A 274,475-nucleotide genomic window follows, 5' to 3' on the forward strand; every position below is an offset into this window, starting at 1 on the left:
GCCAGGCGGACTGGGGATAGCAAGGAGTCACCACGGCCGGTAGTCCCGACGTATGGTCCTAGGGCTCAGGTCTCTCAGTTGGCTTTTCATAGCCGATCATTTAGAGTTGAAAACAGCAGGTCTGGGACAGGTAGGGGTTTCGTAGCCGCAGGCAGAACAGTTGAAACTGGAATAGCAGCAAGGCCAGGCGGACTGGGGGCAGCAGGGTGTCATCATGCCCGGTAGTCCTGACGTATGGTCCTAGGGCTCAGGTTCTCAGAGAGAAAGAGAGAACGAGAGAATTAGAGAGAGCATACTTAAATTCACACAGGACACTGGATAAGACAGGAGAAGTACTCCAGGTATAACCAACTAACCCCAGCCCCCCGACACATAAACTACTGCAGCATAAATACTGGAGGCTGAGACAGGAGCGGTCCGGAGACACTGTGGCCCCATCCGAAGAAACCCCCGGACAGGGCCAAACAGGAAGGATATAACCCCACCCACTCCGCCAAAGCACAGCCCCCGCACCACTAGAGGGATATCCCCAACCACCAACTTACAATCCTGAGACAAGGCCGAGTATAGCCCACAGAGGTCTCCACCACAGCACAAACCAGGGGGGGGGGGGGGGCGCCAACCCAGACAGGAAGATCACGTCAGTAACTCAACCCACTCAAGTGACGCACCCCTCCCAGGGACGGCATGAAAGAGCACCAGCAGGCCAGTGACTCAGCCCCTGCAACAGGGTTAGAGGCAGAGAACCCCAGTGGAGAGGGGAACCGGCCTGGCAGAGACAGCAAGGGCTGTTCGTTGCTCCAGCCTTTCCGTTCACCTTCACACTCCTGGGCCAGACTACACTCAATCATATGACCTACTGAAGAGATAAGTCTTCAGTAAAGACTTAAAGGTTGAGACCGAGTCTGCGTCTCTCACATGGGTAGGCAGACTGTTCCATAAAAATGGAGATCTATAGGAGAAAGCCCTGCCTCCCGCTGTTTGCTTAGAAATTCTAGGGACAATTAGGAGGCCTGCGTCTTGTGACCGTAGCGTACGTATTGGTATGTACGGCAGGACCAACTCGGAAAGATAGGTAGGAGCAAGCCCATGTAACGCTTTATAGGTTAACAGTAAAACCTTGAAATCAGCCCTTGCCTTAACAGGAAGCCAGTGTAGGGAAGCTAGCACTGGAGTAATATGATCAAATTTCTTGGTTCTAGTCAGGATTCTAGCAGCCGTATTTAGCACTAACTGAAGTTTATTTAGTGCTTTATCCGGGTAGCCGGAAAATAGAGCATTGCAGTAGTCTAATCTAGAAGTAACAAATGCATGGATTAATTTTTCTGCATCATTTTTGGACAGAAAATTTCTGATTTTTGCAATGTTACGTAGATGGAAAAAAGCTGTCCTTGAAACAGTCTTGATATGTTCGTCAAAAGAGAGATCAGGGTCAAGAGTAACGCCTAGGTCCTTCACAGTTTTATTTGAGACGACTTTACAACCATCAAGATGAATTGTCAGATTTAACAGAAGATCTCTTTGTTTCTTGGGACCTAGAACAAGCATCTCTGTTTTGTCCGAGTTTAAAAGTAAAAAGTTTTCAATTACAATGGTGTACAATTACAATGGTAATAAAATGCCAATTTTAGGAAATGTTATATACAGTTGAAGTTGAAAGTTTACATACACTTAGGTTGGAGTCATTAAAACTCGTTTTTCAACCACTCCACAAATTTCTTGTTAACAAACTATAGTTTTGGCAAGTCGGTTAGGACATCTACTTTGTACAATGCACAAGTCATTTTTCCAACAATTGTTTACAGACAGATTATTTCACTTATAATTCACTGTATCACAATTCCAGTGGATCAGAAGTTTACATACACTAAGTTGACTGTGCCATTAAACAGCTTGGAAAATTCCAGAAAATGATGTCATGGCTTTACAAGCTTCTGATAGGCTAATTGACATCATTTGAGTAAATTGGAGGTGTACCTGTGGATGTATTTCAAGGCCTACCTTCAAACTCAGTGCCTCTTTGCTTGACATCATGGGAAAATAAAAAGAAATCAGCCAAGACCTCAGAAAAAACATTGTAGACCTCCACAAGTCTGGTTCATCCTTGGGAGCAATTTCTAAATGCCTGAAGGTACCACATTCATCTGTACAAACAATAGTACGTAAGTATAAACACCATGGGACCACACAGCCGTCATACCGCTCAGGAAGGAGACGCGTTCTGTCTCCTAGAAATGAACGTACTTTGGTGCGAAAAGTGCAAATCAATCCCAGAACAACAGCAAAGGACCTTGTGAAGATGCTGGAGGAAACAGGTACAAAAGTATCTATATCCACAGTAAAACGAGTCCTATATCGACATAACCTGAAAGGCCGCTCAGCAAGGAAGAAGCCACTGCTCCAAAACTGCCATAAAAAAGCCAGACTACGGTTTGCTACTGCACATGGGGACAAAGATCGTACTTTTTTGAGAAATGTCCTCTGGTCTGATGAAACAAAAATAGAACTGTTTGGCCATAATGACCATCGTTATGTTTGGAGGGAAAAGGGGGTTTCTTGCAAGCCGAAGAACACCATCCCAACCGGGAAGCACGGGGGTGGCAGCATCATGCTGTGGGGGTGATTTTCTGCAGGAGGGACTGGTGCACTTCACAAAATAGATGGCATCATGAGGAAGGAAAATGATGTGGATATATTGAAGCAACATCTCAAGACATCAGTCAGGAAGTTAAAGCTTGGTCGCAAATGGGTCTTCCAAATGGACAATGACCCCAAGCATACTTCCAAAGTTGTGGCAAAATGGCTTAAGGACAACAAAGTCAAGGTATTGGAGTGGCCATCACAAAGCCCTGACCTCAATCTTATAGAAAATCTGTGGGCAGAACTGAAAAAGCGTGTGCGAGCAAGGAGGCCTACAAATCTGACTCAGTTACACCAGCTCTGTCAGGAGGAATGGGCCAAAATTCTGCCAACTTATTGTGGGAAACTTGTGGAAGCCTACCTGAAACGTTTGACCCAAGTTAAACAATTTTAAGACAATGCTACCAAATACTAATTGAGTGTATGTAAACTTCTGACCCACTGGGAATGTGATGAAAGAAATAAAAGCTGAAATAAATCATTCTCTCTACTATTATTCTGACATTTCACATTCTTAAAATAAAGTGGTGATCCTAACTGACCTAAGACAGTGACTTTTTACTAGGATTAAATGTCTGGAATTGTGAAAAACTGAGCTTAAATGTATTTGGCTAAGGTCTTGTCATGATTAAACTGGATTTGAACCCAAATGCAGACAACCACACCGAGCCAGAGAAGGTTTAACAGGTTTATTTACAATGTTCAATTTGTCCAGGTTTCCAATAATAGGGGAAGAGGAAGTCCAGGTTACAGGGAGGGTAACAGATCCAGGTCAGAGCAGGTGTGGTACCGTAATGTCCTAGTGTCCGTGGTGAGTCCAAAAGGGAGGTCCGGTAGTGGAAAGCAGGATGGTGGTGGCAGGAGTGAAACGGAGGCAGGAGTCAGGTTCCAATAATCTGTGGCACAGGAGAAAAGTAAATAGAACAGGCCAAAAACACAAAGAGCGAAAACAAACAGGTTGAGTCGGCAGCAAGACTAACATGGTCGTCTTGACTATGATCTGACGATGAGTGGCAAGTTTGACCGGGTCTTAAAGGCTGAGGTGATTATGGTGAATGAGCTGCAGCTGGAACCCTGACTCCCGCACACCAGACTTCACTCCTGCAATCAAGGACAAACAGAGGGGAGGGGAAGAGCAGAGAGAGAGCTACCTAGCAGCAGTAGGCCTAACAGGTCTATTTAAACTTCCGACTTCAACTGTAACATACTATTTACAAGTAGAATGGATTGGTTTGCCTTGTGTGGTAGGACTTGTGGGCTTTGACACTTATGTAGGTGTCATAACCAGCCATACAATATTGCAATATGTCACAACAGTGTTATGACAATGATATGACAGGTTATGCCGGCTGTTATGACATGGTTATGGCCGTGTCATAACATGTTATGATGCTAGGTGTCAAATAAAGTGTTACCAAAATAACACATTAATGGATCAAATAATGGCAACAGAACCACCAGTATATAAGACTACCTTGGAATACTAATTATTATGCAGTTGAATGTATGCTGATAATGTTCATCTTATGACAACTATATACTGTAATTAGGACTGTGCATTAGTATGCATGTGTGTGTATGTATGTGTATATGTGCACATGTAATATCATGTGTGTGAGAATGTGTTCTGAAGCTAATTATTTCAGTACCCTGATATTTCCGTTAGCTGTTACTGATGCCATCAGCGTCAAGATAAAAGGATAAACGATGTGCGAGGGGGAAAGAATAGATCAAATTGAAGTTACAAAGAGATATAAAAGGAGAGATAATAAGACAGATTAGAAACAGAGATATGCAGATTGAATGGCGAGATGATTGGCTTTACACAGATCCATGCATATCCAAATGCATACCTCACCAAGAGAAAAAAGTAACAGACACCGTTACACAACTTCTAACAGCTGCCCTCGTGAAATATTGCACAGGAATAGTTTACCATGAAAATGAGACGAAGATAACTGTGCTTTCTGTTTTTTTATAAATTACTGTGGCTCAAGAAGAGATTGTTGGCTTAATTTCATTATTTCTCTCTGAAAATATCAGTTTTAGACACCAGCTGTCAGATTAGAAGATGTGGCTAAAAATAGGTTTGGACTTGTACACTTGTAACTGTGACATGCACACTAGAAACGTCCATCAATTAATCACATACAGTACTGTACATATAGCTCTGTGATTGTCATAATTCGATTTTTAACCTTTAAAGATTGTGAACGTTATACTAATGGTTTATAATTATATACAGTATGTATAATATGCAGCTGACCGGAGCTGGACTAGGCACCGGTGGAGCGGACTGCTCTGGCACCGGACTGGAGCAGCTGACCGGAGCTGGACTAGGCACCGGTGGAGCGGACTGCTCTGGCACCGTAGTGGAGCAGAGGACCCTCGTTGGAGGTCGGGTGCGTGGCACTGGAACGGGCCGTACCGGACTGGGGATACGCACCACTGGTTTGGTGCGAGGAGCAAGCATGGGCCGTACTGGGCTGGGGACACGCACCACTGGTCTGGTGCGAGGAGCAGGCACAGGCCGCACCGGGCTGGGAACACGCACCCTAAATATAGTGCGAGGAGCAGGCACGGGCCGTGGCGGACTGGAGACACTCACCACTGGTTTGGTGCGAGGAGCAGGCATGGGCCGTACCGGGCTGGGAACACGCACCACTGGTCTGGTGCGAGGAGCAGGCACACCCTTCCTGGCTGGACGCTCACTTTAGCCCGGCAAGTGCGGGGCGCTGGCGCAGGACGCACTGGGCTGTGAAGGCGCACTGGCGACACAGTGCGTATAACCAGCGCAGGATATACTGGACCGAGGAGGCGTACTGGAGACCAGGAGCCGGCACAACCCGTCCTGGCTGAATGCTCACCTTCGCACAGCAAGTGCGAGGCGCTGGCACAGGACGCACTGGGCTGTGAAGGCGCACTGGCGACACAGTGCGTATCTCCGCATAACATGGTTCCTGAATGGTCACACGCTCCTTAAAGCGAGTGCGGGTAGTTGGCTCTGGTCTGAAACCTGGCTCCGCCAACCACCCTGTGTGCCCCCCCCCAAACATTTTTTTTGGGGCTGCCTCTTGGGCTTCCTTCGTGGTCGTGAACTACGAAGTCGCCGTTGATCCTCCCTCACTGCCTCCATCTGCTCCCATGGAAGGCGATCCCTTCCTGCCTGGGTCTCCTCCTTCGCCTAGGGTCCCTTTCTGGCCAATATCTCCTCCCATGTCCAGGATGTCTGCTCCTCCTGGCCACGCTGCTTGGTCCGTTGGAGGTGGGATCTTCTGTCACGAACGTTGAGTGAAGGATCGGACCAAGGTGCAGCATGGTATGCGTACATATTAATTTATTCAAGAAACACCGACAACAGAACGTGACGTTCTACAGGCTACACAGCAACAAGCCCAACCAGAAACAAGATCCCACAAACAAAGGTAGGAACATGGCTGCCTAAGTATGATCCCCAATCAGAGACAATGATCGACAGCTGCCTCTGATTGAAACCACACCTGGCCAACATAGAAATAGACAACCTAGACAGTACACCCCAAATCACACCCTGACCTAACCAACTAGAGAATAAATGGATCTCCAAGGTCAGGGCGTGACAGTATTCTAAAATATCACATTGCTAAGCCTATTACTACTTCTATCACTACACCACAGCTGTCCGTAATACAATAGATAGATAGATCAAAGTAACAGCACATAACCCAGGCATGAATGCAATAGGCAATGAGCGCAAAAACCACAGATGTTTTGATAGTGCACCTCGTGTCTTGACAGATTATAATTACTGTGCCTAACAATACAAGTCAACTCAACTGATTGAGGTAAACAGTGTGATTGTCAGTGCATTTATTTCTCTCCCAGAAATAACTTTTCATTTAATTAAATAGTGTAGCACTTGTGTTTGGTAGCTCCATCTGCTCCAAACAGCCTCTCTGTGTGCCAGGCCAGCCCAGCCTATAGCATGGCTCAGGGACAGGCTTCAGATGCAGACTGTTTCATTTAACTGTGTTGCTTTCAGGGTGACCACACCCTGTCAACCACCAACCTGACAGCCAGGATGAACATCTCATTGAGCGCACAGTGACAGAAGAGAGAAATATCTGCTCCTGAAGGAGCCAACTGACTAACCATTACTTTCAGGTGCCTGTAATTTTCCCCTCCATGTAAAAGCTGAAGACAGTAAAACCCAATACCATTTCTGCTCCTACTCCTACTGTGGAAGCTACTCCTCTAAGGAAATGTTTTCCCCATGTTTTAAGCTTGAGGGTGAAACTGCAGAAGCTCATATGTCAAACGAGAGCAAATGCAGAACATAGTATTGTATCAAACACAGAACCTCTCTGGTCTTGTCAGGGAGAGGAATACTCTTCCTGTGTTTGCCAGTTCACCCCCACCAAGCCACAGGCAGACACTCTATTAATCTTTTTGTCCCAATGTTGTATATAATTGCTCCATGACTACATTTTTTAAGGGGATGGAAAATAGAGAGATTGTAACCTCACCAGATTTCTCCACCTTTCTGTAGGCTCGGTTGGCTTTGCGGTTCACCACAAAGCCATTTATTTACAGCCCTCCATTTGAGCCTGTGTAAATATTCTTCACAAGAGAGAAGGCTGTCATCAAAGCACTGCACTTCATCAAAAACAACCCTTTCCTGTCAAGGCCTAATGTGGAGGTGTATATCATGCCAGGCACTCACCCTCCAAGCAGCGAGAGGCAAAGATTGTGGGGTTGTTTGGGAGCAGTGGAGCTCCCAGAGAGACCATCCACCTCCACTGCACTCAGTGCAGGTCCATTTCTACTAGGTGGTAATTAGACAGGAGACTTTCTAGAGCAGTGGGACTAAATCGACATTTCAGCCAAGAAAACAGTCATTTGGAGTAGGCTACTGAACAACAGGTATACTTGTATATCTGCTAGGATTGGACAAGGTTATGTTGGTAAGGTTAGTCGAGGTTAGTTGATTAATACAGTACATCACTTGTGACAATTAAAGATATAACTATGTACTGATAGTGCTGTTTTAAAATGGCACACCCCCCTAGGCATTACAATCATCCTAATTGCACTGGGTGATCATGAGAATAACCTAACATAAATTGCCTGTAATGCCCTTGTTTTCTGTGTGAGATAAACCTAAAGTTTTCAGCATGACCCTCTTGGAGGAGTCCTTATTGGATTAGCCTGCTACACCACCAGACTGATGTGGGATCACTTTTATTCTCTTCTGCAGTCTTTATTACACACAATCTTCAGGGAATGAGTCATAAAGAGCTGTTATGAATCACTTGCAGATGGATGTTTAGCCTGCAGTTAGTAATGGATAGTACAATATGAGACGGAGGGATCTAATTTGATTTCATTATGTGACTATTGTGCCATTATCAGGTCACTTTAGTCAGGTTTAGAACCATTAGTACAGATTGAAAAAGCTATTTGTCTATAGGTTGCTGGATTGGTATCTAGGCACCCTAGCCCATGTATAGACCTCCGGGGGCCTAATGAGCTCAATACTCTAGAATATATAATTTAACCATATGCCTCATTCTTCATCCTCTTAGGGTGTTATAGTATTTGAAATATGCATAGGTTATTTAAGATGGCACATTTCTAGATCAGTTTACAGCTCTGAGAGGGCAAAGGGGTTTGTGGGCACTGCATAGGTGAAGGGAAAGTCACTGGCAAGGCCACAGTCTAGATAGTATCAGCAGGACCTTTGACATCAACACTTTTTTGAACAGCTCAGAGAGTATGCTGAGGAATATTCAGTGGTGCTGGTGTACAGTTCCAGAGCTTGTTTAAACTCCTGACTGGCACAGACTCTGGCATCTGAAAAAAGAATGGCGTCCGCAGTCTGACACATTTCATCAGAGTGTATTAAAAGACCAGAGCAAGGGGAACTCTAATCTCTCTTTTACAGAACTGAAAATAATGAGTTTGAACCCAGGGTGATAACATATATTTACAGTTTGTCAACCTCTCATGTCAAATTTGATAATTACTCCTGACAACAGCAGTGAAGGGAACTATAGTGATCACAAGACACTTTGTTTTTCCCGTTCTATATTTATATTCGCAGCCTTGATCTTTTGTGTTCATTAATGAATGCCATTAAGCCTTCACATGTCTTGTAATTATGTCAAGCATGTACTTGTTGGGCTGTTAAAAAAAAAAATGCTGTGAAAAGACAGTCCTTGGTAAAGAGGAACAATAGCCTTCATCATGACACCATCCCTTTGGTGCATCATCCAGGGGATAAATAGTCGCTTTGTCGTTGGTGATGAATACATACATTTAGAACACAATGATAATTGCCCCATGAAAAGTACAGTGGTATTACAAACATGTTGTCTAATTAGTGTATTCTACAGTTAAACAAGACACAAAGGGATATGACTCAGAAGTAGGGTTGCAAAGCTACTGGTAATTTACCAAAGTTAATGGAATTTTCAGTAAGTTTGGTAATTAACAGAAAATCTATGGCAATCTATCATAACTTTGGTAATTTAGACTTAAATAACTTTTTTTTTTTTATGTATTCATATCATATGAATACATTTTTTAAAAGTTATATATATCATCATATATAGTATAAAAAATGTATATCTGTGGCCATATTGTCCATGAGTTTCTAATAGATAGACCATATGGTTGAAGAGAAAATATCCTAATTAATGAAAAAAGCATCTAATCAAGAATGACATTATTTTCAATTACCTCTGCAACTAGTCCAACTATAGACTTTTTCCCAACTTTACCAGTTTGACACCAAAACATTTACAACAAAATAAAATAAAGGATACCAATGTTATGGTTTATATTTAGGATAATGTTTTACAGCTTTGTCATTCAATTTTTAAAAAAATCATCTCATTTATTTATTTCATATATTTTACATGTGATAAGGCCAGAGAGAGGGACCAGAAAAATGATGTATGTGATAATCTGAAGTACCCAAAAGGGCCACTATGTAATTGTGATAAATTACATAAAATCCTTGAAAGATACCAAAATGCTGGTATCTTACTAGTAAACTTTGAAAGTTTATAGTAATATACCCTCCCTTTGCAACACTACTCAGACGTATCTTGATTAAAAAAGGGGGTATACAATAAAACATTCTAAACAATTCTGTACAACAGAAAGAAAGATATGAACACTTCTATCATGTTCCCATAAGTATCCATTGAACGGAGAACATAGGTGTATAAAGGCGTTGCCCTAGTGACATCTTTAACCTGTAATGGAATTGTATTCTGCCAGTTGTTTCTGTAATGATGTCCCATAAGACAACCCCCATACTGTACATGGACAGTGATGATACATTGCTCACCTCTTTCATCCAATATAGTTTATTTTATGGCAGTGTAGTGAGGGGAATCTAGATTAAGTTGTAGACTTTTTGAGGCAACTGTTGTATTGAGCTGAATTTCTTCCCAGAGACCCAGTTTACATAGTGGTGTCACTAGCTGTTTCGGGGGAATGAGCTCGACTGAAAGGGATTGTCTGCTTCTGTAAGTTGCAAAGCTGTCTCTTCTCAGCCCATATAGAATGAATGACAGGCTCATTGTAATAGCCTGCCTCTGTCAAAGAGTGGATGTACCTGTCAAATCATTTAAATTACTACACATATCTCCGTTGGGATAAAAATGCTTGGATCAGTGCCGCAACGCTCTGGAACTTTAAAGACCACAAAGTACGCCCTACTGCATTTCTGTGTTCCTAAAAACACAGTAATGCTCGGCGGCATGTCTCTGTCCTCATACACAGCAGCTGACTAAACTTAACTCCATGGTGAAGGACGTTTCTGATGAACTCCACCAACGGAGTTGAGCAGAGACCAGGCTTTGTGGAATTCAGCTCCGCCTACAGCGATTCACCCAAGGTAAAAAATAAATAAATAATGAAGCGCTTACCTTGTACCTATTTTTATTTGAAGTTGTATTTATTAGGGATCCCCATTAAATGCTACCAAGGCAGCAGCTACTTTTCCTGGGGTCCAAACACATTAAGGCACTTCCATTCCATAAAAAAACAAAAGATAAAACAGTATATCATATAACATTATTACACCACTACATATCTACAATACAAAATGCATAATACCACCATACAACAATATGACAATGTACGTGTGTAGAGTGCGTGTGCTAGCGCTTGTGTGTCTGTACCTTTGTGTGTGTCACTTTACAATCCCGCTGTTCGATAATGTTTATTTTTACCTGTTTTTTAAATCTGATTATACTGCTTGCATCAGTTACCTGATGTGGAATAGAGTTCCATGTAGTCATGACTCTATGTAGTACTGTGCACATCCCATAGTCTGTTCTGGACTTGGGGATTGTGAAGAGACGTCTGGTGGCATGTCTTGTGGGGCATGGGTGTCCGGTACATTCAGCTTGTCAACACCTCTTACAAAATCACCTGTAGTTGCGTGCCTTTATTTGTTTGTTGATATCCATACTTAAAAAAAAAAAACGTTAATCAAATACAACCACCGACTGTTTCCTTGTTGAGATTCAATTCCCATCTTATACTGTGGCAACAGCAATTAGCAAACAGTTGGTGGTTGTATTTGATGAACATTTATTGAAAAGCATGTGTTTGTCGGACTTATAGTTTTGAAACCGAAATGTACTTTGAGGGTAGTATACAATATTATGCATTGTTTAGAAAATGCCACCAAAGGGGGTCACAGTTAACCCACTGACAACAGTAGCGTTCACGCACGCATGCACATACACAAATACTTACATTGAATTGTTTTCCTAACACGTCAGGGGTGAGTTGGTTGTATAGTTCTTTTTTTAACTCAGTGAAGTTCAACCACACTTTCATGAAAGAAAACTAATTTGGAAATTATGGAGAAGGATGTAATCTTGCGTTTTCGTTTAATTTATACATTTCTCACTCCTCCATGTCCTTCATAGTTAATGGGTTCTTGTAGACCCTTGACTCTTCATAAATCAGAAGTCCAGCTCCGGCGCTGTTAAAAATGGAGTGATCTAGCAAGACCTGCTCCACTCATGAATCTTCTCGGCTAGAGGTGAGAGACAGAAGAAACAAGCTACTATGGAGGCCCTATTTGTCAAGACTCAGATCCCCAGTCACTTTTATTGGCACATTATAAAACAAAAATATGAAATACTGCTGCATCATGATGTGACAAATATTGGTTTTCCATCTCACAGTCTCCATGCTGAAAATGTTTACGTGGCATGAATTGTATTTTCTCCCAAATCTAAATGTTATTTTTACAAAAGAGCCACTCTATCTGCCGTTTGGATCTAGAAGAAATCTGTTATGTTTTTTGAAAGACTGAAAGTATCAATGTAGGGAAGGAGACAAATGAGAATGGACACTCAATTGATTTTCAGCCAACACACTTCACATAGTCTTTAATCAAATCAAATCAAATTTTATTTGTCACATACACGTGTTTAGCAGATGTTATAGCGGGTGTAGCGAAATGCTTGTGCTTCTAGCTCCGACAGTGCAGTAATATCTAACAATTTCACAACATATACCCAATACACACAAAACTAATAAGGAATGGGATTTAAGAATATATACATATATGGACAAGCAATGACAGAGCGGCATGGACTAAGATACAGTAGAATATTATAGAATAGAATGCAGTATATACATATGAGATGAGTAGTGCAAGATATGTAAGCATTATTAAAGTGACTAGTGTTCCATTTCTTAAAGTGGCCAGTGATTTCAATAGGCAGCAGCAGCCTTTAATGTGCTAGTGATGGCTATTTAACAGTCTGATGGCCTTGAGATAGAAGCTGTTTTTCATTCTCTCGGTCCCAGCTTTGATGCACGTGTACTGACCTCGCCTTCTGGATGATAGCGGGGTGAACAGGCAGTAGCTCGGGTGGTTGATGTCCTTGATGAGCTTTTTGGCCGGGTGTTGTATGTGTCTTGGAGGGCGGATAGTTTGCCCCCGTAATGCGTTCGGCAGACCGCACCACCCTCTGGAGAGCCCTGCGGTTGTGGGCGGTGCAGTTGCCGTACCAGGCGGTGATACAGCCCGACAGGATACTCTCAATTGTGCATCTGTAAAGGTTTGTGAGGGTTTTAGGTGCTAAGCCGAATTTCTTCAGCCTCCTGAGGTTGAAGAGGCTCTGTTGCGCCTTCTTCACCACACTGTCTTGGTGGGTGTCATTTCAATTTGTCAGTGATGTGTACGCCAAGGAACTTGAAGCTTTCCTCCTTCTCCACTGCGGTCCCGTCGATGTGGATAGGGGGGTGCACCCTCTGCTGTTTCCTGAAGTCCACGATCATCTCCTTTGTTTTGTTGATGTTGAGTGAGAGGTTATTTTCCTGGTACCACACTCCCAGAGCCCTCACCTCCTCCCTGTAGGCGGTCTCGTCATTGTTGGTAATCAAGCCTACTACTGTTGTGTCGTCTGCAAACTTGATGATTGAGTTGGAGGCGTGCTTGGTCACGCAGTCATGGGTGAACAGGGAGTACCGGAGGGGACTGAGCACGCACCTTTGTGGGGCCCCAGTGTTGAGGATCAGCGAAGTGGAGATGTTGTTTCCTACCTTCACCACCTGGGGGCGGCCCGTCAGGAAGTCCAGGACCCAGTTGCACAGGGCGGGGTTCAGACCCAGGGCCTCAAGCTTAATGATGAGCTTGGAGGGTACTATGGTGTTGAATGCTGAGCCATAGTCAATGTGTTCAATTATAAAAAAGTATTCTACAGCTTGGGAGGTGTGAGTTGATATCCTCCCAAATGAGTTGGTAACTCATCATTGTCATTGCTTATAACACATCAAGCATTTTCACACAGGCATTTTCATCCCAGCTTGATTGCCAGCAGCAAGGGTGGTGTTTCACATTTTCACTCCACAGTAAGATTTTCAACCCGGGTTGACTCAACCTTACTAAGGACAAGAGTTGAACATTGTCATCAGGGTTTGAAACACACCCCTGAGGATAAAATGGGTGGGTTCAGCTCTTGTTATATGGTGAGGATGTGCCTATCACATAGCTGCAAATTCAGACTAAGGTGGCTAATGTCTATTCACCAGCTTCTGGCTGGCTAAATAGCTACCTCTTTCAAGATTCTGATAGCATTTTTCATGGCAGATGTAGTTCAGCCAAGGTTGAGAAACCCATACAGAAAAATAATATATTGGAATATATTTCAATAAAATATAAACATATTTAAATATATTGGGTAAATGTATTTATCAAATACATAAATAAATCAAATATATGTACATTTATATTTTTTATGTATGTGTAAAATACATACTTGCACCTCACAACCTACTCTACACTGATGGTAATGCTTTGTCTCTATGGACCTGCCTTGGCGCATTAGGTTCCCAACGTGGACTTTGCATGCAAAAGTTTGATCATTAGTTGTAGTTGAACATTAATTATTCAGCTGCTACCCTATTCCTTGAAGTATACCTGCCACTTATGAAACACAGTAAGATTACATGTTTATTTCAAAAAGAGACATGTGAACCTAGAACATATCTGTAAACATGGGCGGTGTGTTCAATAGGGCGATATGGGCGACGCACTGCCAAACGGGAAAAGGAAGGGATTTTTTTTCTAATCAATTATATCATGGCAACAGTAGTTCAGTGTTCACGTCTGATCTGCCAGCCACTAAATGTCCAATCAGGCTAAAGTCGTGCTTCAAATGTCCCCGCCCGTTTTGGGGCGATTTCAGTCAGGTTGAAAATCGCCCAGAAGTCTCTCATAGCCTCTAATGTAAAATATTTTTTTTTCAAATTTCTGAGCTTTCAATACATTCTCTATGGGTGTCTGAGGGCTTGCACTTACGCGCTTTCGTCATACGTAACGTAACGTAACCATGAACGGCAGACAGCAACGCTTGGACAGCGACTGGTGTAACCGACATGCACCATCTTTCAGAAAAGATTAAGAAAAATTAGCTGTCAAAGACCCACATTGATAGCTGTTTGAGATTGTCTGCTTTGGTGAGAGTGAATATTGCCACTCAACTGGATGAGGGATACAGGCTAGCTGTCCGCCGCCACAACGATGAGGTTAGCAACAGCAGAGTCGTGAACACTGTCTACGAGAATCGAGACGACCTCATAGAATGTTTTGAAGCCATCCGGACGGGTTCATTGGGTTCATTTGACCAGCCCACCGTACCAGAAGCTACAGAATAAGGACATCGATGCTGTCTTTATCAAACGTGCCCTCGACAGCTTCGCAAGCAGTGTGCAGGCCATAAGGTAAGATAAAGATTAAACAATATCATTCGATCTTTCTCAAAGCAGAGCTTTATTTGAAAATGTATGCATGAAAGGAGACTGCATTTGTGTTTGAAATTACATTATTGTCATTATATATGGCCAGTGGTGTAATCTATCTTATTTTATATACTATGTGTACTGTACAGTGGTGCTCATAAGTGTATGAACACATTCTAAAGCTGACTAAAAAGAGGAATAAAAAAATAAAAAAATCATCTTTTGGAAATTGATCTTAATGACTTAATTAAAAAAGTTGGAAAATCCAACCTTTAAGGACACCAATTTTCTTTTCTTTTTTATTCCTCTTTTTAGTCAACTTTAGCATGGGATCATAAGCTTATGAGCACCACTGTATACTGTGCTGAACATCCAGGCTATGTGAGACACAAAGGCTAACTTAAACACTAAAGACTTTATGCATCCCTGCCCATTTTAAGTGGAACTGAAGTATTTGTACTATACATGGATACATTGCATATACCTGTGCATCACATAGACAACAATACTGTACAAAGCCAACAAACACATTGGTCTGTTTGCCTTCAGGGACTCCTCTCAACAGCAGCTGCAAGAAGCAACAGGAGCCAAAAGACCCAGAACAGCTTTGAGAGAAGAGGAGAAGCAGAGGCTGTCTGAAGAGGTCTGCAACACCATCCTGGATCACACCAAAGAAAGGTTCTCTTTCTCTGGCCACCTTGTGAGTGCTACCTTACTGCAAGCAGACATGTTTGAAAGGTACTGCCATTCAAAAAAATTAAAAATCTGTTCATGTTCATTTTTACAAATCTATACAATTGGCCAGAATATGGTTGTTCATATTTACAAATCTATACAATTGGCCAGAATATGGTTGTTCATTTTTACAAAGCCATACATATTGTTTATGCAGTGTTGAGGAATGTGAAAGAACACCCTTGATTATTTTTACTGTGATAACTTATTTTGCTTTTGTAAGCCAACACTTTTGAGATCAGTCAATAAATGCTTCTGGTATTGACTTATATGCTGCCCCTGTCTTCATGTTGTTGCTGGACATATCTTTTTAAAAATGTGTGTAGGTCACCTAAATCATCAGAAAAATTGCCCCTCCTGAGAATTTTTTCAGGAGCCGCCACTGTCTGTAAATATTTGTTTTTCACAAGCTGTCAATCACATTTTGAAATGTACCTGAGCCCCGATCCCAGCCTGCCTACAATTGACAGAGTGGATGTTCAAATGTTTAAATTTCATCAGATTAAGGAGAAGAACTCTATCACCGAAGAACTCTGTCACCACCAAAAACCTTTCTCAGTGATAATGGCATTTTATTTGATAAAATATTGACAACATTGATTTAAACTGAAAAAGGAATAGAGAGGAAGAAGATAATTTGTTCAGAACTGCATGCAAGTAAGTTTTCAGTGAAGCTAGCTAACACAGCTCGCTAGCTAGCTAGCTCCTTTATCTTGCCACCAATACAGTTTTGTGTATTGTAAACAACTAAAGTGTACCAATGTAAAAGGCCTTTAGTTGACTCTAAAATGTTGTATTCTATACCCATTTGAAGAGAAACTAGTTATGTGTTTGATAAGATTTAAATGTAGGGGACCCACATGGGTCCTCAAACCAAAGTTTGGGAACCACTGTACAATTAACTTCTCTCTGATTGCTTCCTCTCTCTGTCTGTCTCCTGCACTGCAGCCTGACTCACCACTGTCTGTCTCTCAACTCTGTGTAAAGCAAAGTTATTTTGTCATGAGAACTGATAGTAGCCTATTTTTTGTTAAAATTATAGTCAGTGGTGAAAGTAAGGTGGTATGGTCCGGTAAGGCGTCCCGGCAAAATAAATAGAGGGGGTACACCGTACCGGTAAAACGTGAGCCTATCACAATAATTAAAACAAAATGTCAATAAAACTGTAGGCTATTACACCATTATTTATCATTACTGCATGTCAGATGAGCAAAAGGACTTGAAAATGTGGTATAGCCTACAAGAGAACATTGCCATTTTGCCAAGGCAGAGATGAGTGACCAACACCGAGACGCGCACGGACAGAAGTGGAAGCATAAATTCTGGCCTAATGACATTCGCCAAATGTCATTACACTTTTAAATGTTTTGTGTAACAGATGTCTCTTTCCATTCACCACTGTTTGGAGGCTGGGAATATGTTGCGAGTGGATGAACATGTGCGGGTAGCCTAGTAAAGGAGCCCATTGAAGTGATTGACAATCAGATGAAAACATCATGAACTGGTTGTGTTTATGCCACAATAAAAGGTAATATATTTTAAAAGTTAAATGACAAATCTTTACGACTAGGCCCACAGAGATCCTATTGACTTAATTACGCGCAAGCAAATGCACATATAAGAGATCCAGTACCAGGAAGAAATGTATTATCCTTTCACCCCGATTATAGCTACCTTCATTTCAGTCAACTGCTCCTGCTGAAGTCATATTCATTTAACGTTAGCTTCCAACTTCATCCTTCTAGCCATCTGACTGAAATGTCAGTGACTATATACCAGTTGTACATTCATTTTCCAATCGTTTTTTTGTTTGACACGGCAGGAGTCGATGGACATTTAAAAATGGCCTTATGTCCGGCATCGCGCAAACCCACTGTCAGCGGCCTCTCTCTGCCACTTGCCAGGGCTGAGGTAGATCCGCCATAGGCGGAGTTTGCCGTTGGACAGAGTGTTGAATGAATGTGCAGCTAACAAGGCAAATCCGAGGGGAGCAGGAAAATATAACGAGCATACCTGAATCCACACGTTGGCAGAGAGACAGGCATGATTAGAACACGGATCAAGAATATTAGCGTTCTGAGGTTTGACCAACGCTGGGAATGCAATAATAAGCGGGTAAACGATAATTAACCAAATAAAAAAGTGAGTAAACGCTATTTCATAAATAAAAAGGTGTGTGAACTGTGTTTAGGTCTGTTTACCCTCCACTACATCCCTGCTTACAGCAAGAAAACTTGAACCGGTTAGCTAGCTAGATAAATTATTATTTCTTAGCAAAAAAATAAAATAATAATCCCTCCTGTAGTGGATTATTCAGTCTGGAGCCTCAGCTAACTATGGACAGACCCCAGCCAATGTAAGTTAGTCTTTTGTATCAATAGCTAATATCCGTAATTCTTCATCTTGTGTGCAATTGTTTCACTGACTCTGTCTCTGCGTTACTCTCATGGTAACTGTCATTTTTTATATTTGATGTTCAAATACCTTATTCTCAAGTCCAGATGTTAAGTGCACAGAGGTAATTTGTACAAGATGTTGTGTGTCAGGTGTGACCTTCCAGTGACTCCCATGCCACAATTCAACACTGGACCAAGTTATTTGAGCAAAAAAAAAAAAAGATTATAAAAAGCACTTTTTAAGTTGTCATTCATACAAACTTTTCAAAATATACTACAGCATGCTATTGTGTATGATTGGTGGAATTTTAGTTTTATGCATTGAATTTGAATGTATATAAGATTAATTGCTAGATAAATAGCTACATTTTCCATTCATTAAAATATATGGCAACATACAGTGCCTTCAGAAATTATTCACACCCCTTGACTTTTTCCACATTTTGTTGAGTTACAAAGTCGGATTAAAATGGATTTAATTTTCATGTTTTGTCAACGATCTACACAAAATACTCTGTAATGTCAAATTTGAAGAAAAATGCTAAGATTTGTATAAAATAAATCATGAAATATAAAACACAAATATATCTTGATTAGATAAGTATTCAACCCCTTAAGTTTATACATGCTAGAATCACCTTTGGCAGCCATTTCTGGGTGAGTGAAACCTTTGCCCATTATTCTTTTCAAAATTATTCAAGCTCTGTCAAATTGGTTAATCGTACTTTCTTTCCGTAACAGCTACATTGCACGGGGATAGCAAAAACAATATAACAGCAAATTAAACCCGGAATCTGCAAGACCAGCTATAAAAGCCTTTTCAGACACCAGAACAAACATGGTAAGAGTGATTGTTTGTGTTTTTTCTTCTTACAATGCAAGATCAACTTTATTATTCAATCATTTGACTTTTGCTGAGCTAGCTTACTGTAGCTAGCACTAGCAGTAGCTCTGGCAGGAGCTCGCAACTTTACTAGCTACGACTATAGATGCAAATTTGCCTAAATGGTATGAGCTAAATGTAGCTACTAATGTTAGCCTCATGGATGTGGATGACTATCATAGTACAAGAGCAGCAACTCTGTTATCGGGACAGCAGTAAGGAAAGCTGATTTGTTAGTAAAGAGACCAAATTCCGTAAATGCTCAATTCTCATTGGATGAATTGTAACTGTGTCGGTGAGTATAATACAATATCAGCTGCGCTGTGTGGTAATGTGTGAAATAACAATATTTACCTACTTCATGCAATCGTCGAAGACATCGTCATGGTCAGATTGTTTGGTCGTTAGCTACATTATTAGCTATAAAACATATAGCCTAGTCAGACTACTATTGCTGTTCAAGCTGGCTGACGTGCATTATTAGGTAGTTAATGTTAAATCCACTCAAATATATATATTTTTTTTCATTACTCCACTGTCGATACAGTCCAAGTCTGATTAATCAGGCTGTAATACACAATTAATTGGTATATACAGCCTGAAACGAATGACTGCAAAATCGTGTGGGTGTTCCTTACAAGCCAGAATGTTTAATGGAAATCACATTTGAACTTACTCTGGTGTTGGTCCTTCAGATGGTCAAAATTTTAGACAAAATATCCGTGCGTGCATGTACTTCCGTCTTGTGCACGTGCCTTCGGTCATGAGCAAACACGTATGCATGCATACTAACTGAAGTCAGCAGGAATTTATATAGTTTTGCGCGTGTGCCTGGTGATAGAAATGTCAACTTCAGTACCAGCACTCTAAAAAGTCGGGTCAAAAATACGTTCCTGTTGATATTGTCTCAAATTTCGACCATCTGAAGGACCAACACCACAGACAACCAGTAGAGTGAGTTGAAATGTAATTTTGTTGGACATTCTGGCTTGTAATGAACATTTACACGATTTTGTAGTCATTGGTTTCAGGCTGTATATATCAATTAATTGTGTATTACAGCCTGATTAACCAGACTATTACAGTCCCAAAATATTGTCCATGTAAGCAGTATATTTTTCAAGATATTGGACTTTCAAGAAGCAAAGTGTCACCAGCAACATTATCATGATGATGCATGTATTTTGTATATCTTGAAACTTGACTGCTGACCAATGACTGTATATATGGACGGACAAAGCCATCGATCACGTGACACCATTCATTCCTATGTGAAGACTCAATAGCGCATAGAAGCCAAATGAAGTCGGTTAAGATGGCATCTCATGGAGACCTAACATGCGCAGGGTCATGGCTAGAGGGATTCCAGCTTTTGTCAAATTAACGTCAAGTTGATATTTTTTCTGCATTTTATCTAACCCTAACCATTTTCCTCCCTTAACCTAATTGTCCTAACCTGCTTCGTTAATTCTCCCTACCTGCTGCGTAAATTCTCCTAACCTGCTACAAAGGGTAAAATCTGACGTTGATCTGACAAAAGCTGGACCCCTTCTAGCCACGATCTACCCCAGGAAGTGACGTTGCAGGCTAGCTCAGTGCTGACCCCTCTCATTGAGTAACTCAAGGTGGAGGCCGACCAGGGTACTGCAGGCTAGGGTTGGGCAGTTTCCAGATTTTCACATCGTCATACCGTCCTTCTCTCATTCTGGGATTTACGGTATTACTGGTTTAGTACACAAGCCATAAAAATAAAAATAAATAAACGTTGGGAATCTGTTACCAGAATGCTAACCAAATTCTTTGTTTTATCTTGGCCAGGTCGCAGTTGTAAATGAGAACTTGTTCTCAACTGGCTTACCTGGTTAAATAAAGGTCAAATAAAAATAAAAAAGCACAAGTAATAGCGAATTTCCATGGAGGCTGCTTTCTAAATATGCTAACGAGCGCAAAAGAAAATAAACAAATTGCAAAGACAGGCAATCCAGCTCATAAAGTTATAGATATAGTTAGGAGCTACCGAATGTCATTTTTGGTGAGTTTTGACATTTTACAAGCAAATGAACAAAGTTTTGATGCATGTTTATCTGCTCTGAAGCAGCATGTGTACACGCTGTGTCTGTCTGGAGTCACTAGGGCAAAGGGCCTGCCTGCTCTGCTCGGAGAAGATGGGGGAGGAGCAGACGGGCTGAGAACGGAGGAGAATAAACGCAAGGAAATCAAACGATAGCACTGGCAGCTGTACAGATAACTCATCCAAAGGGCTTTGACTTCTCAAACACGGCAGAAAGCTTACACAATATGATGCCCCATCACCTTATTAATTCAATTATTTACTTAGATAACTATCAAGTTAAACTTAGGGGTCGCGTTAATGCAGATTTATTTTCTTTTTTTCACGCAGGAAAAAAATTATGCGGAAAATCTCTTGCTGCGTTTTATAAACGCAGATCTAAAATGCTTCTTATTGTAATTTCTGCTCGGCATCAGACACATTTTGTGCTTTAGTTGCACTTCTCCACTTGGATGAGAATTCACTAACGGGCATTCTATCAGCAGACAGCACTCTGACTGATGTGTAGCTTTTTTCTCTGGTACTTTTCTCCATGTAGCCAGCCTAAAATTAAAGATGTACTTCAAGCAAAACATTAGGAAATGTAGCTGGGCACATTATTTAGATGACAAACATTAGAAATTATGGCCATGCATCATTAATTTACTTGTGTGGCTGCCTGGATAGCTACGGCATATCACATAACAAACCAAATATTCAAATACCGTTAAAGAAGGTAAAGTAAAAACCCAAACAAATCTGTGCATCAATACTGGTGTATATAGTTTTTGATTGGATTTTCCCTTTAAAGGACCCCCTTTAGGCTACATAAAATTTTTAAAAAGCAATGACTTTGATGCAACAGATCAGAATGTTTAGCTTAAAATGATAAACTATTATTTCTTCACATAAGTGCAGCAATGTGCACAAGGCAGTAGACTAGGCTCGAATGTTTGTTCCATAATGCAGTTAGCGGAACAGACTTGTCAAAAAGCGCACAGCACATACGATCGGTTTCATGTGACACTGTGTGTGTGTGGTGGTCGTGGCCAATGGCACAGTTTTAGAGGCCCCCGTCTTGGCCGCAGAGACAAAATGTTTTAGTTTTAAAGCTAATTTCTTGCAATTATACACATTTTGCCATGGCTTATGCCTTGATCTTATGCTATCTGAGTGACTCAAACACTATAACAAAATCAATGGGGGCCCCATGCCATGACATTTTTGGAATTTTAGATTCTTCCTGACTGTCTAGTTTTTATTTAGGTGATTGTTAGTTCTCAAAGCATATCTTATTGTACAAAGTGGGATTAAAATGGATTTAATTCTCTTTTTTTTGTCGACGATCTACACAAAATTCTTTCAGTGGAAGAACAATTCTAACATAAAAAAAAAAATATATATATATATATATATATATATATATATATATATATATATATATATATATATATATATATATATATCTTGATTAGATAAGTATTCAATCCCTGAGTCAATACATGGTGGAATCACCTTTGGCAGTGATTACATCTGAGTATTTCTGGGTAACTGTAAGAGCTTTCCACACCTGGATTGTGCAACATCTGCCCATTTATCATTTTCAAAATACTTCCAGCTCTGTCAAATTGGTTGTTGATCATTGCTAGACAACCATTTCCAGGTCTTGCCATACATTTTCAAGCAGATTTAAGTCAAAACTGTAACTTGGCCACATTCACTGTCTTCTTGGTAAGCAACTCCAGTGTAGCCTTGTGTTTTAGGTTATTGTCCTACTGAAAGGTGAATTAATCTCCCATTGTCTGGTGGAAAGTAGACTGAACAAGGTTTTCCTGGAGGATTTTGCCTGTGCTTAGCTCCATTCAGTGTCTTTTTTATCCTGAAAAACTCCTCAGTCGGTAATGATTACAAGCATACCCATAACTATGCTTGAAAATATGGAGAGTGGTACTCAGTAATGTGTTGTATTGGATTTGCCCCACACTTTGTATTCAGGACAAAAGGTTAATTGCTTTGCCACATTTTTTGCAGGATTACTTTAGTGCCTTGTGGCAAACAGGATGCATGTTTTGGAATATTTGTATTTGGTACAGGCTTCATTCTTTTCACTCTGTCAATTAGGTTAGTATTGTGGAGTAACTACAATGTTGTTGATCCAGCCTCAGTTTTATCCTGTCACAGCCAATAAACTCTGTAACTGTTTTAAAGTCACCATTGGCCTCATGGTGAAATCCCTGAGCGGTTTCCTTCCTCTACGACAACTGAGTTAGGAAGGACGCCTGTATCTTTGTAGTGACTGGGTGTATTGATACACCATCCAAAGTGTAATTAATAACTTCACCATGCTCAAAGGGATATTCAATGTCTGCTTTTTTTATACCCATCTACCAATAGGTGCCCTTCTTTGCAAGGCATTGGAAAACCTCCCTAGTCTTTGTGGTTGAATCTGTGTTTGAAATTCACTGCTCGACTCATGTCTGGGGTACAGAGATGAGGTAGTCATTCAAAAATCATATTAAACACTATTATTGTACACAGAGTGAGTCCATGCAACTTATTATGTGACTTGTTAATAAGCACATTTTTACTCCTGAATTTATTTAGGGTTGACATAACAAAGGGATTGAGTACTTATTGACTCAAGATATTTCAGCTTTTCATTTTTAATTAATTTGCAAACATTTCTAATAACTTAATTCCACTTTGACATTATGGGGTATTATGTGTAGGTCAGTGACAAAAAAAACAAAATGTAATGCATTTAACACAACAAAATGTGGAAAAATTTAAGTGGTGTGAAAACTTTCTGAAGGCACTGTATATTTAGATATGTGTGATTTACACATATACATAAATAAATGCACATAAGTGTTATTAAAATATATGTCAATATATAATTTTCCCGTATGGGAATCCATGGGTAAAATGGTTGTTTTAGACCCTGGAGCAAGATTGAGCCAGTGTGAAAACATGCAGGATTGAGCAACTGTCACGATCGTTGAGAGATGGGTCAGACCAAGGTGCAGCGTGAAAAGCGTACATGTATATTTAACTCAATAAACATAAACAAAACAAGAAACAACATAACGTGAAGTCCTCAGGCCATACACATACAAGCCTAACACAGAACAAGATCCCACAATACACAGTAGGCAACGGGCTACTTAAGTATGATCCCCAATCAGAGACAACGAGCGACAGCTGTCTTTGATTGGGAATCACACCCGGCCAAACCTAGAAACACAACCTAGCACTGCAACATAGAAATAGACTAACTAGAACATAAACATAGAATATATAACATAGAAACTCACACCCTGACCAAACCAACTAAAGACAACAGGCCTCTCAAGGCCAGGGCGTGACAGCAACAATCCAATTCCTAAAAGATGCACCTGGGTTAGATCACTCATTGTTGATGCTTTGTCTTGGCAGTTGTATCCATGACCTTGACCCGGTTTTCGATGACATTGATGGCTAAGGGATCTCTCACAGCATCATACTTTTGGGAATGGCTTAGTCCAGCTCATTCTTACTGGGCAACCTGTCTTTATCATCACACAACGATCTTCCAACAGCAGCATTCCCCTGCTAAATTACCACATTCATTATTCATCAAGGATTTCTGTCATAATCGATTTTGTCCGAGGGGCCTTCATCGCACACTGTGTTCTTAATCCCTACCTCAAGAGACTCTGAACTTTGTCATATCTAATTAGTCAGCTGCATTGAGACAGTCTCTCCAACCTCGCTATTATATGCATGTTAATCCAGCCAGCCTGTGCTTTTGAATTACATAACTGCCTCTACGTATTTCCAACATGGGCAGTCATATGATCTTACCTGACAGCGGAGTCATGAAGAGTGTGATGGGAGTTGCAGGGCTCCAGCACTCCGAAATCACTGAGTGGGTATTCCTCTAGAGGATTGTGAGAGTGTGTTTGTGATGGAGCAGCTTCTCAACCAGAAGGGAGGTTGCTGTGTGTCATTCATTCACACTGAATTAGACCACATCATGTGATAACGTTAACTCCTTATAGCCACCAGGAACACTTCAAGTATGCTTTGTAAATGTTCTTGTGGATACACAAACAATCAGTGAGAGCTAGAACAAACAATGAAGGGAAAGTATTCTAAATTCAGAAGATGCTAATTTATTCACATAGACACACAACCCCTGCCCCCGTCCTGTGATCCCTGGGCCTCCTGTGATGTGATAAGTGTCCTGTTTCTTATCACCACATGAAAGATGGGCCTGTGCTGCGTGTGACATCTGTATCTGCCACTGTCCGTGCTGAGCCAGTCATCCTCCCAGCTTCCTGTCAGTCACCAGTGTCCGTGTGCAGCCTGGGACACAGCTGTCATGATGACAGGAACAATCTGCATGTCCTCGCATCCTCCTGAACCTTTTGACTCAGAGGTAATATAACTTTTTTTGAAAGAAATTAAGATTTACTCAGATTTATTGAAAGGACAGCAATACAGTTCAAGTATCACTCACATACAATTTCACATAATCTAACAATTAGATATAATCTGTTGTATATTAATCACATTTAACCACACTAGTGGGAGTAAGATTGACGCTCACTCTAATCAGAGGTTATGTTTGAGCAGGGCAGCATTATGCCTGAGATCACCACTCTTTGTGTATGTGCAGTTACATTCACAAAGAAGAAATACAATATAGTCACAAAAAACTATATCTACAGTGCCTTCAGAAAGTATTCACACCCCTTTACTTTTTTCACATTTTGTTGTGTTACAGCCTGAACGTAAAATTGATTACATTTAGATTTTGTGTCGCTTGCGTTCACACAATACCCCATAATTATGTTTTTAGAATTTTGTATAAATTAGTTACAAATTTAAAGCCGAAATGTCTTGAGTCAATAAGTATTCAACCCCTTTGTTATGGCAAGCCTAAAGCAGTTCAGCAGTAAAAATGTGCTCAACAAGTCACATCATAAATTAAATGGACTCACTGTGTGCAATTATAGTGTTTAACATGATTTTGGAATGACTACCTCATCTCTGTACCCCACACATACAATTATCTGTAAGGTCCCTGAGTCGAGAAGTGAATTTAACCACAAAGACCAGGGAGGTTTTCCAATGGCTCGCTAAGAAGGACACCATTTGTGAAACATTCTAAACTTTTGTGTAACATTATAGCAAAGTTTAAAAATATATGGCAATTAGAAATCAAAACTGGATGGTTTTCAGAGATGGATGGGAGGGGTTGAGGGTAGCTGAAGGACAAAAAACAAAGAAAGAAAAAGAAAAAGAGAAATAATGTTAAATAAGTGTCCGTAAAATGTATACTGAACAAAGATATAAACGCAGGTGTGCTGCAGTCTGGTTGGTCAGTCTGAGACCACATGACCTGTAGCCTACGGCCCAGACTCCTCCATCACACACAGCCCTCTGGTTCCATAGAGGGGGAGGGGCTTCCCACCATAATGGGTGCCCATCCTGTGTTTTCTCTTGACGTGTTGCGGTGCAGAATCAGGTTGCTGACCTACTCCCAACATGTTCTCCAGACCCTGAAGGGCAGGTTACTGCCTATAGCTGTTAACCGTGTGGTCGGTGTATCAAACTAAGCAGCTCATTCGCGAGACCCTGAATATTGTATTGAATGCAATTTGAAGAGATTAGTATGAAAATGTATGCACTAACTGTAAGTCGCTCTGGATAAGAGCGTCTGCTAAATGACAAATGTAAATGTAAATGTATAGAAGGAAATCAGTCAATTTAATCTATGGATTTCACATGACTGGGCAGGGGCGCAGCCATGGGTGGGCCTGGCCCACCCACTGGGGAGCCAGGTCCAGCCAATCAGAATGAGTTTTTCCTCACAAAAGGGCTTTATTACAGACAGAAATACTCCTCAGCACCACCCCTCCCCCTCCTCAGACGATCCCGCAGGTGAAGAAGCCGGATGTGGAGGTCCTGGGCTGGCAACTGCTCTGTTGGACATTCCTGCAGTCAGCATGCCAATTGCACGCTCTCTCAAAACTTGATACATCTGTGGCTTCTTGATATGCCACACCTTTCAGGTGGATGGATTATCTTGGCAAAGGAGAAATGCTCACTAACAGGGATGTAAACAAATTTGTGCACAACATTTTTGAGAAATACGCTTTTTGTGCGTGTGAAACAGCTCATGAAACATGGGACCAACACTTTACATGTTGCGTTTATATTTTTGTGGAGTATATATTGTATGTATAAGCTGTAAGTAGAAGCCTAAGTATTGCAACGCCAGAGTTGTGGGTTCGATTCCCACGGGGGGCCAGTATGAAAAATGTATGCACTCGCTAACTGTAAGTCGCTCTGGATAAGAGCGTCTGCTAAATGACTAAAATGTAAAAATGTATTGCTGTCCATTATTTTACTCCTATTAGGGGAGGGGTGGTAGGATTAAGGTAAAATAATAAATAAGGGAAAAAATATTTTAAACAATATATATACAGTGAGGGAAAAAAAGTATTTGATCCCCTGAGTGCTCCTAATCTCAGTTTTTTACCTGTATAAAAGACACCTGTCCACAGAAGCAATCAATCAATCAAACTCTCCACCATGGCCAAGACCAAAGAGCTCTCCAAGGATGTCAAGGACAAGATTGTAGACCTACACAAGGCTGGAATGGGCTACAAGGCCATCGTCAAGCAGCTTGGTGAGAAGGTGACAACAGTTGGTGCGATTATTCGCAAATGGAAGAAACACAAAATAACTGTCAATCTCCCTCGGCCTGGGGCTCCATGCAAGATCTCACCTCGTGGAGTTGCAATGATCATGAGAACGGTGTGGAATCAGCCCAGAACTACACGGGAGGATCTTGTCAATGATTTCAAGGCAGCTGGGACCATAGTCACCAAGAAAACAATTGGTAACACACTACGCCGTGAAGGACTGAAATCCTGCAGCGCCTGCAAGGTCCCCCTGCTCAAGAAAGCACATACACAGGCCTGTCTGAAGTTTGCCAATGAACATCTGAATGATTCAGAGGAGAACTGGGTGAAAGTGTTGTGGTCAGGTGAGACCAAAATGGAGCTCTTTGGCATCAACTCAACTCGCCGTGTTTGGAGGAGGAAGAATGCTGCCTATGACCCCAAGAACATCATCCCCACCGTCAAACATGGAGGTGGAAACATTATGCTTTGGGGGTGTTTTTCTGCTAAGGGGACAGGACAACTTCACCGCATCAAAGGGACGATGGACGGGGCCATGTACCGTCAAATCTTGGGTGAGAACCTCCTTCCCTCAGCCAGGGCATTGAAAATGGGTCGTGGATGGGTACTCCAGCATGACAATGACCCAAAACACACGGCCAAGGGAACAAAGGAGTGGCTCAAGAAGAAGCACATTAAGGTCCTGGTGGCCTAGCCAGTCTCCAGACCTTAATCCCATAGAAAATCTGTGGAGGGAGCTGAAGGTTCTAGTTGCCAAACGTCAGCCTCGAAACCTTAATGACTTGGAGAAGATCTGCAAAGAGGAGTGGGACAAAATCCCTCCTGAGATGTGTGCAAACCTGGTGGCCAACTACAAGAACCTCTGTGATTGCCAACAAGGGTTTTGCCACCAAGTACTAAGTCATGTTTTTGCAGAGGGGTCAAATACTTATTTCCCTCATTAAAATGCAAATCAATTTATAACATTTTTGACATGCATTTTTCTGGATTTTTTTTGTTTGTTATTCTGTCTCTCACTGTTCAAAAAACCTACCATTAAAATTATAGACTGATCATGTCTTTGTCAGTGGGCAAACGTACAATATCAGCAGGGGATCAAATACTTTTTTCCCTCACTGTATATATAGGGGATTGGAAATGATGCAGACAATTACATTGATAGAACCAACAATCTGCAATATTAAAGCTGATCCACGCCCTAAAAAAATTTTTTGTATTAAAAAATAAATAATAAAAAGGACACCTATTGGTAGATGGGAAAAAGAAAAAAAAAAGCAGACGTTGAATAACTAATTGAGCATGGTGAAGTTATTAATTACACTTTGGATGGTGTATCAATACACCCAGCCCCTACAAAGATACAGATACCCTTCCTTACTCAGTTGCCAGAGATGAAGGAAACCGATCAGGGATTTCACCATGAGGCCAATGGTGACTTTAAAACAGTTACAGTTACTCCACAATACTAACCTAAATGACAGAGTAAAAAGAAGGAAGCCTATACAGAATAAATATATACAAATATTCTTATTTGCAATAAGGCACTAAAGTCAAACTGAAAAACATGTGGCAAAGACATTAACTTTATGTCCTGAATACAAAGCATTATGTTTAAGTCAAATCCAACACAACACATCACATCACTGAGTTCCACTCTTCATATTTTCAAGCATGGTGGTGGCTGCATCAAGTTATGGGTATGGTTGTCATCGGGAAGGGCTAGGGAGTTTTTTAGGATAAAAAATAAACTGAATACAGGAAAATTCCTAGAGGAAATCCTGGTTCAGTCTGCTTTCCAACAGACACTGGGAGACAAATTCACCTTTCAGCAGAACAATAACCTAAAACACAAGGCCAAATATACACTGGAGTTGCTTACTAAGACGACATTGAATGTTCCTGAGTGGCCTAGTTACAGTTTTTAATTAAATTGGCTTGAAAATCTATGGCAAGACCTGAAAATGGCTGTCAAGCAATAATCAAAAACCAAGAATTTCCATCTCAAAGAATTTTCAAAAGAATAATTAGCTAATATTGTACAATCCAGGTGTGCAAATGTCTTAGAGACTTACCCAGAAAAACTCACAACAAATATTTCTAAAAACATGTTTTCACTTTGTCATTATGGGGCATTGTGTATAGATGGGTGAGAAAAAATATCTATTTAATCACCTCATCATGTAAGATTACTCTATTTCCATGACAGGGTGGGAGGCAGGGTATTTTTATACAGAGATGCAGTGAGCACCAGAGGATGGTCATCCAGGATTAAGGGAGGTAGAAGCAGAGCCGCGACTGCAGGGCTAGAGTCCATCTACTGCAGGGCTAGACCTGCTCTCAAAAAATGAGGATCAAATCAAGCAGCAGGAGCAGAATGTTATATGACTCTGTCTCGCTGTTTCCTGATCTTTTGCTATTTGAAGAAGACCATCGAAAGGTTACTAAAGTATGCCAAACATTCTGGGAGGGAGGTTTACACTACAATTGCATTAATCCCTTACAGGACAGAACATGTTTGAATAGTCTCTACTTTCTTTATACTAATAGCCAATTATTATTATTTAAGTTGGCCAATGCAAAATTGACATATGCATGTTCAAAGGCTTGAATCAGCCGGGATTACATAATAAGACAATGAGTACTAAGAAATCCCACCCACAATCTCTTTCCACCAAAAGTCACAGTGAAGCAGGTTTGCTGATATTTACACCAACCATTTCTTACATGTGATCATTTCCACATGTATGACTAGAAGTCAGGCTCTTCAGTTCCACTTTTAAAAGTTTGTATTCTGTCTGTTAACTCATACCCAACTAATTTTGTTGACTCATCCTATACTCGTATTTGTGGCCAAAGTATAAATTAGAGAAATAAAAAAAAACACTTAATAAACCCTACCTCAAACTTGTATCACAAACAGACCGTTTTAAAAATGCTTGCTATTTCTTCTTAGAGGAGGATGTCATCCTTCTGAGGAGAAAGAGCTGGCCAATCAGCGGTCTACTCACATTAATATTTTTAATGACTGGTTTATGCCCACACCATTCTGTTGTTGGGGTACGCCCACACTATTCCAACACAGAAAAGCTGCTTTTTAACTAAATGTATTATAATTTTTTGGGAAGGAAAACTATTTAACTCATATTGTAATTACTTATAGGTCACATTTCATAGAAATCTGGAAACACTGGGCAGTTACTTTTAAATAAGGTCATGTTTTGAGATATAATGTTATCTGGAGGCTCAAAGAGAGACATGGCTACATGCAATCGATTAACCATAACCGTTAATGAACAGTTAATAGGTTATTTGAAAGCAGTCAATGCTTCCACTTATTGCAATGGTTAAATGGTTAACAGTGACCTATGGATGTCATTACATGGCGCCCTGCTGTTGCATATACAGGTAATTGCCAAAATAAAGGAAACACCAACAGTGCATTGGGCCACCACGAGCCAGAACAGCTTCACTGCATCTTGGCATAGATTCTACAAGTGTCTGGAACTCTATTGGAGGGATGTGACACCATTATTCCTCAAGAAATTCCATCATTTGGTGTTTTGTTGATGGTGGTGGAAAACGCTGTCTCAGGCACTGGTCCAGAATCTCCCCATAAGTGTTCAATTGGGTTGAGATCTGGTGACTGAGATGGCCATGGCATAATTGTTTGCATCGTTTTCATGCTCATCAAAGCATTCAATGGCCACTCGTGCCCTGTGGATGGGGGCATTGTCATCTTATGGGGGCACAGCCATAGTAGCCAAAATAATGGCCTCCCCAGCATTTTTATACATGACCCTAATTAATTGGGATGTTAATTGTTTAATGAACTCAGGAACCACACATGTGATGAAGCACCTGCTTTCAATATACTTTGTATCCCTCATTTACTCAAGTGTTTCCATTATCTTGGCAGTTACCTAAATGTTGCAATGAATAGAAATGTACAGTGGGGAAAAAAAGTATTTAGTCAGCCACCAATTGTGCAAGTTCTCCCACTTAAAAAGATGAGAGAGGCCTGTCATTTTCATCATAGGTACATGTCAACTATGACAGACAAAATGAGAAAAAAAAATCCAGAAAATCACATTGTAGGATTTTTTATGAATTTATTTGCAAATTATGGTGGAAAATAAGTATTTGGTCAATAACAAAAGTTTCTCAATACTTTGTTATATACCCTTTGTTGGCAATGACACAGGTCAAACATTTTATGTAAGTCTTCACAAGGTTTTCACACACTGTTGCTGTTATTTTGGCCCATTCCTCCATGCAGATCTCCTCTAGAGCAGTGATGTTTTGGGGCTGTCGCTGGGCAACACGGACTTTCAACTCCCTCCAAAGATTTTCTATGGGGTTGAGATCTGGAGACTGGCTAGGCCACTCCAGGACCTTGAAATGCTTCTTACGAAGCCACTCCTTCGTTGCCCGGGCGGTGTGTTTGGGATCATTGTCATGCTGAAAGACCCAGCCACGTTTCATCTTCAATGCCCTTGCTGATGGAAGGAGGTTTTCACTCAAAATCTCACGATACATGGCCCCATTCATTCTTTCCTTTACACGGATCAGTCGTCCTGGTCCCTTTGCAGAAAAACTGCCCCAAAGCATGATGTTTCCACCCCCATGCTTCACAGTAGGTATGGTGTTCTTTGGATGCTACTCAGCATTCTTTGTCCTCCAAACACGACGAGTTGAGTTTTTACCAAAAAGTTATATTTTGGTTTCATCTGACCATATGACATTCTCCCAATCCTCTTCTGGATCATCCAAATGCACTCTAGCAAACTTCACACGGGCCTGGACATGTACTAGCTTAAGCAGGGGGACACGTCTGGCACTGCAGGATTTGAGTCCCTGGCGGCGTAGTGTGTTACTGATGGTAGGTTTTGTTACTTTGGTCCCAGCTCTCTGCAGGTCATTCACTAGGTCCCCCCGTGTGGTTCTGGGATTTTTGCTCACCGTTCTTGTGATCATTTTGACCCCACGGGGTGAGATCTTGCGTGGAGCCCCAGATCGAGGGAGATTATCAGTGGTCTTGTATGTCTTCCATTTCCTAATAATTGCTCCCACAGTTGATTTCTTCAAACCAAGCTGCTTACCTATTGCAGATTCAGTCTTCCCAGCCTGGTGCAGGTCTACAATTTTGTTTCTGGTGTCCTTTGACAGCTCTTTGGTCTTGGCCATAGTGGAGTTTGGAGTGACACTGTTTGAGGTTGTGGACAGGTGTCTTTTATACTGATAACAAGTTCAAACAGGTGCCATTAATACAGGTAACGAGTGGAGGACAGAGGAGCCTCTTAAAGAAGAAGTTACAGGTCTGTGAGAGCCAGAAATCTTGCTTGTTTGTAGGTGACCAAATACTTATTTTCCACCATAATTTGCAAATAAATTCATAAAAATTCCAACAATGTCATTTTCTGGACTTTTTTCTCAATTTGTCTGTCATAGTTGATGTGTACCTATGATGAAAATTACAGGCCTCTCTCATCTTTTTAAGTGGGAGAACTTGCACAATTGGTGGCTGACTAAATACTTTTTTTCCCCACTGTACATTGACTGTTGGCAAGTGACTGTTTAGCCGTTCACCATCCATAGTGTTGGATACATTGTGCTGGCCTCTAATGAGGCTGATGGTGTCTGTATGTGTCTCCCATTACCCACAGCTGAATTCTAACAACAGCGTTGTGGAGACAATGCTGTCATATCCCCCTCCGTGTGAGTACAACAGTGTCTGCATTCAGGGGGCTTTCTGCTTCATGAATAATGCAGAAATGCCTAGTCAGGTAATACGAGTGTAAATCAACGAAGCACATCGGTGAAGTGACTTGTATTTTGACAGTACCTCGTCAAATGGAGTGGGTTCATACTCATGCTCTGCAGAGAGCTCCGACAAAAAAAAAAATTCAGTTTAAACAGTTCAGCTGTAAAGGTTTTCAGTTCTAATAGCTAATAGGGAGGGGATGATCAGACATATTTTCTTTGTTGAATCTCTGTGGGCCCTATCAAGCCACCCAATTAAATGACTAATGAGATGTCATACATCAGAAATATCAGGGACATTGAAATGACAATTGGTCTGGAGTATTGCTTTGATGACTGTGGCACATGGATAATCTAAAGCAGAGACACCCAATTACCCAGGGTAATTTCCCCACAATAACCACTGACAATCAAACAACTGGGAAACAAGTTTCACCAAACAGGAATGGGCTGTGGTTATGCAATGTGTAGGCCTGTATTAAAATATAATGGACCATTGATTTACATTTTCCTTTTCATTCATTGAATGATCAGTTAATTAATTAATATGATTTCCTTAGGCTGTGTTTACTTATTTGTGATGTATTTAAGTGTAAAAAAAAATAATAGTTTATGTTTCATTTTTTTTGGTTTTGATAAATTGTTGATAGGATATATCTGGTTGTTTTTACCCACGAAGTTCCAGGACTGATGGCAGGTTGACTTGTTTGGTTTGGCTAGCTAGCTAGCTAGCTGGCTAATGTTTGCATTTAAAAGATGCATCTCTGCACCGGCTGCTTCTTGATCAATGAGACCTGACTGAATTATGGAAATGGCAGAGCGCTCGTAGTGAAGATGACTACTGCTTTGGCCCCGGTTTCTCGATAGTGATGTAACTTAGGCTTTAGCGATGCATCGTTCGTATAACGGCCGAAGAACTCGCATGCGTTTCCCAAAACACCTTGTAGGGCGAACCTTCCCTAAGTGTGTAGTTGGAGCATGGTTTGATACTAGAAGCCTTCACAGGTCCAAAAAATTGGACCTGTTCCAAATCGGACCTGGGGCTTTCCCATCCGGACCCGATATGCATAAATTAATTTGTAAACTATAGAGACCCATTCTGAACAGACCTGAGGACAACTAGATCCGTTCCATATTGACCTGGTCGGATCCAGACCCGGTTCGATCCGAGTGAGGGAAGCAGCAGATAAATTCATTTTTAAGCTACTTTATTAACCGGAGCTGATAAAGCGGGAGGAAGAGGAGGTAGAGAGAGGTGACGCTCTAGCAGGGGCCGTGCTGTGTGTGTAGGCTACTGTGAGTGTGAGCGAGTGACATGGGGAACAGGGAGGAGGGAGGGAGAGATGAGAGACAGCAACCAACCAAGCCGACTCGCGCTATAGTAGACTAATAGCTGCCATAGCTAGGTTACATATCATCCAATATGATTACATAGTACCTGTCTTAACTGCATCAAACCTGGACAAGCTAGTTAAGCTAGCTAACTAGCTAGCTAGGCTAATTGAGGCTGCATGCGCTTTCTCATCCTACACAACATCTCCTTTCAGAATATAAAGTAGCAGCCTGCCTGTTGGCTCTTGGTCATTGTAGCCTATCCTTCTTCTTTAACTTTTTATTCCATAATTTTAATTCCATCTTCCATTGATTAGATATCTCCTAACTTTTGCCCCACACGAAGGCTATATGACTATAGCCTATTGCCCGCTTTAATGACTTATGATTGGCCAACAACAACAACAACCTATGTGCGCCACTCTCCTGAAAAAGCAGCAGCATAAATTACACAATCTCTCTCTCTCTCTCTCTCTCTCTCTCTACTGCAGCAGTTGTATTCGGATCTGTATGGGTCCTTCAGGACAAGTCAGTTAAATTATACATACCCAAGACCTGTGATAATCATATCAGATCCGACCCAGACCCGTGACATTATTCAGAATTCTGGATCCGGACCCGCTCGGCTCCCGGATCGGGTCTCGGTTATTCAGGTACAGGTGGATCCGTGAAGACCTCTATTTCATACTGATAAGATCGAAACAAAGGCAGCTCTGCTCTCGGATCAGCGTTCACATCTTATAAATTAAAATGATTCCACAATACTGACGACAGATCAGCTTCTACTTATTATCACCTATATGGCTGCAAATATTGAGACGGCTTATTGTAATGCTTAGGCTACCCTATAATAATGCCCTATCGTAGATTTGGTACATCATTGGAATGGCACTGCAGTGGATAGCAGCTGTTTTATGGGCTCCTAACCAACTCTGCTATTTTGTGTGTGTTTTTTTAAACGAACAATTTTGTACATAATGTCTCCACCATCATTTGACCGAAAACTGCTTCTGGAGATCAGAACAGAGATCACTAACCTCGATTTGGATGACAATTTCTACTTCAACGAGTCAGCAGCTCTGGACGTTCTGTTTACCCCGGACCAGGCCCTAATCTCGAAAGAGGAAGTGACGGCGTAAAAGAGGGAGGGGAGTCGGCATACTGACGAGACTACGTTGGGGAGCAAATAAACCGCCTCTACCATGCATTCTGTTGGCGAACATACATTCACTAGAGAACAAACTGGACGAGCTCCGTTCAAGACTATCCTATCAACGGAACCTGAAGAACTGTAATATTCTGTGTTTCTCTGAGACGTGGCTGAACAAGTACATGGATAATATACATCTTGCTGGCTTTTCCATGCATCGTCAAGCCCGGTCGGCAGCCTTGGGTAAGATGAGGGGGGAAGTGGTATGTCTCTTTGTTAACAACAGCTTGTGCGCGATCTCTAATGTTAAAGAAGTCTCGAGTTAGAATACCTCATGGTAAACTGCAGACAATACTATTCATGAAGAAAGTTTTCATCTATACATTTCGTAGCTGTCTATTTACCACCACAAACCGATGCTGGCACTAAAACCACACTCAACGAGCTGCATTGGGCTATATATGCAAACAAGAAAATGCACACCCGATTCCTGCTTACAAGCAAAAACTCAAACAGAAAGTACCAGTGACGCGCTCAATACAGAAGTGGTCTGATGAAGCGGATGCTAAGCTACAGGACTGTTTCGCTAGCACAGACTGGAATATGTTCTGGGATTCATCCGATAACATTGAGGAGTTTACCACATCAGTCACCGGCTTCATTAATAAGTGCATTGATGACGTCATCCCCACAGTGACCGAACATATCCCAACCAGAAGCAATGGATTTCAGGCAACATCCACACTGAGCTAAAGGCTAGAGCTGCCGCTTTCAAGGAGCAGGACACTAATCTGGACGCTTATAAGAAATCCCGCTACGACCTCCGATGAGCCATCAAATTGGCAAAGCGTCAATACAAGATCAAATCCTACTATGCAGGCTCTGACGCTCGTCAGATGTGTCAGGGCTTGCAAACTATCACACATTACAAAGGCAAACCCAACCACGAGCTGCCCAGTGACATGAGCCTTCCAGACGAGCTAAATGCCTTCTATGCTCGTTTCTAGCCCAGCAACACTGAAACATGCATGAGAGCATCAGTTGTTCCGAACAACTGTGTGATCACACTCTCTGTGAGTAAGAGCTTTAAACAGGTTAAGATTCAAAAGGCAGCAAGGACAGACGGAATTACCAGCACGCGTACTCAGAGCAAGCGCTGACCAGCTGGCAAGCGTATTCATTGCCAATTTCAACCTCTTCCTGACCCAGTCTGTAATACCTACATGTTTCAAGCAGACCACCATAGTCCCTGTGCCCAAAACACCAATGCAACCTTTTAAAATGACTATCGCCCTGTAGCACTCACATCTGTAGCCATGACATGCATTGAAATGGGGGTCATGGCTCACACCAACACCATCATCCCAGACACCCTGGACCAACTCCAACTCGCATACCGTCCCAACAGATCCACAGATGACACAATCTCTATTTCACTCCAGACTGCCCTCTCCCACCTGGACAAAGGGAACACCTATGTGAGAACGTTGTTCATCGACTATAGCTCAGCGTTCAACACCATATTTCCCTCCAAGCTCATCACTAAGCTCAGGACCCTCTACAACTGGATACTGGACTTCCTGATGGGCCCTCAACACAAAGGCCCCTCAGGGGTGCATGCTTAGTCCCCTCCTCTACTCCCTGTTCACCCACGACTGCGTGGCCGCGCAAGACTCAAACACCATCATTACGTTTTTCTGAGGACACGACGGTGGTATGCCTGATCACCGGTGACGATGAGACAGCCTACAGGGAGAATGTCAATGACCTGTCAGCGTGTTGCCAGGACAACAACCTCTCTCTCAACATCTGCAAGACAAAGGAGATGATCGTGGACTACAGGAAAGGGAGGGCCGAGCATGCCTCCATCAATATCGACGGGGTTGTAGTGGAGCTAGTCGAGAGTTTCAAGTTCCTCTGAGTCCACATCACTAAGGAATTAACATGGTCCACACACAAAGGCACAGTCATGAAGAAGGCACGACAAAGCCTCTTCCCCCTCAGAAGGCTGAAAATATATGGCACGGGCCCTCAGATCCTCAAAAGGTTCTACAGCTGCACCATTGAGAGCATCTGGACTAGCTGCATTTCTACCCCCAAGCCATAAGACTGCTAAATAGTTAACAAAATAGCTACCCGGACTATCTGCATTGACCCTTTTTGCTCTAACTATTTTGACTCATCACATACGCTGCTGCTGCTACTGTTTATTATCTATTTACCCCTACCTATATGTACATACAGCGCATTTGGAAAGTATTCAGACCCCTTGACTTTTTTCACATTTTTGTTACGTTACAGCCTTATTCTAAAATTGATTAAATTGTTTTTTTCCCTCATGAATACACACAATAATCCATAATGACAAAGCAAAAACTGGTTCTTAGTATTCAGACCTTTTACTCAGCACTTTGTTGAAGGACCTTTGGCAGTGATTACAGCCTTGAGTCTTGTTGGGTATTACACTACAAGCCTGGCACACCTGATTTGGGAAGTTTCTCCCATTCTTCTCTGCATATCCTCTCAAGCTCTGTCAGGTTGGATGGGGAGTGTCGCTGCACAGCTATTTTCAGGTCTCTCCTTAGATGTTCGATCAGGTTCAAGTCCGGGCTCTGGCTGGGCCAATGAAGGACATTCAGAGACTTGTCCCGAAGCAACTCCTGCATTGCCAGGTTTCCTCAAGACGTGACACTTGGCATTCAGGCCAAATAGTTCAATCTTGGTTACATCAGACCAGAGAATCTTGTTTCTCATGGTCTGAGAGTCCTATAGGTGCCTTTTGTCAAACTCCAAGCAGGCTGTCATGTGCCATTAATGAGGAGTGGCTTCCCTCTGGCCACTCTACCATAAAGGCCTGATTGGTGGAGTGCTGCAAAGATGGTTGTCCTTCTGGAAGGTTCTCCCATTGCCACAGAGGAACTCTGGAGCTCTGTTAGAGTGACCACCGGGTTCTTGGTCACCTCCCTGACCAAGGCCCTTCTCCCCAGATTGCTCAGTTTGGCCGGGCAGCCAGCTCTAGGAAGAGTCTTGGTGGTTCCACATTTCTTCCATTTAAGAATGATGGAGGCCGCTGTGTTCTTAGGGACCTTTAATGCTGCAGAAATGTTTTGGTACCCTTCCCCAGATCTGTGCCTCGACACAATCCTGTCTCAGAGCTCTACGGACAATTCCTTCAACCTCATGGATTGGTTTTTGCTCTGACATGCACTGTCAACTGTGGGACCTTATATAGACAGGTGTGTGCCTTTCCAAATCATGTCCAATCAATTGAATTTACCACAGGTGGACGCCAATCAAGCTGTAGAAACATCTGAAGGATGATCAAAGGAAACAGGATGCACCTGAGCTCAATTTCGAGTCTCATAGCAAAGGGTCTGAATACTTATGTAAATAAGGTATTTATGTTTTTTTATTTTTAATACTTTTGCAAACATTTCAAAAAACCTGTTTAAGCCTTGTCATTATGGGGTAGTGTGTGTAGATTGATGAGGAAAACAATTAATTTAATCAATTTTAGAATAAGGCTGTAACGTAACAAATGTGGAAAAAGGGAAGGGTTCTGAAGACTTTCTGAATGCACTGTATATACCTCAATTACATCGTAGCTCTAAACATCGACTCAGTACCGGTACCCCGTGTATATAGCCAAGTTATCTGTAGTCATTGTGGGTTTTTTTGTGTGTTTTTTTCTAGTTTTCTCTCTGCATTGTTGGGAAGGGCCCGTAAATAAGCATTTCACTGTTAGTCTACACCTGTTGTTTACAAAGCATGTGACAAATAACATTTGATATGAAAATACAATTTGATTAGATTTTTCATTTCATTTAGACATCATGAAATGTATTGAAGCAAAAATTACAGACAGTAGGCTAAAATTAGCAAAATAGAATGAAAATGAAATTGATTTGAATATGATTGAAATACAGTGAGCACCAAAAGTATTGGTACAATGACACATTTTTAGTTGTTTTGGCTCTGTACTCAGCACTTTAGATTTGAAATGATACATTGACTATGAGCTTAAAGTGGAGACTGTCCGCTTTCATTTGAGGGTATTTCATCCATATCCATATGTTTTTAAACACTTCTATATTGATGTGGATGCTACCATGATTACAGATAGTCCTGAATGAATTGTGAATAATGATGAGTGAGAAAGTTACAGACGCACGTATTGCACATAGATGTACAGTCGTGGTCAAAAGTTTTGAGAATGACACAAATAATAATACTCCAGAATGTCATCAAGAGTGATCAGATGAATTGCAATTAATTGCAAAGTCCCTCTTTGCCATGAAAATGAACTTAATCCCCAAAAAACATTTCCACTGCATTTCAGCCCTGCCACAAAAGGACCAGCTGCCATCATGTCAGTGATTCTCTCGTTAACACAGGTGAGAGTGTTGACGAGGACAAGGCTGGAGATCACTGTTATTCTGATTGAGTTAGAATAACAGACTGGAAGCTTTAAAAGGAGGGTGTGCTTGAAAGTATTGTTCTTCCTCTGTTAACCATGGTTACCTGTAAGGAAACACGTGCCGTCATCATTGCTTTGCACAAAAAGGGTTTCACAGGCAAGGATATTGCTGCTAGTAAGATTGCACCTAAATCAACCATTTATCGTATCATTAAGAACTTCAAGGAGAGAGGTTCAATTGTTGTGAAGAAGGCATCAGGGTGCCCAAGAAAGTCCAGCAAGCGCCAGGACCATCTCCTAAAGTTGATTCAGCTGCGGGATCGGGGCACCACCAGTGCAGAGTTTGCTCAGGAATGGCAGCAGGCAGGTGTGAGTGCATCTGCAAGCACAGTGAGGCAAATACTTTTGGAGGATGGCCTGGTGTCAAGAAGGGCAGCAAAGAAGCCACTTCTCTCCAGGAAAAACATCAGGGACAGACTGATATTCTGCAAAAGGTACAGGGATTGGACTGCTGAGGACTGGGGTAAAGTCATTTTCTCTGATGAATCCCCTTTCCGATTGTTTGGGGCATCCGGAAAACACCTTGTCCGGAGAAGACAAGGTGAGCGCTACCATCAGTCCTGTGTCATGCCAACAGTAAAGCATCTTGAGCCATTCATGTGTGGGGTTGCTTCTCAGCCAAGAGAGTGGGCTCACTCACAATTTTGCCCATGAACACAGCCATGAATAAAGAATGGTACCAACACATCCTCCGAGAGCAACTTCTCCCAACCATCCAAGAACAGTTTGGTGACGACCAATGCCTTTTCCAGCATGATGGAGCACCTTGCCATAAGGCAAAAGTGATAACTAAGTGGCTCGGGGAACAAAACATAGACATTTTGGGTCCATGGCCAGGAAACTTCCCAGACATTAATCCCATTGAGAACTTGTGGTCAATCCTCAAGAGGTGGACAAACAAAAACCCACAAATTCTGACAAACTCCAAGCATTGATTATGCAAGAATGGGCTGCCATCAGTCAGGATGTGGCCCAGAAGTTAATTGACAGCATGCCAGGGCGGATTACAGAGGTCTTGAAAAAGAAGGGTCAACACTGCAAATATTGACTCTTTGCATAAACTTAATGTAATTGTCAATAAAAGCCTTTGACACTTATGGAATGCTTGTAATTATACTTCAGTATACCATAGTAACATCTGACAAAAATATCTCATAACACTGAAGCAGCGAACTTTGTGAAGACCAATACTTGTCTCATTCTCAAAACCTTTGACCACGACTGTACATGGAGGGCTAATGTCAATGACATGCATGTCAATCTCTCCTGGCTCATAGTTGATGAGAGATTGACTGCATCACTATTGGTCTTTGTGCAAGGTGTTGATGTGTTAAAGGTACCGAGTTGGCACACAGTTCGGACACTCATCGGTATCACACAAGACATGCAACCAGAGGTCTCTTCACAGTCCCCAGGTCCGGAACCGAGACTGGGAAACACACAGTATTAAATAGAACCATGACTAAATGGAACGCTCTGCCCCACCAGGTAACTCAAGCTAGCAAAACAGTTTTAAAAAAACGGATAAAAGTACACCATACATGCCGTCCGTACGACAGGGACTGTGAAGAGACAGACATTTTTAGGCATTTTGTATTTTATTTTGCATTGTATTACATTTTGTATTATGTACTGTATGTGATATGTGGTTGTCTCGCCTGGCTCTGGATGGGAGCATCTGCTGAATGGTTAAATTGTAGTGTAAATGTAGTGCTGTGTATGTATATTTGTGTATATTATGTATTTTATTTGTTGTGTTGTTTCCTGTTTGGACCCCAGGAAGAGTAGCCACTGCCTCGGCAGCGGCTAATTGAGGATCCTACTAAATACTAAATACTAAACCATCTAACTCAGTTTAGGAGCCTGAGATCACTGATCTACTGAGGGAGGTCCTGCTTTATGGCTATGACAATGTCACCCTGTCCTTTGTTTTGTTATGTGTTATACAGTGGGGGAAAAAAGTATTTAGTCAGCCACCAATTGTGCAAGTTCTCCCACTTAAAAAGTTGAGAGAGGCCTGTAATTTTCATCATAGGTACACGTCAACTATGACAGACAAAATGAGAAGAAAAAAAATCCAGAAAATCACATTGTAGGATTTTTTATGAATTTATTTGCAAATTATGGTGGAAAATAAGTATTTGGTCAATAACAAAAGTTTCTCAATACTTTGTTATATACCCTTTGTTGGCAATGACACAGGTCAAACGTTTTCTGTAAGTCTTCACAAGCTTTTCACACACTGTTGCTGGTATTTTGGCCCATTCCTCCATGCAGATCTCCTCTAGAGCAGTGATGTTTTGGGGCTGTCGCTGGGCAACACAGACTTTCAACTCCCTCCAAAGATTTTCTATGGGGTTGAGATCTGGAGACTGGCTAGGCCACTCCAAGACCTTGAAATGCTTCTTACGAAGCCACTCCTTCGTTGCCCGGGCGGTGTGTTTGGGATCATTGTCATGCTGAAAGACCCAGCCACGTTTCATCTTCAATGCCCTTGCTGATGGAAGGAGGTTTTCACTCAAAATCTCACGATACATGGCCCCATTCATTCTTTCCTTTACACAGATCAGTCGTCCTGGTCCCTTTGCAGAAAAACAGCCCCAAAGCATGATGTTTCCACCCCCATGCTTCACAGTAGGTATGGTGTTCTTTGGATGCAACTCAGCATTCTTTGTCCTCCAAACACGACGAGTTGAGTTTTTACCAAAAAGTTATATTTTGGTTTCATCTGACCATATGACATTCTCCCAATGCTCTTCTGGATCATCCAAATGAACTCTAGCAAACTTCAGACGGGCCTGGACATGTACTGGCTTAAGAAGGGGGACACGTCTTGCACTGCAGGATTTGAGTCCCTGGCGGCGTAGTGTGTTACTGATGGTAGGCTTTGTTACTTTGGTCCCAGCTCTCTGCAGGTCATTCACTAGGTCCCCCCGTGTGGTTCTGGGATTTTTGCTCACAGTTCTTGTGATCATTTTGACCCCACGGGGTGAGATCTTGCGTGGAGCCCCAGATCGAGGGAGATTATCAGTGGTCTTGTATGTCTTCCATTTCCTAATAATTGCTCCCACAGTTGATTTCTTCAAACCAAGCTGCTTACCTATTGCAGATTCAGTCTTCCCAGCCTGGTGCAGGTCTACAATTTTGTTTCTGGTGTCCTTTGACATCTCTTTGGTCTTGGCCATAGTGGAGTTTAGAGTGTGACTTTTTAAGGTTGAGGACAGGTGTCTTTTATACTGATAACAAGTTCAAACAGGTGCCATTAATACAGGTAATGAGTGGAGGACAGAGGAGCCTCTTAAAGAAGATGTTACAGGTCTGTGAGAGCCAGAAATCTTGCTTGTTTGTAGGTGACCAAATACTTATTTTCCACCATAATTTGCAAATAAATTCATAAAAAATCGTACAATGTGATTTTCTGGATTTTTTTTCTCAATTTGTCTGTCATAATTGACGTGTACCTATCATGAAAATTACAGGCCTCTCTCATCTTTTTAAGTGGGAGAACTTGCACAATTGGTGGCTGACTAAATACTTTTTTTCCCCACTGTATGTGTAACCCAAGTATGCCTAGTAGGCTAAGTCTAATGTGTAGCCTAGGCCTACTTTGTTATGTTTGTAAATTCTTTGGAACCAATTATTTAAGAGGACCACAATGGAAACACGTTTTAAAACATTTTTGTATCATCCTCAATGATTTTAAATGCATTATCCAAGTGTGGTTGTATTGTGTTTTAAATGATCAAATAAATCTGTCCATCTGTAACCCAAATCTTTCTTTCTATATCCGATATTTTCTGACTGTCCACACTCAGTTTTAAATGTGACCAATACCACATTTGTGCATTCACACTGATGTAGCCTTTTAAGTAGCACACAGATGCAATGCTCATTTCCTGTCACTGTTCCTAAAAAATGTGGGGTGGTTATCATGGTAACAGCAGGTTGTGCAAAAAACCCACTTCAGAGACAAAAAAATCTGACAGAGGTCACATACACAGGTGTATGGATTGGGTTTGCATCAGGATTTACATCCACTTAGGCTGTGTTTACAGAGAATGACACAAGTATTGGTCTTCACAAAGTTTGCTGCTTCAGTGTTTTTAGATATTTTTGTCAGATATTACTATGGTATACTGAAGTATAATTACACGCATTCCATAAGTGTCAAAGGCTTTTATTGACAATTACATTAAGTTTATACAAAGAGTCAATATTTGCAGTGTTGACCCTTCTTTTTCAAGACCTCTGCAATCTGCCCTGGCATGCTGTCAATTAACTTCTGGGCCACATCCTGACTGATGGCAGCCCATTCTTGCATAATCAATGCTTGGAGTTTGTCAGAATTTGTGGGGTTTTGTTTGTCCACCCGCCTCTTGAGGACTGACCACAAGTTCTCAATGGGATTAAGGTCTGGGGAGTTTCCTGGCCATGGACCCAAAATTTCGATCATTTGTTCCCTGAGCCACTTAGTTATCACTTTTGCCTTATAGCAAGGTGCTCCATCATGCTGGAAAAGGCATTGTTCGTCACCAAACTGTTCTTGGATGGTTGGGAGAAGTTGCTCTCGGAGGATGTGTTGGTACCATTCTTTATTCATGAATGTGTTCTTAGGCAAAATTGTGAGTGAGCCCACTCCCTTGGCTGAGAAGCAACCCCAGACATGAATGGTCTCAGGATGCTTTACTGTTGGCATGACACAGGACTGATGGTAGCGCTCACCTTGTCTTCTCCGGACAAGGTGTTTTCCGGATGCCCCAAACAATCGGAAAGGGGATTCATCAGAGAAAATGACTTTACCCCAATCCTCAGCAGTCCAATCCCTGTACCTTTTGCAGAATATCAGTCTGTCCTTGATGTTTTTCCTGGAGAGAAGTGGCTTCTTTGCTGCCCTTCTTGACAACAGGCCATCCTGCAAAAGTATTTGCCTCACTGTGCGTGCAGATGCACTCACACCTGCCTGCTGCCATTCCTGAGCAAGCTCTGCACTGGTGGTGCCTTGATCGCGCAGCTGAATCAACTTTAGGAGACGGTCCTGGCGCTTGCTGGACTTCCTTGGGCGCCCTAAAGCCTTCTTCACAACAATTGAACCTCTCTCCTTGAAGTTCTTGATGATCCGATAAATGGTTGATTTAGGTGCAATCTTACTAGCAGCAATATCCTTGCCTGTGAAGCCCTTTTTGTGTAAAGCAATGATGACGGCACGTGTTTCCTTGCAGGTAACCATGGTTAACAGAGGAAGAGCAATGATTTCAAGCACTACCCTCCTTTTAAAGCTCCAAGTCTGTTATTCTAACTCAATCAGCATGACAGAGTGATCTCCAGCCTTGTTCTCGTCAACACTCTCACCTGTGTTAACGAGAGAATCACTGACATGATGTCATCTGGTCCTTTTGTGGCAGGGCTGAAATGCAGTGGACATATTTTTGGGGGATTATGTTCATTTTCATGGCAAAGAGGGACTTTGCAATTCATTGCAATTCACCTGATTACTCTTCATAACATTCTGGAGTATATGCAAATTGCCATAATAAAAACTGAGGCAGCAGACTTTGTGAAAATTAATATTTGTGTCATTCTCAAAACTTTTGACCACGACTGTACACAGGCAGCCCAATTCTGATATTTTGCCCAATTACTAGTGGGGGGTCGGGGGAGAGATCAGAATTGGGCTGCCTGTGTAAATGCAGCCATATGGAGTCAGTATAAATCGGAAGTCAAAAGATCAGATTCCATGTGTTTTTTCTCTGTTTACACATTAGGGAAAATATAATATACTGTAGGTATCAGATTTAGTTTTTCCACATTTTGTTACGTTACAGCCTTATTCTAATTTTTTTTTTTTTTTTTTTTTACATTCTCGTCAATCTACACACAATACCCCATAATGACTAAGCAAAATATTTAGGCACAGATCTGGGGAAGGGTACCAAAACATTTCTGCAGCATTGAAGGTCCCCAAGAACACAGTGGCATCCATCATTCTTAAATGGAAGAAGTTTGGAACCACCAAGACTCTTCCTAGAGCTGGCCACAAGGCCAAACTGAGCAATCGGGGGAGAAGGGCCTTGGTCAGGGAGGTGACCAACGAACTGATGGTCACTCTGACAGATCTCCAGAGTTCCTCTGTGGAGATGGGAGAACCTTCCAGAAGGACAACCATCTCTGCAGCACTCCACCAATCCGGCCTTTATGGCAGAGTGGGACAGACGGAAGCCACTACTCAGTAAAAGGCACATGACATCCCGCTTGGAGTTTGCTAAAAGGCACCTAAAGACTCTCATAACATGAGAAACAAAATTCTCTGGTCTGATAAAACCAAGATTGAACTCTTTGGCCTGAATGCCAAGTGTCACATCTGGAGGAAACCAGTTTCAGCGGCATGGACTGGGAGACTAGTCAGGATTGAGGGAAAGATGAACGGAGCAAAGTACAGAGAGATCCTTCATGAAAACCTGCTCCAGAGCGCTCAGGACCTCAGACTGGGGCGAAGGTTCACCTTCCAACAGGACAACGACCGTAAGCACCCAGCCAAGACAAAGAAGGAGTGGCTTCGGGACAAGTCTCTGAATGTCCTTGAGTGGCCCAGCCAGAGCCCGTATTTGAACCCGATCGAGCATCTCTGGAGAGACCTGAAAATAGCTGTGCAGCGACGCTTCCCATCCAACCTGACAGAGCTTGAGAGGATCTGCAGAGAAGAATGGGATAAACTCCCCAAATACAGGTGTGCCAAGCTTGTAGCATCATACCCAAGAATACTTGAGGCTGTAATCGCTGCCAAAGGTCCTTCAACAAAGTACTGAGTAAATTGTCTGAATACTTATGTAAATATGATATTTCAGTGTTGCAAACATTTCTCAGTTTTGCAAACATTTCTAAAAACCTGTTTTTCTTTGTCATTATGGGGTATTATGTGTCGATTGATGAGGGGGAAAAAAACTATTTAATCCATTTAAGAATTAGGCTGTAACTTAACAAAATGTGGAAAAATTCAAGGGGTCTGAATAATTTCAGAATGCACTGCCTGTGTAAGCACAGCCTTAGAGACACAGATTCTAATTTCAGCTTCTTGGCAAAAATGATGTAATAGGAAGGAGTTATTCAGCGTTAAGCTGTAGATGTTTTACTCTATTGAAGGTGTTGCTTTTCCGTCGCACATGATGAATAAGGAATGGACAAAAGATAATTAAAGACTCTTCTCCTCTTGATGAGCCCCTCGTATTCATTAAAAGCAGCAAACAAATGATCTGCCTACTGAATTAGCATAGTGCCTTTGCTTCTTGAATGCAAACAAACCATTTGCTATTTAATGGTCTTAAAGAGCGATGTGACAGCTGTGGACACATTCAATTGTCACATCGGAATAAATTAAACTAATCAATTAAAAAATAAAAGGTGACCAGTTATTAAAAGCACATTTTTGTGGTTGTTTGCGTTGTCATGTTGGTGGTTACTCTGCATATCAGTCTGTTGATGCCATCGGTGTCAGGGCCAGCTATAGCCTTTTGGGGGCCCTAAGCGAGATTTGGTTGGGGGGGCAAAACATTTTAGTGGCCCCCTTCTTGATGGTGCAAAGTTAATTTCCTGCAATTCTTCACATTTTGCCATGGGCGGAGAGAAAACGTTGCACTTTTATGACAAATTTCAGACAATTCTACTCATTTTGCAATGACTTATGCCATTTTAATATAATAATAATAATATGCCATTTAGTAGACGCTTTTATCCAAAGCGACTTACAGTCATGCGTGCATACATTTTTGTGTATGGGTGGTCCCGGGGATCGAACCCACTACCCTGGCGTTACAAGCGCCGTGCTCTACCAGCTGAGCTACAGAGGACCACGGCATCGCGCAAAACCACTGTCAACGGCCTCTCTCTGCCACTTGCCAGGGCTGAGGTAGATTTGGACAGAGTGTTGAATGAATGCGCTGCTAACAAGGCAAATCCGAGGGGAGCAGGCAAATATAACGAGCATACCTGAATCCACACGTTCCTACATTTTAGTCATTTAGCAGACGCTCTTATCCAGAGTGACTTACAGTTAGTGAGTGCATACATTTTCATACTGGCCCCACGTGGGAATCGAACCCATAACCCTGGCGTTGGAAGCGCCATGCTCTACCAACTGAGCTACACGGGGCCACAAGTTTAGATAGCTGATTAGACTAACTACCAATCTGAAAATTGTTAGCTGACATTACTAATTGGGTGACTGTCAGTGACTGATAAAACAAGAGACAAACTACTGATACACAACCAAATTTCGATAATTGCTCCTGGTGTATTCTACTATTCTTACTCTCAATGGTAGGGGGTGGGGCGCTATCACTTATGTCGCTTATGCCTGGAACCGGCCCTGTTGAGTGTTCATGCCGATCAATTGTCTCTGAGAGGGTATATGCTCATTATTTGTGCTTAGCATGCTATTCAGTGGTAGGAATGCCTCCCAGTGATCTTTTCAGGCCACACATTCCTTCTTCTGTTCCAATTGAGGCATTCATAAGCTTCCCAGCCGAAACAGTTCGGAAGAGTTTGTGCATATATCACAACATTTTGTGACGTTTTGTTAGTTTTGTGCAGCGACACTCCCCATCCAACCTGACAGAGCTTGAGAGGTTATGCAGAGAAGAATGGGAGAAACTCCATAAATACAGGTGTGCCAAGCTTGTAGGGTCATACCCAAGAAGACTCAAGGCTGTAATCGCTGCCAAAGGTGCTTCAACAAAGTACTGAGTAAAGGGTCTGAATAATGATGTAAATGTGATATTTCAGTTTCCTATTTTTATTAAGTTTGCAAAAAGTTCAAAAAAACTGTTTTTGCTTTGTCATTATGGGGTATTGTATGTAGATTGATGAGAGGGGAAAAAACAATTTAATCCATTTTAGAATAAGGCTGTAATGTAACAAAATGTGGGAAAAGTCAAGGGGTCTGAATACTTTCCGAATGCAATGTATCTATGAGTGGTTGTATAAAAGGGTACCTGTGGCATCTCAGTAGTCTGTACTCCTGCATCAATTACATCAACAACAAAAAAACACAACTAATTTCACTGTTTTTAATTATTGTGTAAATAAGAGCTATGTTCACATTAATTAGAAGTATGACCTAAATAAGGCTGTGTTTACACAGCCACCCTAAACCCAAATCTGATTTTCTTTCTATACCCAATATTTTTTTCTGACTGTCCACACTCCGTTTTACATGTGACCAAATCAGATTTGCTCATTCACACTGATGTAGCCTCTGAAGTAGCACACAGATGCAGTGCTCATTTCCTGTCAGTGTTCCTTTACATTGTGTGGTGGTTGTCATTGTAACGACAGGTCGTGTGCAAAAAAACAAACACTTCAGAGCAAAATAATCTGAGAGTCCGTTACATTTACCAGACGCTCTTATCCAGAGTGACTTACAGGAGAAATTAGGGTTAAGTGCCTTGCACATTGACAGATTTTTCACCTAGTCAGCTCAGGGATTGGAACCAGCAACCTTTTGGTTGTACTGGTGCAATGCTCTTATACGCTAGGCTATCTGCCATAAAGACAGAGGTTGCATATGGAAGATCGGGTTTGTATCAGGATTCAGATCCACATATGGAGGCAGTATAAATCGGAAGTCAAAAGATCAGATTCCATGTGTTGTTTTGCTGTTTACACATTAGAGAAAAGATCAGATAGGTATTATATATGCAAATAATTGGCAAAAGATCTGAATTGGGCTGCCTGTGTAAATGCAGCCTAAGCACTTTGGATGCCCTTACCACAGCACAGGTCCCATAATTCCCCTCCCTGACCAGGGATACTGTGGTGGAAGCATCATGTTATGGGTATGCTTGTCATCGGCGGGGACTAGGGAGTTTGTCAGGAGCAAAATAAATATGAAAGGAGCAAAGCCCAGGTAAAAAGGTAAAGGAAAACCCCCCTCAGTCTTCTAAAAACCCAACCACAGGATGGTTTCATTTTTCAGCGAGACAATTACACAACTTTAAAGGCCAAAGACACAACAAAATGGCTTTTCAAGAGGTGTGGAGTGTTCCTGAGTGGTCTAGTCTCAATCCTTACTTACATTTGCTTGAAAGGCAAGACAAGGTTTAAATATTGCTGTCCATAAATAATTCCCCCCAACCAAATCTCGCTTAGGGCCCCCAAAAGACTAGTGCCGGCCCTACTGGAACCAACCGATTTTCAATTACTGCCACCTTTCCACATTGAAAGGTGAGTCAGCTACACCACACTGGTGACCATCTCATTAATCCTCAGAGCAATGAGGAAAAACAATGGCCGACTCGCTTAATCAGCAATTAACTGGCACTGCCACCAGAGAGTTCATCATTATCCACCCTTTTATTTCATTAGAATCAGAGGTGCTTCACGTCCCTCTTGGGAACCAACTCTAAAGTACACAAACCAATCTCCCCGATGAAAAGATGGTTTGCATTTGCAGTTTCCTCTACAGTTTGAGAAACAGCATCAATAAAACCTATGAAGCATTGGTGTCAAATTGGAGATCCAGTCTACGGTATGGTATTTCCTTGATACAAATAGTTATTTTTTTTAAACAGAGAAAAGTCCAGGCTAAAATTAAAACATTCTAGCACGCACAAAAGTTAAATTCAGCCAGACTGTCCCTCTGCACGGATTTGGCTTATTATCTCATTTGTCTTGCATCTCCAAAATTCATTCCTGCAAGTTAGAAGGCCATACAATGTAAATTCTGCATAACGGCACAGCATGTCATATTCTTCACTGTGGGAAAGGGGCACACATAGCCTACCTGTTGATATGCTTCAGTTTGCTGCCATATGACTGGTTTCAGATGTCTCCAGCGATCATAAGGTAAAATAGATCTAAAACTATTGTAATTTATATTTACAATCCCCATATTACTTATTTACCCAGCTCTTATCAATAGCTCTTATCAATGTTCAAATTACAGTGCATTGAGACTGGTGTTATTTCTATCAGGAAACATTTATCAGATTGTCACGGTTTCGGCCGAGGCTGCTCCTCCTCCTTGTTCGGGCAGGTTTCGGCGGTCGTCGTCCCCGGAGTACTAGCTGCCACCGATCTATGTTTCATGTTCGTTTGGTTTTGTCTTGATGTTGTACACCTGTGTCTAGTTAGTCCTCATTAGTGTCCTATTTAGTTCTCGTTGTGTGTGTATGGTGTTGTGTGTGATTGCTCTTCTGTTTGGTGTTCTGAGCTACGTATCTTCCCTCCGTTGTTTGGAGAGGTTTTCGCACATGTTAGTGCGCCTTTTGTTTGACGCCTGTGTGCGCCTTTATTTCGCCTCCGGGCTTATAGTTCTCGTGTACTACGTGAATAATTCACTAAAGTATTTTGGACTTAGCTTCTGCGTCCTGTGTTTGATTCCTGCACTACACCCACCTTCAGCACCCCTGACAGAATCACACACCTTTATGAAATGGAATCAGCAGGAGCAACAGTCACGCCTGAGTCGCTGGAGGAGCATGTCCGCGGCCAGGATGACCAGATCAGACAACTGGGGACCGCTCTACAGGACGTCATCAACACCCTGCACCGATGGGAGTCCAGAGGGGTACCCACACCTCCACCTACCCTGCCAACCCCATCGGCCGGTCCACCAGTCCCAGGTCCGGAACCCAGTGGGATTCGGCTCTCGCTCCCGAGGGCGTATGACGGAACAGCTGCCGGGTGTCAGGGGTTCCTCCTGCAGGTGGAGCTCTACCTGGCCACTGTACACCCGGTGCCCTCGGGACACGAGAGCGTTTCCGCCCTCATCTCCTGTCTCACCAGGCGTTGGAATGGGCCAATGCCGAGTGGAGGAGGATGGACGCCACCACCATCTCCTACGCCGAGTTCTCCCGTCGCTTCAAGGCTGTGTTCGACCATCCACCTGAGGGCAAAGTGGCGGGGGAGCGTCTATTCCACCTGAGACAGGGGAGGAGGAGCGCACAGGCGTTCGCGCTGGAGTTCCGGACTCTAGCGGCAGACGCAGGGTGGAATGAACGGGCCCTCATCGACCATTTTCGATGTAGCCTACGGGAGGACGTTCAACGTGAGTTGGCCTGCAGGGACACCAATTTCACCTTCGACCAGTTGGTCGATATGTCCATCCGTCTGGACACCCTGCTGGCCACCCGTGGACGTCCCGAGTGGGGTCCGTCCATTCCACCCTCCGGCACCTCCGAGCCGAGCCCTATGGAGCTCGGGGGTGCTGGCGCTAGAGAAAGGAGGAGGAGGAGCCCGAGGGGGCCTGTCCCCTGCACCAAGTGCGGTCGTGGAGGGCACACTGCGGCCAGGTGCTGGGGAGGGTTCCCCGAGGGAGGAGACAACAGGCCACGCACTGGGGAGCCTTCCCAGGTGAGTAGACGCCCCACTTACCCAGAGCTCTCTGTTGCGCACTTTTGTATACCTGTTTGTTTTCCACAGGTTGCACCTCATTCCCAGCATAAGGCGCTAGTAGATTCCGGCGCAGCTGGGAATTTTGTTGGTCGGAAGTTTTGTTTAGATTTAGGGATCCCTCTCCTGCCTGTTGACAAGCCTTTTCCCGTTCATGCTTTAGATAGCCGCCCGTTGGGGTCGGGGTTGATTAGGGAAGTCACAGCGCCACTTAAGATGTGTGCGCAGGGGGGTCATGAAGAGACTATACAGTTGTATCTGATCGACTCTCCTGCGTACCCGGTGGTGCTGGGAATTCCCTGGTTAAGCACCCATAACCCTGCTATTTCGTGGCAACAGAGGGCTCTCAATGGGTGGTCTGCTCAGTGTGAGGGGCGATGTCTGGGTGTTTCCGTAGGGGCGACTTCGGTGGAAAGTCCAAACCAAGTGCCCGCACTGCACATTCCGCCTTAATATAGGGATTTAGCTCTCGTGTTTAGTAAAGCTAGGGCGACGCAGTTGCCTTCTCATAGACAGGGGGATTGTGCGATTGATCTCCAGGCAGGAGCAGCGCTCCCACGGAGCCACGTGTATCCTTTGTCTCAAGAGGAGAGAAAAGCTATGGAAACTTACATAGCCGAATCTTTGAGACAGGGATACATACGGCCCTCCACTTCTCCCGCCTCCTCGAGCTTCTTTTTTGTGAAGAAAAAAGATGGAGGGTTGCGCCCGTGCATCGATTACCGTGGTCTCAATCAGATTACTGTGAAATACAGTTATCCACTCCCTCTGATTGCGACCATGACGGAGTCGTTGCATGGAGCGCGGTTTTTCACAAAAATGGATCTCAGGAGCGCGTATAACTTGGTGCGCATTAGGGAGGGCGACGAATGGAAAACAGCGTTTAGTACCACGTCAGGTCATTTCGAGTATCTCGTCATGCCATATGGGATGATGAATGCTCCATCAGTCTTCCAATCCTTCGTAGATGACATTTTCCGGGATATGCAGGGGCAAGGGGTGGTCGTGTACATTGATGACATTCTAGTGTACTCGTCTACCCGAGCCGAGCATATAGCCCTGGTGCGTTGTGTATTGGGGAGGCTGTTGGAGCACGACCTATATGTCAAGGCAGAGAAATGTCTGTTTTTCCAGGAGTCTGTCTCCTTTTTGGGGTATCGGTTGTCCGCGTCAGGGGTGAGAATGGAGGTGGATCGTGTGTCAGCTGTGCGTAATTGGCAAACCCCAACCACTGTCAAAGAGGTACAGCAGTTCTTGGGCTTTGCGAATTACTACCGGAGGTTTATCCGGGGTTTTGGACAGGTGGCAGCTCCCATCACGTCCCTTCTGAAAGGGGGTCCGGTGCGCCTGCAGTGGTCAGCGGATGCGGACAGGGCCTTTAGGAGACTGAAGGACCTGTTTACGTCGGCTCCGGTGCTGGCGCATCCGGACCCCGCATTACCCTTTCAGGTCGAGGTGGACGCGTCTGAGGCCGGGATAGGGGCCGTACTCTCTCAACGGTCCGGCACGCCACCTAAACTTCGCCCCTGTGCTTTTTACTCTAAAAAGCTCAGCCCGGCGGAGCGAAATTATGACGTCGGGGACAGGGAGCTGTTAGCTGTAGTTCAGGCCCTTAAGGTGTGGAGGCATTGGCTTGAGGGGGCTCAATACCCTTTCCTCATTTTGACTGACCATCGGAACCTGGAGTACATCCGGGCAGCGAGGAGACTGAACCCTTGCCAGGCTCGATGGAGTATGTTTCTCGCCAGGTTCGTATTTAAAATCACGTACATCCCTGGGTCCCAGAATGGTAAGGCAGATGCGCTGTCCCGGCGGTATGACACGGAGGAGAGGTCCGTTGAGCCTACTCCCATACTACCGGAGTCTTGTCTTGTGGCACCGGTGGTGTGGGAGGTCGATGCTGAAATCGAGCGAGCGTTGCGTACCGACCCCAGCCCTCCACAGTGTCCTGAGGGTCGGAAGTACGTTCCGTTCGAGATTCGGGATCGACTCATTTACTGGGCTCACACGTCACCCTCCTCTGGACATCCGGGTATTGGCCGGACAGTGCATTGTCTTAGCACTAAATACTGGTGGCCCACGTTAGCTAGGGATGTGAGGGTTTATGTCTCCTCCTGCTCGGTGTGCACCCAGTGTAAGGCGCCCAGACACCTGCCCAGGGGTAAGTTACAACCCCTGCCCGTTCCACAACGACCATGGTCCCACCTCTCGGTGGATTTTGTGACAGACCTTCCCCTCTCTCAGGGGAATACCACCATCCTGGTCGTTGTGGACCGGTTCTCTAAGGCCTGTCGTCTTCTCCCTATGTCGGGTCTTCCTACTGCCCTACAAACCGCAGAGGCACTATTTACCCACGTCTTCCGGCATTACGTGGTACCCGAGGATATAGTGTCTGATCGAGGCCCCCAGTTTACCTCCCGAGTATGGAGAGCGTTCATGAAGCGTTTGGGGGTCTCGGTGAGCCTTACCTCAGGGTACCACCCGGAGAGTAACGGGCAGGTAGAACGAGTCAACCAGGATGTGGGTAGGTTTCTGAGGTCGTATTGCCAGGACCGGCCTGAGGAGTGGGCTCGGTACATTCCCTGGGCCGAGATGGCCCAGAACTCTCTCCGCCACTCCTCTACCAACCTAACCCCCTTCCAATGTGTGCTAGGTTACCAGCCGGTTCTGGCACCTTGGCAGCAGAGCCAGATCGAGGCCCCTGCGGTGGATGATTGGATGAGGCGCTCGGAGGAGACGTGGAACGCTGCACACGTCCACCTGCAGCGGGCCATCTGTCGTCACAAGGCGAGCGCCGATCTCCACCACAGTGAGGGGCTGGTGTACGCACCCGGAGATCGAGTCTGGCTCTCTACCAGAAACCTACCCCTCCGCCTGCCCTGCCGGAAGCTGGGTCGGCGGTTTGTGGGGCCTTTTAAAGTCCTGAGAAGATTGAACGAGGTGTGTTATAGGTTACATCTGCCTGTTGAATATAAGAATATTAACCCCTCGTTCCATGTGTCTCTTCTCAGGCCGGTGGTAGCTGGTCCACTCCAGGAAGGTGAGATAGGAGAGACTCCTCCACCCCCACTGGACATCGAGGGGGCTCCGGCGTACACCGTTCGGTCCATCTTGGACTCAAGACGCCGGATGGGGGGTCTCCAGTATCTCGTGGAGTGGGAGGGGTACAGCCCGGAGGAGCGGTGCTGGGTGCCTTGGAGGGACATCCTAGACCCATCTCTCCTGTCGGAGTTCCACCGGGACCATCCCGCGAGCCCTGCTCTGCGCCCTCCTGGTCGTCCCCGAGGCCGGGGTCGGCGCACGGCTGGAGCCGCGCGTCAAGGGGGGGGGTACTGTCACGGTTTCGGCCGAGGCTGCTCCTCCTCCTTGTTCGGGCAGGTTTCGGCGGTCGTCGTCCCCGGAGTACTAGCTGCCACCGATCTATGTTTCATGTTCGTTTGGTTTTGTCTTGATGTTGTACACCTGTGTCTAGTTAGTCCTCATTAGTGTCCTATTTAGTTCTCGTTTTGTGTGTATGGTGTTGTGTGTGATTGCTCTTCTGTTTGGTGTTCTGAGCTACGTATCTTCCCTCCGTTGTTTGGAGAGGTTTTCGCACATGTTAGTGCGCCTTTTGTTTGACGCCTGTGTGCGCCTTTATTTCGCCTCCGGGCTTATAGTTCTCGTGTACTACATGAATAATTCACTAAAGTCTTTTGGACTTAGCTTCTGCGTCCTGCGCTTGATTCCTGCACCACACCCACCTTCAGCACCCCTGACACAGATGTTTTTCCAATTGGAACCGACAGGTTGCTGAACCGTATTCATCGTTTCCTCGCACGTAAAGGTGGTGGAATTATGAAGGAATTAAGTCAAGGTCAGAATACGGGGCTGTAGACACACCTCTGTAGACACACCTCAATTTCTTTGATCTCCACCCCAAACGCGTACCTTGCTGGCCTGGTTTTTCCCCATGCGTCAGTTCAAGGTCAGAATACATGTAGAGAGAAAAGTGCATAAAAAGGGAATCAAGTTCCATTTATGCACCCGTAACACAGCTCTGAATTCCCCCCTTAGAGAGGTGGTCTAAGAGGGATCGATTGTATGGGGGAGTGCCTTTTGACTTGGTCAATTACCCACCATTGTTATGTTGTTGTTCCAGTTGTGTTTGTCCTCTTGGTCTAGAATTAAACGTATGTGCCCTGAGGGGACCAGATCAATGGGGTATGGATTTTTCCACCACTGAGTCCAAGTCAAGGATGTCTCTCACTGTGAAAAGTTGTGCACTTAGACCTTGCTATATGGCGTCTCAACCATGTTAAAAGGTACTCTTTAATTGCTTGGAAAGAGTACCAACGATCAATACACTTCTATCACTAAATTAACAGATATGTTAACAGCATGTCAAATCATTAAATAAAATAAAATTGTATGTCACATGCGCCGAATACAAGTGTAGACTTTCCCGTGAAATGCTTACTTACGAGCCCTTTCCCAACAATGTAGTTAAAAAGTACAAAAATTAACAAATAGACCAAAATAAAATAATAACACAATAAAATAACAATAACAAGGCTATATACAGGCCATCTAGAAGGAGTAACGGAACCGAGTAAGTGTACGGTGGTATGAGACAGTTGGGATGATTGATTGAGGTAATATGTACATGTAGGTTTGGTTAAGTGATTGATTGAAGTACTATGTACATGTAGGTTTGGGGTGAAAAGCAGAAAGTCCGGGTAGCCGTTTAATTAACTGTTCAGCAGTCTTATGGCTTTGGGGTAGAAGCTGTTCAGGAGCCATTTTGTCACAGACTTGGCCCTTCGGTACCGCTTGCTGTGCGGTAGCAGAGAGAACAGCCTGTGACTTGGGTGGCTGGAGTCTTTGACCATTTTTAGGGTCTTGCTCTGACACTGCCAGGTATAGAGGTCCTGGATGGCAGGGAGGTCAGCCCCAGTGATGTACTGGATGGTACGCACTACCCTCTGTTGCCATACCAAGCGGTGATGTAGCCAGTCAAGATGCTCTCCAATGGTGCAGCTATATAACTTTTTGAGGATCTGAGGGCCCATGTCAAATCTTTTCAGCCTCCTGAGGGGGAAGAGGCATTGTCTTGCCTTCTTCATGACTGTGTTTTTGTGTGTGGACCATGTTAATTCCTTAGTGATGTGGACACCGAGGAACTTGAAGCTCTCGACTAGCTCCACTACAGCCCTGTCGATGTGGATGGAAGCATGCTCGGCCCTCCATTTCCTGTAGTCCACTATCAGCTCCTTTGTCTTGTTGACGTTAAGGTCGTGACATCCTCCCTATAGGCTGTCTAATCGTCACTGGTGATCAGGCCTATCACCGCCGTGTCGTCAGCAAACTTAATGATGGTGTTGGAGTCATGCACATCCACGCAGTCATGGGTGAACAGGGAGTACAGGAGGGGACTAAGCATGCACCCCTGAGGGGCCCCCGTGTTGAGGGTCAGCATGCCGGATGTGTTGTTGCCTACCCTCACCACCTGGAGGTGGCCCATCAGGAAGTCCAGGATCCAGTTGCAGAGGGAGGTGTTCAGTCCCAGGGTCCTGAACTTAGTGATGAGCTTGGAGGGCACTATGGTGTTGAACGCTGAGCTGTAGTCAATGAACAACATTCTCAAAAAGGTGTTCCTCTTGTCCAGGTGGGAGAGGGCAGTGTGGAGTTCAATAGAGATTGTGTTATCTGTGGACCTGTTGGGGCGGTATGTGAGTTGGAGTGGGACCAGGGTGTCTTGGATGATGATGTTAGTGTGAGTCATGACCAGCCTTTCAAAGCATTTCATGGCTACAGATGTGAGTGCTACGGGGCGATAGTCATTTAGACAGGATGCCTTGGCGTTCTTGAGCTATGGTGGTCTGGGACTATGGTGTTCTGCTTGAAACATGTAGGTATTACAGACTGGGTCAGGGAGAGGTTGAAAATGTCTGTGAAGACACTTGCCAGTTGGTCAGCGCATGCTATGGGTACACGTCCTGGTAATCTGCCTGGCCCTGCGGCCTTGTGAATTTTAACCTGTTTAAAGGTCTTACTCACATTGGCTATGAAGAGCGTGATCACACAATAGTCCGGAACAGCTGGTGCTCTCATACGTAGTTCAGTGGTGCTAGCCTCGAAGCGTGCATAGAAGATATTTAGCTCGTCTGGTAGGCTTGCGTCACTGGACAGTTCGCGGCTGGGTTTCCCTTTGTAATCCGTGATTGTTTGCAAACCCTGCCACATCTGACGAACGTCAGAGCTGGTGTAGTAGGAATCTATTTTAGTCCTGTATTGACACTTTGCCTGATTGAGGGTTCGTCGCAGGGCATAGCGGGATTTCTTATAAGCGTTCGGATTTGTGTCCCGGTCCTTGAAAGCGGCAGCTCTAGTCTTTAACTCAGTTTGGATGTTGTCTGTAATCCATGGCTACTGGTTAGGAATATGTACATACGGTCACTGTGGATTTATGCACTTATTAATGCACTTATTAATGAATCTGGTGACTGATGTGGTAAACTCCTCAATGCCATCGGATGAATCCCGGAACATATTCCAATCTGTGCTAACAGTCCTGTAACTTAGCGTCCTCTTCATCGGACCACTTCCGTATTGAGCGTATCAATGGTATTTCCAGTTTGTTTTTTCTTGTAAGCAGAAATTAAGAGGATGGCGCAGTGGCATGTATTTATGGTTGCCAAGGGAAGCCAGACTTCCCCCAAAAATGTACCAAGAAAAAAAATTACAAATAAAATAATATATATTTAGTCTCTCTGTGTTTCATCATTTTCCTTCAATTCGCAAGAGGCTGAATGTATCTCACCGGAGAAAGCATCAGAGTGAGCGAAACAGCGCCCCTCTGTCTCAATATGACATTGTTACCACCCTTGGCATTGAATGCAAGGGAAGCCAGCGAGCATTTGACTTCCCTTGATAAAAAATATAATATAATAGGCAATCAGCATTGAGCTTAACTGAGTGAATGGTTCTGGCGTACCAAAAAAAAAGTGTCAAGTGAAGCCAGTTTGGATTTGGCTTCATTGTGCCGTTGTCCTCCGGTGGCTAACTAGCTAAAATCGTCCCTTTACTAAATTAGCCATGGATGGATATAGGGATTTGGACTTGTGGTTTTACTTAATTCTCCGTAATGGCCAATGATTATAACAGCGATTCTGATCTAACCTGGCCTGAGAGGATGGAAGTTCAATATATAGCTAGATGTAGTAGGCTAAAGTTAAATACAGTGAGGGAAAAAAGTATTTGATCCCCTGCTGATTTTTTACGTTTGCCCACTGACAAAGACATGATCAGACTATAATTTTAATGGTAGGTTTATTTGTACAGTGAGAGACAGAATAACAACAAAGAAATCCAGAAAAACGCATGTCAAAAATGTTATAAATTGATTTGCATTTTAATGAGGGAAATAAGTATTTGACCCCTCTGCAAAACATGACTTAGTACTTGGTGGCAAAACCCTTGTTGGCAGTCACAGAGGTCAGACGTTTCTTGTAGTTGGCCACCAGGTTTGCACACATCTCAGGAGGGATTTTGTCCCACTCCTCTTTGCAGATCTTCTCCAAGTCATTAAGGTTTCGAGCCTGACGTTTGGCAACTCGACCTTCAGCTCCCTCCACAGATTTTCTATGGGATTAAGGTCTGGAGACTGGCTAGGCCACTCCAGGACCTTAATGTGCTTCTTCTTGAGCCACTCCTTTGTTGCCTTGGCCGTGTGTTTTGGGTCATTGTCATGCTGGAATACCCATCCACGACACATTTTCAATGCCCTGGCTGAGGGAAGGAGGTTCTCACCCAAGATTGGACGGTACATGGCGCTGTCCATCGTCCCTTTGATGCAGTGAAGTTGTCCTGTCCCCTTAGCAGAAAAACACCCCCAAAGCATAATGTTTCCACCTCCATGTTTGACGGTGGGGATGGTGTTCTTGGGGTCATAGGCAGCATTCCTCCTCCTCCAAACACGGCGAGTTGAGTTGATGCCAAAGAGCTAAATTTTGGTCTCATCTGACCACAACACTTTCACCCAGTTCTCCTCTGAATCATTCAGATGTTCATTGGCAAACTTCAGACGGTCCTGTTTATGTGCTTTCTTGAGCAGGGGGACCTTGTGGGCGCTGCAGGATTTCAGTCCTTCACGGCGTAGTGTGTTACCAATTGTTTTCTTGGTGACTATGGTCCTAGCTGCCTTGAGATCATTGACAAGATCCTCTCGTGTAGATCTTGGCTGATTCCTCACCGTTCTCATGATCATTGCAACTCCACGAGGTGAGATTTTGCATGGAGCCCCAGGCTGAGGGAGATTGACAGTTATTTTGTGTTTCTTCCATTTGCGAATAATCACACCAACTGTTGTCACCTTCTCTACTGTGTCTTCTTTATTGTCTCGGCCTTAGGCCTATACAGTATATCACGGTGGCAAGGGATATGAACTAACAGGCTATAGAGCAAACAACGCAATTATCACAACATATAAATGTATGTAGTTCTGTCCTTGAGCTGTTCTTGTCTATTAATGTTCTGTATTATGTCATGTTTCATGTTTTGTGTGGACCCCAGGAAGAGTAGCTGTTGCTTTTGCAACAGACAATGGGGATCCTAATAAAATACATATGTTGTAATATGGCTTTTTTTCATGACTTTCTCAGTGATTTTACCCACGCACCGCTACTGGGATGGAGTTATGGTCATATTTTCCAAATGGAGGGCAAGGGACAGCTTTGTATGTGTCTCTGTGTGTAGAGTAGAGGTGATCTAGAGTTTTTTCGCCTGTAGTTGCACAGGAGACATACTGGTAGAAATGAGGTAAAACGGATTTCAATTTCCCTGCATTAAAATCCCCAGCCACTAGTAGCGCCGCATCTGGGTGTGTATTTTCTTGTTTGCTTATGGCCTTACACAGCTCCTTGAGTGTGGTCTGTGGTGGTAAACAGACAGCTACAAAAAATATAGATGAAAACTCTCTTGGTAAATAATGTGGTCTACAGCTTATCATGAGGTATTCTAACTCAGGAGAGCAGAACTTCAAGGCTTCCTTAATATTAGAGATTGCGCACCAACTATTGTTGACAAAGAGACACACACTCCCTCCCCTCAGCTTACTGGATGCAGCTGTTCTGTCCTTCCGATGTATAGAAAAAAACAATTAGATTTATATTTTCCATGTCCTTGTTCAGCCATGACTCGGTGAAACAGGATATGACAGTTCTTCAGATTACGTTGATCGGATAGTCTCGAACGGAGATCATCCAGTTTATTTTCCAGTAATTGCACATTTGCCAATAGAATGGAGGATAATGGCAACTTATCCACTCGCCATCGCAGTCTCGTTAGATATCCCGTACACAACCCATATAGCGCCGCCTCCTCCGAGTGACGGGGATTTGGGCCTGGTCTGGGATGAGCATTATGTCCTTCGCCTCCGTTTAGTTGAAATAAAGTCCTCATCCAAATCGAGATTAGTAATCGCTGTTTTGATGTCCAGAAGCTCTTCTCGGTCATATGAAATGGTGGGCAAAACATTATGTACATAAACGTTAGGATCAACGTAAAAAAACACACAAAATAGCACGTTATGCTTGACACGGATTCATTCTCTGTAGCAAGGAAGTGGTCAATTGACTAGTCAAAGCCATGACAGAATACAATGCTTTCTTTCATCTGGAATCACAGACCAAAACATTGTTTTAATGAGTAATAGCCGTCCAATTCAATTTAAGTGACCAATTTTCGAAATAGCAAGCAGTGTCTGCACTTTACAGTCATCAAACAGCTTTGGCTGTGATAATTCCATCATCCTTTTGTTCTATTACAGCTGGGAGCAGATAAAGAAACACTGCCTTCCATTTGCATGGCTTGTAAAACATCACAGATTGCCTCAAAGCTGCCTTTTGAAACGGGAGGTCAAAGGTCCCTACCAAGCAAACATGGTGTACTGTTGTCTGATGATGGCCCCATACTGGTCAGTAAAAAGGACACTGCTCAACTGATGAAAGTGCACAGCGTGATGTATCACATCCAGGCTTCACCGATGCCAAAAGGGTAATCTTGTTTTGTGATTAAATAAATCTTGTCCTGTGAGCTGAACCAACACATAGCCTCAGCAGTTTGTAACAGCGACACAATAAACACAATAACTATGGTAACCAGAGGTTGATTTGTCTGCATCTTCTATTTGTAGATGACTGTGAGTGACAATTACTTCAAGAAGTGGAAATTAACCAGCAGTTCATGTATAGTTTCAAAACAAGGAGCAGAAAAATACAAAGATGCAATTCGGATCAATTTGTCTAAAGCTGTGCTTTTGCAAGTTCTACAATGACTATGAGGTTAAAGAGCAGACTGAGGGAATTTCCATCCATAGTGGGTGAACCATTTAGAAATTACAGCACATTTTGTACACAGTCCCCCAATTTTAGGAGACCAAAAGTATTGAGGCAAATTCATTTCTATAATAATAATAATATGCCATTTAGCAGACGCTTTTATCCAAAGTGACTTACAGCCATGCGTGCATAAATTTTTTTGTGTGTATGGGTGGTCCCAGGGATTGAACCCACTACCTTGGCATTACAAGCGCCGTGCTCTACCAGCTGAGCTATGTGTATTTAAGTAGTCAAAAGTTTAGAATGTTGTCCCATATTCCTAGCACACAATGATTACATCAAGCTTGTGACGCTACAACCTTGATGGATGCATTTGCTGTTTGTATTGGTTGTGTTTCAGATTATTTTGTGCCCAATAGAAATGTATGGTAAATATAGTATTGTCTCATTTTGGAGTCACTTTTATTGTAAATAAGAATATAATATTTTTCTAAACACATCTACATTAATGTGGATGCTACCATGATTACACACAGTCCTGAATGAATCATGAATAATGATGAGTGAGAAAGTTACAGACTCACAAATATCATGGTGCAATCATTGCGTGCTAGGAATTTGGGACCAAATACTAAACTTTTGACTACTTTAATACACATATAAGTGAAACTGTCCCAATATTTTTGGTCCCCTAAAATGGGGGGACTACAGTTTGTACAATAAGTGCTGTAATTTCTAAACAGTTCACCCAATAGGGATGACAATACCCTCAAATTAAAGGTGACAGTCTGCACTTTAACCTCATAGTAATTATGTCATTCCAAATCGAAAATGCTGGAGTACAGAGCCAAAACAACAAAACATTTGTCACTGTCCCAATAATTACGGAGGGCAGTAATTGATTCCTGCAGTAATGGACAATGGATCATATATTTCTCACCATGAATTGTTTGTGAAATACTGGTTCTGTACTCTACACAATTGTGAGTTCAATTGCAATTGTCAGATGTATAGATACCACCAGAAAGATGTCCACCATTTCTTACTCAGCTATTTTACCCCTACAAATGTGTTGGAGAGTGCAGTTACTCCATTAGAAGGACCCATCAAAATTCCATTATGTGAGATATGTGATAATACTTGGAAAGAAATCCATGTGAATGTTTTGTTAAGGATTACTTTAACTAATATTTGTGATCTAACCGTTTTGTGTATAGTATCACATCTGTTGTGGTGCATTTGTAGAGCTGTACTACAAAACAAATTAGCCACGGGAAAAAATAATTGATTGATCGTTTGCCTGATGGAGTTCTATTTCTTCAGCAAGTCATCTTTAATTCAAAGGATTATGAACAAAACCATATTTACAGTATATATCTATAGCTGTATTTATACGTGGCTCTGAGTATGACAGTAAGAACATCACAAAGGAAAACAACAGACTGCAGTTCTATAAGATGCCTGCTGCTTTGATTACAATAGATTGCTTTTTTTGTTTATGTGGCATGAAAACAGAAAAAGACTATGTCGTACGTTGCGTAACGGGAGTCATATGGATGACGTATGGCAACGCGAGACTAGGATGACAGAGGTTTAACCTCATAAGGATTGGACCTTTTTTCAAATTTTCGCCTAAAATGAAATACCCAAATCTAACTGCCTGTAGCTCAGGACCTGAAGCAAGGATATGCATATTCTTGATACCATTTGAAAGGAAACACTTTGAAGTTTGTGGAAATGTGAAATTAATGTAGAATATAACACATTAGATCTGGTAAAAGATAATGCAAACAAAAAAACATGCTTTTTCTATTAATTATTTTTGTTCCATCATCTTTGAAATGCAAGTGAAAGAATGTAAGCTTTCTGCCCATATAAGATATGTCTATCTCCTGGAAAGTTTGCTGTTACTTACAACAGTCATGCTAATCACACTAGCGCACATTAGCTCAACCGTCCCGTATATGCGACACCGATCCCGTAGAGGTTAAAAAACATTCCCTGTCAATGTTGTTTACAGTGAATGTCCACCCGCTAAGACCTGACACTTTCAGGCTGGTGTGCTTTCTATGCAGGCTGTGGCCTCCTCTCCTCATGCTATCAGAAGCAGAAGTGCATTTTGAATAAATATAATTTCTTCCACCATTAATATTGATTTTCACTCCCTTTGAAAGCTAAGACTCCAAAACCGCATTATATGTGCGCCAGTCAGTCCTGGGGCCCTGTGTAAAAAGTCCATTATCCAGCCTCACTTCTTTCTCAGATTAGAGATCAGCCTTGACAGGGAGGGTTAGACCCTTTTCTAGTTCACTTTGGACAGCCTAATATAATCAAAATACACTCACCTTACACATCAGGATGCAGGAATTCGGTATTGGTGGACTTAAAAACAAACTTGTGAGGGCTGGGTAAGTTTTTGCTTACCTGCATGAAAGCAGAGAATTTTGGCTAATAAAAAAAAACGTGCATACAGATGATCACAGCCATGTCACAAAATGTCTACGGAATAGGTTTGTACTCCTTCAATCTGCCATGTAGGGGACAAGACCAACAAGTGTATTACCTTTTGAGAGAGAGAGTGAAAGACTGCGAGTGTATATGTGTGAGAGAGAGAAGAGAGAGAGCGATAGAGAGAGAGAGAGGATGAGACGACTGCCAGGGGACTGATATGGTGTGTGCTGCTCACCCACAATACTTTTGGCTGGTGGTAAAGCTGTCATACAAAGGACACAGACAGTAAATGCTGTGGTATTACTGGGTATTTGTCAGATGGAGAAGACAGGAATGGCATGTGCTGATTCAGGGCACCAAACAGACACATAGTGAAATAATAGCCTCTCAATATGGATACCAAGGGGGGAAAGTATCGATTTGTTTTTGTTATTTTCTATATTGAGGATGCAGCAAGTCATATTTTGTTCACCTTGTAAAACACAACAGGGCTGTTGTCATATTGAACACATATTATTTACCTCTGACTTGTTCCATGGCTGTCATCCAAATTCACCAGTGATAGGGAGAAGAGAGAGCGAGGACTGAATTGACTATATCTGAATGCTAACGCTCTCATTTTGTTTGAATAGTGGGAGAAATGTTGGCATAAAAGTGATTTGATTTACTGCAAGACATAAAACAACATTTTATCTCCTCCAAGGAGGTCCCAGTGAGATGGTAGGAGAGAGTTACAGTGATAGATATGAATTGAAGGTCACCCTTCAAAGGACTAAACATTCTCATGAAATAAATGCTGCAGGTCAGAAAAAAAGTACAGTGTATAAAATGTTTTACATTTCCAAAGGTAAATAAAGAGAAGGGAGATGGGGCTACGATCTTGTGCCTATAGCATAACGTAGTTTGAGGAGATTGACTGTAAAATCCTTTGTAGCTTTTTTACCAATTATCATTTTACACACTGTTAACATATCATAACATTAAGGACTGGGACTAGAGAGCAGTGAATACACTAAACAAAGAAATAAAACTGTCATTGTTATTTTTATGAAGTGTGTAAGGAAGATGTGCCTATTTTTCAATAGCCCTTCTCCCAGTCTCCGGACATGGCGATATATATCGCTGAAGATGATAACTATTCAATATCACCAGTGGACCTTCTCCTAAGAGACAGGCTGAATAATGTACAGCGATCAAAATTTAATCAATCCTCTGCATGATTAAAAGGCGATAAATAAAATATTTGGGTGAGTCTCTCCAGGAGCCTCCACAAAGCACTTTGTACAGACAGGTCTTCCCAGAGCAATGAGAGAGTGATGGGCCTGACAATTAGAGCAGCATGGTGGGAGTTGGACCAAAGACATCTGCTTACTTCTCTCCTGCATGGCAGGTCTGTCTGGGAAACTTAACACAATTTGATGTTTTAATTGATTTATTATGATCTCCATTAGCCGACGCCAATGGCGACAGCTAGTCTTGTATTAATTGTATTTATTTATTTGAATTCCATTTTTCTTATTTTTATTTAATTTTTTTCTATTTATTGAATATTTAAAACAAAAAATATACTTGCAGTGAAGCCGCTCAACAACTACATCACATTAGTCATCTAACAGACTGTCACGCTCTGGCTCCGGGACTGTGTATTTTGAGCCAGGGTGTGTTCATTTGGTTGTGTTGTATTTGGTTGTGTTTCATTGTTTGGTCGTGTGACTCCCAATCAGTGGTAACGAGTGTCAGCTGTCGGCTCGTTATCTCTGATTGGGAGCCATATTTAAACTGTCAGTGTTCACCTTAGTGTTGTGGGTTTTTGTTCCTTGTCAGTCATTGTAACGGAGGACTTCACGTTTCGTCATTGTTTGTTGTTTTCGTGTTTCGGCTTTAATTTAATAAAGTCATGTTCACCTTCAACGCTGCGCATTGGTCCTCCTCATTAGACGATCGTGACAGAAAAACCCACCAAGATGGGACCAAGCAGCGTGTCCAGGAGCCGTCGCCAGGGAGATCCCTCACAGATCTCCTTCGCCTCCTGGACTGGGTCAAGCCGAGTGAGGAGGAGAAGGGCTTGACACTATGGCAGAAGGGCGAGAGGCTGGCGAGCAATATGGAGACCTGGTCCACGGGTAGGAGAGACGCCCCGAAAATTTTTAGGTGGGGGCTCACGACGTCGGACCAGCAGGAGGCCGCGATAGAGCGGCCCAGTGGGTTGCCGGAGAAGGCCGCCGGGTTACGGGGGCCACTGGTCGAAGAGGGGATGGAGGAAGTAGAGGCACGGCGAGAGGTACTGGCGTGTGTTGCCAGTCCGGTCCGGCCCGTTCCAGATCCCGGTGTAGGACCAGTGGTGTGTGTCCCCAGTACAGTCCGGCCCATCCAAGCTTCCCGCACCAAGCCAGTGGTGTGCGTCGTCAGCCCGGCTCTGCCCGTGCCTGCTCTCCGCATCAAGCCTGTGGTGCGTCTCGTCAGCCCGGCTCTGCCCGTTCCTGCTCTCCGCACCAGGTCTGTGGTGCACGTCGCCAGCCCAGTCCGGCCCATTCCTGCTACTCGCAACAAGCCAAGGGTGCGAGTCGTCAGCCGGATTCAGCCCATTCCTGCTACTCGCACCAAGCCAAGGGTGCGAGTCGTCAGCCGGATTCAGCCCATTCCTGCTACTCGCACCAAGCCAAGGGTGCGAGTCGTCAGCCGGATTCAGCCCATTCCTGCTACTCGCACCAAGCCAAGGGTGCGAGTCGTCAGCCGGATTCAGCCCATTCCTGCTACTCGCACCAAGCCAAGGGTGCGAGTCGTCAGCCGGATTCAGCCCATTCCTGCTACTCGCACCAAGCCAGGGATGCGAGTCTTCAGCCTGGTGAGGCCTGTTCCGGCTCCACGCACCATGCAAAGGGTGCGTATCGTCTGCCAGGTCCGGTCCATTCCTGCCTCACGCGCCAAGCCAGGGGTGCGCGTCGGCAGTCCTGATCCAGCTAACTGGGTCAGATCGGACTGGGGACACTGCGGGGGGATTGTAGTAGGGTGGTGGTCAAGCCCGGAGCCGGAGCCGCCTCCGAGGAGCAATACCCACCCAGCCCTTCCCTATTTGGGGTGTAGGCGCGGTCGGAGTCCGCGCCTTTAGGGGGGGGTACTGTCACGCTCTGGCTCCGGGACTGTGTATTTTGAGCCAGGGTGTGTTCATTTGGTTGTGTTGTATTTGGTTGTGTTTCATTGTTTGGTCGTGTGACTCCCAATCAGTGGTAACGAGTGTCAGCTGTCGGCTCGTTATCTCTGATTGGGAGCCATATTTAAACTGTCAGTGTTCACCTTAGTGTTGTGGGTTTTTGTTCCTTGTCAGTCATTGTAACGGAGGACTTCACGTTTCGTCATTGTTTGTTGTTTTCGTGTTTCGGCTTTAATTTAATAAAGTCATGTTCACCTTCAACGCTGCGCATTGGTCCTCCTCATTAGACGATCGTGACACAGACTCCCATCCAGAGCGACAGCTAGTCTTACTGGGGTCCGACAGATAATGAAAAAGATACTACAGACAAAATACTTTACAATTTACATACATTTTAAAACAATAACATTTAGTGTGTGTGCATATATCAGTACATACACACAACAAGTAGGTCACATGGGGGAGAGGCGTTGTGCACCGGGACCTCCCACTCCTCTTTCTATTCTGGTTATAGCCAGTTTGCGCTGTTCTGTGAATGGACTAGTACACAGCGTTGTACGAGATCTTCAGTTTCTTGGCAATTTCTCGCATGGAATAGCCTTCATTTCTCAGAACAAGAATAGACTGACGAGTTTCAGAAGAAAGTTCTTTGTTTCTGGCCATTTTGAGCCTGTAATCGAACCCACAGATGCTGATGCTCCAGATACTAAATTAGTCTAAAGAAGGCCAGTTTTATTGCTTCTTTAATCAGCACAACAGTTTTCAGCTGTGCTAACATAATTGCAAAATGATTTTCTAATGATCAATTAGCCTTTTAAAATGATAAACTTGGATTAGCAAACACATCGTGCCATTGGAACACAGGACTGATGGTTGCTGATAATGGGTCTCTGTACGCCTATGTAGATATTCCATAAAAAATCATCAGCCGTTTCCAGCTACAATACCCTTTTACAACATGAACAATGTCTACACTGTATTTCTGATCAATTTGATGTTCTTTTAATGGACAAAAAAATGGCTTTTGAAAACAAGGACATTTCTTGACCACAAACTTTTGAATGGTAGTGTACATTTTCTCAACAACAGGTTATGGTCAATAATATCATAGGCTGCACTGAAATCTAAAAGTACAGCTCCCACAATCATCTTATTATTAATTTATTTCAATCAATCATAAGTAATTTGTGTCAGTACAGTACATTTTAAGTGCCCTTCTCTATAAGCATGCTGTAAGTATGTTTACAGAGAAATAGCATTGTAATTGGTCAAACACAATTTTTTCCAACAGTTTGAAAAGAGTTGGCAGCAAGCTGATAGGTCTGTTGTTAGAACCAGTAAAGGCCGCTTTACCACTCTTGGGTAGCGGAATGACTTTGGCTTCCCTCCAGGCCTGAGGACAAAAACTTTGATATGACAGGTAGGAGTGGCTATAGAGTCAGCTACCATCCTCAGTAGCTTTCCATCTAAGTTGTGGCTTCTGGAAACCTCTGAGAAATATAGGCCTATGCTTATTCATATGAGCTTGAAATGGTCAGTATTACCAACGTTTGCCATCACATAAACCAGATCTAAGCCCATTGCTGTGCCTATTCCTAAGATTTTTATTATGGACAGACATACACTAAGAGTTTTGATGGAGGCCCATAATAACACCCAATATGACTGTGTATGTGGGCCCTATCTTTGTATTCACTTAATGAAAATCGTCAGCTCCAGCCTCCTTTGTCGAAGATAGTTGGTACAGTGTGCTGTTCTTCCTTTATCATGGGTACTGCTGAGCCGGCGGAAATGAAAAGCAATGCAAATATGCCCAGCTTTTTGGAGCCAATAGATAAAGCAGGAAGACCTTCAAACTGCATCGCTTCATCCGCTCCAGTTTTGCCTTGACCGAGCCATGCAAATTGTACCTGAGATGCAGGGAGAGTGACGCCGCCAGCTTCACATGTGCAAAGCTGGGGCTCAAGATAGTCAAATCTCTCCTGGGGCAGGGTTAATTGGGAGAAATATCATTAGAAAGGTTTAGAAAAGGGTTTGTGAAGTTCCTCTGGAAAAAAGGGACACAATGCACTACTGTTTGAGTTCTATTTGACAGCGAAAAGCTTGCGCAGCATTTTGGGCTTTTTCTCAGTGTGTCGTTTTGCTTGCAGGGAAGGATGCGTTCTATTGCTGACCCAGGTACAAGGTGCAATTCAGCAGAGCTTTATCAGATCAGCATTATGTTCCCTGTTCCATGGCTGGATTTGGGCACTGAACAGGTACAGCAGCACAGGGCATTATGTGTTCTTCATTCTGCCTCTGCACTGTCTTCTGTTCTGTGGTTAGCTGTTCTCCCCAGGGGAGGCCTAATAAGAGTGAGCAGCTTGGTAAATGAGAAATTGCTGTGAAAATGAAGAGAAATAAAGAGAATCGAACAACAATGTGGATTATTCATACTCAAAGACTGTTGAAGCAGATTATGATCCATTCTCTTCTGCATTATGTTGCAGAGAGTAGGCTACAGTGGGGGAAACATGATTATTAGCTAATCAACATTATTAGCTGAAGACATTCCCCTGTTTATCAGCTTCTGTCAGCAGGGAGCTATCATAGCCATTCATGAGGAGGAGACCTGAGGACAAGGGAGGGGGTTGAGGACATGCAACTGGCAGGTCAGGGGTTTGTAGCACACAGTCCTAATGGCCATGTGGAAGCCAACCGGGCCATCCAGAAACCGTAGTAAGCAGGGTTATCAGCTGCTGCTTGGGCAGGGTTGGCAGACAGCAATCCTACACAGAGAGAACATCTCCCGAACTGTAGAGAGCCAGCGATTAGATATGCATCTGGTGTCCCACATGGAGGGCTAGTGGTGTGGAGACATATGGGCAGATTGAGCAGGGAGGGTCACCAGGTCCAACAGACTGGACTGGACCTTACTGCCATGGGCTGTCCGAACAGATAATTGTGAAGTCTGGTTCCAAATCAGACGAGCCAAGAGATTGGACACAGTGGTCTCTAACAGACAAATTAGATTCTTATTAGGCGTCACAAAATGGGTCAAAATGTAGACACCGGTTTTTTTTGTTGTAATTGAAATGCTTCAGACTAGCAAAGAAATCTTCAAATCAACACGCCAACCTTAATTTGGGCCCCACAAAGATAATTGGAATATCGCGTTATCACTCTGAAGTATTTATTTAACATTGACGTATTACACATGAATTATGAAACACTTTTATAGTACAGTATGTAAGCATGTATTCATTAACATACCAAAGGGAAATTGGAATTGACATTTAATGGAGTTAAGTAATGTTTTATATGTGCAATGTAACTTAACATTATACTGTACATCTAATGTTAAAGACTGCTCACTCTATCCACGTATACAACTGAGTCAAAAGTTAAACCAAGTGACTTTTCACAAGCCTCTTCCTCTACCACAGGGGTGTCAAAGTCTATAGCACATTCTTTTCAGTTATGTGAATTAAAATCAAAGTATGGGTAGCTTCTAGTAGCTGCAGAATCTGTTTTATAAGAACAGACAGTATGGTCAGTATGAGTGTAAAGATTTTTTTTCACTTACACTTACCTAGCTAGCGAATGCAGCTAGCTTGCTTAGCCTACTCAAACACCTGGCTCAAGCAGAGAGGGATACTATGTTAGATAGCTGGCTATGGCTATCCAGCACTGGAACTTTTCCAAGTGAAGGTAAGCTTTTGGTTGTATTAATTTATTGCCACCCGGGGCCGTGTGTGTAGCTGCTAAACTGCTTGCTGTACACTGTACTGCATTATTGTAGAAGGTTTATTCAAGCGTTAGTTCTAGTAGCTAGCTATGTTGACTATGACGTTAGCTAATATGGTGACAACGATGTAGGCTGTGTGTAGCGGTTAGCGGTTATGGTATGAAGGTTTGGCTTGGAAAGTTTTTTTCACCTGGTCACAGACAGCTGTTGTATTGTGCATTGAATCCCACAAGAGAAATGGAAAAGGTGAGAGGAGGAGAACGCGTAGATGCGAGAAGGAATTATACAACAAGCAAATGATCATGCTGTTTGTATGTGGCTGCTATGAAAGTGACCTGTGTTTGCGGTGATCTGGGGTGTATTCAGTCTGCCGATTCTGTTGAAAAACATTTCTTAAATGAGAGCAAACGGAACGAAACGGGGATAAACATACCAGAATTTGTACAATAGAAACTCTAATTTGCAACTGTTGGACTAATGAGTACACCCTAGATCAGCTAAATGCAGGCAAGAGTCTGCAAGACGATATTGAATGTGTCACCTTGATTACTCAAATCTTTCTCTCAACCTGTGCACCTACATCATAAACTTTAATTCGGAGGTTGTAACAACCTCATGATGGTTATAGGGAAAATGTTAGTATTATGTAGTAGCCTAAACCTATTGATGTTACATTGTACCTGGTGAATGGAATATGAATTATAGTCATCCAATATGCTGTAATAGAAAAAAGATCAGCCTCCCTCATCTTAAATGGCACCGACCCCCACTGATGTATACTATATAAAGATTACTCAATCATACACTCATGTACCCCTGGCTACATCCAAATAACCTTGACATGTGGGTGACATAGGAACATTAAACAAGTCTTGTACAGAACGCTTTCAACAGCTTTTCTCACGTGCACTGTACATTTGGATAGAAACAACGCAACATTCTGTATTGAGTTATGTTTTCTGTTGACCTCGACCTGTGAAACAAAGCCACTGTATTTTAACGCCAGGGAGACTAAGTAAAATAAAATAATGTTTCAGAACCATAGAAAGCATGGCCTTCTACTGGGATGAAAAAGAGAATTCGGGTATGGAGATGTAAGGGGAATTATACAACAGATTCTACAGAAGTGATGACAAAATATGGAATCAACCATTACTTCCATCCAGCAGCATAGGCAACTCAAAAGAACACTAAGTCTTCATCACCATGCATTCATAGCCAAACATCTCAATTCATTTGTCAATGAACACTTTTCAAAGACGTTGTCAAAGGTAGGCCATTTCCATTGTAGCAGAATAGAATAGAAACAGAAAGAGGGCAGGAGATTACCATGTCTCTGTTAACACACCAGATCACCGATGGCAATGGCTTCAAACAGGGAGTGAAGGAAAGGAGATTAAAATGCTTAAGGACACTAGGGGATAGATTTGCCACAAAACCCCATACAAAGCATTCTCCCTTTTAGGTGCCTCTACACAGTCACTAATGACGTCTGGGTGGCTGCAGCAGTTGTAGCCGTTATCTTTTGTAGTTAATTCAGTAGGCCTTTTGATGTGTAACATAGGTTAAATAATGTTTGTTGCATATTGTCATGTTGGTGTGCATATGTATTTGCTTTAACTGACTTAAAATTGACAATGTCATTGTCATCCACAAGAAACTTGTATGGTATGCATTTTGCACTTTGTAGTAATGCGAGTGGGAACATTTAAATGTAAAACTACTCAACTCTGGTAGACCAGGACACATCTAAGACATTGTCTTCTATTCCCTCTTATACCTCAGTTAACCTATCTATTTATGCAGTATAAAAAATCTGACGATTAAGGACTCACAGTCAGCGTCCAACACACTTTCATTTCCTAAAAGCACAGATTCACTTGTGACACTGACAGACATTTCACATATTTCACACTGCCAGGGAGTGAGCTTGAGGCTTGCTGAACTAACAAAACTAAATAACACTAAAGTACTTTGTACACCTACAGTAGTTTCTCAGCTTTTCTCAGCCCTAAACAGATGGGTTCTCTCCCAAAGGATCAGATAAAAGAGGTCCATCTCCGGTACTGCAGCATGGTAGATTCAACAAAGTGTCACTCTCAAAGGAATGTGGTCCATTCTTACTCACAAAGGAATGCTGTCAACCGTGGGAGAGAAATCTGTGTGTGAAGCGAGCACTGTCAGCTCTGATGATCCTTGATTTCGGCATATCCATTTTGGTAAGGAGGGGAAAGGACCAGTTTAAGCTGTCACAAGAAAGGCTCTGGGCCTGTGGCTGAGGATGAGTAAGCAGGGTCGTCCAGGTCCACCAATGGGATGGCAGCGCCCCATGCCTCACAGGCCACCAGCAGGTCTCCTCAGATGGAGCATGCAGGAGCTCCCTAACACACACAAAGAGTCATCAGCCTGGCCTTGTGCTCTGTGCCAGCACTAATGTCCTGCTTTCACATGGTTCATGTTCCTGGCATTACGAGATGGAGAGGATTCAGGGCTGGAGCAAAGATCTGCTTCTCCCCTCTACACTGCCTGAATGTTGATACCCAGATCACACTGTTAGTGGTAGTTGCCATACCATCAGGGTGGTTTCTGAAGACTCCACCCCCGCCCGCTCTGCTGTCCCTTCCCTCAGTCTGTGGAAGCCCCTGCCCCCAGATATGACCGCTGCCAAGGTCACTCTGTCCCTGCGCCCCCTGTCCCGCTCACAGGGGCGCCCCCGCACCCACATCTCTGGGTCATCACTGAACTCATAGATAGAGCCGTCCTCCAGGCTGTGCTCCAAAGACTCCAGGGAGGAGTCAGATGCTTTGTCGCCCCGGGCCGTTAGCGGTCGCCCTGGCAACCCCGACGTGGAGCGCAACCTGTACTGTAGCAGCACACCCCGCCCCTTGCCCCCCCCCTCCCCCTGGGAGGAGCCTGACTGCGGCAGAGACTCCTGGGAGGCGGAGTCACTGCGGTCCTCCCCTCCGCAAGCAGAGTCGAGTCCATCCGCCACAGAGTCCATCTTCAGCAGCTCTGGGGAAAGGGTGCTGGACGTGGCCACCAGGAAGTCCACCGGACCACAGTGGGCATTCAGAGAGGTCATCCCTTTTCCTGCAGGACAGAGACAACCAGAAAAGCACAATGGTGACATACATACCCCCAGAATCAACTAATACCATTTTTATAATGGATCACTTTTCACAGTGAAAAACGTTCACAGTCCCCTTGACTCATCATATCCTCCTCCGTCATCTGTACCTGTTATTTTGGGGATGCCCTCCAGTTTGGGCACGGGCAGAGTGATGATGACACCCTGAACGGTGCCCACCCACAGCAGCCCCTGGCAGATGAGCAGGCTGGTGACACGCATGCTCTTCTGGCCTACAACATAGGAATAGGGAAACATGGGGGTTTTGTTTAGTACTGTAGTCTTAACAATATAAAAATATATGTTTTATTGTCACATACACCGGATAGGTGTAGGGAAATGTGTTTTACAGGGTCAGCCAAAGAAGTACAGCGTCCCTGGAGCAAATTAGGGTTAAGTGCCTTGATCAAGGGCACACCGGCAGACTTTTCACCTTGTTGGCTCGGGTATTCAAACTAGCAACCTATCAGTTACTGGCCCAATGCTCTAACCGCTAGGTTACCTGCCGCCCTGATGTTGATATTCTTGTTAAATAAGGTCAGGTACTCTCACTGCATTACACACTTCATTTCCAACCTCCCCTTCCTTGCCAAGACTCTGGAACGGACTGTTGCCTCCCAATTACAAACCCACCTACTAATCAACAACCTATATATGGGTGGCAGGTAGCCTAGCGGTTAGGAGCATTGGTCCAGTAACCGAAAGGTTGCTGGTTCAAATCCCAGAGTAGGTGAACAATCTGACAATGTGCCCTTGAGCAAGGCACTTAACCCCACTCTCCAAGGGTGTCTCAGGGGGAATGGGATATGCACAAAATATTATCAAATTCACACTTGTACATGTGTGAAATAGGACAAATGTAAGCACCTACCTAATTATTATTATATTCAAGCCCCTCCAGTCTGGTTTCCATCCCCTCCACAGTACTGAAACTGCACTCCTCAAAGTTGTCAATGACCTCACCTCTGCTGATGTTGGTGCCCCTCAACATCCTGATTCTCCTTGACCTGGTGCCACTTTTGGCACAGTGAGCCATCAGATCCTCCTCACCAGGCTTGAGGGTCTGGGCGTTGAGGGCACTGCATTCTCCTGGCTACAATCACACCTCACAAACCGGACCCACTACAGCTCTCTCAATGGCCACACCTCAGCTGCAGTTACAAAGGGTGTCCCCCAGGACTCTGTGCTGGGCACCTTACTCTTCATCATCTACATCCTCCCCCTTGGTCAGATCCTCTGTCACTTAACTTTAACTTCCACTGCTATGCCGATAACACCCAGAACCCACCTCTGACCACATTGAATCCTGCCTCTCTGCAATAAAAACATGGATGCAACAAAACTTCCTCAAGCTCAACAGTGATAGAACAGAACACCTCCTCATAGGCACCAAATCCACCCTCACCAAAGCAACCTCACCCTTACCAATGATGACACCACTGTCTCTCCCTCCCCCCACGCACGCAACCTTGGCGTCATCCTGGACTACACTCTCTCCTTTGATCACCACATAAGACAGACTGTCAAATCCTCATTCTTCACCTCTGCAACATTGCCAAAGTCAGTTCCTCCCTCGCCCATCCTATCGCTGAAACCCTCATACATGCATTCATCTCCTCCCGTCTTGACCACTGAAACTCACTATTCTCCGGTATCAACTCAAGCTCCCTCCATAAGGTCAAAATGGTTCAAACCTCTGCTGCCTGACTCCTCACCCACACTAAGTCCTGGCAGCTCATCACCCCTGTCCTCCGTGAGCTCCACAGGCTCCCGGTCTCCCAAAGCATTGATTACAAGATTTTCCTTCTGACCTACAAAGCCCTTCACCAACCTTGCCCCCCCTTACCTCTCAGCCCTTCTTCTCCCCTACCAACCCACTTTCGCACTCTGTTCTACCACAGCAGGCCACCTTGTCATCCCCAGATCGAAGCTCCAGAGCTTCAGCGACAGGGCCTTCTCCAGTGTTGATCCTAGGCTCTGGAACTCCCTCCCTCCAGCCATCTGTGACTCTGAGTCCATCACCACCTTTCAGTCCCTCCTAAAGCCCCACCTCTTTGACAAGGCCTACCTTACGGTGGGGACTCCAGACCAAAGGACACATTTCCACCGGTCTAATGTTCATTGCTAGTGTTTCTTGGCCAAAGCAGGTCTCTTCTTCTTATTGGTGTCCTTTAGTAGTGGTTTCTTTGCAGCAATTTGACCATGAAGGCCTGATTCACACAGTCTGAACAGTTGATGTTGAGATGTGTCGGTTACTTGAACACTGTGAAGCATTTATTTGGGCTGCAATTTTTGAGGCTGGTAACTCTAATGAACTTATCCTCTGCAGCAGAGGTAACTCTGGGTCTTCCATTCCTGTGGCAGTCCTCATGAGAGCCAGTTTCATCATAGTGCTTGATGGTTTTTGCGACTGCTCTTGAAGAAACGATCAAAGTTCTTGACATTTTCCGTATTGACTGATATTCATGTCTTAAAGTAATGATGGACTGTTGTTTCTCTTTGCTTATTTGAGCTCTTCTTGCCATAATATGGACTTGGTCTTTTACCAAATAGGGCTATCTTTTGTATAACCCCCTACCTTGTCACAACACAACTGATTGGCTCAAATGTATTAAGACAGAAATAAATTCCACAAATTAACTTTTAACAAGGCACACCTATTAATTGAAATGCATTCCAGGTGACTACCTCATGAAGCTGGTTGAGAGAATGCCAAGAGTGTGCAAAGCTGTCATCAAGGCAAAGGTTGGCTATTTGAAGAATTTCAATCTCAAATATATTTTGATTTGTTTAACACTTTTTTGGTTACTACATGACTCCATATGTGTTATTTCATAGTTTTGATGTCTTCACTATTATTCTACAATGTAAAAATAGTAAAAAATTAAGAAAAACCCTTGAATGAGTAGGTGTGTCTAAACTTTTGACTGGTAGTGTATCTCAACATGTCTTTGTAAATGTTCTGAAGCCAAACTGGTGGCATTTGTAAAAAGAAACACAGTTTGAAGAGTTGCAGAGTTAATTGAAAATAATTCCATTGTTGATTAGATGCTATTTAAAATTAATTAGTCTATTTTCTTGAACGATATGGTCTATCCACTAGAAACTCATGGACAATGTGGACTCAGATATAAAACATGTATACTATATATTAATATTTTTGTATAACGTTATTCAAGTATAAATTACCATGGATTGCCATAGATTACCTGTAAATTACCAATGTTACCGGAATCACTTACCGGTAGCTTTGCAACCCTAGTCTTCACTATAAATGAAGATGCTATAATTGTGAATTTACACAAAAAACAGGAGACAATACATGATGTTTATGTTTTTCTGGTCCCTCAGTCATTGGCTCTCCTGGTACTGATATCTAGAGCGCCACTTAATATCTACAGCAACCACCTAATTGAATTACAACAACAGCCATGAGATCGCTACTGAAAGAATGCTAATTTACATGTACACTGCCTTGCAAAAGTATTCATCCCCCTTGGCGTTTTTCCTATTTTGTTGCATTACAACCTGTAATTTAAATTGATTTTTATTTGGATTTCATGTAATGGACATACACAAAATAGTCCAAATTGATTAAGTGAAATGAAAGAAATAATGGAAAAGTGGTGCGTGCATATATATTCACCCCCTTTGCTATGAAGCCCCTAAATAAGATCTGGTGCAACCAATTACATTCAGAAGTCACATAATTAGTCAAATAAAGTCCACCTGTGTGCAATCTAAGTGTCACATGATCTCAGTATGTATACACCTGTTCTGAAAGGTCTGCAACACCACTAAGCAAGGGGCACCACAAAGCAAGCGGCACCATGAAGACCAAGGAACTCTCCAAACAGGTCAGGGACAAAGTTGTGGAGAAGTTCAGATCAGGGTTGTGCTATAAAACATCCCACGGAGCACCATTAAATCCATTATACAAAAATGAAAAGAATATGGCACCACAACAAACCTGCCATTAACTAGAGAGGCAACAAAGAGACCAAAGATAACCCTGAAGGAGCTGCAAAGCTCTACAGCGGAGATTGGAGTATCTGTCCATAGGACCACTTTAAGCAGTACACTCCACAGAGCTGGGCTTTACGGAAGAGTGGCCAGAAAAAAGCCATTGCTTAAAGAAAAAAATAAGCAAACACGTTTGGTGTTCGCCAAAAGACATGTGGGAGACTCCCCAAACATATGGAAGAAGGTACTCTGGTCAGATGAGACTAAATTGAGCTTTTTGGCCATCAAGGAAAACGCTAGGTCTGTCGCAAACCCAACACCTCTCATCACCCCGAGAACACCATCCCCACAGTGAAGCATGGTGGTGGCAGCATCATGCTGTGGGGATGTTTTTCATCGGCAGGGATTGGGAAACTGGTCAGAATTGAAGGAATGATGGATGGCTAAATACAGGGAAATTCTTGAGGGAAACCTGTTTCAGTCTTCCAGAGATTTGAGACTGGGATGGAGGTTCACCTTCCAGCAGGACAATGACCCTAAGCATACTGCTAAAGCAACACTCGAGTGGTTTAAGGGGAAACATTTAAATGTCTTGGAATGGCCTTGTCAAAGCCCAGACCTCAATCCAATTGAGAATCTGTGGTATGACTTAAAGATTGCTGTACATCAGCGGAACCCATCCAACAAGAATGGGCAAAAATCCAAGTGGCTAGATGTGCCAAGCTTATAGAGACAAATCCCCAAGAGACTTGCTGCTGTAATTGCTGCAAAAGGTGGCTCTACAAAGTATTGACTCAAGTTTTCTGTTTGTTTGTCTTATTTCTTGTTTGTTTCACAATAAAAAATATTTTGCATCTAGGCATGTTGTGTAAATCAAATAATACAAACCCCCCAAAAATCAATTTTAATTCCAGGTTGTAAGGCAACAAAATAGGAAGAATGGCAAGGGTGGTGAATAGTTTCTCAAGCCACTGTAGAGCTGCATTTACATGGTTGTTCTGTGTCATGCTCAGATTATGACGTGTGATTCGCATGAGTGATTAGAGAGCACCTTAATTGATTCATTTCACCACGCACAAACACAGACCAAATTTGGAAGAAGCAGCAGGGTTGTGCAAGTAGTGAGCGGAGGCAGCATTGCTGAGGTGCATGTTAAGCGTCTGCAGAGAGCGAGGCATTTAGGAATCGATCTCAGAGGGTCATGAGAGAGTTAGAAGGCAGAATGAAGAACTCAATCTTATAAATGTCAGCCGACTGCTTACATAGAGATTTTGTCTATTTCTAGTCTGTGTCACAGAGTGCTGCATCAGAGGGGCAGCGGTTGTCATGAACACCCACTGCAGGGTTAACATGAACTGTAAAGTTAAGTGAGAGCAGGCACCAGGCATCGTCTAGGAACAGCAATGAAAGAGGATAATGACAAATACTGGAGATTAGGGCGGTTGTAGCCCTTTCCTGCAGTCAAATGACCTAGTGGCCTCATGGGAGGAATGTTATTCATATTTTTCATAATTTCATAATTAATCAACCTTTTTTTAAATCCGCCTAAATACCGATGTTTCTATGTCAAACGGTTTTGTTATATTTCAGTCTTCAGTGATGTATATAAAGTGTAATATTGGGATGCATACTCAAAATGGAATACATTGCAACTCTATATCTGACATGGTACAGGTGCCCATAACCATGTGTTTGATGTGTATACTTTTGTTTCAAAGTAGATTTGTTTAAGACTACCAAGAAACACTCTGTGACCCTGAATTAGCTCACTAGTTGTAAAAGGTTAAGCGATCCTCCACCTGCAGTTTCTACAGTAACGCAAAGGTCTTCAGTGGGCTGATCTAAGGAGCTGTTTTTGTGTGTTAAAAATACATTTCTAAAGATAACTATTTTGCTGTGATATTTCAATGAGGACCTTTTGAAGTACATATGTGTTTACCCAAACAAAACAACTATTAAATCCATTAGCAGAAGGGACAGGTTTTTCTTCTCGGCTTTAGAAACTTCCCAGATGTTTACGACATCAGACAGAAACCCCCTGATGAGGAGCAGCCCATTAACCCTTTGCACTCGTACCCATATACGAGTTGAAAGTGGCAGATTTGGGCACTAATAAGCACCTAAATTGGAATGTAGTGGGTGTACAGTAACATGCTATCCATGATGTCAGAGCTTTGGCTCTGCGCTTCACAGCGCTGTATGGGTTTTGACTGACAGCCGTTCTGAATATGAGCACCGTGCGCGACAAGACGTTTCCTCCATCCCTCACGGTAATTGGGAAACTTCGGTAAATGTTTTGTCTGAGTGAGTGAAATGCTGTAAATTAAGATGACTCAATGTATTTTGAAAGATGAGACGTTGAGGATTATTATAAATCCCGCTTTGATGTTATACAAGCAAGCCAAACACCTGTGAGTCCAAATGTGCACTCTATATTTCCGAATCATAAAACCTACGTCATATACAGTGTCAACGTTTACAATCACTACGTTTTATATACAGTTACAATATGACATGGCGTCATACCCTGGGTTGTTCTCTACAGAATGAGCCTATGTTAGTTTTTTTTTGAAGAAAATGTTCCGCTGCACAAGCACCTGAATGCACTCATGACTCCTTTCTATGCACACCAAAAATACGATCTGTTTCTCTGAATTGCCTTGTGAAAGCCTAACACTGTAAGATCATATTTTATAACTTAGCTAGTCATGATGGCAATAGAACAAACTTCCAAATTATGCTCACCTGACCCTGATTGCGATTTATAATGGACCGTTTTTGGATTGCGTAAACAACAGTAATTATGTGATGGCAGGGATGCAGGGTTATGTACCAAACAAAACAACTACAAGTGTGCTTGCTCTAGTTCCTCAACGCCACACCTAGGAGAGTTCGAAGAAGTACCTTATAGTTGAAGACTCTTCTTTGAGTCATGAAATAGTTTTAAAATTGCTTAGGTTCAATTCCACGATAACGGAATTACGCTTTGACTCAGTTTTTTCACTTTAAAATGTATGGCAAAAAACAACAACATTGATTTCAAAGTTTAACAAACCATACAACTCTATGCACAAGGACTTCTTGCAACAATTTCCACATAAAATGTTGTGGAGGAACTGTGCAGATGCAAACTTTGGTAACGGAATTACGGTAAAATCTCCCTCAACTTTTTATGCGACCAAATATCTGCTCTGAATTAAGATTCAAAGATGTCTGCAGAAAGAACGGGGTGTCAGCTATGACATGGCACCCTGAGTTAGAAAAAATATATTTTGGTTGTTGAACTACAGTAAGTGAAGTGTATTTACAACGGTAACGGAATTGCGGTAACTGAATTGCATCATGGATCCCGGATATGTACTACACATCAATGCATAATTATGGGTATGAATGTCATTCTCCTCATGTTTCATAAGTTTGGACATCACAGCTCAGCACAGCAGAGCACAGTACAGTACAGTGCAGTACAATACAGCACAGAACGGCACAGCAGAGCAGAGTAGGGTAGAGTAGAGTAGAGTTCAGTACAGTAGAGTACAGTTGAGTATAGTGCAGTATAGTCCAGTACAGTAGAGTATAGTACATTAGAGTATAGTTCAGTACAGTAGAGTACAATATATTCTACTGTACTATAGTTTACTGTACTGTTCTGTACTGTACTGTATTGTACTGTACTACTCTATTGTATTGGACTGTACTCGACTGTGCTCTACTCACTGTACAGTACTGTGCTATCCAAACTTGTGAAACATACAGTACCAGTCAAAAGTTTGGACACACCTACTCATTCAAGGGTTTTTCTTTATTTTTACTATTTTCTACATTGTAGAATAATAGTGAAGCCATCACAACTATGAAATAACACATGGAATCATGTAGTAACCAAAATGCATTTTATATTTGAGATTCTTCAAATAGCCACCCTTTGCCTTGATGACACCTTTGCAAACTCTTGGCATTCTCTCAACCAGCTTCACCTGGAATACTTTTCCAACAGTCTTGAAGGAGTTCCAACATATGCTGAGCACTTGTTGGCTGCTTTTCCTTCACTCTGCGGTCGGACTCATCCCAAACCATCGCAATTGTGTTGAGGTCGGGGGATTGTGGAGGCCAGGTCATCTGATGCAGCACTCCATCACTCTCCTTCTTGGTAAAATAGCCCTTACACAGCCTGGATGTGTGTTGGTTCATTGTCCTGTTGAAAAACAAATGATAGTCCCACTAAGCCCAAACCAGATGGGATGGCGTATCAATGCAGAATGCTGTGGTAGCCATGCTGGTTAAGTGTGCCTTGAATTCTAAATAAATCACTGACAGTGTCACCAGCAAAGCACCCCAACACCAACACACTACCTCCTCCATGCTTCACAGTGGGAACCACACATGTAGAGATCATCCATTCACCTACTCTGCGTCTCACAAAGACACGGCGGTTGGAACCAAAAATCTCAAATTTGGACTCATCACACAGAAGGACAGATGTCCACTGGTCTAATGTCCATTGCTCATGTTTCTTGGCCCAAACAAGTCTCTTCTTCTTATTGGTGTCCTTTAGTAGTGGTTTCTTTGCAGCAATCGACCACGAAGGCTTGATTCACGCAGTCTCCTCTGAACAGTTGATATTGAGATGTGTCTTTTACTTGAACTCTGTGAAGCATTTATTTGGGCTGCAAAATTGCCGGTTTTGAGGCTGGTAACTCTAATGAACCTATCCTCTGCATCAGAGGTAACTCTGGTCTTCCTTTCCTGTGGCGGACCTCATGAGAGCCAGTTTCATTATAGCTCTTGATGGTTTTTGCGACTGCACTTGAGGAAACTTTCAAAGTTCTTGACATTTTCTGGACTACTAACCTTTATGTCTTAAATTATTGATGGACTGTTGTTTCTCTTTGCTTATTTGAGCTGTTCTTGCCATAATATGGACTTGGTCTTTTACCAACTAGGGGTATCTTCTGTATACCAACTCTACCTTGTCACAACAAAAGTGATTGGCTGAAACGCATTAAGAAGGAAAGAAATTCCACAAATTCACTTTTTAAAGGGCACACATGTTAATTGAAATGTATTCCAGGTGACTACCTCATGAATCTGGTTGAGAGAATGCCAAGAGTGTGCAAAGCTGTCATCAAGGCAAAGGGTGGCTACTTTGAAGAATCTCAAATATAAAATATATTTTGATTGGTTTAACACTTTTTGTGTTACTACATGATTCCATATGTGTTATTTCATAGTTTTGATGTCTTCACTATTATTCTACAATGTAGAAAACAGTACAAATCAACAAAAACCCTTGAATGAGTAGGTGTGTCCAAACTTTTGACTGGTACTGTATACATCATCCTAAAGGGGTTGCAGTGAGAGGTAGAATGAGGGTGAGATGAAGACAGAGAAGGTGGGTGAGAAGAAAGAGATGTGGCAGCACAAAATGAAAGGGAGAAAGATAAGGTGAGAAGAGAGAAAAGGTGAAAGAGGAGAGAAGAATATATGGAGAGACGCAGTTAGAAAGAAGGGGGCAAAACTGGCACAATACCAGCTTTGCAGGGACATTGAAGGAAAAACAAGAGTGTTTCCATGGCAACTCCTGCAATGAAACATTTGCCTGGCAGCATCCTTCATGACTCTACTCTATTTATTAATTCCAGCGTCTTACCCTACAGCTTCATTAGGGCTTCCCGGGTTCCGGATGCTACTTATTCAGGTCAATCCCTGGAGCACAGGACCCAAGGAGCAGCTATCTCCAGCAAGAAAAGACAAGACCAGAATACCATTCCAGCAAGGAGCGCAGAGTCGGCGTGGCTTAATTGGTGCCCTCTCATTGCTCTTGTACAATGAGGGCCCCAAAAACGGACTAATGTATGCCATATGTTTTCCTCCTAAGCCCACTAATACAGCAGGTCAGGCTCATGCGTTTGCATGTGCTTGAAGACAAATTTGATCGTGATAGAAAATTGCAAAGACTTGTGGAGTTGACGCTGTGCCATACAACACTTGACTTAAGTGTTTTCTAAAATACTTCAAGAACAACCAAGAATGGGCCGTCAAAATTATAGTGATGCATTAAATCAGAGGGCTTAAGGGCAGGTGTGTTTTAGAGGGTAACATTGAGCTCTACTGTATAAACAGAAGGAAAACGTTGGCCCCTGGAATGAGGAGTTCAAGATGAATCCCTATGCCAACCTGAGGGTGGGCATTCTGTACTGTACCTGGGTTGTGCAAAGATACTCGTGTGGAGATGTTGATTTCCTGCAGATGCTCCAGTGTCTCAGTGTGGAACAGGCGAATAGAAGAGCCCTCACTAAAGGCCATCCAGACTCCTCCCCCAGCCCGCACCATATGGGCCACGCTCACCATGGGGTCTGGGTGCACCTCAAACCTCTGGAAGAGAGGGAAGGAGGGAAGCAGTGAATAACATCACCATGGAAACCATAGTAGAGATGGGACTTAAAATAGGCATAGAGCTGTAAAGCAAATGCTTACACACAGAACATGTAGATAAAATCAATGACCAAACAGTATGGCCACCTTTAGACCCGGTTTACATTGGTATTTTAAATGAGATATACTGTAGATCTGAGTTTTTTATAAGTCCGATTAATTTTACATGTAGAGATCCTCGTCTAAATGCAATAGACCAGATGTGATTTGTTTTGTCAAATCACGGGATGCTATCTGGGTTGGCTTGCTCTGCTATAAAATATAAGGGTTATGTGAGGAACTGCTGAGGTACATGTTTCCAATCTGGGAAAAAAAGAATCCTAGAGAAATCTGGAAATCTATAATACCGGTATATTGCATTATGGCTATCAAAAACAAATTAAATCAAATCAAAATGTATTTGCCACATGCGCCGAATACAACAGGTGTAGACATTACCGTGAAATGCTTACTTACAGCGCTTAATCAACAATGCATTTATCTTTTAATAAAAAAGTAAAATAAAACAACAACAACCGAAAAGTGTTGAGAAAAAAGAGCAGAAGTAAAATAAAATAACAGTAGGGAGGCTATATACAGGGCGGTACCGGTGCAGAGTCAATGTGCAGGGGCACCGGCTAGTTGAGGTAGTTGAGGTAATAAGTACATGTGGGTAGAGTTAAAGTGACTATGCATAAATAATTAACAGGGGGCAGTGCAAGTAGTCCGGGTAGCCATGATTAGCTGTTCAGGAGTCTTATGGCTTGGGGGTAGAAGCTGTTGAGAAGCCTTTTGAACCTAGACTTGACGCACCGGTACCGTTTGCCATGCGATAGCAGAGGGAACAGTCTATGACTAGGGTGGCTGGAGTCTTAGACAATTTTGAGGGCCTTCCTCTGACACCGACTGGTATAGAGGTCCTGGATGGCAGGAAGCTTGGCCCCAGTGATGTACTGGGCCATACACACTACCCTCTGTAGTGCCTTGCGGTCGGAGGCTGAGCAGTTGCCATACCAGGCGGTGATGCAACCAGTCAGGATGCTCTCGATGGTGCAGCTGTAGAACTTTTTGAGGATCTGAGGACCCATGCCAAATCTTTTCAGTCTCCTGAGGGGTAATAGGATTTGTCGTGCCCTCTTCACGACTGTCTTGGTGTGTTTGGACCATGATAGTTCGTTGGTGATGTGGACACCAAGGAACTTGAAGCTCTCAACCTATTCCACTACAGCCCCGTCGATGAGAATGGGGGCGTGCTCAGTCCTCTTTTTTTTCCTGTAGTCCACAATCATCTCCTTTGTCTTGGTCACGTTGAGGGAGAGGTTGTTATCCTGGCACCACACGGCCAGGTCTCTGACCTCCTCCCTATTGGCTGTCTCATCGTTGTCGGTGATCAGTGATCAGTGCCTGGCCATGCAATCATGGGTGAACAGGGAGTACAGGAGGAGACTGAGCATGCACCCCTGAGGGGCCCCCGTGTTGAGGATCAGCGTGGCAGATGTGTTGTTACCTACACTTACCATCTGGGGAGGTAGGTGTTTAGTCCCAGGATCCTTAGCTTAGTGATGAGCTTTGAGGGCACTATGGTGTTGAACGCTGAGCTGTAGTTAATGAATAGCATTCTCACGTAGGTGTTCCTCTTGTCCAGGTGGGAAAGGGCAGTGTGGAGTGTAATAGAGATTGCATCATCTGTGGATCTGTTGGGGCGGTATGAAAATTGGAGTGGGTCTAGGGTTTCTGGGATAATGGTGTTGATGTGAGCCATGACCAGCCTTTCAAAGCACTTCATGGCTACAGACGTCAGTGCTACGGGTCGGTAGTAATTTAGGCAGGTTATCTTAGTGTCCTTGGGCACGGGGACTATGGTGGTCTGCTTGAAACATGTTGGTATTACAGACTCAGTCAGGGACATGTTGAAAATGTCAGTGAAGACACTTGCCAGTTGGTCAGCACATGCTCGGAGTACACGTCCTGGTAATCCGTCTGGCCCTGCGGCCTTGTGAATGTTGACCTGCTTAAAAAGTCTTACTCACATCGGCTACGGAGAACGTGATCACATAGTCATCCGGAACAGCTGGTGCCCTCATGCATGCTTCAGTGTTGCTTGCCTCGAAGCGAGCATAGAAGTGGTTTAGCTTGTCTGGTAGGCTTGTGTCACTGGGCAGCTCGCGGCTGTGCTTCCCTTTGTAGTCTGTAATAGTTTGTGAGCCCTGCCACATCCGACGAGTGTCAGAGCCGGTGTAGTACCATTCAATCTTAGTTCTGTATTGACTCTTTGCCTGTTTGATGTGATGTTATGTTACTGTCTGTAATTGCTTCTTTACCAATGCTCTGCACATCATCACAATTTTATGGACCTGATTGTAGACATCTAATCCATAATGAAGTTATAATATCATAGATATGACTTTTTTAAACGTATGCATGCACATAAAAACTCACCCACCCACATACAAGCACACACTAAAATGTTCACACTAAAGAAAGTACTGTGTTTCGATGACATATAAGAACCCGTCTCCAGGAGTTGTAGTTAATAGTGTTGTATAATAATGTTGCATAATCACCTTCCGGTGTAAAAAACATGGAGATTAAAAACAAAAAACAATGTTTTAAAGCTGAAATATGTAACGTTTTGGGCGATCTGACCAAATTCAAATAGAATTGTGAGTTATAGATCTGTCATACTCATTACAAGCACATCTAAGAAGCAGTAAATCTGTTCAATCTGCGCTATTTCTATGCTTCCCGTTCTTATGTTTTACTTTTGGTTTTGTACACCAGCTTCAAACAGCTGAAAATACAATATTTTTGGTTAACATATATTTCAGAGTGGTTTAGATGGTACAATGATTCTCTGCACTCATTGTTTTGTTTTGTCATTGTTTTGTCACATAAACTGAAATTAAGCAAACTTTTAGAAATGTAGCAACCAGGAAATAGCCGAGCGAACTCTGCATATTGCACCTTTAAGTGATAATTAGGCTGAAAAAGAAAGGAAATCCACATGAGCACCACAATGCCTACTACATCCTTGCTCTACCTAGGTTTCCCATCACAGAGCTTTGACCTACTACAGTAGCTACAGTGCCTTGCAAAGTATTCATCCCCCTTGGAGTTTTTCCTATTTTGTTGCATTACAATCTGTAATTAAAATGGATTTTTATTTGGATTTCATGTAATGGACATACAGAAAATAGTCCAAATTGGTGAAGTGAAATGAAAAAAATAACTTGTTTCAACAAATTCTACAAAATAAATAACGGAAAAGTGGTGCGAGCATATGTATTCACCCCCTTTGCTATGAAGCCCCTAAATAAGATCTGGTGCATCCAATTACCTTCAGAAGTCACATAATTAGTTAAATAAAGTCCACCTGTGTGCAATCTAAGTGTCACATGATCTCAGTATATACAGAGGGGAGAACAAGTATTTGATACACTGCCGATTTTGCAGGTTTTCCTACTTACAAAGCATGTAGAGGTCTGTAATTTTTTTTATCATAGGTACACTTCAACTGTGAGAGACGGAATTTAAAACAAAAATCCAGAAAATCCCATTGTATGATTTTTAAGTAATTAATTTGTATTTTATTGCATGACATAAGTATTTGATACATCAGAAAATCTGAACTTAATATTTGGTACAGAAACCTTTGTTTGCAATTACAGAGATCATACGTTTCCTGTAGGTCTTGACCAGGTTTGTACACACTGCAGCAGGGATTTTGGCCCACACCTCCATACAGACCTTCTCCAGATCCTTCAGGTTTCGGGGCTGTCGCTGGGCAATACGGACTTTCAGCTCCCTCCAAAGATGTTCTATTGGGTTCAGGTCTGGAGACTGGCTAGGCCACTCCAGGACCTTTAGATGCTTCTTACGGAGCCACTCCTTAGTTACCCTGGCTGTGTGTTTCGGGTCGTTGTCATGCTGGAAGACCCAGCCACGACCCATCTTCAATGCTCTTACTGAGGGAAGGAGGTTGTTGGCCAAGATCTCGCGATACATGGCCCCATCCATCCTCCCCTCAATACTGTGCAGTCATCCTGTCCCCGTTGCAGAAAAGCATCCCCAAAGAATGATGTTTCCACCTCCGTGCTTCACGGTTGGGATGGTGTTCTTGGGGTTGTACTCATCCTTCTTCTTCCTCCAAACACGGCAAGTGGAGTTTAGACCAAAAAGCTATATTTTTGTCTCATCAGACCACATGACCTTCTCCCATTCCTCCTCTGGATCATCCAGATGGTCATTGGCAAACTTCAGATGGGCCTGGACATGCGCTGGCTTGAGCAGGGGGACCTGCAGGATTTTAATCTATGACGGCGTACTGTGTTACTAATGGTTTTCTTTGAGACTGTGGTCCCAGCTCTCTTCAGGTCATTGACCAGGTCCTGCCATGTAGTTCTGGGCTTATCCCTCACCTTCATCATGATCATTGATGCCCCATGAGGTGAGATCTTGCATGGAGCCCCAGACCGAGGGTGATTGACCGTCATCTTGAACTTCTTCCATTTTCTAATAATTGCGCCAACAGTTGTTGCCTTCTCACCAAGCTGCTTGCCTATTGTCCTGTAGCCAATCCCAGCCTTGTGCAGGTCTACAATTTTATCCCTGATGTCCTTACACAGCTCTCTGGTCTTGGCCATTGTGGAGAGGTTGGAGTCTGTTTGATTGAGTGTGTGGACAGGTGTCTTTTATACAGGTAACGAGTTCAAAAAGGTGCAGTTAAAACAGGTAATGAGTGGAGAACAGGAGGGCTTCTTAAAGAAAAACTAACAGGTCTGTGAGAGCCGGAATTCTTACTGGTTGGTAGGTGATCAAATACTTATGTCATGCAATAAAATGCAAATTAATTACTTAAAAATCCTACAATGTGATATTCTGGATTTTTGTTTTAGATTCCGTCTCTCACACTCTACATGCTTTGTAAGCAGGAAAACCTGCAAAATCGGCAGTGTATCAAAATACTTGTTCTCCCCACTGTATACACCTGTTCTGAAAGGCCCCAGAGTCTGCAACACCACTAAGCAAGGGGCACCACCAAGCAAGCGGCACCATGAAGACCAAGGAGCTCTCCAAACAGGTCAGGGACAAATTTGTGGAGAAGTACAGATCAGGGTTGGGTTATAAAAAAATATCAGAAACTTTAAACATCCCATGGAGAACCATTAAATCCATTATTAAAAAAATTGAAAGAATATGGCACAACAACAAACCTGCCAAGAGAGGGCCGCCCACCAAAACTCACGGACCAGGCAAGGAGGGCATTAATCAGAGAGGCAACAAAGAGACCAAAGATAACCCTGACGGAGCTGCAAAGCTCCACAGCGGAGATTGGAGTATCTGTCCATATGACCACTTTAAGCCGTACACTCCACAGAGCTGGGCTTTACGGAAGAGTGGCCAGAAAAAAGCCATTGCTTAAAGCAAACATGTTTGGTGTTCGCCAAAAGGCATGTAGGGGACTCCCCAAACATATGGAAGAAGGTACTCTGGTCAGATGAGACTGAAATAGAGCTTTTTGGCCATCAAGGAAAAAGTTAAGTCTGTCGCAAACCCAACACCTCTCAACACCCCGAGAACACCATGAAGCATAGTGGTGGCAGCATCATGCTGTGGGGATGTTTTTCCATCGGCAGGGACTAGGAAACTGGTCAGAATTGAAGGAATGATGGATGGCGCTAAATACAGGGAAATTCTTGAGGGAAACCTGTTTCAGTCTTCCATAGATTTGAGACTGGGACGGAGGTTCACCTTCCAGCAGGACAATGACCCTAAGCATACTGCTAAAGCAACACTCGAGTGGTTTAAGGGGAAACATTAAAATGTCTTGGAATGGCCTATTCAAAGCCCAGACCTCAATCCAATTGAGAATCTGCGGTAAGACTTAAAGATTGCTGTACACCAGCGGAACCAATCCAACTTGAAGGAGCTGGAGCAGTTTTGCCTTGAAGAATGGGCCAAAATCCCAGTGGCTAGATGTGCCAAGCTTATAGAGACATACCCCAAGAGACTTGCAGCTGTAATTGCTGCAAAAGGTGGCTCTACAAAGTATTGACTTTGGGGGGTGAATAGTTATGCACACTCAAATTTTCTGTTTTTTTTTGTCTTATTTCTTGTTTGTTTCACCCCAAAAATTATTTTGCATCTTCAAAGTGGTAGGCATCTTGTGTAAATCAAATGATACAAACCCCCCAAAAATCCATTTTAATTCCAGGTTGTAAGGCAACAAAATAGGAAAAATACCAAGGGGGTTGAATACTTTCGCAAGCCACTGTATGTTGGTCTATTATACTTCAAACAATGTGTAGGCAGGTTTCTTAGGATTCAAACCGTCTCAAACAGTCTAATTCATACTCTTAGAGGAGGTGCTTCCACAATAATGTGATTTGTACCGCATACAAGGTCAATTATTGGATTCTTCACACACCACTAATTCATACTCTTCAGAGGGATAATGGATTTTACAGTGTCATGCTATTAAAATAATGTGTGTGTATACAGTATATTAGCACCACATCCTTAGGCTGTATGTATTTTTAGATATAGGCCTATTGTAAATTGTAGCATCACCATCTTTATTGCAAGAAGAAAAACTAATACAAACATAACTTTAAGCTACATATTCATTTGACAGAGGTAATGAACTGTCCAATGATCATCACAGCAATTGATTAAACAGGACCATGTTTGCATATTCTGAGCTTATGTCAATATTACACAGATAAGCTAACATTACAGAAATCAGGAATGCAGACAGGCTTTTTCTATCTGAGTAACTGTGTCCAACACACCACCACAACCTGTTGTTATGATGGGCACCTACTGACCAAAAAAAAGAATGTTATTATGAAAATAAAACATTTTCTCAATGATGTCTTGTATCCAGGACCTCTATACCAGGCAATGTCAGAGGAAGGCCCTAAAAGTGGTCAAAGACCCAAGTCATGGACTGTTTTCCCTGCTACCGCACGGCAAGTGGTACTGATGCATCAAGTCTTGAACCAACAAGACCCTGAACAGGCCAAAAGACTGCTAAATAGTTAAACAAATAGCATTTCACTGTTAGTCACATTTGTTGTTTACAAAGCATGTGACAAATAAAATGTGATTTGATTTATATTGCTAAAATAAAGATTAAAGGAAATAAAGGCAGGCACCACATTACTACAAGACAAAACAGCTCAGTCAAACAAGCCTGATGGTCTTGTAAGTATAAAAACAAAGCATGCTTTCATGTAATAAAAATAAGCTTGGAAAGGAAGTGGAATGGGATAATATCTTAGTGTGGTGTGTGAAGAATCCAATAATTTACCTTGTACAGTATGCGATACAAATCACATTACTGTGGTAGCAGCTCCTCTAACAATATGAATAAGGCTGTTTGAGAAGGTTTGAATCCTAATCAACCTGCCTACACGTTGTGGCGCCGGAGGGGAAGGCTGCCGTTTTACGGGCTCTAACCAACTGTGCTATTTTGTTTGTGTTTTCACATTGTTTGTAACTTATTTTGTACATAATGTTGCTGCTACCGTCTCTTATGACCGAAAAGAGCTTCTGGAAATCAGAACAGCGATTACTCACCTCGAACTCGACGAAGATGTATTAATTAATGAGTTCAATGCGAAGGATATACTGCTTCTCTGAGACCAGGCCCAAATCTCTGTCATTCGCGTGAAGAAAATACGGAAATACAGGGGGCGGAGATCGGGGTGCCTTGTGAGAATTTGTCGGCGAGTGGGTAACCCGCCTCTACCATCCGTTCTACTGGTCAACGTGCAATCACTGGAAAATAAACTGGATGATCTCCGTTCGAGACTATCCTACCAACGGGACATTAAAAACTATAATATCTTATGTTTCACCGAGTTGTGGCTGAATGACGAAGGACAGAACAGCTACATCTGGTAAGACGAGGGGTGGGGGTGTGTGTCTATTTGTCAATAACAGCTGTTGCGTGATGTCTAATATTAAAGATGTCTCGAGGTATTGCTCACCTGAGGTATAGTACCTCATGATAAGCTGTAGACCACACTATCTACCAAGAGAGTTTTCATCTATATTATTCGTAGCTGTCTATTTACCACCACAAACCTAAGACTGCACTCAACGAGCAGTATACGGCCATAAGCAAACAAGAAAATGCTCATCCAGAAGTGGCGCTCCTAGTGGCCGGGGACTTTAATGCAGGCAAACTAAAATCCATTTGACCTAATTTCTACCAGCATGTCACATGTGCAACCAGAGAGATAAAAACTCTAGACCACCTTTACTCCACACACAGAGACGCATACAAATCTGACCATAATTATATTCTCCTGATTCCTGCTTACAAGCAAAAACTAAAGGAGGAAGTACCAGTAACTCGCTCAATACAGAAGTGGTCAGATGACGCAGATGCTACGCTACAGGACTGTTTTGCTAGCACAGATTGGAATATGTTTCGGGATTCATCCAATGGCATTGAGGAGTATACCTCCTCAGTCACCGGCTTCATCAATAAGTGCATCGACGACGTCGTCCCCACAGGTATGAGTACATATCCCAACCAGAAGCCATGGATTACAGGCAACATCCGCACTGAGCTAAATGCTAGAGCTGCCACTTTCAAGCAGCGGGACACTAAAAATAAATCCCGCTATGCCCTCAGACGAACCATCAAACAGGCAAAGCATCAATACAGGACTAAGATTGAATCCTACTACACCGGCTCTGACGCTCGTCAGATATGGCAGGGCTTGCAAACTATTACGCATTACAAAGGGAAAACCAGCCGCAAGCTTCCCAGTGATTCGAGCCTACCAGATGAGCTAAATGCCTTTTATGCTCGCTTCGAGGCAAGCAACACTGAAACATGAATGAGAGCACCAGCTGATCCGGCCGACTGTGTGATCACGCTCTCCGTAGCCGATGTGAGCAAGACCTTTAAACAGGTCAACATTCACAAGGCCACTGGGCCAGACGGATTACCAGGACGTGTACTCAGAGCATGCATGGACCAACTGGCAAGTGTCTCCCTGACCGAGTCTGTAATACCTACATGTTTCAAGCAGACCACCATAGTCACTGTGCCCAAGAAAGTGAAGGTAACCTGCCTAAATAACTATCGCCCTGTAGCACTCACGTCGGTAGCCATGAAGTGCTTTGAAAGGCTGGTCATGACTCACATCAACACCATCATCCCGGAAACCCTAGACCCAATCCAATTCACATACCGCCCCAACAGATCCTCAGATGACGCAATCTCAATCGCACTCCACACTGCCCTTTACCACCTGGACAAAAGGCACACCTATGTGAGAATGCTGTTCATTGACTACAGCTCAGCGTTCAACACCATAGTGCCCACAAAGCCCATCACTAAGCTAAGGACCCTGGGACTAAACACCTCCCTCTGCAACTGGATCCTGGACTTCCTGACTGGCCGCCCCTAGGTGGTAAGGGTAGGCAACAACACATCTGCCACGCTGCTCCTCAACATTGGGGCCCTTCAGGGGTGTGTGCTTAGTCCGCTCCTGTACTCGCTGTTCACCCACGACTGCGTGGCCAAGCACGACTCCAACACCATCATTAAGTTTACTGATGACACAACAGTGGTAGGCCTGATCACCGACAACAATGAGACAGCCTATAGGGAGGAGGTCAGAGACCTGGCAGTGTGGTGCCAGGACAACAACCTCTCCCTCAATGTGAGCAAGACAAAGGATCATGGACTACAGGAAAAGGAGGGCCGAACAGGATTGTTGGTTAAGGGCTTGTAAGTAAGCATTTCACGGTAAGGTCTATAGCTGTTGTATTCAGCGCATGTGACAAATAACATTTGATTACATTTGATTTTGAAGTACTTGATAACAAAAGACCAGTAGAAAATCTGAATGTAGCCCTCTTTAGAGGGTTCCACAAAACCCAAGAAGGCCAGATGACTGGAAATTACCAACCCTGCTTTCTCAGAAGGCCATAGTGTGTCTCTCTTGAGCTTGTAATTAACTGCACCAATGATTCATAGAAGGGGGCATCTTTTCAACTGTGTCAGTATACGACATCCTCCTACCCTCCAACTTCTCAAGAGCACAGGAAAAGATAAGTATTTTCAGGCACAAACTCTTAATGAGTCGCAGAGGAAGAGCAACATGCCTTATCATGGCTAGGCATGCTACCCCCCAAGGTCTGCACCATGACAGGGGCTGGCTCTGGCATCATCTCCCGGGTCCTCTCACTCTTAGTTCATGAGTCAGGGGCTAAGAGATTAGTCAGAAAGAGAGAGAGACAGAGTGAGAGAGTGAGAGAGTGAGAGAGTGAGAGAGAGAGAGAGAGGGGTGATGAGGGATGCTCCCCCCGTGCACCGGCGGACAGGGATTACCACCTGTTTGTGTGCCCTTGCCAGAGGGACCTCCTTTGTTTGAGAGTGGGGAGAGAATATAACCTTTTGATGTGCTTTCTCTTTTAATTGACTCCGCAGCAGTAGGTGCATGCTCTGCTCCTCCTGGGAGGAGAGGATACTGCATCTCTTCCATTTTCAAGTGCAACCATAAAAAAAATATGTTTGGTCACAGTTTATTTGGATAGTCCAGATGGTCATACTATCAAGAAACTACTGTATCTGTTCATAAGCAACTGCTTGCTAAGGTTACGGATAGGTTTAGAATAAGGGTTAGGGTTAAGTTTAGGGTTAGGATAAGGGTTAAGGTTAGGGTTAGGGCAAGGGTTACTAGATAGTTAGTTGAAATGTAACTGATAGTCTGTAGAGCATCTACATTTTTAAAGATTATTTTTTTCTACAGATGGACTATCCAAATAAAGTGTTACCAAATATTTTTTTTCTGATAGAGAGGCCTATTTCAAAGAATTTAAGAACCCAATACAAACCAAGTTCAAAATGATATAAATTTAAAGAGCATAAATGTCAGTGAACCGTGAGAAATTAGCCATAAGACTCCTAAACAGCTAATCATGGCTACCCGGACTATTTGCATTGTCCCGCCCACTCCACCTCACCCCACCCCACCCCCTCTTTTACGCTGCTGCTACTCTCTGTTTATTATACATTTACGTCATTTAGCAGACGCTCTTATCCAGAGCGACTTACAGGAGCAATTAGGGTTAAGTGCCTTGCTCAAGGGCACATCGACAGATTTTTCACCTAGTCGGCTCGGGGATTAGAACCAGCGACATTTCGGTTACTGGCACAACGCTCTTAACCACTAAGCTACCTGCCGCTCTGCATAGTCACTTTAACTCTAACCACATGTACATATTACCTAAATTACCTCGACTAACCTGTGCCCCCAAACATTGACTCTGTACCGGTACCCCCCCTGTATATAGCCTCCCTACTGTTATTTTATTTTACTGCTGCTCTTTAAATATTTTTTAATTTTATTTTTTACTTATTTTATTTTTTACTTAACACTTATTTTTCTTAAAACTGCATTGTTGGTTAAGGGCTTGTAAGTAACCATTTCACTGTAAGGTTGTACTCGGCGCATGTGGCAAATACAATTTTATTTTATTTTATTTGAATTATGAGGGGGGGCTAATCAGTGATTTTGACTTGAACAGACTAATTCTTATTTAACAGGCTAATCATTGGCTGACACCCTATCATCATGACACCTTGTCTAGCATATGTTTCACTAGATATATCATTATCTGGCTGCTTTAAATTTGATCTTTCCATGTATACTAGTGAGGCCAAAAACAAAACAATGCCATAGCCACAGTAATAATGAATTAACTGGTAGGGTAATTTAATTGAAGAGGTTAGTGGAAGTGATATTTGTTTACAGGGCTGCGTGACCGCCATCCTTGACAACATTGGATACTGCCTGGCTTGCCTGGTTAGGCTCTGACGACAGGCCTGATTTAGAACCCTTCTTTTTGAGGGCAGATGGGCCATTCCCACAACTCTGTCATAATGCAGAGCACACACACAGGTCGCTTCAAGACCACTAAGGGAGGAAAAGGGGGAGAAGGAGGTGAGATGGATGCAGATCCACAGGGCTGTCTGAGGGGCTTTCTTCTGTTTGCTTGGCACACCGCATTGTCACCCCAGTGTGGTGCTGCCCATTTACACAGGAGCTTTGCAGGGAGCGCAGTGTAGCCCTCCGTGTTAACCGCCGGCTCTATCAAGGATCATCAATTCAAAATAGAGCAGAGCTGACAATAAGGCTGTTCTAACTTAGGTCAACTGGCTAGACCACTAAAGTAGTAGAGAGGGGTGAGTCTGAGTGATCACGACCCTGGCCTGCGCCCCCATCACAAAGTTATTGCTCATCCCCAGGGGCAAGTGCTGCTTCCCTGATCCCGGTTCTGCATCACAGCTCCAGTGTCAGCCCTCTAGGGTGTGCATTAGTAAGGAAGACAGGGTTATGAAAGGAGCGACCAGCGACGACCTGAGCACACACGCCTGTTCAACGCAGAGGAGGGATATGCTGGAGCCAGCCAGACAGAACCTTGTCTCCTTTGCGTGGTCACTCAGCTGGCTAAGCTCTGATCTCCAGAGGACTGGACAGGCAGGAAAGTGTACAAGCACAGAGAGCAACTGCTGGCTCAAAACTCATTCTGTACTCAGGGTAAGTAACAATGTAGGACTAAAGGAGATTTAAGTTCCAATATAGTTTACAATTCCAATAGTAAGCGTGTTGAATTGAGTGTTGAGGAAAGGACAGGATATTGTTGGGATTGTTGAGACTATTCTGTGCATGAGCCTCTGCTCTAAGGCAGTTGTGAAAAGTATGCCAGACGGAGATGAAGATGCTTTTCAGGAGCATTTCAGGAGGCTTGTGTTTGTGTGCTGTTGTGCAAAGTATAAAGCACATGGTGCATCTCCTATTGTACCTGGGTGGCAAGGCTGGAGCCCTCGATGACGGTCACAGAGTTGGCACAGCTGGCCCACACAGAGTCCTCCAGTACCAGAAGAGTACGCACCGGCTCTGGGCCCACAATAACAGTCCTGCAGGAGTCTGGCTCCCACAGCTCACCTGAGAACACAACAAATGTATTTGTCACATACATGTGTTTAGCAGATGTTATAGCGGGTGTAGCGAAATGCTTGTGCTTCTAGCTCCGACAGTGCAGTAATATCTAACAATTTCACAACATATACCCAATACACACAAAACTAGTAAGGAATGGGATTTAAGAATATATGCATATATGGACAAGCAATGACAGAGCGGCATGGACTAAGATACAGTAGAATATTATAGAATAGAATGCAGTATATACATATGAGATGAGTAGTGCAAGATATGTAAACATTATTAAAGTGACTAGTGTTCAATTTCTTAAAGTGGCCAGTGATTTTCAATAGGCAGCAGCAGCCTCTAATGTGCTAGTGATGGCTATTTAACAGTCTGATGGCCTTGAGATAGAAGCTGTTTTTCTTTCTCTTGCTCCCAGCTTTGATGCACCTGTACTGACCTCGCCTTCTGGATGATAGCGGGGTGAACAGGCAGTGGCTCGGGTGGTTGATGTCCTTGATGAGCTTTTTGGCCTTCCTGTGACATTGGGTGATGTATGTGTCTTGGAGGGCTGGTAGTTTGCCCCCGGTAATGCGTTCGGCAGACCGCACCACCCTCTAGAGAGCCCTGCGGTTGTGGGCGGTGCAGTTGCCATATCAAGCGGTGATACAGCCCGACAGGATGCTCTCGATTGTGCATCTGTAAAGGTTTGTGAGGGTTTTAGGTGCTAAGCTGAATTTCTTCAGCCTCCTGAGGTTGAAGAGGCTCTGTTGCGCCTTCTTCACCACACTATCTGCGTGGGTGGACCATTTCAGTTTGTCGGTGATGGGTATGCCAAGGCACTTGAAGCTTTCCACCTTCTCCACTGCGGTCCCGTCGATGTGGATAGGGGGGTGCACCCTCTGCTGTTTCCTGAAGTCCACGATCGTCTCCTTTGTTTTGTTGATGTTGAGTGAGAGGTTATTTTCCTGGCATCACACTCCCAGAACCCTCACCTCCTCCCTGTAGGCGGTCTCGTCATTGTTGGTAATCAAGCCTACTACTGTGGTGTCATCTGCAAACTTGATGATTGAGTTGGAGGCGTGCTTGGCCACGCAGTCATGGGTGAACAGGGAGTACAGGAGGGGGCTGAGCACGCACCCTTGTGGGGCCCCAGTGTTGAGGATCAGTGAAGTGGAGATGTTGTTTCCTACCTTCACCACCTGGGGGCGGCCCGTCAGGAAGTCCAGGACCTAGTTGCACAGGGCGGGGTTCAGACCCAGGGCCTCGAGCTTAATGATGAGCTTGGAGGGTACTATGGTGTTGAATGCTGAGCTATAGTCAATGAACAGCATTCTTACATAGGTATTCCTCTTGTCCAGATGGGATAGGGCAGTGTGCAATGTGATGGTGATTGCATCGTCTGTGGATCTATTGGGGCGGTAAGCAAATTGAAGTGGGTCTAGGGTGACAACTAAGGTAGATGTTATATGATGCTTGACTAGTCTCTCAAAGCACTTCATGATGACAGAGGTGAGTGCTACAGGGCGATAGTCATTTAGTTCAGTTACCTTTGCTTTCTTGGGTACAGGAACGATGGTGGCCATCCTGAGGCATGTGGGAACAGCAGACTGGGAAAGGGAGAGATTGAATATGTCCATAAACACACCAGCCAGCTGGTCTGCGCATGCTCTGAGGACGCGGCTAGGGATGCGGTCTGGGCCGGCAGCCTTGTAGGGGTTAACATGCTTAAAATGTCTTAATCACGTCGGCCATGGAGAAGGAGAGGCCACAGTCCTTGGTAGTGGGCCTCATCAGTGGCACTGTGTTATCCTCAAAGTGGGCGAAGAAGGTGTTTAGCTTGTCTGGAAGCGAGACGTTGGTGTCGGCGGCGTGGCTGGTTTTCTTTTTGTAGTCTGTGATTGTCTGTAGACCCTGCCACATATGTCTTGTGTCTGAGCCGTTGAATTGCGACTCCACTTTGTCTCTATACTGATGTTTTGCCAGTTTAATTGCCTTGCGGAGTGAGTAGCTACACTGTTTGTATTCTGCCATATTCCCAGTCACCTTGCCATGGTTGAATGCGGTGGTTCGCGCTTTTAGATTTGCGCGAATGCTGCCGTCTATCCATGGTTTTTGGCTAGGGTAGGTTTTAATAGTCACAGTGGACACAACATCACCTATACACTTCCTCATAAACTCAGTCACTGTTTCAGTGTATTCGTCTAAATTATTTTCGGAAGCTACCCGGAAAATATCCCAGTCCGTGTGATCAAAACAATCTTGAAGCGTGGATTCCGATTGGTCAGACCAGCGTTGAATAGTCCTTAGCATGGGTACTTCCTGTTTGAGTTTCTGCCTATAGGAAGGGAGAAGCAAAATGGAGTCGTGGTCAGATTTGCCGAAAGGAGGGCGGGGGAGGGCCTTATAACCATCCCGGAAGTTTGAATAGCAATGGTCGAGGATTTTAGCAGCGCGAGTACAACAGTCGATATGTTGATAGAACTTCGGCAGCCTAGTCCTCATATTTGCTTTGTTAGAATCCCCGGCTACAATAAATGCAGCCTCAGGATATGTGTTTTCCAGTTTGCATAAAGTCCAGTGAAGTTCTTTGAGGGCCGTCGTTGTATCGGCTTGAGGGCGGATATACACGGCCGTGACTATAACCAAATAAAATTATCTTGGGAGATAGTACCGTCGGCATTTGATTGTGAGATATTCTAGGTCGGGTGAACAGAAGGACACTAGTTCCTGTATGTTACTACAATTACACCATGAGTCATTAATCATGAAACACACACCTCCGCACTTCTGCTTCCCGGAGAGATATTTATTCCTGTCTGCTCGATGAACTGAGAACCCATCTGGCTGGACCGATTTCGACAGAATATCCCAAGAGAGCCATGTTTCCGTGAAACAGAGTATGTTACAGGCCTTGATGTCTCTCTGGAAAGAAATCCTTGCCCATAGTTCATCGAATTTGTTAACCAAAGATTGAACATTAGCGAGTAGGATACTTGGAAGCGGTGGGTGGTGTGCGTGCCTCCTAAATCGAACCAGCAGGCCGCTCCGAGTGCCTCTCCTCCGCTGGCGATGTTTTGGGTCAGCCGCTGGGTGTGCATTAGTAAGGAAGACAGGGTTATGAAAGGAGCAACCAGCGACGACCTGAGCACACACGCCTGTTCAACGCAGAGGAGGGATATGCTGGACACAACCAACACTCAGGATTAGAACACGTTAAACTGACGATATAAGATCACTTTATTCGTCAGTTGTACACAAGATCCAACCGAAATGTTACTTCCGCTTTTTTATCCCAACCCCTCCAAAAGACACACATACATACATATTGTAGAAGGGTGTCCATTGAGCAGTTGTAGTGGGGGGTTAAGTGCCTTGCTCAAGGGCACAACGGCAGGCAAAAGCATCTAGGATTTGATACCAGCAACCCTCCGATTGCCAGCTCACTTTCTGACAGATTTCCCGTCAGACCAGGGACTAGAACTGGCAACCCTTCGGCTGCTGGTTCTCCTCTCTAACCCCTAGGGTACCTGCCGCCCATTACTCCGACTTTACAAAGGACAAATCAAAGCTCTGCTAAAACAGCTGACAAAATCATGACTTGTTATGACCAGTTTATGATTATGTTTTAAATACATGCAACACTTTCTGTTTGACTATGAAATGTGGTGATTCAGCAGCTGTTGCCTTGAGCAAGGCAATTAAACTAAATGTCTTCTACTTACACTGAAGCAACTTGCCCTGGTGTTTGCTAGACAAATATTCCAAAGTGAAAACACATACAAATACTTATACTTACTGTTTCACAAGCACACACGTGCATGCGCAACTAAGCATGCACATGCGCACACATACACACAAACAGACATACACACATACACGCGCACTCACGTATGCACACACCAGCTTGAATCACAATTTGATGAAAGCAAAGTGCCTCTGGAATATGCTTTGAGGCTCGTGCCCTAAACAATAATTAATTCCTAACACCCACATGCTAATAACTGCCATACAATTTAATCAGCTTTCCAACTTCTTTATCGCAACTTCATTTTTTCCCCATCAGTGTGAAAATGAAGCAGACCTTTTTCCTTTGAGTTGTAATCACGGGGCACCCATACCTGCTACTGTGGCAGCGTGTTATGAAGCGCATTACATAAGCTTTTCATTTGCAGTGCGTTAATGAAGCAACATTTTAGAAGAAAGTGCACCCAGCCATTTAATTAACATTTTGAGTTGTTTATATATTGCCTTTCAAACTAGAATAGCTTCACAATGACTTCTGACTTGCCCAGGTTAATTGCTTGGTCGTGTTATAAATGTCATTCTTCCACCTTTTCAAATTCACTCTTTTAAAAGTCCCCTCGCCCCATGCACAAGCCTGGGCGATATCACTGCTCTACCACACGCACCACAGAAGGAACCAGGCGAAACACTGGAAAGCGATCAAAAAACGGTTTAATTCCATCTAAATATTTTCTAAATACATTTCTGAAGCTCAGACCTTCAACTCTAAGAAGAGTATGAATTATATCTATATGAAAAAAGACATTGGGATTTTCCACTAAGCAACAATGTGCTGGGAAGGCTGTTCATATGCCTTTTGATAGAAGTCCCATGTGAGGACTTTATATTTTCCTACTCCTGCAGACATGGTTTCCAGCCAGTAGTGTGCCATCCAGGGGCATCAATCTTTAACATCTGTGCAAAATGCACAAACATTGCCTGACACCATCCACGCTCCACTCCAGAGCTTTTCACCTGTCTTCTCCCTCTTTTTTATTTATTTATTTTACATAACATGAATAGTCATATTTAAATCGGCACGCAACACACTGGCATAATTAATCATCCTTCCTGCTTGGCTGAAGGTGAGAGCAGAGTAGAGTGCTGGGGAGATGCAGGCAGCTACACTGACACAGCCAGGACAGACGCACCACACCGCACTGCACTGCACCACACCACACCGCGCGGTGATAGAGCCATTGTGCTCCCACAGGATGAGGTGACTGACTAGGAAAGTGAATGTTGAGATTGTGCTAACTAAGCCTCCTGGCCCTATGATATGCCTGACTGACCACAGCACAAGCACGCCAACCATTGAATGGTGACTTCAGGTGTCATTTCTTTACATTTACTGGCAGTGAAGATCACCAACAATGGGCATTAAAATAGGTATTTTAAGGCAATATTTTCCAAGGTTGCTAGTCTGAAATTAAGTTGCTTTTCACAAATCCCCTGAAAAATCTATCACGCATTACACGTCTCTGCAAGCAGACTGAATGCATGACAGAAATTATGTTTCTCACACACTCACTGAGGCATTCACTGCAGCAGATAGAGACATGCATGGGCATGTACAAATTGACAGATGTAAAAATTGAAACAAGGAAACAGTAAGACTCCTAATTGCACTACTAATTTCATTGGATTACTAAATCAAAAGCCATTTTTGTTACAGATACGAGGCCTGTTAATAATGTCTAATAACAAAATAACTGATCCATTTTAATGTCACATTCCATACAATATAATAAAATCCTTAAAAATTGTTGCTACAGTAGGCTAATGAGTGAATGAAATTATTATCTGAATTAATATAAGTTACTAGCTAATATTTGTGAGAGCATTAGTGGCGTAACATTATTATAAAATTATTCCATTCTCCTGCTTTAATTGTGCTGCAATTGCTTTCATTGCTATAATGGTGATGGCTTGAAACATGTATTTCTATGTGTCCATCTATGACTACTGACATTAAATAATTTGCTATGTTAGTAGTGTGATGCTTCAACCATTTTGGACTTAAATCTGAGGACTATCTTCCTGACAAACATGGAGAGACCTTCTTACCTCCATTACTCCTTCCATAGACCATCATGGTTCCATCCCTGAGCCCAGCGAACAGGAAGTTGGTGGAGTGTTTGAGGCACAGGACAGGGCAGCTATGAGGGTTCCGCAGGTTCAACAGGCACTGGGCTGCAGTGTCCACACTGCTATACACCAGGATGCTGGTGGCAAAAGGAGCAGGAACAGTCTACATGATAAATGAACATAATTTATGAAGACAGAGTACCTCGTTATTATGTCATTTGATGTAACTGGGCACTTTGGAGCTTCTGTATTGTGTGTGCAGCCTCTCGCTCTTTCTCGATTCCATGTGAACTTCAGTGACTGTGCTGCACTTTTTTTTTCTTCTTTACAATGACAAATGCGCACCTTTGGAGAAATTTATTTATTTCACGAAAGAGAACGTTAACTAGCTTTGGAGTTGACAGTCATTCTATTGTGTCCTGCTAAAATGACTGCTGAAATTGTGCTGCTATTACACTCTGTCTTTTCCAATGATGTACATGTATATATAAACCCCGGATTGCTGATGCTATGTATTGGCCAATTAGAGGCTTTGAAGCCATCCGCCGCCATATAGAGCCCCACAGCGGAGGAGTCATAATACCAAATAAAACCTAGTGTTTTTTTTGATAACCATGTAAATCTCTCTAGGTTTTATGGGTATTATGACTCATACTGTGGTCCTCTCTATGGGTACTCCCTAGAAGGAGCAGTCCTCCATAGGAATTAATAGAATTCTACAATTTCAATAAAATGTTTCAAGAACAGAAATACACATATTTTACTATTTCTTTGTTGAAGTGGGGATTAACAGCAGTACAAAAAAATAAAAATATGCTTTATATTTTTATTTATTTGACATGTTTTATGTTCAGTTCACATAATATAATTTAAAATAATGAATTAAGGTGTCTGTAATAGAATATACTTGCCAAAAACGAATGTAAACATTAATAAATGCATTTCTATAGCTTTTTTGTTTTTTTACAATAGAGGAGGAGTACCAAGATGGCTGTGCAGTGGCTTCAATACAGCGCCCCCCTGTCGGTCATCCAGGGTATATACACATCAGTGGTCTTTTCTCTCATCTCAGGTCAAATATACAAGAGTGAATGAGTTAACATAAACAAATAAATGGCACACATTTAATTTTATTCTGGTGCCCAAATGAATAACAGAAACATTTGCAAAGAAAATAAATACAGTAAACTGGCAATATCTTGCATCTCAAATGCAAGAAGAGTGTTTTCTCGGTCTGAGAAAGTAATGCAATCACCAGGACTGTGACAGATTCTGAGATTAAAATATTCCTCGATTACATGCAGTAGAAATCTGAAAATATAGACAGTAGATGGGAAAATAAGAAATGGCTGTGCGCCAGGATTCGAAGTGTATGAAATCAACTCTGATTTCTTGGTCCGATCTACTATTGCTAGTCTGATAGTAGCCTTACATAAATTGAATACAGATTATGACTCTCTGTGAAAACAAATTGACTTCGGAAGTAGGATGATAGTGGTGATACCAACAATAGTAAATACAATAATATTGCTGTGTAACTCACACTACTTATTTGACCATTTCTCTAAGAGCTGTGTTCACCTCACCTTCCATCATCTAGTCCCAAACAGATGGTGTTCCCCACCCCAGTAGGGCTCCTGAAGGTCACAGCCTCCACCTCCTCTGAGGGGCTGGGTTCAGGCACATACTCCAGACACCTGACTGGGGCCCCCACCTGGAGGCTCTTCACTGGGCGCAGTGTGGGCCTGTTCAGGGAGAAGATCTCCACCTGCCCCTGGGTGACATCTCCTCCACTGGCCACCTGCAGAGAGAAAAGTGGGTATCTAAGGTCAGTAAAATACTCATCCACTAGTCACCTGCAGAGAGAAATGGTGGGATACTCCTTACTGGCTACCTACAGAGAGGAAAGTTGGGTATTTAACGTCATTAAGATAGTCCTGCACTAGTCACCTAGAGCAGGGGTTCCCAAACTTTTTCACTCAGGCCCCCCTTCCAGCATTGGGGAACATCCCACGTGTGCGCCACGTCTATTTCTGTGTCAATTTCTATTCACTTTGGTGTTCGGCAGGGGTTTTCTTCCAGCTGTTCGACATTTCTTCTTGAGGCAAGTCCAAGTTCGGTAGCCGAAGTCTACGCCCCCTTCGTCGGTGATTGTTCAACAGTACTTTGTTGTCATTCAACGAGAGACTTATAGTTTTCAGAGAAAAAAATTTCACTTGAGAAATACTGCACCAAACATCTTAGTTAATGATACATTGTGCGACTAAGACCTTCTCTGCAAAAATGTCCAAATTAATTACAGATGTCTTGATTTATTTAGATGAATTCTGACTATTTTGAGGAAGTGTTACGTCTATGTTGTTTCTACGGTGGCTCAAGGGGGACAAACAGTAATATTTCTGCTTCTTTCTTGTTTTTTAAGCGGTCTTTTAGGGGAGTGCAAGAGGCACAGAAGTTAGCTTCGCCAAGCCGAGTTCTGCTAGGAGCAAACCGAACCTAGTATGCGGGCACCTTAACACAGCACAGGCGAATAGGGTCTGGGTGGATGGTGGTTGAGAAATATGTTGCATATGAGACTATGGGCCATCTTTTTGAGTTACTTGCTCACACTTACAATATGCAAGTCTTGATAGAATTTCAGAAGATGGAGAACACGTCGTCTTCTGTAATTCCTCTTAGCTCTGCCAGCAGTTCCAGGCAGTTTCAGCAAAGACTAAAGTTAAAATCAAATATCCTTTCAAATCCTGTCTATAGTCCTCCCTCACTTTTAAATATCCCTCAGATTCAGAGAACACAGACTGTAATGGATTCACAATGTCATCTCTAGAACATCAAACAATTTCTAAAACTCTGACATCTTTTCATCAATGGAGAACAGAGAGATTTTTAAAAAAATACTTTGAAAGGCTGTGCATCACTTGACAATTGAGGGTTTTCTTTAAGATGATGATTGATCTAATGCTTGAGGCGGGGACTGAGCAATGACAAACTCAATCCCAATGAAGGGATGAAATACAGCAGTTGACTGTTGAATCGGACGACAAGGTGACCCAATTAAAACTCATCTTCACAGAACGGACAGAATGGGACAAGGTTATTGGTCATTAGGAGGGGGTGCACATTGACCAGTGGTTGTATGTTAATGGTGTTCCTTTACCCATAGTCCATAGTGTCTACAGGGTGTTCCTTTACCAATTGTCCATCGTGTCTACAGGGGCTTAGTTCAACATAGCTTGTTCACCAACACACTCTGAGTGAGCCACAAGTAGCATTCCATCTAAAATATATATATATACAGTGAGGGAAAAAAGTATTTGATCCCCTGCTGATTTTGTATGTCTGCCCACTGACAAAGAAATGATCAGTCTATAATTTTAACTCGCCGTGTTTGGAGGAGGAGGAATGCTGCCTATGACCCCAAGAACACCATCCCCACCATCAAACATGGAGGTGGAAACGTTATGCTTTGGGGGGGGGTTTCTGCTAAGGGGACAAGACAACTTCACCGCATCAAAGGGATGATGGACGGGGCCATGTACCGTCAAATCTTGGTTGAGAACCTCCTTCCCTCAGCCAGGGCATTGAAAATGGGTCGTGGATGGGTATTCCAGCATGACAATGACCCAAAACACACAGCCAAGGCAACAAAGGAGTGGCTCAAGAAGAAGCACATTAAGGTCCTGGAGTGGCCAAAGCAGTCTCCAGACCTTAATCCCATAGAAAATCTGTGGAGGGAGCTGAAGGTTCGAGTTGCCAAACGTCAGCCTCGAAAACTTAATGAGTTGGAGAAGATCTGCAAAGAGGAGTGGAACAAAATCCCTCCTGAGATGTGCGCAAACCTGGTGGCCAACTACAAGAAACGTCTGACCTCTGTGATTGCCAACAAGGGTTTTGCCACCAAGTACTAAGTCATGTTTTGCAGAGGGGTCAAATACTTATTTCCCTCATTAAAATGCAAATCAAATTATAACATTTTTGACATGCGTTTTTCTGGATTGTTTTGTTGTTATTCAGTCTCTCACTGTTCAAATCAACCTACCATTAAAATTATAGACTGATCATGTCTTTGTCAGTGGGCAAACGTACAAAATCAGCAGGGGATCAAATACTTTTTTCCCTCACTGTATATATAACAATCCCTGACAAAACAAGAGAGCGGACCTGACATAACTGATGTTCTGATGTTCTGAAAGAGCTGCAAAATCTGGACCCCTACAAATCAGCTGGGCTAGAAAATCTGGACCTTTTCTTTCTAAAACTAGCCACCGAAATTGTCGCAACCTCTATTACTAGCCTGTTCAACCTCTCTTTCATAACGTTTGAGATCCCCAGAGATTGGAAAGCTGCCGCGGTCATCCCCCTCTTCAAAGGGGGTGACACTCTAGATCCAAGCTGTTACAGACCTATATCCATCCTGCCCTGCCTTTCGAAAGTATTTGAAAGCCAAGTTAACAAACAGATCACCGACCATTTCGAATCCCACCGTACCTTCTCCGCTATGCAATCCGGTTTCCGAGCTGGTCATGGGTGCACTTCAGCCACGCTCAAGGTCCTAAACGATATTATAACCGCGATCGATAATAGACAGTACTGTGCAGCCGTCTTCATCGACCTGGCCAAGGCTTTCGACTCTGTCAACCACCGCATTCTTATTGGCAGACTAAATAGCCTTGGTTTCTCAAATGACTGCCTCGCCTGGTTCACCAACTACTTCTCAGATAGAGTTCAATGTGTCAAATCGGAGGGCCTGTTGTCTGGACCTATGGCAGTCTCTATGGGGGTGCCACAGGGTTCAATTCTTGGGCCGACTCTTTTCTCCGTGTATATCAATGATGTCGCTCTTGCTGCTGGTGACTCTCAGATCCACCTCTACGCAGACGACACCATTTTGTATACATCTGGCCCTTCATTGGACACTGTGTTAACAAGCCTCCAAACGAGCTTCAATGCCATACAACACTCCTTCAGTAGCCTCCAACTGCTCTTAAACACTAGTAAAACTAAATGCATGCTCTTCAATCGAACGCTGCTGGCACCCGCCCACCCGACTAGAATCACTACTCTTGACGGGTCTGACCTAGAGTATGTGGACAACTACAAATACCTAGGTGTCTGGTTAGACTGTAAACTCTCCTTCCAGACTCACATGAAGAATCTCCAATCCAAAGTTAAATCTAGAATCAGCTTCCTATTTCGCAACAAAGCCTCCTTCACTCATGCTGCCAAACATGCCCTCGTAAAACGGACTATCCTACTGATCCTTGACTTCGGCGATGTCATTTACAAAATAGCCTCCAACACTCTACTCAGCAAATTGGATGTAGTCTATCACAGTGCCATCCGTTTTGTCTCCAAAGCCCCATACACTACCCACCACTGTGACCTGTACGCTCTTGTTGGCTGGTCCTCACTACATGTTCGTCGTCAAACCCACTGGCTCCAGGCCATCTATAAATCACTGCTAGGCAAATCCCCACCTTATCTTAGCTCATTGGTCACCATAGCAGCACCCACCCGTAGTCTGAGCTCCAGCAGGTATATCTCACTGGTCATCCCCAAAGCCAACACCTCCTTTGGCCGCCATTCCTTCCAGTTCTCTGCTGCCAATGACTGGAACTAATTGCAAAAATCTCTGAAGCTGGATACACTTATCTCCCTCACTAACTTTAAGCATCAGTTGTCAGAGCACCTTACCGATCACTGCACCTGTACACAGCCCATCTGAAATTAGCCCACCCAACTACCTCATCCCTATATTGTTATTTATTTTGCTCTTTTGCACCCCAGTATCTCTATTTGCACATAATCCCTTGCACATCTAGCATTCCAGTGTTAATACTAATTGTAATTATTTTGCACTATAGCCTATTTATTGCCTTACCTCCATAACTTGCTACATTTGCACACACTGTATATATATTTTCTGTTGTATTTTTTGACTTTATGTTTTTTTACCCCATATGTAACTCTGTGTTGTTGTTTTTATTGCACTGCTTTGCTTTATCTTGGCCAGGTCGCAGTTGTAAATGAGAAGTTGTTCTCAACTGGCTTACCTGGTTAAATAAAGGTGAAATAAAAATAAATAAATAATCAAAACCGGCCTCAATCATCCCCCACTCCCACTCTGGGTTCCACACTCTCTGCTGTAGGCTTGAGTGGCTGCCAGACTGAATAGAGGATTGATTCTGCAAGTATCACACTCATATTATATACAAGTATAAACATCTATAGAAGAGACAGGAATGCTTAGGGGGGAGGTGTTGCTGTATATATTCAGAGCCATATCCCTGTAATGCTTAGAGAAGATCTTATGTCAAGTGTTATTGAAGTGTTGTGGTTGCAGGTTCACCTGGCACATCTACAGCCTTTTCTTTTGGGGTGTCCCTGTAGGCCACCAAGTTCTAAATAATATGTGTGAAAAGCTTGATAGTGTATGTGATGTAAACAGAGAGGTCTACTTTCTTGGGGACCTGAATATTGACTGGTTTTCATCTAAAGCCTTTTCTTTTGGGGTGTTGCTATAGGTCACCGAGTGCTAACAGTCATTATCTAAATAATATGTGTGAAATGCTTGATAGTGTATGTGAAGTAAACAGAGAGGTCTACTTTCTTGGGGACCTGAATATTGACTGGTTTTCATCAAACTGTCCACTCAATAGGAAGCTTCTCACTGTAACCAGTGCCTTTAAATCTGGTTCAGGTTATTAATCAACTTACCAGGGCGTTTCCAAACACTACAGGAACAAGATCATCCACATGTATTGATCACATTTTTACTAATACTGTAGAACTTGGAAATGATGCAGACAATTACATTGATGGAAGTTACAATCTATCTACAATATTAAAGCTGATCTACACACTAAAAAAAAATACTGTAGAACTTTGTTCTAAAGCTGTTTCCGTACCCATTGGATGCAGTGATCACAATATAGTGGCTATATCCAGGAAAGCCCCAGTTCCAAAAGCGGGGCCTAAAATAGTATATAAGAGGTCAAACAAAATATTTAGCTGTGACTCTTATGTGGATGATGTAAAAAAAAAGATGTGTTGGTCTGATGTGATTAATAAGGAGCATCCAGACGCTGCACTTGATGAATTTATGAAATTGCTTCTTCCAATTATTGATAAACATGGACCTGTTAAGAAAATGATTGTTAGAACTGTTAAGGCTCCATGGATAGATGAGAAATTGAAAAACTGTATGGTTGAAAGAGATGGGGCAAAAGGAGTGGCTAATAAGTCTGGCTGCACAGGTCTGACTAAACTCAACAAAAAGAAGAAGAAACTGTATTATGAAGTCAAGATCAATGATATAAAGAATGATGGGGAAAATACTTTGGAGTACTTTAAATGAAATTATGGGCAGAAAGACAAATTCAACTCCATGTTTCATCGAATCAGACGGTTTATTTATCAAAAAAACATTTGATGTTGCCAATTGTTTTAATGATTACTTCATTGGCAAAGTGGGCAAACTTAGGCAGGAAATGCCAACAACGAACAATGAGCCATCGTACTCATGCATAAAAAAAAACAAATACTGAAAGAAAAGCATTGTAAGTTCGAATTTTGTAAAGTTGGTACTGGCATTGACAACTTAGATGGAAAACTACTAAGGATTGTACTTGACTCTATAGCCATTCCTATCTGTCATATCTTTAATCTGAGCATAGAGGAAAGTCTTTGTCCTCAGGCCTGGAGGGAAGCTGTGAGGGGAACGGCACCTCCGTACCTTCAGGCTCTGATCAGGCCCTACACCCAAACGAGGGCATTGCATTCATCCACCTCTGGCCTGCTGGCTCCCCTTCCTCTGCGGAAGCATAGTTCCCACTCAGCCCAGTCAAAACTGTTCGCTGCTCTGGCACCCCAATGGTGGAACAAGCTCCCTCACGACGCCAGGACAGCGGAGTCACTCACCACCTTCCGGAGACATTTGAAACCCCACCTCTTTAAGGAATACCTGGGATAGGATAAAGTAATCCTTCTACCCCTCCCTTACCCCAACCCCCCCCCCCAAAAAAAAAAAATAATAATAATAATAATACAAATATTTTTTTTTTATAGAAAAACATTATGAAACAAGAAAAAAAAAAATATATATATATATATATATATATATATTATATATATATATATATATATATATATATATATATATATATATATATATATATATGTAATGTGGTTATCCCACTGGCTATAAGGTGAATGCACCAATTTGTAAGTCGCTCTGGATAAATGACGTAAATGAAAATGTAAATGTAAGCCAAAGTCATTCCGCTACCCAAGAGTGGTAAAGTGGCCTTTACTGGTTCTAACAGCAGACCTATCAGCTTGCTGCCAGCTCTTAGCAAACTGTTGGGGAAGAAATTGTGTTTGACCACATGTTAGATTTCAGTGCAGCCTTTGATATTATTGACCATAACCTGTTGTTGAGAAAATGTATGGCTTTTCAACCTCTGCCATATCATGGATTCAGAGCTATCTATCTAATATAACTCAGATGGTTTTCTTTAATGGAAGCTTCTCTAATGTCAAACATGTAAAGTGTAGTGTACCGCAGGGCAGCTCTCTAGGCCCTCTACTCTTTTCTATTTTTACCAATGACCTGCCACTGGCATTAAACAGAGCATGTGTATCCATGTATGCTGATGATTCAACCATATACACATCAGCAACTACAGCTAATGAAGTAACTCAAACCATTAACAAAGAGTTGCAGTCTGTTTTGGAATGGGTGGTCAGTAATAAACTGGAGCATTGTATTTGGTACAAATCATTCCCAAAGTACTAGACCTCAGCTGAATCTGGTAATGAATGGTGTGGCTGTTGAACAAGTTGAGCAGACTAAATTACTTGGCGTTACCTTAGATTGCAAACTGTCATGGTCAAAACATATAGATTCAATGGTTCTAAAGACGGGGAGAGGTCTGTCCGTAATAAAGAGATACTCTGCTTTTTTGACACCACACTCCACAAAGCAAGTCCTGCAGGCTCTAGTTTGATCTTATCTTGACTATTGTCCAATCATATGGTCAAGTGCTGCAAAGAAAGACCTAATTAAGCTGCAGCTGACCCAGAACAGAGTGGCACATCTTGCTCTTCATTGTAATCAGAGGGCTAATATTAATACTATGCATGCCAGTCTCTCTTGGCTAAGAGTTGAGGAAAGACTAACTGCGTCACTTCTTGTTTTTATAAGAAACATTAATGTGTTGGAAATTCTAAATTGTTTGCACAGTCAACTTACACACAACACTGACACACACACTTACCCCACCAGACATGCCACCTGGGGTCTTTTCACAGAACAAATTCAAGGAAACATACAGTATTATACAGAGAGTGCATGGAACTCCCTTCCATCTTATATAGCGCAAGTGAACAGCAAACCTGGTTTCAAAAAACAAATAAAGTAACCCCTCATTGTACAACACCTCTCCCCCATGTGACCTAATTGTTGTGTGTACGTAATGACATGTATGTGTAACTGATAGATGCACACACACACACACTACAAGTTCATGTTTTTAAATGTATTTAAATTGTAAAGTATTTTGTCTGTAATGTATTTTTCGTTATGTGTCGAACCCCAGTAAGACTAGCTGTCACCATTGGCATCGGCTAATGGGGATCCTAATAAATCTAATAATAGCTCAAATCAAATTTTGGCCTTGTGTCAAGCCTGCCAATGTCACGATAGGGGAAGGGAAGAGAGGAAGGGGGTAAACCTTGAGCTGTAGCAATTTCAATTTGGAGGCTCCAAATCACACTCTCCAATCATTAAGTGAAGTCGTCATGGATTTTCAACAGGATTCTCCAAGCTGTTTTTCTCTCTATGGGACTGGTGCAACTGTCCAACTGAAGTGTAATGTCCCTCCCAAAAACTGACACTGAATAGCAAAGATGGATTTTCCACAGGAGTCACATTATGTGTGTAAGACATGGGATAAATATAGTCTTTAGCTCCTTTCGCCTCCCCTCCCTGGCCTTATTTGCATGCAATCATTTGTTAGATTTGTATAATAATGGACTGTTGCACAGGGAAAACTATAGATACGAGCTCCCCGAAAACAAAGCTTCAAGACAAGTGGCTCTGTGTAACCACAGCCTGAAGCAATCCCAACTCCCACATTCTCCTACACTTAAGCAGTCACACATCCAACTGCCCCTGTCCTTCTCTATCCAATTCCTCCACAGACCCAGTGAAATGACTATGCCCTGACAAACTCATCACTACTTGTTTGTGGGAATAGATATCTGGAGTCGTGCCCTGGCCAGAGTTCTGTTGTTTTGTCAGAGTGCAGCAGGAACTTCCTGAAAGTAACTAACTGCTCTGACAGCAGTAAAATATTATCTCTTATTCTGTTTCAGTCCTGCTTTGTTTACCATGTTATAATCTGAACCTGTCTGAATTCTGGAGTGGCTGAGGACGGGGGTAAGAGGAGAGGTCATTTATGGTATAAGGGGGAGATACACCAGTCAGAGAAGGGGAGTGAAGCGGCCAATGTAGGCAAACAGGGAAATGCATGTGAATCAGACTGATTAGAAACAATGTCATTACCGTGATCAAAGCCAGCAGAAATCCCACCAGCCCATCTCACTTTAACATGATTAGTGTCATCCCTCATTTGACAAGCCTGCCAGGGAGGTAGATCTGAGACAAGTGGGGGAGTGAGCAGAGGGGAGCAGAGCGCCCGACTAGTTGTTTATTCATGGAACCACTGGCTCTTATTATGATATTGTGTATCTTAAAAAAAAAAAAAATCCTAACTTTGGGATGTTGTTAGGGAATAAATTACAGGCATGTGACATACAGTAGCTTGGGAAGAACACTTACTTAGGTGAAGATGTATGCTGTTTGAAAAGTTATCTGTGATGATTGCATGGTAGGTAACAGTTGATGCTGGACTGTTCGCAAAACTTGATAATGTGTTGCAACCTGTCACACATTTGGCCTACATAACTCCAGCACTTGACATTCTCAAGCATGTGTGTAAAGGATATTGTGTTTGGCGAGCTAACATAACCAACATTGCATGGGCATGTATCAGTAAAGCACTGTTTCTCAAACCTTCATTAATAAGACACAACCGAAAAAAGGTTGTAGACCTGAATTAAAGATCACAATGTGTAGGATATGCAACAACTGAGACTCCAGCACACTGTGTAGGTCTATTGACCTACTATTGACCTCCTTGAAAATAAACATAGAAAGGTCTGTGACCAAGGTCAATGTTGCCAAAACATTGCAAAACACTTAAATCATTGTTATTTATTTATTCTTTAAGTACTGTACATTGAGTTGGGCACAGTGGAGAAGATGGCCAAAGAGCCTTTGTTGATGCCCAATGCGCCAGCTGGGTGCGCCAGTGGAGTGAATGAAAACACAATGTGCTGTGGTCTCTTCAACAAAAAAATATTGGGAGTAAAACAAGGTCAGTAATGATAAAGTCTACTACTATTGTGGTTTCTGGTGCATATTCAAGGTCAAGTATGAAAAATTTATGCACTCACTAACTGTAAGTCGCTCTGGATAAGAGCGTCTGCTAAATGACTAAAATGTAAAATGTAAATAGAGTGTAGTCTCTTCCACACAAACATCATTGTCCTCTAAAAGGCATGGATGCATCCCAAATGTCATTCTATTACCAACATTTTAGTGTACTACTTTTGACCTGAGCCCTATGGGCCCTGGTCAAAAGTATTCGACTAAATAGGGAATAGTGTGCCCTTTGGGATGCAAACCATGTATACCCCCTCCCCCTCGGGGATAGACAGGCCCTAGTCCTCTAAAAATCAAATTGTATTTGCCACATACTTCATAGACAACAGGTGTAGACTAACAGTGAAATGCTTACTTACGGGTCCTTTTCCAACATTGCCGAGTTTAAGATAAAAATTGAAATAGTGACACGAGGAATAAATACAGAGTTAATACAAAAATAGAAAATAACATGGCTATATATCGATGTGCAGGGGTATGAGGTAATTGAGGTAGCTATGTACTGTACATATACTGTAGGTAGGGGTAAAGTGACTAGGCAACAGGATAGATAATAGACAATAGCAGCAGTGTATGTGGAGAGTGTGTGTGTGTGTGTGTGTGTGCCGTCAGTATGCATGTGTGTGAATGTTATGTGTGTGTGGGCGTATGTAGTGTGTGTGTGTGTGTGTGTGTGTGTGTGTGTGTGTGTTGGAGTGTCAGTGTAAGTTGTGTGAGTGTGTGGGTAGAGTCCAGAGTCTTCAGAATAACCACTAAAACAATGAAGTCCCAGACAGGGAGCACAGCCTTTATAGCTCGGTCCTAGAGGGCTTCCACTGTCTGGCCTTATCCACACGATTTATCCACCTGATTTATCCACCTACTTTAGGAGGATTACCCCATCAATTGCCCATCCTTCCCAGAAAGGATGGGGCACCAAAAAATGAAACTAAGATTAACAGATTATTTTCTGAGGCATGGTTTTTGACAGAAAGTGGTCCTCTTTTAAATCCAGCTAAATTCCAACAAGTCCAGGGATTGTGGCACTTTTGTCTGCCAGTGAAATTTGCTCCACTCATCACAAAACCCCTCTGCAGTCTTTTCTTTCTCCCACACTCTGGTATACTACACTCTTCTTCAGCTGTCCCCATAGGAGAACCCTTTTTGGTTTCAGGTAGAACCCTTTTTGGTTCCATGTAGAACCCTCTTTGGAAAGGGCTCTACATGGAACCCAAAAGGGTTCTACCTGGAACCAAAAGGGTTCCTCCTTGGAACCCAAAATAGTTATTCAAAGGGTTATCCTATGGGGACAGCCGAAGAACCCTTTTAGGTTCTAGATAGCACCTTTTTTACTAAGAGCGTTTATGAAAGTGAAGGGTCAGTTTCCATGTCGACAATTGTTTTTGGAAAGAAAATCCCCTTTTTATCCCTTTAATTGGTAAATATTTTGTATTTTAGATGAAAGGATGTGAACAATCCTTAGGCAAATATAAATATAATATTACAGAATAATAATTGTATCAAAAGGTGTAATGGTTAAAGGTTGTTAAATACTTTGGTGTGCGTGTGCGCGTGCTTGCCTGTGTGTGTGTGTGCACGTATGAGTTTATGTGCATGCGTGGATGTGTGTGTGTGCCTGTAAGCACTGCATGTGTCACTCACCCAGAGGTAGCCTTGAGGTAGCAAGGTGCTCACTGCAGAGAAGCCCAGCAGAGCACACTGTACCGGATTGTGAACAGCAGCTTCAAGCTGAAAAGGAGACAAAACAAATATTAAGCAACCATAAATATAACCAATGACGTTCATGGGTGCCAAGGGAAGCCAGGCTTCCCCAAAAATGTACCCCCCCCAAAATAAAAAAATAAACATTTAATAACTTATCTTTCCTGAAAGTAACTAACTGCTCTGACAGCAGTAATTAGATGGTTCTGGACCGAGGGAGGCAGTGTAAGAGGATGAACATAGACATGCCAATTTACAAGAGGCTGAATCTCACAGGAAAAAGCATTCGAGCGAGCGAATCTGCGCCCCTCTGTCGCTGTACAGTGGGGGAAAAAAGTATTTAGTCAGCCACCAATTGTGCAAGTTCTCCCACTTAAAAAGATGAGAGAGGCCTGTAATTTTCATCATAGGTACACGTCAACTATGACAGACAAAATTAGATTTTTTTTTCCAGAAAATCACATTGTAGGATTTTGAATGAATTTATTTGCAAATTATGGTGGAAAATAAGTATTTGGTCACCTACAAACAAGCAAGATTTCTGGCTCTCACAGACCTGTAACTTCTTCTTTAAGAGGCTCCTCTGTCCTCCACTCGTTACCTGTATTAATGGCACCTGTTTGAACTTGTTATCAGTATAAAAGACACCTGTCCACAACCTCAAACAGTCACACTCCAAACTCCACTATGGCCAAGACCAAAGAGCTGTCAAAGGACACCAGAAACAAAATTGTAGACCTGCACCAGGCTGGGAAGACTGAATCTGCAATAGGTAAACAGCTTGGTTTGAAGAAATCAACTGTGGGAGCAATTATTAGGAAATGGAAGACATACAAGACCACTGATAATCTCCCTCGATCTGGGGCTCCACGCAAGATCTCACCCCGTGGGGTCAAAATGATCACAAGAACGGTGAGCAGAAATCCCAGAACCACACGGGGGGAACTAGTGAATGACCTGCAGAGAGCTGGGACCAAAGTAACAAAGCCTACCATCAGTAACACACTACGCCGCCAGGGACTCAAATCCTGCAGTGCCAGACGTGTCCCCCTGCTTAAGCCAGTACATGTCCAGGCCCGTCTGAAGTTTGCTAGAGTGCATTTGGATGATCCAGAAGAGGATTGGGAGAATGTCATATGGTCAGATGAAACCAAAATAGAACTTTTTGGTAAAAACTCAACTCGTCGTCTTTGGAGGACAAAGAATGCTGAGTTGCATCCAAAGAACACCATACCTACTGTGAAGCATGGGGGTGGAAACATCATGCTTTGGGGCTGTTTTTCTGCAAAGGGACCAGGACGAATCATCCGTGTAAAGGAAAGAATGAATGGGGCCATGTATCGTGAGATTTTGAGTGAAAACCTCCTTCCATCAGCAAGGGCATTGAAGATGAAACATGGCTGGGTCTTTCAGCATGACAATGATCCCAAACACACCGCCCGGGCAACGAAGGAGTGGCTTCGTAAGAAGCATTTCAAGGTCCTGGAGTGGCCTAGCCAGTCTCCTGATCTCAACCCCATAGAAATCTTTGGAGGGAGTTGAAAGTCTGTGTTGCCCAGCGTCAGCTCCAAAACATCACTGCTCTAGAGGAGATCTGCATGGAGGAATGGGCCAAAATACCAGCAACAGTGTGTGAAAACCTTGTGAAGACTTACAGAAAACATTTGACCTGTGTCATTGCCAACAAAGGGTATATAACAAAGTATTGAGAAACTTTTGTTATTGACCAAATACTTATTTTCCACCATAATTTGCAAATAAATTCATTAAAAATCCTACAATGTGATTTTCTGGAGAAAAAAAATCTCATTTTGTCTGTCATAGTTGACGTGTACCTATAATGAAAATTACAGGCCTCTCTCATCTTTTTAAGTGGGAGAACTTGCACAATTGGTGGCTGGATAAATAATTTTTTCCCCACTGTATATGTAGCCCATCTATCTGATGCTGCCTGTAGCGTCTATCTGATGCTGCCAATAGCATGACATTGTTGCCGCCTGTAGCATTGAATGCAAGGGAAGCCAGCGAGCATTTGGCCTCCCTTTATTAAAAAAAGAATACAATAATAGCCAATAAGCGTTGAGCTAAACTGAGTGAGCTCAACTGTGAATGGAGCTGGCACATCCAAAGAAAAGTGTCAAGGGAAGCTAGTTTGGATTTGGCTTCACACCAATCTCATCTCATTGAGAGAAAAACGTAATTGACAGAAAAAACTTGGAATTGTTGCATCTCATTGTGTTGTTGCCCTCCAGTGGCTAGCTAGCTAGCTACAATTGGCCCTTTCCTAAATTAGCCATGCATGGAGATAGGGATTTGGACTTGTGGTTTTACTTAATTCTCCGTACTGGCCAATGATTATTAAGGCAATTCTGATCATTTCATATATTCATTAATAGTGCCCCTTGCCTGAGAGGATGGAAGTTCAATATGTAGCTAGATGTAGTGGGCTAATGTTAAGTAGCTGACTCATCATTGCCCACGAAAGGAAGTTAGGCTAGAGAGCAAGCATTTTAGCCAGGTAGCCTAGGACAACAAAACTCAAAGCGTGTACTGTATGATGGAGTCATAGACCGTTTCGTCAACATGAAAGAGAGGAAGATGGCATTGGCGTTTCTCTACAAGTAGGGTGAATCAACATGTTTTTTGTACTTGCACACACCCAGAAATCAGAACCATGGACAGCCAAATCATATTTAGCTTACGTTGATTGTACTAAATTGTTTTTGGTATCTTTATGTTGTCACTGTATTAGACTAAGCATATGTAGGTGATTTGATGATGTTGAAGTTTAAATGGTGCTGGAATAGTGTAGACAGCTCCTGTTCTCTTTGCAATGTGCAGTAACTCTCCGTGGTTCTAAATCAATAGTTGTTCAGTAGTTCAAAAATGTCTGAAACATGAACTTACTTGACCATGCTGTAGGTCATGTAACTGTTTGTTACATACAATATGCTTTGTGGACTTCTCCAGACAGAGGTTGCTCTTCGGTTTTGTGATGAAACAAAGGTGTGGTTGAATTTATTCTGCCACTGTGTCTTCTTATTGTCTCGGCCTTAGGCCTATATATCACTGTCATAAGGTATATGAACTAACAGGTTATAAAGCAAACAACGCAATTATCACAACACATAGGTTGTAATATGGCTTTCTTTTCTGGCTTCCCCAGGGATTTTACCCATGCAACGCTGCTGAATATTATATATTGTTTTGTTCATTTAGATAATTAAATATTCATCCCCATATGGTTTAGGTTCAGTTGCTCTTCTAGATGGAGAATGACTTCCCTTGGGATCGACTCTACACATCTGGATCGTCTTATAGAGCCCTGTAAGAGGATTAGATTCAGCCAAGACATAGGCCCGTTTCTCAATGGTGTGGTATCAATTCACGTGTTCCATCGTCAACACGTGTTACCATGTCCAGCAGCTCTATCAAGCAGCTCTAAGTTGTCAACCTGTGAGTGACGTTTATTTCCCTGGAGTCTGACAGGTGTTTTTTAACATTTGAATAAACAGCTCAGTCTAAAATGGCCGCTCTTTTCATATTGGTAACTTCCTTTCAAGCAGCACTCACAGCACAGTTCTCCAACTGACAAAATGACTGTACCACCAAAAATGGGAAATTGATGGGGACCCACTGTTTCATGTTGAAATAAACAAAGACACGGATGTGGGATATTTCTTTAAAGCTTTTCATTTGGTAGGATGCCAATCATAATAGTGGACTGTCTAAAATAGGTAGAGTGGGCTAACATACTGTACCTGGTCAGAGTTTGAACTATGGTCTCCATAGCTCCTACTGTTATTTTTACATTTACATTTTAGTCATTTAGCAGACACTCTTATCCAGAGCGACTTACAGTTAGCGCATACATTATTTTATCGAACCCACAACCCTGGCGTTGCAAATGCCATGCTCTACCAACTGAGCTACATCCCCTGCCGGCCATTCCCTCCCCTACCCTGGGCCAATTGTGCGCCGCATCATGGGTCTCCCGGTCGCGGCCGGCTACGACAGAGCCTGGATTCGAACCAGGATCTCTAGTGGCACAGCTAGCACTGCGATGCAGTGCCTTAGACCACTGCGCCACTCGGGAGGATGCACTCGGTTATCATAGCACCCTTGCCCTTTCACTGCTACACAGATCTCTCATACCTACTGCCCACAGCCATCTGTAGCTTCTGTTTCTCAACAACCCCTCAAATACAATAAATGTACATGTACTTGGTTTGTGCTATTTGCACCCTCACAATTGAAAGAGCACAGCTAGTACCTGGGACCTGCAGAACACTTACAGCCATGTTGCTCCTGAATTAAGATGTATATGGGTATGAATGGATGTTGAAAAGCCCCCTTCAGCATCAACTCATTTTCTATTACTAAAAAGTTTGGGAAGGTACAGTATACAGTACATGAAAAACAGGGAATCCACTGGAGGTATGTAAGTGCTATAGGAGTGTGACATTTACCCTGACCATAACAGACCAGTCCAGAGTTGGAGCAGTATGAATCGCTGCAATACAAGGGCTATAACTGGCTTAGAAAAGCACAGCTCTCAGATCTATGAGTCAGTAGTAAAACAATGGAAATAGACATTCAGAGAATAACAGCAACAACAGCAGTCTTAGGCCCGAGGCTTTCAGTGTTGGCCAATGAATAGCTGCTTCTCGTCCTTAGTGTCCCCATGAGACAAAGCACTGTGGGCACGCAGCCTCCCTGACCAGCACTATAGTTATGGCCGTGAGGGAATGTTTATTTGTGGTGGTGATGCTGGGCCACGTGGCAGACGAAACATCTAATTGTGTGGTGCTGGGGTGGGAATGTGGCTCAACTAGGTCAGCTATGGACGCAGCACACCATATACTGTTGTCCCCAAGGCAGGAAACATCAATCATGGGTAATTTATAACATTCACTTGCCAAGTCCCTCCCTCTCTCCCTTGCAGGGTGTGTTTGTAAACACAATACACACCCCCAAAAAAATAATGCTGGACAGATGACTGCTTCTGCCCATCTGTCCAGCGAGTGCGTTCCTCCACATCCCCTCGGTCTCTCTACATCTATTCACATTCATCACGCAGATGCACAGTCTCTCTCCATCAATCTCTTGCTCTGCCTCCCCTTTGTTCCTCTCTCCCTCTCTCTGCTTATAGAGCCCACGTCTCTCTCTCTCTCCCTCTCTCCCTCTTGGCTAGCTACGAGGAGTGAGCTGTTTTTTGATTGGTAATTAAACGCCGGTAATAATATGGCCCCATATGGAAGCCCTGCAGTTAAGAGGAAGAGGCTGGTAGCTGAAGCAGAGGGACAGCAGCATAGCGATGGGATGCTAGTGGTTTTTGTGGGCTGCAGACAGTGGCTTTTATCAGTCACCGGAGACCACTGGCCTTTGCAGGCAATCTTCACAGTCAGAGTTTGTTTTGTCTGTAAGCACTCTCTGGAGAAAGTCAGCTAATGCTAAACGGATCCCTACTCTATCAGAACTGTCCTTCTATATATAGCCCTTCTGTCCCATGTATGTATGTACAGTGGGGAAAAAATGTATTTAGTCAGCCACCAATTGTGCAAGTTCTCCCACTTAAAAAGATGCGAGAGGCCTGTAATTTTCATCATAGGTACACGTCAACTATGACAGACAAATTGAGAAAAAAATATCCAGAAAATCACATTGTAGGATTTTTTATGAATTTATTTGCAAATTATGGTGGAAAATAAGTATTTGGTCACCTACAAACAAGCAAGATTTCTGGCTCTCACAGACCTGTAACTTCTTCTTTAAGAGGCTCCTCTGTCCTCCACTCGTTACCTGTATTAATGGCACCTGTTTGAACTTGTTATCAGTATAAAAGACACCTGTCCACAACCTCAAACAGTCACACTCCAAACTCCACTATGGCCAAGACCAAAGAGCTGTCAAAGGACACCAGAAACAAAATTGTAGACCTGCACCAGGCTGGGAAGACTGAATCTGCAATATGTAAGCAGCTTGGTTTGAAGAAATCAACTGTGGGAGCAATTATTAGGAAATGGAAGACATACAAGACCACTGATAATCTCCCTCGATCTGTGGCTCCATGCAAGATCTCACCCCGTGGGATCAAAATGATCACAAGAACGGTGAGCAAAAATCTCAGAACCACACGGGGGGACCTAGTGAATGACCTGCAGAGAGCTGGGACCAAAGTAACAAAGCCTACCATCAGTAACACACTACGCCGCCAGGGACTCAAATCCTGCAGTGTCAGACGTGTCCCCCTGCTTAAGCCAGTACATGTCCAGGCCCGTCTGAAGTTTGCTAGAGTGCATTTGGATGATCCAGAAGAGGATTGGGAGAATGTCATATGGTCAGATGAAACCAAAATATAACTTTTTGGTAAAAACTCAACTCGTCGTGTTTGGAGGACAAAGAATGCTGAGTTGCATCCAAAGAACACCATACCTACTGTGAAGCATGGGGGTGGAAACATCATGCTTTGGGGCTGTTTTTCTGCAAAGGGACCAGGACGACTGATCCGTGTAAAGGAAAAAATGAATGGGGCCATGTATCGTGAGATTGAGTGAAAACCTCCTTCCATCAGCAAGGGCATTGAAGATGAAACGTGGCTGGGTCTTTCAGCATGACAATGATCCCAAACACACCGCCCGGGCAACGAAGGAGTGGCTTCGTAAGAAGCATTTCAAGGTCCTGGAGTGGCCTAGCCAGCCTCCAGATCTCAACCCCATAGAAAATCTTTGGAGGGAGTTGAAAGTCCGTGTTGCCCAGCGACAGCCCTAAAACATCACTGCTCTAGAGGATATCTGCATGGAGGAATGGGCCAAAATACCAGCAACAGTGTGTGAAAACCTTGTGAAGACTTACAGAAAACGTTTGACCTGTGTCATTGCCAACAAAGGGTATATAACAAAGTATTGAGAAACTTTTGTTATTGACCAAATACTTATTTTTCACCATAATTTGCAAATAAATTCATTAAAAATCCTACAATGGGATTTTCTGGATTTTTTTTTCTCATTTTGTCTGTCATAGTTGACGTGTACCTATGATGAAAATTACAGGCCTCTCTCATCTTTTTATGTGGGAGAACTTGCACAATTGTTGGCTGACTAAATACTTTTTTCCCCCACTGTATGTATGATATATATACACACACAACTGTTCAAAAGTTTGGGGTCACTTAGAAATGTCCTTGTTTTCGAAAGAAATTGATTTTTTTGTTCATTGAAAAAAAAAAATGCTTTTCTTTCGAAAACAAGGACATTTCTAAGTGACCCCAAACTTTTGAATGGTAGTGTATACGTACAGGAAGCATCGACAGGTACAAATGCAGCATGTGGAGTTTCCAGCGATGCACCCGCTGTTGAGGTTGCCAATTCTAATAAGGTGTCAGTGAGGAACCATTTAAAGATCTAGGTTCGGCTAAGTCAATTGTAAGTCAGCAGCCCACTCTCCCTCACCGTCTACTACAGCTGTCTGCCGAGGGGACCAGAAAAGATCCCAGTTGGAGGGGGAGGATGGAGGGAGGATGAAAGGATGGATGGATGGAAGGAGGCAGGTAAGCCAGATCGAGGGGAGATTTGATGCAGGACTTTGGGGAACGCGGGGAAGAGGGGATCAGCAGGTGAGCTAATTAAAGGGGGATTTGTTGGTGCGATGAGAAGGCGGTCTCCCAGCTGCCGGTTCCCAATGACCCAACGCCCGACACTGGGTCTGCCCCACCCATTACCCCAAGGGTGGGCCAGCCCATATGTCGCCTTCAGGTGGCCACTTAAGTTAGTGTAGGCCAGAGCCGCACTGCAGCATGCTGGAAGGATGTATAGCCATAGATATTCCTACACACAACATCAGGGACTGGCCTTCCCCCCTATGATAGTCACCATTCATGTTTTATCTTGCATCAATGGCAGCCAGACAGTAATATGCATCAACACCTGCTGTCAAATCCAATAATCTGGCCTGTGATTGAAGGTACTGTCACTGGTAACAGTCCACAATAGAACCATGTTTTATATAGTTTGCATGTGTTGTCAGGCTTTTGTCTCCGGTTCGACAAGAGAGGGATGACTTACCCAGAACCAATTAATGTTGTTCTCCTCCTGAGGGAAACACAGGTGAACGTGTGTGTTAACCCTTAATGTTAAGTTCCTGTGCAGCCACTGTGAAATCTATACTCCACAGTGTCTAAATTTACCACACATTAGATATGTGACGATCGCTGGGCGCGCTTCTACGAGGCACAAATATCGAACCCTGTGGACCTGTAACGTTATCAATGAGAAGTCACACTGCAGCAGACAGGCATTGCATTGTCTGGCTCCCTCCTTGCTTGTGTAATGGATTCTCTTTATTGGAAAGTGTGCTGTATCATCACTTACGGGTTGTCGTTTGGAGTGTGATTCCTGAGCTTACAGTTTGGGCCTGCCCAACAGAGAATTGTGAGTTTATTTGCAGATGTATTATATTTTAAGCTCAGAATTACAACAACAAAACAAGCCAAGAAAAAGCAACCCAATGGATTTAGGTATAATACACCCAAGGCATCCCTCCCCTCCCCTCCCTTCTCCTATCCTTTCCTGCTCAATACCACATAGTCACAGTGCCCCCCTCCCAATTCCACATAGCAATCTCTCACACGCACTAAGAGGCACTAATAGAAAACCTCCGCTGTTTATTAACTGATAATTGACTGGCTCTGGCGCTCGCTCCCAACTGCATCCCTCACTGCACTCGCCCATTGCTGTAGGCTACAGTCAGGATGGCCAGGAACTAAATTTCTAGTCAAACTGAAATGACTTGCTACTGGGGAATGGCTGCAGGTAAAGTAAACTAAGCAGGTTCGGACTTTCAGGGGTTTTATTGTGTACATGCAGACAAGACTGTGTGAAACAAATCAAGGTCAAGTGTGGCAATTCACCATTACCACCCACACATTAAACTGCCTTGAGCATGTGCTTGAGAATAGGATGTGTTCACTGCATGATACATGTTTAGTATTCTGTAGTGGATTACCTCACAGGAATGTAATCAATAGAGGGTTAGAGTTGAACAGTGGCAGTTAGGTAACGCCCCCTTCCGAAACATAAACCAACACACACACACACACAAGCACATGTGCATGCACGCACAGACACACACACACAGTCAGTGTCAGTATTTTTGGAGACTCCCATAGACAGCTTCCAGTCTAAGGAGCACATGGCACTGCCACCAAAGGGACAGCCCTGTGTTTGCTTGTTAGTTGTTCAATATCCTCCAGTGAATCTAACCCAGAAGGATGGCAGGATCAAAGTTGAGACACACTGCTCATGTTTTCATTTCATGAGCTGAATGTTATCCAGTGATTTAAATTCCATGAGCGTCAACGGACGGAGATCAAAGTGTCAACCACCTGCTGTGCTTGCAGCCCTCTATAACTCAGAATATTCAAAGTCATTGGAAGACTATGATTAAACCATCTGCAGCAGTAGGAATGAATTGAATAGGGTGCTGCTGCTTTCTGTTTTTAACACTTCATTGACCTGTAGCTAAGCTCACAGTATGGTCAAAGCTCCGGGCTAAACATATGGCTATCAGCTTATTATTAAGCCTGGCCAGGGATGTCTCCTTCATTTTAATAAGTACTGACTGTCGAGTAACGATTGGCTGTCTCCTTTGGCTATCCCACAGATCATATCAGGCAATAAGTGGAATGAAGTGGGAGAGTAGTTTTGCATATCTCTGCTTTGAGCGCGGCCTGACATTGCCAGGACATCACAAACGTATATTCGTGACTCAACACAGATTTTTCTCTTCCTTGTGTCCTTCACAGTTGCACGCTGACCGATTGCAACATGTCCGGCTAATGTCATGCAATTTCCGCATGTCGCTCACTCCATCCCCGCTGGCTCCCGCGGCCATTGCGGGCGGCTCCAGCTCGCCTGGATGAAAGCGATGGACTGTCCCCCGAAGAATGGGTTTCAAAAGAGGACCATGGGTCAAGAGTTCTCTGTGGCGTCAATCGCCTCCCTCCATCTCTCCCTTCCTCCATCTTTCCCTCTCTCTCTGCCAGGCACAAATCTATCTGCATGAGGCCGAGTCATACTGGGCTATGGGGGATCTCTGCCCACCAATAAGATGTCACAACCACAACGCTGTCTCGACAGGGGTCCTGGATGGCACCAAACAGGAGGCACAGGGTTTAATCCTCCTGATCAGATGGCATGGGACTCAGAACAAAGGGTCCTCTGGTGCCCACTGAGACAAAAACAGTTGGACGTGGGCACAGTTGCCAGGGCGTCTCTACACAGAATCAAGGAGTAATATCCTGAGTTTGGAATTTCCCCTGTACCATTCTATTGTGGCCAGATTGGCTCGACAAAACAGAAATTCAATGCACGACTCTCTCAAAAATACAAATACATTTTCTGTTTTTGTAAGCCGCAACTTGATTCATTTTCTTACTTTTCTGGAAAGTGTAAAAAAACAAGCCAACTTTTTATAATAGGGAAGAACTATTACATTTCTGAATATGAACACGGTAGTCAATAAGCCACTATCTGCTCAAAAGAGGGTGCTGTGCTGGGTGCTCTCACAAAGTGCTGTCCTCAAACATTTGGCTTTGTCTTACAGTTTTCTAAATAATATAATAATAATAATAATATGACATTTAGCAGACGCTTTTATCCAAAGCGACTTACAGTCATGTGTGCACACATTTTTACGTATGGGTGGTCCCGGGGATCAAACCCACTACCCTGGCGTTACAAGCGCCATGCTCTACCAATTGAGCTACAGAGGACTACATGGAGGTAGCTAGTGTTCTAGTAAAATCTGTCAGTGGGCCATGTATTGGATTCAGGTAGAGGGGTGACTGACAAGAGTAATTAGTAGAGAAGAACAGAGAGAATGAGATAACAAACACAGAGAGAAGGAGAGAACAAACCAACGCAACACACATACAGGAACATTCAGAACAGGGTGGGATACAGAACTAGTTTGCTTTGTCTTCTTTATAATGATGCAATGATTTCATATAATTCTGGTACATTAGTCTCCTTTTACAGTGGGGTAAAAAAGTATTTAGTCAGCCACCAATTGTGCAAGTTCTCCCACTTAAAAAGATGAGAGAGGCCTGTAATTTCCATCATAGGTACACGTCAACTATGACAGACAAATTGAGATTTTTTTTCTCCAGAAAATCACATTGTAGGATTTTTAATGCATTTATTTGCAAATTATGGTGGAAAATAAGTATTTGGTCACCTACAAACAAGCAAGATTTCTGGCTCTCACAGACCTGTAACTTCTTCTTTAAGAGGCTCCTCTGTCCTCCACTCGTTACCTGTATTAATGGCACCTGTTTGAACTTGTTATCAGTATAAAAGACACCTGTCCACAACCTCAAACAGTGTCACTCCAAACTCCACTATGGCCAAGACCAAAGAGCTGTCAAAGGAGACCAGAAAAAAATTGTAGACCTGCACCAGGCTGGGAAGACTGAATCTGCAATAGGTAAGCAGCTTGGTTTGAAGAAATCAACTGTGGGAGCAATTATTAGGAAATGGAAGACATACAAGACCACTGATAATCTCCCTCGATCTGGGGCTCCACGCAAGATCTCACCCCGTGGGGTCAAAATGATCACAAGAACGGTGAGCAAAAATCTCAGAACCACACGGGGGGACCTAGTGAATGACCTGCAGAGAGCTGGGACCAAAGTAACAAAGCCTACCATCAGTAACACACTACGCCGCCAGGGACTCAAATCCTGCAGTGCCAGACATGTCCCCCTGCTTAAGCCAGTACATGTCCAGGCCCGTCTGAAGTTTGCTAGAGTGCATTTCAATGATCCAGAAGAGGATTGGGAGAATGTCATATGGTCAGATGAAACCAAAATAGAACTTTTTGGTAAAAACTCAACTCGTCGTCTTTGGAGGACAAAGAATGCTGAGTTGCATCCAAAGAACACCATACCTACTGTGAAGCATGGGGGTGGAAACATCATGCTTTGGGGCTGTTTTTCTGCAAAGGGACCAGGACGACTGATCCGTGTAAAGGAAAGAATGAATGGGGCCATGTATCGTGAGATTTTGAGTGAAAACCTCCTTCCATCAGCAAGGGCATTGAAGATGAAACGTGGCTGGGTCTTTCAGCATGACAATGATCCCAAACACACCGCCCGGGCAACGAAGGAGTGGCTTCGTAAGAAGCATTTCAAGGTCCTGGAGTGGCCTAGCCAGTCTCCAGATCTCAACCCCATAGAAAATCTTTGGAGGGAGTTGAAAGTCTGTGTTGCCCAGCGACAGCCCCAAAACATCACTGCTCTAGAGGAGATCTGCATGGAGGAATTGGCCAAAATACCAGCAACAGTGTGTGAAAACCTTGTGAAGACTTACAGAAAACGTTTGACCTGTGTCATTGCCAACAAAGGGTATATAACAAAGTATTGAGAAACTTTTGTTATTGACCAAATACTTATTTTCCACCATAATTTCCAAATAAAATCATTAAAAATCCTACAATGTGATTTTCTGGAGAAAAAAAAATCTCATTTTGTCTGTCATAGTTGACGTGTACCTATGATGAAAATTACAGGCCTCTCTCATCTTTTTAAGTGGGAGAACTTGCACAATTGGTGGCAGACTAAATACTTTTTTCCCCACTGTAGCTAGCTCTCTCTCTTGCTTCTCCTTTATTTTTGAATAAATACATCTTCTTTATCTCTCTTTGAGTAAACTACTCACCACATTTTTTGCACTGCAGTGCTAGCCAGCTGTAGCTTATGCTTTCAGTACTAGATATATTCACTGATTCTTTGATTAGGTCGACGACATGTCAGTTCATACTGCAAGAGCTCTGATACATTGGAGGACGTCCTTTGGAAGTTGTCATAATTACTGTGTAAGTCTATGGAAGGGGTTGAGAACCATGAGCTTCCTAGGTTTTATATTGATGTCAATGTACACAGAGGAGGACAGAAACAAGCTGTCCTCCGGCTACACCATGGTGCTACCCCAGAGAGTGCTGTTGAGACTACTGTAGACCTTCATGGCAAAACAGTGTGTTTTAATCAACTATTTGGTGATGTGAATATATTTAGTATAGTTTTATCTAAAAAGGATAATCTTTTCTGAAATGTAAATATTTTATTTTCTGAAATTCACTGAGGAGGATGGTCCTCCCCTTACTCCTCTGAGGAGCCTCCACTGCTGTACCTATGTTTGTCCTGTACAACTGCAGTCCTTCCACGGGGTGCTGAAATTCATACTTAATTTAAAAAACTTTTATTGAATACAACCACCTACTTTTTCCTAATTTGTGTTGCTCAACTCAGCGCGAATGTGTGCCAATTGAATTGGTCAGTGCTATCCGGGTTCCTTGGGACGTCCCTAACCTAAACCCTAACCATAACCTTAACACGTACTCTTACCCTAACCTAACCCTTACCTAACTGTAACCATTTTAAATTTAAACTACAATGGTGTAGGAACGTCCCAAGGATCCTGGATTCCACAGATCCAATTGAATCTCAGTTTACGTAGCATGTAGTATGTAGTACGAGCAACACAAATGAGGAAAAAGTCAGTGGTTGTATTTTTATTAAAAGTATGAATTTCAGCCCCCCATGGAAGAACCACAGTTGTATAGGACAAACATTTTCAGAATTGAAATTTTTACAAGAATCGACTGATGGTGACTCAATGTTGTTGCTAGCAAATCCTGCGACCAGTTATCAAAAGTCAACTCCGCCTCGATATAAGAGAACAGAGTTCAGTGTTCCTCAGCTAGATGGAAGCCAGACAGAAAAAGCTTTAAGCAAGGAAAATCAGAGGGTTTTGATAACCATTTTGCTACCATGGTAATCACACAAACAACTCAATGCATGCGACCAGATAGTCCACCAGATAGTTTCTGTCAAAGCATACATGTGTTATGGAGCACTATCCAAAAAACCCATAGATAGGGCTACAGTATTCATAATGATGTCGACATAATTCAGAGGCCTGAACGGATGATAATATAAAGCACATGTGATTGATCCTATCTTCATACATATTTCATTGCCATACTTTAGGTCTATTTCCAATAAACCTCATATACTTCATCAGTGCTATTTGAGTTCACCTCTGAAGTCTCTACAGATCGCCACAACACTAACAATCTACTCACGGGGGAGCCTAATGTACCCAGCAGGAGGCTGAGGTAGCGGAGTTTGTGCTGACTATCACCAGCAATATAAAACATTATCTTGGCTCAATACGCTTGGCATCTGATACTCTTTAGTGCTGACATAAAGAGATCCACAAAGAAGAGAGCTTGGTCTCTGTCTACAATACATCTGGGTTAAGATGTTGGAACAGCCACACATCCCAGTGAGTTGTTTTCTCTAAAAGCCAGAAGTTTGGCTCTTGCCCTAACACTGTAGAGAGTGCTTCTTTGATGGGGAGTGTTAAGCAGTAGGAGCTTGTGTGCTGTCACTGTGTACCCATTACGGTGACGGTGACAAGCTAGGCTAGGCGTGTCTGGACTGCAGCAGTTTTTTTTTGCTGAGCCCAGCGACCCTGCCCATTTACCGGGAGGCCCAGCCATATCCAGGCGACACGTCTGCTGTGATCCAGCTAGCACAGAGAAATTAGATTGACACTTCCTCCTGCATCCCCATAATCCTCCCTCCGAGGGCCTGTCTCCTTGTCCCGTTTGAACTGTGGGGATGAGCAGTGGCTGACTGTTTGTGTGGAGAGATCAGTTGTCCTCTGACGCTGGGTGACACACCAGGAGAGAGGAGGAAGGAGATTAATAAACAATTGACAGATTAGGGCTGTTTGAAATTAACCCCCTTCACCAGAAATCTATAGCCCTCCTAATGAATTACGCCGCTCCTGTGAGACAGGGGGGGGTGGGGAGGTTACGGCTTTAGCAATTAATAAAGCAAAGCCTTGATGAGGGTTGGGGGAAATGGCTGCAGGGACGTAATGTGCTTTCCAAACAGGCAAGCACAGGCACTTTTGCACCCCGCTTTTTGTGTGTTTGTGTTTGCCAGAGAGATAGCGCTGTGAAGTAGAAAGGGAGCCTGCCATGCCCCAGCGGATCTGTGTTGAGGAAGAGCTTTTAATCCATGTTCTGGCATCTGTTCCCCACAAATCAGAGAGGAGGATGATATCTGCTGCTCAGAAAGGAAGAGAACGACCTTCATGAAGAACAGAGGGAGAGAACGATTGCATAAGGTGTCATCCTGATGACTTTACCCAAAAACATGTTAGGGAGGAAAACAATAAACCAACAGATGGATATTGCATCAGGGAAAAGGGCACCTTTCTCCTTTCCCCTTTCTCTTCCTCTTCTTTTATCCATATTTCATGGGCACGTCGTCTATGGCATGGTGACAAACACACATACAGCCTTCAAATTGAGCCACCTTTTCCACCAACAAAATAACAGCTTCGAGTCATTGTTATAAATCAGCAGATCTTTTAAACCCAACAGAGCTATAAAAAGACTCCATTAACACTTACAGCCTGAGACCAGTGGTGATGGCCCCTCTACAAACTAATCTCCAGCACTCTGAGTCACTCCTTTAGGGCCAGTAGTAGAACACGCCACTGCTTCCTCTCTTATCACCCATCAGCAGGAAAGATGGATGAGACAGAGAGCGGGAGGGACATGCACAGCACGCAGCACAAACACACACAACAAGTCCAGTAAACAAGCGCAGAGAACCCAGTGACCATGTTTAATGTGTCTACACTGCACTGAAATGGTCTCGCCATGACGTCTGTTTAATGGATTTAAAAACCCAATAACAGTGACCTTGCTTGGCGAGGCTAGTGATCTCTGTGAACTAATCGAGTGTTTTAGGCAGTCTCTGTTGCAGTCTGTTCACAGGAGCTAATCCTCAACAAAAAAAATAGAAAGGGAGGCTAACCAGCTTGTCACTCTCCACTTCAAAGCCTTCATAATGAAATCTGCAAAGGTATTATAAGAGCTCTACTGCTGCATACCAGCCGTCACCATCTTCTTTCCTTCTTCTAATGCCTCATAAACGGAATTGTGGAAAAAAACAATTCTGAGAGTCTTTGCAGCCTTAGATCTCTTAGAGCCCTACGAGACACTGAGGAGGATGCTTTTTCAGTCTGTATGTGGAGGGTTTCTGCTGTGTGTCAAGGCGCAGGCATGCCCATTTCTCTCGACGCTGCCTTGGTGATCAAGAACCGCCATCCTCTAGGCTCTAGGGAGACATGTTGTATGCACAAGCATGATCTTCACTGAGACAAGCATGATCTTCACTGAGACAAGCATGATCTTCACTGAGACAAGCATGATCTTCACTGAGACAAGCATGTGATATGCTCTACAGTGACCACCACAGCACACATGTGATGTGATGTCCTCCTACTGGATTGGCTGTTGATACCTAGCACTACCTAGCCTGGTTGCTAGCTTGCTAACACCCACGTGAAGGCGAAGCTAACGTGGCTTTCTGAATTATTGTGTTATGTGGAAAGGGGGGTGAGGGGTATAATATTATGTCTACTCTGCTATATTACAACACAGTCATTTCCCATTGAGGGCAATCAAAGAGTACTTGCTGCAGCCCAGGAGCTAAAAATACACCGTCTCAGGGATGATCTCACTACAACGGTCCTATGCTGTGTCTACACTTACATGCAACTTACATGACTTACATGCAACTTCTGCTATCAAAATACGAAGATTGCATTGAAAAGACAGGTCTAGATGCACAATAGTCGCATTGTGGTCTGATTGTGTTCAGATCTGTCTTTTCAATGCAATCTTCGTATTTTGATAGCAGAAGTTGCATGTACATTCTGACACAATGTCCCCCATGGAGCTGCTATACAGATGTAGGATCTTAATCAAATCAAATCAAATGTTATTTGCCACATGCGCCGAATACAACAGGTGTAGACCTTACAGTGAAATGCTTACTTATAAAAGCCCTTAACAAACAATGCAGTTTTTAAGAGAAAAAAAGTGTTAAGTAAAAAATAGATAAGTAAAAAATTAAAAATAGCAAATAATTAAAGAGCAGCAGTAAAATAAAATAACAGTAGGGAGGCTATATACAGTGGGTACCGGTACAGAGTCAATGTGCGGGGGCACCGGTTAGTAGAGGAAATTTGATCACTCTTTTGTTGCTGAGAATGTTCCTATACAGCAGGAAATGCAAACTTGTAGTGTTTAAAGGTTTAAAAAGGCTTCTTAAGTTTGTAATTTCCACTTTAAAATGTATCAACCACCACAATAAAATGTCATTAATTATAATCCACATAATAATTCACATTTCCTGTAGCAAACTTGCTCAAATTATGATCCTACATCTGTATGATCATCATCATTGAATCTGCTCCATTAGCCTGGCCTTGGAGCATCTGAGTGGGCCATACGCTAGATGGAATGGAAATAGATGGCCTTGGGAACATAGCAGACCACTTCCCTGTGACATTCAGATGCCTACTCACGGTGGAGAAAGGAGGAGAGTGGAGTGGTGAAGCTGGACCCTGGCTGGGGGATTCAAGCTGATCACCACAGACAAGCTGTAAAGTGTACGCTGGGAGTCGGGAAGCAAGTACAGGGAGTGAATTTAATAATAAATGAAACATGGAACGAAACACGAGTAGCGTACAGACATGATACACAAACACAGAGTCAATAACGCCTAAGGAAGAGACCAAAGGGAGTGACATATATAGGGGAGGTAATCAGGAAGATGATTGAGTCCAGATGTGCCTGATGATGACGTGCAGGTGCGCATAATGATGAATCTCAGGACCGGTGACCTCGAACGCCGGAGAGGGAGTATACGTAATACAAGCCAACTAAAACCCTTTTAACACCCAGCAGAGTTAGACACAGGCAACAGCCTATAGCCACTTCCCTGGGCACTTTGAAACATTAACACTCACTTTCACCCATCAGTATTAGTTTTATGAACAACAGGTTCACATGTCATTGGTGAGGTGGGCAATGGGGTAGGGGTATGGTGTTCTAATAATACAATACATTCTACAAAGACCTAATTTCAACATACAGTAGAGCTTAAAGCTGGAGGCATTGCATGGTTGACAGATTCTAATTAGTTCCAAGAACAACAAAGAGCTACAGGATGTGCTACATTAACGATGACAGCCACTGCTTATGTGCCTCAGAAGTGGGTCAAACCATGCCTGGTAGACTGGGTTGTGTGCGTGTGTGTCAGTCCCTACTGATCTCACTCAACAGAGACTTGTGATAAGGGTTATCTCCGGTGCCTGACGACTTTGCCAAGCAGCCCTCTCCATCTCCCAGCGAGCAGAGCAGAGCAGTGTTCAGAGTATAGAGAGCACAGCAGCGATCAGTGGGCTGAGCTCCCTCAGGTGACCCGCACTCTGCTCACATGTTGTTCATGCTACGCTGCTTTAGAATTTTATTTTTCGTTGGTAACGGCTCTGGCCCCTTCGGCCACATCTCTTTTAATCGCCCTCACTCAAGTCAGACTGCCAAGTGAGGCTGCCAACGCTGGAGAAAGAGATGTTGGGAGCTTTGGCACAGAGAGGCATGTGCTTCCCAGTGGTAGTGCAAAGGCAGAGCTGGAGAGAGAGGGAGGGAAAGAGGAGAGAGAGATATGAGAGAGAGAAGAAGAGAGAGGGAGAAAGAATGAGAGAAAGACAGAGAGAAAGAGAGAGGAAGGGGGGGCTGCTATTGAGTTAAGCCCCTAATCACAGGCTGTTCTGCATGAAAGACTTACCGCCTTCTCTTTGGTTAAAGAGAAAACACATTCAGCTCGCCTCTCCCAGTTCCTGTTCCCACATCCTCTACATCAACAACTAATGTGCACACAAAAACATTAATTTCAGAAACTCACCCGCACAGTCACATACTGTCATGTAAGCACAAACACAAAAACAATGCTGTCTCTCATCCCGAGGAAATAATTCAGTATCAGGCAATTTCACGGTCAGCTCATATTAATGACAGATATGCCCTTCTGTTGGCATGCTCAGGTGCTTCATTTGTTAGTGTTAGAAATAGAGAATGTGGGCAAATCCTCTGAGGCAATGTGGTCCTTCTTGCTCCAAATCCATGAATTGCCTTGGCTCACTCTCTCAGCAGGTGTACCAGATATTAGTAGAAGAATCCAGAAGCCCCATGCAACCCTCTGGGAGCGTTCTAAAACCCACAGTAATAGAGAGGTATGTTTGTCTCCTCTAGACTCCAGTGTTCCAGCTGCCGAGGACCCCCCTTGCTCTGTTGCCCACATAGCTTCCAGACAGACTATTGGGTTGTGTGTGGGATCTTAATCTAATGTCGGAACATTGATTTATGCTTGGGTGTCCCACGACCATTAAGGTAATTGCCTGATCACTTTATAACATCCTCCTCTGGTGGTCATTTGGAATCTCCCACCCACCTTGCGATGCAAGCCCCATAACTGCATTATAGCTGAAAATGTAGTCTGAAATATCATCTTCCAGCCACTGCAAATTGATTTTATAACTCTTTGACAGAGTCCTGAAACCCTTTTAGTCTGTCTCTCACCTGAGTTTGCCATTTGATCTACGAGAGGCTCCCAACTCTTAACAGGCTCTATCGATCGCCACTTTCTAGCCAGCTTTGCTGTGGAAGGTACAGTGTCACCTTGTAATTCCAAGACTCTACGGTCGTGTCTAGAGTTGGCAGTTAATAACGTTCTGATCATAGAATTCTGAACACATCATGCGTTTACATTTACATTAAAATGTGTCCACCATGTCCACATTGTTTCCGGATTCCCTTTTCCCGCGCTATATGCAAATGCAAGTATGCAGTAGCTAACCTCTGTAACTAGCCAGAAAGCTAGCAAGTAAAGCGAAATGCTGATGACGTCACCCACTGTATGCGCTTTCGGTAGCCTGATTGTGTCCAGACTGAGGAGAAATCCGTACACAATGTGTCCCTGACCGTCAGCCAGATCTGAACAAAATCAGACCACAATGTGGCTTTTGTGCATCTAGACCTGTCTTTTTAATGCAATCTTCATATTTTGATAGCAGAAGTTGCATGTAAGTCTGAAGTGTAGACACAGCCTAGGACCGTTGTAGTGAGATCACTGTATTTTTAGCTCCTGGGCTGCAGCAAGTACTCTTTGATTGCCCTCAATGGGAAATGACTGTGTTTAACTGCACTGTAATATAGAAAGAGTAGACATAATATTAAACCCCTCATTCACTGCTTGTTGCTGCTGTCTGATTATTGATTGAGTGGTGATGTTGATAGGTGGCAGCCATTCTGTTAAGCCCTACAGTGTGCCTCAGTTCATGTCTGAGAAACAATTCTAAAAACTATCGAAGAACCCACACTAGACTGTTTAACTTGAAGACTTGAGCCGAACAAAGAGGCGTTTTAATCTGGAACTCACCTTCCTGTCCGAGGATTTGGTTGTAAAGACAGGCACACGGCAGGAGAGTAAAGGCCAAAATGGTGCCATAGTCTTCCCTTCATCCTCTGCACAGAACCATCCTGGTGTGTTCTCCTCTCCTAGAAGAAAAGACGACAGGTTTTAATTCCACTCAATCATATGTCGTAATGGCATATACCTTGTAACTGTATTTTTACTTACTGCAGTTGAGCCTTCCAAGTGTGCTCTTTAGGACTCACTTCAAATAAGTATTCACAAAAAATATGAAATACTTGACTTTTATTGTTTCCAAAACAAAGTGTAACCCAATGAATTGGCTTCAGGTATGAAATATGAATAGGATAATTAGAATTGTGTGTGTGTGTGTGTGTAATCAATCAGAGGCAGGGGAGATGGGACCAGGTACAGCCACACGCCCAGCCGCCCCACACTAGGCCAACACTGATTAAGGCACTGGTGATGATCCTTTATGAAATAGAAAATAACAGCAAGAATCTGCCCCAGCAGGAGAAAGGCAACTGCTGGTTAATAAAGAATTTGCCATCTGAATACCTCGAAGCCACTAAAACAGGTGCTCCCCCTCGCCAGGCACAACACAGATCTGCCAAAATTCCTCCATTAAGTAATTTCGTAACTGTCAATTGTAACTAACTAAAACGCAATTGTGTGCGCAATCAAACAGCTTGTTTTAATTTACTCCCTGTGTCTTGTGCATAACTGCATACATCAACATGCAATAAGCCACAGAAATACAGAGTTGCTGTTTCCAAAGCATTAACATCACAGTGTAGCCTAAACACCTCATTTGGTTTGAGATGTGTGACCAGTTCATTTTACAGGGATGGTTGTTTTTGCTATTTGGCTGTTGCAGTGCAGGTAGGAATACAGGAGACTTAAGGGCCAATTAGTTGAGTTCTGTCTCCCCAACTCATAACATTTCAGATGGGTTTCCCTTAACAGGACTGGTACACAAAAAGAGGGAGTCAATTTGCAGGTGATACAGTACCTCAAGATGTTGCACTGCTTTTAAACACTTATTCTCTGCTTTTCCATAGATAAATATGTACGGGAGACACTTACATTCAACACCTCTTAACTCTGCATAGCTTCATGTTTACAAGCCTCAGTTAAAACATACAGTATATATCCAGTACAGTACTGTTAGAGTAATTGTTCATGATAATACACATTTATAACCTCATTGAGATTGATGACCTTCAAAATATGAATCCATTCAGTGATGTTTGTTGTTGTTGTCATGTCGTGTTGCTACCATGCTGTGTTGTCATGTGTTGCTGCCATGCTATGTTGTTGTCTTAGGTCTTTATGTATGTAGTGTTGTGGTGTCTCTCGTCGTGATGTGTGTTTTGTCCTATTTTTTTTACATTTTTTTTATCCCAGCCCCTGTCCCCGCAGGAGGCCTTTTGCCTTTTGGTAGACCGTCATTGTAAATAACAATTTGTTGTTAACTGACTTGCCTATTTAAATAAAGGTTAAATAAAACATTTAAATTTAAAGAGAGTGAGAGGACAGGTTCAAGGTCAAAGCCCCTTCTGTTGAGAGGCTTTCATTTCTCATACAAATGCTTTCCTATTTCATATGATAACTTATTGCATATTTCTCTGAACCAGTGTGAATAAGAACAATGAAATGTTGAGTGTGTCTTTAGAATGATAGAGTTGAGATGTCTTTTGACAACAATGCTAAGAGAAAATATAGAAAAGTCCAGGTTTTCTTATGAGCCAAAAGAAAACATACTGTATCGCTAAAATCCACTAGTCTAAATCACTGATGGGTGGTATTTAGGACCATGTTGAACGTTAGGTTGCAAATGATGATGTACTGTAGCTCCCTAGTGTTGGTCATTTAAATACAAGTGCACATGCACTACACACAATATAAATGGTACAGTATTTGACCAGAGCAACAAGATGAAGTCTCCTGCCAGAGAAGACTACCTGAAAAATCAGAGGAGCAGGCTCAGACAGATCATCGACTGATTAATCAATAATGATGAAGTTGGGCTATTTAGTGTTAGGGTTGGAATCATGTCTTCATAACTGCAGAGTATTCCTTAATGATCCCCCTCTGAGGTTACCTCTGAGCCTGTCTCAGATAGAGCTCTTCCCAGGGAGGATCAGGGCTATGAGGGTAATTTATTAAAAGGCTGTAATTGAAGGCAGATTGCCCGAAGCTGGTCCACGTGGGTCAGAGGGTCCACTGATTTCCTTTGCTGATCACCTGAATGCTCAGTACCTTTCTTCAGCTAATAATTAACTTAGCATAAATAACACTCCGCTATGTTCGGCGTCCAAGTGATTGTTGGTTCAGCAAAGGTATTGGTCCTGCTGGTGTTATTTGTTGTGGAGGGTGATATTAAATACCTGAGTATTCCCAAGGATGTGTTACCCATTCTGATTTCCTTAAGTACTGTGTGCATGAAGGGAGGGAGGAGAAAAACAAAATACAGGGAGTGTGAGAACACACCCTTGCCCTGGCATTCAGCCTTTCCTATGTGTTAATGATGACAAATAAATGGTGTCTGCCCCTCGGAACAAACGGTAATACAGAACCAGTCTAACGTAGGCCTTAATGAGAGACAGACAGTCACTTCACACACATGCTCACAAGCACACATGGGTATGAGCGCGCACACACACACACATACACACACACAGGGTCAAAGTCGCTAATGAATCAGAGATAATACATTCTATTCACAAAATACCCTCTAACCCTTTCAGACAGAGCAGAAAGCCAGAGCTCCACAGCCAAATATCTCTCTCCCTCTCTCCCTCTCTCCCTCTCTCCCTCCCTCTCTCCAGCTGCCATTATTCTGCTTAATGTTGTGTTGTAAACTGAAGCCTCATGGAGAAAGATAAACAAACAACAACGTGTCTCATCAGGTCTGACTGAAAGTAGGAGGAAAGAGAGAGAGGAGCTTGGCCTAGCCACTTAGTACATCACTGGTCAGTACACCACTGCCAAATGTGGAAAAAACCTTGAAAATATCAGTTGTGACAGCTTACACGCCATCACATACAATTGCTGGCAGGAGCTGCGTTTGGATGTCAACCACTCAAAATAAAACCTTAGTACCAATACACTAAGGATGGATACTCTGGAGGTAAAACAGTCATCCACTCCAGTCTTGAATGCTGCTGTGGGGCTGCTTCTCTATGCCATCTGGCTGCTTCATACACAACCAAACAAAAAAAGAATCCTATAATATGACTTCTATTGCCTGGCTACCCAAACTGCCTGGCTACTCAAACTGATGTTTCTTCCCCACGATGAGTCTGGATTTGCCTCCCTCACCTACGATTTCTAGAACGCAAACACATTCTTGGTCCTAGAAACCAATGGGTTGGGCCAGAGACAGCCTACATGATGACGTTATCAACTTTGATACTCTGATTGATTAGATTTGTTGGACACGATCCAATCGCTGATTAATTTGTTTTGTACAAGCCCCTCATTTTGAAGTCACACAACAACTTCTAGGATGGCAGATTCAGACAATGTATGTAGCGATCGATAGAGCAGCGGAAGTTGCCCCCATCCCAAATTTGTTGTTGTCTTGAAAGATGAGATGTTGAGGATTATAATAAATACCACTTAGATGTCATCATAAAACTCATGTCATATACAGTGTCAACGTTTATGATCATTATGTTTGATGTACAGTTACAAGATGACATGGCGTCATACCCTGCGTTGTCCTGAACAGAATTAGCCTATGTTTGTCTATGTGAAGAACATTTGCTGTGGCACATGCACCTGAATGCACTTATGACTCCTTTCTATATGCACCAAAATTATGATCGGTTTCCTTGAATTGCATTGCGAAAGCCTAACACTGTAATATCATATTTTATACTGTAGAAGACTTATTTGAGTCATAAAGGTGCATTGAAATTACTTAGGAACTGTGCACACTTTGGAGAGGTGTGTGGCCACTTGGAGACACCAGTTAGTCCTCTCACTCTTATGTTGCACCTACCCCACATTTTCCATCAATATGCTTAGCATGTTACTGAAAGTATCCATAGTATTTTCTGATTTTGTTATCAAGAAATGAGGCAGTAAATGTAAAATGCACATAAAATCAACAGTGTAATGTTTGGATTCAGTCGTGTCAGGTGAACTGTTGTGTCCTCACCTTTAGTCTAATAATTTCCCCATAATCTCCCTTTCAATTGCTACCATAGATACAGTGAGGGAGAAAAGTATTTGATCCCCTGCTGATTTTGTACATTTGCCCACTGACAAAGAAATGATCAGTGTATAATTTTAATGGTAGGTTTATTTGAACAGTGAGAGACAGAATAACGACAAAAAAATCCAGAAAATGCATGTCAAAAATGTTATAAATTGATTTGCATTTTAATGAGGGAAATAAGTATTTGACCCCCTCTCAATAAGAAAGATTTCTGGCTCCCAGGTGTCTTTTATACAGGTAACGAGCTGAGATTAGGAGCACACTCTTAAAGGGAGTGCTCCTAATCTCAGTTTGTTACCTGTATAAAAGACACCTGTCCACCGAAGCAATCAATCAATCAGATTCCAAACTCTCCACCATGGCCAAGACCAAAGAGCTCTCCAAGGATGTCAGGGACAAGATTGTAGACCTACACAAGGCTGGAATAGGCTACAAGACCATCGCCAAACAGCTTGGTGAGAAGGTGACAACAGTTGGTGCGATTATTCACAAATGGAAGAAACACAAAATAACTGTCAATCTCCCTCGGCCTGGGGCTCCATGCAAGATCTCACCTCGTGGAGTTGCAATGATCATGAGAACGGTGAGGAATCAGCCCAGAACTACACGGGAGGATCTTGTCAATGATCTCAAGGCAGCTGGGACAATAGTCACCAAGAAAACAATTGGTAACACACTACGCCGTGAAGGACTGAAATCCTGCAACGCCCGCAAGATCCCCCTGCTCAAGAAAGTACATATACATGCCCGTCTGAAGTTTGCCAATGAACATCTGAATGATTCAGAGGAGAACTGGGTGAAAGTGTTGTGGTCAGATGAGACCAAATGGAGCTCTTTGGCATCAACTCAACTCGTCGTGTTTGGAGGAGGAGGAATGCTGCCTATGACCCCAAGAACACCATCCCCACCGTCAAACATGGAGGTGGAAACAATATGCTTTGGGGGTGTTTTTCTGATAAGGGGACAGGACAACTTCACCGCATCAAAGGGACGATGGACGGGGCCATGTACCATCAAATCTTGGGTGAGAACCTCCTTCCCTCAGCCAGGGCATTGAAAATGGGTCGTGGATGGGTATTCCAGCATGACAATGACCCAAAACACACGGCCAAGGCAACAAAGGAGTGGCTCAAGAAGAAGCAAATTAAGGTCCTGGAGTGGCCTAGCCAGTCTCCAGACCTTAATCCCATAGAAAATCTGTGGAGGGAGCTGAAGGTTCGAGTTGCCAAAAGTCAGCCTCGAAACCTTAATGACTTGGAGAAGATCTGCAAAGAGGAGTGGGACAAAATCCCTCCTGAGATGTGTGCAAACCTGTTGGCCAACTGCAAGAAACGTCTGACCTCTGTGATTGCCAACAAGGGTTTTGCCACCAAGTACTAAGTCATGTTTTGCAGAGGGGTCAAATACTTATTTCCCTCATTAAAATGCAAATCAATTTATAACATTTTTGACATGCGTTTTTCTGGATTTTTTTGTTGTTATTCTGTCTCTCACTGTTCAAATAAACCTACCATTAAAATTATAGACTGATCATTTCTTTGTCAGTGGGCAAACGTACAAAATCAGCAGGGGATCAAATACTTTTTTCCCTCACTGTATGCATTTTCATATTTCTTCTGTAAGAAACATTTCAATTTAGCCCTTTCCATGAGCGTAAAGGGTTAAAGGGTAGGTGGCATAAACATAACCACATATAACATATGGATTTGCATTAGTATACACATCAAAATTCCTAATGAAAAGTTACACCTCACTTTTATATTTTTCGAGTTATTACAAACTGATCAAAATTCACAAGAATGCCGAAATCATTTTGGAAAATGTTTTTCCTGTGGTGTGACGTAATATGGAGGAACCGGCAAGCCAGCCTATTCCTAATCCAGGCACTTGTCATCTCCCGTCTGGATTACTGCAACTCGCTGTTGGCTGGGCTCCCTGCCTGTGCCATTAAACCCCTACAACTCATCCAGAACGCTGCAGCCCGTCTGGTGTTCAACCTTCCCAAGTTCTCTCACGTCACCCCGCTCCTCCGCACACTCCACTGGCTTCCAGTTGAAGCTTGCATCTGCTACAAGACCATGGTGCTTGCCTACGGAGCTGTGAGGGGAACGGCACCTCCTTACCTTCAGGCTCTGATCAGTCCCTACACCCAAACGAGGACAATGCGTTCTTCCACCTCTGGCCTGCTGGTCCCCCTACCTCTGCGGAAGCACAGTTCCCGCTCAGCCCAGCCCTGTTCGCTGCTCTGGCACCCCAATGGTGGAACAAGCTCCCTCGCCAGGACAGCAGAGTCACTGACCACCTTCCGGAGACACTTGAAACCCTACCTCTTTAAGGAATACCTGGGATAGTATAAAATTAATCCTTCTACCCCCCCCCCCTCACCCCACCCCCACAAAATAAAGAAACAAAAAATAATAATAATAATAAAATAAATAAAAAATGGTAAAGTGGTTGTCCCACTGGCTATCATAAGGTGAATGCACCAATTTGTAAGTCGCTCTGGATAAGAGTGTCTGCTAAATGACGTAAATGTAAATGTAATAATGTAAACACCAACAGAACTTCAAATTAAACCAAATAATTTGCACTCATGACTACTGATTTCAATAAGATTTTCTGCCAACTTACAAGAAAATACTTTATGAATTTATTGTTACAAATCAGCTTGCAAGGTTGCTAGCCAACTAGTCTGCTAATGTTAGCCCTTGTAGCCTGCTAACGTTACGTTAACACTGCATGAGTCATTCAGTTGCTATCAACACCTAGCTTAGAGCTACATTAAAGTAAACCAACGTTTTGGAAAATCAATAACGGTTATTTTGGAAATACATCTAACCAGTTATCAACTAATGTTACCGGTATATGCAGTTATCTTAGCCAGCAAGCCAGTCATCCAGCCACCCAAAGTTAGTTATTTTAGCCTGCTAGCTAGCCTAGCCAGCTAACTAGCCTAGCTAGCCAACCACCATGGTAGACATAGCTAAGTAATAAGACAGAAATCAACACCAACTAGTCTAGCAAAGGCAGGAACCCACACAAAAACCCACACAAAAAAAAGGCAGCAGCGGAGACTTACTGATTGACGGCTGAGTTAGCTACCAAAGAAGAGCCATTGGTAGACAAGGAGCAAGGTGCTTCAGAGCGAGAGGCTGTTTCACCGGCCGAGGGAGAGTTAGCTAATCCAATAGCCATATAGTGAGGTAAATCCAAAGTAGATAGATTACAGAGACAATAATACAAAGTTGACCAAACAAATTGGAGGGTGAGAAAACAAACGAAGAACAGACAAAGTACTAGCTAAACAATTAGAGCAGGCAGGAATGATTTTCCACTTTCCTTTTGAGCCAGAGGCAAGCCTGACGGTGGTGCAGGAGAAGTCAGAGCTACATGGAATGGAAAAGCTGAGCAGGATCATGTAGTCCCCACGTGTGGGGAATCTGATTGGTTGTTTACATCATACCTCCTCGTGATTGGTGGATTGTAGCTCACCACTGCCAACATATCGGTCTGTATGGCTAGTGGCTAAATAGTAGATTATCCATATGAAGTTGAGAAATAGTGCATTGTGAGTAGTTTAGAAGATATCCGGAAATTAGTTAATAAATATGTTTTTTTTTAAATACATAAATATGTTTGTAGTTATAGGTAACCAGATCGTGACTACAACTAAGTTACTAAATCTTTGACCACACTGTGTTATTAATTTGGTGAGTAAAAACTCATGCTTCCTACCTTTTAAGCGAGTGTCAGCACCTACATTCTGATATAGGATGCAATGATGTGTACTGATCCTGTTGCTCGTAATAAAGCGAAGTGTGCTGTGGTAAACTGCGCTGTGGTATACTGCATCGGTACAAAATATACTGTCCTTACTGCTAAATACCATATGCAAGGACTGTAGTATGACCGTAGCCAACAATTAATCTGTCCTTCATGTATTTCTTGTCATTGAAAACCGAACAGAAACATTTACATATTGTAAAAGGTAGTTATTGTAGGTTATTGTAGGTAATTATTGTAGGTAAGTATTGTATTCGGCTGAGCCCGGTGAAGCACGAGGCTAGCTAACCCACGACCTGGACCAATAAAGCTAGCTAGCTAGCGGGTAGCTACTGGTAACTATTAGAAACTGTGGATAGTTGTTTCCAATGTTATTTCACGCTTAAGAGTACCTGTAATTATGCCAGCTAGCTACCGACCATTCAGATGTTTTTCTAACCTCATTATCTGAAGTGTTAACATTAAGAAGTTAGTAGCTACTGTACTCGAAATGTAGCTAGCTTGTTGCTACCTTGATAGCTAACTAAACAATAGCTGGAACAACCTAGCTGTAATGTTTGGAGACGCTTTCTCTCCGTTGGGACAGACGCGAACTGGCTGAATCGATTCAGTGGCTAGCTTTGCACTTAACTGGCTAACAGTAGCTACTAAGGGTAAGTTATAACATACATTTATTTTTGTTTTGTTTTTACATACTGGTAACCAGAGTCGTTCAAGGGAATTCGGGACATGGGTGACTAGTTAACGTTAGCTTGGCTCTCTGTGTGTTCCGTGCCGTGGGAGGAGGGGTTGGTTCGTTGACAGAGAGAAATGGCTAGCTAGTATGCTAACTATTCTAGCTAACTAACTGGCTGAATAAGTTGACGACGTACTCACTCAAACTGTAAAAACTAACCCAAAACTTTACACAACCTTAGACACAGACACGAATGATCTGTTTGGCGTGTTAACACACTGGTGGTTTGTTGTAACCGAGTATTGGTGCTAAACCGTGTTATTGGAGGCTGGCATGCTAGTTGGCTATGGCATCATAGGATTCGGTGCCTTGGACGGTTTTCACAGAAGAATACTGTACCAAGTTAGCTAGCTGAATAAACTAAGTTAGAGTCTATTCCTAGAAAACATTGTACCTCTGTAGTTTTCAACAATTATAATTTCTAAAGTGGAAGTTGGGAGAGTTATATTTGAGTGTTTCAGTGAAACGTATGTGAGGGAGGCCCCGCTCTCTCGCTTTCCCAGATGTTTAGTTCATTTAATTCCGATCTCCTTTGCATTATTGTAACCTTTTTTTGTAGCCTGTCAACTATGTGTCTGTCTATCCCTGTTCTCTCCTCTCTGCACAGGCCATACAAATGCTTCACACCGCGTGGCTGCTACCACTCTAATCTGGTGGTCCCTGCGCGTACGACCCACGTGGAGTTCCAGGTCTCCGGCAGCCTCTGGAACTGCCGTTCTGCGGCCAACAAGGCAGAGTTCATCTCAGCCTATGCTACCCTCCAGTCCCTCGACTTCTTGGCGCTGACGGAAACATGGGTTACCACAGAAAACACTGCTACTCCTCCTGCTCTTTCCTCGTCTGACCATGTGTTCTCGCATACCCTGAGAGCTTCTGGTCAGCGTGGCGGTGGCACAGGAATCCTCATCTCTCCCAAGTGTACATTCTCTCTTTTTCCCCTGACCCATCTGTCTATCTCCTCATTTGAATGCCATGCTGTCACAGTCACTAGCACATTCAAGCTTAACATCCTTGTCATTTATCGCCCTCCAGGTTCCCTTGGAGAGTTCATCAATGAGCTTGACAAGTTCCTTTCCTGAGGATGGCTCACCCCTCACAGTTCTGGGTGACTTTAAACTCCCTATGTCTGCCTTTGACTCATTTCTCTCTGCCTCCTTCTTTCCACTCCTTTCCTCTTTTGACCTCACCCTCTCACCGTCCCCCCCTACTCACAAGGCAGGCAATACGCTTGACCTCATCTTTACTAGATGCTGTTCTTCTACTAATCTCACTGCAACTCCCCTCCAAGTCTCCGACCACTACTTTGTATCGTTTTCTCTCTCGCTCTCCTCCAACACTACTCACTCTGTCCCTACTCAGATGGTAATGTGCCATCGCAACCTTCGCTCTCTCTCTCCCGCTACTCTCTCCTATTCCATCCTATCATCTCTTCCCTCTGCTAAATCCTTCTCCCTCCGATCTCCTGATTCTGCCTCCTCAACCCTCCTCTCCTCCCTTTCTGCATTTTTTGACTCTCTATGTCCCCTATCCTCCCGGCCGGCTCGGTCCTCCCCTCCTGCTCCGTGGCTTGACAACTCATTGCGAGCTCACAGAAGAGGAAATGGAGGAAAACTAGACTCCCTGCGGACCTGTCATCTTTTCACTCCCTCCTCTCTACATTCTCTTCCTCTGTTTCCGCTGCTAAAGCCACTTTCTACCACTCTAAATTTCAAGCCTCTGCCTCTAACCCTAAGAAGCTCTTTGCCACCTTCTCCTCCCTGCTGAATCCTCCTCCTCCTCCCCCTCCCTCCTCCCTCTCTGAGGATGACCTTTTGAAAAGAAGGTTGACGACATCCGATCCTCATTTATTAAGTCAAATGACACAGCTGGTCCTGCTCACACTGCCCTACCCTATGCTTTGACTTCTTTCTCCCCTCTCTCTCCAGATGAAATCTTGCGACTTGTGATGGCCGGCCGCCCAACAACCTGCCCGCTTGACCCTATCCCCTCCTCTCTTCTCCAGACCATTTCCGGAGACCTTCTCCCTTACCTCACCTCGCTCATTAACTCATCCTTGACCGCTGGCCATGTCCCTTCCGTCTTCAAGAGAGCGAGAGTTGCACCCCTCCTCAAAAAACCTACACTCGATCCCTCCGATGTCAATAACTACAGACCAGTATCCCTTCTTTCTTTTCTCTCCAAAACTCTTGAGCGTGCCGTCTCTAGCCAACTCTCCTGCTATCTCTCTCAGAATGACTTTCTTGATCCAAACCAGTCAGGTTTCAAGACTGGTCATTCAACTGAGACTGCTCTTCTCTGTGTCTCGGAGGCTCTCCGCACTGCTAAAGCTAACTCTCTCTCCTCTGCTCTTATCCTTCTAGACCTATCCGCTGCCTTTGATACTGTGAACCATCAGATCCTCCTCTCCACCCTCTCCGAGTTGGGCATCTCCGGCACTGCTCACTCTTGGATTGCGTCCTACCTGACCGGTCGCTCCTACCAGGTGGCGTGGCGAGAATCTGTCACTGCACCACGTGCTCTCACCACTGGGGTCCCCCAGGGCTCAGTTCTAGGCCTTCTCCTATTCTCTCTATACACCAAGTCTCTTGGCTCTGTCATATCCTCACATGGTTTGTCCTATCATTGCTACGCAGACGACACACAATTAATTTTCTCCTTTCCCCCTTCTGATAACCAGGTGGCGAATCGCATCTCTGCATGTCTGGTAGACATATCAGTGTGGATGTCGGATCACCACCTCAAGGTGAACCTTGGCAAGACGGAGCTGCTCTTTCTCCTGGGGAAGGACTGCCCGCTCCATGATCTCGCCATCACGGTTGACAACTCCATTGTGTCCTCCTCCCAGAGTGCAACGAACCTTGGCATGACCCTGGACAACACCCTGTAGTTCTCCGCTAACATCAAAGCGGTGACCCGATCCTGCAGGTTCATGCTCTACAACATTCGCAGAGTACGACCCTACCTTACACAGAAAGCGGCACAGGTCCTAATCCAGGCACTTGTCATCTCCCGTCTGAATTACTGCAACTCGCTGTTGGCTGGGCTCCCTGCCTGTGCCATTAAACCCCTACAACTCATCCAGAACGCTGCAGCCCGTCTGGTGTTCAACCTTCCCAAGTTCTCTCATGTCATCCCACTCCTACGCACACTCCACTGGCTTCCAGTTGAGGCTCGCATCTACTACAAGACCATGGTGCTTGCCTACGGAGCTGTGAGGGGAACGGCACCTCCTTACCTTCAGGCTTTGATCAGAAACGAGGGCACTAACGTTCATCCACCTCTGGCCTGCTAGCTCCCCTACCTCTACGGAAGCACAGTTCCCGCTCAGCCCAGTCAAAGCTATTCGCTGCTCTGGCACCCCAATGGTGGAACAAGCTCCCCCACGACGCCAGGACAGCGGAGTCACTGACCACCTTCTGGAGACACTTGAAACCCTACCTCTTTAAGAAATACCTGGAATAGTATAAAGTAATCCTTCTTCCCCCAACCCCATAAATAAATACAATTTTAAAAAGGTGGTTGTCCCACTGGCTATCATAAGTTGAATGCACCAATGTGTAAGTCGCTCTGGATAAGAGCGTCTGCTAAAGGCTGTAAATGTAAAATGTAAAATGGCCTTTTCAAAATACCCTTGCCATAGAAGTCAAGCAATTCATTGCATTGAACTATCAAAAAGCTGCTCCAAAAGAACCTTATATTGAACATGTAGGAGTCATTGTGATTTTGAATAGCTAAACCATTAGCAAAAGAATACTCAACTGAATTCATCAAAATGTCAGGCCTTGACTTGATCAAATGTAGTGCAATGCATGTTGGGTAACTGTCTTTAAAGCTTCATAATAATATGCCATTTAGCAGACGCTTTTATCCAAAGCGACTTACAGTCATGCGTGCATACATTTTTTTTGTGTATGGGTGGTCCCGGGGATTGAACCCACTACCTTGGCGTTACAAGCGCCATGCTCTACCAGCTGAGCTACAGAGGACCACTCAGGATCATCAATTGGACTAGGCCATGTACGATCTGCTCCCACTTTGGGTTTTTAATTCAAACACATTCTACCACCTTTGGTTTAATGAATGAGAGCTCTCTAGCTGTTGTTCAAGTTTAACTGCTGTATTTTGACCTTCAACTATTCATACTCGGTGTGATCTGTTCTATTTGGAAGCCTATTCACGTGGTGGGAGTTGGGATCAATTCCATCCAAATTCTACTCCATTCAAGAATTCAATACCATCCTGTGACAAATTTACATGTCCAATTCAATAGACAGGAGTTGAAATGGGGATTGATCTCAACATGGGAATGTGCATTCAAGCCACTCCACAGAGGTTTAGTTTCTCCGGTTGTGTTGTTTTATTCAAATCAGGCTTGTGTTAACAGTCTTTTGCTGATGATGATTAATTTGCAGAGTGCAGTGGTCTATCAACCCTGTGACACAAAGTTAAAGACTAATTAAATGTACCAGTGCAATTGATATTTCCCAGGGATCAATGCAAGAGAGGGATTTGTTAATTAAATCACTGATAATGTTTACTCATCAAAAACATTTCCCACTGTTTGAGCACAGTGAGATGTTGAGATAATCTTTGCGGTCTGACAGTATCATTTCGGGTTGCAGAAATTCTAAAGCTTAGCAGCATACAGTGGAGCATGTGGCAACGGCTTTACTGTTTGTGTTTGAGTCATCATCACTACGCATCTTTCCATCTTTCTTAATTACAACAAAAAACATATAGAAATTGATGTTGCTTGAGCAGGGCAAATAAACTTGCAGTTGCCATAACAACCATAATACGTAACGTGAGCCCTCTTGCTTTGAAATTGAAGGAGATACATTGAATGACTGTCACGCCCTGGCCTTGAGAGACCGGTTTTCTTTAGTTGGTTTGGTCAGGGTGTGTATTTCTATGTGTACATTCTATGTTATTGTAGATCTATGTTGACCGGGTCTGGTTCCCAATCAGAGGCAGCTGTCGATCATTGTCTCTGATTGGGGATCATACTTAGGTAGCCATTTTGCCTACCTATGTTGTGGGATCTTGACTCTTGTTTGGCTTGTTTGTTTGTGTGTCGCCATTGTGAGCTTCACGTTACGTTGCTTTTGTTGTTTTGTCAGTGTTTAATTAATAAATAAACATGTATGCATTCCACGCTGCACCTTGGTCCAATCCTGTACTCAACGAATGTGACAGAAGATCCCACCACCAACGGACCAAGCAGCGTGCCCAGGAGGAGCAAACACCCTGGACACAGCAGGAAGCAACATTGGTAGATGTCCTCCTCGGTTGGGGGAAAATTACCGAGGAGGAAACCGTCCGTTACGGTGAGGTAATGGAGGAGGGCTGGAGTCCGGATCGACGGCGACTCCAAAATGTGAAACGCCGAAGGAGACCCGAGAGGCAACCCCAAGAAAAAAAAATTGGGGGGCACACGGGGTGGTCGACAATGCAACAGGAGGCTGTGAAAGGGCTGACTGTGGAGGAGGAGGCCGCTATTGTAGAGGTCCTCCAAGACCTGCGGATCAGCAATATGAGAGAGGAGGCCACCACATTATGGCAGCTGTTAGAGAAGAGGGAGCAGGGGCTCTCACTTCAGAAGGAGGCGCTGCAGGAGGCCCAAAGGGAGAAGGAGTCAGTGGATGCAAGGAGAGAGGAGCTGGCCAGGCAACAGAAGGAGCGTGGGACCATACAGGCACCCTGTTCTGCTGTGATGTGCACTGTATCTCCAGTGCGCATTCACAGCCCGGTGCGAGTGGTGCCCGCATCCCGCTCTTGTCGGGCTAAAATGAGCGTTCAGCCAGGATGGGTTGTTCCTGCTCTTCGCACCACAGGTGCGTGTCCCCAGTCCTGTACGCCCCGTACCTGCTCCCCGCACTAAACCAGTGGTGCGTGTATCCAGTCCGGTACGGCCCGTACCTGCTCCCCGCACCAAACCAGTGGTGCGGGTCGCCAGCCCGGCACGGCCCGTGCCTGCTCCTTGCACTAGACCAGGGGTGCGTGTTCCCAGCCCGGTGCGCCCCGTACCTGCTTCCCGCACCAGACCAGTGGTGCGTGTCTCCAGTCCGGCACGGCCCGTGCCTGCTCCTTGCACCAGACCAGGGGTGCGTGTTCCCAGCCCGGTGCGGCCCGTGCCTGTTCCTCGCACCAGACCAGTGGTGCGTGTCCCCAGCCCGGTGCGGCCGGTGCCTGTTCCTCGCACCAGACCAGTGGTGCATGTCCCCAGCCCGGTGCGGCCCGTGCCTGTTCCTCGCACCAAACCAGTGGTGCGTGAATCCAGTCCGGTACGGCCCGTGCCTGTTCCTCGCACCAAACCAGTGGTGCCGATCGCCAGCCCGGTACGCCCCGTACCTGCTCCCCGCACCTGACCAGTGGTTTGTTTCCCCCGCCCGGTGCGGCCCGTGCCTGTTCCTCGCACCAGACCAGTGGTGCGTGTTCCCAGCCCGGAGCGGCCCGTGCCTGTTCCTCGCACCAGACCAGTAGTGCGTGTCCCCAGCCCGGTACGGCTGGTGCCAGAGCAGTCCGCTCCACCGGTGCCCAGTCCAGCTCTGGTCAGCTGCTCCAGTCCAGAGCCAGAGCAGTCTGCTCCACCGGGGTCCAGTTCAGCTCCGGTCAGCGGCTCCACTCCAGAACCAGACGTCAACCCCTCTCCAGGGTCGGGGCCTCCCACACCAGGGTCCAGACAGGGCTTGGTGTATCGTGGGGGGATTGCCGGTCCAGGCCCAGACTTCAGCCCCTCTCCAGGGTCGGGGCCTCCCACATCAGGGTCCAGACAGGGCATGGTGCTTCGTGGGAGGACTGAGAGGGGAAGCATCGCGCCGAGGTCCAGACTGGACCAGGGGTGCAACGGGGAGGCAGTAAGGGAGAGGACGTCACGCCCGGAGCCGGAGCCGCCACTGAGGCTAGATGCCCACCCGGACCCTCCCCTGTTAAGTTAGGTTTTGTGGCCGGAGTCCGCACCTTTGGGGGGGAGGGGTACTGTCACGCCCTGGCCTTGAGAGACCGGTTTTCTTTAGTTGGTTTGGTCAGGGTGTGTATTTCTATGTGTACATTCTATGTTATTGTAGATCTATGTTGGCCGGGTGTGGTTCCCAATCAGAGGCAGCTGTCAATCATTGTCTCTGATTGGGGATCATACTTAGGTTGCCATTTTGCCTACCTATGTTGTGGGATCTTGACTCTTGTTTGGCTTGTTTGTGTGTCGCCATTGTGAGCTTCACGTTACGTTGCTTTTGTTGTTTTGTCGGTGTTTAATTAATAAATAAACATGTATGCATTCCACGCTGCACCTTGGTCCAATCCTGTACACGAACGTGACAATGACGCCACAGAGGTGTCAATGCTACACTGTAAAGGGGACACTACGGTGCAAAAGAGATCAAAAGGACATGGCAAAATGCTCAACCATTTAAGGTTTAAGACTTGCTGCCACTACAATCTGTCCCCTATACATTTTAAATTGATGGAGCACTATAACCACATAGGAGTTTAATTGGTACAGCATTCTCACTCACGGGTGCAACAATATATTACATTATATTAAGGCATGCCTCAAAATATGTTAATGAGCTAGAAACAACAATACCATGCACAAACTATTGCAGTGGTTCCCAACCGGAAAACTTTTCCAAATATATTTTTTGAACACTCTCTTATAAACGTGACCTGTGAAATGCACATGGAATTTGTACTTGGGAGCACTCGTGCCGGTCAGATAATACATTACATGGCACATGGTTAGATCTGTATTGTTGTTTCAAGTCCAGTGTGCTCAGGCTGTTGTTATCATTTATATCATTTGAGGGCCGCGCATCACAAGCAAAGTCATTTGAATAACTGTACTTCTATGAAAACCATTATCACAGGCAAGTCTGATTACGCTTAGCCAGAGTCATTTATTTCTTAATATATTACTTTTGGCTTAGCTATACCACAGCCTCTGCCATAGCCACGGGAAGTAGGGGTGCTGAGGGTGCTGCAACACCCCCAGAAAAATCTGAATTAAAATTTTAATACAATTAATTTTTAAAAATCTACACAAAAGTAGTGCTCTGGTCCTTTACTAGTCCTGTATTAGTGGACCGATATAGCAGTCTGTAGCGCATGCAAAAAACAAAATCTGCCACTGACAAAGTATCCCCTTTGTGTCTGTGGTTGATGCACCTTTACAATGCAGAAAACCGCTCATCTGTAGCCCAAACCATTAAAAACTAAAATACCTATTTTACCAGAGCTACATGTTTTTCTTTCTGTTGCACTTTCACGGGACGCTCTTAAAGGGGTACACACAAATTAACCAACATGAGTAAGGAACTATGAAAACTATGAAAATATTTCAAATAAACCATATTTAATCTATGAAAAATTATTGTCACAGAAATGAGATGATTTGCAGTATGGATCAGATGAGATGGAGGTCAGTAGCACTAACTAAATAATAGGGAAATTGTAGGTGTGCTGCAGAATTTTATATCCCATCAAGGTGTGCCATGGTTAAAAAAAGGTGCTGCATTAGTGGTCGAAAGGTTTTTGGCTCTCCAAAGATACGGTCCGGTACTGTATTCTGTGGGGTGGAATTATAAGTATTTTTTAAACCTCCCACTTTGGGCTGGATGTGTCAATGTGTAGTTCATACCTACATAATCTATGAGCAGAATTTCTGTCTAACCTCAATTAGCCATGAAATCCCTAGTTTGAAAGCAACTGTTTACTGGAAGCTGTGCAGCGCCATTTTCCCTACATTTTCCCCAACGTAGGCCAGCCCCCTAGCAATTCGAGTTCCATCCAATGAGGTTCAGCCCCTCGCTATTTGAGTGACAGCTAGTAAGACGCACACATATCAGAGTGAGAGAGAGAGCAATGACGTGGTACACATATCTGCACATACAGTCAGGTCCATAAGTATTTGGACAGCGACACAATTTGCATCATTTTGGCTCTGTACACCACCAAAATGGATTTGAAAGGAAACAATCAAGATGTGCTTTGAGTGTAGACTTTCATCTTTCATTTAAGGGTTTTGTCAAAATTATTGTATGAACCGTATAGGAATTACAACCATTTTTATACATAGCCCCCCAATTTTAGGGGCTCAAAAGTAATTGGACAAACTAACAATCATAAATTAAATTGTGAGTTTTAATACTTGGTTGCAAATCCTTTGCAGTCAATGACTGCCTGAAGTCTGTAACCCATAGACATCACCAGATGCTGGGTTTCTTCCCTGGTGATGCTCTGCCAGGCCTTTCCTGCAGCTGTGGTCAGTTCCTGCTTGTTCTTGGGGCGTTCTGCCTTCAGTTTTCCCTTCAGCAAGTGAAATGCATGCTCAATTGGATTCAGGTCAGATGATTGACTTGGCCATTGCAGAACATTCCACTTCTTTACCTTAAAAAAGTATTGGGTTGCTTTCGCAGTATGCTTCAGGTCATTGTCCATCTGCACTGTGAAGCACAGTCTAATGAGTTTTGAAGCATTTGGCTGAATCTGAGCAGATAATATAGCCCTAAACACTTCAGAATTCATCCTGCTGCTTTTGTCAGCAGTTAAATCATCAATAAATACAAGGGAAGCAGTTCCATTGGCAGCCATACATGCCTATGCCATAAAACTACCTCCACCATGTTTCACAGATGAGGTGGTATGCTTCGGATCATGAGCAGTTCCTTCCCTTCTCCATACTCTTCTATTCCCATCATTCTGGTATAAGTTGATCTTTGTCACATCTGTCCATAGGATGTTGTTCCAGAACTGTACAGGCTTTTATAGATGTTTTTTTGGCAAACTCTAATCTGGTCTTCCTGTTTTTGAGGCATACCAATGGTTTACATCTTGTGGTAAACCCTCTGTATTTACTCTGGTGAAGTCTTCTCTTGATTGTTGACTTTGACACAGATACGCCTACCTCCTGGAGGGTGTTCTTGATCTGGCCAATTGTTGTGAAGGGGTTTTTCTTCACCAGGGAAATAATTATTTTGTCATCCACCACAGTTGTTTTCCGTGGTCTTCCGGGCCTTTTGGTGTTCCTGAGCTCACCAGTACGTTCTTTCTTTTTAAGAGTGCACCAAATAGTTGATTTGGCCACACTTAATGTTTTTGATATCTCTCTGATGGGTTTGTTTTGATTTTTCAGCCTAATGATGGATTGCTTTACTGGCAGTGACAGCTCCTTGGACTTCATATTAAGGATTAACAGCAACAGATTCCAAATGCAAATGCCACACTTGTAAATTAACTAATGAGGGAATAACACACACCTGGCCATGGAACAGCTGAGCAGCCAATTGTCCAATTACTTTTGGTCCTTTAAAAAAAAGGGGGGGGGGGACCACATATAAAAAGTGCTGTAATTCCTACACCGTTCACCCGATTTGGATGTAAATACCCTCAAATTAAAGCTGAAAGTCTGCACTTTCAGCTCATATTCATTATTTAATTTCAACTCCAATATGCTGTGGTAGACAGCTAAAATAATTATAACTTGGTCAATGTCCAAATATTTATAGACCTGACTGTATGTGACTACAGTAGTACACAATTTCCGGACCACTTTTGGCTTGTGAGTGCTACTTTCAGATCTACTGGCTAAAAAGTATGCAAAACTACTGAAGAATCTCTTTAAAAGGGTGTCTTAGAGTGTGTGCCAGGACAGTCAAGCCACACTCCACTCCTCAGGCGTTGTCTATCAATCGGCTGCTGGGGAAGAGGAGAGTCTGACACACTTAAGAGATAGCAAGGTAACCACAGGCAACAGCCCCATGCCTGCCCTCTGCTCCCTGTGGTGGGACTGATTGCTTGTCTCAATCATCCTTTCCACCCCCCATCCCTCCTTTCAACCTCTCTCTTCTTGCCTCTATCCATTCCTCCGTCTCTCTGTCTCTGGCGCCTCAACTCCTCTCACTTGTCTGCTCTGCTTGTGTGGCCATCAAATCAGCAGTCATAACCTTGCCTGGAAAGGCTGGGAGTCAATACATTTAAATAGTAATTCATTATTCTGCACAAAATCAACCTATTAATTATTAGGCTATGCTCCTGGCCATGTTATTATAGGACCCTCTCAGAAACAGTAGTCCCAATTGAAGCGGTATAGGAGATGCTGCGGAACATGTAGCTTTCCCGGGTTCTGAGTGTGCTGCAGCACCACTGTTGAGCAATTTTCCCATTCCATTTCCAGGCCTCATAATGGCACCACATGTGGTCCCAAAGTGACACAATTCGAGAGCTTGGTACTATAAGGTTATAATTGTCAAGATAGAGTTATTGACATACAGTGGCTCTTCCTTTAAACGTTTCAAGCTTATGCCGCGACCGTTTGTGGTAGATGGTGGCAGATTGTGGTAAATTGCATCATTCTGTCATTGCACCACACTATCACAAGTGGCATCAGGCAAAAAAAGAATTGCTGGCGGGTGGTCCCGGAGTTGAGAGAGAACTTGGGTAAATACAATGGCACAATTACAATTCACATGTGGACTGACGATTTTCAAAAAATAGGCATGGTGGGCTTTTGGTTTCTCTCCCTCTAAAAACAGAAATAAATTATTCTAAATAACAAACTGCCTTTATTTACCACAGTGTGAAAGAGTGATAGCCCCTCTATGTAAAGTGAGTTTCTGAAACACGGAGTCCTTCTTTGCTGATGTGAAGAAGAAACTGATTGAAAGAGAGTCCAGCGAGGATAGGGAGGGGAAAGGGTTGCCCATATTTTCAAGACCTGAGCTACTTCATTTATTTATGTATTATTTATGTAAAATGTACTTGTTTATTTAGGCAATTTAATATATTTGTTTAGGCTTGGCCTATTTAGTAGGCTATTTCGCAGCATAAAGCTATATTTGTCAGCATAAAGCTGAGTGACTCACTTATTCGTGGCTTTGGATCAAAATAAATAAGTACCAACATTCTTTCTGATAGTCTTTAATAAATAAATGTTTTGACCAAGTTAATCTGCTTATGTTGTGTGTGTTCAATTATTTGTGACATTGTGGTTACAATGAAGAATGTAAATTAAATAAATCAAATAAATCCTATTCATAATGAATAATCAGATGCGTGTTGCAAGCTTGTCATTTTTCCTTATCAATTTTTTTTTAAACAATTTGATTTGAGATTTTTAGACAATACAAAACATACACATACAAAAAACAACTACATCACACCTGACCAGACCCACCTGCTCACACCCCCATCTCCAGCGCCCACATCACTCTCTGCCACATGGCCTCAAACTGCACCATTTTGTTTCTCTCTGTCGACCCACACGCACTTTCAACATTTGGATAATAAAGCATTTAAAGGCTGACATTGGTTGATTTTAATACTTCTGACAGCCACATTTCTAACTCCATCCATAACTTTTGGACTTTATAACATTCCCAGAAGGCATGGATTATTATAACCTATTGAAAAATGAACCTGGTAATCTAATTTAATTTACTGCAGGCCTAAGACCAATGGGTTTAACCTTCTGAATGAATGATTATATTGAAGATAGAAGCCGCCTCTTAATGAGTTCCGAGAGCCGATCCGTTACCCAACAAAATAATATCCAATTTATTTAGCCTAATTGTTTTTATGACTACATACAGTAGGCTATTATTCCTCTTTTCCTCCCTGCATTAATTCATTTGACTGCATGTCTATTCAACATTTGGCTAAAAAGAAACCAAGCCATGAATTAAGAACAGATTAAAAAAAAAAATTCACAATGATATGCGGCACATTGTCAACTCAAATCGCTTTAAAGAGCCTTCTAATATTAGATAACAAATAAATATACTAAAACAATAACTTCAAAAACAGTCCATTCATCACTGGATTTCTTCAAATTGCTGTGCAGGAAAAGGATGTCATCCACCGTGCCTGGTCGCAGGCTTCCAGCTGGCTTCTCTCTGAAACCACACATTAATCTGAAGGTGACACTTTATCCTTTGTAACCACACAATTACCAGGTGGACAGTAGGCATTTTGAAGTGATAGAGGAAATCAATAAGATCCACAAGTATTCTTTCACAATAGCTGGCAGCTGATTTTTTTTGCCTGATGCAGGACTCTAGTCCGATATGAGAGAGACTGACTGAAACATTCACACCTCCATTAATTTACGAAAGTATTGTCTAATAGCTTGGCTAGGTGTGAAAAATCCCCCGATTTGTGCCACAGTTTAGACTACCGATTGATACTGCGGTCAGTCAGAGTTGAGTCCTATTGTAAAGTGTAACCTAATGGCCAAAAAAGGGAAAACTTGCAATGTATTCGATGCTTAAGTACTCTAAAGTTTTACATTTCTAACTCAATATCACAGACCAGATTTGCACTAACGAAAAATGCATGAACCCTTACAAATATATACATTTATTATAATCCACATAATAATTCAAACGAAATTATCTGTAGCGAGAGGAGAGACAGCATGCTAAAGACAATCAGAAAGAATGTCTTTAACCCTGCATTACAATATAACTTATTTTGAACGAAAGCTAGGAATGAGTGAGTCACTCAGCCCTATGCTGTTCCTGCTTCTGTTGCCTATTAGAGTGTTTGTTTAACATCCTACTGATTCTGTGATCGCCAAACCTCATGCAACTGCAAAATGTTGGATAAAGCAATTTCACCCCACAAAAAATACACTTTGTCAGAAGAAGTTGTAACTGGACCATGTAACACGCTTATAGACGCATATACAGTATTTGTTCATCAACATATTTATGCTTTTGTTAATAAAATAATGATGAAAAAAACTCTTTCAAAATGCAGATGTTTATTTCAACTACATCAACTACAATATTTTATGTAACCTTTTTCTTTGTAAATAGCTAAATTTACCATCAAAAATCAAATATAGGCCTGGTCCCTGGCGAGAAATTGCTCCCCACACATGAAGTTTGAGGGGATGCTTGGGACTCGGCTTGCTTGATCTTCTTCCTTTTTTTCTGTAGCAAATTGCTCAAGGGCCACGGTTGATTCGTCCGTGAAGATGACATCATTGAATGTCTCGCCAGCTTTGAGGATCACCAAAAATAAAGATATTTTGGTTTCAGGTCATTTTCTTAAAAAAAAAAATACATAGCCTATCAACGTGTAGGCATACTGTGTAATAAAATCGATAATTGTGTACTAAAAACGTGAATGTGTGTTTGCAGATCATACAACCATGCCGACAACCATCCGTGGAGATCAGTGGACAAAGGGCTGGACAACGGGCCCACCGAAAAAACGCATGGTTCCCAAGAAAGCGTTGAGTTTTGTTAGATTCTTAAAATGTGTTTCTGTACGCAGCATTTGTGTGTAGGAGTCACTTGTAATTCATAATTTGTCTACTGTTTCTATCATAGGCCACTGTAATCGATGGGGGCTCAGGGCAGTACCATGCTGCTCATCTGATGAACGTGCACATGGATCAGATTCAAACTTTGAAGACCAAGATCGAGTCATTGAAGGCAGACCAGTAGAAAGAAACATTCTCTGAGGGCAGAGATATGGGCGACAGCTGATGCATTGGTCCAGAGCGGAAAAAGCATTAAAGACAGAGTTAATGAGTACTTGAGGTCAACGAGAAAGTCTGGACATGGCCTGCTCGCCCTTATGTAAGGAATTAGGCACTTTACTATGTTTACTATGTAGGCTACAGTAAACATCTCATTGTCCTATTGGTTTTTGTCAGACTGCACAGTAGCCTAATAAACATATGCATTTTAAAACAGTGTATTTTTTAAAATCAAATTCAATAATATATTTGTACCACTGTAGATGCTGTGTTAAATTTTTTTGAAAACAGTTCTCGGTTTACAGTAGTGTTCTGTTCAATGTTCACTACCTATGTAGTATTCTAAATACCCCAATTCATGTTATTAAGTCCAAAAGAATACAAGACAAAAATTGCTGACACCATTCAAACCAATAAGGGTTAGGAACTGTAAAACCAATATCTCAGAATCATATTTTTGCAGATAGAACCTTATCGTCCCAAGCTCTCGAAAAGTTTTTTACTGGAGGCATCTGTTCTATATTCTGTCTGTGATGTAAGGCCTTAGTGCTGAATGCATCCAAAGTAAAAACCTCTACATCAGCAAACTTATCATAACTGGCAGACTTTCCTACTGTATATATAATGTTAATGCCCAAGACAAAGAGTTACACTACAAGACAACTCATGCTATTAATGTGCTTCAAATTGTACCTCAGGCATACAATTATGTTCCTGTAGCTTAAGTGTAAGCAATGAGATGAGATTGATGTGTTTTGAAAGTACACTTTGGGGATAGCATTTGGCAAATTGGCACTAAGTGCATTCTGTGCGGTACAGTAAGGAGTGTACATGAAAACATACCTGAGGGATATAAGTGTGTTATATAAATGGGGGGTTACAGAATAAACAGCTACAAGGCTGAGTATGGCTCCAAAATGAGCTTTGTGATGTCTAATCACTCACTAAATCATGCAGTGTTTGCTATTTGGAGCATCAGCCATTTGGAGACAATTTGGAGCATGGCACCCCTCTCTGTCCATACAGGATACAACTGAGTAGAGTTCAACTGCTGATTGAACTAGAGGACTCACCAGAGCACACATCAGGCCTGCATCACCATGAAATGACAGAAGAGCCCAGTGACGGCAGGCCATCCGTGAAATTACATCAACAACTCCCTTATTGTAATTACATTTGGTTAAATGGGAAAGCAAAGTGTGGGTGTAATGCAATTAACATGTAATTGACATCCTGGCCAGGTTGATGCAAATCATTTTTGTTCACACCGTGGTCTTAACAATGTCTCAATGGATTTTCACCTACAATGCCTATCATAAGTAGCCCCTTGGATTTCTTCACATTTTATGTTGTTACAAAGTGGGATTAAAATTGATTTAATTGTCATTTTTTGTCAAGGATCTACATAAAATTATTTGTAACGTCAAAGTGGGATTTCTTGAATCCTAAATTGTATTAACACTAATATACTTTACTTTGATTAGATAAGTATTCACCCCCTGAACCAATACATGTTAGAAAGAGCTTTTGCAGCGATTACAGCTGTGAGTCTTCTTGGGTACGTCTCTAAGGGCTTTGCACACCTAAATTGTGCAATATTTGCACATTATTCTTTTCTAAATTCTTCAAGCTCTGTTAAGGTGTTGGGGATGATGGCTAGACAGCAATTTCCTAGTCTTGCCATATATTTTCAAGCAGATTTAAGTCAAAACTTGGCCACTCAGGAACATTCACTGTCTTCTTGGTAAGCAACTCCAGTGTAGATTTGGCCTTGTGGTATAGGTCTGGTGTAAAGCAAACTGAAGCAGGTTTTCCTCTAGGATTTTGCATGTGCTTAGCTCCATCCCATTTATTTTAATCCTGGAAAACTCACCAGTCTTTGTCAATGTCAAGCATACCCATACCATGATGCAGCCACCACCATGCTTGAATATAAGGTGGCAGTTACTCAGTGATGTGTTGTGTTGGATTTGCCCCAATAATGAGGCCTAAATGTGTATTCCTTTCCCATGTTTTTTATTTTTCAGAATTACTTTAGTGCCTTGTTCTGGAAGATATTTACTCTGTATATTCGTATTCTTCTTTTCACTCTGTCATTTAGGTCATTATTGTAGAGTCACTACAATGTTGTTGATCCATCCTCAGTTTTCTCCCATCACAGCCATTGAACTCTGTAGCTGTTTTAAAATCACCTCATGATGATATCCCTGAGCAGTTTCCTTCCTGTCCTGCAGCTCAGTTCAGAAGGATAACTGTATCTTTGATGTGTCTAGGTGGTTCAATACCTCATCCACAGCATAATTATTAAATTGGCATGCTTAAAGAAATATTCAATGTCTGATGTGTTATTGTTACCCATCTACCAATCACTGCCCTTCTTTATAAGGCTTTGGAAAAGCTCCCTGTTCTTTGTAGTTGAATCTGTGCTTGAAATTCAATACTTGACTGTGGAACCTTACAGATGTTGTGTGTATGGGGGACAGGAGAATCATGTCAATCCTTATTATATCACACAGTGTGACTCCATGTAACTTATTATGTCATTTGTTAAGCCACATTTTACTCCTGAACTAATGTATGCTTGCCTAAACAAAGGGGGTGAATACTTATGCAATGACAATATTTTAGTTATTGAATTTTTATTAAATTTGTAAATATTTGTAGAATTTTCTTTTCACTTTGACATTATGTCGTATTTTGTGTAAAGTGTAAGTACACTTGGCCAAAAGCATGTGGACGCCTGCTCATCGAACATCTCATTCCAAAATCATGGGCATGAATATGAAGTTGGTCCCTCCTTTGCTACTATAACAGCCACTCTTCTGGAAGGCTTTCCACTAGATGTTAGAACATTTCTGCGGGGACTTGCTTCCATTCAGCCACAAAAGCATTAGTGAGGTCGGGTACTGATGTTGGGTGATTAGGCCTGGTTCGCAGTTGGCATTCCAATTCATCCCAAAGGTGTTCGATGGGGTTGAGGTCAGGGCTCTGTGCAGGCCAGTCAAGTTCTTCCACACCGATCTCGACAAACCATTTCTGTATGGACCTCGCTTTGTGCACGGGGGCATTGTCATGCTGAAACAGGAAAGGGCCTTCCCCAAACTGTTGCCACAAAGTTGGAAGCACAGAATCATTTAGAATGTCATTGTATGCTGTAGCGTTAAGATTTCCCTACACTGGAACTAAGGGGCCTAGCCCGAACCATGTAAAACGGCCCCAGACCATTATTCCTCCTCCACCAAACTTTTCAGTTGGCACTATGAATTGGGGCAGGTAGTGTTTTCCTGGCATCCGCCAAACCCAGATTCGTCCATCGGACTGCCAGATGGTGAAGCGTGATTCATCACTCCAGAGAACACGTTTCCACTGCTCCAGAGTCCAATGGCGGTGAGCTTTACACCACTCCAGCCGAGGCTTGGCATTGCGCATGGTGATCTTAGGCTTGTGTGTGGCTGCTTGGAAACCCATTTCATGAAGCTCCCGATGAACAGTTATTGTGCTGACGTTACTTCCAGAGCCAGTTTGGAACTCGTTATTGGGCGTTTCAACCGAGGACAGACAATTTTTATGCGCTAGGAGCTTCAGCACTCGCCGGTCCCATTCTGTGAGCTTGTGTGGCCTATCATTTCAAGCTGAGCCTTTGTTGCTCCTAGACGTTTCCACTTCACAATAACAGCACTTACAGTTGACCGGGGTAGATCTAGCAGGGCAGAAATTTTATAGTAGAACGGACTTGTTGGAAAGGTGGCATCCTATGACAGTGCCACATTGAATGTCAATGAGGTCTTCAGTACGGGCCATTCTACAGCCAATGTTTGTCTATGGAGATTGCATGGTTGTGTGCTTGATTTCATACACCTGTCAGCAATAGGTGTGGCTGAAATAGCCGAATCCACTAATTTGAAGAGGTGTCCACATATGTTAGGTCTAAATGTATAGTCCTACAGTAATAAAACTAATCTATACGTAACTACTGCAATACTGAGTATAAGGAATAAGGAAGCCAGAAAAATAAGTGGATATAGAGTGCATATAGGCAGGTAAAATGATGGAGAGAACATTTTATGGCAGGTCATAATGTTTTATATTAAAAACATTCCTAATATTGAACTTTTAATAGGCTTTTGGAAATGTTTGTCCATCTCACTGAGTAGCTAGCTGCTATCTGTGTTTTGGGGATCTTTCCACTTAGACCACAACAACCACTTTGTTATTTGCTCATCACCATTAAAAGATTTATAATAACTTGAGCTTGAGAAGCATGGTGAGATTGGCTTTGGGGTGGTTTGTTGTTGTTGTGCAACCAATCTATTCTGCAAAAACACTCGCTCTCCAAGTAATAACCGGATAATACAAACACTTGGCAAAAGTTGGGGAAGGGGAGGAAACAATTCAAAGCAAAATACCTAACAAATATCAAACAAACAAAATCTCCACACTGTTGTCCTAGGTTGTCTTACAAAACCATATTGTTTCTACGGTAATGGGGTTGAGAATATATTATGCAGACTAAAGCTTTCAGAATGGTTCTAAAATGTGTTGAGTCATTTGGTTTTGCATTTCGTCCACGTTAACAAAATAATCTGAAACACAACCAAAACAAACAGCAAATGCATTCAACAAGTTTGTAGAGTCAAAAGCTTAATGTAGTCATTGGGTGTTATAGATATGGGACCAAATACTACACTTTTTACTACTTTAATAACCATAAGTGAATTTGTCCCAATACTTTTGGTTCCCTAAAATGGGATGACTATGTACAAAAAGTGCTGTAATTTCTAAACGGTTCACCCAATATGGATGAAAATACCCTCACATTAAAGCTGACAGTCTGCACGTTAACCTCATAGTCATTGTATCATTTTATGTGTCACTGTCCCAATACCTTTGGAGTTCACTGTAGAAGCTATCTATATGCTACTGTACATAATTTCAATAGATCACCTGTCCTAATCAGTACTGCTGTGTTGTTGATGTAAGTGTGGGCAACACTGCAAGGCGGTGGATGCTACTGTGCTGTGGAATACTCAACTGAAAGGATCCTCCCTGCCTGATGTTTTTGATGCCTTTCTGACAGTCAGACAACACCCCACGGGCTCTGCTGGAGAGCCTACAGATGTACTCCAGCACTGACTTATTCAGCACACTACCTCATGCCCCACTGTGAGACACAGAGCTGCAGCACCATGCAGAGATCCACTCTATTGGTCTTTTCACTGGCATTTCGGAGGACAGAGAGATATCCAGATGTCTACAGAAACTAACACTGTGGATAGATAGCCAAACAGACATGACTACTTCAGCCTATAACACATAATAGTAAATTTAGTCCTAGCCCCATCGATCCCTTTGCAAGTTGTCCCTGGGGCTGGGTATTCCTCACCACCACAACAGGATGATGTTCAATTGCATCTCTGGCTGCTCATCTGTAAAATGCATTTCATGTTGTGGTGTTTAATCTGGTTCCAGTAACTTCCTTTGAAACCTTTACAGATTGGTGTAAGGGAGCTTACTGTGAAGCCAACGGCCTCTGGGATTTAAGCAGCCTAAATACAGAGCCGGCCCAAGCAACACACTATCAGGACGCTTAGAGAGCAACACCATAGACACAAAACCATGAGTAGTGTATGTGTGTATGCATGTGTGTTTGGGTGAGTCAGGGGGAAGTGCCTGGGGATGTAGGGAAATAGTAGTGATGCTAGTTTCACCATGGCCAATCAGATTAATATCATGTGCAGAAGCCCTGGCTGGCTAGCCCAGTGTCAGTTGCTCAGAGCACGCCTTGATGAACCTCCAGCATCACTGGGTGGATTCACTCCGGCTATAGAGCCAGGCTATAGGTAGTGGGGAGTGGGGAAGGGGGAGACTGGAAGGAGAGGCAGTAGGAAAGAAAATCACAGTGGTGCTCCCTGCTGGAAAGGGACCAGTGCTGGTGCAGTCCCTTCAGACTGTGTGTGTACCTTCATGCTCAGCTCAATATGGCCTAGCCTCTGAGGCCAAGCACACATTATAGAGAACACTATCCATGGGGGAGGTCTTTGGTTAATGTGATTCAATAACACACAACACCAGACTTTCACTGAGCCAATGACCGTAAAACAAACCAGAAAGTGCCTTAGCAGGAGCACACAGCTGCCTTAACCACCTTATCCAATATATTACAGCTCTTTTGCAAGGATTTGTGAGTGAAATGTTGTAACTACTACTCTATAAAGCCCAAACAACACCATAGAAATCAATTCACTGTGTGTATTTTGCAGCTGTAACTTTTTATTATGTAACTGGTGTTTTGTTTAAGTAAGGGTAAGGAAGGGTCATGTAATGTAATGTAGTACTCACGCTGCGCGATCTTGGCCAGGTGCAGGCGGTTGACCCAGGAGATCTTGCTGAGGGGGCTGGGGGTGTTGAAAACCACCATGAAGCTGACGGGACGTCCCGACCTGGAGGGGAATGCACACACACAACTTAAAACAACTGACTCATGCTCTGTGGGGACCTCATCAAGCCCATTGTTCTACTGTCTACAGCAAAGCAGCAGCTAAAAGCCCATCAGTGTTTTATGGGTCATTCACTGCACTGGAGAAGAGCCTTAGGGTGTGGGAATAATGGGATAGTGCTCCATAGAGCCAATCAATGCATAAAGACAAATACCACATACAAATGTTCTGCAAAAGGCCAGTTCCTTCTCACTGACAGAGCAAGGAAAAAGTTACAGGTACTATTTCAGACTTTCAAACTGAAATCCAATAAAGCCAAGTTCTCTTTTGGTCTACGCAGGGTCATATAAGATATAGGTCTATGGCCATCAGTTTCCCAAAATCAGGACATTGCTGTAAACTGGTCTGTTCTATGGATGTATGTTTGGATATGCCATGGGATTGTGATATGGTTGGATTATGTGATTATGAAATTCTGGTCTGCTTTTTATTTAGAAGCTTAGTCGTATGTGACTATTCGATGCTGTAGGCCTATCTATTTTACACATGTTGTAAACAAACCCCCCACTGGGATAATAAGACATACTGTAGATACTCTACTGTACTATAAGACTGCCTCCTCCCTTGTGTCATTCTAGGGACAGGATGAGGAGGAGCGGAAGGATAGGGAAAGGGAGGAGATGTCGAGACCTCTCCCTCAACGTAAACAAAACAAAGGAGCTGATCGTGGACTACAGGAGACAGAAGAGGGAGCACGCCCCCATCCTCATCGACAGGGCCGCAGTGTATAGGGTCAAAAGCTTCAAGTTCCTCGGCGTGCACATCATTGAGGACCTGAAATGGTCTCACAACACCGACACCGTGTTGAAGAAGGCACAACAGCGCCTCTACAACCTCAGGCACTGAAGAAATTCGGCATGGCCCCTAAGACTCTCACAAACTTCTACAGATGCACCATTGAGAGCATTCTGTCGGGCTGGTACGGCAACTGCACCGCCCTCAACCGCATGGTTTTCCAGAGGATGGTGCGGTCAGCCCAACATCACCGGGGACATACTGCCTGCCCTCCAGGACATTTACAGCACTCGGTATCAAAGGAAGGCCAAGAAGGTCATTAAGGACCTCAGTCACCCGAGCCACGGACTGTTCACTCAGCTACCGTCTGACAGACAGTGACAGTACAGGTGCATCAGTGCCAAGACCAAGAGACTAAAAAACAGCTTCTATTACCAGGCCATCAGACTGTTGAACAGCCATCACTTGCCGTCTACCGGGTGATGCACACTACTCACACACACAAGCTATCACATACTCACAAACACACGCACACTCGCTGTTGTCCCATGTTATAGAGAGATTAAACCACTGGACATAGTGTTTTTTCAACATAGCTCATTATAATACTTTAATAATACTATTTATACACACCGCATATTCATTTATATACTTTTTTATATATATTTTTTTATATTTATTTCACCTTTATTTAACCAGGTAAGCCAGTTGAGAACAAGTTCTCATTTACAACTGCGACCTGGCCAAGATAAAGCAAAGCAGTGTGATAAAAACAACAACACAGAGTTACATATGGGGTAAATCAAAACAACTTGATTCTTGACATAGCTCACTCTAATATATCTACAGCTATACATATCCTTCTTAGTAAATCTTGTGTAAATTCATCCGGTGTATATACTGTACATATAGATTGCTTTTGGATTACTGTTACAGTGCTATTTGGGTTGTTAATTAGATTTGTTCCGACGTTTCTTGATTTTTATTTAAAATATATATAATAATTTGTGTACTACATTTTACTGCATAGTTAGGAGCCAGTAACATAAGCATTTCTCTGCACCCGCTATAACATCTGCTAAACTGTGGATGCGATCAATAAACTTTGATTTGATTTGAAGGAGTAAGAGACCTGTAACCACGGAGCCATAACAAACAGCACATTTCACCTCCCCCTGTTTCAATCAGGATGGTGGAAGTGATGTGAAGGTAGAGACGCCCAGATCAGATAAGAGAAAGGATGAGAGGGGAGCGTGAACTGCTAACACACAAAGATTGAGCCAGGGAGCTGGATTAACAGGCCAGAACCCCCACTCCGCCCCCTGCTCCTCGCCCCTTGGCCCCCAACATGCCTCTTACACCCTGGGTAAAAGCTGACCGTTCTGGCCTGCATGTGGGAATAATGTGATCCTTGAACAGGGGGAGCTCAGTGTGGAATTTTTAAAGGTCATAGGCCTCCAGTAGTGGATCACTCTGAGATCAGCAGCTTTGATTGAGCCACCATGTTACCTCTCAACAACGGCACACAGTTTTACATTTACCAACTCTTCCTGCTCACACTCTCATCCTTGCAGTCTCTATGCAATACTTGTCTTAAATGTTCGTTTTTCCTGAATAAACAAGGACACAGATACTACTTGCTTCAGGTTGAGTGATAAAAGATACAACAGCAGTAAACATCCCCAGTGACTCATTTCAGCCTCTCTCTCTCTCTGTCTGTCTCTCTGTGTGTGTGTGTGTGTGTGTGTGTGTGTGTGTGTGTGTGTGCGTGTGTGTGTGTGTGTGTGTGTGAAAGTGCTTTGTCACTGTACCCAATGCCCTGCTTGTTAAAGAGCCATTCTTGATGCACACACACACACACACACACACACACACATGGAAGGCATTTCACATTCAGCCGTTCAGACATCATTAGAGGGTAATTGAGTGGAGAACAGTGTGCAGTCTGAGAATCTGCTTCTGTCATACCTGCCTGCTGCCCGGCCCGCTGTCAATTCATATTCACTCAGACAGAGTGAGAGACTGAGAGAAGACAAGGACAGAAAGACGTGAGTAAGATCTCCAAATTATTTGACATGTTGAAAAAGTGGAGCTTTCATACAGAGATGTAATTCATACCCTTCACTGTTTAAATACAGCAGAAGCAATTTGCTGAAGAAAGAGAGAGAGATGAGGCAAGAGGGGAGAGAGAGGGGGAGAAAGATGAGAATGAAACTGGTCACTTCATCAGATTGCCAGGGAGGGTAATACTTGATGCTGACGCTGCTCCAAATCAAAGTGGACTTGGAGTCCTCCCACTGGCTGATTGACAGGCGCAGTACAGGTGTGCTTGTACACAGGCAGCATGGGGAAGTAGGCACAGGCATGCTGGTGGAATAGAGTGGAGCGGTGTGGAGCAAGGACCAGGCCCACAGCCCAGACCCGGGCTGATTTATGGCTGCTGGTCACTGCTGAGGCACACATTAATGCACAAAGAGGGGACGGATGTTGGAGTGAGTGCTGAGCGAGAGCCTGTCACGCAACCGGAACACACCTATTCTCCAGACACTGAGAGAGGTCACAGTCACAGGCTCTTGTGAGAGCTTCAGTGTGCCTAGACCAGACCTGGATGGACGGGGAAAGTCACAACTTAGCTGCTCATTGCGAGGGGAGTGAATGATGCATGTGCCATGCAGCAAGTCAAAGATGTACTTTCCACATTTGGACTATGTGTGTGTGTGTGTGTGTGTGTGTGTGTGTGTGTGTGTGTGTAGCACTATTAAAGCAGCCATAGTTAAAGCAGATGTTAATGATGTGCTGTCACACATACGGCAGTGCCTTTGAGCAGTAGAGATTCCCCCCACGTCCTCAGCTCAGCCTGTCCCGGCTCTGTGTGGAGGGATGGAGGGAAGGAAGGGGATGGCTGTGATGTGCTGCTTGCTTGGAAACTCTCCCAGGATGACAGGAGGGGACCAACTCAGTAAAGGGGTGCCCTGCTGTGGACCCACTCTCCCTCCACCGCTCTCATAGAGACAGAACAAGACTGTGTAGAGTATCAACGTGTGTGCATGATTGAGAATTGAGAGAGAACAAGAGATAACAAAATAGTGATAGAGAAAAGAGAGAAAGAGAGAGACAGAGTGAGAGACACAGAGAGCGAGACACACAGAGAGAGCGAGAGACACACAGAGAGAGAGAGAAAGAAAAGAGAGAAAGAAAGAGAGAGGGATTGCAGAAAGGCGCAAAGTTCTGTATCCAATCTTCAAGGAAAATAGATTAAAAGGGAAACGTGTGGCACTTGTGGTCGATAAACTATATATTGACAACTAAATGTTCAGAGACACATGGCTATTCTAAAAGTTGTAATAGAGGAGTTGAATAATGGAACACCCAATACTAGCAATGATAGGGATTGGAATATTAAATAACATTTATAGTAAGTATAGTATTTAAAAAAGGATAAAACTATACAACAAGAAAAGATAACAAGCAGAATAATACATCTTCAAATACAACTAATTAGAACATGGCTTTTTTGGCGGGCAATAGTTGTTTTGGCGGACGGTTGTTGGGGTTGGTCCTGTGTTCTCCCTGGCGTCCTTTCCCCCTTGCGGCAGGTGTGGGAAGTGGGTGCGTTTGCACGCTCGGCCCATTTCCTCCGCAGTCAACCATGTGGTGTGCATTTTTGTGTTTGGAAAGGTACGCTGTTAATTGAGTGAGAGGGGAAATGGTTGCATATCCTAGAGCCGATGGGTGTCTATGAGCAGGGGTAGTGAGGGAGAGCTTTCAATTTTGTGTAGATGAGGGATATACAGTGGGGAGAACAAGTATTTGATACACTGCCGATTTTGCAGGTTTTCCTACTTACAAAGCATGTAGAGGTCTGTCATTTCTATCATAGGTACACTTCAACTGTGAGAGACGGAATCTAAAACAAAAATCCAGAAAATCACATTTGCATTTTATTGCATGACATAAGTATTTGATACATCAGAAAATCTGAACTTAATATTTGGTACAGAAACCTTTGTTTGCAATTACAGAGATCATACGTTTCCTGTAGGTCTTGACCAGGTTTGCACACACTGCAGCAGGGATTTTGGCCCACTCCTCCATACAGACCTTCTCCAGATCCTTCAGGTTTCGGGGCTGTCGCTGGGCAATACAGACTTTCAGCTCCCTCCAAAGATTTTCTATTGGGTTCAGGTCTGGAGACTGGCTAGGCAACTCCAGGACCTTGAGATGCTTCTTACGGAGCCACTCCTTAGTTGCCCTGGCTGTGTTTCGGGTCGTTGTCATGCTGGAAGATCCAGCCACGACCTATCTTCAATGCTCTTACTGAGGGAAGGAGGTTGTTGTCCAAGATCTCGCGATACATGGCCCCATCCATCCTCCCCTCAATACGGTGCAGTCATCCTGTCCCCTTTGCAGAAAAGCAACCCCAAAGAATGATGTTTCCACCTCCATGCTTCACGGTTGGGATGGTGTTCTTGGGGTTGTACTCATCCTTCTTCTTCCTCCAAACACGGCGAGTGGAGTTTAGACCAAAAAGCTCTATTTTTGTCTCATCAGACCACATGACCTTCTCACATTCCTCCTCTGGATCATCCAGATGGTCATTGGCAACCTTCAGACGGGCCTGGACATGCGCTGGCTTGAGCAGGGGGACCTTGCGTGCGCTGCAGGATTTTAATCCATGACGGCGTAGTGTGTTACTAATGGTTTTCTTTGAGACAGTGGTCCCAGCTCTCTTCAGGTCATTGACCAGGTCCTGCCGTGTAGTTCGGGCTGATCCCTCACCTTCCTCATGATCATTGATGCCCCACGAGGTGAGATCTTGCATGGAGCCCTAGACCGAGGGTCATTGACCGTCATCTTGAACTTCTTCCATTTTCTAATAATTGCGCCAACAGTTGTTGCCTTCTCACCAAGCTGCTTGCTTATTGTCCTGTAGCCCAACCCAGCCTTGTGCAGGTCTACAATTGTATCCCTGATGTCCTTACACAGCTCTCTGGTCTTGGCCATTGTGGAGAGGTTGGAGTCTGTTTGATTGAGTGTGTGGACAGGTGTCTTTTATACAGGTAACGAGTTCAAACAGGTGCAGTTAATACAGGTAATGAGTGGAGAACAGGAGGGCTTTTTAAAGAAAACCTAACAGGTCTGTGAGAGCCGGAATTCTTACTGGTTGGTAGGTGATCAAATACTTATGTCATGCAATAAAATGCAAATGAATTACTTAAAAGTCATACAATGTGTTTTTCTGGATTTTTGTTTTAGATTCCATCTCTCACAGTTGAAGTGTACCTATGATAAAAATGACAGACCTCTACATGCTTTGTAAGTAGGAAAACCTGCAAAATCAGCAGTGTATCAAATACTTGTTCTCCCCACTGTATATGGAGGCTTAAATATCCTGATCTAGTGATCGCGGAGACTCAATCAAGCTACATTTACGTCATTTAGCAGACGCTCTTACAGTTAGTTAGTGCATATATAATATTTTTTTCATACCCCGTGGGAATCGAACCCACAACCCTGGCGTTGCAAACGCCATGCTCTATCAACTGAGCTACATCCCTGCCAGCCATTCCCTCCCCTACCCTGGACCAATTGCGCGCCGCCCCATGGGTCTCCCGGTCGCGGCCGGCTATGACAGAGGGATTCGAACCAGGATCTCTAGTGGCACAGCTAGCACTGCGATGCAGTGCCTTAGACCACTGCGCCACTCGGGAGACACTCGAGAGCTAGTCGTCTGGACTTCTTTCTTATCTCATTCTCGTTGGCACCAAAAGTTTAAAAAGTGTTGATAGGGGACAGAATGCGGTCGGACCATCATATAATTGGCATATACATTACTCTTACTGAATTTCCACGTGGGCGAGAATATTGGAAATGTAATCAAAGCCTATTGGATGATAATTTATTTTTAACTAGGACAAAGGAATTTATAACTGACTTTTTCCGACATAACATAGGTACAGCAAATCCCCTTATTGTATGGGACACCTTTAAATGTGCCTTTAGAGGCCATGCAATCCAGTACTCATCTCGAAAACAAAAGCAATTTAGGTCAAAAGAGTTTATACTAACAAAGGAAATAGAAAGTATAACAGAACAGATAGATAGCAATAAAAACTGTAACATAGAGGCTCAGAATAAATTAGAGGAAAAACAAAAAGAAATGGAGAAACTTATTCAAGAAAGATCAAGTGTAATATATTATAAAAATAAAGAAAACTGAATGGAATATGGGGGAAAATGCACCAAATTATTTTTTAATCTTCAACATAGGAATGCTACCAAAAAGAATTGAATGAAATTGGTTACAATTGACGGAGTAACCCATGATTCACCAAATGATATTTTGAAGGAGGAAACAAGGTAATTTAAGCATATGTTTCGTTTCAATCGCCTCCATCTTCTCTAACTGAAGCTAATTGTAGAGATTTTTTTTCTATTGATAATGTAAAATTAACAGCCAAACAGAAAGACTCATGTGAAGGTGAAATTACAGAGGAGGAACTTCTGGATGCAATTAAAGACTTTAAGTCTGGGAAAACTCCAGGGTTGGATGGCATACCAGTCGAAGTATACCAAACCTTTTTTGATATACTAAGAGGACCGCTATTAGCATGTTTTAACCACTCCTATGTAAATGGTAGATTATCTGACACTCAAGAAGATCTCATTATTACTGAAACAGGATACAAGTGGAAAATATAAAGATCCAGTCCATTAAAAAAATTGGAGGCCCCTTACACTTCAGTGTTGTGATGCTAAAATTCTAGCAAAATGTATAGCGCATAGAATTAAAAAGGTATTGTCGGATATTATTCATTCTAATCAGACAGGTTTTTTACAAGGAAGATACATTGGAGATAATATAAGGCAAGTATTGGAAACAATAGAACATTATGGAAAATCTGAGAAACCAGGCCTGCTATTCATAGCAGACTTCGAAAAGGCATTTGATAAAGTACGACTGGGGTTTATATATAAATGCCTGGAGCATTTATATTTTGGTGAATCTCTTGTAAAATGGGTCAAAATCATGTATAGTAACCCTAGGTGTAAAATAGTAAATAATGTCTATTTCTCAGAAAGTTTTAAACTGTCAAGAGGAGTAAAACAAGGTTGTCCACTATCGGCATATGTATTTATTGTGGCCATCGAGATGTTAGCTATTAAAATCAGATCCAACAATAATATCAGGGGATTAGAAATCCAGGGCTTAAAAACAAAGGTGTCATTGTACGCTGATGATTCATGTTTTCTTTTAAATCCACAACTAGAATCACACCACAGCCTCATAGAGGATCTAGATACATATTTTAACCTCTCTGGATTACAACCAAATTATGACAAATGTACTATATTACGTATTGGATCAATAAAAAATACAATTTTTACATTGCCATGTAGTTTACCAATAAAATGGTCTGATGGTGATGTGGATATACTCGGAATACATATCCCAAAGGAAATAAATGATCTCACTTCAATAAATTATAATAGAAAGTTAGCAAAAATAGATAAGATCTTGCTACCATGGAAAGGTGGGTGCCTGTCAATTTGTGGAAAAATCACCCTGATTAACTCTTAAGTATTATCCCAGTTCACCTATTTGCTTATGGTCTTGCCTACGCCTAGCGAACAGTTTTTTAAATTATATGAGAAAAAAATATTCCATTTTATTTGGAACGGCAAGCCAGACAAAATTAAACGGGCCTATTTATATAATGAATACAGAAATTATTAAATATTAAAGCATTAGACCTATCACTAAAAGCTTCAGTCATACAAAAGTTATACTTAAATCCGAACTGGTTCTCTAGCAAATTACACTGCTAAAAAAAATAAAGGGAAAACTTAAACAACACAATGTAACTCCAAGTCAATCACACTTCTGTGAAATCAAACTGTCCACTTAGGAAGCAACACTGATTTACAATACATTTCACATGCTGTTGTGCAAATGGAATAGACAACAGGTGGAAATTATAGGCAATTAGCAAGACACCCCTAATAAAGGAGTGGTTCTGCAGGTGGTGACCACAGACCACTTCTCAGTTCCTATGCTTCCTGGCTGATGTTTTGGTCACTTTTGAATGCTGGCGGTGCTTTCACTCTAGTGGTAGCATGAGACGGAGTCTACAACCCACACAAGTGGCTCAGGTAGTGCAGCTCATCCAGGATGGCACATCAATGCGAGCTGTGGCAAGAAGGTTTGCTGTGTCTGTCAGCATAGTGTCCAGAGCATGGAGGCGCTACCAGGAGACAGGCCAGTACATCAGGAGATGTGGAGGAGGCCGTAGGAGGGCAACAACCCAGCAGCAGGACCGCTACCTCCGCCTTTGTGCAAGGAGGAGCAGGAGGAGCACTGCCAGAGCCCTGCAAAATGACCTCCAGCAGGCCACAAATGTGCATGTGTCTGCTCAAACGGTCAGAAACAGACTCCATGAGGGTGGTATGAGGGCCCGACGTCCACAGGTGGGGGTTGTGCTTACAGCCCAACACCGTGCAGGTCGTTTGGCATTTGACAGAACACCAAGATTGGCAAATTCGCCACTGGCGCCTGTGCTCTTCACAGATGAAAGCAGGTTCACACTGAGCACATGTGACAGACGTGACAGAGTCTGGAGACGCCGTGGAGAACGTTCTGCTGCCTGCAACATCCTCCAGCATGACCGGTTTGGCGGTGGGTCAGTCATGGTGTGGGGTGGCATTTCTTTGGGGGGCCGCACAGCCCTCCATGTGCTCGCCAGAGGTAGCCTGACTGCCATTAGGTACTGAGATGAGATCCTCAGACCCCTTGTGAGACCATATGCTGGTGCGGTTGGCCCTGGGTTCCTCCTAATGCAAGACAATGCTAGACCTCATGTGGCTGGAGTGTGTCAGCAGTTCCTGCAAGAGGAAGGCATTGATGCTATGGACTGGCCCGCCCGTTCCCCAGACCTGAATCCAATTGAGCACATCTGGGACATCATGTCTCGCTCCATCCACCAACGCCACGTTGCACCACAGACTGTCCAGGAGTTGGCGGATGCTTTAGTCCAGGTCTGGGAGGAGATCCCTCAGGAGACCATCCGCCACCTCATCAGGAGCATGCCCAGGCATTGTAGGGAGGTCATACAGGCACGTGGAGGCCACACACACTACTGAGCCTCATTTTGACTTGTTTTAAGGACATTACATCAAAGTTAGATCAGCCTGTAGTGTGGTTTTCCACTTTAATGGAGTGTGACTCCAAATCCAGACCTCCATGGGTTGATACATTTGATTTCCATTGATAATTATTGTGTGATTTTGTTGTCAGCACATTCAACTATGTATAGAAAAAAGTATTTAATAAGATTATTTCATTCATTCAGATCTAGGATGTGTTATTTTAGTGTTCCCTTCATTTTTTTGAGCAGTGTCTATAATATATATATATATATATATAAACATGGGGGATTGGAAGTGATGCAGACAATTACACTGATGGAAGTTACAATCTATCTGCAGGGCCCTCTGCTAGCCCTCTGCTAGCCCTCTGCTGGCCCTGCCCCTATGCTGGCCCTGCCACCTCAACAGCTAGCCCTGCCGGCCAAGCAACCAGCCAGCCTCCAGCAACAATTAGTCTGCTATCAGAGTCCCTGCTCAGCTCTCTCTCTCTCTCTTTATCTCTTTATCGCATGCCTCTCTTCACAATCTACTATAACCATCACTACACTCTACACTGGAGTCCAGGTCTGTATAGTACTCTACTTGCTCAAAGCATTTCCCCCACTTTACATTGTTGAAACCTGTTTCTCTGTGTGGCAGAATGAGGTCTGTCGGCTTCTACAAACAAATATGTTACACTATATGATACAACCCACAGAGATGGGAAACGGGGGTCTCCCTCCCTGGTCCATGCTGCTGCTAATGACATTATCAATGGGACAGAGGGGATGGGGTACTCCTCAAAGGGGATGCTGGGACTTTCTTGTATGCATGACATCTGGCTCCACCAAACAGAGTAAGCAGCTTGGCCCTGCAGGCCCAGTGTGGCGCCACAGAGAGAGAGAGAGGGGGGATGGTTACCAATCTGCAGTGCTCTGCGGCTCAAGCTGTAACTTTAGGTTGGATGGGTAGGCCCTCACTGCTGTCACCCTGCCTAGCCCGGTTTATTTTGTGGAGGTGGGTCAAGGTCTCTTTCCCTCCCTGCTCATAATACTCCCCTCCTCCCCCTCTCATCCTCCACACACTAGCAGCCACAGCACGACTCCCACTCTAATCTGTTTTCATTCTCTATCCTCCTCCTATACTCTCAGCTGAGTCCATAGCCACTTGAGCACATTACGATAAGCACATTCAGACTCATCACAGTGTGTGAGAATTATAGAAGCTCCGATTATGGAGCCTTTAGATTTAGTACATCTAAAAATGACAAAATGACCTGTCAGTCAAAGACCACTTTCTGTGTGTCCTTGAGCTGAACTACAATAGCATTTTTTTATTATTATGTCAGAACAAATGAAAAACACACAATACCGGCTATACCCGTAATATGAATGCAACTCCATGAAAATAACATGGCTAATGCTGTCAATTATTCCATTTGAGTTCTCAAGGAAGTTAATATGTGAACGATCAGTTAATGACCCATCGCGGTGCACACCTCTAATTTGCCAGCCAGCTGTGGCAGAGGTGGGGGCAGGCTTTTAACACTGTCTGAGTGTAATGCCAGGTAATGTGCTCTGTGAGGGTAAGCGAACACAGCGTCAGCCTCCTGCATCATCATATCGTTAGTGCCCATGCACATTCAAATGTTTGTCACCGGCTATTCTCTTTTAGTGTTGAGTGTGACGGCCTGTTTTCAGAGTTATGGATGAGGCAATTTCTCCAGCAACCCATTTTGTGGAGTCAAGACGGCAGTGTAAAACAAGCCCTTGCAGTTCAATTTGTCGTCTTTAAATCGTAAAATCACACAAGTGTGAAGATAATGGATGAAATCCACACATTGGGTGGTACTACAGTATGGCTGACTTTAACACAAGGCCCAGTAATATTGACGTAATACTCACTTGTCTGGTCTCCCAGGCACTTGCAGGCGTAAGCGGCACTTGTTGGCATTCTGAAGCTGATCCTCCTTGATCCGGATGAGTCTCTGTAGAGCTAGACACCAGTCCTGGGCCACAGTCGTGTTCAGGTTCTATGATCCACAAACACACAAGAACATTCTGCTATGACATGAAAATATAGGTACAGTATATACTGCCATGTGCACGATATTCTTCTATCCACTCCTAAATGATGCACTTCTGCTTACATTCACAAGCGTAACATTCGTATCTCATGCTTATACTCACACCTTTATATTTATGGACTGACATACTTAAACTCTCTATTAAAAAGAACCCTTTCCTCATAAAACTGCTTCGATTTATAGACCCTTTCATCAACCCATGGCCAAAGCACTTTATACCATCAAATACGTCATACACATTACATCTCCTACACCACTTTTACAGTTAAGTCCCTCCAGTCAAATAGAATCAAATCAATTTATGAAGTCAATGAGCCATGCAGAAATATTTCCTATATTTGTTTGGTGGACATTTATATTATAACTGGGTGGAGTGTGAAAATCAGTAATATGGAGAAAAGCCCATTTTACTCCACCTTTAAAAAAAAATTGAGCCAAAAGGCCACCTTTCCACTGAGAGGCTCTTTGGTGATTGCTGGAGTATGTTGTGACTGTGTTATGTACAGTAGCTTTAATGTGATGGTGGCAGACAGACACAGTACTGGTAGGTGTCCTGATTTGAACACAACATAGCTCACTGAAGGAGATAGAGGTACTCTGTTCTTCAGGAGATACACCTCAAATCTGTCAAATCTCTGCAAAAGCAGCAGCTACTCATCCTGGCACTGTTGGCATGGGGATATCGAATGTATTTACGCTGTTATCAGTTGGTGATTCCAGAAAGATTTGTAGCTTTTATATGATCACATTTTAATTGCATCCCTTTTGAAATTCATTGTGACCCGAAAGAGATTTCCCCAAATCTCTTCCTCTCTATCGTCTATGAATAATTCTCATCTTTGTTGTTGTACAATACCCTGCATTTTTAAAAATAACACTTTGTTCATGCATTTTCAATCTCCGATCAAAGCATTCTGTGTTCTCAGGGTTCAGACCTGTAGTTAGTTGGGTTGTGGTAGAAAGAAATCACTTTACATTTGCAAGCATTATTTGGACTTATCAGCTTTATTAATAATTTGTCAAGCTGCGAATGAAATCTCTTTAAAGTAAAGACCAGTGTTTTTAGAGGTCAGGCTGCGGTGCACGTTTTTAAAGAGGGTAATATGGATGTAGGCTTTTGTGAGTAACTTGGAGGCAGCCTGGGCTATGTAGTGATGCACAAAAATACTATAGTAGACCCACAGGTTGGGGTTTTGGCTGTGCATACCTGGTATGTCTCCTGTAGCATTCCTACAATAAGTAGTGAGGTGGCGTGTGGCAGTGGTTTGGCTGTAGTGGTGTGGGCTGGTGTTATATAGTAAGTAGTAGGGTGGGCTGGTGTTATATAGTAAGTATTGGGGTGGTGTTATATAGTAAGTAGTGGCTGGTGTTATATAGTATGTAGTGGCTGGTGTTACATAGTAAGTAGTGGCTGGTGTTATATAGTAAGTAGTGGCTGGTGTTATATAGTAAGTAGTGGCTGGTGTTATATAGTAAGTAGTGGCTGGTGTTATATAGTAAGTAGTGGCTGGTGTAATATAGTAAGTAGTGGGCTGGTGTTATATAGTAAGTAGTGGGGTGGGCTGCTCTTATATAGTAAGTAGTGGGGTGGTGTTATATAGTTAAGTAATGGGGTGGGCTAGTGTTATATAGTAAGTAGTGGGGTGGGCTGGTTGTATACAGTAAGTAGTGGAGTCGGCTGGTGTTATATAGTAAGTAGTGAGGTGGACTTGTGCTATATAGTAAGTAGTGGGGTGGTGTTATATAGTAAGTAGTGGGGTGGGGTGGTGTTATATAGTAAGTAGTGGGGTGGGCTGGTTGTATACAGTAAGTAGTGGGGTCGGCTGGTGTTATATAGTAAGTAGTGAGGTGGACTTGTGCTATATAGTAAGTAGTGGGGTGGTGTTATATAGTAAGTAGTGGGGTGGGCTGGTGTTATATAGTAAGTAGTGTGCTGGTGTTATATAGTAAGTAGTGGGGTGGTGTTATATAGTAAGTAGTGTGCTGGTGTTATATAGTAAGTAGTGGGGTCGGCTGGTGTTATATAGTAAGTAGTGAGGTGGACTTGTGCTATATAGTAAGTGGTGGGGTGGTGTTATATAGTAAGTAGTGGGGTGGGGTGGTGTTATATAGTAAGTAGTGGCCTGGTGCTACAGTGCCTTGCAAAAGTATTCATCCCCCTTGGCGTTTTTCCTTGATTTTTATTTGGATTTCATGTAATGGACATACACAAAATAGTTCAAATTGGTGAAGTGAAACGAAAAAAATCACTTGTTTCAGAAAATTCTAACAAATAAATAACGGAAAAGTGGTGCGTGCATATGCATTCACCCCCTTTGCTATGAAGCCCCTAAATAAGATTTGGTGCAACCAATTACCTTTAGAAGTCACATAATTAGTTAAATAAAGTCCACCTGTGTAAAATCGAAGTTTCACATGATCTCAGTATATATACACCTGTTCTGAAAGGCCCCAGAGTCTGCAACACCACTAAGCAAGGGGCACCACCAAGCAAGCAGCACTATGAAGACCAAAGAGCTCTCCAAACAAATCAGGGTTGGGTTATGAAAAAATATCTGAAACTTTGAACATCCCACAGAGCACCATTAAATCCAATATAAAAAAATGGAAAGAATATTGCACCACAACAAACCTGCCAAGAGAGGGCCGCCCACCAAAACTCATGGGACCAGGCAAGGAGGGCATTAATCAGAGAGGCAACAAAGAGACCAAAGATAATCCTGAAGGAGCTGCAAAGCTCCACAGCAGAGATTGGAGTATCTGTCCATAGGACCACTTTAAGCCGTACACTCCAAAGAGCTGGGCTTTACGGAAGAGTGGCCAGAATAAAGCCATTGCTTAAAGAAAAAAATAAGCAAACACGTTTGGTGTTCGCCAAAAGGCATGTGGGAGACTCCCCAAACATATGGAAGACTGTACTCTGGTCAGATGAGAAAAATTTAGCTTTTTGGCCATCAAGGAAAACGCTATGTCTGGTGCAAACCCAACACCTCTCATCACTCCGAGAACACCATCCCCACAGTGAAGCATGGTGGTGGCAGCATCATGCTGTGGGGATGTAAATTCATTGGCAGGGACTGGGAAACTGGTCAGAATTGAAGGAATGATGGATGGCGCTAAATACAGGGAAATTCTTGAGGAAAACCTGTTTCAGTCTTCCAGAGATTTGAGACTGGGACGGAGGTTCACCTTCCAGCAGGACAATGACCCTAAGCATACTGCTAAAGCAACACTCAAGTGGTTTAAGGGGAAACATTTAAATGTCTTGGAATGGCATAGTCAAAGCCCAGACCTCAATCCAATTGAGAATCTGTGGAATTACTTAAAGATTGCTGTACACCAGCGGAACCCATCCAAATTGAAGGAGCTGGAGCACTTTTGCCTTGTAGAATGCCAGTGGCTAGATGTGCCAAGCTTATAGAGACATACAGTTGAAGTCGGAAGTTTACAAACACTTAGGTTGGAGTCATTAAAACTCGTTTTTCAACCACTCCACAAATGTCTTGTTAACAAACTATAGTTTTGGCAAGTCGGTTAGGACATCTACTTTGTGCATGACACAAGTAATTTTTCCAACAATTGTTTACAGACAGATTATTTCACTTATATTTCACTGTATCACAATTCCAGTGGGGTCAGAGGTTTACATACACTAAATTGACTGTGCCTTTAAACAGCTTGGAAAATTCCAGAAAATTATGTCATGGATTTAGAAACTTCTAATAGGCTAACTGACATCATTTGAGTCAATTGGAGGTGTACCTGTGGATGTATTTCAAGGCCTACCTTCAAACTCAGTGCCTCTTTGCTTGACATCATGGGAAAATCTAAAGAAATCAGCCAAGACATCAGAAAAAAATTTGTAGACCTCCACAAGTCTGGTTCATCCTTGGGAGCAATTTCCAAACGCCTGAAGGTACCACGTTCATCTGTACAAACAATAGTACGCAAGTATAAACACCATGGGACCACGCAGCCGCCATACCGCTCAGGAAGGAGACGCGTTCTGTCTCCTAGAGATGAATGTAATTTGGTGCGAAAAGTGCAAATCAATCCCAGAACAACAGCAAAGGACCTTGTGAATATGCTGGAGGAAACAGGTACAAAAGTATCTATATCCACAGTAAAACGAGTCCTATACCTGACTCAGTTAACCCAGCTGGTGTTATATAGTAAGTAGTGGGGTGGTGTGGTGTTATATGTTGAGTAGTGGGGTGGTGTTATATAGTGAGTAGTGGGGGGGCTGGTGTTATATAGTAAGTAGTGGGAGAGTGTTATATAGTAAGTAGTGGGATGGTGTTATATGGTAAATATTGGGGTGGGGTGGTGTTATATATTAAGTAGTGGGGTGGGCTGGTGCTACATAGTAAGTAGTGGGATGGTGTTATATAGTAAGTATTGTGGTGGGGTGGGGTGGGGTGGTGTTATATATTAAGTAGTGGGGTGGGGTGCTGTTATATAGTAAGTAGTTGGATGAGCTGTTGTTATATAGTAAGTAGTGGGGTGCTGTTATATAGTAAATAGTGGGATAATAATAATAAATAATAATATGCCATTTAGCAGACGCTTTTATCCAAAGCGACTTACAGTCATGCGTGCATACATTTTTTTTGTGTATGGGTGGTCCCGGGGATCGAACCCACTACCTTGGCGTTTCAAGCGCCGTGCTCTACCAGCTGAGCTACAGAGGACCACTGTTGTTGTATAGTAAGTAGTGGGGTGGTGTTGTATAGTAAGTAGTGGGTTGGGCTATTGTTATATAGTAAGTAGTGTGATGGTGTTCTACAGTAAGTAGTGGTGTGGGATGGTGTTATACAGTAAGTAGTGGGTTGGGCTGGTGTTATATAGTAAGTAATGGGCTGGTGTTATATAGTGAGTAGTGGGATGGGCTGGTGTTATATAGTAAGTAGTGGGATGGGCTGGTGTTATATAGTAAGTAGTGGGATGGGCTGGTGTTATATAGTAAGTAGTGGGATGGGCTGGTGTTATATAGTAAGTAGTGGGAGAGTGTTATATAGTAAGTAGTGGGATGGTGTTATATGGTAAATGTTGGGGTGGGGTGGTGTTATATATTAAGTAGTGGGGTGGGCTGGTGCTACATAGTAAGTAGTGGGATGGTGTTATATAGTAAGTATTGTGGTGGGGTGGGGTGGGGTGGTGTTATATATTAAGTAGTGGGGTGGGGTGGTGTTATATAGTAAGTAGTTGGATGAGCTGTTGTTATATAGTAAGTAGTGGGGTGGTGTTATATAGTAAATAGTGGGATGGTGTTGTATAGTAAGTAGTGGAGTGGTGTTGTATAGTAAGTAGTGGGTTGGGCTATTGTTATATAGTAAGTAGTGTGATGGTGTTCTACAGTAAGTAGTGGTGTGGGATGGTGTTATATAGTAAGTAGTGGGGTGGGGTGTGGTGGTGTTATATAGTAAGTATTGGGGTGGGATGGTGTTATACAGTAAGTAGTGGGTTGGGCTGGTGTTATATAGTAAGTAATGGGCTGGTGTTATATAGTGAGTAGTGGGATGGGCTGGTGTTATATAGTAAGTAGTGGGATGGGCTGGTGTTATATAGTAAGTAGTGGGATGGGCTGGTGTTATATAGTAAGTAGTGGGATGGGCTGGTGTTATATAGTAAGTAGTGGGAGAGTGTTATATAGTAAGTAGTGGGATGGTGTTATATGGTAAATATTGGGGTGGGGTGGTGTTATATATTAAGTAGTGGGGTGGGCTGGTGCTACATAGTAAGTAGTGGGATGGTGTTATATAGTAAGTATTGTGGTGGGGTGGGGTGGGGTGGGGTGGGGTGGGGTGGGGTGGGGTGGTGTTATATATTAAGTAGTGGGGTGGGGTTATATAGTAAGTAGTTGGATGAGCTGTTGTTATATAGTAAGTAGTGGGGTGCTGTTATATAGTAAATAGTGGGATGGTGTTGTATAGTAAGTAGTGGGGTGGTGTTGTATAGTAAGTAGTGGGTTGGGCTATTGTTATATAGTAAGTAGTGTGATGGTGTTCTACAGTAAGTAGTGGTGTGGGATGGTGTTATATAGTAAGTAGTGGGGTGGGGTGTGGTGGTGTTATATAGTAAGTATTGGGGTGGGATGGTGTTATACAGTAAGTAGTGGGTTGGGCTGGTGTTATATAGTAAGTAATGGGCTGGTGTTATATAGTGAGTAGTGGGATGGGCTGGTGTTATATAGTAAGTAGTGGGATGGGCTGGTGTTATATAGTAAGTAGTGGGATGGGCTGGTGTTATATAGTAAGTAGTGGGAGAGTGTTATATAGTAAGTAGTTGCGTGGTGTTATATGGTAAATATTGGGGTGGGGTGGTGTTATATATTAAGTAGTGGGGAGGGGTGGTGTTATATAGTGAGTAGATGGCTGAGCTGTTGTTATATAGTAAGTAGTGGGGTGGGGTGGTGTTATATATTAAGTGGTGGGGTGGTGTTATATAGTAAATAGTGGGATGGTGTTGTATAGTAAGTAGTGGGATGGGCTGTTGTTATATAGTAAGTAGTATGATGGTGTTATATAGTAAGTAGTGGGATGGTGTTATACAGTAAGTAGTGGCGTGGGATGGTGTTATATAGTAAGTAGTGGGGTGGGGTGTGGTGGTGTTATATAGTAAGTATTGGGGTGGGCTAGTGTTATACGGTAAGTAGTGGGTTGGGCTGGTGTTATATAGTAAGTAGTGGGATGGGCTGGTGTTATATAGTAAGTAGTGGGATGGGCTATTGTTATATAGTAAGTAGTGTGATGGTGTTCTACAGTAAGTAGTGGCGTGGGATGGTGTTATATAGTAAGTAGTGGGGTGGGGTGTGGTGGTGTTATATAGTAAGTATTGGGGTGGGCTGGTGTTATACAGTAAGTAGTGGGTTGGGCTGGTGTTATATAGTAAGTAATGGGCTGGTGTTATATAGTGAGTAGTGGGATGGGCTGGTGTTATATAGTAAGCAGTGGGATGGGCTGGTATTATATAGTAAGTAGTGTGATGGGCTGGTGTTATATAGTAAGTAGTGGGATGGGCTGGTGTTATATAGTAAGTAGTGGGATGGGCTGGTGTTATATAGTAAGTAGTGGGATGGGCTGGTGTTATATAGTAAGTAGTGGGATGGGCTGGTGTTATATAGTAAGTATTGGGGTGGGCTGGTGTTATATAGTGAGTAGTGAGATGGGCTGGTGTTATATAGTAAGTAGTGGGATGGGCTGGTGTTATATAGTAAGTAGTGGGATGGGCTGATGTTATATAGTAAGTATTGGGGTGGGCTGGTGTTATATAGTAAGTATTGGGGTGGGCTGGTGTTATACGGTAAGTAGTGGGATGGGCTGGTGTTATATAGTAAGTAGTGGGATGGGCTGGTGTTATATAGTAAGTAGTGGGATGGGCTGGTGTTATATAGTACGTAGGGGGATGGGCTGGTGTTATATAGTAAGTAGTGGGATGGGCTGGTGTTATATAGTAAGTAGTGGGGTGGTGTGGTGTTATATGTTGAGTAGTGGGGTGGTGTTATATAGTGAGTAGTGGGATGGGCTGGTGTTATATGGTAAGTATTGGGGTGGGCTGGTGTTATACGGTAAGTAGTGGGTTGGGCTGGTGTTATATAGTAAGTAGTGGGATGGGCTGGTGTTATATAGTAAGTAGTGGGATGGGCTGGTGTTATATAGTAAGTAGTGGGGTGGTGTGGTGTTATATGTTGAGTAGTGGGGTGGTGTTATATAGTGAGTAGTGGGATGGGCTGGTGTTATATAGTAAGTATTGGGGTGGGCTGGTGTTATACGGTAAGTAGTGGGATGGGCTGGTGTTATATAGTAAGTAGTGGGATGGGCTGGTGTTATATAGTACGTAGGGGGATGGGCTGGTGTTATATAGTAAGTAGTGGGATGGGCTGGTGTTATATAGTAAGTAGTGGGGTGGTGTGGTGTTATATGTTGAGTAGTGGGGTGGTGTTATATAGTGAGTAGTGGGATGGGCTGGTGTTATATGGTAAGTATTGGGGTGGGCTGGTGTTATACGGTAAGTAGTGGGTTGGGCTGGTGTTATATAGTAAGTAGTGGGATGGGCTGGTGTTATATAGTAAGTAGTGGGATGGGCTGGTGTTATATAGTAAGTAGTGGGGTGGTGTGGTGTTATATGTTGAGTAGTGGGGTGGTGTTATATAGTGAGTAGTGGGATGGGCTGGTGTTATATAGTAAGTATTGGGGTGGGCTGGTGTTATACGGTAAGTAGTGCGATGGGCTGGTGTTATATAGTAAGTAGTGGGATGGGCTGGTGTTATATAATAAGTAGTGGGATGGGCTGGTGTTATATAGTAAGTAGTGGGATGGGCTGGTGTTATATAGTAAGTAATGGGCTGGTGTTATATAGTGAGTAGTGGGTTGGGCTGGTGTTATATAGTAAGTAGTGGGATGGGCTGGTGTTATATAGTAAGTAGTGGGATGGGCTGGTGTTATATAGTAATTAATGGGCTGGTGTTATATAGTGAGTAGTGGGATGGGCTGGTGTTATATAGTAAGTAGTGGGATGGGCTGGTGTTATATAGTAAGTATTGGGGTGGGCTGGTGTTATACGGTAAGTAGTGGGTTGGGCTGGTGTTATATAGTAAGTAATGGGCTGGTGTTATATAGTGAGTAGTGGGATGGGCTGGTGTTATACGGTAAGTAGTGGGTTGGGCTGGTGTTATATAGTAAGTTATGGGCTGGTGTTATATAGTGAGTAGTGGGTTGGGCTGGTGTTATATAGTAAGTAGTGGGATGGGCTGGTGTTATATAGTAAGTGGTGGGGTGGGCTGGTGTTATATAGTAAGTAGTGGGATGGGCTGGTGTTATATAGTAAGTAGTGGGATGGGCTGGTGTTATATAGTAAGTGGTGGGGTGGGCTGGTGTTATATAGTAAGTAGTGGGATGGGCTGGTGTTATATAGTAAGTAGTGGGGTGGGCTGGTGTTATATAGTAAGTGGTGGGTGGGGTGGTGTTATATAGTAAGTGGTGGGGTGGGGTGGGGTGGTGTTATTTACATTTACATTTTAGTCACTTAGCAGACGCTCTTATCCAGAGCGACTTACATGAGCAATTAGGGTTAAGTGCCTTGCTTAAGGGCACATCGACAGATTTTTCACCTAGCCGCTATATAGTAAGTGGTGGGGTGGGGTGGTGTTATATAGTAAGTGGTGGGGTGGGGTGGTGTTATATAGTAAGTGGTGGGGTGGGGTGGTGTTATATAGTAAGTGGTGGGGTGGGCTGGTGTTATATAGTAAGTGGTGGGGTGGGCTGGTGTTATATAGTAAGTAATGGGCTGGTGTTATATAGTGAGTAGTGGGATGGGCTGGTGTTATATAGTAAGTGGTGGGGTGGGGTGGTGTTATATAGTAAGTGGTGGGGTGGGGTGGTGTTATATAGTAAGTGGTGGGGTGGGGTGGGCTGGTGTTATATAGTAAGTGGTGGGGTGGGGTGGTGTTATATAGTAAGTGGTGGGGTGGGCTGGTGTTATATAGTAAGTGGTGGGGTGGGGTGGTGTTATATAGTAAGTGGTGGGGTGGGCTGGTGTTATATAGTAAGTGGTGGGGTGGGCTGGTGTTATATAGTAAGTGGTGGGGTGGGGTGGTGTTATATAGTAAGTGGTGGGGTGGGGTGTACCTGGTACGTCCCCTGTAGTGTTCCCACCAGTAGTGTGACCTCCTCCACCACAGACAAGTCGTACTGCAGGTCCTGGAGTTCCTGGTAAAGCATTGGAGGACCCAGGATCACTTTCCCTGTGGTCAAAACACAACATGGCCTGTCATACATACTACAGTACACACATCAACAGGTTAAACCAATTAACATGTCATACACATCAATGCTTGTTTCCTAAATACATCATAAAACAGCTCAAGGTCAAACAACTATTGCAATCCCCAATGGAACTTTCCTGAACTACAATAACTAGTGGAAGTGATAACGAAAACTTGCACTTGTTGAAGCTCTGGTTCCACTAAGAAAGGAGTTCAATGTGTGATGGATCGATCACCACAGTTATTTGTTGAACAGTCTGAATGAAGTCGGGAGTCTGAATGTATAACTAAAAAGCAGATAGAGATTGGCCATTTGGAGCTATATGACGCCCTTTTCCCCAGCAAAAGGAATGCAGGTGTCTCATTAGACGTAAGATTCACCAATCGATTTGGGAGCACACTGTCTTTAAAGTCTACCTCTCCAACCTCAGGAAATCAATAGCTCTGCCTCTCACTGCTATCCTCCCTCCATACTGCCCTGGTCCACATCTCTACACAAGGCTCCAGGAGCACAACATAATTCAATGTTGCAGCAAGATGTAACTGTAGAGTTGTCCTGTGCTGTCATCACAACCACATAATCAAGTAGCAGACCAGCTTTGGCACAAGGCAGGTTACTGAAGCATGGCCCTTTGTGGGAGTCTAGTGGCTGTGTAAAGCCAGCGGGTGACTGTGTGGTTGTATCGACAAATAGTCAGAGAGTGGAGAGAGGCAGGTATTGTTCTCTTAAGAGAGCCTTTGTAACCTTTGGGCATTTAGTGCAGAGGAGGCTGGTGGGAGGAGCTATAGGAGGATGGCTCAGTGTAATGGCTGGAAATTATATAAATGGAACGGTATCAAACACAAACATATGGAAACCACATGTTTAACTCCATTACATTTATTCCATTACAGCCATTACAATGAGCCCATCCTCCTATAGCTACTCCCACCAGCCTTCACTGATTTAATGTGATCTCTCACACTGACGTGCACAGACATCTGTCATCTGTGAGACACGATCAATAGCAGACACATCTGAATATAAAGAGGTGTGCCTGCCGTGAGTCTCTGTAAACAATGACTTCCCTGTAGCTGTGGGACTTTGGGATTTACTTGCACACAGGTCCGCTGTGTCCCCGCCTGCCTAGAGTTGGCCCCAGCCCCGGAGGTGAATGTGCTGAGTTGTAATCCAGCGTAATCCCGTTGGTGTGGCGGGATTGGTTTTCACACTCAGACACGGTCATTCACACTGGCCGCCAGGCACGTAGCAGCAAGCCAGGGCTGAGCCCACAGGGGCCCCTGCCCATCCTTCCAGGGGCAGCCGCTTCATGTAACAACAGCCAGCAGGAATCTCCATCCTCAGCCTATAGTCCAGTCCAGCTGGTGCTGCATCCAGCTCTGGGAACTAACCTGAGGGAATTTTACAGCAGCCACTGCTTCCAAATCCCCAATATATCAAATCTGCACCAAAGCCATATACTAATCCCCATCCGAACATGGTCACCAGCTTACTGCATGTAGATGTAGCATAGATACAGTGCAGCATTGCTGTGCATCACAGTCTCGTGTCACTGTCAGTATAAAACAATAACTCTGTAATTGGGGCAGGGAGAAGGTAAGCCTGTGTGTGGGTACATGGAGAGATGGCACAAGACCAGACACAGTGGGGAGACAAAGCTGTTGCCCACCTGTGTCTCTGCACAATGGAGAGGGAGAGGGAGAGAGAGAGAGAGAGAGAGAGAGAGAGACCCCACCACTTACTATATAACACCACCCCACCCCACCTGTGTCTCTGCACAATGGAGAGAGAGAGAGAGAGAGAGAGAGGAGAGAGGAGAGAGGAGAGAGAGAGAGAGAGAGAGAGAGAGAGAGAGAGAGAGAGAGAGAGAGAGAGAGAGTTGAGAGATCCCTGTAGTTCCCAGAAGGCCAGCCTTCTCCATCAACAAGGAAGGGCATCAGGGCCTGCAGGAGATGAAAAATTAGCCAATTTCTCGCCAAGCCATGGGAGCGTTCCCCCAGGGGAACAATTCAGCAGATGCATAGAGGAAGATTCCTGGAAAGGCATGATTAAGGGGGTGGCTTGCATTGGCCCCATGCTAGATTCAAAAATTAATCAACCTGATTTTCAAAAGTCAGGATAGATCGAGAGAGAGAGAGAGAGAGAGAGAGAGAGAGAGAGAGAGAGAGAGAGAGAGAGAGAGAGAGAGAGAGAGAGAGAGAGAGAGAGAGAGAGAGAGAGAGAGAGAGAGAGAAAGAATCTGAAGTCAAATGTCTACTGTTTGCTGATGATCTGGTGCTTCTGTCCCCAACCAAGGAGGGCCTACAGCAGCACCTAGATCATATGCACAGATTCTGTCAGACCAGAGAGTAAATACACAGTGACAGAATACCTGAACACTGTGACTGACCCAAAATTAAGGAAAGCTTTGACTATGTAGTACAGACTCAGTGAGCATAACCTTGCTATTGAGAAAGGTCATCGTAGGCAGACCTGGCTCTCAAGAGAAGACAGGCTATGTGCACACTGCCCACAAAATGAGCTGGAAACTGAGCTGTACTTCCCAACCTCTTGCCAAATGTATGACCATATTAGAGACACATATTTCCCTCAGATTACAGAGATCCACAAAGAATTCGAAAACAAATCCAAATCCCATATCTATTGGGTGAAATACCATAGTGTGCCATCACAGCAGCAATATTTGTGACCTGTTCCCACAAGAAAAGGGCAACCAGTGAAGAACAAACAGCATTGTAAATACAACCCATATTTATGTTGATTTATTTTCCCTTTTTTTACTTTAACTATTTACACATCGTTACAACATTTACATTTACATCATTTAGCAGACTGTATATAGACATAATATGACATTTGAAATGTCTTTATTCTTTTGGAAATTGTGTGAATGTAATATTTACTGTCACTTTTCTTTATCCATTTCACTTGCTTTGGCAATGTAAACATATGTTTCCCATGCCAATAAAGCCCCTTGAATTGAAATTGAATTGAAAGAGAGCGAGAGAGCGAGAGAGAGAGAGAGAGAGAGAGAGAGAGAGAGAGAGAGAGAGAGAGAGAGAGAGAGAGAGGGGGGGGGGGGGGGGGGGGGGGGTGATAGACCTTTTAATGTCAACTTAAATCATCCCACAGCGTTGCAGTAAACTTTTAAGACTTTAAGGCTTAATCTTCAGAGAATCTAAGCCTAATCTTGGCATCCCTGTTAAACTGTTGCTGTTCACTGAGTGTGACATGGTCAGACGCTGCTGTAAAAGGCGCCATTAATATTTAAAGGCTGTTCCATTACATCCTGATAAGGCTTTGTATCTCCTCCTTCCCATGGCACATTTATCAGGGATCTCTCCACCAAGCTGTACGCACAACATAGTTTTGAGAGGGGTGAAAAAAGGCCTGTTTAACCATTAGATTCCTATCTAGTGCTGCTGCTTCTCTAATTGGAGCTGGAGAGGAAGGGAATATTCTCTGCAGATTGATGACACCACTCCAGATATGTTTGTGGTCTATCAGAGAGTGAAATGAGACTGTGGAGGCTGCAGCTCTGTTTTCCCACTGTATCTCTCGCATATAAAAACAGCCCAGGCAGATGGAACCAAGTGACCATCATCGCTATTCTTTTCACAAACACATCCTCAATCAGAGTGACAGCGCTGTGTCACCAGAATTCACAGGGATAGTTCACAGTACGAAACAGATTAGAGGGCTGTGCTGAGTTAGACCATGGGGCTGAGACTAGGAGTCTGGCCAAGTGATGAGATTAGCTGGACTACATGTAGGAGATGATGAACAGGGATAGAGAGGCAATGGATGGATGACTCAGGAGGTTTACCAACCTGGGAGACAGGCACTGCCAGGGTGCTTGGCAGCACTATGTTGGAACATGGTCTCCTTGGCCTGGGAGGCCTCCTGACCCACCTCCACTACCTGGACCTGCAGGAGGGGGGCACTCCACTTCATGGTGTACTTAGGACCAACAGGGACCAGGCTGCTGATATCAGGGGGGCCCCTGGTGGTCGGAAAGAGAAGAAACAGGCAAACAAGTCAAAGCTTCTCCCAGCATCCCTCTCTTCCTGACAGCAGCACTAATCCCAAACCACCAACAGGAGGAGAACTGTGGTATAGCTATTTGAATTGTCACAAAAAGAGCTGAGGAACTGAATTATAATCCTTCTGATCAGCTGTGTTCACGGCAGAAAGCGGGACCCCCGGCTATGAGCATGGTTAATTTCATATTCATATATTCCTGTAATCACGCATTCAATCAACGTTGTGATCACTTTGTCAAGATTCTAGAGGGCAGGCAAAGTCAACTTCAGGGGAATCAAGTTGAACGAAACATGGGCTGATAACTACTTTGAAGGCTGAACAAGAGAGCTTAGAGGTATGAACGTCTCAAACAGGAGCTTTGCAAATGGAGGAAAATCTTTGCTGTTTACCTTTAGCTCTGAGACGATGTGAACAATGGTGCTGTCATAGAGGATAAATTGTAGAGGGACCAATAAATCTTTTATGTCAGTGATCTAGGACTCCTGTTGCTGTAGTTAAGCTGCCTACAGTTTGTTAAAAGCTGATAAAGCTCCTGTTACTCCAGATAGTGCTAGAGAACGCCTATTAGCTATTACTCTTTGCTATGCAGTTTGCCAAAATATATCCTTGCAAAGCCTTGTAGGCTGAGCCTTGTGGTGCTGCTGCTGTGGAGCTGGGAAGGTGTTTGTGTATTCAGACTGTAGAGCTGTTTAGCAGAACTCACTCTACTCTACAGAGACACCACTTACTTGACGTTGATGTTGGCACAGATGAGGATATCGTTGAAGAGGAAGACTTTGCGCTCCTTAGACTTCAGGACCTGGCCTCGCTCCCCATACACCGTCTCAATCAGCGTCTCACAAAGCACCAGCGACCCCTGGTCTGAGTTCAGTTGCTAAAGGGGCAGAGCAATCAGGACACTGTCTCAAAAGGCACATCACAAAGGGCAAATTCTCCAGGGTTTCAGTTCAATTGCTAAGGAGCACAGCAGGCAGGCTAAATACTGGTTAAGTGAGTGTCTCATTGAGGATCAGTGTCAGATCAAGGGAGGTTTGTGCAGTCAGGGCACACAGAACACATTCACATGCTAAGACATACACACAGTGGCGACCCGTCATTCAGGGCAGGTGGGGCAGAGCCTGTTTGGAGCCCCACCTGTTTTTTTGTGCCTGTTTTGAATGTTATTTTGGCATTAATACGTGTAACATATCAGTTTGCAAACAATGTAAAAAAATATATATATATAACATTGAGTTAATAAAGCCGCATACAAACATGGTCTCTTTTTTTCTTTCTTGAGTAAGGCAGCTAAAATGCAGGTATTTCAGCCTAGCTCAGTGCTTTCTGTGGTGGTGGGGCAAGCCAGCGGATAATATGGAGCGTAGGGGTTGGTAATGTTGCGCCATGATTGGCTCAGTGTTCTGTCACTCATGGGGACAATACATCAATGCAAAATCTAAGGGTAGAGCTCGAAAATTCAAGTCCCTTGGGTGCTGCCATAGAGTTACATTAGAAGTGCCTATCCAAGAAGGCTCAAGGTCATTGGCCACAGATAAAATGACGTCAAGTCAAGTTGGAAATCGCAAATTCAACAATGAGTGGTTTGGAAGGAATCAGTGGCTAACTGCAAGCATTGCAAAGCAATCACTAGCCTGCTATTCAGTGGAGTGGGTGTGTGGTCCCAAGTCTGGGTTTAAGGGTCTCTTTTCCAAGCTTAAAAGGATAAACATTCAACAATGGCCATGCTGTCAATCCAGCATGACTTCTTCAGCATGACTCAAAACAACTGGAAACTCGTAAATCTGACTTCAGTGAGTTCAAGACAACTGGGAACTGAAAAAAACGAGCTCCGACTGGGAAAGTAAGTTTTGAACGGTCACCCAACTCAAAATTGCAAGTCGGGAACTTGGGCCTCTTTCTAGAGCTCCGACCTGAAGATCACTGACGTCATCATCTTGTTTTTTTCAGAGTTCCCAGTTGTCTTGAAAGCACCATAAATCCAGAGAATGCCAGACTTTGATGACTAAGTTTGATGACAAAATTTGCCCACGAAGGACCGCTGCGCCACCTTCCTGTTCAAGTGAGCACAGCACAACAAGGTGAGTCCAAAAATGTATTGTATGCTGCTGTATAAATGATGTAATATGCCAGGGAGATATGTACTGTATACTGTAGCTAAGAAAGTAATACTAAGTGTATGTTGTGTAGTAAGTTGTTAGTAGCCCATGTGCCTCAGCCTAATAATTTGGTCCCTTTTCGCCTCATAATTTTGCCTACTGTTCTGACTTGGTGGTGCACATGTAGCCTATAGCCTGTTTTAGAGAAACGTAATCATCAAATATTGTAAGAGCTTTCATTGTCTGCTTATATGCCCCCTTTATTTATCCTACGGTTCTGACTTGGTGTACAGGGAGAATACTGTAAGAACGGCCCATGATCTGAATTCTGTCGCTGTACATTTCAGAAGTGCTGAACAAATAATTATGTTGACTACGTCCGTCCAAGCTCGCTCATTAATGTCTTAATCGAAATTACGGATTGCCTCTTATCCGCTCGTCAAACCTTATGCCATAGTTTGTACATCTCAATTGTCAGTAGAAACCACATTTGTTTAAGCAAGTCAGCCATATCAGCTGTTTTTTAAAAAGGCAGTAAATGAGACTGAATTAACAGTTTCACTGCCAGACAAGGATTATTATTTATTTTTTTGTCATTTAGCAGACGCTCTTATCCAGAGCGACTTACATGAGCAATTAGGGTTAAGTGCCTTGCTCAAGGGCACATCGACAGATTTTTCACCTAGTCGGCTCGGGGATTAGAACCAGCGACCTTTCGGTAACTGGCACAACGCTCTTAACCACTAAGCTACCTGCCGCCCCGATTTGCTGATAGCCAACTGTAGCAGTGGTAAGGTGTTGGGACTGCTTGTTGGAACTCTGCTGTTGGGACAGCTTTATGTAGGCCCTAACAGTTTGTGGGCACCGTTTGTCACCGTTATAGTGCAATTAATGTATTGTTTAGTGTTGTGTTGTGTAGTGGCTTTGCTGGCATGCATCTAAAAACATATTAATTTTTTTGCCCTACCAAGATTTACATGCTAAAATCGCCACTGCATACACAGACACACGGAAATATCCACAGAAATGTCTCTGTATACTGCAGTATGTGAGAACACACAAGACATCCTTTTCCTAAGGTACATTTGGCAAAGGGTAATCTAATAGAAAGTATTTGCATTACTTGGTCCAGTCATGTTTTATGTCCAGCTGAATCAATACAGTCAGTTTGATGTATTCTAAAACAATCTTCTGAAAAAAAATTGTCATTACAACAACAGTAAAAACCAAAGACCGAACTGACGGTAAATACAAATATGCAGCTCAGATATTGTGTCCCACTTTGATGTTGATGTTTGTTCGATAGAAACACAATTTCTATGAATAATGAATCTGTGTTTTGTCCATTTTACAATGCTCAGTGCTCTACATCCCATCACATCTCACAAAATGGATTGTTATATCTGTGGGGAATAAGTAGTTGTGCTTGGCTTTTATTCAGATGGCTTGGGAAATGAGTCATTAGTCAAACAGTAGCCTGTCTTCTATGATCACAGAACTACAGCACCCTCCAGAGGCAGAGAGACGTAAGTCATGGAAGGCCCCTCAGAAAAGTCCAAAGTGTCAACAGTGTCTGCATGTGTGACTGTTTTGTGTGAGTGTGTGTCTGAGAGATAGAGTGAAACGGAGACCTCAGCCTCTTCCCACTCACAGTGTTATCTCCCCTATTCCACTGACTTAGATACTTAGTGACAAATAATTAATATTTCATTGGACGGTTATGGGATAATGGAAGAGAGCTGCTTCCTATTGAAATTCTGCAGTCTCACCGCAGTAAATGGAATTCTGTGTGGAGCAGACGAGATTGGCCGAATCAGCTCATCTCAGGGCTCTGGGAAATTCACCACCATGGACCAATAGAAAGAAAGAGAGAGGGAGGCACAGAGGGAGGGAGAGGGAGAGAGGGAGATGATGGGCTCCCGGTGGGGACAAAGAGAGAGAGGAAGAGGGAGAAAGTGAGCAAGAGAAAGAGAGGGAGAGGGAAGAAAATAATAGCAGAAGGAAAGGAGGGGGGAAATGATAGGGAGAAGGAGACAAGGAGCAACGGGGAGAGATAGCTTCCAATTAAATGTCTCATTTACCCCTTAATTCCTCTTATTCAAAAATGCATTTGTTCAGATTTGCAGCATCTGGACTGTAATTCCAGTGTGGTAATGGAGAAGAAACGTCCCTGCCGTGGTGTTTAGACACTGTTCACGGGCCATAATGGCCATCATTTCTGGGCAATGATTTTTCTAAATAAAAATGCTTTCCTAGACTAATGTTTGGGAAGGTAATGTAAGTGATGGCTATATATATGCTAATGAATAGGTGTTTGATGTAAGTGATGGCTATATATGCTAATGCATAGGTGTTTGGCTCATGCTGATAACACAGTGGAGGTAGAGGAAGGGATCTGGGGTTGAGCCACACAGTAAACAGGTTGATTACTCTGTGTGCGTGTGTGTGTCGGTGTCTGTGTGTCGGTTTGTGTGTGTCGGTGTGTGCTTGTGCGTATGTGCTTGTGTCGGGGGGTGCGTGTGCGTGCATGTGCGTGCGTACATGTGTATTGCAGTGGTTTAGTCACCTTGCTGAGCGAGCGGTCGCTGACACTGCGTGCTAGCTGCTGAGTCTCAGCTATTTGGTCGGCCACACGCTTCTGTTCATTCAGCTTCTCGGCCAGCATCTCCAGTTCAGTCAGAGCCAGCTGCAGAGGCAGGCAGTCTACGTGACCCTTAGGGGTGTTCTTCAGCATGTCCTGACAGAGAAACAGAGAGGAGAGAAACAAACACTAAATAAAGTGAAGGAGGTGTTGGTTTGTGTGTAAGTGTGTGTGTGCATTGGTTTCGGTGTTTAAGGCCCAGAGCCATGTAAAGCACATTGTTTTCATTTTCATATGTCTATAAACAATCCAAGTATTTATTGAGTTTTATCCCAGATCTTTGTGTCTGGCTTACCTGCAAATGTGTGTGCTTGTGGACCTGCAGAAATACGGCTTTGTATTCTGTGTGTGTCCCAAAAGAGTTTCAGTGCTTTGAGTTTAGTTCCCTGTGTAATATATGATTTAACACAGACACTCCCTCTCCAGGGTGCTGAGTTTGAGGCAAGAGGGAATCGCCTCATTCACATTCATAACTTATCTTTTGAAGTCATGGATAATCAACCCCTTCTAATGGATAGAATGAGGTACTGCAGTTCCAGTATTCAAGTTCAAATCAAAATCTTTTCACACACAATGTTGAGACAGGAAAAGTAAAGGAAGACAAAGAAGCCTACTGCATGAAAAGCTAATATGGTTAGATTAGCTAGGTAGAGCTATTCCTGGTGTTATACTGTATCTCATGAATGTAGTCGTTTTCAACGGCTCAATGTATCATGGCACGTGTTAATCTGTTGATTAAATCCATAAAACATTGTGTGGTGTTAATCTCAGATTGTTTATCTGTTAGGTTTTCTCATGTGACATTATCATATCAATGTTAGCAGTGAAGGTGCTGGTAAAGGCAGACACTACCAGTCAAAAGTTTGGACACACCTACTCATTCAAGGGTTTTTCTTTATTTTGACTATTTTCTACATTGTAGAATAATAGTGAAGACATCAAAACTATGAAATAACACATATGGAATCATGTAGTAACCAAAAAAGTGTTAAACCAATCAAAATATATTTTATATTTGAGATTCTTCACAGTAGCCACCCTTTGCCTTGACGACAGCTTCGCACAGTCTTGGCATTCTTTCAACCAGCTTCATGAGGTAGTCACCTGGAATGCATTTCAATTAACAGGTGTGCCTTCTTAAAAGTTAATTTGTGGAATTTATTTCCTTCTTAATGAGTTTGAGCCAATCAGTTGTGTTGTGACAAGGTAGGGGTGGTATACAGAAGATAGCCCTGTTTGGTAAAAGACCAAGTCCATATTATAGCAAGAACAGCTCAAATAAGCAAAGATAAACGACAGTCCATCATTACTTTAAGACATGAAGGTCAGTCAATACGGAACATTTCAGGAACTTTGAAAGTTTCTTCAAGTGCAGTCGCAAAACCCATCAAGCACTATGATGAAACTGGCTCTCATGAATGGAAGACCCAGAGTTACCTCTGCTGCAGAGGATAAGTTCATTAGAGTTACCAGCCTCAGAAATTGCAGCCCAAATAAATGCTTCACATAGTTCAAGTAACAGACACATCTCAACATCAACTGTTCAGAGGAGACTGCGTGAATCTGGCCTTCATGGTCGAATTGCTGCAAAGAAACCACTACTAAAGGACACCAATAATAAGAAGAGACTTGCTTGGGCCAAGAAACACGAGCAATGGACATTAGACCGGTGAAAATGTGTCCTTTGGTCTGATGAGTCCAAATTTGATATTTTTGGTTCCAACCGCCGTGTCTTTGTGAGACGCAGAGTAGGTGAATGGATGATCTCTGCATGTGTGGTTCCCAATGTGAAGCATGGAGGAGGAGGTGTGATGGTGTGGGGGTGCTTTGCTGGTGACACTGTCTGTGATTTATTTAGAATTCAAGGCACACTTAACCAGCATGGCTACCACAGCATTCTGCAGCGATACACCATCCCATCTGGTTTGCGCTTAGTGGGACTATCATTTGTTTTTCAACAGGACAATGACCCAAAACACACCTCCAGGCTGTGTAAGGGCTATTTGATGAAGAAGGAGAGTGATTGAGTACTGTGTACATATTACTTCAACTACCTCAACTAGCCAGTGCCCCCGCACATTGACTCTGCACCGGTACCCCCCTGTATATATAGCCTCCCTACAGTAATTTTATTTTACTTCTGCTCTTTTTTTCTCAACACTTTTTTGTTGTTGTTTTATTTTACTTTTTTATTAAAAATAAATGCACTGTTGGTTAAGGGCTGTAAGTAAGCATTTCACTGTAATGTATGTTCACCTGTTGTATTCGGCGCATGTGGCCAATAAAATTTGATTTGATTTGATTTGATTGAGTGCTGCATCAGATGACCAAGCCTCCACAGTCACCCAACCTCAACCCAATTGAGATGGTTTGGGATGTGTTGGACCGCATAGTGAAGGAAAAGCAGCCAACAAGTGCTCAGCATATGTGGGAACTCCTTCAAGACTGTTGGAAAAGCATTCTAGGTGAAGCTAGTTGAGAGAATGCCAAGAGTGTGCAAAGCTGTCATCAAGGCAAATGGTGGATACTTTGAAGAATATAAAATATAAAATATATTTAGATTTGTTGAGCACTGTTTTGGTTACTACATGATTCCATATGTGTTATTTCATAGTTTTGATATCTTCACTGTTATTCTACAATGTAGAGCGGTAGAGCACGGCGCTTGTAACGCCAAGGTAGTGGGTTCGATCCCCGGGACCACCCATACACACAAAAAAAAAACATGTATGCACGCATGACTGTAGGTCGCTTTGGATAAAAGCGTCTGCTAAATGGCATATTATCATTATTATTATTATTAAAAGAAAAACCCTTGAATGAGTAGGTGTGTCCAAACCTTTGACTGGTAGTGTATACCTGCAGTAAAAGGATGAACTGGGGAAAGCGCTGGATGGGCTTCACCATGAGGCCGTACAAGGTGATCCGGTCAACACTGGACGCCTGCTTCTTCTACACAACACAGGATAAGAAGTTTTAGATAAACAGCATAGCATAGTACAGTCAGGAGATAAGCAAATACACAGAAAGAAAGACCCCTCTAGACACCTCTTATTCAGAGGACAAGATATGGAGAGTGCATGAGTGTGGGAGTAGGAGTGGGTTTAGGTCAGTAAGGTGTGGAAAAACAGACTCTGGTTTCTGTGCTGGTCATTAGAGAATTGGGAAGTGGAGGTGTTCACATGCCATGCCTATTTCTATGGGCACAAGCAATGTTCATGAAACAAACTGTTCAAACCCCTCATGTTGGTGGAGAGAAAATGTTGCAGGTGTAAAGCTTATTTCCTGCAATTCTACACATTTTGTCATGGGGTGCAGAAATGTTTTTGCAGTTTTAAAGCGAATGTTCTTGCAATTCTATACATTTTGCCATGTCTAATGTGTATTAATGTGAAATTTGAGTGATTCTAACATTACTACAACATTTCAAAATTGCACCTTGTGCATTCTACTATTACGACTTTCAAGAGTAAATTGAAGCTGGATTGAGTTCCTTAAATATACGCGCCCCCCCCTGACACCCCACAGTTTGGGAACCACTGCTCTACAGTATGTGAGATTTGCTAATTGGTGCAATATAGAAATTATTGGTGATTAGTGCAGTGTATCGCAACAAGTAAACCCAACCAGGCCAACTTGAAATATTTGAATAAAGCAACTACACTTTTAACCCCCTAAGGTTGATGTCCGCGCCCCCGCATAAATGTAATTAGCATAATAAAAACATCCCCCAAAAAATCAATCTATGGAAAGACTCTCACGAACACGATGGTGTTCTCCGTTTTGCACTACGACCTCCACAAGTGTCAGTAGACTGGTCTGAAGTCGGTACAGCCGATCTGCCAACTTCTGTCTGTAGCATTCGAACCGTTTGGGCTACACACTAATATGACCTCTCTGTGCAAAGGTGAGACTCTAATTAACATATACATGCTCTAGGACGCCCACAGGCCTCACAAGACTTGTCTGAAGGTCCCCTGGTACCAGTTGAAAAAATGAATGGAAGTATATATGGAGACTGTTTAATGCCAAAAATATGGAGTTAAATACATGTAAAAACAAGTAAAATAATGTGTCCTGATCTTTCTTATATCAAATCAAATGTTATTTGTCAAATGCGCCGAACACAACAGGTGTAGAACTTACTGTGAAATGCTTACTTACAAGCCCTTAACCAACAATGCAGTTCAAGAAAGAGTTAAGAAAATATTTACTAAATAAACTAAAGTAAAAAAAATAAAAAGTAACACAATAAAATAACAATAACGAGGCTATATACAGGGGGGACCAGTACCGAGTCAATGTGCGGGGGTACAGGTTAGTCAAGGTAATTTGTACATGTTGGTAGGAGTAAAGTGACTATGCATAGATAATCAGATATAGGAGAGACACTTCAGAACAAACTTCCTTTTGATATGTTTTTGGGACTATCTGTTGTTCCATGTAGTGAATCTGTTATTCAATGCGTTTGTATGGGCTAATAGCAGTAAGGCCCAAAAAATTGTTCATAAAATTCCCGGCTTAGACAGGGCTTAGACTCTGATGGGTTAACCAAGTATCAAGACACCAGTAGAATATAGTATATTTAGAGGGCCAAATGAAATAGTACATGAAGGTCGAAAGTGACCGTGGGTTAGAGTGTATTGAAAGAACAACAGAGTTTATTGGTGAAGAAAAAAACATGGACAGGTCTACTTTGTAACTCACCTTTAAGAATTCCAGGAAAGCTGGTTTGGACATGCATGCCTTTTTAATAAGGGCCATGGCATTGGTGAAGTTATTGACATAGTCGCTGTAAACATCTAGCACCATCGACTTGGAAAACTGTAGAAACACAGAAAGGTGGGGTTATGGGAAATGCAAGAGAAACAACCCTTGGATTTCACATCAGGAATCTGTTGGGTTTTTCATGGAACAAATTCATTCAGGAACTAGTCATGCTTGGTTATTTATTTGTAAAAGCATCTGACAACATTAAGTTCCTAGAAAGTCAATAGCTCCACAGCTCATCTAACAATCCTATTCATGGATGGAAGGGTAGAAAAGGGTAGACAATGGCCATCTAAGTGTGATATTTCAGACCCTGATCTGTTTACCATCCAGGAGACCAACAAACACCCTTCACAATCCACAATCCTGCTGCGACGGCACACAGTCATTCGCTCTCGTTTGATTAAACACAAAGCAGGCTGCTAACGGCAGCAGTAGATGGAGGAGCGGTAGCTAGGAAATTAGCCAGTCTCACATAGAAATGAACCCTCTCTTTCATCTTCTCTGCAAGCCAGCCACAAACAACACACAGATAGTATGAGACCTACTAATAGCATAAAACATTAACAGCTGGGTGACAAATACACTGTCAGATGAAAAAGAGAAATTAATGAGGAGTGTTGAGTCCTCTCTCCTACCTCTCAAAACAGGCCCATTTGGCTGGTGTCAGGATATCAATGGAACATCACAATAAACAAGGTCAGAAGGAGGGCAGGGGATCAAAATGGTGTCTTTGATAGGTAAATAATGAGCAAGCCTTCTGGATGAGCACATTGCAGAGGGTCACAGCAGCACACTCATACATTAGTCCAATAGTCCTATGCCAATGCTATAAGCACACATATTCTGATTGTATTTGCTGCAGAAGAGATATTCATCTTAGCTGTAATTGTCTCCATGTTTGAAGTTAGTCTTGTTTGCTCAATTTTAAGTGCTGCTCATCATAACTGTGTCTGTGGAAATTGTCTTCTAATGCCCTATGGGAAAACGGACACCTTTCTCTCTTTCTCACACACACACACACACACACACACACACACACACACACACACACACACACACACACACACACACTAACCGAGGCTACAAATAGGTCCCCAATCTTCTCACTGCTGTCCCACTCAGCCACACGTGACGCCAGTGCAATCTGGAACATGGAGTGACACTGAGTGATCTCCCGTAGACGGTAAAATACAGGCCGGATCTTCCGTGGGCTCAGGATGCGTGGGTCTGCCTCCAGCAAGGGCCTCTGGTACTCCTGGGGAAATAGTATACACAGGTTAACTTGGATTAGGTGTGCTTTACGGTAGAGAACAATATAAAACACACAGGTAGGCCCTGATCATAAAAAGCAACACATCAATAGCAACATCTCTCAACAGATACAACAGCAGCATCACGCGTGCCTTGGACCCTTACTGAAAGGCACATTGATGGAATCGTCAGTTAGTAACAATCTTATAAGCAATTGCAATTAGTCAAGATGCTGAACAGTATAAAAACTAGTCAACTGTGTAAAACATGTGACTGCAGTGTATTTTAAGGTGAGAGTCATTTAAGTATGGCTAATGTAGCCTGTACAATCAGAAACTGTCAGATGCAGTCAGCAGAAAATCAGCAATGAAAGTCAATGCTTGGAAACAACAATAGATGATAGACTAGTGCTGCTTTTACAAGCCTCCCCTGCCCAACCATAAATCCTCCACAGCAAATGAATTATCGACAGGTGGAATATGGATATGGGGCATAACACAGGCAATTTCTGATATTACAGGACTGAAGTCGCAGTTCTTAAATGTCTAATATTTGTGCTCATGGCTTTTTTTATTCTTTTTTTATGTGAGTTTGGACTTGAATGGTACGCAAAATCACAAAAAAAGGCTAAACATCCCAAATTATCAAACACAATCATCTCATGCCACAACAAAGGTAGTACATCATATCTTGACAGAAAACATTTTGCAGAACAACCCTCTCATTGATCATGCCTGATCCCATTTCAGCAGGTGTGTCACTCGTCATCTAATAGGAGAGATAACGAATTATTCTCTCTCCACCACAGAAAAAGAGATACAACAGAGAAAAGAGTGAAACCCATGCTGTGATTCTGTGAAAACCTAACAGAGAGAGAATCTCTCTATTAGCATCAGTGGGGCACCACAGATGTAAAAGGAATCTGTTCCATCATGATTATTTATGCGTAGCAAGCCTGGTAATTTGATAAATATCTCCAGTTTCCTTTTCAGCCTCATTTCTAAATGCTGAAAATATTAACGGATTACATCTGTCAGAGTAAGGGTAGGGTGGAGTGGAGGGTTGTGGTGGGGTGGGGTGGGGTGGGGCAGGGAGAAAAGTACTCACCTCAAGGATTCTCCTGAGGGACTCAAGATAACTGCGCTCACTCTGAATGATGGAGCCCAGGATGTGGCGTCTGACCACCTGAGGACAGAAGAAGCCAATCGGGAAACATACAGGTCAGAGGTCAAAGGTCACACACAGAAAAGGGCATGATGGGAGTTAATTGTATGCCGTACAGCCTCAATTGTGTGTGACAGGTTGTTTGATAGTACTATGCCTGTGTGTGTGTGTGTGATTGTAATGGGGTAAGAGAGTTTGGGTGGAGTAGCCTTGTTTGCATGAGGCCCGGATTTACCTTGAGGTTTCCCTTGAAATGAGTAGCACTGTACTTAACTGTAGCAGACATATTCCTCCCAATCGCACTACAGAGTCAGTGTTGGCAATAGAAAAATAATGTTTGCATCATTGCATGCATATAACATGACCCTAGAGATTCACAGAATACTCTGACAGACACACACACACACAGAGACAAACAAACATCTGTTATACACACATACACACCTGCTGGCTGCTCAGTCCCTCAGGCATAGGGCTCAGCTGTGCAGAAGGATGTTTCACATCTGACACAGCCACATCCAGGTACCCTGCATCATCCTCCACATCCTCTGCACAGGGGCACATACAGGCACATTTAAAGCTTTCATATCTCAACTGGAGCCACACTCCAAATGTATTACCTCTAAAACATGAAGAGATTAGCACTCTGCAAGAAAAACTCAGGAGGGAAAAATACATTTTAAACAATACTGTATCTCAGTAGAAGTAAAGAGGCGAACAGACAGTACGTTTTCAAAAACGCATTCAAACACTCACACTTCTCAGCGTGAGTACGAAGGTGTTCAAAAGGCACTCAACAAATTCCCTGCAACCATACAGACATAGATACTAAAACAGCTTTTCGCCAGCCAGCACTATTCCAATGAATGATTTTGGAACGATAACAGTGTCTCAGTTTCAGAAATATAAAATGCTGCATAGATTCCCCCTGATCAACAGCTAAAAATAGAACCACTGGCCTGTTTGTTTGAAGATTTGTTTGAGTCGTGGCTCCGTTTTCTGTGGTTTCTGGAGCTGCTCAACACTCCATTAATGGATGGTAATCTGGTTCCATTGTGCAACGAGGCTTCCTACACTGCTCTCCTACACATCAAAACCTTCAGTTGGCCACAACATCTGTCTTTAATGGGAGCGAGCCAGCTCGACTTATCCCGGCTGTTTCGTTTGAAACAACTTACATCATTTAGATAATTTTTCCAGGAGTCTTTTCTATTTTAAAGCTGGGATTGGAAATGCAATGGGAAGCTTTCTCCCCTATCTGCCTTAACATTACTTTTGGCCCAGCTAGCATCACACAAGTTTTCATCCGCAGCTTAATTCAAAAGAGGCGACTGAAATGTATGTGAACTCCTATCTTCCACAGAAACTCTCAATTCACTACAAATTCACACATTTTGCTATAAGAGGGAAACTTTTATCTGACACAGTCATTTGGCAAACAGTCAGTTTGAATAACCTTTTCTCAGATTACCTGAGTGGTCCTTCTTGTGCAGGAAGGAGACTTTCCGCATAAAGGCTATTTTGGTCTTGTCCAGTCCATCCTTGGTCCCACTCCTGGCGGCCTTCATTAGCTGATGAACCTGGTTCAAAAGGCCAGAAGAGTTAGTCCACGAGGAGAAGGAGAGTGGAGCCAGGAAACACTGCACAGTAATCCACAAGGAGAGAGAGAGAGAGAGAGAGAGAGAGATGGGGCACTAGGTGCATCAAGCCATGAATCCCGACATCTGCGCTTCTCAGTTGGTCTAGTCTCTAATCAGGAAGTCTATGAGGAGATCATAGTGAGATTATGGTAGCAGACTGGGCTGTAGTTGTGGGGAGGTAGTGGAGTTATGCTCGGTGTGGCTACATTCTGCTAACCACAAACCCCACTCTGAGCATCAATGAAGCCCTGCAGAGTCAGGTTAAGCTCACGGACCCAGAATACACACATGGTGATAGTATTTTTAAATGATGCCACTATTTTTAAATGATAAAAACTAGGTTATCAACTGGGAGCAACTGGCAACGTGTTTATTGATGCAAATGTGTTTTACTTATTCATGTGTCCCCATAACTGATACTAAACTAGAAGGAGAGAGACACATCTCTCATGAGAGCAACAGTCTGGAGGATAGCACAGAAGCACAAGGGGGGATGGTAAAGAAAGTTAATCATATGAATATCTAAATCAGTTAAAATGCACATCATATGCAGTGATATACCTTGGTGTCATGTGTTCTCTTACTGCCAGTGATATACCTTGGTGTCATGTTGTGATCTCTTACTGCCAGTGATATACCTTGGTGTCATGTTGTGTTCTCCTACTGCCAGTGATATACCTTGGTGTCATGCTGTGTTCTCTTACTGCCAGTGATATACCTTGGTGTCATGTTGTGTTCTCCTACTGCCAGTGATATACCTTGGTGTCATGCTGTGTTCTCTTACTGCCAGTGATATACCTTGGTGTCATAGTTGTTTTTGCCACCCAGCCTCATGACTATTTCACGTTTGGTCCTGGCACAACGGTCCCTCAGTCGATGTATGTCAGGAGAGTACTGCTACAGTATGGGGAACGCCACAGGTGTCAAGGCAGTGGGGTGTGGGGCATGTCAGGGCAGGTCGCATTTAACCACACAGCAGGGTATAGGGATGAAGAAGGGAAGATTAGACAGCGGAAAATGGAGGGGAAATTATCAAGTCAAAACAAGCAAGGCAACAACAGCATTAAATCACATGTATGGAGAGCGGAAATGTAGAGTACTGCACTGGTCATAGGGTAATGTCAGCCGAGACTAATAGCACTGATCTTGATGAAGGGAGGGTTGTGCAGGAGGGGAGGTGTGAGGCACACTCCTGCTGTGATATTTATTACAGTAATGCCTCCATCGTTACTGCCCAAACATAACAAGCAATTGTTCATAACAAGCAGGTCATCGCTCCCCTCTGTTCTGAGAGGATAACATTTCATACAATATTAGAATATTATTAAATTAAGTGGTATCAGCGTCTACAATACAAAAAATATGAGAAAATATTTAAGGGCATATTTTCTACATCTATGTACCAATAGCACTAGCTCAGTCAAATATGTTTTGGCAAAGCTTCCCTATAGCGTACTCTACAGATATACATGCAACAGGGATGAGACTGGACCAAGTCTGACCAAATAGAATAAAGCGCAACGTCAATGAGTAAATACTGCCCCCATGTGGAAGAGAGAGAGGCTACAGGCACCTACTGTATGGTTATAACCATAGATTGTATATTTAAACGTTATAACATACAGCACCTAGATAGTGTCATGGCATTGGTGCCTTTCAAGTGACAAGTGAGCTTGTTTATTCTCAGTCCACAAAGCGAGATACAACCCACCCAGACAGGGTTGATACATTTTCCATGTTCTTTGTATTTTCCCCACCAGTTTCTCACATGAATAAAAAAGCATGCAGTGGAGGAGCAGTAGCATTACGTGAAATATTATCTTTGAGTCATGTCTTATGCATTGAACACAAAAACACAAAAACAAACAGACAGACAGACAAACAGACAGGCATACTGTAGGTATACAAATCGAATATCATCTCTCCTACCTTGCTGCGGGTTGGTAGTTTGCTCTCGGTATCCGACTGCTCTTCGTAACTCTCAAACTCACCGGAGCTCCAATCGTTGCCTGCACCCTGTGGCACTTCTTCTCTGTGCACATCCTCATAGATCATGTCCCCTGACACACACACACACACACACACACACACACACACACACAGAGAGAGATGTGCTGACATCAACACAGCATAAATACTGATGTGCATTGTTAGACAGCAGACCCTCAAGCTTCATCAAGCACAAGTAAAGTTTTTTAAAAGGAACCAAATGACATTTTAACCCAAGCCTGATGTCCATTGATCTGATGGTGCAGTATCAGACAAGGGAGACATTCAATAAAAGAAGTCAGTGGCCCCAGACCCGGCCTTTGCACATGAACTCACCTTCGTCAGGAGAGAGTGGTCCCTCACAGGGCACGTCATCATAGATCACCCTTAGGATCCCTGTCAGGGGCTCTGCATCAGCCTCAGCATCAGCCACACCTTCTGGGGAAGACAGTAAAGACCACTCACAGTCACAACCCCAAACCATAGAGCCAAGAGGAGGGCCTCGCACCGGTAATCTGGCAAAGCATCCAAACTTCAAGAGTCTTTCTTGCACACTGCATTTTGCCCCCATACATGCATTTGCTTATACCATCATTTCTGTGACAGACTGTATATTCTGTAAATGTACATTTATGCAATCGTATTTGATCAGTTCTGATTTATTTCAAACATCAAATACCTATGATTTTATTAGCAGGGACTTAGAAGGGAGATAGGCCTTGTGTGTTGCTGTTATGTGTGCTAGGTGTGCACTATTAGAAAAAATGTCCCCATAGGAGAACCCTATTTGGTTCAAGGTAGAACCCTTTTGGGTTCCATGTAGAACCATCTGTAGAATGGATTCTACATGGAACCCAATAGGGTTCTACCTGCAACTAAAAACGGGTTCTTCAAAAGGGTTCTCCTATGGGGACAGCCGAAGAACTCTTTAAGGTTTTAAGAGTGTGGGGTTGTGCTGTGGAATTGTGTCAGCATGACGATATCCACCTTGTTTGTAATGTATCGACCCCATCTATCTCCACGGTCCGCAGGATTTGTCATTAACTGCTTTGAGAGTGTTTCAGCCTAATTTAGTTTATGGGATTTATTGATTCGCTTTTAAATTGTGATTTGTCTGGAACGGTTCTTTATAAACCCCAAATAATCACTGGATTCAATTAATCTGATGAGAGATGTAGATTCTGACATGTATTAGCCGACGCTGCTTTAAGGTTCTAAATAACCTGGGACACAATCCAAGAGAGAGACACAGTGTTCTTCTACTACATTAGTGACTAACTGAGCAACACTCTCTGTGAAGAATGTGTACAGAATGAAAAGGGAATAACTTTATCTTGGCCATCAGCCTGACTATCTGTAGATCTGGAAAGTAACTGACTCTGGGAACAGTGCTCATTATTTCAAACAGTCTGGGTGTGTTTCTTCAAGTTCCCCCAACAATCCCAGAAGGCAACACAACTCAGGCATTTTTCATCTTGGTTTGCTGAATAACTTTTTAGCACAGTATAACGTTGCTTTCTTCAGTTTGTCTATGATGAATGTGTTCAAAGTCACATTTGTAAAATCCTAGAATTAGGGTAGTGTTGGGATTAGGACCCAAGACTCAGGCGGGTCTTAAAGTTAGGACCTGAAGCAAATCTAATGCTGGTATTAAACGCAATTACAGATTACAGTTACCAGACTCTTTTAATCAGTTACAAAGCTCCTATACTGTAGTAATCCAGTAGTGATAGCAACACAGCAAAGCAATACTGTTAGAAGTATGACTAAAATGTCACAGAGTGTCATCAAAGCCCATTTGTTGACTATATTTGTATCAGCTACAGGAAAGTTCACAAGCTTGAACAGAGAGGTATAGTGCTATTGGTTGTTGGCTATAAACAGGAAATAGCTAATTAATCCCACAATAGTGCCAGTACTTAAGACATTGAAAACACAACCACCCATGGTACCAATTATGTCACAATAAGAACACCCTAACTAATCAGAAAACTGAGGTACACTTTGTAGAATACAATTTTGACATACTATCAATGCATGAAGACAAAAATTTTACACCAAAATGATCATTATAAACCTCAACAATATTGACAAAAACAGTAAAGGACATATGTGAAAGAGAACTAATGAGAAAGGTGAAATAATGGAGCAAGGTGTGGATTAGTCAGGCTCCAAACAGTCTTTGAGTGGACCTCCTTCAAAAAGCCTAATGTCAGCATTGCTGACTGAGTCAAAATCCAAGAGCAATTTCCCTTGGTGGAAATAGACTAATAGTCCACTATTGATCCTCATCCTGAATTAATTTAATTCATGTCAAGGTGTAAATCAAATCATGGGAGGGAGAGAGTATGTATTAGCTGTTGCCCTCCATGAAGGTTACAGAAGATTACAGGCCAATACAGTTTTTATATTATTACTGTAAAACAATGTCAACAAATATGCAATGCTACCGACAACAAGCCTTGTGGTGAAAGTTATGAAGGCTATACTGTAATTGATGTAAGCTTGCTCATGTCTGTCTATATCATGTTTCATGTATCTCTGCACTATGCTGTTGTGTACCTTCAGAGTGTTCCCTCAGGCTGGAGCTCTCCTTGGCCGTCTCCACACTATGGTCCTCCGAGTCAGTCTGCTTCTCCACAGGTAACGCCTCTCCAGGACCAGAACCTCCCTGGGCCTGCTCTCCCAAGGAGGGTTCTGCGGCATTGGGCTCAACCAGCTCGACGGGGCTAGAGACCCTGGAACATACCAGACAGAGTAGTGAGAGCAGTTATGACCACTCTAGGCTGGGTGCTGTGTGGCTCATTACAAAGTAAGTGCAGTGTGGAGGAGGAGAAGAGGAGAGGTGGAGTAGCCGGGGGCAAAAGGTCTGAAGCACTGCCATCCCAGCACGCTAACACTCCCATTAAACCTGGCACAGCCCATATGTTCCTAGTGCAGCTCAGTTCTGCTAGGTTGGTCAGTCCTATTCACTGTGGTGTGATGATTCTGCTAACTGCTGTTGTGAGGGGTGGAGAGTCCTCTGATCCAGGTGAACTCAGTATGAAAATGTATGCACTCACTAACTGTAAGTCGCTCTGGATAAGAGCGTCTGCTGAATCACTAAAATGTCAACAAAAAAAAAGTAACTCATGTGAGACCATGAATATGATAATGTGACCTTACCTCCAGCTTGTTATATTAACTGTGAGCTATGAATGTTCCCCCTAAACTATAGCCCTTGATCGCCAGCCATATCTAAAGCCTGACCATAATAATGACTAGCATGTACTATTGCCTTTGAGACAACTCCTAATAATACTGATCTTGTCGGTATTCTGTAAAGAGCTACCACTTGCTTATGTTTTCGAGCCACCAGTCAGATTTACAGCAGTCCCACATTATACAGATTGGTTTCTCCTCCATCCCAGACCTATCTCATTAAATGCATCCCTACCACCATCCATCTCGGCTATGCCAACAACCAGTAAATCAATCAGTCAGCGAGATAGTGTAACTCTCCCCTGCTCCAGACATGCCTGACACACCGCAGTCCTTACATAACCACGCAGATAAGTTGTGTAGGAAATATTTAGCAGCCAAATAGCTTGCGAGCAGCCTGCTGACCAATTGGCAAGACAGCAATAAAGGCGTTAGCTAATGCTTGTTTGAGTAATGTTCAAACTTGAAATCCACTCCGTTGTAATGTCCACAAATAAAAGTTGCAAATCTTCACCTTCATTGGCTCCGCAAAGACACCAGACAGAATCAGTCAGAAAGCAGCACACAGGGCTTGTGATGACAACTCATCATATTACAGCTAATAATAGCAGTTTTAAAGAGTAATGTCTACTCAAGGGGTTTTCTACAACTAAGAGCTTTCTAAAATGATTTCTTAGAAAACAATGATCAGACATATTAATAACACAACAAAGCCTCAACATGAAGCAGAATAAACCATTTCTGTTCTGTAAGATTAATAAAGAACAGAAAACATGCATTTCCCATAACTGTGGTTTCACAGGGGGATTTAACAAGACATTTTGTGAGAACAATAACATTATTTCAATGTTGGAGGAGTATATATTTTATGGTTCATCTTTGTAGGCCTATACCCTTCACTTGTCTATATAAGTCCCTGTGAGTCAAATGCCTGTAGGAGAGAACAGAGGAGCAGGGAACGTTTTTTAAATGCAAATAGAATAGCCTGAGGCAAAGCACAGTGTGAGCACTGAGCAGCCTGAATGCAATGCCTTTACTGTCTAAGATCTGTTTCAACTCCCTCCAGCTACAGCACTGTCAGCCCAGAGAGCGTTGTTTACATGGCTTTCCAACTGTCTCTCTGGGGAACAGTGGTGACCATGCTGATGAGTCTAACCTAACAACACACCACCTACTATTGCAACTGCATCTTGCGTCTGCAGTGTGCACCCGGTCAGTCATAAAGCATTGTACACAGGTCTGCATACAGTATGTGTCTACTGTGACATTGTTTACTTTAACAGCTTACAAACCCAGCTTGCAGATCTACCACTCAGGAGAGGAAGGGTGGAACGCAGATGAAGAAAAAGGAGTGTTGTAAAGTGGGGTTGCTTAGGTGGAGTGTTAAATGTGTTCCCCTTTAAGGTTACAGCTCAACTGAACATAAGAGAGCCATATAAATGTCAGGTGTCAAGTTGTCATGGTGACCTTTGTCTAGGACTTTTCATCTTAAGGGTCTCACTTAATGAAAGGTATCTGCCAAATACCACTGCTTTCCTGGATTTTTGGCTAAGTAGACCTGTAGACATTTTATGCATGTTCTGCAACAATGTTTCTATTATAAAGTATTATTTGTGATGCAAATATATCTTAATCTTAGCTGAAACAGACACACAGTGCAAATGCTCTGACACACACCTCACACCTTGATGGCGGAAAAAGCTATTGATATCTCCACTAGGAAAGGGAGAATATTGACCCACAGTGGAACGGTGTACTCAGCAGAAATTGCAGAGACCTTACAGTTCCTTCTCTCACAATCCAACCCTATTCAAACACACAGACACAGACAGACTTTATCACAGTCACTCAGACACCCCTCTTTTTTATCTCATGAAAGCCCACATGAATGGCCGGCCCTGGCTCTCCGATCAGCACAGGTTTCCCAGCACATCATCATGCTGGGACCTAACCAGGACCAGTGGGCACCACCAAGGTAGGAGATCACAAATGAAGAGGGTGATACAGTACACTGGTTGATAACATGTTTCTAGTGTACATTCTAGTGAACCCCCTAACTCATATAGAACTTTTATACTGCAAACTGCTATAACCTGCAGACTACAGACTACCTGTTTAGGCTACTGATTCAGTATGTTAGAGTTTTTTTCCCACATAACCTCAGTCACAGATGGGCCGCCTCCTTTGACTTCCTTTTCCAAACATATCAGTCCTACATTTTAACTTTGACACACACTTTCTCTATGACATATAGAGTTGTATCTGATTGTGTGTTATGCAAATATATTGATAACCTAATGAATACAGATGTTTCCTCTTACGAGACCAAACCACACGGGCTGTAAGGATGTAATACCGATTCCCACATACTGTGATAGCATATAAAAAGCAGAGCGTCTCTTACCGCCTGGGTGGGTCGCTAACTGGAACATCTGTGGGGAGACATTAGAGCCAAGAAAAAAAATGTTTAAAAAATGCTAATGTCATGTTACTTTTACTGTAACTTGTGCAACGTGTACCATATGGTAAGGACAGTTAAAACGTTTAGAATTCATCTCAGTAGGTTTCAATATGAGCAAAACTTTATCAAAATGTAAAATGTGAACAGCCCATCGGAATCTTAATATTAGTTGTATATAGGCACTGTGTGAATATCAGCTTTTATGAAAGATATCCCTATTAAAACTATTATCTAATTTATACAGAGACAATGTAAACCCTCTCATTTGCCTGCAGGGCTGAGTCCCTGCCTGATGACGTCTCCTTCACCAGCCACTGGTTATGTAACAGGCTTTCACTGTACAGCATCATCAACCCCATAATTCCCCAGCGCGGCGGAGGAATGCTCCACAACCCACTTAGCGGATTACAGTACTACACGTAGGCTTTGTAAGAAGCCTTTTAATTAAGCACTAGTCGCTTCATTTTGTCCGACAGAAGTTCCCATAGATTAAAATCTTCCTCTTTAGCTGGGAGTGTAATTAACAGAGCTTTTTTGGCAGCATGACTGAGTCAGGTAGTCAATATTATACTAATAACAAGAGTTTCACTGCTCTTTATCCAATTAGAACAAGGTTTAACCTGGCTCTCTTTATGCCTGTCTGTCTGAAGCTATTAAGAAATCACTTTATGAACTGACAGCACCTTATGAGACCAGTGGAGAAGAGTCACTCACAATGTGCTGTAATAGAAAGAACACTTTACCTGGAGAGGCTGTGGAGTATTGTCCCTGGGAGGGGTTGTCCTCCTGACCAGCACGGGGCATTGCATTGAGGTGCTGTTGTGAGTGTCCAGGGGGTGTTAGTGTGTTGTCCTGTGGTTGGTTTGTAGCCTCCTTAAATGACTGGTTTGATTTTTGACTGGCTTTTACAGAGTCTGAGATAGGGTCTTTAGTATCCGCTGGCTCTTTCTCTTCATCAGCACTGTCGTCAAACTCAAACTTCTCCCCTTGCTCTTCATCTTCCTCCTCCCCTTCCTCCCTCTGTTGCTGCTGAGGCATCACAGAGGACATAAGCTCTAAAACAGAGACAAAGGGATAGTGAAAATGTTGAAGAAGATAAAACTGAAATAATATTCCTTGTCTGACAACACCTGAATTCACAAAATTAGCTACAATTTAGAAACTGTTTATATAGAAAATAAAATGTGCAACAAAAAAAACACAAAAAGGTATAATAGTTGTAAGTACTAATAAAGTGTACTAACCTACCTATGTAACTACCGGTCATTTCCATGTAAAAGGATCCATGAGCACCAACATGTGAAGTTCATAGGAGCATGTCAAATTGGGTGTCAAATGAAAGCTAAGAGTCTAGATTTTTTTTACATTAAGGCATATTTTCCATCCTAAAGATTATGTGTAAGCAAAGACTTTGATTTCTTGTCAAACAGATGGAAAAGGGGTTTCAGAAAACATCTACCAGAAAAAGTCTTAAAAGGTATTAGAAATACATAAAAACACAATAATATTGAAATAAAGAACCCTGCCAACTAATATCAACACATATACTAATAGCAAATGTTACGCAACATGTAAAGTGTTAGTCCCATGTTTCATGAGCTGAAATAAAAGATCCCAGAAAATGTTCCATACACACAAAAAACTTATTTTGCTCAGATTTTGTGCACAAATTAGTTTACATCCCTGTTAGTGAGCATTTCTCCTTTGCAAAGATAATCCATCCACCTGGCAAGTACAGCATATCAAGAAGCTGATTAAACAGCATGATCATTACACAGGTGCACTTTGTGCTGAGGACAATAAAAGGCCACTCTAAAATTTGCAGTTTTGTCACACAACACAATGCCACAGATGTCTCAAGTTGAGGGAGCGTATCAATTAGTTAAGGTGTTTTACTGAGCAATTTTGTTTATGAATTATTCAGTGATTAAAACTCGAAATTCCGTTACCAAATCGGTAAAGGAATTTCAGAAAAATCAGTAACGGAATTTCTGCAATTAAATTGGCTACAATGGGAAATCATAGTAGTTACAAACCACAGTTGGATTCACAAGTTTGGACAGCACAGTACAGCACAGAACAGTACAGTAGAGCACAGATCAGTACAGTACACAGTATAGCACACTAGAGTTGAGTACACTATAATGTACTGTATTGTACTGTACTCTACTTTACTGTACTGTACTCTACTGTTCTGTGCTGTGCTGTACTGTACTCTACTGAGCTCTATTGTGCTGTACTTTGATGTCCAAACTTGGGAAACATAGACGTCTATGATTGGTTCAGATTGGTCCAGTCCGGACCAACCTAATTTGGTCTTGTTTGGAGGCAGAGCTCATTAAAATAATAGCCAGTATGTAGAATAATACCCAAATATGCAAAGGAGGATATTGCATATTTATACACTACCGGTAAAAAGTTTTAGATCACCTACTCATTCAAGGGTTTTTCTTTATTTTTACTATTTTCTACATTGTAGAATAATAGTGAAGACATCAAAACTATGAAATAACAATGTATTTCCTTCTTAATGCGTTTGAGCCAATCAGTTGTGTTGTGACAAGGTAGGGGGGTATATAGAAGATAGCCCTATCTGGTAAAAGACCAAGTCCATATTATAGCAAGAACAGCTCAAATAAGCAAAGATAAACGACAGTCCATCATTACTTTAAGACATGAAGGACAGTCAATACGGAACATTTCAGGAACTTTGAAAGTTTCTTCAAGTGCAGTCGCAAAAACCATCAAGCGCTATGATGAAACTGGCTCTCATGAGGACCGCCACAGGAATGGAAGACCCAGAGTTACCTCTGCTGCAGAGGATGAGTTCATTAGAGTTACCAGCCTCAGAAATTGTAGCCCAAATAAATGCTTCACAGAGTTCAAGTAACAGACACATCTCAACATCAACTGTTCAGAGGAGACTGTGTGAATCATACCTTCATGGTCGAATTGCTGCAAAGAAACCACTACTAAACGGACACCAATAATAAGAAGAGACTTGGTTGGCCCAAGAAACACAAGCAATGGACATTAGACCGGTGGAAATTTGTCCTTTGGTCTGATGAGTCCAAATTTGATATTTTTGGTTCCAACCGCCGTGTCTTTGTGAGATGCGGTGTGGGTGAACGGATTATCTCTGCAAGTGTATTTCCCACCGTAAACCATGGAGGAGGAGGTGTTATGGTGTGGGGGTGCTTTGCTGGTGCCACTGTCTGTGATTTACACTTCACCAGCATGGCTACCACAGCATTCTGCAGCGATACACCATCCCATCTGGTTTGGGCTTAGTGGGACTATCATTTGTTTTTCAACAGGACAATGACCCAACACACCTCCAGGCTGTCTAAGGGCTATTTGACAAAGAAGGAGAGTGATGGAGTGCTGCATCAGATGAACTGGCCTCCACAATCCCCCGACCTCAACCAAATTGTGATGGTTTGGGATGAGTCGGACCGCAGCGTGAAGGAAAAGCAGCCAACAAGTGCTCAGCATATGTGGGAACTCCTTCAAGACTGTTGGAAAAGCATTCCAGGTGAATCTGGTTGAGAGAATGCCAAGTGTGCAAAGCTGTCATCAAGGCAAAGGGTGGCTATTTGAAGAATCTCAATTTGATTTGTTTAACACTTATTTGGTTACTACATGATTCCATATGTGTTATTTAATAGTTTTGATGTCTTCACTATCATTCTGCAATGTAGAAAACAGTAAAAATAAAAGAAAAACCCTTGAATGAGTAGGTGTTCTAAAACTTTTGACCGGTAGAGTACCTTTGTGTACTTATTCAGGATACATCCCCATGAAGAGAATGACATTCATATCCATAATGATGCATTTCTGTGTTTTACAGATCAGGGACCCATGATGAAATTCTGTTACCGCAATTCCGTTATGGGGTGTAAATCCACTTCACTTACTGTAGTTCAATAACCAAAATAGTCAATGTGTCATGTGACAGCTGACACCCCATTCTTTCTGCAGACATTCGGAGCCAATATTTAACAGATTTTTTGAAAAACGTGGATACATAAAACACTGAGGGAGATTTACCGACATTCTTTTACCAAACATTGCATCTGCACAGTTCTTCCAGTAAATGTGTTTTTGTAAAATGTTCAGTGTTAAATGTTAAAAGTAGTCCTTGTGCATAGAGTTGTAAGGTTTGTTAAACTTTAAAATCAATGGTTTTTGTTTTCCATACATTTTAAGAGAAAAGTGAGTCTAAGCGCAATTACATTAGCGTGGAATTGCCCTACCAGGAAAATACAAAGATTTCAGGACAGTTCATGTAAAGTGCAACCTCATTTTCAAATAGTTGATCAAACATTTTGGTAAGGCCTATTTACTTTGTGCTCTTTTTTCATTGACTGATATTGTCGTTTCAACTTTACATAGTCGAAGAAGACTCTATTATCTCTCGTTTGTGTATGGGTGCTGGGAACTATCAGGATGAAACTGAAAGATGGAATCATGTTAGAATGGGCTCCGCTTCCCCCTATTTCAAAAATTATTTTAGTTTGTTTTAGTTTTATTCCAATCTAAATTCCAGAGAAAACAATGGTGTGAAACATTAGGCTCATGCTGTTTACATTTAAATTCATTGTAATTCTAAATAATTTTTAGAGAACTGCAAGATATTTTTTGGGAAAACAGTCTATTCCTGGATTCACAGGCAAAACTACAGGTAACTGCCAAAATAAAGGAAACACCAACATAAAGTTTCTTAACCCTCATACTACCGACTGGGGTCATTTTGACCCCAGAGGCATGCTTTTGATCATAGCCCAAATGTGGTTTATTCAATTCTTTAAATGTTTCATGACTTTGTCAATCAACTTGCTCTTAACAAATATACAGTAAATCCTGGTTTAGTGTTTTTGTTTCAATTTTGACTTTAAAAATTCAAGTCCTTAGGGGTCATTTTGACCCCAACCAAAAACACCTAATTCCGCCTATAGTAATTCCACCTATTATAGTATATCATTTGATAAATAGGACTTTTATTTTAATCTAGGTTTCTCTGGAGATATAATTACAAGTTATCCATACCACCAGAGGGTGGAAGGGACCTGTATCAGAGATTTTGACCAGATACACAGATAATTTGCCAAAATATAGCACCCCATGTACTCGGCTTAGATTGTACTTTTCTATGTGAGTTATCGTTTGACTGTGTACAAAACCAAAATTACCTTATTTTTGTGCATACACAAATCTGCCAATGCTATACAAAGTCTGCCACTGGAATAAATACTTGATAGACCTGCAATGCAGAACTCAGATACACTCCGAATCTACATAGAGAGCTGTATTGGTGTCTATTCTCAGAAAAAGTAGTTATTCTAGGGCAAATCTAAAAAAGTATTTATTTGAATCCAGGTTTCTCTGGAGACATAATATTAGGAGGGTCGAGGGGGACCTTTATCCGTGATTTTGACCAGATAGACAGATCACCTGCAGAGATGAAGCACCTTATGTACTCGCTTATGGTTATTACTGGTTATAACTAGGTATGACTGTGTAAAAAAATAAAATTACCTGACATATAAGCTTAGTGGCAGTCAAAATAGTGCATAAAAGTATGTCAGTGGTATAAATACTTGGTAAAACTGTAATACAGAAACCAGCTACCCTCTAAATGTACACATAGTGCTGTATTGGTATGCATTCTCTGAAAAATAGTTATTCTACAGGAAATGTTATATAAAAATTCCTAGAATATCCTCCAATATTCTATATGTGTAATTTGTTAATGGTATTTGGGTTCCTATAACATTTGGTTTGAAGTGATTGAGGACTTGGGCATGTTTTTTGAAGCATTCTGCCATAGGCCCTACCACTTCCATTGTTTCACTAGCAGCAATGCTAATGCTGGCTTTATTCCATATTATTTGTATTGTGTCTCAGGATCAATCTCAGGATCAATGAATGAATCACATTTGTCAATACAATTAAGTATATACATTTTTTGGTGTACCGCACCTTTAAATGACAGTCGTTTTTACCACATAAATGACAACATTTGTATTTACTAAATTCTAAAGCTTTTAAGTACTTATATGGATTGTGCCACTTGGACAGCTGATGAAACTGTGGGTTTGCACAACCGAAGAATTTCTGCACAAACTGTCAGAAACCATCTCAGGGAAGCTCATCTGCGTGCTCGTTGTCCTCACCAGGATCTTGACCTGACTGCAGTTCAGCGTCGTAACTGACTTCAGTGGGCAAATGCACAACTTCGATGGCCACTGGCACGCTGGAGAAGTTTGCTCTTCACGGATTAATCCCGGTTTCAACTGTACCAGGCAGTAGGTGAGCTGTTTGCTGATGTCAACGTTGTGAACAGAGTGCCCGGTGGGGTTGGCAGTGGGGTTATGGTATGGGCAAGCATAAGCTATGGACAACGAACACAATTGCATTTTATCGATGGCAATTTCAATGAACAGAGATACCATGACGAGATCACGAGGCCCATTGTCGTGCCATTCATCTGCCGCCATCACCTCATGTTTCAGCAGGATAATGCACAGCCACATGTCGCAAGGATCTGTACACAATTCCTGGAAGCTGAAAATGTCCCAGTTCTTCCATGGCCTGAATACTCACCAGACATGTCACCCATTGAGCATGTTTGAGATGCTCTGGATCGACATGTACGACAGTGTGTTCCAGTTCCCGCCAATATAGGCTCTATTTACATCTTAGATAGAAGCAGGCCATTGGCTTCCTTCATCACAAGGGGTATTTACGGGAGTTCTGATTGGTTCTAAGTTTAGCCGTTTGCAAATGTGCCTGAGCAGACAGTGTTGAAATATACTTTTTCTGAGAAAATGTGTAGGAATTGAAGGTGTAAACTAATTTTACAGTAATCATAAGAATATTTAATTGTCATATACAAAAAATATCTGCTCCTCCCTAGACATAGATCGATCAACTTCACCGTTTCTGGTGTCGGCCCATCACCTACCATGGTAGCCAAAATAATGGGCAACTGGGCATTTTTAAACATGGCCCTAAGCATGATGGGATGTTAATTGCTTAATTAACTCAGGAACCACACCTGTGTGGAAGCACCTGCTTTCAATATACTTTGTATCCCTCATTTACTCAAGTGTTTCCTTTATTTTGGCAGTTACCTGTAGGTCACTAAGACCTTTTAGTATAGCAATCGATCATCTGATCAAAATAAAAAATTAAAATTAAGTCTGTTCATAGTCGTGTTGTGTGAACACTGTATGCTCTATTACCTACATTACGGCATGTGGGTCACTAGCAACAGGTTGTTTTGACCAGTTTGCTTTCTCAGGATTATATAAAACTCCAATACTTTAAGCATGGCAGAATTATGGCTGCCCCCAGAACTACAGCGGGAGAGACATGCAACAGAGAGGGGATTACAGTTCCAGTATAAAAGCAGCACATATGGCTGAGAAAGGCTGTTAGCATAATTAAGGGCTTACCTAAAGATTAATGGAGATATCTATACCCTGAAAGTGATGATAGGTCTGTTTGCACGGCCCTCTGGCGAATGACAGCATAGGGTAGAGTGGGGTGGACCCGACCATTGGCGGCTACGCGGGAAAGAAGTTTGGAGCTGGCCCACTTGGAGATCATTGCACAATTCAGTTTCAGTCCAAATCCTCCCCTGAATACAAAGTCTGACTCAAGAATGTCAATTACAGTTTTACAAGCCTCATCAGGTCAATTTTAGGGAAGTGAGGTACTATAATGTTGTTGGCATGGTGATGGCTTGGAATTGCACATGGATACTTAATTTGAAATATATTACGCGTGACAAGTGGCAAAGTAGGCCAGGTTTGAGACTCGCATACTCTATCCTTCAGCGGTAATACTAAGCATATCCACTCGGACTCTATCCCCTTCACTGTACCACAAACCCAGTTTCTCCAGCCGGTGCACTTACTGCTCTAATAAACAATGACCCTTTTGTAGGGGGAGAAACCTCTGTTCACCCTCAGAAAGCATTGTTTCTGCGTTGATAACTGAACTGCTGGGCTGTCTGGGAGTTAGATCATAGGTCAGAGGGTCACGGCCATGCTGAGCTGTATGTGATGTGTCAGAGCCAGGCTCTGCTCAGTATAATGGAGGATCTGTGGGATAAAATCTATGACAACCACTCTCCTCTCGGAGTTCAATACTTTAGTAGTCTACCACCATGTATAACTGAAAAGTCACCAGGGTTTTTCCAGAGGAGGAAAAGCAGGACTGATAAAATAATGTTTTATAATAAGTTATGTTGGTGTAATTGATCTGATCTTTCGAGCAAGCGTCCCCTAAGATCTTTGACAAATATTGATTAAATGCTTTGACATTGGCATGTCTTATAGCTACTATGGTACAAAAAAGGTGCGCAATGAAAATGAATGAGCTCATGTCACTTTTTGCATAAAAAAACACACTTGTCATTGCCAGCAGAAAATACAGTGTACAAAACATTAGGCACACATTCGTAATATTGAATTGTACCTCCCCCCTTTGCCCTCAGAACAGCCTCAATTCGTTGGGGCATGGACTCTACAAGGTGTTGAAAGCGTTCTACAGGGATGCTGGCCCATATTGACGCCAATGCTTCCCACAGTTGTGTCAAGTTGGCTGGATGATTCAAATAACCAACTCATTATCAAGCTTTGATTATTTGAAATCAGCTGTGTAGTACTATGGCAAAAACCAAAACGTGCACTCAAGGGGGGCACCAGGACAGAGTTTGGGAAACCCTGTACTACCATACCCCGTTCAAAGGCACTTAAATATTTTGTCTTGCCCATTCACCATCTGAATGGCACACATACACAATCCATGTCTCAATTGTCTCAAGGCTTATAAATCCTTCTTTAACCTGTCTCCTCCCCTTCATCTACACTGATTGAAGTGGATTTAACAGGTGACATCACTAAGGGATCATAGCTTTCACCTGGATTCACCTGGTCAGACTATGTCATGGAAAGAGCAGGTGCTCTTAATGTTTTGTACACTCAGTGTAGTTTGTTGCTGTTGTGTTCCTCACTAGGTTCCTAAACCTCTGGAATCCCCCTCCTCATGTTGAAATACTTTGTACAACATATATTTTAAAACTAAACTTGGTATGCAAAAGCCTTTAGACAGCCTGTCAAAAGAGACTAGGACAAGAGGAAACAAAGTCCTAAAGCCATTCTTGAGGAAAATTGGATAGCTTGCAGAATTGAGATGAAACAAACACACCCTAACCCAAATAAAGAGTTCAGCAGCACCGGCGTGGTGTGGTAATGTTTGGGGAAGGTGTCGTGGTGTCAAGGAGATCTTAAGGGTTGGGTCTCACTCCCTGCACACCCCCTGGATCAAAAGTCCCTTAGAGAGTACAATTAAACAGCATAATTGCAGGCTGGATACACATAATCAAATATACCACATGCATATGATATTTATAGAAGTATGGATCCATAAAGTTTTGTTTGAATTGAGTTGGGAGAGATCGGCTGAACTGAATGTGTCATTTCACCAACAAAAGTTTGGGAAAAGTTTCCGGAATTTTGTTTCCCAGTAACCCCATTTCATCCATCCCAGTCATCCCAGTCACCCCCCGCCCCCACACACACCCTCAGACTCTACTCACACACTGACGTTAACATACCACATGAAAAACACCTGATGCCATGTTCAGTCCATTGCTGCATGCATAATGCCCAGGCCGGGACAGTCATTGGTCAGACAGGGAGAGGGAGTCAGGGTGCATCAATGGACAAAAGAACAGAGCAGCAGCTGGTGGAGAGTAGAGACTGAAAAAACAGCAATGGAATTCTTACAGAAGGCAGCTAAACAGCCTTCTTTTATCTAGGGTCTTCCTTGGGTTTTATGGAGGGTGGTTTGACTGGTCTCTATACCTCTTCTCTCTCATAGACGTATTCTTCAACAAGATCCATGGACAACAAACAGTTGGGAGAAGTGACAGTCCAAGGCAGCTCCCTTCCTGCTTCCACTGAATATACATTTCCCAAAGGAAATCATCTTATCCAAAGATAGGGGTGTAAGACAACCGATATGGGAGTGAGACAACCCATTTAGAAACAAGCTAACCACTTCTGACCCGATTGACTGTCATCCTTTTAGCTGTCAAAAGCAGAGCTCCATGAGTGAGAATGTTTGTAACACATACTAATGTATTTTTTCCTCCTCCTTGATTCTCCAACCAACTCCTGCCAAACAGTTAGCATAGGGACTTGTTAGAGTATCTGACTGTCAGATTTAGCTCAGAGTAAAATGAATCATACACCATAACCCAGTTTGTTCTCCTGTTGTAAGCTCCATTGTAAGCTACAGTATACTGTACTGATGACTGAATATTGAAAATACACGTCAGCATCGTAGATTGTATGGTCAGCATAGTGAAACCTTAATGATGGGCTGCTTTCATATGCACTGTCATTGTCTGCACTGTTCAGCCATGCAGGTTTACATTATTCATACTAGAGCCACATTGGCCTTCAGTTACCTTCCCTTGCAGAATATGTTGCTGTGACCACTGTGTGTGATGGTAGTCACACTACTCAAGGGCACTGTTGGTTTTATTATATCCTCACTGCCTCTCTATCTGTGCTCTGACCACTGACTGTACTGACTATACCTCAGTCCAAATACTGCAGGTAAGTCACCCCAGTAACAACAATGTAATTTTAATATAAAGGCATGTGAAGTGTAACCAATATCAAATATTCCGATGTAGGTGTATGGCTTAAGCTATGGTAAGTCCTGAAAGGCACAATGCAGCCATTTTTTTCTCCTGTCAACTCATTTCTGGGTAACAATTAAGTACCTTACTGATATTTTTTCAATTAAAATGATCAAAAAGAAACAAAAATATATTTTTAGCAAGTTGCAAATTTCTCAAGCAAGAATTTTGCTAGGACTGTCTGGGAGTCGTCTGAGAGGAGGGAAAAACAAAAAATGTGCTGTTATTGGCAGAGAGGTTTGTAACGCTCTTTCTTATTGGTCTATTAACTACTTTACCTCCTGGTGATGTCACCAGGCAGGCCAAAACTCCATCCCACCAAAACAGGCTGAAATTTCAGGCAGTGTTTTCAAACAGCTCTTACACTAAAAGGGCATTATCATAATTTTAACAATTTCACAGTATTATTCCAACCTCATAGTATAGAAATATATATAAAACACCGGGAAATAATGTTTTGGACTGCACTGGGCCTTTACTAATACACACAGAATGACCAAAACAGCACTGTAACAGTAGATTCACTGACCTGGGTGTCCTTTCATTGGCTCATTTGACTGATCTTTTAATTGGCCACTTTGGAGCATGTGTGCATGTTCATCTGTTGATACTTCTCTATTGTTAAGTCTCACCAGCCAGGGTTGTTTTTCAGTATCAGTATACAGAATTGTTACCTATTACAATACAGAGGGTGGTTGGGCGGTCCCTTTGATGCAGTCGTAGGAATGTCACTTTGTTATGAATGTATGAATGCAAGTTACAGGACAGCTACAGCAAGTATGAGGGAATTGACACGGTGCAAACAGAGCGATACCAAACAGCTCTATACCAAACATCCCCCTGTGTACCTCACTATACCAACACACTATCTCCTACGACTGTACTCCTAAAATCTCTTTACTCATTCCCTAGGGCTTCCAGGAGTGGGAAGGCCTCAGCTGTGTATTGGCTGTGGCATGAGAGGAAAAGGAGAGTGGGTTCCTATTCATAGGATAATCTTTATGGCGTAAGCTACAGGCCAGACATGCATGGACTATTAATGGAACTTGATTGTCAGACATGGGGGAAAAAAACGAACAGTCTGACTGCTGGGACAACCGGCTAGAGAGAAAAACACAGTAAATCTTTCCAAATTGCAGATCAGAGGTCCCCTCTCCCCTCTCCTTTTGCCTCTGTTGAGATGAGGCAGTGTGAAATTCATGCAGGGAGGGGCTATTGTACTCCAGGAAGCAGTCCCTACACTAGGGACGGATAGGGACTCCTGTTTCAGCCTGGGGCGATGTAGGGGGTACAGACAGTATTGTAGCGCAGTGGAGTAGCTCTGGCCCAGTTCTGACTGGAATCAATAGATCAATGGATCATCCTCCCAAAGGGCCAATAGATGGTGTCTGTCTCTGGACCAGAGTGCCTCATTGTCTTACCCCTGACAAGATGGGTAGTGAAACACCTGACACAGCCCTATCTGAAGGCTAGTCCTGGTTTAATTGTTTGTGAGAAAGAGTATTCAAATAGAGGCCACCCGGCTTTGGGCAGTGCTCTCCTCTCCTTCTCCCCAACTCAGCTACCCCAAGCTGAAATCTGTAGGACAGAGGGATTGAGAGTACAAAACAACACCCCCACCCCCACCCCCACACCCACACCATCCATGGCCCCTTTGACAAAGCTCCTGTCTTTGTTGCTTGGTGACCATGCAAAGAGAAAAAAATTGTTTAAAAAAAAGAAACTGAAAAAGAGTAAGCAGAGGAATAGAGTATATATAGTAGAAGACAATACAAATACAATTCTCACCTTCTGGTCCTCAGTAGTTCCTCTAACAAGCTTCAGTTACTCCCTGTGGACTCTTAAGGTTACCTCCCATGAACTTCCTGCTTCTATACTGACAGGTTCCTCATACTTATCTCCCTGTCTGCTTTTGAAGCTGCTAGGGCTCCAGCCTCCAGCAGAATAGACTGGAAATATCCTGCACTATTTACTTTCCCACACCAAGTAAGTTCTTCCCTGCTCCGCTCTGCACACTAGCTGCTCAGAATGAGGCTCCCCCTTCTCCACCCTCTCACTTCTATGGTTCATTCCCCCCCATCTCTCCCTCCCCTCTCTCTTTTTCGAAATGTTTTGCCCTGTCTTTCTCTCCCTCTTCCCTCTCTTTCTCTCCCCTCTTGTTTAGTCCCTCCCTCCTCCACTCTCCTGCCCCCTGCCGCTTAACAGACAGCAGCACAAAGCAGGCCAAAGACAGAGCACAAGTCTTGGCATTGGCCAATATAAATTCTAGAGTATGGCACATGCCCCAATCAGAGCAGATATGCAGATGTCTTGGGCGGGTCAAGGGGAATTAGGAGTGGACACTCAGGGTGAACGGGTGAATAGTTTTAGTGATTACATCACCAAGGCAAGGACTTGGGGAATACAAGGAATTAAGTATTGTATTTGTTAGTAAACACATTTTCCTTTTCATATATATATTTCAAAACATTTTGGTCACTATCTAGTCAGGGCAAGAGAATAATGCCCAGTAAAATATGTGATTGGCTGAATGTCTTGACATCTGACCTATTAAGTCAATGGCTCTATTTCTGCTCCTAAGTATATTTACTGTACGGCCAGGCAGTCAGTGACCTGGACCGCTGGCAGACATTAGGATGAGATTTGATCAGAGGTCAGGCCCCATTAAAAAGCCTGCAGTTCTAATATCAAATTCTAAACAGTTCTAAAATCAAACTAAACAGTTCTAAAATCACTCCCATCTACAGAGATAATATATATATATATATATATATATATATATATATACACATACATATATGGCAAGGTAAGCGAGCCCGGATAAAATTAACAAACTTGCAAAGAGGGAAAGACGTAGGAGGACTATCTATACCAAACTTTAAATTGTATTTCCAGGCACTAGCATTTTATCCCATCCTAAATTGGTTTACACATGATTCTTCTGCCCCCTGACTGAGTATAGAGAGAAATGTGGTGTCTCCTATTGCCCTGGAAGAGGTGGTCTTCACTGATATATCCCTTAAACAATGTAAACTACGCTTTGGTCCTATTATTGCTCAGACAATTTCTATTTGGCACAAAATTGAAGAACAATGTAAGTGGGAATCAAAATGGCATGCCCATGTTCCAATATTTCACAATAATGCCTTGAGATCTGGAGGGCAGCCTTTTGCATCCCCCGGTCCAAATATGGAATCTGTACCTTTGCCAAAATCACGGACAGTAATGGTTTGAGAACTTTCCAAGATTTGAAAGACACATCTATACACATTTCCAGGCAACTTATTTTTTTCTATTAGGTTAGCTATGCTGTTCCACCTGCCCATTAGACTCGTGGTGGAACCCAGAGGTGAGGCTGACCGGGACCCCCAGACATTCCATGAACGCCTTCCAGACCTTGGATGTGAACTGGGGACCTCGGTCAGACACTATATCCTCTGGTACCCCGTAGTGCCGGAAGACGTGTGTAAACAGGGCCTCCGCAGTTTGCAGAGCCGTGGGGAGACCGGGCAGAGGAAGGAGGCGGCAGGCCTTGGAAAAGCGGTCCACAACGACCAGGATGGTGGTGTTACCATGGGAGAGGGGAAGATCAGTCAGGAAATCAACACTTAGGTGAGACCATGGTCGTTGTGGAACTGGTAAAGGTTGTAACTTACCCGCTGGGAGGTGCCTAGGTGCCTTACTCTGGGCGCACACCGAGCAAGAGGAGACATTCACCCTCACGTCCTTAGCCAAGGTAGGCCACCAGTACTTTCCGGTCAGGCAGCGCACTGTACGACCGATACCTGGGTGACCAGAGGAGGGTGACGAGTGTGCCCAGTAGATCAGACGATCACGGATAAGAGCAGGGACGTACCGCAGCCCAGCTGGACACTGAGTTGGAGATGGATCTGTGCGTAATGCCTGCTCTATATCCGCGTCCATCGCCCATACTACCGGCGCCACAATGCAGGAGGCCGGGAGTATGGGGGTGTTGTCTCTGGGCCTCTCCTCTGTGTCATACAGCCGTGACAATGCATCTGCCTTCACGTTCTTCGTACCCGGGATGTATGACAGTGTAAAATTGAACCGGGTGAAGAATAGGGCCCACCTGGCCTGGCGAGGGTTCAGCCTCCTCGCTGCCCGGATGTACTCCAGGTTACGGTGGTCCATCCAGACGAGGAAAGGGTGTTTCGCCCCTTCGAGCCAATGCCTCCACACGGTCAAGGCTCGGACAACAGCCAACAGCTCCCGATCACCAACGTTGTAGTTCTGCTCCGCCGGGCTGAGCTTCTTAGAGAAGAAGGCACAGGGGCGGAGCTTGGGTGGCGTGCCCGAGCGTTGAGACAGGACAGCGCCTATCCCTACCTCGGACGCATCCACCTACACTACGAATGGTAGTGATAGATCGGGGTGGGCCAGTACCGAGGCTGAGGTGAACAGACCCCGCAGTTTGCTGAAGGCCAGGTCAGCCTCAGCAGACCAGCGGAGCCGGGACGCCCCCCCCCCTTCAACAGGGATGTAATGGGAGCTGCGAGTTTGCCAAAGCCCCGGATAAACCTCTAATAGTAGTTGGCGAAGCCAAGGAAGGGGACACATGCTCGGCGCGTAGCGGAATACACATTTACATTTACATTTTAGTCATTTAGCAGACGCTCTTATCCAGAGCGACTTACAGGAGCAATTAGGGTTAAGTGCCTTGCTTAAGGGCACATCGACAGATTTTTCACATAGTCGGCTCGGGGATTAGAACCAGCGACCTTTCGGTTACTGGCACAACGCTCTTACCCACTAAGCTACCTGCCGCCCAGGATGTCATCGATGTAGACCACTACACCGCGACCAAGCATGTCCCGAAACACCTCGTTCACAAAGGACTGGAAGACGGATGGAGCATTCATCAAACCGTAGGGCATCACCAGGTATTCATAATGCCTCGTGGTTGTGCTGAATGCTGTCTTCCACTCATCCCCCTCACGGATACGCACCAGGTTGTACGCACTCCGGAGATCTAATTTGGTGAAGAAGCGCGCCCCATGCATTGACTCAATCACTGAAGGAATGAGGGGGAGAGGATAACTAAATCTTATCGTCTCCTTGTTCAGTGGTCGATAATCAATGTAAGGGCGCAGACCGCCATCTTTCTTCTTCACAAAGAAGAAACTCGAGGAGGTGGGTGAAGTGGAGGGACGTAAATACCCCTGGTGCAGGGACTCTGTGACGTATGTTTCCATAGCCTCCGTTTCTTCCTACAACAGGGGGTACACACGACTCCTGGGAGGTACAGCGTCTACCCAGAGGTTTATCGCACAATCCCCCGCCCGATGAGGTGGTGGTAGATGAATTTGTATGTTTATGGTAATGACTAAAGGATTTCCACCCAAATACTGTATAAATGTGTAAACTGTGTTAGAGTAATAAGACAATGAAACCACTAACAGATAAGATGGGTAGAAACTGTTGGAGACGAGCATTCCATAGTAAGGGGACTTACTGCTGAACTTAAATATTCTATACTGTGGAAAATCACAGCCCGGCTAAAGGTGGGCGGAGCAAAGTCCTTTGTGTGGACGGGTATTAAAAGGCTGGGTGTGTTTTTAGCGCCAGAGCGCTCTCTGAATAAACATACTGACGACCACCCCGTGAGAACCCTCTGCGGCCATGAGAAGGTGGGGTTGTGGAGTGCTAACCAAGGGATCCCTAATACCACAGGGAAAGCAGGGGACTCAATAATAAAAAAAGTGATCTGCTCACAATGAGTCTCCTGGGTAATCATGGTGACTGGTGCAGTAACTTCCTGAACAAACCCGGACCCTAATGGTCGACTATCAAGTGCTCTGATGGGGAGTGGAATGGATAGGGGAACCAATGAAATGCCTAGACGGCGTGAGAATGCCCTGTCCATAAAGTTCCCAGCTGCGCCTGAATCGACTAGCGCCTTACACTGGGGAACTACCATGTGATCGGGAAAGTAGATGGGTAGGGTACAGTGCGCAGCAGAGGGCTCTAAACGAGTGTGGGTGTTCGATACCTGAGGTGATGCGAGAGTGCCCTGCCTGCCGCCTCCAGACCCAAAAGAGCGTTGACGACCACGTGTGGTGTACTGTCCCTTTGTGCCACCCGAGTGACACTGTCGCTGTCGTCCTCCGCTCTCTCGGACGACGGCTCCACCCAGCTCCATCAGCTCGGGATCCGAGTCGGCTGGGGTGGGAACGGGCAGACACCTTCCAGGACGTCCTCTGGCTGCCAGCAGGTTGTCCAAACGGATGGCCATGTCCACCAGTTGCGTGAAGGACAACATGGTGTCCCGGCAGGCTAGCTCCCGTCGGACGTCCTCCCGCAGATGGCACCGCAAATGGTCGATCAGGGCCCGCTCGTTCCACCCGGACCCCGCTGCAAGAGTCCGAAACTCCAAGAGAAGTCCTGCGTGGTCCTAGTCCCCTGTCTCAGGTGGACCAGCCGCTCGCCCGCCTCTCGACCTTCGGGCGGGTGATCGAAGACAGCCCAAAAGAGGCGAGCGAACTCCCCGTAGTTCTCCAACGCGGCTCCTTCTTCATTCCAAACCATGTTGGCCCACTCCAGGGCTTTCCCCGAGAGGCAGGAAACGAGGGCGGACACCTTCTCCTGCTCCGATGGGGCCGGCCTGATGCTGGAGAAGTAGAACTCCAGTTGGAGGAGGAATCCTTGGCAGAGTGCCGCCGTCCCGTCGAACTCCCGTGGTTGGGATATCTGAATCCCTCCGGGTGCTGGGGTGTGGGTGGCTGGATCCGGTTGGCCAGTTGGTCTCGACAGATCGGGTTATCTCCTCTCCAGGCATTGGACGACCTGAAGAACCCGATCCATCGCTTCCCCCAAGCTGGCCAGCATCGTGGAATGCTCCTGGACCCGTGCCACGACTCCAGGCATGCGCTCCTCTCCCGCTGACTCCATAGCGGGTGGGTGATTCTGTGATGAGTGTGATTAGAAGGAGTCAGGCGCAGGAGGGTAAATCACTGAATAGAGAGTTTAATCTACAGGGGAATAATCTACCCCGGCAATACAAGGTACGAGTAGCTCCACCGAGATACACTCAACTCATAAAACAATCACCCACAAGGACAACGGGGCAGAGGGAACACTTATACACGGACTAATGAGGGGATATGAACCAGGTGTGTGTAATTGACAAGACAAGACAAATGGAATGATGATATATGGAGCGGCAGTGGCTAGTAAGCCGGTGACAATGAACGCCGAAGCCTGCCCGAACAAGGAGGGGAGGCAGCCTCGGCGGAAGTTGTGACAGGCTGATTCATGTAAGTGTCAGAAGTTTGATTTAGAAAATTGATCATATTGTAATTCTGTCTTCTCAAACACGGACAATTAGTGCCAGACTCTAAAGTGTCTCTGAATGGATATAATGTTTATAGATTTGACAGAGCTGGCAGAGGTGGGTGTGCAACTTTAATGTTGCTGTGTGTATTACCATCTCTGTCCCAAAGCAATTTGAATGTCTAGTCTTAAATGTGGGACTTGGTAATAATGCCCAACTAACGTTAGTGGGAGTTTATCGCCTTCCCTCGGCCTCCTTATGGTCTCTTAGCAAATTGTCTGACCTGGGTGATCTTAATCTGGATTGGTTGATGCTAGTGTCTGATGGGCTGAAAGATATTTGTACAGAGCAAAATCGAACTCAGTTGATAACTAAACCAACTCACCCCAACTTTAAACACCCTGAAAAATGTAAATTACCTAAATCTCGCTCACGCATTATTACAAAGAGAAATTATAGGAATTTTAATGAGCAAACTGTTTAGTCTGAGCTTGGGTTGAGTGACTGGTGGGTTGTATCAACTATCACTGACTCCAATCAGGCCCTTAATTGTTTTATTTTCCTGTTTAACTCTGTTGCAGATAAACAAGCGCCGTACTAAAAGCTAAGGAAAATATAATCCTTGGTTCACGCATGAATTGACTGAGAAATGACAGGAAATAAATGTCGTTTGGGCTAAGACTGAATGATTCTATGTCTGATTGGCAGTCCTTCAGACATTTGAGAAATAGATGACTATCTCTGGTTAGAAAAGCAAAATCAACATATTTCTTGAATTGTGTATCGGAGAGTGGTGGTAATCCAGCAAATTTCTGGAAAGTGGTCAAATCTTTGAAACAAAACTCCTCCCCCTCATTGCCCCAGCAGGTTTTGACAGCCTCTGGTCCCATACTAGACAGATTTGACATTTGTAGTGCTTTATTAACCATTTTGCTTCTGCTGGCCACCTATTTGAAAGAATAGTCTCTGAAATAGGGAGTCCTTTGGTCACCTCAGAACAGATTGTAGAGAATGATGCTCTAACAGACTCACATACTTTATTTTCATTTCAACCATTTGATGTCTACGATGTATTAAAACAAATCAACTGTTATTGGTCGCATACACATATTTAGCAGATGTTATTGCGGGTGTAGTGAAATGCATTATGTTCCTAGCTCCAACAGTGTAGTAATATCTAACAATTCAAAACAATACATGCAAATCTAAAAAGTAAATATATAACTATTAGGACGTGCAATGTCAGAGTCTGGAATATACTGTAAACAGTTTATGTATACAGTGGGGGAAAAAAGTATTTAGTCAGCCACCAATTGTGCAAGTTCTCCCACTTAAAAAGATGAGAGAGGCCTGTAATTTTCATCATAGGTACACGTCAACTATGACAGACAAATTGAGAGAAAAAAATTCCAGAAAATCACATTGTAGGATTTTTAATGAATTTATTTGCAAATGATGGTGGAAAATAAGTATTTGGTCACCTACAAACAAACAAGATTTCTGGCTCTCACAGACCTGTAACTTCTTCTTTAAGAGGCTCCTCTGTCCTCCACTCATTACCTGTATTAATGGCACCTGTTTGAACTTGTTATCAGTATAAAAGACACCTGTCCACAACCTCAAACAGTCACACTCCAAACTCCACTATGGCCTAGACCAAAGAGCTGTCAAAAGACACCAGAAACAAAATTGTAGACCTGCACCAGGCTGGGAAGACTGAATCTGCAATAGGTAAGCAGCTTGGTTTGAAGAAATCAACTGTGGGAGCAATTATTAGGAAATGGAAGACATACAAGACCACTGATAATCTCCCTCGATCTGGGGCTCCACGCAAGATCTCACCCCGTGGGGTCAAAATGATCACAAGAACGGTGAGCAAAAATCCCAGAACCACACGGGGGGACCTAGTGAATGACCTGCAGAGAGCTGGGACCAAAGTAACAAAGCCTACCATCAGTAACACACTATGCCGCCAGGGACTCAAATCCTGCAGTGCCAGACGTGTCCCCCTGCTTAAGCCAGTACATGTCCAGGCCCGTCTGAAGTTTGCTAGAGTGCATTTGGATGATCCAGAAGAGGATTGGGAGAATGTCATATGGTCAGATGAAACCAAAATATAACTTTTTGGTAAAAACTCAACTCGTTGTGCTTGGAGGACAAAGAATGCTGAGTTGCATCCAAAGAACACCATACCTACTGTGAAGCATGGGGGTGGAAACATCATGCTTTGGGGCTGTTTTTCTGCAAAGGGACCAGGACAACTGATCCGTGTAAAGGAAAGAATTAATGGGGCCATGTATCGTGAGATTTTGAGTGAAAACCTCCTTCCATCAGCAAGGGCATTGAAGATGAAACGTGGCTGGGTCTTTCAGCATGACAATGATCCCAAACACACCGCCCGGGCAACGAAGGAGTGGCTTCGTAAAAAGCATTTCAAGGTCCTGGAGTGGCCTAGCCAGTCTCCAGATCTCAACCCCATAGAACATCTTTGGAGGGAGTTGAAAGTCCGTGTTGCCCAGCGACAGCCCCAAAACATCACTGCTCTAGAGGAGATCTGCATGGAGGAATGGGCCAAAATACCAGCAACAGTGTGTGAAAAGCTTGTGAAGACTTACGGAAAATGTTTGACCTGTGTGATTGCCAACAAAGGGTATATAACAAAGTATTGAGAAACTTTTGTTATTGACCAAATACTTATTTTCCACCATAATTTGCTAATAAATTCATAAAAAATCCTACAATGTGATTTTCTGCATTTTTTTTTCTCATATTGTCTGTCATAGTTGACGTGTACCTATGATGAAAATTACAGGCCTCTCTCATCTTTTTAAGTGGGAGAACTTGCACAATTGGTGGCTAACTAAATACTTTTTTTCCCCACTGTATGATGGGATGTTTCGACATTATAGAAAGTATATGGATAGAATATGTAGTATATTAAGTGCCTTGCTAAAGATTGATGTAAAAAAATCCACAGGGGCTGAGTCACTTGACCCATTCTTACTACAGCTCTCTGCCCCACTCATTGTTTAACATTTAACCTGTATTTTTTACTTGACAATTGCTACTGGTGTTATCCCTAAGATTTGGAAAGCAGCATAAAGGCGGAGATCCTTCCGAGTTAGATAATTACCGCCCCATCTCCAAGTTATCTTGCCTAGCCAAGGTACAAGAATCCCTGACCAACTCCCATCTAATAACTTTTTTAACTCTATTCTAAATATGCACCAGTCTGGTTTTAGATCTGGACATAGGACTGTTTCAGCCACTCTGCTTGTGTTAGATGATGTGCTAAATTGCCAACAATAAAAATAACATTGTGCTGCCCTATTTATAGACCTTTCACTATCCATTCAAAAACTGTCTGAAATGGGGCCTCCCAATTGGCGCAGCGGTCTAAAGCAAGACTTATTGTCCAGGCCCATTTCAGACAGTATTTTTTGTATTACTTTTTTACCCCTTTTCTCCCCAATTGGTAGTTACAATCTTGTCCCATCGCTGCAACTCCCGTACGGACTCGGGAGAGGCGAAGGTCGAGAGCCATGCGTCCTCCGAAACACGAACCTGCCAAGCCGCACTGCTTCTTGACACACTGCTCGCTTAACCTGGAAGCCAGCTGCACCAATGTGTCAGAGGAAACACCGTCCAGCTGGCGACCGAAGTCAGCGTGCATGCGCCCGGCCCGCCACAAGGAGTCGCTAGAGCACGGTGGGACTAGGACATCCCGGGCGTTACTACAGACCCGGTTCAATCCCAGGCTGTATCGCAGCCGGCCGGGACCGGCAGACCCATGTGGCAGCGCACAATTGGCCCAGCGTCGTCCGGGTTAGGGGAGGGTTTGGCCGGCCGGGATGTCCTAGTCCCACCGTGCTCTAGCGACTCCTTGTGGCGGGCCGGGCGCATGCACGCTGACTTCGGTCCCAGGCTGTGTCGCAGCCGGCCGCGACCGGCAGACCCATGTGGCAGCGCACAATTGGCCCAGCGTCGTCCGGGTTAGGGGAGGGTTTGGCCGGCCAGGATGTCCTAGTCCCACCGTGCTCTAGCGACTCCTTGTGGCGGGCCGGGCGCATGCACGCAAAAGTTTCTATATTCACAGTAAAACAAGTCCTATATCGACATAACCTGAAAGGCCGCTCAGCAAGGAAGAAGCCACTGTTCCAAAACCGCCATATAAAAGCCAGACTACGGTTTGCAACTGCACATGGGGACAAAGATTGCACTTTTTGGAGAAACGTCCTCTGGTCTGATGAAACAAAAATATAACTGTTTGGCCATAATGACCATCGTTATGTTTGGAGGAAAAAGGAGGTTGCTTGCAAGCCGAAGAACACCATCCCAACCGTGAAGCATGGAGGTGGCAGAATCATGCTGTGGGGGTGCTTTGCTGCAGGTGGGACTGGTGCACTTCACAAAATAGATGGCATCATGAGGAAGGAAAATTATGTGGATTTATTGAAGCAACATCTCAAGACATCAGTCAGGAAGTTAAAGCTTGGTCGCAAATGGGTCTGCCAAATGGACAATGACCCCAAGTATACTTCCAAAGTTGTGGCAAAATGGCTTAAGGACAACAAAGTCAAGGTATTGGAGTGGCCATCACAAAGCCCTGACCTCAATTCTATAGAAAATGTGTGGGCAGAACTGAAAAAGCGTGTGCGAGCAAGGAGGCCTACAAACCTGACTTACATCAGCTCTGTCAGGAGGAATGGGCCAAAATTCACCCAACTTATTGTGGGAAGCTTGTGGAAGGCTACTCGAAACGTTTGACCCAAGTTAAACAATTTAAAGGCAATGCTACCAAATACTAATTGAGTGTATGTAAACTTCTGACCCACTGGGAATGTGATGAAAGAAATAAAAGCTGAAATAAATCATTCTCTCTCCTATTATTCTGACATTTCACATTCTTAAAATAAAGTGGTGATCCTAACTGACGAATTGTGAAAAACTGAGTTTAAATGTATTTGGCTAAGGTGTATGTAAACTTCTGACTTCAACTGTAGATATTGCCTCTCCGTGAACAGCAGGAAGCAGATTGTGCAGTGAACTTTCCTGCCAGGGAGTTGGACGGGGACATGTTGGGCTGGGGGGATTGGGGAGGAACTTTTGTATTATTATTATGATAATTTCTCTGTATCTAAATAATTATTTTTTCTTTCATTTTTTTTTGAGTGTCAGCCCATGGTACATGTGGTATAAAGATTTTAAATGTACATGAATATTGTACCTGTAACCCCCCCACCCCCCCCCCAAAAAAAACACATTTCTGAAAAAGAAGAAAAAAAAGAACAGCTTTTCACCAGTTCATTCATGATCTTTATTGATGTTTCAGAGCAACTTGACTTACTTGACAGTCGTTTCAGCTCCTCAGCGGTGCATCTCCAGCTAACTCTCTTCTGGAACGTTTTCTTGAATTAATTCCAGGTGGTTCCTGCCTTCTTCATCTCCTTCTCATTTGTCCTGTTCCATGCCTTTTTTTGGGCGGCCAACCTTCCTTTTGCCCTGTGGGTTCCACTCACAGCAACAGAAAGTCTACTTAAAAATTAAGCTTCACAGTTCACACATACATACTCAAGCTGAGAATTTGCTTATTTTCTCAGATGTGCTTTATCAAAGCAACAATGAGGTATGTCTATTGTTGTCGAGAGGTTTTATTAAAACACATTGAACAAATACACAAAGTACAAAGTAAAGAATTACTAATAACTTTTTTTCATTGATTTGCAATTTAGCACAAACATCTGTACCATTATAACACTGCTTGAATTCAATATCTCTCTCAAAGCTAGCTACACAGAGCAACCATCTCTTTCTTTACCAAAGTGAACCTTCATACAAAACATTTCACATGCTGTGCATTCTCTGCAACAAAGGTGCCTTTACCAGGGTCTTTTGGTAGCTTTTGAAGCCTTGTTTATAAGCATGTACATATATTGTAAATATATTTATAGTATTAGACTGAAGCCTTCTTACATACACATTACATTCATACTGACTTCAGTTTGATTGCATTTCATTTAAACAATTTGATTTCAGTCACTTCAGCACTCCGTAAGGAAACAGACGTGGATTTGATTGAACACATTTTGTGTGCACATTTCAGCTCTATGGCAACTACCCTGCAACATTCATTTTCTCTCACGCATACTATGAACACTGAACAAAAATATAAATCCAACATGTAAAGTTTTGGTCCCATGTTTCATGAGCTGAAATAAAAAATCCAAGAAATGTTCCATACGCACAAAAAGCTTATTTCTCTCCAATTTTGTGCACAAATTTGTTTACATCCCTATTAGGGAGCATTTCTCCTTTGCCAATATAATCCATCCACCTGACAGGTGTGGCATATCAAGAATCTGATTAAACAGCACGCTCATTACACAGGTGCACATTGTGCTGGGGACAATTAAAGGCCACTTTAAAATGTGCAGTTTTGTCACACAACACAATGCCACAGATGTCTCAAGTTTTGAGGAAGCGTGCAATTGGCATGCTGACTGCAGGAATGTCCACCAGAGCTGTTGCCAGATAATTGAATGTTCATTTCTCTACCATAAGCTGCCTCCTACGTTGTTTTAGAGAATTTGGCAGTACGCCCAACCGGCCTCACAACCGCAGACCACGTGTAACCGGCTTTTTCACCTGCGGGATTGTCTTGGGGGGGGGACCCTTTTTTGGGGAAAAACTAATTCTGATTGGCTAGGCCTGGCTCCCCAGTGGGTGGGCCTGGCTGCCAAGTGGGTGGGTCTATGCCCTCCAGGCCCACCCATGGCTGTAACCCTGCCCAGTTATGTGAAATCCAAATGTATTTATTTTAATTGACTGATTTCCTTATACGAACTGTAACTCAGTAAAATCTTTGAAATTGTTGCATGTTGCGTTTATATTTTTTTCAGTATAGTTAGGTACATGATCGATAAGAGTATGAGAGAGACAAAACACTGGAAATCTTAGTATTTACATATCACTGCTATTTGATTCTGTCCAGTGACACTAATCCAATAAATTACAAGGTGTGGGTCTTGTCCAAACCATCCAAACCTACACTTTAGTCCACACTGGGACCCTCATATTACTTACAAATTGAGTAACAGGCTGAAGAGAAACACTGGGACTGCACACTCCATGGACAGAACTGATAAACAGTCACTCAATTGGGTGCAAAATAATAGCTTAAGAACTGATATGTGCCCTATTTGTTGAAATTCCTATCTCAACTTCAGGTGAAGTGCTTTGTCTGAGAAGACAGTGGTCCAATCCCAAATGGAGCCCTAAGACCTACGCCCTATGCCCTTGGGAGATCTTAGAGGATTTTACATGTGTAAGCAATATGGTTATAGCGCCACCTTGCCCTATGATAGGCTATGTGGAAGTTTCACCATGGTGCTTATACCGTTCAAATCCTCTCAGACCTCCACAGGTGCATAGGCAGTAGGGCTTAGGGGTCCATTTGGGATCAACCCACTGAGACAATGTGTAGTTACACATTCCAGCCAACAGGGGGCAGGACAGAGCACCTCAGGAGATTCATATAAAAAGCCTATAGAGCAGAGCTACAATCACACCCTGTATACAGGAATCTCTTCAGTTCAGGACGGTCCATTCACAATTCCTTTCTCAAAACCTCCACATACTGTAAGTGCTATAGCCCTGTCATTAAATGCAATACAAATAGGTAATGCCTCTACTCTTTGAGAGAAAAATAAGAGCAAACATTGCAATGAGAAAATTGAATACACACATTCTTAAAAATTCAGAACAAATTAAGTCTCATTAAACATATAAAACAGTAGTTTCACTTTGGACAATCACATTATCAGACAGATGGAATAAACAGTATTGTCAAGTGAATCCATGCTGTGGCTCTGATACAGTTAAGTCCTCACAACACGTAATGCCATAAACAGTTCCCTTCCAAGCAACCCATATATAAAAAGAAACATAAAAATACGTTTTGATACTTTTACTGTAAGGCTGTCCAACCTTGGTCCTTTTGGCTAATATTTATGAAGATTATAATCTATTGATGATTAAATTAGCCATCTGATTCAACCACTGCCCTCAGTTCTTAATGGAAACAATTCCACCCAAGTCTAAGATTATCAAGCATACAATCTGGGACATTAGCCATCCAGGACATGGAGTGAGCAGCCCTCTTTTAGTGGCACTAAAGCAGTAAATACTGAAATAACACTTTACTTTAACATGAAGAACACACAATAAAGCACTTTTCATGGAAAACATGAAACCTAGGCCAAAAGGTGATGGACGCAGTGTCATAAGCACTTTTTTGTTTTAGTATTTCTCAAAATGGAAGGAGGGGCTTTGGGGAACTATCAGAGATAACAGTAAAACTGTATGTGTAGCAGGCAACAGAATCCCTCTGTCCAGTACACAATTAGCTCCACATCACAACCATATGATGGACAGGAGGAGATTCTGTTAATAGCACACACTCTGGTCATGGCCCCGGGGTTTGGCTTAACAGCCAATAATCACATTCAAATGTTAAAGAAATACATGTACTATACCATTGGCAGAAATAGTCTTGAGTCTCTTCTGAAATGTACAAATGGTTACAAACTGTACCACAGTTAGATATGTCCTGTAACTTCTATATGATCGTCACTTTTTGCACTAATCCAGCCTGTTACATTGTTATGCATGTATGCATTAAATTCACAATGATTATGCAAGGCAAAATAAACAGCAGTCTCTTGAATTATGTACATTACAAGGGAGAACCCCTAGTATATTAGTAGCTAATGCAGCTTTGTAACTAGGATCCCTTTCTCCAGAGGCGGGAGATGGCAGTCTTTATGGGTTGAGGCATAGTGCAGCTATACTTCCTTAAAGTCACTCTTATTCTTACAAGTTCCAAATCAAGGCTCTGCCATGAAACTATAAAAACAAACACATGTTCTAAAATGTACCAGAGAATTGGCTGCTGTATGAGCACCCACTTATCATCTCTTTAATTCTAGGATGGGAGCCTTATGCCTTCGTAGTTCTATTTTCCTTCTATTTGTATGTATTTAAAGCACAAAGCTCCAGCAGAGGTCAGTCCCGATGCACAATGAATAGGCCAATGATGAACGCAGGAGGAAAATATCCAGAATGAAAGTGCAGAGCCAGGCCTAAAGGGAATCAATAGACACATATGAGTCTCATTACAGCAGCCCCAGAGCATTGGCAACTCCACCGGCTCATCATCATGTGAACTTTGACTTTCTCCAGCTCTCCCTGTAGCCAAGACTTTCCCCTTCAGACAGGGCAGTTCCAGTCATCCTATAAGATCACCATGGTCGTGTTCCTCTGCCCAGCCATTGCTGACAAATGGCAGATCTTAAAACCCCTGGATAGGTATTTTACGTATCAGCTGAACACATCATATGTTAAACGCCCGATGGCACAGTCGATGACGTGGCCCCCAACCATTAGCTGATGCATGCAACGTCTGAGCAGGGGAACACGACCCTTCCCTTCCACGTGTCAGGTAGCAGAGGTTGGGGCGTATGAGGTCGTTTGACTCTTACATCCTAATAGACAGTTCCTCTGCTTGACCCACCAACCTAAGTCATAAAAGCAAATAGCTACTGCATGAAGTATGTTGAAGAATCCTTGAAAGAAGTGCAATTGATACGATAGACAGATACATCAGTGTAATATTCTTAGGGTTATCCTCTGCTCCATAGATGGAGAGCTTCTTTAGGAGTTCTCTGGTGGGTTAGCCATGTCATGTAGGACAGCAGGAGGAGGGGGGGGGGGGGGGGGGGGGGGGGGCAGAGATTCTGTAATCATTGATATAGTAGTTGACATCCCTGGGCTTGGCTGACACCAGATCAGTTTTGGAGTAGCTGATCTAATCTTCAATACAGATAACATCGCTGGGCTTGCCTGACTTGAGGTCAGGGGTGGTGACGTCCCTCAGGGGGTCGCAGGACTTCTTGTCCAAGTGGCTGGATGGGGGTGGGGGGCCGTTGGACACTAGAAAGGGGGGAATGAAGGGATACCAAACAAAGGGTGCTCAGCAAAATAAATGACCCAAATGAAATATTTTAAGCTATTTATTCCCTAATATATTATTAGAAAGAGAAGCATAGCAGTAGTTCATCTTACAGTGCTCCCTCTTTTTCAGTTATCATGCATTCTGTCCTCGGCTGTTCAGGTGAAACATCTTATCTTACAGTAACAGTCGTGCAGAGACAGGCTTCTTACCACTGACGTAGGGTCCCAGGGGCATCTGACTGTAGTTGACCATGGCCTCTCCTGCAGTTCCCCGGAAGCTGCCCCCAAAACCAGTGCTGTACATCTGGGAACAGGCAAATGAGCCCTGGCTGAACGGCTGGAGGTAGAGTAAACATTTTACACATCCTGTCAATGACGGAATCAATCAAAACGACTTACTAAAACAACTCACCCCAACCAAACCTAGACAAACCTACAGTACCCTGGACGTAATCCTGCCCCAACCAACCAAACTAAACCTAATCTAATTGTACCAATCCTAACCCACCTATCACCATAACAGAGCCAATGCCTGTACAGTACCTGTTGTGGCGGAGGTTCGTTACCGCGGCTGGTGAGGCGGCTGAGGATGCTCCTCTCAGACATCTGCAGACGAGAAGACACTGGGGGGATCCGGGACAACATGTTGGGAAGCCGCGTCACATCCGCCTTCATGTCACTTAACAGCTCCTCCAGCTGGTTCAGTACTGGAACACACACACACACAGACATACAGAACAAACACATACACACACACACTGTCAATGACGAGAACGCACTAACGTATCCAATCTTATCTACAGTTGATGCAATGCTTAATTATTATTCACCCAGATCTTGAGTTTGTAGACAGTGTTTTAGTCCTGCTGCTGTGTACACACTGGGAGATGACAGACCTTTGTGCAGCACGGCGTTGGCTGGCTTGTTCCCGGCCAGAGACTCCTTGGACAGGTGCTGGTGGGACTCAGCCAGACACTCCACCTCAGCAAAGCGAGTGTTCAGGGCCATGGCCGGGTGGCTGGGGTCCTGGGTCATATTCAGGTATGCTGCCCTCCTCAACTGCTCCTCTATCACCAGAGCCTGCTCCAACAGCTAGGAGAGAGAGCGAGGGAGGGAGGGAGGGAGAGGGAGAGGGAGAGAGAGAGAGAGAGAGAGAGAGAGAGAGAGAGAGAGAGAGAGAGAGAGAGAGAGAGAGAGAGAGAGAGAGAGAGAGAGAGAGAGAGAGAGAGAGAGAGAGAGAGAGAGATGTGGAGATTGAATGTTGCCTTCAGTTGTCTCGTCCACTATTCAGATTCAAGGTGTTCACAAATGTGTTTGTATGACAACAACAAGCATCTTACCTTAAAGCGGCGAGCCAGGAACTTGTTCTTCATCTCAAGGTAGTTTCCCTTGTGCATCTCAGTCTTGAAGGGCTCATTGTGGATGGCATAGCGTGGGTCGTTCTGAATGTCCTGCCAGCGGGCATAGCCATGTCTGAGGTTCCCCCGTAAAGGAAAACAAACATGATAAAAGGGCTTCACATCACAAATAGAGAGACCTGCACACTGCGAATTCTGAACAGCTCTGTTAGATGCAGAGGAAGGATACGTTACGATGCCAGCCAGCAGCCAGTAGTCGTGGCGACGGTGCCAGATATCATACATCTTCCCAGATGACACGGCAGCCCGCTCCTCGTTCTGCCACAGGGTGTGCAGCTCTGAGATATAGTAACACATCAGATCATACATCTACACTATATATACAAAAGTATGTGGACACCCGTTCAAATTTGTGGATTTGGATATTTCAGCCACACCCATTGCTGATAGGTGTATAAAACCGAGCACACAGCCATGCAATCTCCATAGACAAGCATTGGCAGTAGAATGGCCTTACTGAAGAGCTCAGTGACTTTCAACGTGGCACCGTCATAGGATGCCACCTTTCCAACAAGTCAGTTCGTAAAATAGAGCTGCCTCGGTCAACTGTAAGTGCTGTTATTGTGAAGTGGAAACATCTAGGAGCAACATCGGCTCAGCTGCGAAGTGGTAGGCCACACAAGCTCACAGGATAAGCTTGCAGTCTTTGAAAAAGACAAATGCCTTAAAGGGTCCTACATCTTCATCAATGAGGATTTCTCTGTCAAAGAAGAAAGGAACTAATACCAGCTATGAAGGCTGAAAGAGAACGAGGTGACATAGACTACTTGAGGTATGACAAGTAATTTTTCATGGTTCGGGCTAGTTCCAGTGAAGGGAAATCTTAACGCTACAGCATACAATTACATTCTAGACAATTCTGTGCTTCCAACTTTGTGGAAACAGTTTGGGGAAGGCCCTTTCCTGTTTCAGCATGACAATATCCCTGTGCACAAAGCGAGGTCCATACAAAAATGGTTTGTCAAGATCGGTGTGGAAGAACTTGACTGGCCTTCAGAGAGCCCTGAACTCAACCCCATCTAACACCTTTGGGATGAATTGGAAAGTCGACTGCGAGCCAGGCCTAATCGCCCAACATCAGTGCCCGACCTCACTAATGCTCTTGTGGCTGAATGGAAGCAAGTCTGGAGTGCTGTACTTCCCATTGACATGCTCAAACTCCTGGACCTGGATACAGACACAACAGTGAGTTAACAATCTAACAACAGAAGACACTGGATTTCATCACCATTCTAGACTTGTTTCATTTTATTGAAGGCATGCTATCTAAAACTAGATGCTAGAGGCAGGGAACAAGCCTTCTTCAATCTAAACATAGGCTACAAGACATTTCTCAACCCAGTTAGGATGCAATGTTCCAACATCTAGTGGAAAGCCTTCCCAGAAAAGTGTAGGCTGTTATAGCAGCAAAGGGGGTGACCATATTAATGCCCATGATTTTGGAATGAGATGTTCGACGAGCAGGTGTCCACATACTTTTGGTCATGTAGTGTATGTAGTGTTCCTACACCTTAGCTGTGTCTCCTGCTCATCCCTCACCTGTGAAGCCTCCGTCGGCGATGTTGAACATGAATCTCATCTTGAAACCATTCTTCTCCAGTAATTCCTTCCTGACATCCTCTGTCTCCTCCTGTGCTTCTTTTTCTCCATTCAGCCGTCCCTCGGGCACTAGCAAGTCCTCGCTCTTGGCCTCGTCTGAAACAACTAAGGAAATGGAATGACAAGCTTAAATTTTTTAGTTCCACGTTCAGCAAAAAGTGTCACTCGAAGAGTGACAAGGTTTTAATGTTTTTCGCTGTTCCGCAAATACCTGGCTTCAGTTCCTTCTCCTCAGGTTTGGCTGGGGCAGGATCACTGTCTCCTTTATCTAAGGACTTCTCTGTCTCTCGACAGGGCTCCGCTAGGGGGTAATAGACAGACAGATGACCACATCAGAACAGAGACATGTCCCAACTGATTTTTATGAAGTGGAACAAACCAAAGCCATTACACCAACCATTTACATCTCATATGATTATAATAACCATGTAATGCACCACTCACCTTTTGGTGAGCTTTGATTGGACGACAGCTCTGTCTGTTTGGATGGAGGCTCTTTAGGATTGATGGATGGCTCTATCAGTGTGGAGGGTGTGTCTTTCATTTCACTACTCTCCTCTGAGGAGACTGGTTTGTACTCTGTGCTGCCCTTCGCTGTCTCATCACTGTCAGGAACGATGTCCGTCTTCTCTACCTGGGAAAACGACTCTGTACTAACATGAGTCTGGAGAGACAACCATCACAGATGGAGAGGGAGACAGTTTACTTTAAAGGTGCCAGTTAGAAGGTGGCATATGTTTTTGTATTATAAGAATAATTAAATTAGATGTATGGGGAGACGTATGAAGACAGTAAAGGATAGAGGGATGAGAAGGATAAGAGAAAGGGGAATAAAGGGACATTTCAGAAGAAGCGTGAACTCTGACCTCCAGTTCTGGTAGCTTCTTGCACTCTTGTTCTGTGGGCTCCTTGTCTTCAGCAGGCCCTGAGATCGAGTCCGTCTTTTCTGTAAAAACAGCAAAACAATCACCAACAGTGTCTCTCATTTCCTGTCTAATGAATCTAATGAACTAAGATGAGTTCTGAAACACACACACATACCACACACACTGGACAGGGTGAGGATGTGACTCTGACCTGGTGGGACAGGAGTTCCAGGAGGCTGGGGTGTGGCTGCAGGGCTGGCAGGGACAGGGGTGTTGGGGTCAGAGGACAGACTCTCAGTCAGTTTCTTCAGCTCCAGTCCAATAGGGATCAGGTCTGGAGTGCTGTACTTCCCATTGACATGCTCAAACTCCTGGACCTGGATACAGACACAACAGTGAGTTAACAATCTAACAACAGAAGACACTGGATTTCTCCACCATTCTAGACTTGTTTCATTTTATTGAAGGCATGCTATCTAAAACCAGATGCTAGAGGCAGAGAACCAGCCTTACTCAATCTAAACATAGGCTACAAGACATTTATCAACCCAATTAGGAGGCTAACTTACTGCTGTTGGGTTTTATTAATGTAACTATGGAGTCATTGGATGACTGGTTGATGTGTACCTTTTTCCTGACCAGAGACATAACCCCGATCCTGGTGAGGACATGCTGGCGGGACAGCCCTTCTCGTGGAACCCCGTCTGCAAAGGTCTCCGCCCCGTCTGCCCCCGGCTCACAAAGATGTCTCATGAACAGAGACACGTAGGCCCTAGAGAGACAGGGTCACATTCATACAGCCAATCAATTTCCGATCCCAGTAACAAAGATACTTGAACTGACATTGTCTTGCATTTCGTATATAAGAGTGAACAGTAGAGACTGTTGAGATGCAGCTGAGTACAGGAGGAGCTTTAAATACCTGAACTCTTTCTCACTCTTCCCTCTCAGGTCTCTGACCAGCCAGTGAGAGTTGAAGGCGTCCTGAGGAGGCATTCCCCAGCGCATGATGGCATTGAGGAAGGCCTTCCGCTGACGGGCGTTGAACCCCAGCACCTGGCACAGGGCATTACACCCATTAGTCAAATCAATGTGCATACACATGTTGTCTACTACAATAAAACCAGAGTGCTTTCTTCCTTACCTCGATGTTGCCCCCTACGCGTGCCAGCAGGGGTGGCAGAGGTTTGTCCCTGTCACTCTTCAGCTGCCTGCGAGAATGCCTGCGCCCACCTACAGAGAAACACCCCCCCACCATCAGCCAGGTGCCTCAGCAACATCTTACCAATGATAGGTTCCAGGCCCATCTACACAGGGCAGAGCAGGCACTGAGAGAGTTAGCTATCTATAACGTAGTGATTACGCAGGTCTCATTGACACCCACCTTCCGGCCTCTCCTCGAAATCTTCGTCCTCGTCCTCGGACCCCACGGAGTACTCGGAATGATTGTCTGAAAGATCATCCTGCCACTCTGAGCCACAGATCAGATCAGAGAGAAACAGCACAGTGCATTCACTTCTGCAGGGGCCTACAGGGGGGTGGGCCCTAGCACTGCAGACCGCTACAGTGGGCATGCACACTGACACTACTCCACTACACCACTGGGGGGCAGGCATTCTTTACACATACTACTACTGACTTGCAGCAGAGTCTCTGTCTGTTCTGTCCTCCCAGCCACTACACTGGTGGACTGTGCACTTCATCAACACTTCATGTCTCTGAGTGTGCTTTTGCTTTAGATGGGTTAAAATGTTTCCCCTTCAGTCTCAAATGCCTATTGTTGAACTATGGGGGGGTAGTGTTATGAGAGGAACTCTACACAACTTACATACTGTAAAGCTATAAGCAATATAAAGCAATCAAGCTTCTAAATGTGCCGCTATTTTCAAGCATGCTGCTATAGTTATAGACACACAACCAAAGAGAGGGATAGTGTCCCACTCGTGTTACCAGAGGTGTATCTAGAGCAGTGGGCTTCAAAGTTGGGGTCGCGGGGGAACTGCAGTGGGGTCGCCAAATAAATACATGGAAATGTACAGAGGACAGATTATTGTATGGGATCAATATACAAACGTTTTTGAGAAAGATCATTTGAAAAATACAATTTTATTAAGTAAATTCATTTATTGGTTTCTTTTCAAGATGAAAATGCGATGAATTAAAGGTTATTTGTTGATGTAAAAATATACATTTACCGATTTTAAGGTAGTGTCATTAGATCTTGGGAAGAAAATGGGGTACCCAGAAAATCTGGAGAAAAAAAATGGGGTCCCCACTGAAAAAGTTTGAATACCACTGTTCTAGAGTGATGCTAACTTCACTCAAATGTTTTCTAAAAGGAGGGGGACCAATAAGCATAGCATTACTGTTACAGTAAAGGGATTCTTCAGGATTTTGGCAATGCAGCCCTTTATATACTTCCCCAGAGTCAGATGAACTCATGGATACCATTTTTATACTCTGCATCCAGTATGAAGGAAGTTAGAGGCAGTTTCACAACCCATGCTAGCAGTTACCATAGACGTCCAGTCATTGAGCTAACGCTAGTTAGCAATTGCGCTAACGCTAGAGACGGTATCCACGAGTTCATCTGACTCTGGGGAAGTAGATAAAGGACTTCATTGCCAAAATCCTAAAGTATCCCTTTAAAGCAGAAGAGAAAAGCAGGCCAGAGTGTACAGTACAGTATGAGGCAAACCTTGGTCCTCCTGAGACGTGTCGTTGTAGTTGACCTGCTTGCGGATGCGTTTGCCTTTGCCCAGGTTGCGTGCCAGGTCCTCCTGTTGCTGCTCATAATGGTGCCTCAGCAGCTTCTCCCAGTAGTCTGGATCCACATTCTCCTCCTGCTTAATGATCTCCCGCTGGGGCTCCTCCTGAAACACACATGCGCACACAGTGAGAATACTGAACAAGGATACTCCTTGGTAAACAAAATGGTTAGCTACTACTGAATAAACACTGGTAAACAATGAGAATACAATGAAGAGAGAATACTGAATAGACACACATACACACTGTGGGAATACATAATAGAGCCACTTCCAGACATAACAACGCCCATGCTGATTGAGTGTGTGAGTGTGTGTCCTCACCTCTGCGTCCTCGTCTTTGACCACGTACTGGGCCACCTTGAAGGAGCTGAGGTATTCGTTCATGTTCTGGATCTCAGTGTCCTCTGTAGCATTCTGGCTACGGTCCAGCAGCTTGGAGATGGCATTGTCATCATAGTGGATTACACTACCTTCATCTCCATCCTTTATGTCCCCTGGAGTAAACACAAGTATCAGAATATATCAGAGAGATACAGGCTGGTTTACTTAATATCTAGTTCAAATCTATAGACAATATTAGAAGAATGCAAATTGGTTTAATGTTTAGTTCAAAACTACTATATGTTCCTAGCAAAACAGGTCTGCCTTTTTCATACAGAAATGCTAAACCCTTGGGGTGAATTGTATATTGATCCCATACAATAATCTGTACTCTGTACATTTCCATGTATTTATTTGGCGACCCCACTGCAGTTCCCCCGCGACCCCAACTTTGAAGCCCACTGCTCTAGATACACCTCTGGTAACACGAGTGGGACACTATCCCTCTCTTTGGTTGTGTGTCTATAACTATAGCAGCATGCTTGAAAATAGCGGCACATTTAGAAGCTTGATTGCTTTATATTGTGACACAGTGTAGTCAGTGGGCGTACCGTTATTCTTACAGAGTTTTTGATGGGAACCCATGGCCCGAGCGGCTGCCTCCATCTCGTCCTTGAAGAGCTCCTCGGTGCCGAACTTGAGGATGTCGTCCAGCTCCTGTTTGGACATAGAGCCGGTCTTGGAGCCCAGGCCGGGCCTCACCACCAGGTGGGTCAGCATCATCTTCCTCTTGGCCACCTGGGTGATGCGCTCCTCTACGCTAGCTCGTGTCACGAAGCGATAGATCATCACCTTCTTATTCTGACCTATACGGTGGGCCCTGCTGAATGCCTGCAGCAGAGAGATGGAGGGAGGGTGCGAGGGAGAGAGAGAAAGAGAAAGCGGCAGAGAGAGGTACAGAGGAAGAAACAAAGAAACATAACAGAGAGTCAAGGAGGAAGACAAATGGAACAAGATAACACTGTGAGGGTTATAAACCATTCAGAAGACAGTATACTGTATGCACAGTATGCCTGTGTTACTCGATACCATGTCCCACAGTACCTGGATATCGTTGTGAGGGTTCCAGTCTGAGTCATAGATGATGACGGTGTCTGCCGTGGCCAGGTTGATGCCCAAGCCTCCAGCTCGGGTGGAGAGCAGGAAGCAGAACTGCTGAGCGCCCGGTGCTGCAGTAGGAATCAAGGCACACAGTCAATGAGTGAGTGTGTACGCGAGTGTGAGTGCTGTCTGTGCTGCTCCCTGCGGAGAAAGACAGAACAGCAGCGTAACTTACCGTTAAAGCGGTCGATAGCCTCCTGTCGTAGCCCCCCTGTGATGCCTCCATCGATGCGTTCATATTTGTAGCCCTCGTATTCCAGAAAGTCCTCAAGCAGATCCAGCATCTTAGTCATCTGGGAGAAGATGAGAACTCTGTGTCCTTCATCTTTTAGTTTCTTTAGCATCTTCTGGAGCAGGGTGAGTTTGCCTGAGGACTTCACCAGCTGGTTCCCATCGTAAGAGCCATTGGGTAACACTGGTGCCTCCTGCATATACACAATGAGCAAATAACCCAATGAGAGACTACAGCCCCTCACACACAGACAGTCCACTCTCACTGATAAAACAAACATACCTGCATGTTGGCAACCTATAAACTTCTACAATACACACCAGTGAAGGCTGCTGAGGGGAGGACGGCTCATTATAATGTCTGGAATGGAGTGAATGGAATGGTGTCAACCACATGGAAACCACATCGTTGATGTGTTTGATACCATTCTATTGACTCCATTCAAGACATTTTTATGAGCCGTCCTCCCCTCAGCAGCCTCCACTGATACACACATAGAAACACAGAAGTCCTCCTAAACATCAGTTCCACATCTTAACCCGTAGCATGGTCTCCCCCCTCTGCCCTCTCTCCTCCCCTCCCTCCCTCTACCCTCTCCCCTCCCCCTCTCCCATCTCTCCTCCCTCCCTCACCATGGCTGCCACGGGGAACAGGTAGGGGTGGTTGCAGCACTTCTTCAGATCCATCATGATGTTGAGCAGGGACACCTGGTTGCCCCCGCCCTTGGAGTTGAGCGCCTCAAAGTTCCGTGTCAGGATGAACTTGTAGTACTTCCTGTGGATCAGAGGTCAAACATGAGAGGCAGGATTAGGCCTGGGGGAACCACTCAGAAGGGGTTTATACAACAATGGGAGGTCCAATAGAAAAGTAATAGAAGAGGACTAACTAACTTCTGCATGGGGCTGAGCTCCACTCGTACAATGAGCTCTGTTTTGGAAGGCATGTTCTTGAAGACGTCAGCCTTCAGTCTCCTGAGCATGTGTGGGCCCAGCAGGTCATGCAGCTTCTTGATCTGGTCCTCCTTGGAGATGTCTGCAAACTCCTCTAGGAAGCCCTCCAGGTTACTGCACACAGAGCGAGCACAGACACAGCAAAACAGTTTATAGACACCATTTAAAGACGGCACACTCCCCATTTGTTCCAGTCGATGTTATGCATCTACCATGGCTTTAGGCTGTACTGTAAGCCTTAGCCAGCAGGGATTTGAAAGGAGGACCCTGTGGTAACCATTGCATTTCCCTAAGCATTAGGTCTTTACTCTCTGCTACTGCAGCAGGTAACAGGCCCCATAGGCAGGCTGCCAGGCTAATGGAGGGCCACAGGAGGAGGCACAGTACAGCTCTTACTTGAATCTCTCTGGGGTGAGGAAGTTGAGCAGGTGAAACAGCTCCTCCAGGTTGTTCTGCAGAGGAGTGCCAGTCAGTAGCAGCTTATAGTAGATCTTATACCCGTTGAGGATTCTGAAAAACTGAGGTACAGTGACAGCGACATTAGAGGCTCAACCAAGCCACAAATATAATTGAGTCATAATGTTGATGATGTTGAAAGGGAGGAGATAGATAAGATATTGATCATAGGTTGTACAGAAATCCAAATTTGGATCTTAAGAAATAAAGACCAATTATATCCATTTGTAGAATGATTTGGTTTAATTTGAGGTGTTGGGTTACCTTTGACTGGTTGTTCTTCAGTCTGTGGGCCTCATCCACCACTAGACAGGCCCAGTTAATGGAGCCCAGAATGGTCTGATCGATGGTGATTAGCTCATATGACGTCAGCAACACATGGAACTTGATGGCAGTGTCTTTCTGTCAAGACCAAAACAGAGAGTCTAGATATGACCACCACTCTCCTTTGGCCTGTAAATTACATGCTTGTCGATGTTTACTGCGATTCAATACATTGTAAGTGTAGTTTATGCGGATACCTTCATACGGAAGACCTTGCGGCCTGTTTTGACTGCACTGTCCTCAAAGGTGAACTCGTTCTCCCTGATGACCGCCCGGCTTTCTTTGTCCCCAGTGTAGGTCACCACGTAGAAGTCTGGGGCCCACATCTCAAATTCCCTCTCCCAGTTGATGATGGTGGACAGGGGGGCACTGACCAGGTATGGCCCTTTGGAGTGACCCTGAGAGAGGAGGACATGTTTCAGCCTTACCCTTTTAAAGTCATGACTAAGGACACTATTTGACAATATACGCAACAGTCCTGATTCTATTGTGTTGTATTGTATTTACTTAATAATGTCATAGAACATGAATACTAAACAAATAGACCCCTATCCTGTATGAGCCAGTTCTCCTCACCCACCTCCTTGTAGAGTGAGTAGAGGAACACGATGGTCTGGACAGTCTTGCCCAGGCCCATCTCGTCTGCCAGGATAGTGTCTGTGCCCTGTGCCCATGAGAACCGCAGCCAGTTCAACCCCTCCAGCTGGTACGGGTGCAGGGTTCCCCCAGTGGCATTGATGTACCAGGGTTGATGTTCAAACTTGATGGTAGGCTAGTGACAGAGAAAGAACAGCCAGAGGTGTGTCAGTTTATTGTTAAGCCAATAGTACAGTATGTTTTAGTCCCTAGTAATGATTCCCACTCACATCTATAATTGGAGCGTTAGGAGGGATTTCTCTCTCCCTCCTCTTCTCCTCCTCTTTGCCCTTCTTTCCCTTTCTCACCACTAAAGGGCGCTGGTCGTCACCAATCATCTGCTCCCTGTCAAATCACAGGAGACGTCATGAAATATGAAATCATGTGAAATGTATTTGTGTGTATGTGCATGTGCATGCGTGTGAGAGAGAGAGAGAGAGAGATAGAGAACGTGTGAGTTCAGAACTGACCTGTGGTCCCAATAGGAGTGTTTGGCGTTGTGATATTCAGGGACGTCAAAGTCATCCACCTCCCAGGTGCACTGGTCATAGGGCAGGTCTCTCCACTTTATCAGGTAGTGCACATCCCCATCCTTATCATAACTGTAGGGAACGCAAGCAACAATGACAATCACAACTCTGTGAGCTTTTGGATTGAACTTCAGAATACAAAGGGAAAGGTTGCAATTACACATTTCAAACCTGGGACATAAATGTAAGGTTGAGACTCCTGTCTCTAGTTTACTCCATTATATATCAAGTGCTGAGCGTGAGTCCGGGTGAGAGAATATCCCTCCAGGGAGAGGAAGGTGTGTGTGTCTGTGGTGGGCACCTGTGGTTGAGGATCCTGTGGATGACCATCCACTCTGGCTTGATGCCGTAGCGGTAGAATCTCTCCTCCATGGCAGCGTACTGCGGATCTTTACTCTTCCTCTTCTCATTGTTCAGCTCCTCCTCCCCAGAGCCGTAGTCGTACGGAGGGGGCTCATCCATGTCGTTCTTACGCTGATAGTTACGGTACATCACCGCATGGTACAGCTCCAACTGCACACACCACAGAAAAGACCATGGCTTTACCAACAATGCTGCAGAATTTTTTTGTCATATTTGTGACAATGTGCTGTAGCAAATGTGGCGTCTTGTAACTTCTGCAAACTTGATTTTTAAAGTGAGAGGAAGCCACTATATTTGACCATGGCTGACTTTCAAACACTGTGATAACTCTGACAAACCCCTCTGCAGCAGTCAGACAAACAGACAAATGTGTGTCTCACCTGCAGTTCGCTGACCCAGGAGCAGTGCCAATAGGAGAGACCAGCCCACTTGACAAACAGCTCCCTCTCCGGGTGGCCCTTCAGGGGGGGCTTGACCAGCAGGTCCACAGTCTCTCCATCAGGGCCAGGGGGAACCTCAGCTGGTAAGGGGGGGTCCCCCCAAGTCCAGTGGAGAATCCTCTGTACCTTCCCCTTCAGAGGTGGGCACTAGAGGGGGAAAGAGAGTTGTGTGAGACAGCATGGTATTATCCTCATTAGTCTATCTCTGTTCTCTCTTGGGAGCCTGCACAGAGAGTGACACTTTCATTTTGTTTCCAGCAGTCTATTTTAATAATGGAGAGCCAAGTGCATTCTCACAAATAACATGGTTCATCAACTGGATCATCACACTGACTGGTGGGAGAACTTGTCATTCACCATGCAGCGTGGGCACAGCCACTCCCCATTGGGTATCTCAGGCAGTGGAGGGTTGAGGCAGTGGATATGGTAGGAGGAGGGGCAGGTGTCACAGCACAGCAGCTCCCCTCCGTCTTTACACACTCTACAGAACTCCAGGTGGTCGTCCTCTTCCTCAACCGCAACCTCCTCCTCCTCATCGTCATCATCTTTGGCCTCCCACTGGATGCCCTCTTTCTCCTGAATGCACAGATGAGGGACAGTGATAATGTATTTTTATTTTTTAATAATGTGATAGTGATGTACTTCTGTTGTGTTTAGTGATAGTCCAGGTTAAGGTGTACTACTCACACAGTGGGGGCAGCTCCACTTGCCCTCGGGAGCTTTCTCCAGCTCGGGGTCCAGACACACCAGGTGGTAGGCTTTGGGACAGGTGTCACACAGGATGATCTCCCCTCCCTGCTGGCACACCTCACAGTAGTCCTGGTGGTCTGTCTCATAGCCATCCCCATCCTCTCCTGGACACAAGACAGGAAACACAGATAAAAGTCAAGTCACACACACAGCAGTAACAGTCATTAGGTTATGAGGGTTATGGAAAGGTAGGAGGATATACAGTATAAACTAGTGGAACTGGTTAGTGTAGATAACGGACATAGCATACTTTTCCTTTTTTTTCGACCCTTCCGGGCTTTCTTCTTGGAATTCCCCGAGGTATCAGAGCGCACAGAGGCACTGTGGATGCTGACATCATCAAAGTCCGACTCCTCCAGCGCAAAGTCCTCCTCACTCTGCCAACAGACACGAGTCATTCACAACCTCACAGTCAATCAGCAATGAGAGACAATAACATTCACACACAAGTTTGGCCATAAAACCATAAAATGAGTATTTAGGGATCTGTACAACTAAGACAATAAGCACATACCTCATCCATACTAGAGTGTGGGAACAACTATCTACTGTATCCTTTCAAGTCATGGTAATGTGACTGAAGGTAAGAAAGGAGACCTGTGCCGCTCCAAACCTTACCGAGGATGCTTTCTTCTTTGATTTGGTCTTCTTCCCTTTACTTTTCTTCTTCACCTCCTTTACAGTCTTTGTTTTCCGTCGAACCCCAGGCCCTATAGGACAACAAGATCAGGCACAGACCAGAGAGGTATAGAGGGTACTTTATTACTAAATTTCTATACATATTGATATACAGAATTATTGACTGACAGCCCTTACCCTTTCCCTCTTTGGTTTTGGCTTTTCTGATTGGCCCAGGCTGAGAGCTTGATAGGGTGGTGATCTCTTTGACAGAGATGGGCGAGGCCACGGTGACCGTTTCCACGGCAGCAGCCACCGCGGCAGCCACAGCAGTTGCAGAGGTGCCTTTGAAGGGGTTGTTAGCGCTGAACTCTCGCCACTTGGCCCCTAACACTGTCATCATCTTTGACATGGGGATCTTAGGGTTCTTCTTGGCAATAAGTGGCCTGAGAAAAGTCAGGGAAAGAGAAAAAACACTGTAGTCTTACCATCTTGTTATTTTCTAAGTTAATTATATACTGTAACAATCTGCACTAGAGTGACCTGTATCTTTATTCACCAGAACTAGTGGTGACCCATCTGTGTGACATCCCCTCTGTGTTCTGTGCGTACCTTGTTTGTGATTTGTCAGCCAATGTCTTGGTGTTCGGCACATTGGTCTCTCTGAGATACTGGACCAATGCATTCAGTCTCTGAGCCTCCAGGCTGTCACACACAGCCACAACATCTATCTCTCTCGCTCTCTCTCTCTAACAAACGGTCCAGTGTTCACCACACTGCTCCAGTATCTCTATACAGTTTTTATTTGGATAGATTCAAGCAACAACTAAACAACACAGCCATGACAGCCATCCATAGACAAGACAAGCAGTAAATGATGATCCTACATGTACAGTACCTGAGGAACTGGCTGAAGGCCTTGTAGTTGGTGAGGGTTGTATAGTCCTCCTCTGTGAAGCCATACTGCACATCCTCCAGACCCCACTCCTGCATCAGCTGGCTGGACGACTTGGGCTCCTGGGGCACAACAACACTGAAGTAAGAGTTCAGTCTATGACTCCACAAAGGCTCCAAACAATACAAATACAGATCAAACTAGACAGAGATGTTTTAACAGAGGCACTCTTACTGTACCTTACTATTTTCATCATCTTCGTCATCATCATCTTCGTCATCCTCCTCCTCTTCTCTCTTTTTCCGTTTGGGTTTCTTCTCTTTCTTCTCCTTAGGTTTCTTCTTCTTCTTTGTGGTTAGGGCATAGGTGCTGCTCTCGCTCTCTGAGCCAATCTCTGGACCCTGCAGTGGACGGTCATCCTCCCGCTCTGAGGCCTGATCCTTCAAGTCACTGCCACCACCTCCTACTCCTCCACCTCCTCCTCCCTGACACACACACACACAGATACAACATTGTTTATCATCTCAACACTCTCATTACTTTCACTTACAATCTCACCCCCTCTGTCTGTCAATCATTCAGGAGACATTTGATGCACAGACAATGAGTCAGAAAATATCACTAACATACAGTCTGTACTTCAAGAGGAAAGATAGTCCCCCATACCATCTGGATAATGATGACCATTTGTGACCTGTTTCAGGAAGCTAGGCGTATGTCGCACATCACTACTCACAGGAGAGGCATTTGAACGTAATCATTTAATATTTTATCTAAATGTGTTTTTTGGGGCAGAAATGCCTTCTGGAACATGTGAACTTTCATGTGCCTTAATAACACACTTATATGCCATCTGTAAATACGAATAAAATGGTTAAATTACGAGCCTAGTTAATTTAGCCACGGAAAAAGACAGGAACCTTCCCACTAGCCATGATTGGCTGAGATAATGGATAGGCTGGACATGCCGAGAGATGAGTTCGAATTGGTCTGCCATGAAGCACACATCTGTCTATAACATGAGCTGCTCAGTATGTGTAGATAATCCTTGCTACCGCGGCTTTTTTGAAAGATATAACGTTAGCCATGGAGAACTGCAAAAGTGTTGCTACTGCTCTCAACAACATTGCTGCCCTGAATTTAGCAGGCGCTATTGACAAAGATCAGTGGGAAAAAGTTGTGATGGACTACTTTCTGCACAGCGTCAGTGTGAACCAGAGTGACTTGACACAATGGGCCAAACAAGCTGTAGCTACAAACAAAATGGAAACGACACAGCTGGACGTCTTACTTAGTTAAAGTGGTTCCAGTCTGCCGTGAAGCGTTCATCCATGTATACGGGTAAGAGTCTAGCTACACTTTCTGATATTATGCGTTTCTAATTTTGTCAGAAAGTCGTTTTCATTGCAAGTTAAAGCCAGGGACTACAAAAATATAGTAATGTTACGTTACCAGCAAAAATATTGTAATTAGATTACAGATACTTTTAAAAAACTACATGATTACTTTGAGGATTACTTTTAAATTCAGAAAGGATGCTTGCGAAAAGAAAATCTTTGACACTTCTCTATGTTCTCAAACACATTCAAATCAGCATCGAAAAAAGGCGCAAGTTTAAGTTTGTTCCACCTGAGCGAGTCTGACCACAAGTCAGAGACCACTATGATGACACACCAAATGAGTTTGATGGATCGCGGGAAAAGAGCAGGAATAGGCTTTTGTAGGCTACAGTCCAAGCTATGTCTTCCAATGGTGCGACTGCTGTCGGCATCCAAAGATTATCCAACTTGAATAAACGCTTGGAGGTAAGGATGACAGCAGTTGTGTAGTCTACGGCGATACAGATATCACTTACTATTGATATCTACATAGCGCATTGATGTGAATCACACTGCTGCTCTCTTATTTAGCTATTTGCGACTTACGGATTGTGGTTGTTGTGGATGGCTGTTCACAAATCAAAATGTGTATTTGAACCCAATAATGGTTGAATTCAAGAAGTTTAAGCTGCTTATCAATCATTGTTTTTGAAACCAGTGGACAGCCAATGAAAAATGCGCTATTGCAACAGCTGCATAGTGCGGATCCCAGCCTATGGAATAAAAGTGGGGCTTTTATTGCTCAATCTAATTCATGCTGACAAAAAAAAAAATCCATAGGCCTAATGGACTAGCACACTTTTGATAGACTTAAAGGGGCAATCTGTAGTTGCTATATCCATTTTTTGACTTATAAATTATATATATATATATATATATATCCATTGATTCTTGAAGAATATAATTTTTAAATGCCTCATGAGAACCCCAAATATAAACTTGTTTTTCTCCAATGTTTGTAAACATTGTAAATGTAAACAAACACTGTATAGCCTCATAACATGGTTTAAACAATAATTTTGATATCATGGATGGCCAGTCCTTGCATCCATAGCTCTGTCTATTAATCTGAGAATGGTTACATTTCTCCAGGCCCATCCCAACAGAGGCGGGGCGTCCGTTTTGTTATTGTTTCATTTGTGGATTTGCCCTTTAAATAGCTACATATTATCAAGATATCAAAGTGTCACCAACAAAAATGTAAACAATAGGCCTATAGAAAATGCAGCACATAGCATTAATTTTTCACATGTAAATAGCACTTTTCAGTAGTGCTCAAAGCATAGCACTCCATGAGCGCAGCATTTATTTTTCAACTCGAATCAATGAGCCCAATCAGTTCTCTATGACAACAGAGTACGGCTAGCTAATAAATCTTTAGTTTTGGGGTTATGCTCAGGTAAAACAATTTGGCTAATCTATACTTCCATATATCCAAATCCTATTCTTGAAGATCAAGGGGTATAACATTTATTGAAATGACTGGAATTCTGATAGACTTTGGTTTTTAATGTAAAGATATAATTTAAGTGTATTATTATATGTAGTAGAAAGCAATGGGTTAGAAGAAGCCTACATAACCAACCTATAAAGTAAAATTTAACCTCCATATATGGCCAGCTATGTAAACTTTAACATTGATTTATCCTGCAATAGATGTCGTTCAATTGGTAACATACATTTGTGTCTTCTTCTAATGCCTCTTACGGGGAAAGTAATCTAAAAGTAACTGAATGTAATCAGATTACATTACTGAGTTTGGGTAATCCAAAAGTTACGTTACTGATTACAATTGTGGACAGGTAACTAGTAACTGTAACGGATTACATTTAGAAAGCAACCTACCCAACCCTGGTTAAAGCGTGCTGTTAGCTAGCTAGCGAACGTTCGCTTGCTGGCTCGCTAGCTAACGTTACATGTATGATCTCTGTAGTAATATTATTTATATCTCAGAAAGCTATTTGCATTGCTATTTATAGCCTAATTTTGCTAGCTACAGTAGCTAACATTGAATCTAGTTGGTCAGCTTTAGCTACCTGCAGATTCATACAACAGCATCTCATGCATGGTGGCTAGCCATGACAATCTGTTTGTACTGTATGGGTTGGGATTATGGTTCATTGTTTAGCTAGCTAGCTACATGTCAAAACAAAAGACTCCACTTCGCCAGATGACTACATGATCCATCAAGTTAGCCAGGTGTGTCTGGGGGAGATTATGGCCATCTATTGTATTTCATGAACAAGCGTACATGTCTAGACAATAGTGACCCATCCACTTAGCTAGATGTGGCTGGGGGGTAGTTATAGCATTTCGTTCACATGACCTATCAATTTACACAAGTGTGTCTGGGTAAGCATCATCTAATAATTATACAAACGTATATGTTTTTATCTGGACACTTTCTATTTTTGATATTGCTACTATGCAAATATGCAAGTAACCATTTCACAGTACCGTTTACACCTTCTGTATCCTGTGCATGTGACAAATAAACTTAGATTTTATTTGATATAGTGTGTGTTTACCAGAGATGGTAAAGTGAAGAACAACATGACCTGCACCAAAGTTAGATTAGGATATAGGCCAAGAACTAGATCAATTGTATTTTTACCTGGAGTTTTTCCTTATTTTAGGCTACTACTTTCCACTGTAGTCTTGAAATCTTTGGTTGTTTACTACACTACCTTACTTAGTATGTTTAGCAAATGTCCTCATTTGTAAATCCTTGAAGAGATGGGTGGGGCTAAGGCTTAAGAGAGTGTGAACGATGCTGAAAAAGAAGAGCTCTCCAGTAGGTGTACCAAAACATTCAAGGGCCATTTTCTCAAAAGTGGGGTTACAAGTTTATCAACTTTCAAAGCAGAATTACTTTCCCATTGTTCCTCAACTGCAGTGTATGTTATACCATTTTGTAGCTGAGTCTCTACTTTTATCCAATGTAAGAAACACCATTTCAAATGTTGATACATAAGACCGAATCGAGGTGGTCGGTCACATTTCATCAATTGAGTTAATATCTAGCATCCAGCTTGTTGAGAGCTCCATAGAAGGCATGATCAGAGGCTCGTTCACCTCTAAACATGCTACTTACACAGAGAACTGCAACAACACAGCAACATACACCGTGAGCAGCCCAGCCAATCACATCTCGCCCTCCCAGCCACAAGGGCAGGTATTGTCTCCTTCTATTGTCTCCATGGCCTTGCTATGGCAACATCTGGAAGGCTACGCAGTTGAACGTTTTTGATAAAGTGTATGAGTGAGCACTGGCATTGGGTTGTATGCATGAGTGTTTGTGTGTATGTGTGTGTGTATGAACGTGCTGTCTGCAGCTTGTTGCCTGTTGCACAGTAGGCCTGTGTGGATCCATGGAGAGACTCACAGGCGTCTCGCTCTGTGGCGCAGAGGAAAGGCTCACGTTGCCGCAGCGCCCGCCAACCCCACCGCCAGCCCGTCTGTGTTGCCATGGCGACCAACCCGTGCAGAGTCTGGAGGTCTCTCTCTCGCTCCCTCTCTCTCTCTTCCTCTCTCTCACCCTCACTCTATAGCAGCAGCAGCCAATGAAACAGTGCCATCCAATCAGACACGTTTGCATAACGAGCTTGTTATGCAGAGGCCTGTGGTTGCAGAGCCTGTGTTCCAGCGCCCGTCTAGACAAATCTCATTTATTCATACGGAGAAGGAGAGAGAATGAGTTTGGAGGGAGGTCCAAATGAAAAAGGGTGGGGGGTGGTGGAAGTAGTTGAAGCAGGGAAGCAGAACCACTGTTAATCTAGAGAGAGAGAGAGAGTAACTGCAGAAAAGTGTCTTAACCCAACCACTGACTGCACACTGCACAGGGTTCAATGTTACACAAACACATCACAGGATACATAAGACCAGCATGGAAAGAAAGAGGAGGACTCTCCTGGGAGATCATGAAAAATAAAGAAAGTCCTAAAGCATAATCAAATTGTTTATTCCTATATATAATGCCTTCCCTTTGGTATCAACTTCATTTCTGTTCAACATCTACTTTCAGTACTAAATTAAATTAGTACATACTAATTTTACAATGTGCAGCCATTATTTCAGAAATGAATGTCTGATTGAATACGCAAACTTCACATCCTACCGATACCATAAACACCCAAAGCCGTTCAATTGTATAGTGCAACGGGGGGGACGACACTGCTGACTATCAACACACACAGTCCCCCTAAAGGGATTTCTCTCCTTAAAACTGATCTAGCCAGTCATCAGTCCTAACAGCTCTCCTGTGGTGTGCTTCGGCCTGCTAGAGGGAGTCTGAGCACTGCTGGCTTTCTCAGCTCTGAGACTGACCTAGGAGAAAGAGACCCACTGCCAGGGTTGTAACCTCCATTGATCCGTGTCTGACACTAGACTTTGGGGAGAGATTGTAAGTGAATAACAGCTAGTAGTGGTTTCCCTTAACAGGGAGTTCTGCCTGATGAACACATACAGTGTACTGTCTAGCAGAGCTTGTGAAATGAGCATGGAAAGAGAGTGGTGTGGAGAGAAAGAGAGAGTGTGTGAGAGAGAGGAAAGAGAGAGGGAGACCCCTCATTAGCACGGCGTGGTCCAGTGTTCAGTGTTTATCGTGGCCAGCCAAAGGGCCGGTGACAGGCTGGCCACCAGACACTGCTCACAGTGCCGCTGGCAGCCCTGGACAGGGACATCCCTGCTCTGTCACCGCCACAGTTCAGAACACTGATCAACCGCGAACCCAGGCAGGGGATACACAGATGTGAAATAGGCACCGCAAAGCCAACACAAACTGTATTAAGGGCAATGCCCTCAAATGGCAGAGGGGTGTGTTACACCAAACACTTTCCTCTGGCTCACTGTCACTGTGTTACACCAAACATTTTCCCCTGACTTCACTATGATGTCTTTCAAGGCACATTTGTGGTTAACCTCAATTAGCCAAGAACCTAAGGAGCAGTTGTGGAAACAAATAAAATGCAGGAGTAGTTTGTTGTCTATTTTGATATATGATGGTGGTGTGGTCTGTGGAGAGCCTCAGCTCAGTGCTGCTGTTTAAAGCCTGTTGTCTGAATGCCAGGAACTAATGCCTGGGAGAGTTCAGCTGTCAGAACAGCTCTGTCACAATGCTGTTGCTGGAACCTACTGGCACACGCTCTAGCACTCCTGACCTACCGCCCATGTTGACTGCCACGGGCACAGGCGCTCCTCCTGATCCACAGTCTACACTGGCACTCAAAGCCCACAGCTTACACTGGCACTCACGTTGGCACTGGTGCCAAGTGCCCCTAAGCCAAAGACACTCTACTGCTTCTCCTTGAAATTAGAGAATAGTCCAAGAAACCAAATATTTTACACCAGTAAAGAAATCATAGTTCAATCCCAGCCAATATAAATGGCTGCTCAAGGGACTACTACAGTACATGGCACAACATCTACTGTAGCTTGTTAGAGGTTTTGTGTTATTGTGCATGACATGATTGTAATATGATAGAGTTTACCTCCTTTTTCCTCTTCTTGACTTTGGGCATCTTGCCCTCCTTCATCTTTTGGGGTTTCTTCTTCTTCTGTTGTTTGAGGGCGACGTTGTCACTGAAGAAGCTGTCCAGAGGTGTGAGCGGGGCAGTGTTACGTTGACCCTCCTCATCCTCATCTAGACACACACAAACACAAACATGGCCTTCAGAACCACATGATACAAGTACACACAACTTTCACTCTTATTGTAACACATACAGATTTCATAGGGATTCTGTTAGTCATCACTTTACCATTCTCCCCCTTTTACCTTATGTCCTGTCAGCCAGGCAAGACTCGAACCTTAACCTAGTGGGGTGCTAGTCCTCTGTCAATTGTATTGTCCCAATGTTGTTGTATACATTAAAGCATGCTGACAACAGTGTATAACGGCGCTCCAGACTTCAATGCTGCCACAGTGGGTCACAGAGGAGTAAGAGACAGCAGGGCCAGGGAGACTGCCTCAGACAGTAGACAGTACATCACTATAAAGAGACACTCCCACGGTGCCTCCTCACACACAAACACACAGACTGGAGGGCATGAAATATGCAGCACATGTATCAGAGTCAATCAGCCAGCCAACACTAGACAAGACCTGCAGCCTACCACTCCCAGAGGGACACTGAGTAGGGAGAAGGGGTTCCCCGTCTCCTAAGCACAAACCTTGGCTTGCAATCCACTTATCCTCCATTTAGCCAGGCTAGTCAGGAGGGGCCACACAGACACTAGATGCTTCCCAGGTTCATTATCAATGAGAGACCCATAGAATTATCTATAGATTCCCATTCACCACTGGCTAAGCTGGATGCATCTTCCAACGTGTGTCCGGCAAATGGTACCGGAGCATCGGCTCTCAGACCAATAGGCTCCGAGACAGCTTCTACCCCCAAGCCATAAGACTGCTAAATAGCCAGACTGCTAAATAGCCAGACTGCTAAATAGCCAGACTGCTAAATAGTCAATGAATGACTCTATCTTGCTCTGACCCTACGCACACTCACTAGACAATATACAGTGCATTCGGAAAGTATTCAGACCCCTTGACTTTTGTCGACGTTTTGTTACATTACAGACTTTTTCTCAAATGGATTAAATAAATAAAAATCCTCATCAATCTACACACAATACCCCATAATGACAAAGCGAAAACAGGTTTTAATTCTTTTTGCATATTTATGAAGAAATACAATAAATAAATACCTTATTTACATAAGTATTCAGGCCCTTTGCTATGAGACTCGAAATTGAGTTCAGGTGCATCCTGTTTCCATTGATCATCCATGAGATGTTTCTACAACTTGATTGGAGTCCACCTGTTGTAAATTCAATTGGTTGGACATGATTTGGAAAGTTCCCACAGTTGACAGTGCATGTCAGTGCAAAAACCAAGCCATGAGGTCGAAGGAATTGTCCGTAGAGCTCTGAGACAGGATTGTGTCGAGGCACAGATCTGGGGAAGGGTACCAAAACATTGCTGCAGCATTGAAGGTCCCCAAGAACAGAGTGGCCATCATTCTTAAATGGAGGAAGTTTGGAACCACCAAGACTCTTCCTAGAGCTGGCCACCCGGCCAAACAGAGCAATCAGGGGAGAAAGGCCTTGGTCAGGGAGGTGACCAAGAACCCGATGGTCACTCTGACAGAGCTCCAGAGTTCCTCTGTGGAGATGGGAGAACCTTCCAGAAGGACAACCATCTCTGCAGCACTCCACCAATCAGGCCTTTACGGTAGAGTGGCCAGATGGAAGCGACTTCTCAGTAAAAGGCACAGCCCACTTGGAGTGCCAAAAGGCACCTAAAGACTCTCAGACTATGAGAAATAAGATTCTCTGGTTTGATGAAACCAAGATTGAACTCTTTGGCCTGAATGCGTCATGTCTGGAGGAAACCTGCCACCATCCCTACAGTGAAGCATGGTGGTGGCAGCATCATGCTGTGGGGATGTTTTTCAGCGGCAGGGACTGGCAGACTAGTCAGGATCGAGGGAAAGATGAACGGAGCAAAGTACAGAGAGATCCTAGATGAAAACCTGCTCCAGAGCGCTCAGGACCTCAGGCTGGGGCGAAGGTTCAGCTTCCAACAGGACAACGACCCTAAGCACACAGCCAAGACCACGCAGGAGTGGCTTTGGGACAAGTCTCTGAATGTCCTTGAGTGGCCCAACCAGAGCCCGGACTTGAACCTGTTCGAACATCTCTGGAGAGACCTGAAAATAGCTGTGCAGCGACACTCCCCTTCCAACCTGACAGAGCTAGAGAGGATCTGCAGAGAAGAACGGGAGAAACTCCCCAAATACAGGTGTGCCAAGTTTGTAGTGTTATACCCAAGAAGACTCAAGGCTGTAATCGCTGCCAAAGGTGCTTCAACAAAGTACTGAATAAAGGGTCTGAATACTTATGTAAATGTGATATTTCCATTTATATTTCTTATTACATTTGCTAAAATTTCTAAAAACCTGTTTTTGCTTTTTCATTATGGGGAATTGTGTATAGATTGATAAGGGGAAGAAACAATTTAATCAATTTAAGAATAAGGCTGTAACGTAACAAAATGTGGAAAAAGTCAAGGGGTCTGAATATTTTCCGAAAGCACTGTATACAGTCCACACACACTACATTGACACTCCCACACAAAACCCACACACATTCACATACACTACATACACACACACACATAACAAACACACGCATACCGACACAACACAACCACACATACATACACATTACACACACACGCACACTCACACACTTTTACCCTCATTACTTGCTGCTGCTACTCTGTTCTTTATTTTACTCTTATTATTATCTATCTTGAGGCCTAGTCACTTTACCCTGCCTTCATTTACATATCTACTTATTCTTTTTAAACTCTGCATCGTTGGGAAGGGCTCGTAAGCAAGCGTTTCACGGTAAAGTCTACACCAGTTGTATTCGGCGCATGTGGCAAATAAAATTTGATTTGATTTAGTATGAGTCTCTCTCATAAACATTCATCATGGTAGCTACCCACTGGGCACATATGTGTCAATTCAACGTCTATTCCATGTTGGTTCAATGTCATTTTCATTGAAATGACGTGGAAACAATGTTGATTCAACCAGTGTGTGTCCAGTGGGTCGTGACTCAAGCTCTATAGTTATTAGGCCAACATGTCTACAGTCACACTGGGAGCTCCTTCATGTCTGAGTCAGATCCAAAATTATTGTCACCCTTGATAAAGATGAGCAAAAAAGACTATAAAATAAATAATACAAATACTGAGCTATATTGTATGCTCAAAAAAATGTATGTAAATAGAGCTCTTTGGCCATGCACACCAGTGTTGAGTGGCGTCGAAATAAGGATGCATATGCAGAAAAGAACCCCATACCTACTGTAAAATATGGTGGTGGATCTTAAATGTTATGGGGCTATTTTGCTTTCACTGGTCCTGGGGCCCTTGTTAAGGTCAACGACATGAACTTTAACCAGTAAACAGGACATTTTATCCCAAAACCTGGCCGCAAGTAGATCTTCCAGCAAGACAATAACCCCAAGCACACATCAGAATCCACAAAGAAATTGTTAATTGACCACAAAATCAACATGTAATGGCCATCTCAGTCTCCGGACTTGAAACCCATTGAAAACCTGTGGTTTGAATTGAAGAGAGCAGGCCATAATCGCAAACAAAGGATATCAAGAATCTGGAAAGATTCTGTATGGAGGAATGGTCTAAAATCCCTCCCAATGTGTTCTCCAATCTCATAAAATGTTTTTGAAAAAAGCTCAGTGCTGTTATCCTCGCAAGGTGAGGTATTGAAAGGTATTGAAAACAGGGGTGCCAATAATTCTGACCCCTATCTTTTTGAGAAAAACTAATATTACGTGTTAAATAAAATCTCTTTCTCTGAGCAATTGTATTACTATATCAAATAATATAATCTTCCAATTTGCTGGAGCATAGCTCAGTATTTGTATTATTTATTTTATACAGTATTTTTTGCTCATCTTTATCAATGGTGCCAATCATTTTGGACCTGACTGTATATGTTTGCAGCCTGCCAGGCATGTCATCATTACGACAACTCAGCTAATGTTACAGCTCTTTCAAATGCACTGATGATAAAATTGGCTGAGATGAGAAGAAATGCAGTTGTTTATTTAAGACCTACAGGAAGGTTGAGAGAGAAAATCTGCTGTTTCCATCTCAAGACAATTATCTAATTCTCCTCCATGCTGATATGTAACACCCGCCATTATTTACCACCAAGTTGACCAGAAATGGCCACTACCATCAATGCAATTGAGATAAACACATTATGTTTTCACATGTAGAAATGTAAGTAAGGCACCACATCTGAGTGTGTGATCCCAGAGAGAAGCCTGTGGCGTTCTGGCAGCTATTGTTCTAATGCTCTGTGATGTCTTCCAGAGGTGGCTGCTTCGTAACTGGGTGATGAGGGGATCACTGTGGCATGTGGCACAGGACAACTGGCACCAGGCCCGGTTTGAACCAGACTTCTTGTTTGAACTAGGCTGCAGCCTCACTTGGCACACTGTGCCCACGTTGAAGCATGGACGGTGGGCAGGCAGCACCGCTCTGACCTTCTTGCAAGGGCTTGGCCACCGGACCGCTCCATTAGAGGGGAAATTCATGACCCTCTCATTCCTGAGAAGTCCAGCGTTTACAGGAACACGCATTAGGCCACTCTCTCTGACAGGCTCCTTATGGAAATACCCAGTTAATGGTGCCCTGACCGCCAATGTGGAGTGACTTCAGGCTTCTCCCCACATTGAGAGGGTGTTTATAGCTCATTCTACTCATGTCTTGGGACACACAAAGGCGCCCTCACACGCATTTACTCCAAAGCCTGGTCTTTCTAGTAGCGGATTTGCCGTTATAATGTATTATTCTGAATTGCGGACTGTATGACTTCATGATAGAATCAGAGTAGTAGTCATTGACTGTAAGCTCACTTTCCTGTTCCTGGGTCTTGGAAGTTAGTGATAATAAATGGTGGCAGGGCAGTCTAGATCTAAGAGTACAGAGTGATGGTGTGTGAGTGAGTTAGATGTACTGTGGGTCATTTCAGGGAAAGTCAGCAGGAGCCTGGTGGTGGCAGGGTATAATCTGGCAGCTGATGTAACATTACAGCTCCTTTGTAGTTTGCTATTCTTGCTCATGCACCATAAATATTATGAGATCGCAGTATATTATTATGACAATGTAATTAGAACATACATGTGCAGTTGAAAAAAAATGCAGTGGTGACAAGTTTGACAGAGTAAACACATAAAACACACATTTACTTGGGTAAACATCACACACGCATGCACAAATGGACAAAAATGGTGTCAGCTTTCACAGTGGAGTCTCCAAAAATAGCCCCCACCAATCAGGGATGACTTTTGTAGGCACACAAAAGCCCATGCTAATCTTTCAATTTCGTTGAATGACGAAACAATTTCAAAAGAAAACAAGACAAAGACAAAGGTTATAGGCAGTAGCAAAAGGTAAAACTGAGACACAGTGACAGTGCTACTGACAGGACCAAGAACAGGACAATGGGAAGGACAACAATGAGTTTGAAACGGTGAGTGGTGGATTGTATGGCTGTGACAGCGAACAGTGGTTGCTACTGTACTGTGGGTCCTCAGCTCTCCCTCCATGGCTTGTGGAGGGCCCTTGCCAATCCTGAAGTTCATTAGACTGCTGTCAAGCCTGGCTGGTTCTATATGAACAACATTCTCATCAAAGCATCATGCACATGCATGATTAAGATGCTAAATGCACTATTATTGAACAGAACTGATCAATACACTCGGGGAAAATAAATATAAAATGTATGAAGAATCAACTGGAACATAACAGGAGCAATATTTCTTTATTAACACATTCCATTGCTATTTGTATGCATTTACCCTCCCTTTTTAACCACTAATCGTTGGTTTTTGGGGATATGCATCAGTGATTGCTTTATCCCTCTGGTTGTAGCTGTCAGACTTCACATGCTGAAATCACAGAGCACTCCCCTCTTACTAAAGCTGCCAGTTCTTTAATAAATTGTACCAATATAAATAATCTTAAGGTATTTTGTGAGTCGGTTTGCTCCATAACACCCATGACTATATACATTAACCTTTTCTGTATGCTCCAATGTCAAAAATGTTGTTGGGAACTATTTTAAATGTGACATAATAATGTACATGTTTTGATTCCATAAGCTACTATCAGAAAGAAGCTCAGACACAGGAATTGTGGTATTAATGTCTGGCCAAATGCAAACCCCCAACTATCGACAGTGCAAAAAACTCTTACAAGCAAACCGCATGAAATTCAAGCAAAATACTAAACATACACAACAATACATTACAAAGGTGGGCATAACGCAATGTCATTATTGCACCATGATAAACTGATACACTAATAGGCTAATGCAAATGCTATGAGCGCAGGAGGGCATATTGGTCTGCCCTGGCTGCTAATCCAGGAGTAAATCATCTGGGGCCTGGCGCTAGCTGGAGGAGAAAACTATTAATGTATGATTCTATTTACTGAACTGACATGGTAGTATAGAATGCAGGCTCCTGACCTAGGCACTTCATCACCTCACCCCTGGTCAAACACTGGCTCAGCCTCTGGCTCCCCAGAGATGTATGACCGGGTTGACAGCCATGGATGGAGAGATTTATGAACCAGGCTCAGGGGCCACAGAGAGACACCCTCTTTAACTAGCAGTGTAAATAAGAGACATGTCCTTTTGCAGATGACCACATGAGTTGATGGGTTTACAGATCTCATCCACCAAGCTCTCACCATTCTAACTTTGGAGGGTTCAAGTGGTCTTGAGTGTATTAAAATGTGTAGGCCTATTAGTTTTGTTTCACAGTCATCTTCTGTGAAAGACTAAAACATGTGGCTCAGTTGGTTGAGCATGGAGCTTGCAACACCAGGGTTGTGGGTTCAATTCCCACGGGGGCCCAGTACGAAAAAGTACAAAACTGCGTGCACTCACTACTGTAAATTGCTGGGTGTCTGCTAAAATGTGCAGTAGCAATCACGATTGTGGAAAATGGTATGTGCAATTAAATAGTATGATGGATGTGTTGTGAGTATAAACCCATTGGGCTGGTTGACAGTCATGGATGGAGAGATTTATGAACCAGGCTCAGGGGCCACAATCAGTTTGATTACACTTGACTTATCAACAGGACAGTTGCCCTAACCAGTGTTTTCCTGGTACACGTGGTTTCAGTCACAGCCCAGCACATTTGTGGCCACTGCCGACTCAATTGGACAAGAGCTTCAAAACAATTGGGACACAGCTGCTCAATTTTGATGATGCTGCATCACCAGGGAGAGTTGGACAGTTTATGGACATTCATTTAGTAATAATGGAGACCTTTTATTCAGTTGTCACGGCATGTGAGGTGCAACTCCTGACCTAACACTGAAACACAAAAAATATATTGTTGCCTAACAGCAAAATAAAACGGCGCACCCTCGAATCAGCCCGAATAAAATGGTGTGCATGTGCCAAATTCTAATTTTAAAAATGTAGTATATATGCTGATCGTAGTCAAAGTAAAATGGAGTTCGGGTGGCCCAACATCTGAGCTTTTAATATTTTTTTCACGAGAATGCACGGATTTTTAGGCTGTCCCCTTTTCTCGGACCGGCTCATTTCAGTACCACTGATGGCGGCTTTTCATTCGTCTATATCATATTTGAGGATGACACAGTAACGACAAGTGCAGACCTGTGCCCCTGAGGAAAACAACGGGTCGTGGAAAAATTGAAACGCTTACTGCACCCCACCCCTCTTTTCTCCTAGAACGTATAGTACGACAAGCCTTTTCCCCGCATTCAACTAGGCGTAGCAGCGCAAAAAATCTGACTGGCAGAAACTCCCCCCCCTTTACTTCACTCGCTCACCTGGTATTTCGTCTTCAAAATCCATGTCCTCTTGTCCCTCGTCTTCATTGCTTAACGACCCAGGCATCTTTATCGCATACCAAAAATCCTCTTGCCTGAGAATTAACTGAAAGTTAACCCTCAAAACGCCACTGTTCACCTCTTATTGCCTCTCCGAAAAGAATTATATGGGTCTTGTGTAAATAAAATGTATATCTGTATATTTTCAAGAATGATGGTTTCCCTGTTTTTGTTGGAAAACATGTATTTCCTTTTCCACTCTTCTCTATCCAAGTCCTCCAGTCTGAAAATAAGAAAGAGACAAAACTGGAACACACATGCCCAGATTGTGACGTCTGGTCTGTTGCCATGACAATCCATCCCATAATTTTCACCACAACTAGTTAAGTCATGCTCCCCTAGTTACCACTTTTACTAGTCGTGAGCAGTGCTGCAAGTAGCAATGTCACTGTGTGCAGCTCTTCCCGCCCGTCTCTTTGCCCGTTTTCCGAAGCAACTCTAGAAATGGAGGTTACTCCAGGATATGGGGAAAAAACTTCACTCAATCCCCTAGTGAGCCCCCACTTCGCATTTCGTCTCAAATGCTTTTGATGCAGTGTAATGTATCCAGTAGTAAAACAATCTAAGTCAAACTTGGTTTGAATAACCGCCAATATTACGTATTTTAATTAAATGTTGGCCATTATGACAATGGCAATAATCATAAAACCAAGTTAATAATCTATCTATCTATAGGCATTATTAAACTTGAGTCAATGGGGGTAATTCGTCTTTAAACTTTAAAATCTAGGATGGAAACAGCTCGCTGACATAAGGGCAATGATAATATATTTGTTAACATAGACATTAAAAGTGGGTTTGTTGCATGCAGCAGTCATTTCGGCTACATTGTATTGTATCTTGATTAATGACGGCAGCGCATGCTGAACAGTGAATGTTACGAAGAGAGGGCATTCGTTAGTGAAATTATTGTAGCCTACACTAAACTTGGTTGAATTGGCAAGTTTAAGTATATTATTCCTTTTGTTTTGGAAATGATTTAGCCAAGGCATGCATGCATTCAACAAACTTGCTTTTCACCTACAATAAATGGCAAGCGCTGCAGCCAGTGCTTGTGTTGATTGCTTTGAACAGTTGTCAAGGTTACGTTGCAACCTGAACTCAGGGGTAGACGTAACATAGTACATTTAAATCCGGAAAATACCAATTAGTATGACATGTTACGTTTCGTATTGGTTTTATTAATTGGTGGATGTCCATCATCCACTTCGTATGATATGTTACCAATTACAATTCGTATTGTACTAAGTGTACAAACATTAAGAACACCTTCCTAATATTGAGTTGACTCCAACGCTTCCCACAGTTGTGTCAAATTGGCTGGATGTCCTTTGGACCATTCCACACATGGGAAACTGTTGTGGCTCGGTCAGGTGAAGCTGTACTGACAGTTGTGTGGCTGGGTCCCCCCATGGGCCCAGGTCAGGGCTGGACCGGTCATCGGCGGTAGCAGCAGACAGGACCGGTGCTACTGGAGGGTCCCCTAATGCAGGGACAGGCAGGCAGGGCCTCTGTCGCTGGCGACAGCTCGCCATGTAGCTCTGGCTGGTGATGATCTGGTGGCGGTGAGGAATAGGGTCCGGTCAGCAACATAGGCTCACTACCGCGTGGCGATTCTGCTGGAGTCGCATAGACTGTCCGAGCCAGGGAGAGGGTACCCCCAGAATACACAGCAGTGGTGGTGGTGGGGGGGGGGATTCGGGAATGACGTCTGTGATAGACTCAGTCTCAGAAGCAGGCAACTCCTGAGGAGTGTGATTGACCACATGAAACAAAGGAAACGTGGGATTATTTTTTACTTTTTTAGAAGCGCTGCATTTGAAAGCAGATTCGAAAAGTAATTGCAACCATAGAGATCCTATTAAATAACTCGAGGGGCTGTCATAAATCCTCAAAGTTCCAGAATTGGGTGAAAATGGCAGCCAGGGAGAAATCCAAACCAGTCTAATTGTAATGAATGGCAGAGGCATAATCCTGATTTTTTTTTTTTTTATGCAGGAAAATATAAGTAAGTAAAAGGCATGTGTAACAGAATTGTCAACCTAAAATATTCTCATATAATTATAAATACAGTTTATACCGGTATTATACACATTTTCTGTATAAATAGGCTCTAAAATATATGTACACAGACCATAAATGTCTAAATTGTAGTTTTCTTGGAAAGCTGTGAGTGCTATTAAAATATACAATATCAGTACTTTTGTTGCATTTACAGTGCCTTCAGAAAGTATCCACACCCCT

The 274,475-nt window shown here is 43.4% G+C and overlaps 2 protein-coding genes across 2 annotated transcripts; both read right to left on the bottom strand.

Moving 5' to 3' along the window:
* Positions 1-74,953: 74,953 nt before the first annotated feature.
* LOC311133981 (rho guanine nucleotide exchange factor 10-like protein) lies at positions 74,954-216,064 on the bottom strand (the record flags this gene model as incomplete). Its single annotated transcript, XM_084167606.1, has 26 exons — positions 74,954-75,498; positions 75,646-75,768; positions 85,702-85,873; positions 98,747-98,889; positions 104,725-104,882; positions 106,332-106,546; positions 117,896-117,982; positions 138,324-138,442; positions 167,886-167,986; positions 179,809-179,936; positions 189,617-189,732; positions 193,585-193,757; positions 194,527-194,672; positions 198,461-198,631; positions 201,395-201,487; positions 203,243-203,359; positions 204,384-204,563; positions 205,667-205,744; positions 206,168-206,271; positions 207,195-207,303; positions 208,162-208,260; positions 209,293-209,423; positions 209,689-209,790; positions 211,915-212,090; positions 214,958-214,985; positions 215,758-216,064. The coding sequence occupies 26 exons, from the start codon at positions 216,062-216,064 to the stop codon at positions 74,954-74,956; spliced, it is 3,921 nt and encodes a 1,306-aa protein (XP_084023732.1).
* A 26,829-nt stretch (positions 216,065-242,893) lies between these two features.
* LOC311134204 (chromodomain-helicase-DNA-binding protein 5-like) lies at positions 242,894-272,536 on the bottom strand (the record flags this gene model as incomplete). Its single annotated transcript, XM_084167814.1, has 40 exons — positions 242,894-243,018; positions 243,250-243,376; positions 243,583-243,746; positions 243,870-244,131; positions 244,380-244,512; positions 244,627-244,735; positions 245,997-246,161; positions 246,268-246,357; positions 246,501-246,720; positions 246,923-247,002; positions 247,134-247,299; positions 247,550-247,694; positions 247,845-247,978; positions 248,067-248,155; positions 248,307-248,393; positions 249,621-249,795; positions 250,015-250,187; positions 250,626-250,905; positions 251,119-251,243; positions 251,351-251,600; positions 252,040-252,181; positions 252,298-252,471; positions 252,754-252,875; positions 253,078-253,215; positions 253,335-253,535; positions 253,718-253,909; positions 254,004-254,118; positions 254,244-254,375; positions 254,605-254,816; positions 255,047-255,253; positions 255,464-255,682; positions 255,794-255,960; positions 256,107-256,233; positions 256,475-256,566; positions 256,673-256,920; positions 257,373-257,491; positions 257,609-257,854; positions 264,238-264,389; positions 272,172-272,266; positions 272,487-272,536. The coding sequence occupies 40 exons, from the start codon at positions 272,534-272,536 to the stop codon at positions 242,894-242,896; spliced, it is 6,249 nt and encodes a 2,082-aa protein (XP_084023940.1).
* Between the last annotated feature and the right edge of the window lie 1,939 nt (positions 272,537-274,475).

The sequence above is a fragment of the Coregonus lavaretus genome (genome assembly GCF_964263955.1).
Source record: "Coregonus lavaretus genome assembly, chromosome: 8".
Lineage (NCBI taxonomy): Eukaryota > Metazoa > Chordata > Actinopteri > Salmoniformes > Salmonidae > Coregonus > Coregonus lavaretus.